Genomic DNA, 242,809 nt, shown 5'->3' on the forward strand with positions numbered 1-242,809 from the left:
CCAAATCAGCCACAGTCCCACTACCAAAAGACAGCCACTGTCAACATTTTGATATATTTCCTTTTATCCCCTTTCAAATGCATTTATAAAATACAGTTGCCATAAGGTTGTTTGTATTATATTCATTTCTGTATTCTGACATTAAAAGTAAACATGCTCATTTAAAACATTGGAACAATAGAAAAATAAAAGGGCGGGAGGGACTCATCTATAACTTTTGTCAATCAGAGGAGACATTAAGGCTTTGTGTCATTTATGCCATCCTTTGTATGCATTTTTGTAAGCTTGTTATGGATTATGTGCAATTTTGATTCTGCTTTTTTCAGTTAACCTTATATCATACCTGTTTCCCCAAGGTCATTAAAAACACTATCCCTACCCTCAAAGATGCTTCCAGTCCTACCAGGAAAATTGATGTGGACCCAAGGGCATCATAAGCAGAGTAACCAGCGGCAGAGCAGATTAGATACAATTTTGGGATAAACATAAAATGGCTCTACCTGCAATTAGCCCGGTTGCTACTGATCATATATAATCGAACATTTTACTATTTTTAAAGATTTAAAAGTCTTTAAAAATGCATTATTATTAACAAATTTTTATAACTGTAAGAACAATAGGTGAACACAGTAAAATATTAAAACTGTATCAAAGGGTATTTAAAAGGCATTTAACTGTTTCCCATCCTAGAAGCCCTGCTCACAAATTTCTGCTGTCTTATCCTAGAAACACATACTATACTTTTTTTTTAAACACAAAAGAGAACATATTTAACAAAGTGTTCTCTACATTGTTTTTCTTCTTAACTTAGAACATCTTGGTTTCATTCCATATCAGCAAACATAGATCTACCTTATACTTTTTAACAGATGCCTATTTGTCCATTGAATGAATGTACTATAATTTATTTATCTAATGACCAGTTGATAGACAGCTAGTTGTTTCCAATTATTTTTGTCATTGTGCAAAAGATTTTATTAAATCTTTTGTGACAAGCTTTTCTTTCCATAGTGTTATGGGCTGAATTGTGTTCCTCCCAAATTCATATGTTGAAGCTCTAATCCTCAGTATGTCAGAACGTGACTGTATTTGGAGATAGGGCCTTTAAAGATGTGATTAAGTTAAAATGAAGTGGTTAGGGTGGACCCTAATGCAATCTTCCTGGTGTCCTTATTTGAGAAGGAGATTAGGACATAGACACCAGACATACACAAGCACAGAGCAAAGGCCATGTGAGGACACTGTGAGAAGGTGGCCATTTGCAAGCCAAGGAGAGAGGACTTGGAAGAAATCAAACCTGCTAACACCCCAGTGTTGGGCTTCCAGAACTGCAAGAAGAGAAATTTCTGTTGTTTAAGTCTGTGGTATTTTGTTATGACAGCCCCAGCAAACAAATACACACAGGCACTCATCTGTATGTAGTGAAAACCAATGGGGAAATAGCATTCACTATTTAAGTTTAAATAAAGAAAGTAGAAGTTTGGGGCAAAATGCAGGCTTATGTATATTTCATTTTTTGAGGTCCATGTGCATATAAAGTATCTGAAAGGAAAATGAAAAACAAAAAACTCCAAAAACCAAAACAAACCGTAGCATCTGGCCTCACATTCCAACTCAGTGGCTATATTTTCTTTTAATAATGCCATCATCCCTGCTAAGAGCTTTACTCCTAAATCAACCTAGCGCTTTTTTTTTTTTTTTTTTTTTTGCGGTACGCGGGCCTCTCACTGCTGTGGCCTCTCCCGTTGTGGAGCACAGGCTCTGGATGCGCAGGCTCAGCGGCCATGGCTCACGGGCCCAGCCGCTCCGCGGCATGTGGATCCTCCCAGACTGGAGCACGAACCCGCGTCCCCTGCATCGGCAGGCGGACTCTCAACCACTGCGCCACCAGGGAAGCCCTGATTGGCTATTTTGACTGACAGTAAGCATCAACTCTGGTACTGAGTTAGGACTGGGATTCCAGCTGTTGGGGATAGCAACAGCTTTTCAGTGCTTGCTTTCACAAATAACCCGCTGCAGGGTAAAGTGCTGTGTCACACACTCAGCTAAATGGAGTTAAATATAAATGCCTTAGAACTGACTTTCCCTGACCAGTAACCCTCTCCAGGGCCCTAAAAACCAGGGTTGGAAAATACCAGTGAAGAGACCTCATGTCATCATACATTTAGGTCACCAGGGAATGATTTGGCATTTTCTTCCCCTGTAGCATAATGTTTTCAGAGAGAATGAGAGAAGGAAAGAACGAATTACCAATCCACCAGGCACTATACACTTTGGATTTTCACTGCTCTGTTCATATGCCTTATCTAGTCTCCTTGTTACCCACAGCTAGATGGTCTATTAGAATTCCTTCGCTTTCATTTACCAGAAGAAATCATAAAGGCATGATTAAACCGACAACCTTAGCCTTAATAACAGTTCCTGATCTGATGTAGGAACCTATAAAAACGATACTGCACTGATCAATGTCTTCTTTTTGGGGCTAAAGTTTAACGTAAATCAATCATTTATTCTGGATATATCAGGTGATTAATTATTATCTTACTCAGCATATGGATCAAATGTTAATAACTCCTTCTGAAGGGAAGAATGAATCACAGGACTTATTTTTTTATATTACTTTATTTCTTTCATTTTTGTCATCTTAAATTCCCTGAAATGACCAGTCCAACGTGGCTGTAGTTTAGCTAACTACACAGCTTCAAATTCTAGGTTACAGTGAAACTGTGGGTGGATGGACTTTTTTGTTGTTAAACACATATTTAATGTGCCTGGTTCTAGGGGTACACTGGTGAACAACAGACACAAACAGGTATTGGGAAATAAAACATGGTGTATTAAAAGCTAGTTAAAATGAGGAAATTATAGAATGCCATGAACTTCCCTCATTCCTTCTTTCTTTATTCAACAACTATTGAGTACTAAGTGTATGTAAGATACGCATTGTTCTAAGTGCTAAAGATAAAACTATGTGCATATTCTCGTGGAGCTCATTGCTCTATATAACTAGTTGACCTGAGGTCTGGGTCTACATTCCAAGATAGCTAGAGTGACAGATCAGAATGAAGTAAAGAAATAGATGGAAAATAAGAAAATGTCTTCTGGGGGGTATTAAAAAATATAGTGGCAAAGCCATAGTGAAAGAGTAGAGTTTTAAAAGAAAGGAGAAGGGGAGAGGATGGGAGAAAATGAGAGAGATATCAAGGACCTTATCTATATTCTATTACTTAGGTGTTATTCCTGTTTCTAGGACAGACTCTGTATAAACCGTCATCTCTGTATCCCACACAACTAACAGGGTGCCTGGGACGGTGTTATTGGACCTAGATTTATATGTCCAGATTACTTGCTAATTTGTGGGATGCTAGGTAATTACCAGAATGCCTTCAATACTTAGTTTCCTACAGTACTACCTCACAGATTTGTTTTATTTAATAATGATAGCTTACAGACAGTACTATGTGCTAGGTACTATTATAAACAATTCAAATGTATGAACTCTCTTAATTCTCATAACAATCCTATGAGGTAGGTATTTGTCTTAGCTCAGACTGTTATAAAAAATACCATAGATTGGGTGGCTTATAAACAGCTGAAATTTGCTTGTCCTGGTCCTAGAGGTTGGAAGTCCAAGATCAGGGTGTCAGCATGGTGAGGGCCAGACTGCTGATTTCTCCCTGTGTTCTCACATGGGGAAGAGCAGAGAAGGGAAGCAAGCTCTCTAGGGGACTCATTGTTAGGGTTTTACCTTCATGACGTCATCTAATCCTATTATCTCCCAAAGGCCCACCTCCTAATAACACCACATGAGGGGTAGGGTTTCAACATTTGAATTTGAGTTAGGCACAAGCACTGAGTTCATGGCTGTATTAACCCCATTTTATATACGAGGAAACTGAGGCACAGAGAAGTCACGGTAGCTTGCTCAAGGTCATACATGTAGTATATGGCAAACGAGGAATCCAACTTCATCTCCAATCTGTGCTTTTAAACACGGCTCATATTGCCTCTCAATAAATGTCACATAGTAAGATTAGAGATAAACAAATGAATTCTTCTGCAAAGTTCTTTCTTACAACCTTCTACTCCATCATTTATTGAATACTTATCAAGTCCTTATATTGTCATGGAACTGTGATAGATAATACAGCTATAAGGGGTGAACAGAACATCCGGTTCTTGCTCTCCTGGAGTTTATTGTCATTAAGCAAATAACATAACCCTTCCCAGGTTCTTAGCCTTCCCTGTTTTCTCCCATTTCTCTGTGTCTGTTAATCCTCCAGCCAGCTAGTCCAGGGTTGATCTGGATGAGCAAAGCCCGTAATAGGGTCTTCCTAGGTCTCCTGGAGGGCTGGGGCCGGGATGAGGTGACCTGTCGGGAAGAGCCAGACTGACCTTTTTCTTGGTAGTGACCTGGTTTGTCTCCTTCTTTCTCTCTGAGCCTCGGGTTAAAATGGAGGGATGTGTCTCGAACTTCTTTTCCGCACTAACTTTCTCTGATTATTTACCCTCCTCCTCAGCACCCAAGGCCTTTCTGACATCCCTGACCCGGCGTCCCTGTGCTTGAGGTACATTCCTACCTCCTTGATCCCCAGGAGACATTTTCCCTCCTTGGACTCTCCAGAATTCCACGCGGCCCTTCCCTTTCGCCCGCCCCGGAGGAGATGCGTGGTCCCCGCCCAGCCTCCAGACCCAGGTTCCGAGCCCGCCCCGAGCCCACGGGCCGCCATTGTCCGGTCCTGTCCCACGTCCCCGTTTTCCTCATGGGGCGCAAGTTTTGGGAGCCCCCAGTCCTGGTTCCCCCAACTGCTGGGGCCTCTGACCAGCGGGCAGGGAGGTCGGCGCTCGGGCCGGCATCGTCATGGGCAGGGAGACGAAGGGCGGCTCAGGAAGGCCGGGGCGCGCACAGCGCAGTCGCCCAGGCGGACCGGGCGGTCGGGCCGACCGCGGCCATTGTACTCGGTTGCCTCGGCCTCAAGACCTGGTGGGCATAGCGGCAAAAGGCGCTGACAGCACCCTAAAACGACACCCCCTCCTCTCAGATCATGTGTTTTCTGTTGCGAAACATAACAGACAAACAGGGAAACGACTTGGTTTCTTTTTCTGGCGCAGAAGGAGGACGAGGAACGAGAGTTGAGCGGGGAGGTAAAAGCGCGAGCCTCCGCCGCGCGCCCGGTCACGTGGTGCCGCAGGGACCGCATGGCGCCGACCCGCGCGCCCCCGCGTCCCGGCTGGCCCGGCAGCCCGGGCGCGCGCTCCGACGGGGCGGGCGCATGCGCAGGGGGGGGCGCCGCCTCTGCCCCGCGGCGAGGGTGTCTATGGAGAGGCGGCGGCCGCGCCTGCTGAGGCGGAGGCTGAGGCGGTGGCGATGGCGCCCTTCCCCGAAGAAGTGGACGTCTTCACCGCCCCACACTGGCGGATGAAGCAGCTGGTGGGGCTCTACTGCGACAAGGTAACGGTGTGCGGGGCCTCTGGCTCTGGGCGGCGCGGGCGGAGGGGAGGAGCGGGCCGGGTCCCTGGGCGGCCGGGCCTGCGCGGCGCCCTCAGCCCCCGGGGGCCGCACCGGGCGAATTGCAGCCTGCGCAGCTGTCAGCGCCGTGCCCGCTGACCCGTACCTTCCGCGGGGAGCCCACGCCCCGCCCGGCTGGCGGCCTCGGACGTGCCCTCGGAGCTCGCTGTGCGGCCCCTTCCCGGCCGAGGGCCTGGCCGCCCGCCGCCCTCGGGGCGGGCTCCCCGCGGCCGCGCCGGGCCTCCCGCCCCTGCCCCCAGCTCCCTGAGGGAGAGGGGCCCCTGCGCCCCTACCGACCTCTTGGGACCCCGGGCCGGCCACCTGCGGTGGCTTCCTCTCCCCCTGGCGCAGGCTGTTTCTGCAGTTGTCCGCCACCTCCCCCATCAATACTGCCCCCCGCCCTACCCCCGGCCTGTGTTGGGCCTCCCCGATTCTCCTTACGAACACCCATCCATTCTTCATCTGAACCTCTGGCCCGCTTTCTGGCTCAACGAGCACCTTCTCCCAACCCCTCCCTGCTCATTTTACGCCCTAGCTTTTCTCTGGTTTGATTTGGGAGAAAACTCAGGTTTCGTGGCTTACGAACCAGAGAACCTTCACTCTTCTTTTGTGGTCATCTTTTTCCTTGCAACTTTTATTGTCCGGAGCATTTACTAGATGACGATTTTGTTATAAGACAGCTATTCTCTGTTGGAATTCTTTACGTGGGCTCGAATAAAAGGGCCTCTGAACAAGTTGATTTAACTGCGAGAACCTTTTTGCACTCTTAATTGGTGCAGCATAAGCTGAAAAAGCACTTTTGTGAATATAGTTCAGGGCTTTTTGCTAATGCTTTTTTGAGTCCACATTTTTGTCAAAAATTTATGTTGGGGAGAGTCCACATACGGATATTCCGAGAACTTGAGGCAATCCTGCTTCGTGTAGAAATGAACCAAACAAAAAGCGTTTAAAGACCTATTGCTTAAGCATGGAAATCCAACTTTGATGAACTTTAAGAAATTACACAGCACAAAGCAGAACCACTATTACGAGTAAAGACGTGTTCTTGTAGCCCATGAGGTGGTTGGAGGATGCCCCGTGTTCAGTGCCAGGCCACACTTGAAAAGCACCTACAACCATCTTTTCCCTCCCTCCATTTTGAAAATTAAAAATACCCGATTCAAATACAGGTTTAAATACTACGGTAGTCTAGGCCAGTGGTTCTCAACCTTGTTTGCTCAGTAGAATTACCCTAAAGCTGTTAAAAATGCTGATGCTCAAGTCACTAAAGTCAGCATCTGTGAGGCTGGGACCCAGGCATCAAGTATAATTTAAAGCTCTCCAGGTGAGTCCAGTGTGCAGCCAGGGGTGAGAACACTTATCCAGGAGAAACATAATGAATGGGCAAGCCGTTAGTTAAGCTGTGTAACTCTGGAATTTAAAAAAAAAATTGTTTAATTTATTTAGTTTTGGCTGCATTGGGTCTTTTTGCTACTCTCGGGCTTTCTCTGGTTGCTGCAAGCGGGGGCTACTCTTTGTTGCGGCGGCTGGGCTTCTCATTGTGATGGCTTCTCTTGTCGCGGAGCGTGGTCTCTAGGCACGCGGGCTTCAGTAGTTGTAGCACGCGGGCTCAGTAGTTGTGGCGCATGGACCCAGCTGCTCTGCGACATGTGGGATCCTCCCTGACCAGGGCTCGAACCTGTGTACCCCGCATTGGCGGGCAGATTCCTAACCACTGTGCCACCTGGGAAGCCCTAGATTTTTGAGTTAGCTTACTGTAGCGTTTTTACCTGCTCTGGCTTTTGAACTTAGTTATTTTGACAGTATCCTTTAATTGCAGGAAGGAAAAAATGGGGAGTTTTTTTACTCTCTCAAAACCAAAAAGGGAAAGTTAATGAGAAGTAATAGAATTTGAGGTCTTCTCTCTAGACTGGGGAGAGGTAGTCCAGGACCACCTGAAATTGTTATGGAAATTTTGGTGCATGTGTACATTTTTCTAGGAGGTTTGTGGCTTTCAGGTTTCCAAATAATTGTGACCCTCCAAAAAAGGTTAAGAATCACAACTTTATCTAGCTACGTGTTAGACTAACCAGCGTATTTAAAAAATTGAAGAAGTCAGTCACTAATGTTGTGTGTCATTACCTGGTGATTGAGAACGTTAGAACAAATTTTGAAAATACAGTGCCCTTTTTAAAAACAATATTTGAGTCAAATAAGATTCTTTTTGGTAGTTAAATGTCCCCTTTTGAAATAACTAGGAAAGCATTTTCAACTTGACATAGCAGAAGTTAAACTTATCACTAATTTTGAGTTAATTAGATGTAGTTAATGAGATTGTTGTATACATTCATCAGGAAGATTAAAAATTCCAATTTTCTGAACTGTGGATCAGAGACCAAGGTGATTTAGGGGAACGAAAAACTGCCTAGGAATTATACATCCGGATTTCTTCTTGATACTGATAGTTAATTGCTCTCCTAGGATGTCCTTTGGGAACTAAAGGGGAAAAAAGTATTTTATAATGGCTAAATTGTCTTAAAGGAGTATATGTTTTTATTCATTTGGTATCAACTATTTTTAAAAAATTATTTTATTTAATTTAGTTTTGGCAGCGTAGGGTCTTCATTGCTGCACGCGGGCTTTCTCTAGTTGCCTCGAGCAGGGGCTACTCTTCGTTGTGGTGCACGGGCTTCTCATTGCAGTGGCTTCTCTCGTTGTGGAGCACGGGCTCTAGGCATGTGGGCTTCTGTAGTTGTGGCACACGGGCTCAGTAGTTGTGGCTCGCGGGCTCTAGAGCGCAGGCTCAGTAGTTGTGGTGCACGGGCTTTGTTGCTCCACGGTATGTGGGATCTTCCTGGACCGGGGCTCGAACCCTTGTCCCCTGCATTGGCAGACAGATTCTTAACCACTGTGCCACCAGGGAAGCCCTCAACTTTTGCCTTTACCATGTTTTGCCCGTACAGACCAAGGGTATCCAGCCCAAACAGCATATAGTAAAACTTTACAAAATGAGAAGTAGTTTTTGTACTTAAACAAAAAAGGTACAAAATATGTTATTTCATCCTATTCTATATGTTGGCTCTGAATGCCCAGTAATTATAAAGAAGTCAGTTTTATTTTGAATATTGACTTTTGAAGTACAATATATTTTAGAAGCATCCATTTATTTATTAGCAACAACAATTATTTATGTGCTTAGACTAGTTTATTTAGAATAATTTATTCTGAAGTTGTGGGCCATTTTAAATATTGCTGTATTATATCTAATTTAATACTTTGCTCATGGGTTTCCTTTTACATTTATAAAAGGTTTTATGGAAAGATTTTTCACTGTTGTTATCCAGACAGCAGTCCTTTTAGGTACGTAAAGGCAGAGATATTTCTGTTTTATAGCTGGGGATTTGTAGGCCTAGATTAGTTAGACCGAGTTTTACATAAGCAGTTAGTGATAGATCCAGATGGAAACCCAAGTCAGGATCATGATTCCTAGTTTAATTTTCTTCGTATAAAACCAGAGTAGTGTCTGAAAAAATTTTCTGGTGACAGTCTATTATGAAATGTTTCTGCTAATTCACTGACCTTCCAAATTAGGATGATTTTAGGCAATATTTACATTGGATCACATCCTTTTTTCCAGTTTATTCCAATTCCTCAGTTTTTCCTCTAATCCTTAAAACTTGACAACATTAATTCTGCCAGTGAGCGTGGAGTTTCTGCTGTCACTTGGCCCTGTAGTAGCTTGTATTGGCCACGCGAAATGTAGTTCCTATTCTTTAGGAGATTACAGTCTAACATTTGTGCTAGGATGGAAATCCAAATACATGCCCAATGGTGGGAGCAAAGGGAGGTATTTGGTCAGCTCTACATTAAAGTGTCAGGAGTGGGCTTATAGTCTCTTTGAACTGATTTCTGAGAACAAGGTAGGTGATGATTGTAAAGATGTGCATAGTACAGAGCTTTCCAGACTTTACAATAAGCCAGCTATAAAAAATTCAAGTGGTGGAGGCTTTATGGAGTGCCCAAGTTTTTCAGGTAATGATATTACCTGAAGTGCCATATACTTTATCATTTTATAAAGATAGGACATTTAATGAGCAAAGCCATAGGGAGAAAATAAGCTCAGAATAATTAAAATAGATTATTTTTTTAAAAATTGAATGAGTATAGCTTTATGAAGAATTCATTTAGTTTTCCTTGATTTTCTGTATCTGCATACCTGTAAAAACTGTTATTGACTGGCATTGGGAAGATTGATTTATTGGAGAGAATATGTTTTGAATTGAGAGCTAAGGAGAGGAAGGAAAAGGGAATTTAATGAGTTCTTACTACATGTTTGCTTACTTTTAATCCTCGCAAGAGCCCCAGGGCTTCCCTGGTGGCGCAGTGGTTGAGAGTCCGCCTGCCGATACAGGGGATACGGGTTCGTGCCCCGGCTGGGCCCGTGAGCCATGGCCGCTGAGCCTGCGCGTCCGGAGCCTGTGCTCCGCAACGGGACAGGCCACAGCAGTGAGAGGCCCGCGTACCACAAAAAAAAAAAAAAAAAAAAAAAAGCCCTGTGAGACAAGTATTATCCCTTATTTAAAGAAGAGGAAACAGAGTTAGTGGTTAAGTAACTTACCTAACTTACTCAACTCGTAATTAGGGGAGCCCGAATTTTTAACGTTTAGAATTTGTTTCTTTTCTGAAGCACATGTTTTTTGCATTACCTTACTGGTTCTGCTATTTACTACTAGCTATATGATTTTACGCAGAACATTTCGCCTGTGGATCATAGGTTTTTCTATCTGTAAGTTAGTTTGAGCAGATAGTTATTAAGGTTTCTTCACTGAGTGTAAATCTCCCTCGATTAAATGAAAGCATTGTCTGGCCGAGGAGAGAAAAAGTAAAAACTTATTTGGGGTAATAGTATTTGAGTTTTTGTTATGCTGTTTTTCATATCTGTTTCTGAACTTAATATCTAGTCTTTAATTGACACACAACTTCAAATCAGTTTGAAGCCAGGCTGTAAGTTGTAGAATGTCTGAGACAGAAAATCAGTTTTTTAAAAATTGTTTACATGATACTCCTTTTTTTATAAATTTATTTATTTAGTTTTGGCTGCATTGGGTCTTCATTGCTGTGCACGGGCTTTCTCTAGTTGTGGTGAGTGGTGGCTTCTCTTGTTGCGGAGCAAGGGCTCTAGAGCACAGGCTCAGTAGTTGTGGCACACAGGCTCAGTTGCTCCACCGCATGTGGGATCTCCCCAGGCCAGAGCTTGAACCCGTGTCCCCTGCATTGGCAGGTGGATTCCTAAGCACCGTGCCACCAGGGAAGTCCCAGAAAGTCAGTTATAAATTCTTTTAAAATATGGGAGATACCATGTTACTGATTGTTACTATTTATTGATTATGTGTTTCCTGTTCTATGTAGGTTCCTTGTTGAATCTGCTAGGCATCAGAGGATACATGCTTATAGCTCACTTAGGAACTTTTATAATCCTACTGTAGAACAGTGTTTTTCAAAGTGTGTTCTGTGACCCATTAGTGGGTCATGGAATCGATTTTGTGGGTCAGAGATAGCATTTAAAAAATGAGGGGCTTCCCTGGTCGTCCATTGGTTAAGACATGGGCTTTCACTGCCGTGGACCTGGGCTCGATCCCTGGTCAGGGAATTGAGATCCCACAAGCCGTGTGGTGCAGCAAAAAAAAAAGTGGAAAAGTAAATGATAGAGTATATCACAGATTAAGGAGGGAAATACTGTTTCCTGAAATTTGTTTGAAGTGTTTGTGATGTATGTGTCTGGATCGTGTTGTATTTCATACTAAAGGTCATGGTTAAACATGTTTGAAAAAACAATTCTTCGGCAGCATTTCTCAACTGCAGCACTGTTGACATTTTGGGCCAGACGGTTCTTTGTTGTAGGGGCTGCTGTCCCGGGTGTTGTAGAATGTTTAGTCCGTCCCTGCCATTTACCTGCTAAGATGGCAGTAGTTCTTCTGCAGTCTCTAAACCTTGTCCGTTAGTTCCTGGGGGGCAAAATCGAACCCCTGGAGAGAACTAATACTTTAGAGCAAACATTCTTTCTGACAATTTACTCTGTTGGATCTGAAGAGATAGCTTTATGATTAGGACTAACATTGCATCTTGTGGAATAGCTTTATGATTAGGACTAACATTGCATCTTGTGGAAGGTAAGTAGGTTTTATAGTCATAGAGACTTGACTTCTGTTTTGTTGTCTACCAGTTGTATGGTTTTGGGTAAGTTATTTCTCTGAGGTTCAGGGTTTTCACCTATAAAATGGGAATTATAACATCTACTTCCTAGGATTGTTGTTAAGAATTAAATAATATCTAAAAATATTTAGTGTAGTACCTAGCATGGTGTAGGCCTCAGTATGTCCCATATATTATTAGGGTCTAGGTTTATTTTTTTTTCACAATCAAGTCTATGATTGAATAACTTTCTAGAGGTAAACAATTTAAAAAAATGATTCATATACACAGATTTTTTATTTTTTTAAAGAAGGTGTTGGGGGTAGGAGTTTATTAATTAATTAATTTATTTTTGCTGTGTTGGGTCTTTGTTTCTGTGTGAGGGCTTTCTCTAGTTGTGGCAAGCAGGGGCCACTCTTCATCGTGGTGCGTGGGCCTCTCACTATCGCAGCCTTCCTTGTTGCAGAGCACAGGCTCCAGACGCGCAGGCTCAGTAGTTGTGGTTCACGGGCCTAGTTGCTCCGTGGCATGTGGGATCTTCCCAGACCAGGGCTCGAACCCGTGTCCCCTGCATTAGCAGGCAGATTCTCAACTATTGCGCCACCAGGGAAGCCCCACAAATTTTTTAAAAGTTAAACTGTATATGCTCAGGTTATTCTTTTCACTGCTAAATTTACTGACTTTAGGTACCAGGTTAAAAACAGTTGCTCCTTTCAAGTGGAGAAAAACTGACTTGGGTAGGATAAGGACTTCTAATGATAATTTTGTTTGGGTTAAATATAGGAATAACAGAAAAACCTAAGTAGGCTTATATATGTTATATTCTGTGTTCTTTAAATATATTAACTTATTAAATCATGATAAGAACCCTATTAGGTAGTTAATATTATTAGCCTTATTTTACAGATGAAGAAATTGAGTGAGGTACGTAGCAATTTAGTGACTTGATGGCAGAGATGGATTCACACCTAAGCAGTCTGGCTCCAGAGTCAGCGCTTTTAACCACTCTGCGGGATTAACTCTATGCATAATGGAGAGTCCCTTTGTCTAATTTGGTTCTCAGTCTGTAGCATAAAACTGGTCTTTACCTTAGCTTGTTATTAAATCCGAAGGATTTTCTAATAGTCCAGTGAGACTGTATGCAAAACTTCCTGGATGTCTTTTACGATGTCATTTTCCACATCTCACGTGAGGACATTATTTAGTTTTTTGCCATCCTTTTTGTTTTTAAAAAATTTTATAGCCATTATTGATGCTTTCATTTGATTTACCTCTTATTTCTACTTACTTATTTTTAATTTTTTTAAAAAAATACAATGGCACATGATAGTATTTGCTGAGATTAGCCACTAGTGAATTTTGTTGTGATTTTGTGTAGCATTTCTAAGGATAAAACCTACAACCTTGGTTTAACCAAATCCGTCCTGTCTGTTAATTTTGTATGGCTCAGGAACTAAGAATGGTTTTCACATATTTACATAGTTGGAAAAAGTAAAAAGAATAATATTTTATGACATGTGGAAGTTACATAAAATTTAAATTTTAGTGTCTGTAAATAAAATTTATTGGACTATGGCCACAGTCATTCATAATGACTACTTTCGTGCTATAACAACTGAATTAAATAGTTGCTGCAGACAGTGTACCTCACAAAACTTAATATATCTGACCCTTACAGGAAAAGGTTGCTAACCCCTGTTGTATTGGGTTGGCCAAAAAATTTGTTTGGGTTTTTCCATAACATCTTACGGAAAAACCAGAACAAACTTTTTGGCCAACCTATAGATAATTTATTTATTGTGGTTACTGTTGGTTGTCTTATTTTACTAGATTGTAAACTCTGTAAAGGCAGAGATGTCTGTTTTGTTCACTGAGGTATCCCAAGTACCAGAAACAGTGCCTGGCTTATAATAACTGCTCATTAAATATTTGAATAGTGTAAAAAAAACCCATGAATTTATAAAAATGAATGATTAATTTTCAAAGTAATGCTAGCTAATATTTATTAAGCACCAGTTCATTTAAATCTCACAGCAACCATGTGAAGTACAGGTGGTTTTATTATTCCCATTTAACACCAAGAAGAAACTAAGACATAGAAGGACAAAAGTAGCTTACCCAGGGTTACACAGCTAAATAAATGGTAGGACTGGAGCGTAATCCTAGAGAATCTGGCTCTAGGTCTGGTTTTCTGTAAATGACTCTTATAGCCAATCCATCTGCCTTTTACAGTAGATCATTGGTTAAATTATATAGTGAAATAGTCTTGCTTTAGGAGTTTGTCGTCTTTTCTAATGCTTTGTCATGAGCTGACTGTTCCTGCCCAGAACAGGCAATTAAGACACCTTAGACTCTTCTCCATTTTAGGAGTACTAGATCAGACTTTACAGAATAAGTCTAGGAAGTATGGTGTTTGTAGCTTCTTTTTCTCCATTTACTGTCTGTTGTTTTTAACCTAATCAGATTTTCTCTCTTAAAATGAATTTTGAAACTGGAATTGACATAATAGAAGATAGATTTAATATGACAGTGGAGGTAATAGAAGGTTTGAATATTACTTTGAACTTCATCTTGAATCGAGTTTCCCGATAATATATATGCTTTGAACATGAGAATTTAACTTGACATTAAATGTAAAAAAATAAAATTATATCAGAATAGTCATTTTCTCTTGTTGAATAGTAGAATCAAAGAAAATGACAGTGTATATATTTCCTTATATTTTTATTGATTTTTATCTTTCCTTCAAGTGCATTTACTTTTTCATGCCCCAATGTACAAGTTTTTCACATTGTACTATTGCAGTGCTTCCACTCTAGGAAGTACATGATCCTTGTATAAACTGCTAAGTGTTCCCCCCCCCCAAAAAAAAAATAAATAAATAAAAATTAGTTATTCTAAAATTATCTAATAATGTTCTAATAGCTCAGTAAATGTTTTCTGAACAGGTCAGACTCATCTTGATATTAAAGTTTAAACAAATTATAATAGAAAATTTTTGAATTTTTTACATTGTAAAAGTAGTATAATAGTATAAAGAACACGTGAACAAAGAAAAAAGTGCATCACATTATCCTAACACAGCTCTTTTAATGTTTATATGTAACTTTATGGAGTATCTGTATTTATTATGTGCACAGAGTAATGGAATTTTAGGTTTCGAGGGAGTCTGGTTTAATCTCTTTTATTTAAAGAAACTGTGTTTTGTTGGTGCGTACATCCTTTCCTTCAGAATTCAAACCAACATCTTCCTGGCCTGGGGCACTTTTTATTATACCATTATAACTTGTTTTTTATGAATTTCCTTTCCTACGTTAACAAAGTATAAGGGAGGTATTTTGATATGTACAAAACTAAGTAGGAATGCATTTGAGTATTTCCTATTGGTGCATATTTGCATGTATTTATTATGCCTTTCTTTTTAAATTTTTATTCAGCTTTCTAAAACCAACTTTTCCAACAACAATGATTTCCGTGCTCTTCTGCAGTCTCTGTATGCTACTTTTAAGGAGTTCAAAATGCATGAGCAGATTGAAAACGAATACATTATTGGTTTGCTTCAACAACGCAGCCAGACCATTTATAATGTGCATTCTGACAATAAACTCTCTGAGATGCTTAGCCTCTTTGAAAAGGGTCTGAAGAATGTTAAGGTGAGTTGCAAAAATGGATATTTATCACAGCTTATGCCATCTGATATGTCATTGGCAAAACTTGTTAGCATTTTATAGTAAATGATGTTACTATAGTATAGTAAATGTATGTTAAAGAAAAAAAATTACTCTGACACTTGTTAAAGATGGTAAGGAAGACTATATTCAAGGGATTACTGCAATGGGGTTTTGCGGTAGGGGAGAGAGATTGGGTTGAATTCTTATAGCCAGGGAGCAGGGGTGAGGGTCAGGAAAATTACTAAGAGGAAACATCAAGGCTGGGAGATTCTTGCTAGACTGATTCTTGCTTCCTTTTGCTGAAGGCAGACCAAGGTGACAAGATATTAAGGGTGGATAGATATTGAGGGTTATCAAATGCCAAGGGTGGTAGTAGTGGGGTTGATAGACTGATTCAGGATGATTTTGGTAAAACTGGACTAAGTGGGCCAAGGACAGAGCTCAAGGTCAGGGCCTGGCTGAGAAGACTCAGTGGATCCTGACTCAGGTTTGATGAGAATCTTTATCAGTTACCTGTTTGTTACTATATGTAAAATTCTTTCATGAATGCTGCTCTCCAAATCTTAAAGGTGTTTTTGTAAATTGATATTTCAATTACTGTAAAAATTTTACTTTCTGATAACATTTGCTGAACTCTTAAAAGAAATCTGTAGTAAATGCAGTTATTGGTGACTAAAGGTAGAATTGTTACTTAGAACGAATAGGGCCATAGGGGTGGTTACAAAGAATAATTTTTAATTGTATGACATAAAATTAAAGATATTTTTGGGTGTAGTTTAGGATAATGGTGTAGAGAAGTTTCCCTATTAATTATATTTACTTATTATAGGAAATCTGATCTTCACTTGTTCCCTTTTTGGCTTGATGAAACATTGACTTAAGTTGTAACTGTTAAACCACCATGCACCTTTCATTGATAGATTTGTGTTCTAGAAAGACTGTTCTTAAGCAGGGAAGAGGATGGATTGAAGGGAAAAAAAGACTCAAGCAGGAAGATTGTTATAAAAAATTATTGTAATAGTCTCTAGAAGAATACACAGTAGCTATTTGGTGGGGAGGTAGGAGATTGGGTAGGGCTAGGATACTGGGAGGGAAGATGGTATAGGAAGATTTATTTTTTATTGAATACTCCTTTGTACTGTTTGAATTTTATATCATGTTCATGTATTACCTATTCAATAAAATGATTAAGATCAGAACTGAAGTAATGACTAGTGGAGACAGAAGGGAAGGGACAGACTTGAGAGTAATGTAGGACATAAAAGTGATAGAAGGTAGTGTTGGATATACAGGAAGGAGGAAAGGAGAAAGAGAAAGGAAATAAGAGTGAGAATTGAGCTTGACTTTCTAGGGAATATAGCAGAGGCTAAAAAGATCCATTATGGGCAGGTTGGGTTTGAACTGCTTGTGCAGTCCAGGTGGGCATTTATAAGTAGGAGGCGGCATTAGTTGGGCTTCAAGGTTGGAAGGGTAATTTGGTTTGGAAAAGCAGATTTGATAATTATCAGCATGTAAGTAGAAATGGAAGCCACTTGGGCATGCTTAAGGAAACTATGTAAAATCCTAAGAGAATAAGGCATTGGATAGACTATTGGGAAGCAGTTTAATAAATTAGTTCAAAAAGGAGGAGACTAGAGAGGACTCAGCAGGGTTAAGATATTCCCACATTTTAAAAGTTTCATTATTTTGTAAATTTTCCATATGTACTAAGTTGAGAGGGCTGATACAGAAGTGATGAATAAGTTACAGGGAGATGTGACCATAGTTCATATAGGGAAGAACTTTTTAGCTGTTGTGCAGAGTTAGAATGATTTACCTCCAGGTACAGTGAGCTCCTTGCCTTTAGAAGTGTATATGGTCTTCTTCAGGATAATGTAACAGGTATTCTGAATTGTTTATTAGAGGATACACTACATGACCTTAAAGGGATTCTGTAATGATATAGTCCAATAGGGTCTTATGAACTGCTCAGAGGTATATTATTAGGAAAACAGACACATTGAAATTGTATAAATATATGCATTAGAAATCAGTAGAAGTTTTGAGCAAATACTTGCTATTTTTAGACTTTTTATGACATTTTAAAAAAGAAGTATGAGATCACATTACTAAAGGAATTCAAGGTTCTTTTTTTTTTTTTTTTGCGGTACGCGGGCCTCTCACTGTTGTGGCCTCTCCCATTGCGGAGCACAGGCTCCGGACACGCAGGCTCAGCGGCCATGGCTCACGGGCTCAGCTGCTCCGCAGCATCTGGGATCTTCCCGGACCGGGGCACAAACCCGCGTCCCCTGCATCGGCAGGCAGACTCTCAACCACTGCATCACCAGGGAAGCCTTCAAGATTCTTTTAGGAGGTGTTTTGAGGCCATCTTTTATACTTAGAAAAGTACAGAGACCATTTTGCTATTTGTTAGTCTAATTTTTATGTTTCGAGTTACATTTCATACCGACTTTCTAGGATCAGATACAGTATAAATTATGAAGTGAAATTTTTATAGAATACAGTTTTTTTGTTTGTTTCTAGAATGAATATGAGCAGTTAAATTATGCAAAACAGCTGAAAGAGAGACTGGAGGCTTTTACAAGAGATTTTCTTCCTCACATGAAAGAGGAAGAGGAGGTAAGCATAATTTTTCCTGTTTGTGATTTTGCTTTATAAAATTGGAGAAATGTTATTTTTCCTTTGAGTCTTCAAAATAATACATAGGAAGATGAACCTCTAGATCATTTTAGAAAATGAAGAAAAACCCAAGGAAAAAAAGCATTAATTTTGTTTCCTTAGAGAGTTTGTTGCTTTTCATTGACTGATTGATTTAATTCATTTACTCAAAAAATATTTATTTTCTTATTATGTGGATGGCACTGTATTCAATGTTAACTTTTTATGCTATCCTAATGTCTTTTCTGAACCTTTAGAAGATTCTTTAAACTTTTTAATGTTTTCTGTATTTCCATTCTAAGTTTAAAGAATTTTTAGTGTTCTTTTTTTAGTAGTGGATTTTAGTAATTAAATGGTGGTGTTAAACTTATCAGTCTTATACCTAGTGCACATGTATTAGGATATCCCTGAATGGATGAGCAAAACATTTTCTCATTCTCTTCTTTCTCTAAAGTGGGATGAGTATCAGGGTAAGGAATAGAGAAAATATTTTATGAGGAACTGGATTCTTGTTCAGCTGTAAATCAGTTATTATAGTGATTCTCACTATAAAAAGGCTTCACCTTATAAGCAGATGGCCATTAAAAAAAAATCTACTTTTAAGCCCTTTCCAGACCAATTAAATCAGGTGGGAGATAGATATTGACATGGATATATTTTAAAGGTTCCCCAAGTCATTGTAATATGGAAATATGCAATCAGCATTGAAACCACTGAGTTACTAGAGCAGTGTTTCTTAACCTGTGATGTACATCAAAATTATCTATGGAACAAAGGAAAAAAAAAAAAGCCCTTGGCTCCACCTCTAAAGATTCTAATTCTGTCAGTTGGAGGTTGGGACTAAGCATCTGTTTCAAAGAAGAAATCTCCTAGATAATATTGAATAGTTTTGAAGGTATCAGTAGAGCTCTGACTTTTATGGTTGGCAGTACACTGGGTACGGTTCTCATATCATTTAGAGGCCCTGTTTGGGTAGAGGTCAGTTGTAGTAGCAGAAAGCAGTTACCTGACCTAAATAAATGTCTCACCATAGGAGGTGATTTAGAGTGTATGATAAGCTCTGTACAGGAGGACCTTCTGGTTTGGATGCTTTTAAATTGTTTTGAGATTGAGTGGAGAAGCTATAGAAAGAAGGATCTTGGTGGTGGTATTCTTTGCAATTTTTGGGTAAACTAACTTGGTGGTAACAACTAAATTTTTATGTTTTCCAAATATGTGGTCATAATACTACACTTGAGCCATTAATACTTTAAAAGATGTAGAGTAAAACAAAACTAATTAAGCATATTTCCTTATGAGTATTTTGTTTAATTTAGGTTTTTCAGCCCATGTTAATGGAATATTTTACCTATGAAGAGCTTAAGGATATTAAAAAGAAAGTGATTGCACAACACTGCTCTCAGAAGGATACTGCAGAACTCCTTAGAGGTCTTAGCCTATGGAATCAAGCTGAGGAGCGACAGAAGTTTTTTAAATATTCTGTGGATGAAAAGTCAGATAAAGGTGAGAGTCATATGTTTAGATAGTTAGCGATTTATTCGTTCCAAGGCCATTTACTTCTTGTTGATAAGACCTTTATATTTTGTTTGAAGAATAATTTAGGCCATTTGTTTTCAAGTATAGTAAATTTAATTGAGGACAGTAGTTTCTATCTTAGAATTTAGTATTGTCTATGATAATTTAACAGCTCATATACTTGGGCAATGTGCAGTATAGTGTTTCTTGAAGGAGTTTATATAGATATGATAATTTTGATTAGTGGCGAATAACTATCAATATTATTTATATATAAATATATAATGATAATTTAATAATATTTTATTATTATTAATAATTATTATTTTGGCCAATCAAAATTATTGAAAACTACCATATACAGAGCACTTTTGCAGTGTCATCCAATTTTCTGAGCTCCACTGACCATAGTGGCTGTGTTTATCCTTCCTTGTTTTTTCTTTTTTTTAAAAAATCAGTTTTCAAAATCATTTAATGCTTATAGTTTTATCTCTACCCTTTCTCATTCTCTTAGCTTATATCCAGGAATACACAGGGGAGTGAGTATGAGAGGCATAGTTTTTCTATGTGTAGTCACTTTGAGAAAACAAATGACAAATGTAAATAAAATCTCTGCTTTTTTTATTGATAGACTACTTTCTCATTTTTATTCTTTTGTTTGATGGCTTTGCCTTTTAAAACATCATTATATAAAATTATTGGCATCCTGAGGCTAGTAAAAATTCCTTTGCTTTTGCTAGATGAGAAATAGCAATCACATTCCGGTTAAAATTGCTTGAAAGTGTTTGAAATTGGTCCTTTTTTCTTATTTTTATTTAATAAAGTAGGTGAGATGCATGTTGGAACAAAATTGTTTTTATAGGTTAAGCTATAATTAAACCCATAAAGATTGTGTGCTTCACTCTGAAATGCAGCTTGTGCTTTAGACATCAAGTCAGGACCTGTTGTATCTGGTTTAATTTTAATTATAACATGGGACTTAAAAGCGTCACACTTACTATATTGAATTTTCCCACTCCTTCAAAGTAAATTATAGCTGTATTATGTTTAAAATATTTGCCATTTGTAAATGGTTAGGTTAAAGTAATTGGATCGTAGCATTTCTATATTTAAGTTGCTTTGTGAAGACAAATCAAATATATAAGGTACTCAGATTCTTTTTAGTACATTAATGATGAAACTTTTATATTTTATATTCTTTATTGTACACCTCATTTGCAGTTTTCCTTTGGAAAGTTGCTACTGAAATAACCATTATAGGAAACTGGATATCCAATGACTGTTTTCTATAATAGCTGCTGACAAAAGATTCCTGATAAATGTGTACCAACATTAGAAATATTTACATTATATTGTCTCAGCTGGCTCATAAATAGGATAAGGTTGAGGCACCTAAACGTTATAGAGGTCAGATTTCAGAGTTCTTACATGAAACGTGAAAATCAAAGAGGGAACACAAGGAAGATGCTGACAAGAGTTGTAATGCATGAATGGAAAGCGTTGTGAGATTTGTGTGCATCATTAAAAATGCCCTGGATTTCTCATTATCTGACCTACGACTCTACACTTGCTGACTTAAAGCTGTATAACCTGTTGGGTTCCTTTTTCAAATGATGCTTCTTATGCTACAAAGTGAGTATTGTTTTTTCTGCGACGCTTTTGTAAGAGGAAGTAAATCCTGTGTTCATTATTGTAACTCCCACTGATGAAGTATGATTTGGACCACGATAGTTTAACCCTACAGGTTCTTAACAAGTTTAACATCTCCATGTTACCTCTAATCCGTGTTATTTCCTTTTCACATCTTGCAAACAGGAAGGAGTGGACTTTAGGCACTGGATTTTATTTATAGAAATGTGATTGTTATTTCTTACTGCATTTGCTCTTAGAGCCTTTAATGTTAAAGGTTTTCTTTTTTATTTCAGAAGCGGAAGTGTCAGAACAATCCACAGGTATAACTCATCTTCCTCCTGAGGTAATGCTCTCAATTTTCAGTTATCTTAATCCTCAAGAATTATGTCGATGCAGTCAAGTAAGCACTAAATGGTCTCAGCTGGCAAAAACTGGATCACTTTGGAAACATCTTTACCCTGTTCATTGGGCCAGAGGTAGGTAAATGGGATGCTTAGTTTGTTTTAAAAATATTTCAATCTATTTTTTTTTTTAGGTATATACTCATAGATATTAATAAGCAAGGCCAGGGAGGGAAACTCTGAAAGGTTGACTAAAAATAGGTTTTATAGTTCGATTATATGTCTTTGTGTACATTTTTAAAAAGCTAACAATTCTGAAGTATTCATGAGTGAATTACGTGATGTGTGGAATTTCCTTTCAAATAATTAGGAAAAATAGTTGGGGATGGAATGAAAAATAATTGGCAAAATGTTGATAATTGTTTTTTTTAAATAAATTTATTTTATTTGTTTTTGGCTGCGTTGGGTCTTTGTTGCTGCTTGCGGGCTTTCTCTAGTGTGGCAAACAGGGGCTGCTCTTCATTGTGGTGCATGGGCTTCTCATTGCAGTGGCTTCTGTTGTTGTGGAGCACAGGCTCTAGGCGCACGGGCTTCGGTAGTTGTGGCTTGCGGGCTCTAGAGCGCAGGCTCTGTAGTTGTGGCGCACGGGCTTAGTTGCTCCGTGGCATGTGGGATCTTCCCGAACCAGAGTTCGAACCCGTGTCCCCTGCATTGGCAGGCAGATTCTTAACCACTGTGCCACCATGGAAGCCCCAATAATTGTGAAGATAGGTGATGAGTACATAGGTGTTCATTTTGCTACTTGTTTAATGCTGCTTATTCCTACTTTTTACTATATTTGTAATTTTCCATAACAAAACATTAAAAATAAAATTAATAGGTTGTCAGAACAGCTTTAAATAATTAGATGAGTATTTAAAAAATACAAAATAAATTAATTCTATAAAATTTAAAGATGAGGCACTGTTACGTTTCCCTTTTGATAGCAGCTCAAGATAACTAAATGTGTTTTTGTCTTTAGCATATTTTTTTGTGATTAGTAATGCCTCATTCTATAAATTACAATTTCATATTAGTTAATTTCATTGTAAGTTAGTTTTACATGTGAACAATTAAAGAAAATTTTGCTTTCATGAGCATATAATGCAGTCATGGGATAAATACAACTAATATGGTATATATTCTTCTGTCACTGAATCAAAAGTTTTTCTAGGTGAGTACCTCAAATTTCACATTATTTTTTTTTAGTTTTTTATAATTTGTCACTTTGACATGGAAATATATATTTTTTACATAATTAAAGTGTGAGTCTGATTTAAAAAGTTTTATTTTTTATATCAATATGTAGCACTTTTAAATAAGCTTTTTTGTTAGATATATAATATTTTTAGCATGAAGCTATTTGGAGTATTGGGTAGACTTATATAATCCAAATGATTAGAATTATTATTTTTATGTGGAATAATTTTTCTTATTGTAGGATAATATATTAAGTGAAAAGTCAGATAAGGCAAGTATGGATATATCACATACTTTTTTTTTAGCTGTATTTTTGATTATGAAGAATTCCTTATTAGGTAGTAATACATAATTAGGTACTGTTTGATATAAGATCAAATATGATAATGCTGTGTTAGATTTCTGTGACGTTAACCAGATATTAAATATGCTGCTTTTCTTTTCTGTTTTTAATATGCTTAAACAAAAAGTTCCAATAAAATGGTTTTAATTTAATTTATTTATGGTATTTGTTTCCTGTGATTCTTGATCACAATTGATTTGACCCCCTGCAGGGGATGTTTTGAAATGCCTGTGGAGGCATTTTTGTCCTATCTTGGAGTATTACACTGGCATCCAGGGGGCAGAGGCCAAGGTACTGTTAAATACCCTGCAATGCACAGGGAAGCACTCTACAACAAAGAATTACCCAGCCCAGAATATCAATGGTGTTAAGGTTGAGGAGCCCTTACTTAGTTAGATTCAGTGTTAGGAATTCAATAAATTAATTCTGCATTGTCTTGCACTTCACAATCACATAATTTATCGCAGCGTATTCTCCAGGATCTTTAAATTTATGATTTAGCTTTACCTTAATCTTTCCCTTTTTCTGTTCCCACCTAGTTCTGAATTGCTAATTCACTACTGAACAGAAAGTCTTACTTCCTTTTGTTTATTAGCAGTTGTCTTAATGGGGGTATTGCTGGAGCCAGTGTGAAGCCACAGTAGGGAAAAAGGTTAGGTTGTTTTCAGTGATTTCTGAAATTTCATGTTAAGACTGTTGATAATTATTTTTCATAGTTTTTTGGTATGTCTGAAATTGAATTCTGTGCTTATTTAAATGTAATTTTTTAAACCACAATTGTTTCTAACAATAGATGGCTCATTGTGCGTGGCTCACATATTTTTTGTGTGCAGACATTTTTGTTATAAATAGGTTATTTTTTTGTAATGGTAGCTGATCAAATCTTATTTTGTTTCTTTTGTTTATTTGTTGAATAGGTGACTGGTATAGTGGTCCTGCAACTGAACTTGATACTGAACCTGATGAGGAATGGGTGAAAAATAGAAAAGATGAAAGTCGTGCTTTTCAGGAGTGGGATGAAGATGCCGATATAGATGAATCTGGTATGCTATGTCTGGAATTAAAATTGTTACATGGTGCTTTAATAATTACTGTTACATTTAACATTAGGTGCTAGGATTTATGTATTTTGTGTTTTCTAAAAAAACTGATGTTTTTAAGCCTACTGTTTTTAAACTTTCACAGAATAGTAAGTGTATTTAAAATTCTGTTTAAAGTAATTTTTAAATGTGTATAGGCTTGTTTCGCATTTTTTTGTGCGTGTGTGTGTGTGGTTTCAAGGGGATTTTTAAAAAATAATTAATTAATTTATTTATTTTTGGCTATGTTGCGTCTTCGTTTCTGTGCGAGGGCTTTCTCTAGTTGCGGCGAGCGGGGGCCGCTCTTCATCGCGGTGCACGGGCCTCTCACTGTCGCGGCCTCTATTGTTGCGGAGCACAAGCTCCAGACGCGCAGGCTCAGTAGTTGTGGCTCACGGGCCTAGTTGCTCCTAGTTGGCATGTGGGATACTCCCAGACCGGGAGATTAGCAGGAGATTAGCAGGCAGATTCTCAACCACTGCACCACCAGGGAAGCCCTCCCATATGTTTTTATATTTATTTAAATGCTTTAAAAAAATCAGAAAATTATGGCTGTTTTCCGTATTGAAATAATACACATTCATTATAGTGCTATGCAGTTTACAGTGTGTTTTTAGGGCCACTTCATTTGATCAGCTCAGTAGTATATATTGAGTCGTCTGTGGCCCAGAGGAAGGAGCATAAAGCTGTTGAACCTGTTTATTAATTTGTACAGTGATGCCACTTGCCTCACATGGTGGTTATAGAATTAAGAAGTAATATAGGGCTTCCCTGGTGGCGCAGTGGTTGAGAGTCTGCCTGCCGATGCAGGGAACACGGGTTCATGCCCCGGTCCGGGAAGATCCCACGTGCCGCGGAGCTGCTGGGCCCGTGAGCCATGGCCGCTGAGCCTGTGCGTCCGGAGCCTGCGCTCCGCAATGGGAGAGGCCACAACAGTGAGAGGCCTGCGTACCACACACACACAAAAAAAGAAGTAATATATATGAAAATTCTTTGTAAATGGTAAGGGATTATATAAACTAAGCACCATGGGAGAATTCAAGGGTGATGAAGACTTTATCCCTACCCTCAAAGAACTCACAAACGGGAGAATTTCGAATACATGATTCTTAATCAAGGTATGTATTGGAAAATGCTGTAATAGAGGTGCAGAAAGTTGCTCTTTGGGAATATGGAGGAGAAAGACACAAATTCTATCTTAGATGTTACTTTAGATAATATTAAAAGATGATGAAAATAGTAAAAAAAAATTAATAAGATATTCTTCTACTTTGTAAAACTGAACCTGTAGGAATTTTTTATTTATAAGTTGCCCACTTATAGTAAGCTGGTCTGGCAAAAGAACTAAACTTGTGGAAAGTAAGGAATATAAATACAAAGATTATTGTTTTAGCAGCAAGTTTATTTTTATGAAATGAAGGTGCAAAACACCTTGGTATAGTTTTAAATGTTTGGAAGGTGTCATATAAGGAAGAGGTCTATTCCAGTTAGATTTGGTGATTTGCTTATCCTGTGGCAGGCACTTTCTGGGCATGAGGTTAATAGTGAACAAAATGGAAAAAAACAATCCTTGGCTTTGTTTAGCGTAAAATTTGGAGGGGGAGGCAGACAGTAAACACAGGCAAAATATATACTGTATTAGATAGTGTTAAGTGCTGTGGAGAAAAATAAAGGAAAAGCGTGCCAGGAAGAGGAAAGAAGTTACCATTTTCAATAGATTGAGTAGTTAAGGTCCCTTGAGAAATTTGAGCAAAGACCTCAAGGAGTTAAGGTGTTTACTCAGATGTCACCTTAGGGAAGACCTGATTTATCCATTCTAAAAAATCAATTCATAATACCTGTGTTGAGTTTTAAAGGCTTTATCAAACTTAATGTGTTTATCTCAGCACTTAAAGATAGACAAAGAGACGGCTGTTGTTTTCTGTCATATTGAGAGGGAAAGGTTAATGTTATAATGATGGATCCTTTCTAAGGTAATATATCTGTTTAGATGTTTAGTGTATCTAAGAGTAAACTTTGGATCTGTCATCTATGTTAGTGCTTTTTCAGCTTAGCTGTCTTTACTAGTCTTGTAGAGAAGTAACTTTGGATCTGTCATCTATGTTAGTGCTTTTTCAGCTTAGCTGTCTTTACTAGTCTTGTAGAGAAGTAACTTTGGATCTGTCATCTATGTTAGTGCTTTTTCAGCTTAGCTGTCTTTACTAGTCTTGTAGAGAAGTTATTTTTCTTCATAGGATGTTTAGTTTTCTTTTTCTTAGGATTTCACAGTAAACAGTACACATTTAGATAGAGCCACAGAAACAAAAGAATCATTTGGAAATAAAATTGTAGTAGATTAAATAGTGTTCACTAAAAGTCACTTTTATCCCTGTATTTCACATATATGTCTAACTAAAGGAGGAATTTAGCATAATATCTGTAAACATGGAAGCAGTCAGAAATTCAGAATTATTGTTTCTATTTATAGTCCTTCTGTCAGCTACACTCAGTTTTGTTTTAAATGAGACTTCCTCAGCTTATCCTGTTAAACTGTTTTATGTTTGGAGACATTTGAGTTAGGTCTTCAGGTAAGCAAAAAAGCAATAGGATCCTGAGAAAGGTGATAAAATTATTAGTTCATTCTTTTTGGTGTAGTGTGTTTTTTTCCTTATATCAAACTGGAGTTTGTAGGGTTTTTTTCTTTTCTTTTTTTTTACCTGTTACAGTAGTGCATCCTGTTGTACACATCTAAACTCTGCAGAAGTTATTGATCAGAAAACAAAAGCCATGCTCATTTTTAATTTCTCAAAAATTCTAAGGTACTTTGCTTGATTCATTATGACCAGCCTAACTTAATTGTTTCAAATCTCTTCTAGCTCTGTGCCCCTTTTATTGATATTTATGTAAAATAATGACACTTTTAATTATTTTTATTATGGTTCATTTTCCTCTTGATATCCTATATTCTCTTGAAGAACTTATACTATTCTTCAAGTAGTCAAAGTTTTTTCCAAAATTTTTTCAGTGCCTGAAACTGGAGTTATTTTTATCTTCCCTCTGATAATTAGCTTGAGAAGAAAATTACCTTCAACCTTGAAGCATGATAAAAAATTCTTTCATTCCCATTTAAACCTTTTTTTCTTTTTCTTTTGTCTCTTTTTAGTTGATGTCAGACCTGTTAAATATTAAGTCCTGGCGAATGAGAACTTGTCCATTTAATTTGCTTTGCATATATAGGGGAATTTAAAAGGAGAGCAAAAAGTATTTCATATTTAATGATTTGGTGATCCCTTGAGTAGCCTAATCATAATTAGTGTATCAAGTTCTTAGACTCTTGAATTCATTTTACAGAAGAGTCTGCAGAGGAATCGATTGCCATCAGCAATGCACAAATGGAAAAACGTTTACTCCATGGCTTAATTCATAATGTTCTACCGTATGTTGGTACTTCTGTAAAAACTTTAGTATTAGCGTACAGCTGTGCAGTTTCCAGCAAAATGGTATGTATAAATTAGCACTAGTTTGGGTATTGAGAAAAAGTAGCAATGATCTACATTTTGTTTGCTTATTCCTGAGTTTAATTAAAAAAAAATAACAGTTTACCCATGAGTGTACCTTCCCTTGGGTAGGCATACAGTGCTAATTTTCATCTTTTTTCATTTCAGTTCTCATAGTAAACTTTGTACATAGATACCATTTTCTTCACATTATAGAAAAGGAAACATAGACTGAGAGGTTAAACAGTTTATTTAGTTTCACAGATGTTAAGTGATCAAGCCCAGTTTTATATGATTCTTTATGATGTGTAAGGCATGGTAAGATGGGCAGGTGAAATTAAATCACGGTTTTATAAAAGACTATCTTGTGATATCCTACATTAGAATCTCGGGTATTCCTTAAGAATGTAAATTTCCTGGGTCTAATCTTAGAATTACTAAAACAGATTTTCTGGGATTTCATCACAATATATATTTGTAAGGCAGAATTGAAGTGATTTTTACATGCAGAAAAGTGTGAGAACCACTGGATATATTACTTACTAAAAGTTATGTCTCTAACCGAACTAAATTCTGCAGATCTTCACAGTGAGTGACTTTTTTTCCCCTCTTAGGTTAGGCAGATTTTAGAGCTTTGTCCTAACTTGGAGCATTTGGATCTTACCCAGACTGACATTTCAGATTCTGCATTTGACAGGTTAGTTATTTTTGAATATATAAATTTAATGATTTCTTAACTATGAATCAGTAGAATTGTTCTGTAGTTTTTCATTTACATAAGTGCAGTTTAATCATACTATTACTTTCTACTATCAGATTTTGGTCATGTTATGGTAATAGCACCCTCCAATTCTTTGCTCTTGTCCTTAGGTCCCAGCTGATTTAAAACTTATATATGTATCATCCTGTCATCTTTATAATCTTGTACTGTGTCTAGGCTTTTGAGCCTTGCTGTGTAACCATGTAGCTTGGTACTGTGTTTTAAAGAAGTTTTCATTTTCAGTTGGGCTCCCAGTACCATTTGGCAAAGCTCCCTCTTCATAGTTATTCTAAAATTCTAACACTTTCTTCAAGCAACCCTCAGATTTTATTTCTTTGGATGCTGCTACTTTCCTTCTTATTCTACCTTGCCCTGCTGTTTCCCACCCTAGCATTTATATCAGCACCTCTTTTCCAATTTCAGAGGGAGAAATGTATTCTTCTCTGGCTAAGGCTAATTCTCTACCAATTCCTAGAGCTTGTTCTTCTGGATCTTTCTCCTCTAATTATTATTTTCTTTCTTTCATGTGTGTACAGCCTTTTCTCTATTGGTTATTTTTCAGTATGAAAAACAGTCTCCCTTCCATACCCTTCTCCTTTCCTACTCCTCTTTTGGGTTAGCAATACTCTTAGTTTCTAATTAGCCTTATTGTCTTTTCATATTCCTAGCATTTAAAGTAGTGCCTAACAACAGATATTCAGTAAATGATTGATTATATTAGATTTAAAATCTTTCTTGTAGTTTCCATTTACTTATATATAATCAAATGCTTTTGAAGAATTTAACAATATCCACTAATAGTCTTATTACCTCTTAATTATAGTTGGTCTTGGCTTGGTTGCTGCCAGAGTCTTCGGCATCTTGATCTATCTGGATGTGAAAAAATTACAGATGTGGCTCTAGAGAAGATTTCTAGAGCTCTTGGAATTTTGATGTCTCATCAGAGTGGCCTTTTGAAAACTTCAGCAAGCAAAATTACTTCGACTACCTGGAAAAATAAAGACATTACCATGCAGTCCACCAAGCAGTATGCTTGTTTGCACGATATAACTAACAAGGGCATCGGAGAAGAAATAGATAATGAACACCTCTGGACTAAACCTATTTCTTCTGAAAATTTCACTTCTCCTTATGTGTGGATGTTAGATGCTGAAGATTTGGCTGATATTGAAGATGCTGTAGAATGGAGACATAGAAATGTTGAAAGTCTTTGTGTAATGGAAACAGCATCCAACTTTAGTTGTTCCTCGTCCGGTTGTTACAGTAAGGATATTGTTGGACTAAGGACTAGTGTCTGTTGGCAGCAGCATTGTGCTTCTCCAGCCTTTGCGTATTGTGGTCATTCATTTTGTTGTACAGGAACAGCTTTAAGAACTATGTCAGCACTCCCAGAGTCTTCTGCATTGTGTAGAAAAGCATCAAGGACTAGATTGCTTAGGGGAACAGACTTAATTTACTCTGGGAGTGAAAAAACTGATCAAGAGACTGGGCGTGTACTTCTGTTTCTCAGTCTGTCTGGATGTTATCAGATCACAGACCATGGTCTCAGGTAAGTAATCTGTTGCAGAGTATTAGGAAATGGACATGTTCTCATTCTCAAATGGAGTGGAAAATTTTGAATCTAAGTCATTCCTTTCAGCTGATCTATTTAACCGAAAGAGTTAACCGCTTCAAAGAGTTGTCCTACTTCAGAATTTTGGAACGATACAACTTCAGCATGAAGTTTCAGTCATTTCAATTCCTTTGTAATGTGGAAGAACATAAATTTGAAAGTTTAATAAATACTTACAACACAATAAATACATATAACACATTTTCTAAGGTGCTTTAGTGGATGTAAAGATGAATAAGATACAGTTTTTACCCTTTAGGACTTGTAACAGAGAAGAAAATATGTATACTATATTCTGTGTATTATTTGTGTACATCCTTTAAGGGATGTTGAATTAAAGATTCTGTGGGGATCAAAGGAGAGAGAGGGAGACTTCTTATCCAATTGCAGCAAATGATCAGAAAATGTTATGAAGAGGGGCTTCCCTGGCGGTCCATTGGTTAAGACTTAGCCTTCTGATGCAGGGAGTGTGGGTTCAATGATCTCTGGTCGGGGAGCTAAGATCCCACATGCCTTGTGGCCAAAAAACCTAAACGTAAAACAGAAGCAATACTGTAACAAATTCAATAAAGACTTTAAAAATGGTCCACATCAAAAAATTTGTTTTTAATCTTTAAAAAAAAAAAAAGATAAAATGTAATGAAGAGGTGGCCCTTAATTGAACCTTGAAGATAGACGAAGGATTTTGATAGGTGGCAGAGGGAGAAGAGACCATTCCAAGCAGTAGGGATCATTTGCGCCCACAGTAAAGTACTGTTTAACTGTTGTTAGGGTATTTTGTTGTTATGGTTCTTCTTAACGTTAATAATTGTTTGATTATCTGTGACATGAGCCTTCAGAAATTGATTTTATGTTTTCTCTTTTACCCTGTAATAGACTTGAATTTTACTAGGGCTCCTTAATAATGGGGTGTCAGGCATGTTAAACAATGAAAATTCATCCAGCATAAAGCCTATTACCCCCTCTTTTAAGTATAATCTTTAGCAGATTAAATAGAACTCAGTGGGGGATGTTCAGAGGAGTATTCCCGTTTGGTTGTAGAGAAGGATGTGTATTGGGGAATAGTGGGGAATAAGGCTATGACAGAGTTTGAATTCAGGGAAGAATTCATTTGGGGAATGGGGAACACAGGAACTATCTTACTTGATATTTGGAATGGTAGCTTATCAAAACTGCATTCTGAGTGCAGCTCAGATTTTAAAAAGTGCAACTCCTTTAAATCAGATTATCTTGAAGGAGTCTTCCTTAATTATTTAAATATTTATTGAGCATCTGTTGTGTGACTTGCCCTCTTCTAACTGCTAGGGATCCAGAATAAATGACTCAAATTTCCTGCTTTCATAGAGTATAATCTAATGGTAGAAATAGGCAACAAAAATGTAATATCAGACTGAATGTTCTGAAGAAAAGTGAAATATGTTTATGGGATAGAGAATACAGAGAATGCTCCTTCACATTTGATGGACAGGAAAGGCCTTGAAAAGAAGCATTTTTTTGAGTAGAGAGTGGGATGAAGTTAGTGAATTTTGTGTGCATTTCCTGGGAGAGAAGCTAAGGAAATCGAAACTACAAATTTAATTTTTAGAAACAGCTTTCTTCTTGCATTTATTCTCTTGGTTTAAAAAGTATTTCAGTTAACTTAATAAGTTCAGCTGTTCAGGTTTGAGAACAAATACAACTTGTGCAAGCATTCACCTCAACTTGGGGGAACAGAGTTGCTAGTTGGGAGTATTCTGTGTATCCTTCTGTAATAGTCATTATGTTTTATTCAGGGATGGGTAGAATGAATTTTGGCAAGTTGGTTATGGGGCTTGTTAAAAGAGCATTCACTGTAAAAATGTAGGTTGAAAATCAAAGTTTTAAAACTAGATTGAAGCTGTAGGGAACATATAGTGTAGTGTGTAGTCTTCATGCAGCATTATCTGGTTTTTGTAGGAATGAAATAAAATAAATTTTGGCTGTCATTGAGTAGAAGTAGCCTGTTTAAATTTTCAGCCTTCTTTGGCCCCCTCACATTGTCATTATTGTTTCGGTACAAACTATTCCTTTTCTCCTTGAATCCAAGGCAACTGCTCTTGAATCTTTTGCAGATAGCATGTATTAGTTGGGTCTTACAGTCAAACATTCTGTCATTTAATCTTTTGGTTTCACAATATGCATTTAATGTAATTACTGATATGGTTAAATTTATGCCTACCATCTTACTGTTTGTTTTCCCTGTTTCTCTTTTCTTTATTCTTGTTTTGTCTTTTTCTGACTTGTTTTGGATTTATTAAGTATGGGTTGGCCAAAAATTTCCTTTGGTTTTTAAGTAAAAATAAAAGACATTTTTCATTTTCACCAAGAACGTTGTGGAACAACATATTCACTGTTTTGTTCCACTACCTTCTGCCATTTTTGAGGCAACTTCATAATTCCATCTTCCCAAAACTTTTTATCTTTTTGAGCAAAGAACTGTTCCCGGTGCCTTTTACAGTCTTCCAGGGAATTGATATTTTTTCATTGAGAGAATTTTGTAAAGACTGAACAAAGTAAATGGAAATCCGAAGGTGCAATGTCTGGTGAATACAGCAGATGAATCAGAACTTCCCCGCCAAGCTGTAACAGTTTTTGCTTGGTCATTAAAGAAACATGTGGTCTTGCGTTACCCTGATGGAAGATTATGCGTTTTCTGTTGACTAATTCTGGACGCTTATCATCGAGTGCTGCTTTCAGTTGGTCTAATTGGGAGCAGTACTTGTTAGAATTAATCTTTTGGTTTCTGAAGGAGCTCATAGTAGAGGACTATGTTCCATTCCCACCATATACACAACATCACCTCCTTTGGGTGAAGACCGGCCTTTGTTGTGGTAGGTGGCAGTTCATTTTGCTTGCCCCACGATCTCTTCCGTTCCACATTATTGTACAGTATCCATGTTCCATCACCTGTTACAATTTGTTTCAAAAATAGAACATTTTTGTTACGTTTCAGTAGAAAATTGCATGCGGAAATACAGTCGAGAAGGTTTTTTTCACTTAACTTATGTGGAACCCAAACATCAAAGCAATTAACATAACCAAGCTGGTGCAAATGAATTTCAGTGCTTGATTTGGATATTTTGAGTATGTCGGCTATCTCCTGCATGGTGTGACGTTGATTGTTCTCAGTGAATGTCTTCATTTGGTAGCTGTCAACCTCAACTGGTCTATCTGACTGTGGAGCATCATCCAGCAAGAAATTCCAGCACGAAACTTCACAAACCACTTATACTTTCGTTCAGTCACAGCACCATCCCATACACTGCACAAATATTTTTTTCTTGTTTCAGTTGCATTTTCACCTTTCTTGAAATAAGAAACCATAATATGTCGAAAATGTTGCTTTTTCTTCCATCTTCAATTTTAAAGTGGCTACACAAAAATTCACTAGTTTTGATTTTTTTTTAAATGCACGCTGATATGACAGCTGTCACAAGACAATCTAACAAAATTGTTTCAAATGAACAAATACAACTAAGCCCTACTATAGCTATCTTATGGGAAAAACGAACGAACTTTTTGGCCAACCCAGTACTTTTTAGTATTTGTTTTATCTCTATTTTTGGTTAGTATATCATTTATTTAGTGTTGGCTTTAGGGTTTGTATGTACCTTGTAAATAAAATTGTGGTAAAATATACAAACCATAAAGGTTACCATATTAACGATTTTTGCTTCAGCTTTATTTTTCTAAACAGCAGGTTCTTACTAGTTATCCATTTTATACATATTAGTGTATATGTGTCAATCCCAATCTCCCAGTTCATCCCACCCGCCAACCCCCCTCCACTTTCCCTCCTTGGTATGCATGTTTGTTATCTACACGTGTGTGTATTTATGCCCTGCAAACTGGTTGATCTGTACCATTTTTCTAGGTTCCACATATATGCGTTAATGTATGATATTTGTTTTTCTCTTTCTGACTTACTTCACTCTGTATGACAGTCTCTAGATCCATCCACATCTCTACAAATGACTCAATTTCGTTCCTTTTTATGGCTGAGTAATATTCCATTCTATATATATAACACATCTTCTTTATCCATTCATCTGTCGATGGGCATTTAGGTTGCTTCCATGTCCTGGCTATTGTAAATAGTGCTGCAGTGAACATTGTGGTACATGACTCTTTCTGAATTATGGTTTTCTCTTGGGTATATGCCCAGTACTGGGATTGCTGGGTCGTATGGTAATTCTATTTTGAGTTCTTTAAGGAACCTCCATACTGTTTTCCATAGTGGATGTATCAATTTACATTCCCACCAACAGTGCAAGAGGGTTCCCTTTTCTCCACACCCTCTCCAGCATTTGTTGTTTGTAGATTTTCTGATGATGCCCATTCTAACTGGTGTGAGGTGATACCGCATTGTAGTTTTGATGTGCATTTCTCTAATGATTAGAGAAATGAGCACTCTTTCATGTCTTTGTCGGCAATCTGTATACCTTCTCTGTAGAAATGTCTGTTTAGGTCTTCTGCCCATTTTTGGATTGGGTTGTTTTTTTAATATTGAGCTGCATGATCTGTTTATATATTTTGGAGATTAATCCTTTGTCTGTTGATTCTTTTGCCAATATTTTCTCCCATTCTGAGGGTTGCCTTTTCATCTTGTTTGTAGTTTCCTTTGCTTTGCAAAAGCATTTAAGTTTCATTAGATCCCATTTGTTTATTTTTATTTTTACTTCCATTACTCTAGGAGGTGGATCAAAAAAAGATCTTGCTGTGATTTATGTCGGAGTGTGTTCTTCCTGTGTTTTCCTCTTAAGAGTTTTATAGTGTCTGGTCTTATATTTTGGTCTCTAATCCGTCTTGAGTTTATTTTTGTGTATGGTGTTAGGGAGTGTTCTAATTTTATTCTTTTACATATAGCAGTCCAGTTTTCCCAGCACCACTAATTGAAGAGACTGTCTTTTCTCCATTGTATATCCTTGCCTCCTTTGTCATAGATTAGTTGACCAAAGGTGCGTGGGTTTATCTCTGGGCTTTCTATCTTGTTCCATTGATCTATATCTCTGTTTTTGTGCTAGTACCATATTGTCTTGATTACTGTAGCTTTGTAGTATAGTTCGAAGTCAGGGAGTCTGATTCCTCTAGCTGTTTTTTCCCCTCAGGACTGCTTTGGCTACTCAGGGTCTTTTGTGTCTCTATACAAATTTAAAATTTTTTTGTTCTAGTTCCATAAAAAACGCCATTGGTAATTTGATAGGGATTGCATTGAATCTGTAGATTGCTTTGGGTAGTATAGTCATTTTCACAATATTGATTCTTCCAATCCAAGAACATGGTATATCTCTCCATTTGTTGGTATGATCTTTAATTTCTTTCATCGATGTCTTACAGTTTTCTGCATACAGGTCTTTTGTCTCCCTAGGTAGGTTTATTCCTAGGTATTTTATTCTTTTTGTTGCAGTGGTAAATGGGAGTGTTTCCTTAATTTCTCTTTCAGATCTTTCCTCATTAGTGTATAGGAATGCAAGAGATTTCTGTGCATTAACTTTGTATCCTGCAACTTTACCAGATTCATTGATTAGCTCTAGTAGTTTTCTGGTGGCATCTTTTAGGATTCTCTCTATATAGTATCATGTCATCTGCAAACAGTGACAGTTTTACTTCTTCTTTTCCAATTTGTATTCCTTTTATTTCTTTTTCTTCTCTGGTTGCCCTGGCTAGGACTTCCAAAGCTATGTTGAATAATACTTGTGAGAGTGGACATCCTTGTCTTTTTCCTGATCTTAGAGGAAGTGCTTTCAGTTTTTCACCTTTGAGAACAATGTTTGCTATGGGTTTGTCGTATATGGCCTTTATTATGTTGCGGTAAGTTCCCTCTATGCCCACTTTCTGGAGAGTTTTTATCATAAATGGGTGTTGAATTTTGTCAAAAGCTTTTTCTGCATCTATTGAGATGATCATATGGTTTTTTTTCTTCAATTTGTTAATATGGTGTATCACATGGATTGACTTGCGTATATTGAAGAATCCTTGCATCCCTGGGATAAATTCCACTTGATCATGGTGTATAGTCCTTTTAATGTGTTGTTGGATTCTGTTTGCTAGTATTTTGTTGAGGATTTTTGCATCTATTTTCATCACTGATATATTTCTGTAATTTTCTTTCTTTGTCATATCTTTGTCTGGTTTTGATATCAGGGTGATGGTGGCCTCGTAGAATGAGTTTGGGAGTGTTCCTTCCTCTGCAATTTTTTGGAAGAGTTTGAGAAGAATGGGTGTTAGCTCTTCTCTAAATGTTTGTAGAACTCACCTGTGAAGCCATCTGGTCCTGGACTTTTGTTTGTTGGAAGATTTTTAATCACAGTTTCAACTTCATTACTTGTGATTGGTCTCTTCATATTTTCTATTTCTTCCTGGTTCAGTCTTGGAAGGTTATACCTTCCTAAGAATTTGTCCAATTGTTCCAGGTTGTCCATTTTATTGGCATCAATTTGCTTGTAGTAGTCTCTGAGGATGCTTTGTATTTCTGCAGTGTCTGTTGTAACTTTTCCTTTTTCATTTCTAATTTTATTGATTTGAGTCCTCTCCCTCTTTTTCTTGATGAGTCTGGCTAATGGTTTATCAATTTTGTTTATTTTCTGAAAGAACCAGCTATTAGTTTTATTGATCTTTGCTGTTGTTTTCTTTTCATTAATTTCTATTTGTTTCTATTTCATTTATTTCTGCTCTTTTCTCTATGATTTCTTTCCTTCAATTAACTTTGGGTTTTGTTTGTTCTTCTTTCTTGAACCTAGTTCCTTTAGGTGTAAGCTTAGATTGTTTATTTGAGATTTTTCTTATTTCTTGAGGTAGGATTGTATTGCTATAAACTTCCTTCTTAGAACTGCTTTTGCTGCATCCCATAGGTTTTGGATCATCATGTTTTCATTGTCATTTGTCTCTAGGCATTTTTTGATTTCCTCTTTGATTTCTTCAGTGACCTTTTGGTTATTTAAATAATGTATTGTTTAGCCTCCATGTGTTTGTGCTTTTTACGTTTTTTTTTACCTGTAATGATTTCTAATCTCATAGTGTTGTGGTCAGAATAGATGCTTGATTTGATTTCAGTTTTCTTAACTTTACTGAGACTTGATTTGTGACCCATGATGTGATCTATCCTGGAGAATGTTCCATGTGCACTTGAGAAGAAAGTGTAATCTGCTGTTTTTGGATGGAATGTCCTATAAATATCAATTAAATCTGTCTGGCCTATTGTGTCATTTAAAGTTTGTGTTTCCTTATTAATTTTCTGTCTGGATGATCTGTCCATTGGTGTAAGTGAGGTGTTAAAGTCCCTCGCTATTATTGTGTTACTGTTGATTTCCTCTTTTATAGCTGTTAGCATTTGCCTTATGTATTGAGGTGCTCCTATGTTGGGGGCATATATATTTATAATTGTTATATCTTCTTCTTGGATTGATCCCTTGATCATTGTGTAGTGTCCTTCCTTGTCTCTTGTAACATTTTTTATTTTAAAATCTATTTTATCTGATATGAGTATTACTACTCCAGCTTTCTTTTGATTTCCATTTTCATGGAATATCTTTTTCCATCCCCTCACTTTCAGTCTGTATGTGTCCCTAGGTCTGCAGTGGGTCTCTTGTAGACAGCATATATATGGGTCTTGTTTTGGTATCCATTCAGCAAGCCTGTGACTTTTGGTTGCAGCATTTAATCCATTCACGTTTAAGGTAATATTCAATATGTATGTTCCTACTACCATTTTCTTGTTTTGGGTTTGTTTTCATAGGTTCTTTTCTTCTCCTGTGTTTCCCACTTAGAGAAGTTCTTTAGCATTTGTTGTAGAGCTGGTTTGGTGGTGCTGAATTCTTTCAGCTTTTGCTTTTCTGTGAAGGTTCTGATTTCTCCATTGAATCTGAATGAGATCCTTGCCCAGTAGAGTAATCTTGGTTGTAGGTTCTTCTCTTTCATCACTTAAAATATGTCATGCCACTCCCTTCTGGCTTGTGGAGTTTCTGCTGAGAAATCAGCTGTTAACCATAAGGGAGTTCCCTTGTATGTTATTTGTAGTTTTTCCCTTGCTGCTTTCAGTAATTTTTGTTTGTCTTTAATTTTTTCCAATTTGTTTACTATGTGTCTCATCATGTTTCTCCTTGGGTTTATCCTGCCTGGGAGTCTCTGTGCTTCCTGGACTTGGGTGGCTAGTTCCTTTCCCATGTTAGGTAAGTTTTCAATTATAATCTCTTCAAATATTTTCTCGGGTGCTTTCTCTCTCTCTCCTCCTTCAGGACCCCTATAATGTGAATGTTGTTGCATTTATTAATGTTGTCCCAGTGGTCTCTTAGGCTCTCTTCATTTCTTTTCATTCTTATTTCTTTCTTCTGGTCCGTGGCAGTGAATTCCACCATTCTGTCTTCCAGGCCACTATCTGTTCTCTGCCTCAGTTATTCTGGTATTGGTTCTTTCTAGTTTATTTTTCATTTTAGTTGCTGTATTGTTCATACCTCTTTGTTCTTTAATTCTTCTAGGTCTTTGTTAAACATTTCTTGCATCCTCTCGATCTTTGCCTCCATTCTTTTTCCAAGGTCCTGGATCATCTTCACTATCATTATCTGAATTCTTTTCAGTAAGGTTACCTATCTACACTTCATTTAGTTGTTTTTCTGGAGTTTTATCTTGTTCCTTCATCTGGTACATAGCCCTCTGCCTTTTGATCTTGTCTTTCTTTCTGTGAATGTGGTTTTTGTTCTACAGGCTTCAGCATTGTAGTTCTTCTTGCTTCTGCTGTCTGCCCTCTGGTGGATGAGGCTATCTAAGAGGGTTTTGCAAGTTTCCTGATGGGAGGGACTGGTGGTGGGTAGAGCTGGCTGTTGCTGTTGTGGGCAGAGCTCAATAAAACTTTAATCCAGTTGTCTGCTGATGGGTGGGGCTGGGTTCCCTCCCTGTTGCTTGTTTGGCCTGAGGTGACCCAGCACTGGACCCTACCCGGGCTCTTCAGTGGGTCCAAAGCTGGACTCTGGGAGGGTTCATGCCAAGGAATAAGTACTTCCCAAAACTTCTGCTGCCAGTGTCCTTGTCCTCACGGTGAGACACAGCCACCCCCCGCCTCTGCAGGAGACCCTCCTACACAGCAGGTATGTCTAGTTCAGTCTCCTATGTGGTAACTACTCCTTCCCTTGGGTCCCGATATGCACACTATTTTGTGTGTGGCCTCCAAGAGTGGGGTCTCTTTCCCCCGGTGCTGTTGAAGTCCTGCAGTCAAATCCCTCTAGCCTTCAAAGTCTGGTTCTCTGGGAATTCCTCCTCCTGTTGTTGGACCCTGAGGCTGGGAAACTTGACGTGGGGCTCAGAACCTTTACTCTAGTGGGTGGACTTCTGCTGTGGTATAAGTGTTCTCCAGTTTGTGAGTCACCCACCCTGCAGTTATGGGATTTGATTTTATGTTGATTGCACCCCTCCTACCATCTCATTGTGGCTTCTCCGTTGTCTTTGGATGTGGGGGATCTTTTTTGGTGAGTTCCAGTGTCTTCCTGTCAGTGATTTTCAGCAGTTAGTTGTGATTCCGGTGCTCTCGCAAGGGGGAGTGAGAGCTCGTCCTTCTACTCTGCCATCTTGAACCAGTCCTCCCATTTTAATGATTTTTAAGTGTACAACTCAATGGCAGTCTGAGTTCACAATGTTGTATAACATTCAAACATTTCCAAAAGTTTTTCAGCACTCACAACAGAAAGTGTAACTATCAAGCAATAACTCCTCACTCTTCCAACCCTCCCAGGCTCCCTGCTGTTTTACTTTCTGTCTCTATGTGTTTGCATCATTTATACAACATAGATACATCATGTAAGTGGAAACATACAATACTTGTCCTCTGTGTCTGGTTTATTTCACTTAGCATAATGTATTCAAGGTTCATTCATGTTGTAGAATGTATCAGAACTTCATTCCTTATTATAGCTGAATAAAATTCTGTATTTATACACCACATTTTGTTTATCCGTTTGTCATTGATGTCATCATCGATGGGCACTTGGATTGTTCTCCCTTTTAGCTGTTGTGAATAATGCTGCTGTGAATATTGGCATACAAGTATTTGAGTCCTTGTCATTTTTTCTTTAATTTCTTTAGCAGTGTTTTGCAGTTTTCAGTGTACAAGTCTTTTGCCTTAGTTAATTCTTAAGTATTTTAATTTTTTTGATCCTATTTTAAATGGAATTTTCTTAATTTCTTTTTCAGATTGTTCATTGCTAGTGTATAGAAATACAACTGATTTTTTAAAAATTAATTTATGTATTTTTGATTGTGTTGGGTCTTTGTTGCTGCACGTGGGCTTTGTCTAGTTGTGGAGAGCAGAGGCTACTCTTCGTTGCATCACGCAGGCTTGTCACTGTAGTGGCATTTCTTGTTGCGGAGCACGGGCTTCAGTAGTTGCCGCGCAGAGGCTTAGTTGCTCTGCAGCATGTGGGATCTTCCCAGTCTAGGGCTTGAACCCTTGTCCCCTGCATTGGCAGGCAGATTCTTAATCACTGTGCCACCAGGGAAGTCCCCTAATGTTCCTTTCTTACATTGGTAATTTGAGTCCTCTTTTTTTTCTTAGTTATACTAGCTAAATGTCAATTTTTGATGATCTTTTCAAAGAAACAAAGTTATACTTTCTATGAGTTCAACCTTTTAAAATTTATTAAGCCTTTTTTTTGTGGCCAAACGTCGTCTGAGTATTCCATGTGCACTTGAGAAGAATGTGTATTCTGTTTTCAACCGGAATGTTCTCTATATGTTTGGTAGGACTAATCTCTTAATAGTGTAGTTCAAGTTCTCTATTTCCATCTTGATCTTCTGTCTAGTTCTATCCATTATTGAAATTGGGATATTGTATTTCTGACTATTTTTGTAGGACTTTTCATATTTCCCTTTAGTTCTATCAATTTTGTATCATATATTTTGGGGCTCTGTTGTTAAGTGTGCATATGTTCTCAGTTTGTTTTAATCTTGGTGGAGTGCACCTTTTACCAATATATAATATCCTAGTACTCTTTGCCTTTTGTAAACTTTAAAAAATTTTAAGTCTTTTTTGTTTCGCATTATAGCCACTCTCACTCTTTTTTTTTTTTTTTCCCTCTGTTTTTGTTACCTTGTTTTTTTTGGCCTCACTATGTGGCATGCAGAATCTTGGTTCCCCGACCAGGGATCGAACCCTCACCCCCTGCATTAGAAGGTGAAGTCTTAACCACTGGACTACCAGGGAAGTCCCAAACAATTGTCTTTTAGAGAAAATTAACAAAGAAGTCTTATTTTACCTTTTTTGGCATTCTTCATTCTTTTGTACAGTTTCATGTTTCCATTTGGTATTGTTTTTCTTTTGCCTGCAGAGTTCTCTATAGTTTTTTGTACTGTTAAGTCTTTTGTCAGTAAACTCTCAGCTCTTGTCTGAAAAACTCTTTATTTCACCTTCATTTTAGAAAGATTTTCACTGTGTATAGAATTCTAAGTTGGTAGTTTTGTTTTAGCACTTTTAAGATGTTACATTGTCTTTCATCTTACATCATTTATGAGAATTGTATTAAATTTTTATCTTTGTTCTTCCATATATTATGTGTGTTTTTTCTTTAGCTGCTTTAAAATTTTATTTCTGCTTTTAATGCAGTTTGCATATGGTATGCCTTGGTGAGGTTATCTTCATTGTTATCTTGCTTGGGGTTTATTGAGATTCTTGGATATGTTATTCCTAGCTTTCATAAAATTGGAAAACAAAATTCAGCCATTATTTCCTCAAGTACTTTTTCTCTCCACTCTATTCTCTTACTCCTGCTTCTTGCTGGGACTAACATGTATGTCAGACTTCTTGATACTGTACTATAGGTCACTTTAATGTAATAGTTCCCTGGACTGTCATGACAAAGTACCACAAGCTAGGTGGTTAGAATGTTAGAAATTTATTCTCTTAGAGTTCTGGGGATTAGAGTTCTATAATCAAGGTGTTGGCCAAACCATGTTCCCTCTGAAACATTTAAGGGAGTGTCCTTTCTTAACTCTTAAAACCTCTCATAGACCCAGGTGTTGCTTGGCTTGTGGCACTATAACCCCAATCTCTGCCTCAGTCTTCACATGGCCATCTCCTTTTTGTGTCTGTATATCTGTGTCTTCACATGGCATTATCCGTGTGTGTATGTGTGTGTGTGTGTCTGTGTCTGTGTCTAAATATCCCTCTTCTTAATGAGGACATCAGTCATACTGGATTAAGGCCCACCCTAATGACCTAATCTTAACTTAATTAAATCTGCAAAGACCGTATTTCCAACTAAAGTCACATTTATGATACTGAAGGTTAAGACTTCAACGTATCTTTTTTTGATGGGGGAGGGAGGGGACATAATTCAACCTATAACACCAGGGCTTTTTTTTCCTTACTGTTTTTGTTCTTTTTTCTCTTGGTGCTTCATTTTGGTTAATCTGGGTGTTCTTCAAGTCCACTACTTTTTGCAATGTCTAATCACTGCTAATCTCATTCAGTGTATTTTTTATTTCAGATACTGTATTTTTCATCTCTGATATTGTATTTTTCATCTCTAGAAGTTTCATTTGGTACACTCGTGATCCTCCCCAATATATGCATATACACACACATATAAGTACATCAATTATGTATGTAAATGTATTAAAACATACAAAAATATTTATATAGACATGTTTTTTGTTTCATTATGTTCATATTTTCTTTTAAATCCTTGAGTGTATTTAAAATATGAAATCTGTTTTAAAGTCATTATCTACTAATTTCATCATCTTTATCATTTATTGGTCTGTTTCTATTGATTTTTTTTTCTGATTCTTTGAGTGGTTAGTAGTTTTTGATTTGGCTACCAGATAATGTGAATTATACATTGTTGAATTCTGGATTTTGTTCTAGTGTTTTAAAGATTACTACTTTGAATCACTCTGTGGTCTGTATTATTTCTGTAACTTGTATATATTTCTACAACTTTTTTTCTTATTGCATGCATTATTAATACTTTAAATGTTTCTTTCTTTGTTTGAGGACAGAGAAATTTTGCATTTTACTGTGTAGGCCTGTGCCTGACATACTTGGGTATTGGTGATAAAAAGTAGACTAGAGTGATCTTTCTAGTATGCATTTCTTATTACTTGTTATTACTCCTTTAAGCATTTCAGTGAGTCCTATTGCCCTTTGGTTAAAGTTCAGATTCTTGGCCCTTGCTTGCCTCTGTAGTTTATATCTTATTACCTTCTTTAAATCTCTTCCTTTTACTTCCTCACATCTTCATCTCTGCCAAAAAAGACAGCAAGTAGGTAAACATAAACATAACACACAAACACACAAAACCATCCTTTCTTTAACCATACTCAGCTATTTTCGTTTCCTCCAACATACAGGCATACCGTGTTTCATTGTACTTTGCTTTATTGTGCTTTGCAGATAATTGCGTTTTATACAAATTGAAGGTTTGTGGCAACCTTGTATTGAGCAGGGTCTGTCAGTGCCATTTTTCTAACGGTATTTGCTTGCTTCACATCTTTGTGTTGCACTTTAATTCTTCAGTATTTCAAACTTCCATTATTATTATATTTGTTATGGTGATCTGTGATCAGTGATCTCTGATGATACTACTGTAATTGTTTTGGAGTGCCACAAACCATGTAAGATGACAAACTTAATCGATAAATACTGTGTGTGTTCTGACTGCTTCAACTGGCTATTTCCCCATCTCTCTCCATCTTCTCCAGCCACCCTATTTCCTTAGACACAACAGTATTGAAATTAGGCCAATTAATAACCCTACAGTGGCCTCTAAGTATTCAAGTAAAATGAGTCACACATCTCTCACTTTGAATCAAAATCTAGAAATGATTAAGCTTGGTGAGGAAGGCACGTCAAAAGCCAAGCAAGATAGGCTGAAAGCTAGGTATTTTGCACCAAACAGTTAGCCAAGTTGTAAAAGCAAAGGAGAAGCTCTTGAAGGAAATTAAAAGTGATACTCCATTAAACACATGAATGATAAGAAAGCAAAACAGCCTTTTTGCTGGTAAGGAGAAAGTTTCAGTGGTCTGGATAGAAGATCAAACTAGCCACGGTATTCTTTTAAGCCAAAGCCTAATTCACAGCAAGAACCTAACTCTCTTCAGTTCTGTGAAGGCTGAGGTGAGGAAGCTGCAGAAGAAAAGTTGGAAGCGAACAGAGGTTGGTTCGTGAGAGTTAAGGAAAGAAGCCATAACATAAAAGTGCAAGGTGAGTACAGAGGAAAAGTCAGTGCCTGGCTTCAAAGGACAGGCTGACTCTTTTGTTAGGGGTTGATGCAGCTGGTGACTTTGTTGAAGCCAGTGCTTATTTAGTTTACCATTCTGAAAATCCTAGGGCCCTTAAGAATGATGCTAAATCTACTCTGCTTGTGCTCCGTAAATGAAACCACAAAGCCTGGATGACAGCACATCTGTTTACAACATGATTTACTGAATTTTTAAGCCCACTGTTGAGACCTACTGCTTAGGGAAAAAAAGGTTCCTTTCAAAATACTGCTCAGAGATAATGTACCTGGTCACCCAAGAGCTCTGATGGAGATGTACCACGAGATTAATGTTTTTTGCTGTTGTTTGTTTTATAAATTTATTTCTTTCTTTATTTTTTGCTGTGTTGGGTCTTCGTTGCCATGCATGGGCTTTCTGTAGTTGTGGCGAGCGGGGGCTACTCTTTGTTGCAGTGTGCGGGCTTTTCATTTCAGTGGCTTCTCTTGTCACAGAGCACAGGCTGTAGGCGTGCGGGCTTCTGTAGTTGGGGCACATGGGCTCAGTAGTTGTGGCTCATGGGCTCTAGAGCGCAGGCTCAGTAGTTGTGGTGCACGGGCTTACTTGCTCCATGACACGTGGGATCTTCCCAGACCAGGGATCGAACCTGTGTCCCCTGCATTGGCAGGCGATTCTTAACCACTGCGCCACCAGGGAAGTCCCTGAGATTAATGTTGTTTTCATGCCTGCTAACACAACATGCATTCTGCAGGCCATTGATCCAGGAGGCATTTCAACTTTCAAGGCTTACTATTTAAGAAAAACATTTTGTAAGGCTATGTAGCTGCCTTAGGTAGTGATTCCTCTGAGGCAGCTGGGCAGAGTAAATTGAAAACCTTCTTGAAAGGATTCACCATTCTAGATACGATGAAGAACATTTGTGATTCTTGGGAACATATCAAAATATCAACATTAACAGGATTTTAGAAGAAATTGATTACAGCCCTCATGAATAGTTGACTTTGAGGGGTTCAAGACTTCACTGGAGGAAGTAACTACAGGTTAGAAATAGCAAGAGAACTAGAATTAAAAGTAGAGTTATGAAAATGTGGCTGAATTATATCTGTGATAAAACTTTAATGGATAAGGAGTTGTTTCTTATGGATGAACAAAGAAAGTGGTTTCTTCCGATGGAATCTACTCCTGGTGAAAATGCTGTGAAGACTGTTGAAGTGGCAACAAAAGAATTAGAATATTACATAAACTTAATTGTTAAAGCAGTGGCAGGGTTTGAAAGTAATTGACTCCAATTTTGAAAGAAATAGGGTAAAATGCTACAGAGAAATTATTCGTGGAAGGAAGAGTCAGTCAATGCAGCAGAAGAAACTTCATTGTCTTATTTTAACAAACTGCCACGGCCACCCCAGCCTTCAGCCACCACCTCGATCATTCAGCAGCCGTCAGCATGGAGGCAAGACCCTCCACCAGCAAAAAGATTATAACTTGCTGCTGAAGGCTCAGATGATACAATAAGTATTTTTAGCAATTAGCAATAAAATAAAGTATTTTTAATTAAGGTATGCATATAGTTTTTTAGACATACTGCTATTGCATACTTAATAAACTACAGTATAATGTAAACATAACTTTTTAATATGCACCAGAAAACCAAAAAATTTGTGTGGCTTGCTTTATTGTGATATTCACTTTATTGCGGTGGTCTGGAACTCAACCTGCAATATCTCTGAGGTATGCCTGTACTGTATTTTTCTGTCTTCATACATTTGCATTTGCTCTCTAACAAACGTTTATTGGCTGACTTCTGTTCGTTTCTACCTCCATTCCAGTTTCAATGTCACTTTTTAAGGGAAATCTTTTGTGACCCCCGTTCCCCTCCCTCCACCAAGGCCCTTAAATACGTTCCCAGGAGAGCATTCATCATATGATATTTTAACTCCTTGTTTACTTTTGTCTTGTTTGACATCCCACTAGACTCAGGCCAGTGAATGCGTATACAGTTTACTCAAGTGTATTTGTGATATGAAGTTTTATATTCCATGCAGTCTGTCCTCAGTGTACTGAAAATTTTTAAGTTTTAGAACATGAAGCAGTTTCTGCTTCGAGATACCTTCTGAGATCTTTTAGACCACTTTTTAGAAGCTGTTTTATTTTTTATTCTGAGCTATTCAACTTTATAGGAAAAAAAGAATCAATAAACTTTAAACAATAGTCTTCCTCTAAAGATGTCTATCTGTAATTACTGTGGCCCAGTCAAGCCACTGAAGTTCTGAACTGCCACTGTTATTAATTTAAACTGTAGGAATGGATCAGGGATTCTATGATTTAAGAAAAAGTCCGTCTTTTTCAGTCAAAATATAAGGAGAAGTATGCATTTAAATCTCTCACGTGTATTGGGGTCTTGATAAGCTCTTTTTGATAGACCAGGTTTTTCTTTTAAACATGCAATGACAGAACATTAAAATGTATGTACTGATCTTTGTCTATCAGTGCCTCTCACTGAATATATAAATATTTCTATAGGTTATTCTAATTTCAGTAGTTTACATACTTTTACTTACCTTTACTTCCTAATTTCCATGTATCTGCATAATCATGCTATTTGTTTTTTTACTAAATTTATTATTAGTTTTTGGATAGTGCTGTCAAGATAGACTGTCCCTAGTTTTCCCAGTTTTTGCTGTTCTGTATGGAAAATTGATGTTCTCAGTTTTGCTCTTGATATTTTTCAGCTCTGCCATTGTCATTTCAGTCAGTTTCTCATTTTATCCTTTTTATATAAATTGTTTTTAAAAATTCTTCTAGGGTATGCCATGGAAAGCAATGTTTTCATTTTTACTGAAATGAAATTCACATTAAATTCATTCTTTTAAAGGGTACAAATCAGTGGTTTTAGTATACTTACAAGGTTGTCAACCATTACCACTATCAAATTAGAAACATTTTCATTAAATCAAAAAAAATATACTCATTAGCAGTCATTCTTCATTCCTCTTTACCCCCAGCCCCTGGTAGCCACTAATTTACTTTGTCTGTCTGTCTATTCTGCTTATTTTGGACATTTCATATAAGTGGAATTACATAGTATGTGGTCTTTTGTGTATGATTTTTTTCACTTAGCACGGTGTTTTCAAGGTTCATGCATGCTGTAGCATGTATCAGTACTTTATGGCTACATGATATTTATACTAAATTTTGTTTATCCACTCATTGATTAGTGGACATTTGGATTGTTTCCACTTTTTGGATATTATGAATAGTGCTGCTGTGAACATTTGTTTGCAAGTTTTTCTGTGAACATATGTTTTCACTTCTCTTGGGTATATGCTGATTCTGTAACTCTTTGAGGAACTGCCAAACTGTTTAGTAATTTTCTTGATAATTTTTACTTAGACAGTTTAGTAGGAGAGTGAAGATTACAATTCCAGGATTCATTACTTCCTTACTGTAAGAATTGAGTTACTGTAATGTTCTTATAAAGAACATTTCATAGACTTGTTTATTGAATGTCTTCAGAAATGTCTCTGTTAAATGTATCCTGCCTAAGGATGAAGTTAGTTGTCATGTTTTATAGAGATACTTTAATTTTTCATTACCAGATTGAAAGGTCTGTTAATAGTCCATTGGGCCATAGGAATACATAAGTTTTCATAGATTTTACAATACATTTTAATTGTTAATATATTCTAATTGTTGAATTGCTTCTCTTACAGGGTTTTGACTCTGGGAGGAGGGCTACCTTATTTGGAGCACCTTAATCTCTCTGGTTGTCTTACTGTAACTGGTGCAGGCCTGCAGGATTTGGTTTCAGCATGTCCTTCTCTAAATGATGAATACTTTTACTACTGTGACAACATTAACGGTAATGCCTTTTAACAATGGGATAATTTTGGAGGAGTTGATTTAAAAATTTTTAACAGTTCTGAAAATTCTTAGGGTTTCTATTTTGTGTTCTAGATTTCTAATTACCAAACATTTTTATTTTCAGGTTTAGTCTGAAAGATAAGTTTTCTTATCTTTCTAAAGATAAGTTTTCTTTTGGAGAGATATCTCAACTATCCATTCTGCCAGATTTTAGAAATATGTAATAGTTTAATCAATCCAAAGTGATAAGTTTTTATAGAATTACTAAAATTCTTATAAAATTTTGGGAAATTCCTCTAGAGTGAAAGAGCACTCATTAACAATACAGAGTATTGCTGTTCTAGATACACCTAATTCTTAGGGATGATAGAGTCAGTTTTCTTGTAGGACAAGAAAAGTTCATAATGTAGTAGAAAAAGGAGGACTTTGGTAATGTGAACTCCTCAGGGACCCTGAATCTGGTTCCAAATAAATTTCTTAGAAGATTGAGGAGGATGGTGAGTGTGGTATTGGGAGGAGGCTGAAGTGCTTTAAATGTGATTAAAATTCCTATAGTATTATGGAGATTGATCCCTGAACCTACTTTTAACAACCATCAGGTAAACATTTGTTGATTTTTTTGTTTTGTTTTATTTTTTAAGCCTATTCCTGCCCTGAAATGGGACTGTTTAATGTGCTTTTTCAAAGTACGTTCAGTGCCCTGTTGGGCATTTGATAATCACTGGTAGAGACTGAAGTCCTGAAGCATAAAAAGCTTCTCCTCAATTATTAGTAAGCAAGTCAACCTCCTGTATTTATAATTGGAAAAAATTTACATAGTTCAGATTCTACTGTGTCTTTTTACATCATGTATTGTTATTTTTGAGAGTCCAGTTCATCTTAAGATCATGGGAAGATAAACGGAGTCTCTCAGGCAGAAAAAGTGACTGATGCCAGCAAGACTAGAGGCATAGTATCTTCTTTAACGACATAGCAGTAGGCAGAGAAGTTAGCAAATCTGCTGTTTTCTCAGAGATTAGATTTTTCTTAAAATGTATATGAAGAGACAGGAGATAGCAGCTCTTTTGTTTCTTGAATCACATTGGTGATGCAGGAGATGACCTCCCATGTTCTTGAAATAGCAACACTAACTTCGAGCATTTTTTTGCTCTCTGTTGCCTTTAGTGTATAAGAAGGAATGGGGAAAATTAACTAAAATGTTGCAACCTGCTAAGTGTAGAAAAGAAAGTGTGAGTGCTACGGTGCAGCACTTGCTTCTTTTGGGGATGCAATGAAGATATATATATTTTAATACATGGTTATGTCATTGTAGATTCACTGTTGTACTTACTAAGGCTTATAGGATATATTATGAAAAGTAATCAGTAAGCAATTATTTTTTGTAAGAAGAACACCTTATTGGTAGGTTTCATTTGAATTGTCTGCACTGATTTCAGCATAGGTTATGCTGGTGGGAATAAATCTCAGAACCTAATTTGTTATACTTATTTTGGGGTATATAGATGTTATTGGATTGGTGGGGGGATTGGGTTTCACTTCATTTTTATGATCTGCCTACTACTTTTGTGTGTGTGTGTGGTTTTTTAAAAAAACTTCTTGAAATAATTTAGGTGTTGAGATAAAGTTAAATACTTAAAAACTTTTGCACTTTGTTAGTATGTTAGAATTTGTTTCATCTTGGCTGGTTTTGAATATATAAATATTAAAGTGTTCCAAAGGAGCTGCTACATTCTTTTTGTTGAATGTTAAGATTTTAATGAGTGGTAATTTTCAATAAATGAATTTTAATGAACATATCTGACTTTAAAATGTTTGGAAGGAAATTGACCGTGCTTGTATAATCCAATACCAAGTCTCATTTACAGCTTCTTAAAGCATGATTTGGGGGAAATGGAAATCCTTTAAAGTTTCCAGGGTGAATTGTCATGTGAATTTACGTTCCAGAGTTCCAGCCAGTTGCTCTTTAAAGCAATGCCCTGATACAATCTTTTCCTTAAAAGGCCATTTGGACACTAGAAAGTGGTAGAATAAAGTTGCATTGTATCCAGTTTTGCAAGATGACACGGGATTCATCCAGTATCTTTCATTACAATTCAACTTGTACAATAAATACTTAGTGACTGTGAATATTTAGCTCCCTTTTTAATTATTATTTTTTTATTATTTCTGAAAGTAGTCAATATTTTTATACACGTTCTTAAACTAATAGGGAGCATATTTAGGTGACACATTATATTTTAATATTTGAGAGTAACACTTAACTAAAAATACTTTTGTCAAAAGAGAGTTTACATAGTTAACTACCAGGTTACTAACTAAAAGAAGTAAATGCTGATAAATAATATTCATTAACTAAAAAGTGATAAGTAAAACAAAATTTTCTGTTTCCTAAGCATTAGCAGAGATTTTGGAGAAGATAAATTAGTAATCAGATATTCAAACAGTGTCTGCTGTGAGCAAGACACTGTACTAAGCATTAACATAAAATGCCTTTTTTATTCTTCTTAATGATTCTTCATGACATTTAAATTTGTTATTTGATTGATAAAAAAGTTAAGCTTTAAGTATAAAAAAAAGGCTTCTTAGCCCTAACATTAAAAAAATTCCTTGTCATTTAAGAAGTGTTAGATGGAATTGCCTAGTTTTAGAGCTCTGAAGAACATTTGAACAATGACAGCAAATAAACTTGTACTGATTTGCATTTCAATGTATGTTTAATTTATGAATTAAGATAGATTAGATCATAGTAGGTGACACAGTTTCAGATGATTTGCTCTCTTATGTTTCTAATTTAAGTTAAAGAGGAATTAAAGGTAAGTGAAGGTAAGTGCAGATATACAGCATAAGTAATATGCTTAAAATCTAGGAAAAACAAACAACTCAGTAATAAAAATTTGGGAAAATAACAATAGCTACCATTATAGCTCTTCTTAACTAATATTTTAAAAAATGCTTTCTTACAAAATTTATTTTTACCATGCATTGAAAGATTTTATTTAATGATTATGCAAATGTTATTTTTCTGTTTTCTTTATTATCCTTTACCGTAATTTAGCCCTCGTCTATTATAACCATTGGGTTTATTATCTCATATCAAGATCGACATTTACTGGTGATAAGTCAAATGTTTACCTTTGAAATTCCGTGTCTGTGGAAGCACAGCTGTCTACTTGAGATATTTGGCAACCCCAACATATCTTAGTCATGTTTCTTTCCAATTCTACCTTACTTTTTCTGTCGTTTATTTATTCTGTTGTCCATTTATTCCCTTTTTAAAATAGTCCTGTGATGCTTAAGGGTCTTAACTGTTAACATTGCTTATGATTTCCATGCTTTGGAAATTGCTTTTTCCCTTGTTTTCTACAGTATGAAACTAACTTACAAACAGCGGTTGTCTTCACTTTTGCTTTGTCCTAGGCCTTCAACAAAATAAAACCCATTCATGGATGATATCACTTTTATGGATTTTTAGGATCAGTCACCTGGAATGTCATTCACCTTATGATGGGATTGTAGTTTTGAGGTAGTTAGTATTACAGTTGTTGGTTAAGTATAATTTATGCCCTTAGATTTCCATTGAAACTAAGATATTCTGGTGTGTATCTGAGAAAGGGAGAACATTTTATAGCAATATGAGTGTGAACTTTGTTTTGTGATGAATAAGGAGATGCTGACAGATACCAGGATAGGGTTACTTTCTACCTAATATAGGACACATATTTTTATTCCTACATTTTTCTTCCCATATTATCCCTACTTCCATCCCTTAGACTTTGCGAGCAAAAAGTGACTCAGGTCACCAGAGTGGAGACTGAGGATCCTGGGCCTCTGTTTTTTGGGGAGGTTGGTGAAAAACTGTGTGGTACAGGCATACCTCAGAGATATTGTGAGTTTGGTTCCATAATAAAGTGAATATTGCAATAAAGTGAGCCACGTGAATATTTTGGTTTCCCAGTGTATATAAAAGTTATGTTTGCACTGTACTGTAGTCTGTTAGGTGCAAAAGCATTGTCTAAAAAAAGCAATGTACATACTTTAATTTAAAAATACTTTTTTGCTAAAAAATTTTAACCATCATCTGAGCCTTCAGTGAGTCATAGTGGTAACATCAAAGATCACTGATCACAGATGACCATAACAAATATAATAATAATGAAAAAGCTTGAAATATTGTGAGAATTACCAAAATGTGCCAGAGAGACAAGAAGTGAGCAAATGCTGTTGGAAAAATGGTGCCGATAGACTTGCTCAGTGCAAGGTTGCCACACACTGTTAGTTTGTAAAAAATGCAGTATCTGTAAAGTGCAGTACAGTGAAGCACAATTAAATGAAGTATGCCTGTGTTTGGAAAAATATGAATCTTTTGATTAGATTCCTTGATCCAGTTGGCTCCTTTTTAATGGGAGCCATTAATTAAATGGCTCCCATTTAATTTTCGCTCTTGAAACCCAGTAGCATACTTTACTTTGATTGCTTTCAGCCATCGCTTATGATTTTTCCCTAGGCCACTGATTTCAGTATAAAATTTCTTCCTTACCTTTCTGTCCTTTTAAAAATAAGAGTATAGACATTTTGATTTAGCGAGTTTCAGTTTGGAATATTGTACCAAAGTCTCCATGTCTCTTTCCTCATATTTCTCCCTTCCAAAAAAGTTAGAATAGCATTATATACTGAGAAAATGATAGGTATGTTTTTGCAAAAGCCACCAGTTTAAGCATTTCATCACAGGGACTGTGTCAGGGCAGGGCAATGATAGTGAGGTAGGAGATTGGCTCTTGGAGAAAGGCTCTACTAGGTGATTGGCAGGCAAAGCAGTAACCAGTGCAAGGGATGAGGAAAGGCAAACTAAAAGGGGAAGGTGGGGAATATCAGTTAAAGCTGAAAATGTATTCAAAGGGAGAACCTGGTCAAAGGTTGTCAGTGCGAGAAGATTTTCAAACCACTAGAGCATTTCTAATAAATATATGATAATATGTACTAAGAAATTTCATTTTGACTCTTTAAGATGACTAGCATTGTGTCTTAAGAGAAAATAGTCTTAACAAAAATGCTACTTTATGAATTTTAAGTATTTGACACATTTAATTTTTCATTTTCAAAATAGAATAGATTTTAATTTCGATTATATAAAAAATAAGCTTATGGTAGTTCAATTTTATATTTGAAATGACTTTAAACTTTTATTATCGAACATTTAAAATATACAAATATAATAATATAAAGAAGCTTTATGGATCATTGGCTTCAGCAGTTATAAACCTGTGGCCAGTCTTTTTTCATATACCATTGCCCATTCCCATACCTGCTCCCTGTATCCCAGGCATTATATTACTTTAAAAGTTAAGCATAAGTATTTGAAAATAAATGAAATCATAAGCTATTGCAGTTCCACTATGCTTGTAAAGTTCATTAGTTTCTTTTCTTACTTAAAGATACGTTATTATTTCCATCAGTGAAATATATGGATGCTATATACTTCATTGATTGTATATCCTAAGAAATTAGTACTTTGTATTTTGTATATTGCCATTTCAGGAATATAAAAAAAAGTTAAATTCTGGTAAATAAGTGTGTTCTATGTGTTTATTTGCAAGTAGTTATTTTCTTATGTTGGTATTAGCATAATTGCCTTCTTTTGCAATGGATTGCTACTTCAAAAAAAACAAAGCTAATTTAACATATTTTTCTAAGTTAGTCTTGATATCATTCCAGGGTACTGTGATGTTTCAATTATAATCCATTTGATAAAATAAATATTATTTTCTATAATAAAATTATATTTCATGTACTTTTATGGTCCTTACGTATCAAAAATGCAAGTATTTTGGTTCTAATTGATGAAAGAACTAATAATTAACTTTGTTCATGGTGCAGACATACCGAAAAGCTTCAGTATAGTTAAAATGTCTTTTTCCACATTTGCTTGCCTTTATGAAAACTGTGATTCATTCAGAGTACTTGACATTTGAATATGCGCCATGATATCTCTTTGATACTTTCTAATTCTCAACTATGTTCTCTAATGAATCTTTTAATCTAGTGTCTGGGTAGCATAATGTGATTGGAATAAAATGTCAGTTATTCTACAAATGTATTATTACTTTTCTTTGTAATTGAATCATAATTTTTATTATGTCTTAGATATGTTTTTAATTATTCATTCTTTACATATTTAATTCTGGAAGATAATTTCATCTAGCCCTATCACATGATTTATTTTGGGTACAGATGTTAAATAACAATATGGCAAATATGTTAAGGCTATATCTACGTAGTTTATTTTTAACAAAAATTTTGAATATAATATTTATTATAATTGCTCAATACTGGATTCTTTAGCTTTTCTATTACAGATAAGGTTGTTTTTGTCTTAATTATATTTCTAGGAAAGATGTTCATGATACAAGAAATCCATTGTGAAGTTATCGTGGCAGTCTTGCTTCTGTGGGTTATCACTTTTCTTCTTGGATTTTTTATTTTGTAAGATTGTTGCCAAAAAATTACTTCTTTTCATTCTTCTTTTTCATTTACCTATATTAATTAAAGTCAAAGGGCTGTTGGTGATTTTTGTGCTGAATAATTTTTTATACACTCATTGTGGTATTTTACTTCTATGTTACAAATGTATTACTAGTTAAAAAAAATAAGTGTTTTACTTCTTTCATTAGCAAGATTATTTTTGTGTGATAAGAAATTCCTCCTTTCACACTTTTCTGTTTTCATACAGGTCCTCATGCTGACACCGCCAGTGGATGCCAGAATTTGCAGTGTGGTTTTCGAGCCTGCTGCCGCTCTGGCGAATGACCCTTGACTTCTGACCTTTGTCTACTTCATTTAGCTGAGCAGGCTTCCTTTCATGCACTTTACTTATAGCACATTTCTTGTGTTAATCATCCCTTTTTGAGTGTGACTTGTTTTGGCCCCATTTCTTACAGCCTCGGAAATCTTAATTTACCAGTGAATTGTACAGTGTTGTTTCTCTTGCAAATCATATTTTTGTTTTAGAAAGGGATTAGGTCTTTTCATAGGGTGAGAACAATTTTATCAGATTTCTTTTAAGCTAAATATTTTTTAAAAAATGTCACTAATGCCATGCCATTTAAAGTATTTTTTAGATTATTTTGAGTTTTGAAGTCAATGGGTTATTGGTTCTCTTCATAGATAAACACTGTACCAAGTCTTGCAGATCTTTTCAGACATACAGATTTGAAGTTTTATTTTCAGAGACTGCACATTTTGGAAACCAGTCTCTTTTCCATAATGTTTCCTTTATTTGAACAATTCTCAGAGGGCCAATTCAAACATATCCACATATAAGATTCTTTAAGATTATAAAATAAATTGGCTTCTTGGTGTTAGCTCAGGGAGCTGGCACAGCACCAGTGTCTTTGTATTTGCTTTCTTCAAAGACCCCTGGTTCCCACCACTGTCCGTAAATTGTCACATTTGGGGGAGGGGTTTTTAAAAGTTCCACAGTCATTTGAAGAAATGTATAAATAAAATCTACTTTGAGGACTTTACCAAGTAATTTCTTTTGTGTTTTGATTTTGTTGTATATCTCAATCCAGGGTTACTTTACTGTGAAATAGGACTAAATAAGTCTTTTGAACGCCCATGAAATCATGACCCTGACAAATGAATACTTTTAGACAGATACCTGATTTTATTGAGCTGGATTGTCTTTTTGAAATTTATTGTGCAGTAGTCAGAATTTGAATTTGTAAGCTTATCTTCATTGCTGTTTGAAATAATAATTGGAATGGAGACCTGTTATTCAGAAAGGCACATATTGACTCAATTTTATGTCATGCTATGTATAATTTACGTCACAGAGAAGAGAATAGTCAGCAGCATGCCATCTATTTTTATAAATATCTGTAAGGCTGTGGAAGAGGAGTTAATCTTGCAGTTATGTTCTTTGTGGTCCCAGGTATTTTTTGTTTGTTTTATTGAGGAAGAGGAAGAGTAGGAAAGATATAAACTATAGATAGACAGATTTCATTTCAGGCTAAGGGAAAACTATTTTACACAGAGTTGTCTAAAGATGAAGGAAGAAACATTTGATGAGAAAATAAATGAGAAGTCACTCTGCTTTTAAATTTAACTAACGTTTGAACTAAATACCGTGAGGGAAGATCACCTCTAAGGAAGGACATCTAATGACTCTGAAATTTCACTTTTCTCTAAGAGTTCTCTCATTTTGATTCCATTGCTGTTAACATTTGTGAAATATAAGATGGAACCCCTCAGGTTTCTTGTATGGAGGATAGGGCAGCTGTAGAAGCAGACCATCTTAACCTTTAAGTTTGTGTCTCAACTTAAGTCCTCATGCCTCTTGTGGCACTACTGCGCCTAGCCGCCTCCTTTAAAAGTCTGGCCTAAGCACAAAGGAAAAAACGTTCTGGATTCCCTTAGAGAACTTGAGAGGAAATCTGAGTTTAGTGAACTAACAGTTACAGGGTCACAAGTTTTATTTTGTAGGTTGACTGTTTTGTTGTGACTGTACTTTTATTTCCTTAAGTGTTTAATAAAGTTTATTTGAAAAGTTGACATCAGGGACTATTTCAAGAAAACAAACTAAAATAAGTCTTTTGGAGTGACTCCCATCCAACTGCATCGTAAAATTAGTCATCTATAACCAGGTCCCAAGTCATCAAGGGAGTACTCAAGTTGATACCCATGTAATCAGAAAACAGTGTAATATTTGGGGAGTAAAGTTTTTGATAATACTTAATGGAAAAAATCATGATTAAATGATATTTTGGGACTTGGCTTAAATGTTATTCTTCATAAATTAATTAATTTGAGCAGCTGATTTCCCAGGGGTTCCAGGTAATTGAGGTGCCCCCCTTTTGCCTTGTCCTGTGCTACTTGATGTTAGAAAACCATTAAATAGGACTTGGCAGTCTTGAACCAAACTGACTTCAACATGTGAGCACATTGCATGTGGAAACTCACTGTTTTTCTACCACCCCCACTACACCCACCCATTTCATGGGGAGATGGCATAATCTGCATTTAACTTTTAAATATTACTGCTGTCTCCATTATTAAGGATAGTTAATGCTTTAAAATTTCTTCTAAATTTATTTTTCATTGAAATATAGTTGATGTACAATATTATGTTAGTTTCAAGTGTACTGCGTAATGACCTGACACTTGCATACATTATGAAATGATCACTGTGGTAAGTCTGGTAACCATCTCTACTTATATAAAGTTATTACTGTATTATTGACCATACTCCTTATACTATATATTACATCCCCATGACTTATATAACAGGGTTTGTACCTCTTAATCTCCTTCCCCTATTTCCCCTACCCTCCTCCCTTCTTGCAACCACTGGTTTGTTTTCTGTATCTATGAGACTGTTTTTGTTTTGTTTTTAGGTTCGACATATAAGTAAAATCATGTCATATTTGTCTTTCTCTGTCTGACTTATTTCACTTAGTATCCTCTAGATCCATCCATGTTGTCTCAAGTGGCAAGATTCTTTTTTAATGGCTGAGTAATACTATATATATATATATATATATGTATGTATGTATGTTTATCCATTTATCTTTCCATGGACTCTCAGGTTACTTCCATCTTGTGGCTATTATAAATAATGCAAAAAATTTATATTATTTGTAACTTACATTATTAAATTATATATAATTATATTATATAATTAATATAACAATTATGTAACAATTATAAATGTTAATTTTATAATATAATTAAATATAAAATAGTAATTATATTTATATTATTTATAATAATATAAATAATGCAGCAGTGAACATTGGAGTGCATATAACTTTTTGAATGTGTTTTTGTTTTCTTTGGATAAATACTCAGAAGTGAAATTACTGACAGTTCTATTTTAAATTTTTTGAGGATTCTCCATACTGTTTTCCATAGGGGCTACACCAATTTGCAATCCCACCAGTAGTGCATGAGGGTTCACTTTTCTCCACATCTTTACCAACACTTGTTATTTGTTGTCTTTTTGTTGGCAGCCATTCTGACAGGTGTGAGATGGTATCTCATTGTGGTTTTGATTTGCATTTCCCTGGTAATTAATGATGAACATATTTTTATGTGTCTGTTGGCCATTGGTATGTCTTATTTGGAAAAATGTCTATTCAGGTCTGCTGCCCATTTTTTAATCTGTTTTTTTTTTTTTTTTGATGTCAAGTTGTATGAGTTCTTTGTATATTTTGGATATTAACCCTTTGTCAAATATATCATTTGCAAATATCTTCTCCCATTAAGTAGGCTGCCTTTTTGTTTTGTTGAGAGTTCTTTTTGGTTTTTTGCATGCAAAAGCTCTTTAGTTTGATGTAGCCTCATTTGCTTATTTTTGCTTTTATTGCCCTTTCCTGAGGAGACATATCCAAGCTATTGGTAAGACCAGTGTCAAAGAGCATACTGCTGAGTTTTCTTCTGGGAACTTTATGGTTTCGGGTCCTTACATTTAAGTCTTTAATCCATTTTGAGTTTTTTTTTTGTATTTGTTGTGAGAAAGTCCAGTTTGATTCTTTTTTAATGTAGCTCTCCAGTTTTCCCAATACTGTTTATTGAAGAGGACGTCTTTTTCCCATTTATATTCTTGCCTCCTTTGTCATAGATTAATTGATCATATAAGTGTGAATTTACTTCTGGATTCTATTCTGTTCCATTGATCTGTGTGTCTGTTTTTTATGCCAGCACCATACTGTTTTGATTACTGTAGCTTTGTAGTATGGTTTGAAGTCAGGAAGCCTGATACCTCCAGCTTTGTTCTTCTTTCTCATGATTGTTTTGGCTGTTCAAGGTCTTTTGTGTTTCCATTTAATTTTAGGATTATTTGTTTAGTTTTGTGACAAATGCTATTGGTATTTTGGCAGAGAGAGATAGCATTGAATGTAGTAGGGTCATTTTAACAATATTAATTCCTCCAATTCATGAGTATGGTATATCTTTCTACTTGTGTTTTTTTCAATTTCTTTCATCAGTGTCTTATAGTTTTCCAAGCTATACCCACCTTAAATGGATGTTGAATTTTGTCAGAAACTTTTTCTGCATCTCTTGAAGTGATTATATGATTTTTATTATTCAGTTTCTTAAGGCTATCACATTCATTGATTTGCAGATATTGAATCATCCTTGCATCCCTGGGATAAATTCCGCTTGATCATGGTTTTCGATTATTTTAACATATTGTTGAATTTGGTTTGCTAATACTTTCTTGAGGATTTTTGCATCTATGTTCATCAGTGACATTGGCCTGTCATTTTCTTTTGCATGTGTTGTCTTTGGTTTTGGTATCAGGGTGATGCTGTCCTTGTAGAATGAGTTTGGAAGCATTTTTCTCCTCTGAAGTTTTTTGGAATAGTTGAGAGGGATGGATGTTAACTCCTCTTTAAATTTTTGGTGGAACTCACCAGTGAAGCCATCTGGTCCTGGACTTCTGTTTCTGGGAGTTTTTTTGGTTACTGATTCAGTTTCATTACTGGTAATTGGTCTGTTCATATTTTCTGTTTCTTCCTAATTTAGTCATGGGATATTGTACATTTCTAGGAATTCCATTTCTTCTAGGTTGTCTATTTTATTGACATATAATTGTTCTCAATATAATCTCTTACGATGCTTTGTGTTCCTGTGGTGTTAGCTATAACTTCTCTTCTTTCATTTTTTATTTTATTTGTACTCTCTTTTTATGTTGATGAGTCTGGATAAAGTTTTATCAATTTTGTTTATCTTTCAAAGAACCAACTCTTAGTTTCATTGATGTTTTCTATTGTTTTTTAGTCTCTATCTCATTTATTTTCCTCTGATCTTTATTATTTCTTCCTTTCAGCTAACTTTGGGTTTTGTTTGTTCTTCTTTTTCTAGTTCCTTTGGATATAAGCTTAAATTTTTATTTGAGATTTTTCTTGTTTCCTGAGGTGGGCTTGTATCGCTATAAACTTGCCTCTTAGAACTGTTTTTGCTGAGTACCATAGACACTGGATCATTGTGTTTCCATTTTCATTTGTCTCCAGGTATTTTTTAAATTTCTTTTTTGATTTCTTCAGTGATCCATTGGATGTTTAGTAGCATATTGTTTAGCCTCCATGTGCTTGTGTGTGGGTTGTTTTGGTTTATTTTTAGTTTAGTTTAGTTTAGTTTAGTTTAGTTGATTTTTAGTCTTACAGCATTGTAGTTGGAAAAGATGCTTGATATGATTTCAGTCTTCTTAAATTTACTGAAACTTGTTTTTGGCCTAGCACGTGATCTCTCCTGGAGAATGTTCCATGTGCACTTGAAAAGAATGTGTGTCGTGCTGCATTTGGATAGTATGTTCTCTATATATTTAAAATCCATCTAGTGTAATGTATCATTTAAGGCCAGTGTTTCCTTATTGCTTTTTTGTCTGGATGATCTGTTCATTGATGTGAGTGGGGTTTTAAAGGTTCCTTCTATTACTGTGTTACTGTCAGTTTCTCCCTTTATGTTTGTTAATATTTGCTTCACATTGTTAGGTGCTCCTTTGTTGGGTGCATATATATTTATATATATATATGTATATAAGGATATGTAATATCCTTCTTTGTTTCTTGTTATAGTCTTTGTTTTAAAGTCTATTTTGTCTGATATAAGTGTTGCTACTCTGTCTTTCTTTTCATTTCCAGTCACATAGAATACCTTTTTATGTCCAGTCACTTTCAGTCTGGGTGTGTATTTAGATCTGAAATAAGTCTCTTACAGGCAGCATATATATGGTTACTTTTTTGTTTATTTAAAAAAATCTATTCAGCCACTCTAAGTCTTTTGACTGGAGTATTTGGTCCATTTACATTTAAAGTAATTGTTGATAGGTAATATACTTTTTGCCATTTTGTTCTTTGTTTTCTGGTTGCTTTGGTAGTTTGTTTTGTTCATTTTTTTCTTTTGTCTTCTTCCCTTGTGACTTATGACTATCTTTAGTGTTATGTTTGGATTCCTTTCTCTTATTGTGTGTGTTGATTATAGGTTTTTGGTTTTAGGTTACCATGAGGTAGGTAGGAAGATACATAGATAGGTATATGTGATTATTTAATGTTGATCTATTTTAGTTTGAATGCATTCTAACAACCCTGCATTTTTACCTCCCTCTCTACATTTAATGTTTTGACATCATATTTTACATCTTTTTGTTCTGTGTATTTTTTGACTACTTATTGTGGATATAGATAATTTTACTACTTTTGTTTTTTAATTTTATTACTAGCTTTATAAGTGGTTGATATACTACCTTATGGTATGTTTGCTTTTATTGATGAGACTTTTACTTTTGTAATTTTTGTATTTCTAGTTGTGGCCTTTTTTTTTTTTCCACTTAGGGAAGTCCTTTTAACATTTCTTGTAAAGCTGTTTTAGTGGTACTGAAGTCTTCTAGTTTTTGCTTATCTGTAAAGCTCTTTATCTCTCCTTCAAATCTGAATGATAGTCTAGCCAGATAGAATATTCTTGGTTTAAAGGTTTTTTTTTCTCATCAGTTCTGTCCCTTCTGACCTACAGGGTTTCTGCTGAAAAGTCAGCTCATAGTCTTATGGGAGGTCCCTTGTATTTATCTAGTTGTTTTTCTCTTGCTGCTTTTAATATTCTATCTTTAATTTTTTGCTGTTTTAATTATAATATGTCTTGGTGTGGACCTCTTTGAGTTCATATTCTTTGAGACTCTCTGTTTTCTGGAACTGAATGTCTGTTTCTTCTCCCAGGTTAGGGAAGCTTTCAGCTATTATTTCTTCAAATAAGTTCTCTGCCCCTTTCTCTCCTCCTTCTGGAACCCCTATAATGTGAATGTTAGTGCACTTGACGTTGTCTCAGAGGTTCTTAAACTTTCTCATTTTTTAAAATTCTTTTTTTTTTTCAGCTTTCAGTAGCGGTATTTCCACTACTCTGTCTTCCAGTTTGCTGACTGTTCCTCTGTATTTAATCTACTGATGATTCCTTCTAGTGTATTTTTTATTTTTATTGTATTCTTCACCTCTGTTTATTTTTTATCTATATTTTCTAACTCTGTTAAACTTCTCACTGTGTTCATCTATTCTCCTGAGTTCGTCGAGCATCTTATGATCATTATCTTGAATTCTTTATGGGTTAGATTGCTTATTTCCACTTTGGTTTGTTCTTCTTCTGGGGTTTTGTCTTTTTTCTTCATTTGGAACATATTCCTCTGTCTCTTCATTTTACCTAATTCTCTGTTTATTTCTATGTAACTAGTAGGTCACTTAGCTTTTATGATCTTGGAGAAGTGGCATGCTGTCGGAGACATTTAATGGGGCCCAGCAGCACACTTCCCTATGCTCACTAGTGCTATATGTTCTAGGGGGTGTCCTCTTTGTGGGCTGTGTGGGCCCTTCTGTTGTGGTGAGGCTGACTACTTTGGGTGTGTGGTAGGTGGGGCTGGCCCCTGGCCCAGTTGGCTGCTGGGCCTTGCCTTGTGCAGTGGCTGTTGCTCACTGGTTGTTGCAGCTGAGTCTACAATGGCAAGCTGCATGTCCCAGGGGGTCCTGGGGCTGGTGTTGGCTGCAGGGGCTGGGGGTACCTGGTGTTGGTGGTGGTCCAATACCAGGTGTGCTGTTAAGCCCCCTGCACTAATAGACTAGAGAGAGTACTCCAGAATGGTGCTTACCAGCACCAGTGTCCTAATGGTAAAATGAGCTCCCCAAAATGGTGCCCCCAGTGTTTATGTCTGTGTGGGGAGTCCCAGTTCCCTCCTTCCTCTCAGGGAGTCTCTCCAGGATCAGCAAGTTTGTCTCACCGAGTTATCTTTCAAATTACTACTTCTTCATTGGGACTTGGAGTGATTGAGATTTTGTGTGTACCCTTTAAGAGTGGAGCCCACTTGTCTCTCACATAGCAAGCCCCACTGGCCTTCAAACCCAGACATTCTAGGGGTTCATCTTCCAGGTGCAGGACCCCTGGGCTGAGGAGCCCAATGTGGGGCTTGGACCCCTTGCTCCTTGGGGAGAACCTCTGTAATTGAGATTATCTTTCCATTTGTGGGTCATCTACCCAGGGGTGTGGATCTTGACCCTACTGTGTCTCCGACCCCCCTTAGCCATCTCATTGTGGTTCTTTGTTATATCTTTAGTTGTGGAAAATCTTTCTGCCAGTTGTTCTCATAGATGGTTGCTCTGTAAATAGTTGTAATTTTCCTGAGCCTGTGACAGGAGGTGAGCTCAGTGTCTTCCTATTCCACCATCTTGGCCACACCTCTGTGAATAGTTAATGGTTAATGAAACAATATATACACTTGGCTTAAATTTATATTGAGTTTTATGATAGATTTTATGAAATATTGAAACTGTTTTTAGAATAAGAGGCAACAGTTAAGTAAAATGCCTTGTGTTACCTGACATACATCAAGTGCCATGTACTGGGTAGTGTTTTAAGAACTTTAAATATACTGACTTTTAAAATCAGTACAACAATGTGATGAAGTTGGTAATGTGATCATCCCAATCTTATATATGGGGAAAGCTAAGTAACAGAGAGGTTAAGTAACTTGCCCATGGATTACCCAGCTAGTAAGTGGCAGAACTAGTATTTCTCCAAAGCTCATGCTCTTAACCACTCAACTATCCTGTCTGTATATTGCTATATTGGTAATGACTATTATGGGTCAGACCTTGAATTCTCATTTGAAGGGTTCATAGTATAAATATCAGAGGCATGTAAACACAATCATAATTTGATAGGGAAAGGCATAAGGGAATAAAGGTAAAAAAAGCCCTTAACTTGGTTCTTCTGTCTTTATATTTTTTGTTTTGTTTTGCTTTTAAGTGAGACTGTATTCCAGCTACATCAGTGGTTCTCAGCTGGAGGCAGTTTATCCCATAGAAGACATTTGGCAATGGCTGGAAACATTCTTCATTGTCACAACTTGGCAGAGGGGAAGAATGCAACTGGCAGCTAGTGGGTAGGTGCCAAGGATGCTGTTAAACATCCTACAAAGCCCTTCACAAGAAATAATTACTTGGCCCAGAATGTCAATAGTGCCGCTACTGAGAAATCCTGTTTTACATATTCCTATTTTGTGTACATCTTTCCATGTCAGTACATACCTTTAATTCCTTTTAGTATTATCTGACTTTGGCTTCATCAGTTTGGGCTGTTGTAACAGAGTACCATAAGCTGGATGGCTTAAACAACAAAAATTTATTTCTCACAGTTCTAGCGGCTGGTAAGTCCAGAGTCAGGGTTTTGGCAGATCCACTGTCTAATGAAGACTGTTTCTGGCTTGTAGACAGCCATCTTCTCATTGTATCCATGCATGGCATAGAGGGGAAGTAAGCTCTCTCCTGTCTTTTCTTAAAGGGCACTGAATCCCATCTTGAGGGCTGTATCCTTATGATCTAATTAACTCCCTAATTACCTATCTCTCTCTCTTTTTAAAAAATTTTATTTTTGGTTGTGCCAGGTCTTAGTTGCTACAGGCAGACTCCCTAGTTGTGGCTCACCAGCTCCTTTAGTTGCAGCACGTGTGCTCCTTGGTTGCAGCCAGTGGGCTCCTTAGTTGCAGCCAGTGGGATCCTTAGTTGCAGCTCGTGGGCTCCTTAGTTGTGGCATGCACACTCTTAGTAGCAGCATGCACACTCTAAGTAGCGGCATGCACATGGGATCTAGTTCCCTGACCAGGGATCAAACCCTGCGTCCCCTGCATTAGAAGGCATATTCTTAACCACTGCGCCACCAGAGAAGTCCCTCTCTCTTTTTTAAATTGAAATATAGTTGATTTACAATATTACATTAGTTTCAGCTACATTACAATACAGTACGTTTTAGGTTATTATAAGATACTGAATATAGTTCCTTGTGCTATATAGTAGGTCTTTGTTCTTCATCAGTTTTATATATAGTAGTGTATATCTGTTAATCCCATACTCCTAATTTATCCCTCCCCCACCTTCCCCTTTGGTAACCATAAGTTTGGTTTTTGTGTCTGTGAGCCTGTTTCTGTTTTTTTTTAAAACATCTTTATTTGAGTATAACTGTTTTACAATAGTGTGTTAGTTTCTCCTTTACAACAAAGTGAATCAGTTATACATATACATATATTTCCACTATCTCTTCCCTTTTGCGTCACCCTCCCTCCCACCCTCCCTATCCCACCCCTCTAGGTGGTCACAAAGCACAGAGGTGATCTCCCTGTGCTATGCGGCAGCTTCCCACTAGCTATCTAATTTACATTTGGTAGTGTATATATGTCCCTGCCACTCTCTCACTTCGTCACAGCCCACCCTTCCCCCTCCCCATATCCTTAAGTCCATGCTCTAGTAGGTCTGTGTTTTATGCCCGTCCTACCACTAATCTCTTCATGACATTTTTTTTTTCTTAGATTTCATATATATGTGTAAGCATATGGTCTTTGTTTTTATCCTTCTGACTTACTTCACTCTGTATGACAGACTCCAGGTCTATCCACCTCATTACAAATAACTCAGTTTTATTTCTTTTTATGGCTGAGTAATATTCCATTGTATATATGTGCCACATCTTCTTTATTCATTCATCTGTCGATGGACACTTAGGTTGCTTCCATGTCCTGGCTATCGTAAATAGAGCTGCAATGAACATTTTGGTACATGACTCTTTTTGAATTATGGTTTTCTCAGGGTATATGCCCAGTAGTGGGATTGCTGGGTCGTATGGTAGTTCTATTTGTAGTTTTTTAAGGAATCTCCATACTGTTCTCCATAGTAGCTGTATCAATTTACATTCCCACCAGCAGTGCAAGAGTGTTCCCTTTTCTCCACACCCTTTCCAGCATTTATTCTAAAGTTTTTGATGATGGCCAATCTGACCGGTGTGAGATGATATCTCATTGTAGTTTTGATTTGCATTTCTCTAATGATTAATGATGTTGAGCATTCTTTCATGTGTTTGTTTCCAATCTGTGTATCTTCTTTGGAGAAACATCTGTTTAGTTCTTCTGCCCATTTTTGGATTGGGTTGTTTGTTTTTTTGTTATTGAGCTGCATGAGTTGCTTATAAATTTTGGATATTAATCCTTTGTCAGTTGCTTCATTCGCAAATATTTTCTCCCATTCTGAGGGTTGTCTTTTGGTCTTGTTTATGGTAGCCTCTGCTGTGCAAAAGCTTTTAAGTTTCATTAGATCCCATTTGTTTATTTTTGTTTTTATTTCCATTTCTCTAGGAGATGGGTCACAAAGGATCTTGCTGTGATTGATGTCATAGAGTGTTCTGCCTATGTTTTCCTCTAAGAGTTTGATAGTGTCTGGCCTTACATTTAGGTCTTTAACCCATTTTGAGTTTATTTTTGTGTGTGGTGTTAGGGAGTGTTCTAATTTCATACTTTTACATGTACTTGTCCAGTTTTCCCAGCACCACTTATTGAAGAGGCTGTCTTTTCTCCACTGTATATCCTTCCCTCCTTTATCAAAGATAAGGTGACCATATGTGTGGGTTTATCTCTGGGCTTTCTATCCTGTTCCATTGATCTATATTTCTGTTTTTGTGCCAGTACCATACTGTCTTGATTACTGTGGCCTTGTAGTATAGTCTGAAGTCAGGGAGCCTGATTCCTCCAGCTCCATTTTTCATTCTCAAGATTGCTTTGGCTATTCGGGGTCTTTTGTGTTTCCATACAAATTGTGAAATTTTTTGTTCTAGTTCTGTAAAAAATGCCATTGGTAATTTGATAGGGATTGCATTGAATCTGTAGATTGCTTTGGGTGGTAGAGTCATTTTCATAATGTTGATTCTTCCAATCCAGGAACATGGTATATCTCTCCACCTATTTGTGTCATCTTTAATTTCTTTCATCAGTGTCTTATAGTTTTCTGCATACAAGTTTTTTGTCTCCTTAGGTAAGTTTATTCCTAGATATTTTATTCTTTTGTTGCAGTGGTAAATGGGAGTGTTTTCTTAATTTCACTCTCAGATTTTTCATCATTAGTGTATAAGAATGCCAGAGATTTCTGTGCATTACTTTTGTATCCTGCTACTTTACCAAATTCATTGATCAGCTCTAGTAGTTTTCTGGTAGCATCCTTAGTATTCTCTATGTATAGTATCATGTCATCTGCAAACAGTGACAGCTTTACTTCTTCTTTTCCGATTTGGATTCCTTTTATTTCTTTTTTTTTCTCTGATTGCTGTGGCTAGAACTTCCAAAACTAGGTTGAATAATAGTGGTGAGAGTGAGCAACCTTGTCTTGTTCCTGATCTTAGTGGAAATGGTTTCAGTTTTTCACCATTGAGAACAATGCTGGCTGTGGGTTTGTCATATATGGCCTTTATTATGTTGAGGAAAGTTCCCTCTATGCCTACTTTCTGCAGGGTTTTTATCATAAATGGTTGTTGAATTTTGTCAAAAGCTTTCTCTGCATCTTATTGAGATGATCATATGGTTTTTCTCCTTCAGTTTGTTGATATGGTGTATCACGTTGATTGATTTGCGTATATTGAAGAATCCTTGCATTCCTGGTATAAACCCCACTTGATCATTGTGTATGATCCTTTTAATGTGCTGTTGGATTCTGTTTGCTAGTATTTTGTTGAGGATTTTTGCATCTATGTTCATCAGTGATGTTGGCCTGTAGTTTTCTTTCCTTGTGACGTCTTTGTCTGGTTTTGGTATCAGGGTGATGGTGGCCTCATAGAATGAGTTTGGGAGTGTTCCTCCCTCTGCTATCTTTTGGAAGAGTTTGAGAAGGATAGGTGTTAGCTCTTCTCTAAATGTTTGATAGAATTCGCCTGTGAAGCCATCTGGTCCTTGGCTTTTATTTGTTGGAAGATTTTTAATCAGTTTCAATTTCAGTGCTTGTGATTGGTCTGTTCATATTTTCTATTTCTTCCTGGTTCAGTCTCAGCAGCTTGTGCATTTCTAAGAATTTGTCCATTTCTTCCAGGTTGTCCATTTTATTGGCATAGAGTTGCTTGTAGTAATCTCTAATAATCTTTTGTATTTCTGCAGTGTCAGTTGTTACATCTCCTTTTTCATTTCTAATTCTATTAATTTGAGTCTTCTCCCTTTTTTTCTTGATGAGTCTGGTTAATGGTTTATCAATTTTATTTATCTTCTCAAAGAACCAGCTTTTACTTTTATTGATCTTTGCTATTGTTTCCATCATTTCTTTTTCATTTATTTCTGATCTGATCTTTATGATTTATTTCCTTCTGCTAAATTTGGGTTTTTTTTGTTCTTCCTTCACTAATTGCTTTAGGCGCGAAGTTAGGTTATTTATTCGAGGTGTTTCCTGTTTCTTACGGTATGATTGTATTGCTATAAACTTCCCTCTTAGAACTGCTTTTGCTGTATCCCGTAGGTTTTGGGTCGTCGTGTCTCCATTGTCATTTGTTTCTAAGTACTTTTTGATTTCCTCTTTGATTTCTTCAGTGATCACTTCGTTATTAAGTAGTGTATTGTTTAGCCTCCATGTGTTTGTATTTTTTACAGATCTTTCCCGTAATTGATATCTAGTCTCATAGCATTGTGGTCGGAAAAGATATTTGATACGATTTCAATTTTCTTAAATTTGCCAAGGCTAGATTTGTGACCCAGTATATGATCTATCCTGGAGAATGTTCCATGAGCACTTGAGAAAAATGTGTATTCTGTTGTTTTTGGATGGAGTGTCCTATAAATATCAATTAAGTCCATCTTGTGTAATGTATCATTTAAAGCTTGTGTTTCCTTATTTATTTTCATTTTGGATGATCTTTCCATTGGTGAAAGTGGGGTGTTAAAGTCCCCTACTATGATTGTGTTACTGTCGATTTCCCCTTTTATGGCTGTTAGTATTTGCCTTATATATTGAGGTGCTCCTATGTTGGGTGCATAAATATTTAAAATTGTTATACCTTCTTCTTGGATTGATCCCTTGATCATTATATAGTGTCCTTCTTTGTCTCTTGTTATTGTCTTTATTTTAAAGTCTATTTTGTATGATATGAGAATTGCGACTCCAGCTTTCTTCTGATTTCCATTTGCATGGAATATCTTTTTCCATCCCCTCACTTTCAGTCTGTATGTGTCTCTAGGTCTGAAGTGGGTCTCTTGTAGACAGCATATATACGGGTCTTGTTTTTGTATCCATTCAGCCAGTCTGTGTCTTTTGGTGGGAGCATTTAATCCACTTACATTTAAGGTAGTTATCAAAATGTACGTTCCTGTTCCCATTTTCTTAATTGTTTTTGTTTCGTTATTGTAGGTCTTTTCCTTCTCTTGTGTTTCTTGCCTAGAGAAGTTCCTTTAGCATTTGTTGTAAAGCTGGTTTGGTGGTGCTGAACTCTCTCAGCTTTTGCTTGTCTGTAAAGGTTTTAATTTCTCCATCAAATCTGAATGAGATCCTTGCTGGGTAGAGTAATCTTGGTTGTAGGTTTTTTTCCTTCATCACTTTAAATATGTCCTGCCACTCCCTTCTGGCTTGTAGAGTTTCTGCTGAAAGATCAGATGTTAACCTTATGGGGATTCCCTTGTGTGTTATTTGTTGTTTTTCCCTTGCTGCTTTTAATATGTTTTCTTTGTATTTAATGTTTGACAGTTTGATTATTATGTGTCTTGGCGTGTTTATCCTTGGGTTTATCCTGTATGGGACTCTCTGTGCTTCCTGGACTTGATTGACTATTTCCTTTCCTATATTAGGGAAGTTTTCAACTATAATCTCTTCAAATATTTTCTCAGTCCCTTTCTTTTTCTCGTCTTCTTCTGGGGCCCCTATAATTCGAATGTTGGTGTGTTTAATGTTGTCCCAGAGGTCTCTGTGAGTGTCCTCAGTTCTTTTCATTCTTTTTTCTTTCTTCTGCTCTGCAGTAGTTATTTCCACTATTTTATCTTCCAGGTCACTTATCCGTCCTTCTGCCTCAGTTGTTCTGCTATTGATCCCATCTAGAGTATTTTTCATTTCATTTATTGTGTTGCTCATCGTTGCTTGCTTCCTCTTTATTTTTTCTAGGTTCTTGTTAACAGTTTCTTGCAATTTGTCTATTCTATTTCCAAGATTTTGAATCATCTTTACTATCATTATTCTGAATTCTTTTTCGGGTAGACTGCCTATTACCCCTTCATTTGCTAGGTCTGGTGTGTTTTTATCTTGCTCCTTCATCTGCTGTGTGTTTTTCTGTCTTCTCATTTTGCTTATCTTACTGTGTTTGGGGTCTCCTTTTTGCAGGCTGCAGGTTCGTTGTTCCCACTGTTTTTGGTGGCTGTCCCTAGTGGCTGAGGTTGGTTCAGTGGGTTGAGTAGGTTTCCTGGTTGGGGGGACTAGTGCCTCTGTTTTGGTGGATGAGGCTGGATCTTGTCTTTCTGGTGGGCAGGTCCACGTCTGGTGGTGTGTTTGGGGATGTTGGTAGCCTTATTATGATTTTAGGCAGCCTCTCTGCTAATGGATGGGGCTGTAGACCTGTCCTGCTCTTTGTTGGGCATAGGGTGTCCAGCACTGTTCGTTGCTGGTCCTTGAGTGAAGCTAGGTCTTGGTGTTGAGATGGAGATCTCTGGGAGATTTTCGCCGTTTGATATTGCGTGTAGCTGGGAGGTCTCTTGTGGACCAGTGTCCTGAGGTTGGTTCTCCCACCTCAGAGACACAGCCTTGCACCTGGCTGGAGTGCCAAGAGCCTTTAATCCACACGGCTCAAGATAAAAGAAAAATAGAAAGGAAAGAAATGACGGAAGGAGGGAGGGAGGGAAGGAAGAAAGGAAGGAAGAAAGGAAGGAAGGAGGAGAGGGAGGAAGGGAGGAAAGAAGGGAGGAAGGAGGGGAGGAAGGAAGGAAGGAGGGAAGAAAGGAAGAAAGAAAGGGAGAAGACAAAATAAAGTAGGATAAAATATAGTTATAAAAATAAAAAATAATTATTATGAAGAAAAATTTCTATTAAAAAAAAAAAAAAAAAAAAAAACCCGGATCGGTCTAACCCTAGGACAAATGGTGAAAACAAAGCTATACAGACAAAATCTCACACAGCAGCACACACATACACACAAAAAGAAAAAAGGGGAAAATAATAGTATATCTTGCTCCCAAAGTCCACCTCCTCAACTTGGGATATTTTGCTGTCTATTCAGGTTTTCCACAGATGCAGGGCACTTCAAGTTGATTGTGGAGCTTTAATCCGCTGCTTTTGCGGCTGCTGGGAGAGACCTCCCCCTCTCCTCTTTGTTCGCACAGCTCCTGGGTTTCAGCTTTGGACTTGGCCCCGCCTCTGCGTGTAGGTCATCGGAGGACGTCTGCCCTTCACTCAGACAGGACGGGGTTAAAGGAGCAGCTGATTCGGGCGCTCTGGCACAGGCGGGGGGAGGGAGGGGCACAGATGTGGGGCGAGACTGCGACGGCAGAGGCCGGCGTGATGCTGCACTGGCCCGAGGCGCACAGCGCGTTTTCCCGGGGAAGCTGTCCCTGGATCCCGGGACCCTGGCGGTGGCGGGCTGCACGGGCTCCCGGGAGGGGCGGTGTGGAGAGTGACCTGTGTTTGCACACAGGCCTCTTGGTGGCGTCTGCAGCAACCCTAGCGTCCCACACCCGTCTCTACTGTCTGTGCTGACAGCCACGCCTCGCGCCCGTTTCTGGAGCTCCTTTACGCGGTGCCCTTAATCCCCTCTCCTCTCGCCCCAGGAAGCAAAGAGGCAAGAAAAAGTCTCTTGTCTCTTCGGCAGCTCCATGCCCGTTTCTGGAGCTCCTTTAAGCGGCGCGCTTAAACCCCTTTTCCTTGCGCACCAGGAAGCAAAGAGGGAAGAAAAGGTCTCTTGCCTCTTTGGCAGCTCCAGACTTCTCCTGGACTCCCTCCCGGCTAGCCGTGACGCACTAACCCCTTCAGGCTGTTTTCACTCTGCCAACTCCAGACCTTTCCCTGGGATCTGACTGAAGCCCGAGGCTCACCTCCTAGCCCCGCCCGCCCCGGCGGGTGAGCAGAGAAGCCTCTTGGGCTGGTGAGTGCTGGTTGGCACCAATCCTCTGTGGAATCTCTCCGCTTTGCCCTCCGCACCCTGTTGCTGCACTCTCCTCCGCGGCTCCAAAGCTTCCCCTCTCCACCACCCGCAGTCTCCGCCCGTGAAGGGGCTTCTAGTGTGTGGAGACCTTTCCTCCTTCACAGCTCCCTCCCACTGGTGCAGGTCTTGTCCCTATTCTTTGTCTCTGTTTATTCTTTTTTCTTTTGCCCTACCCAGGTACGTGGGGAGTTTCTTGCCTTTGGGGAGGTCTGAGGTCTTCTGCCAGCGTTCAGTGGGTGTTCTACAGGAGCAGTTCCATGTGTAGATGTATTTCTGATGTATCTGTGAGGAGGAAGGTGGTCCCCGTGTCTTACTTTTCCTCCATCTTCTCGCCCCCTGTCCTGTTTCTGTTTTGTAAATAAATTCATTTGTATTAATTTTAAGATTCCACATATAGGTGATATATAATATTTGTCTTTGACTTAGTATGATAATCTCTAGGTCAATGTATGTTGCTGCAAATGGCAATATTTCATTCTCCTTTATGGCTGAGTAATCATTTCATTGTATATGTATATACACCACATCTTCTTTATCCATTCCTCTGTTGGTGGACACTTAGGTTGCTTCCATGTCTTGGCTATTGTAAATAGTGCTGCTGTGAACATTGGTGTGCATGTATCTTTTCGAATTAAGAGTTTTCATCTCTTCTGGGTATATGCCCAGGGGATTGACTGGGATTGCTGGATCATATTGTAACTCTACTTTTAGTTTTTTAAGGAACCTCCCGACTGTTTTCCATAGGGGCTGCACCAATTTACAGTCCCACCAACAGTGTAGGAGGGTTCCATTTTCTCCACACCCTCTCCAGCATTTATTGGTAGACTTTTTGATGATGGCCGTTCTGACCAGTGCGAGGTGATATCTCATTGTAGTTTCAATTTGCATTTCTCTAATAATTAGTGATATTGAGCATCTCATGTGCCTTTTGACCATCTGCATGTCTTCTTTGGAGAAATGTCTATTTAGGTCTTATGTGCATTTTTTGATTGTGTTGTTTCTTTGATATTGAGTTGTATGAGCTGTTTGTATATTTTGGAAATTAAGCCCTTGTTGGTTGTGCCATTTGCAGATGTTTTCTTGCAGTCCATAGGTAGTCTTTTTGTTTTGTTTATGGTTTCCTTTGCTGTGCAGAATCTTATAAGTTTGATTAGGCCCCATTTGTTTGTTTTATTTCTTTTGCCTTGGGCGACTGATCTAAGAAAAAATTGCTGCGATTTATATCAGAGAATGTTTTGCCTGTGTTCTCTTCCAGGAGTTTGTGGTATCACAAGTTACATTTAAGTCTTTAAGCCATTTTGAGTTTATTTTTGTGTATGGTGTGAGGGAGGGTTCTAACTTCGTTGATTTACATGTGGTTGTCCAGCTTTCCCAGCATCCACTTTCTGAAGACACTGTCTTTTCTCCATTGTATATTTTTGTCTCCTTTGTCAAAGATTAATTGACCATACGTGTATGGGTTTATTTCTGGTCTCTCTGTTCTATCTGTGTCTTGTTTTCGTGCCAGTATCATGCTGTCTTGATTACTGTAGCTTTGTAGTATTTTCTGAAGTCTGGTAGGATTACATCTCCTGCTTTGTTCAGTTTCCTCAGGATTGTTTTGGCAATTCTGGATCTTTTGTGGTTCCATATAAATTTTAGGATTATTTGTTCTAGTTCTATGAAAAATGTCATGGGTAATTGATAGGGATCACATTAAATCCGTAGATTGCTTTGGGTAGTATGGCCATTTTAACAATATTCTTCCAGTCTAAGAGCATGGGATGTCTTACTGGCAAAGAAGAGCATTCTAAATAGGAGGTGAGCAGGTACAAAAACATAGAGGAATAAAGCTCATAGGGTAAGCGGGAACTCTTGAGTTGTCACAGTTGAATTTAGGGTCAAAGTGGCACAGACAAGGCAGACTACTAAATAAAAACACTTATTTTGCATATTTTGAAAATAATGATAATTTTATTTCATTATTTGTAAGTATTTTCTTCCCTTTGATCAAGAGCGCTTAAAAAATATTCTCATATCTTAATTATCATTTTTACATGATATAAAACATACAATGAAAAAATTATCTGTTGCGTATAAGGGAGGCAACATAGATCCAAACAGACAAAACATTTTTGGGATATGGGTGGATATATACAGCTAAAGCAAATTCAACATTAGGCACATCAATATTATGTACTCCAGTGCTGTACACAGCTTCAATTAAAGGCTTCACTTCAGAGTATGGCATGTGAAGGGGAAATCCAGAGAACTGAAGGAAAGCAAAACAAAATTTTTAGTCATTAGTGAACGTGAAGTTTTCACTATATTTTTTCTCTAAGTATGTGCAGTTCTTAATATTCTTAATAGGAAGTCTTCCTTTTAGATCTTAAAGTCATTTATTTAGTTTTGTTTTTCTGTCCAGCTATATATTAGCAATACAGAAAATGGAGAGAGGCTAAATGTCTTTTTTTGTTTTAGTTGCTAACATACTGACTTGGTGTTTAAGACATCTGTTAGTCACCCAGCCACCACTCTCCACTGTTTGCTTCTTTCTTCCTGATAGCCCCAAGTTTGCATAGAAACCCATGCAATTCCAGGGACCTAGGTTAAGTTAATACCTTCTATCCCCTTGGCCTCAGTGTTGATCTACAGGAAAGAATGTATAATCTAGGAAACTTGAAAGGGATAGTGGCACGCAGATGTTCTCTCCTGTTCACAGCAATATGTGTGCAGATGTGAGTCCTGCCGGGAACTATTCCAGCCATTTGCTACCACAAGAAAAACCATCCTGTGGGTGATGCCATCACATGGAGGAGGACAGAGGGGGAAGACTTGCAGACATGTGGTATAGTCCTGATAGCTACTCACGCCTAACTTTTACCTAAATAAGCCCATAAGTTGTTAATGTTCAAGCTTGTTTGAAGTAAGTTTTCTGTTACTTGAATTGAAAACATCCCAGCTGAAAAATGAGCCTTATAAGGTAAAGGTAATTTTTAGTCAGTGAGTAGAATTAAATGTACAACTTGAGTTCATACTGTTCAGCCAGTGAGGCTTACTGTTTTAGTTTGAGACTACTTTCTAGGTTTTAGGATCCAGATAAAGGATGTGAACACACAGCACTACTGACAGGCAGTAGAGAAAGCCTATTAATGAGAACTTTTCTTAGCAATGAAAAGCAATTAGTATAAAGTATCCTTTAAAAAAAATCTGACCAAGAATGGTTGGTTTCATCTTTATGCTCAGTTGAGTCTAACATGATTTAGCCAGATATTTTCATTTTATTTATTACTCTTGCAATTTTATAAAAGATTATTTTTCATAGGACCCTCCAACAAAAAAGGTGGTGTTTTGGTTTTATAGAGGCATTTTGCTCTTTAATGGTAGGTTCATTCTTGAGATTTGAACTTCTAATCACATTTTTTAGTGTGTGCTGCTTCATCTGTGTACTTTGGGGAGTAATTTAGGCATTTTGATTCCAAAAACCCATAGTACTGAGCAATTTCCAATTTGAAATGAACTACTTACCCTGTAGTCTCCTAGCTGTTTCAGCAGTTCTGCTCTGTGGTCGTCTTCCACATCTTCTCCATGATTTCTTTCTAATAGAGGCAAGAAGTGACGCAGAGTAGAGGTACAGTATCTATTCCACCGAGTCAGATGTCGAGGCCTCCAGTCCATGATTTTTTCTTTTAGTATTTTTTCAATCCTGTTTATAAAAAATAAGCTCCATTTTTTGGTGACTTGACTTTTCCCTTGTAAACAAAAATAAAAAATAGTATTCTGAAACTATTAGAAGAAACAAGATTTTTGTTGGGAATTTGTTGTTCTTAGGATCCCAAATAAGGCTGTATTTGAAATTTGCAGTTGAGAGTAAATTGGTATTTTTTAGTAATAATACCTTAAAAAGGGTCACATTTAATCTTGTACAGTTTGACATGCTGCTCTTCACACAGCTTGAGACAGTAGAAAGGGCGCACAGGCTTTGAAACTAGAAAGGTCTGGCTGGGCTCAGAAGTCCCCTTTTAACACTTGACAAGTATGTAGACCTCTCTGAGCCTCAGTTTCCACATGTGTGAAACTGGGGAAATAAGTTCTATTTTACAGCATTATAAGGATTATTGGGGCTCAAATAGGCCCTTACTAGCTTTCTACATGTGTTAGGTTTTTAAAATAGCTGAAGTTCACTTAAGCACTAATTGGATAAAATAGGCATATTTAAGCTGAGGGTTATATTGTCTGAACAAGACCCCCATACATAACATGATGTTGAACTCCAATCTGAGGTAAAGTTTTTGGAAAACTACCTATCATTGCTGGATTTCACTGCTGTATGTCTCACACCATGCTGATGCTAAAGCCTTCTTTTGAGCCTTGGGATTTAGAGATCACATTTGTACTTTGCATCTATAAACATGAATTAAAGTTTAATTGCCCAAGTTATTTCACATTGATCCAGGCTGAGAATTGTTTAGTTGGATATTAACACTCCTAGTGACAGACTGCATATGCATTTATGGATATCAAGTGACCTGTCTTGTAGTTCAGCTGCAGCCATTTTGTCAGTGCGCTGGTAAATTAGCTCTTCTGGCTATAAAAGAAAAAATAGTTCAGGAATTTTAGAAATCAGTTACACTTAATTTCAATAGCTATACATCCTTTTCTAATTTTTTTTAAAAAATTATGAACTCTCAGACATGCAGTTAGACATCGAGGATAATGTAACAGATGCAAATATACCCAAGACCTACTTTAAGTAAAGCATCACAAATTATAATGCTTTGTGGTTCTTTCTCAATTTTATCACCCTTTTCTGTCACAGAAGTAACCATGATCTGAATTTGTATTTTAGCACTCTTTCATTCAACATATACTGAATACCTACTGTGTGCCAGGCACTTATACAAGTGAAGGGGATAGAGCTGTGAATAAAATCACTGCTCTCATGGTGTTTACATTATAGTCAGTGGAGATAGGCAAATTAGTGAAATGTGTTTATGGTTCAACTCCAGATGTATGTATCCCTAAACAATATATTGTACTGCATGTTTTCTGAGCTTTACGTAATAATTTTATACTGTAAACATACAATTTTTTCTCAACATTATATTTAGAATAGCAGATACATATTTTCATAAGATTTTCATAAGATTAATGAATATTAATTCATTTGTGTAACTACTATAAAATATTCTACTATATACCATAATTTATCTCTTCTGTTGTTCCAATTTTAGGCTTTTGCAAACAGTGCTCCTATGAAAATTATGTTACCTTGTATACATGGGAGAATTTCTCTAGGGTGATTTTTCTTAAAACTTCCTTTGGAAAGGTTTGATCCACAGTAAAAAATATATTTTATATTACACACACAGTATCTATCTATATATCTATAGCTATCACATTTAAAGTTTTAATAAACAATTCTCATGCTTACTATTTTTTTTTTTTTTTTTTTTTTTTTTTTTTATGGTACGCGGGCCTCTCACTGTTGTGGCCTGTCCCATTGCAGAGCACAGGCTCCGGACGCGCAGGCTCAGCAGCCATGGCTCACGGGCCCAACCGCTCTGCGGCATGTGGGATCTTCCCGGACCGGGGCACGAACCTGTGTCCGCTGCATCGGCAGGCGGACTCTCAACCACTGTGCCACCAGGGAAGCCTCATGCTTACTATTTATAATCTATTACTGTCCAGGACCCTCTAAATTAATGTTATGAGCCCCTCCTGGATCATGCCCTGCAGTTTGATTTCACGTTTCAATAGCAGTGATGAAATTAATTTAGTGAATTGAGACCAGCATTGAAAAAATTAAATGGAATATATTTTGTGGTATTCTTTTGGGTCATGGGGCTCTGTATCAAAGCTTACTCTTTCAAAACTTACTCTTTCACATATTTGTGTACTGGTTCATGATATGATGGTCTTTCTTATTGTGCTTAACTAACTTTGAAAATGAAATATTATTCTAGACTAGATATCTAGGAGTGGAATTAAGGGTCAGAATATATCTGGCTACCCAATATAACGATATCACATTCCTCACTTTCTATATCTACATTTAATTGTTAATAAAAAAATTATACCTGAACACTGGAAAGGCCAGGATATGGAAGGCTTCTTGAAAAGAAAGATTTCCATAGCTTGGGCTTGGTGACATCAAAATTCATCCTTAATGGGGAATCATATTGTTGAATATTAAACCAAATCTAAAAAAGACAAGACTACATTAGCATATATGGTAGCAGATGTATGTGTATACGTGTGTGTATGTATGTTATATAAAGAGAGACAGCAGAGAGAGACAGAAAGGGAACAGGTAGCTTGCACATTTTTTGTCATTTTGATTTTTAAAACTGATAAGCACTTTATGATCAGTGGCATCATATAGTTGTCACTGGCCAATTTTTTTTTTTAACATTTTTTATACCTGCAGTTGAGGTGCACCTTACTATTAATTGTAGGTTGATGAAATAAGATAGTTCCTGGTGATAAAACACTTAGAATCTTTTGGAAGAAGACAGACAAGGCTACTCCCTTCTCGGGCTAGCCTTTCCTAACCTTGCTCTTCCCAGCCTCCTAATTGTGGTAGGTGTCCATCTCTTTGCTTCCACAGCACTCTGTAACCTCTGAGATAGCACCTGTCTTGTTGAGGCACTGTAGCATATTAATTCTGGAACCAGACCACTTGCATTTGAATTCCGGCTCCAACATTTACTAACTGTGTGACTTTGGACAGTTTATTTAATTACTGTATGCCTCAGTTTCCTCCTCTATAAAAGTGGGATGATAGTACTTAACCTCATAAGGATGCTGATAACATTAAATGAGTTGATCCATTTATACTTCTTAGAGCAATGCCTGGTACATAGTAAGTACTCAATAATTGTTAGCTATTGTATTACTATTGTTAGTATTTATCATTATTTATAATTGTTTATCTCACCTAGACTATTAGATGTTGCCTTGAGGACATTTGCCATGTGCTTTATTCACCATTGTATCATTAGCATCCAGCACAGCTCCTGGTTGGCATATGGTAGGCATATTGAGTAACTGTGTGCATGAGTGGTGAATTTGTCCATTCAACATAATCAAGTACCTTATATTTAGTCTCAGTTCTAATCACTGTGGATAAAGTTGTGAATGAAACTTAGTTTTCTACCAGCATGCAGTAGCTAATGAGAAGACAGTGCAAACAAACAAATACATGGGATATCAGATGATACAAGATGTGGTAGATTGCATCACTGGCCCCAGTTCTTCACCCCTTCCTATACCCACAGCCTTTGCCCTGTTACTTGGCAGTTACTCCCACTAAAAGGGAAGAAATGTATTTCCTTGCCTCTTGACTTTTGGTCAGTAGAATGGGATAGCAGTGTCATCGTGTGACTTCTGTGTCCAAGCTTAAGCAGCTCTGTGTGTTCCTGCTTGCCCTCTTGTGCCTCTGCCAATTGTCATTGCCCTGAGTCCCAGAATAAAAATGCATGAAGCAGGGCTCTCCCAGCCTAGGTCAGCAGAACCATCCCAGCTGACTCAGATCCATGAGAATAATTGTCTGAAGCCATTTCTTTTGGGGATAGGTTTTTGGTATTTTGTTGTGGCAAAAGCTAACCTTACAAGGCCTATGGAGAAAACTATGTAGGAAGAGGTGAAATTTTAGGGTAGGCAGAGACGTTTTCACTGGAAAGAGCATGAAGGAGTGAGGGAGAAATTAATGACTATATCTGGTCAGGGGAAGGGTCATCTATGCAGAGGAAAAAGCAAATGCAAAGTGTGTTTGATGTGTCTGAGGGACAGCAAAGAAGACAAAGTGACTTCAGAGGAGTGAGCAAATTAGAGCAAGAAAGATCAGCAGAGGATGATGGGGGCAGGGCAGCTGTCAGATCATAGAAGGCCTTGTGGGCCATTTTAAAGATTGAGGCTTTGACTCTTGAGTGAGCCAAGAAGCCACTGGAGTATTTTATGCAGATGAATGATATAATTTCCTTCTATTTTAACAGGAATATTCCTTGCTCTTTTGAGATTAGACAGAAGGGGGTAGGGGCAAGTAGTTTAAAGAAGTCAAGGTCTTTAAGAACTACAGTTTGGCTGTAGGGTAGGGAATGTGCAGAAAGTAGTGGGAAATAGCACTGGAAAAAAAGCAGGTTCAGAGCAGCTGCCGTGTGGAATAGCCGGCATCATATGAGCCACTGCTTCCTGTCTTGTTAGAAGAGGAGGAAAGGGGGTCCTTCTTCCTTACAAAACTTGGACTTCATGTGAATTAGTCAACCATACAGTCATTGTTTTGAGAACTAATAATGTTGACAAAGAATGGAGTTCTTTGTAGGCTTTTTCAATGCCTGTTGACGCTGCCTGATTACTAATATAACCTTAAGATGGTTCTCTACATGTATTAATAGATGGAGCTTAGCAAACCATTTATGATTATGATAATGCTTTTAATTAAAAATAATAACATGCAAGTTGTACACCACACTGCTCTTTTCACGCTTGTAATTAATAATAGTTACCATTTGCTGAATACCTATGAAAGACAGGTGCTTTGCTGGGTGCTTGGCATAAGTTATTTCTAATTATAGTAGTAACCTGTAGACCAGTGGTCTTCAAGGTAGGGTGCACATCACAGACATAATAGAAGAAATATTAGATCTTCTAGTTATTTTTATTTTAAGAGTTTCTTCTGTGTGTAATATAAATATATTGATATATAAGTAAATACATATATAATTTATAAATAAAAAATATATATTGGGGATATATGCTCAAATGATTTTTCTGACAAATAAAGTTCATAGAACACTCAGGTAGATAATGGTTATAAAAACAGTCACAGTAGCCAACACAGGGTTGCTACTGTATGTTAGCTGCTTTGCATTGATGATCTCATTTACTTCTCACAACTACTCTGTAAAGTAATTACTAGCAAATACCTTCATTTTACCAATGAAGAAACTGATGCTGTATAAGATTAAGAAACTTTCCTAAGCTTACATAACTACTAAATGATGATGTTGGAATTTAAACTCAGGCAGTGTGATCCCTAACTCAAGTTTTTAACCATTGCCTTATATAGTACCCTTTATAGTTAAATGGCCCCCCAAACTGGGTGCAAGCAGAATCACCTGATGGTACCTGGGAATCTCTTAGAAAAAGAAAAGGAAGAAAAGAAAGACAATCTTTTCAGGTGATAAATTTGGCTCATTTAGTTCTCAAAACACTGTGAGTTCGGCATTGTAAACTCTTACTTTGGAAGGGAAAACAGGACAAGCCAGGATACAAACTCAGATCGTCTGAATCTAAATCCTAAATTCTTTCTTTAACCTCATTCTGCTTCTCGAAGGTCAGGTGACTAATTCAATCAAAAGTTTTTGTTTAGAACAGTTCTGCCACTGTGCTTGACACTGCATTTCTTTAATTGGTATTATATATGTTTATGTAAATTTTTTGACACAAAATATTATTAAAATCAGTAGATCAAGTTAAAAAAAGCAATAGTCAACCACATTTAAGAGGAAATGGTAATACTTACATTATCGGGACCTATTAAACAGCCCACACTTTTTAAGGGGCAGAATGTATCAAATTGTCCATAAAAACGTCCACTGCAGGGATTCCATATTAAATAGTGACTTTGCTCCCGCGTTAGCACATAGGCAGTTGGACCCTGAAGGAAAATAGCCATTAAACCAGTTTCTGATTAATTATGCTATTAGGGTCAAGAGTAGTTTGTATAGACAGTTCATTATTTTAGTTGGACCCCCAATTTCTAAACTCCATGGCTAATGGTGAAAATTATTTTGTAGTTCTAGATTATGCTGAATTAATAAAATCAAAAGTTTATTTTTGCAAAATTCTTGCATCTGCAACTATAGTGACCAAATAGGAATAGTGGTCATGTTACTCAACCAACATATCTTTTTTTTTGTTTTAAGTTAAATGGGGTATGTTGTGGGGTTTTTTTTTTCAGTTTTACTGAAATATAATTGATGTACAACACTGTATAAGTTTAAGGTGTACAACATAATGATTTGACTTCCATACATCATGAAATGATGACCACAGTAGGTTTAGTGAACACCCATCATCTCATACAGATACATTAAAAGAAATAGGAAAAAAATTTTTTTTCTTGTGATGAGAATTCTTAGGATTACTCTCTTAACGACTTTCATTTATAACATACAGCAGTGTTAATTATCTTTATTATGTTGTATATTGCATCCCTATAACTTATATATCTTATAACTGGAGGTTTGTACCTTTTGACTACCCTATCTAATTCCCCCTCCCTCTATCCCCTGCCTCTGATAGCCACAAATCTGATCTCTTGTATGAATTTGTTTTTGAAGTATAATTGACCTACAACACTATGTTAGTTTCTGGTACACAACATAGTTATTTGATAATGTATATACATTTCAAAATGATCATCATGAAAAGTCTAGTTATCTGTCACCATACAAGGATATTACATAATTACTGACTATAGTCCCCACACTGTAATTTCATACCTGTAACATTTATTTTGTAACTAAAAGTTTGTACTTAATCTTCCTCACCTATTTCTCTCCTCCCACCCATTCTCCCCCTCCCCTCCCATTCCCCCCTCCCCCCCCCATTCCCTCCTTCCTCCCCTCTGGCAACCACCTGTGTTTTTTGCTGTATCTATGACTGTTTCTATTTTTTTTCTTTTTTTAAAAAATTAATTTATTTTTGGCTGCATTGGGTCTTCATTGCTGTGCACACGTTTTCTCTAGTTGCAGCGAGCGGAGACCACTCACTGCAGTGGCTTCTCTTGCTGTGGAGAATCGGCTGTAGGCACGCGGGCTTCAGTAGTTGTGGGTCGCAGGCTTTAGAGCACAGGCTCAGTAGTTGTGGCACACGGGCTTAGTTGCTCCGTGGCTTGTGGGATCTTCCCGGACCAGGGCTTGAACCTGTGTCCCCTGCATTGGCAGGTGGATTCTTAACCACTGCGCCACTAGGGAAGCCCTCTATGACTGTTTCTGTTTCATTATGTTTGTTCATTTGTTTTGTTTTTTAGATTCCACATACAGTATTTGCCTTTCTCTGACTTACTTCACTTAGCATAATACCCTCTAGGTCTATCCGTGTTATTGCAAATGGCAAGATATCTTATGATTGGCTGAAGAATGATTATTGATGGAAATAAGCAGTCACTGCATTTTCTTTTTAGAGTCAGTTAAGATTGCCTTTTAAGTATTTAGAAGGCTGATTATATCTGAATACTATTTCTATTTCTAATACAGTAATATTTGATATACATTTATAATTATGTAAATGAATAGAAGATAATTTGAGAGGATACTTTCTAAACTCTTGACAGTGAGTACACCCAAGGAGGGGGTGGGATTGGGAGTTAGAGCCTGAAGAGGGACTTTAACTTTTAATTCAGAATACTTATGTATTATTAGATTCTCTTTTTACAATGAACATGTATTCATTCATTTATTTCTTATGTATGATTTCATTTGATGCTCACTATAGGCTTCTGGGGAAGGCAGGGCAAAACTTACTCTCCCACTTTCATTATAAGGCTCAGAGTTGCGAAGTGACTTGCTTAAAGTCACACAGCTCATGAGGAGTGGGCATAGCCTTGAACCCAGGTAGGCCTTGTGACTTCCTAGCCCATTATTCTGTTCCTTGTACCAGGCTATCTGGAAGATAATGATGGAGCATGAATTAGGATTCAGATATGATACTGCCTGTTTAGTAGGAACCTGTGCTGTCTAATTCCTAAGGATTCCTAGAGCTCCTTTTTTTTTTTTTTTGCGGTACGCGGGCCTCTCACTGTTGTGGCCTCTCCCGTTGTGGAGCGCAGGCTCTGAACGCGCAGGCTCAGCGGCCATGGCTCACGGGCCTAGCTGCTCCGCGGCATGTGGGATCTTACCAGACCGGGGTATGAACCTGTGTCCCCTGCATCGGCAGGCGGAATCTCAACCACTGTGCCACCAGGGAAGCCCGAGCCCCTCTTTTTGAAACACTCTTTGGATAAGCTGCTTCAATCCATATGACTTTTCTAAGTTTGTACCCAAAATTACCCCCAAAACGTGCCCCAAATTTACGGATATTTTCAGTGGGCTGGGGAAACAAATTTTAGTAGTTGCTCTCTCCAGTCTAATAAAAATAACAATGGTGATACCAAAATATAACTGTGGACATTCTTTTCTTTGTTCCTATGGTTATCTGCCTTGTTGCCCTTTGCCTGCCAGGTTAATAGCAGATGCCTGCAGATGAAGCAGGTGTGAAAGACTCTGTCCTTAACGCACTTCTTCAGATCCCCTTCTATCCTTGGCATGAATAACACTAGATCACTAAGGGAATCAGAATTCTTTGTAGTGTGGGTGGGAGGGGGCTCTTGCTAAAAGGACAGAGCTAGGTGGGGGCTGTGGGTGGTAAAGGGCTCCAATTTGCCAAAAACACCCTGAAGCATTGTGCAAGGCCCGAGTACCCTGAAAGCCACTTCACGTTTTATCACTGGTTCTCTCTTCCTGTTGTGGAATCTCTGGGCTACTTTCCTTGCAATTCAAAGAATTGTTACGAAAATAAGACCTGTCCATGATTTGGAACATAACACAGCCATCCATGTTAGCCAAGGACACTTTGTTAGGGCCAACCTACATGGTCTTACCTCAGGAATAGCATTGCCCATCACCAGCCAGGCCTTCTTACCCAGGGAGAGGAAGTAATTACACAGTAATACTGCATGCTCTTCTTCGTCTCCTGCCAGGAGATCAAGAAATTGCTGACCAAAATTAAAAACAAAAAATTATGTTGCATTGACTGACCGCTTCATTCTAGATTGGCTGTATAGGATTTTAAAAAGTCATTGTTAAAATTAGTACCTTCAAGGATGAGATCTATTTAAAAAAGATTTTTCCAAATGTTGGTACTGTGTTGTTAATTCATTAAAATAAAAAAACCCACAACACTTTTAGTCGGACATGGTATTTTCTCTGACATCGATGACATGATTTCTAGAATCAATTATGAGGTGAGGTGGGGGAGACAAATTTCAAAGTTCCACGTTTTATTTTGAACTTACATATGGTAGCTCCCTGTGTACGAAACACTTTTTTTCTTTGTGAAGACGTTATTTTCTAGAGCAGTTTTAGGTTAACAGCAAAGCTGGCAGGAAGGCACAGAGATTCCCCGCATTTTCTTGCCCCCCCACAGGTACAGGCTCCTCCACCATCAACATCCCCCGCCAGGCGGCACGTGGGTTACAACTGATAAGCCTACCCTGATGCACCATGATCACCCAAAGTCCATAGTTTATACATAGGGTTCACTCCTGGTGTTGTACGTTCTGTGGGTTTTGACAAGTCTGTCATTACATTACCATGCAATGTGTTTTCACTGCCCTAGAAGTCCTCTGTGCTCTGCCTGTTCACATCCTGTCCTCCCACCGTGGCCACCACACTGTTTTAAGCGCATTGCATGCATCAATTCATTTGATCCTGGAACAAACCTTTGAGGGCGATACTCTCATCTTCCCATTTTACAGATGAGGAAAGTGGAGGCACAGAGAGATGAGGCAATACCTAGGAAGTGGAAAAGCCATTCTGGCTCTGGAGCACATGAACTATATTCTATTCTTCGTATATCTTCTTATAGATATCTTGAGGTTGTGGAAATTTTATCTCTAAAATTGTCAACATTATGTTGCCAAAATATATTGGGGAGCAAGAAATTTAAAGTGTACTTCAGCTTCTTCCTTTTAGAGCTATCCTTCAAAGGGAGTTGTATATCACAGTTCAGTTTTATGCAAACACAGTACAACATGAGATCCAGAAGCAGAATGAACACCAGTGATAATACATGTTTGTTTCATACTACTGAAGACTCATTTGGAAGTTTATGTAGCATACGTTGATTGTAAGTTCCATGAGGTCAGAGGCCATTTTATTTTGCTCATAGCCAGAACTATGTACAGTACAGTGTCTAACATGTGATAGGTGACCAAGAAATACATACTGAATAATGACATGCCTTTAGAAGCCCATAAATTAAGGAATATGCAGTTTCCAAAGCCCACACATTAAGGAATATGCAATTTCCAAATGTAATAGAGAATGTGATTTTGATTATTTTATGAATAAAATTGGGATGTTGTTAAGGTAACATTGGGAGGATAAATTAGCATTAAGACATCTGAAGTGGTTTTGTGTGTGTGGGTGCCGAATGTGTGTGTGTGTGTGTAAATAATTTTTTTGTTTAGTTTCTGAATTTGGGGCAAACTGAACCAGGAAGAAAAAAGTACCTCAGAATTTAGCTCATCCTGCTAAACAGGTTGCCGTGTAGATTTTTATAATGACTAATGAATGTTGGCAATTTAAAATTATGAAAGCCATTTACTAATGTTCTGTGAAATCAGCTCAAACTAGTAGGTCTGTGAGGGAGAACTACTTACATCAGATGTGCTCCACAGGTCACAGATGCCAGCAAATGAAACAGTGTCAGGCAAGAAAGGAATCAAAGACACATATCGAGCCACCAGTTCCTGTTTAAACAAAATTAGCTGTAATCATTTTTCTAATAAAATAGAAAGCTGTATCATCTATCCCATTTCCTGGAAGAAAGTTTCATATATCACAAACATTTATGTGAACAAAATGAAATGAATGCTCACAAGTGCTTACTAAGTGTTCTGTTAATATTATCTCATTTAATCCTCTCCAAACATCCTGAGGAAGATTATTGTTACTATCCATCTTTTACAGATGAAGAAAATGGCTCTTGGGTCTCTTTGAAATGTTCTCATCTTCTTCCCGCCCCCACCCCCACCCCGACCTTACTTTCTGGTATAACAAGACTCTCCAAGATCATCTTGTGTTTTCCTTAGCCCAGTCCTGAAAGCAGCCATTTCTCTAAGAAGTCCTGGTTCCTTTTAGAGGGCAGTAGTATGACCAAGATGGGTGCATCACTGTGGTTGTAACTCATTATTTCTGTAATTGCTCAGGAGGTTGAACATCTTTTTATATGCTTATTGGCCTTTCATGTTTCCACTTCTGTGAACTTGTATTCAAGTATTTTGTACATTTTAAAATTGATATGTAGTTTAATTTTTTTTTTTTTTTTTGGTGGTACGCGGGCCTCTCACTGCTGTGGCTTCTCCCATTGCGGAGCACAGGCTCTGGACGCACAGGCTCAGTGGCCGTGGCTCACGGGCCCAGCTGCTCCGCGGCACGTGGGATCCTCCCAGACCGGGGCACAAACCCGTGTCCCCTGCGTCGGCAGGCGGACTCTCAACCACTGCGCCACCAGGGAAGCCCTGATATGTAGTTTAAAAAAATATATTCTAGTTACTATTCCTTTGTCTATTACATATGTTGTAAATATACTTTCCTGATTGTGGCTTGTCTTTTCCTTTGTGCTGTTTTTTGTTAACTCAAGTTCTCAGTTTTAATATGGTCAAATTTATTCTTTCTTATTATAGTTACAGTAAGTCCCCTACATATGACCGAGTTCCATTCCGAGAGTGAGTTCGTAAGTCCAATTTCTTCGTAAGTCCAACAAAGTTAGCCTAGGTACCCAACTAACACAATTGGCTGTATAGTACTGTACTGTAATAGGTTTATAATACATTTCACACAAATAATACATAAAAACAAACACACAAAATAAAGAAAACGTTTTTAATCTTATAGTTTGGTACCTTGAAAAGTACAGTAGTACAGCACAACAGCTGGCATACAGGGCTGGCATCGAGTGAACAGGCAAGAAGAGTTACTGACTGGAGGAGGGAGAGGAGGTGGGGGATGGTAGAGCTGAAGGATCGTCAGCCATAGGAGACGGAGGGCAAGCTGCAATTTCACTCACGCCTGACGCTGATGACACAGATTCTGGTTCCTTGCTGGAACCAGATGCACGTTCACACCTTTGAAAGTTTGCAACTCAAAGGTTCGTATGTAGCGGACTTACTGTAGTGCTTTTTTTCTGGCTTGTTTAAGGAACTTCCTACCTCAGGTCATAAAGATAAAAATGCCTCTCATATTTAAGTACTCAATCTATCTGTTGAATGGTGTGAAGCAGGAATCTATTTTTTTTCCATATGTAAAATCAATGATCCCAATACAATTTATGGAATAGTCAATTTCTACTAATTTCCAATGCCAGCTTTATCATATATCAGGTTTGAGTGGGTTAATATTTGAGTAGACCTATTCTGGATTTTTAAATTCTCTTCCATTTTTCTCTTTGTTATTTCTGTTCAATACCATTTTACCTTAATTACTACAGTCTCATAAGTATCTGGATATGACGTGGCAGATCTTCCCACTGAGTTCTTCTTTCTTTTCAGGATCGTCTTTGCTATTTTTTTTGCCCTTTGCACTGCTGCATAAATATTAGAATCAGCTTGCCAAGTTCCACTACAAACTTTAAAAAATCTAGTTTTAGGGCTTCCCTGGTGGCGCAGTGGTTGGGAGTCCGCCTGCCGGTGCGGGGGACGCGGGTTCGTGCCCCGGTCCGGGGGGATCCCACATGCCGCGGAGCGGCTGGGCCCGTGGGCCGTGGCCGCTGGGCCTGCGCGTCCGGAGCCTGTGCTCCGCAACGGGAGAGGCCGCGACGGTGAGAGGCCCGCGTACCACACACACACACAAAAATCTAGTTTTACAGTCTTTGTCTTTTAACTGGAAAGTTCAATCCCTTCACTTTGTGATTATTGGTAAATATTTAGACTATCTCTACTACCTTATTCTGTGCTTTTTATTTTTCGACAGTTTTTTCTGTGTTTTTTCCCCTCCCCACTCTCTTTACCCCATTTTGTTATTTTATCTTCTGCTGGTTTTGAAGTTATACTCACTTTTAAAGATTCTTTTAAGTTGTTAATCTAGAAGTTTCAATATGAATATTTAACTTAAAATTCTAAAGTTAATAAATATCTTTGCCCTCATCTTGGAATATACAAGGGCATTAAAATACTCTCTTAGATCCTGTCCTGACATGTATACATTTTTTTTCAGGATTTTTGTTTTATCTTGATTTTTCAACCACATTGCTTTTATTATTACTGTGAAGACAATGCTTGTTGATTTATTCACTTATTTTCCATTTTCTTTACCTGTCATTATGTGTTGCATCTAGGATTTTCTGAGAACCTTCCTTCTCTTTATATTTTTTAGAAATTCCTTAAGTGAGAATCTTTTGGTTGTAAATTCTCCCAATGTTTGCGTGAAAGATAGTTTCACTGGATATAAATTACTAGTTTGATGACTATTTTCTTTTAGCCTTTTGAAGATGTCATTCCATTTCTGGCTTTCATTTATGCAGTAAAAAACCTGTTAGTTTAATTACTGTTCCTTTTTAGATAATCTGCACTTTCTCTCTAGCTGCTTTAAAGATCATCTTTGTTTTTTTTGTTCCCTATTGTACACCTGGATTTTAATTTCATTTTATTTATCTTGTGTGGGATTCATTGGGCTTCCTGAATCATTGTTGTCTTTCATCAAATCTTGAAAATTCTCAGCTCTATCTCTTTGAATATTGCTTTTCTCCTTTTAAACACAATTTGGTCCTCCTCCCTCTATCCTCCATGTCTCTTAACCGTTCCTTTATGTCTTCCATTTTTTTCTGTTTCTGTGCTATACTCCAAGTAATTTCTTTGCCTGTATATTCATGAATTATCTCTGCATTTAACTGTATTTCATTTAACTCTGTATTCAACTATATTTGATGTTAGGTTTAAACTGTTTGTTCAGTTTCTAATTTTAACTATTCTTTATTTCTACAAGTTCCATGTAGTACTTTAAACACACTGTGTGTCAGTTCTAATAGTCTATTGTCCTTTTGTTATATTTTCAATTCCCTAGATTTCTTAAACTTATTAAACATACCTATTTTATATTCTGAATCTGGTAATTTGCGTCCTGATTCTGCAGAATGTTGTTTCTGCTAACTCTTCCCTTCTTCATAGTGACTTATTTCTTCATTGATGATCTTTTATATGTTCATGTTGCTTGGAACTTTTTCTGTGGAATTTTTTTGAGGCTGCATTTAGAGGATGTTCTCCTAGAAGAATTTGGGTTTGCTCTGACAGGGACTTAGGGGCATTACCGACAGGGAATTCTTGAAATTAAATTTTGATTGAAGTTTTTTGGGGTCCTACAGGTAGTGTAAATTTCAGTCCCAAGTGTGAATAAGTACAGCTTAGTGATTAGGAATTCTTAGGAGAGACTTTTTTTTTTCTCTTCCATCCAGAGTCAAGGCTGAGACAGGCAGGTTTTCTTCTGCAGGGCAGGGTATTTCCTAGTTTACCTACCAGTGAGTTTACACTTCAAGGGTCCCAGGTCCGTGGCTGAGTCTCTAACCCAATGCTCCTGCACCATGCATTACCTCCCATCTCCAGCAACCTTGAGGCCCATTGAAACCCAGCTCTTGGCATTAGGAATTATGGGTGACCCCAGAGCAAACACTATTTCAAGCCCTCACCCTTGTGGAGTCTTGCTTTCCTGTTGTTTCCTGTCTCTGGGTTTTCCTCCTCATCTTATTTCCATTTTAGTCATGATTTAAAACATGTTTTAGATATTTTATTCATCACTCTTAAGTGTTCTCTACTGGGAGAAGTTTTCTGCATATCTACTCTGCTAGAGAGAATAGAAGTCCCTGTTAAGGTTTTTAATAAAAATTGATTAATAAAAAGGTAAATGAAATGTAGAACACAATGTTTAGTTGTTTTTTTATATATATCTGTATCTGCAAATAGGCACATCATTACCCTGTTCCTAAATTACTAAATTAATGACTTATTAGCAGCAATTACTCTCTATACTATCCACTCGCCAAAGACAGTTATGGGTTACCGTGTCCACTGAAGAATAGCCTATTCAGCATACAGTTCTGTTCGTGTGAGACTGCGACAGGTATGGTGCTTTGCAGGCAGAGAATGATGCATGAGTATTTAATGGCCTGGTATGGATGTGCTTTACGGGGATGGCCTACATGCTGTGCATACTTAAAGCTTGGAAATAATTTTTGCTTAATTTGAATTTAATGATGCTTACAGCATTAAATATAATACTGAGTAGTTATCTTGGTATTATAGAACATGCACGAGTTCTAAGTCAGAGGCCTAGGTTCAAATTCTAGCAGAGTTATAGAGAATACATAATGAAAACATGTTTGTATAAGACATTGTGAAAGTGTAGAGCATCTTCCAAATTTTAGTTTTCCAGCACCCAATGTAATGTCAGGGACACAGTAAGCACTCAATAATTAATTGTTCCCTGAAAGAATGGACTAAGGATTATTATCCTCACTGGTACCTTCAGACTTTTCTAAAGAAAGTAAGCCTCATGGTACTAAAGGAGTTTTAATCATTACTTTAATCATTAATGATCTTGATCTAGTTACTATCCTAGGTACTATGAAATATGGTAATTAAGAGGGCAGTATACTGAAACTTTAAAACCTTTTTAGCGCCAACACCGATTGGCTGTGAAATACTTACTGCTGTTGCCTGGGGATTGTTGGGGTGAGTGTTAAGGAGCTCCTGAGGAGGATTTAAAGGCTTGATATAACGAGTAATGAAGACGGTTTTCCCACTAATGTCAACCACTCTTGTAAGGCACTGACGATTTGGAAACTTTAAGGCACATTCAGCTTGAAACTTCTCAGTTGCTTGAAGCAATTTCTCATCTTCCTGAGAATCAAACTTCAAAAATAAAGACTCCATGGAGTTTGTATATCATTACAGGAGATACAGTAGAACCTGTTCAGATCCCACAGTCAACATGAACTCAATGTGTGCTTCAGGAAGTATGATTTAGTGACCCCCTTACAAAATTGTCAGGCCCCAGTGTTCCTGAAGCTTTATTTAATTATATTTATAATTTAAAAATTAGATGGATTCATTAAACACTTAAAATATATTTACCAGCATTGAAAGAAAGTAGTCAACAGGCAAGCAGCCATATGGAAATTATTGGATTAATAAAGCAACATATAAAAATTAAACTATGATGTACTACTTCTGATTGATGAGACCAAGCAATAGCTTTTTGTGTATTTTGATGTTGGTTTTAGAGGGGAGAGGGCTCAGAAATCAAACATGTCAAATGCAAAGGTAAAGCAACTCATGTTAAAAGGACAACAAATTTACAAGTATATATGGATGTGTTAAAAAGTTTTAAATCTATAGCCACCATACTATATAATAGTAATGGGTCTCAAGGTAAAAGGAAGCAGAACTTGAAACGTCAAATGTATAGTAGTTATTTTAAGTGGTTCTCTGATCCGATTCCCAGACTTTTTTTTTTTTTAACATCTTTATTGGAGTATAATTGCTTTACAATGGTGTGTTAGTTTCTGCTTTATAACAAAGTAAATCAGTTATACATATACACATGTTCCCATATCTCCTCCCTCTTTCGTCTCCCTCCCTCCCACCCCTCTAGGTGGTCACAAAGCACCGAGCTGATCTCCCTGTGCTACGCGGCTGCTTCCCACTAGCTATCTATTTTATGTTTGGTAGTGTATATATGTCCAACTCAAAGCAGCTGAAACGGAACAGATTTCAATAGTCTCTGGAAAGAGGGTGTCATTTTTCCTTCAAGCCATTGCTGAAATGTAGCATGGAAAAAAGCAGATATTTAAATGTTTTTACAAGATTTTTGTTGTTTAGTATAAAAATTTATGTATGGTTGCTTACATTTCAAAGGATTTTAAGACAAACTCAAAATTTTATTAGAAAATCAATTTTTAGGTAAGATTTACATTCTAGGCAGTGCTTGAAAGTTGTGTTTGTTTGTTTTCTAGGAGGGAAATACATCTAGATATCCCCTTCATACTCTGCTTTACTTATTTTAGCATTTAAAACTGCTGATATATTTGTTTACTCTGTCTCCCTCATAGAGTAAAATTCTTGAAGTCAGGGATTTTGTTTTGATCTAGTTTTTTACTTTCAGTATCGAGGATACTACACACATAGTACATAGTACATAGTAGGCACATGGTAAGTGTTTAACAAATGTTGTTGAATGAATGAATGAGAGCACAGAGAACATCCCATTACTTTTTTATGACTTTTAATAGGATCTAGAATACTGAATTGTTCTCGGCTTCTCTTATATTGGAGCTGGACTGTGGCTCCTGTGTCTAATTTGATTGCTGTATCTTAAGATACATGCTGTATATTCTTCATGGGATGTGCCCTGACATCTGAATCCTAACATTATCATCATTGCCGTCATTATAACCACCTACTCAGCACAGTGCCAAGACATGGTAACTACCGAATAGGTGTTATGATGAAGACATAAATGAATGAAAAAGGTGAGCTTACAAGACTTTGGTATGGATGTATACAGACTCTAGGGTATAAGTAATTGTAACATTAGAAAGACTGAGAATTATGAAATGAGGGTGGTGTGAAGAACAGCATTCTTTTGAATTCATCCCTGTTTCCTTTAAACTCATTAATTTACATATGCATCCAATTATTTGAAAAACGTTTGCTGAAAGTCTAAAGAGTTCTAAGCAGTCTGGATAAATGTATATGAAACAGACCCCTCAAGAAACTTCTAGTCTGGAGGAGGACATTAATAACAATCAGGTGCTTGAAACACTTGACCAGAGATCCTATAGGGATAGACACCGTATGCTATGGAAGCATTAAAGAGAGGCAGCTATAGGCAGTGTCCAGAAAGAACAGTAAAAATCTTGAATCAGTACTGACTACTTCCAAATTGAAAAAAGTATGTATAAAACTTTTTCTACCACTTGGACCTGGATGTTCTGCTGTGTATTTGAGACCAAGCAATAGCTTTTTGTGTATTTTGATGTTGGTTTTAGAGGGGAGAGGGCTCAGAAATCAAACATCTCAAATGCAAAGGTAAAGCAACTCATGTTAAAAGGACAACAAATTTACAAGTATATATGGATGTGTTAAAAAGTTTTAAATCTATAGCCACCATACTATATAATAGTAATGGGTCTCAAGGTAAAAGGAAGCAGAACTCGAAACGTCAAATGTATAGTAGTTATTTTAAGTGGTTCTCTGATCCAATTCCCAGACTTTTTTTTTTTTTAACATCTTTATTGGAGTATAATTGCTTTACAATGGTGTGTTAGTTTCTGCTTTATAACAAAGTAAATCAGTTATACATATACACATGTTCCCATATCTCCTCCCTCTTTCGTCTCCCTCCCTCCCACCCCTCTAGGTGGTCACAAAGCACCGAGCTGATCTCCCTGTGCTACGCGGCTGCTTCCCACTAGCTATTTTATGTTTGGTAGTGTATATATGTCCAACTCAAAGCAGCTGAAACAGAACAGAGTGCTTCTTGGGAGCAGGGCCCATGTTTCAATCATTTTGTGTTCTTCTCTGCACTGAGCATGCATAATGTAAGCATTTAATAGGTATCTATTAATGGTCATTGATACTTGTTTAGACCACAAGGATGCCATTTAATGGATTGAAACAGTAATTTAAGGGTAGTATGCCATGTTGGTAATCTAAGAAGTGCCAAGCAAAAGCTAAATACTAAAAGGATTTGGGTCATTTATTATGAAACAAATAAAGGTGGAACTGACAAATTCACAATTTGATTCAACATGAAATTTGGAAGATTCTTAACTGGCTCAATTCTTTAACTTCTAGGTTAATGTGACTGTTTACAGAAAACTGAATGGGTTTATTTTCCCTTTGAATACCTACACTGTGGCAGCTCCACTGACCAGAAATAATTGTCCCAGCTACACTGTTTCTGTAAGAAGCAACTCATGGATTTTACAGACGTGGAAACAGTGGAGGTAGCTCCCAGTATGCAGGGGACATTCAGACATGTGACTTCCTGACTCAGAGCTAAATAAGAAACTTTCTGACAAAATGAAATGGGCCAAAAGACAAAGGTAGTTATTCTTCATGAACTGCAGACAACTGTAGTTCATTGCCAAGGGATCACACATACACATTAGGACCCAGCAGCTTCCATAAGGTGGCAGAGGACAGAAGCAGGTAATTAAAGCGTGATAACTACTGGCTGATGAATAGGAAAACAAAACGCTTGGTACCTTTTTAAGCATGTCACTCATCTATGAGAAGCAAGAAAGAAAAAAGAGAAGGAATAAGAGGAAGACTTCATTAACAGACATAATCTATTTTAAAAAACTTCTGTTTTTATCGAGACAGAGTAAAGTAGGGGATGTTAAGAGTTTCAGGAGTTGCTACTGATTTTTTAGACAGTTCCATGAGTAAATATCTTTTAAAAATCATATGGCATGGTTCAGCATGGGATGATGTGGAGGGAAGACTCTAATGGGTTAATCCTGGCAGTTGCTGTTAAGTGGAAAAACAATTCCAGGTTGTGGTCCCTACTATTTAGAGCAAGAGCTTCTCTCTCCTTTCTGCCACTGTGTGTTTAGGATGCCAGGATCCTGTCAGTGCACAAGTCTTCCTTATCAAGGAGCAGCAGTCTGCCTTCCAGAGGGGTTTTCTTACGCCCTCATTTGGGAGGTCTGAGAGAAATGCCACATACAGCCACAGCGGGGCAGTGAAAAGCCGCCAAAGGCAGCAGCTGACAGCCTAGATATCTCATTTTAAGGAAGGAAGGCGTAGGACCCTTAAAGCTCCTGCAGTAGAAGGTCAGTGCCTGGGAAGAAGGCCAAGTGCAAAGGCACCTCTGGTTTTCAGCTTTTCAGCTTTTCAGCCCGTCACAGACTGCTCTCCCGTGGTTTGGAAGCTCACCTCCAGGTGGAGGACTAACTGACCGCTTTTGCTTCTGTTAAGAATGCATAGAACTAGCAAAATCCTCTTTTCTCTGGGAGCATTTTTCTGTGTAAACATGCTTTTTGACTTTCTCTTGAATTAGTACATGACAAAAAGCATTCCGAACATGTTTCCCTTCCTAGAAATATTTTGAAATGTATATATTCTAACATGTTTTTTGGAGAACATATTTGTCACAGCTTTAGTGACAAAGGCTAGCATATAAGGTTAATTTGAATTTCATAGATTTGTTTTTCCAACAATCCTTCATGTTTTCCTGCAAATGCCTTGCAAATAGGAAAGAGTGATAGTATTTTTCTCTGTGACCCAAACTGTAATAGTGAAAAATAAACAGAAGAATGTGCTCATTTTTTTTTCTTCTCTGTCTGAGTCTTAATTACAGTGGATAAAGAGTCAGCATAATAATTTGGGCAGTATAGCTTAGTAGTTAACAATTTGGAATTTTTATTTGCTTTTTTAGGCAGCTATATTCCCCGTGCCTAAAAAATGCCTGTCACACAGAAGATGCTCAGTAAATATTTGTTGAATATGTATGATTTAAAGTCAGACAGATGTTTAATTGTTAGTGCTGCCATTTACTTCTCCGGAGTGAACTTGGACAGTTCAGCCCCATTTTCCTCATCTCCTAGTTGAAGACCCACCATACAAGACAACTGTGAGTATTCAGAGAGGGGACACATGTCAATGTTTGACAGAGTGCTCAGGACAGAGTGACAGCTCAGCACATGTTGTTGGTGGTGGTGGTTGCCATTACTGTATTAGTTTATAATAATAAGAGGTCATGATCAATCTTTCTCCCAAGAAAGATTGCAAGTCTGCAAGATATGCAAGTCTGATAAGGGCAGTATGCATCAATGCTGCACAAGTATGTTACATTAAGAAAGTATCTCCCAATTCTGAAGGTTGGGAGACAGTTGCTCACAAATAGAAGTTCTAGAAATTCTTTTTCTCTAGGGCTGTGCAAAATTAGAGTACTTGTGCATATACTTACTTGTTTCTGTCCGAAGGCACTGAAATAAACTGTGGTGACCCTTGAAGGTCACCTGGTTTTATGATCCTATGAATTGATTCAATATACAACATGGCCAGGGACTTGAGGTCAGATTTAGAAATTCATTTCAGCACGTTTGCCAGTAAGTGTCAAGATAATAAAGCAATCTGCTTTTCTACTTTCATATTTCATTTTCTACCCAATGAGAAAATTCTTCTAAAAGTAGAGCCTGTTTATATTTGTTTTGCTTTGCTAAAAGTTTAAATTGCTGATTGACCTAATTATTGACTCAATGAAGTACAAACCCACACAGCTGTTCTCTAACCTTCGTTCTGTCCAAACCGAAAGAGTGATAAATGGATACTGAAGTAAGGAAACCTCTGCTTGTGCCATTCAGTACAATTTTATAAAAGCATGGCCTAGCAAGCATTTCTCAGGTTCCGTCCGCGTCAGACATGCGATTCCAGAGAGTACGCAGTTACCTTTTCTCGAACTGACTCCCCAGGAACCAGCTGAGGCTCCAAGGTAATGAACAGCGTGATGTAGGAGCCTTCACTCGGGCTTCGGACAGCGTCAAAACCCCGCTCAATAATCACACTTCGCTCCTTACTGTAGCCCAGAAGAACTGGGGGGATATTGATTTTAAATGTCCCATCAATCTGTGAAGAAAATACAGTTCTGTAAACATCCTGGTGATTTTCCAACAGAAGTTCAAAGGTTAAGTGTCAACTCCTCACCATCTGATGAATTCAGTAAAAACTGCTCAGACTGTATTCAGGGCCCACCCTGTCTCTCCAGGCTTGTCTCCTTAAGCTGTCACAGCAAGGGCTCTCTCTTTCCCTGCCTTCTTTGCTTGGTTCAGTGGAACATGTGCTAGTTATGCAAGTTGATTCCAAACCTAGGTTGCCTGTGTTCAAATCCTGGATTAAATTCGAAGTGACTCAGCTTGTGCATTTGTAAAAAGGAGATAATAATAGTATCTACTTTGTAGAGTAATTATGTATGCTGAATGGATTAATAGATGTAAAACACTAAGAAAAATGCCTGTCCTGTGATAAGTGCTCAATAAGTGTTAGCTGGCAGCCAGTCCCCTTTTCTGGGATGCCTCAGCTTCCCATCTCCACCTTTTAGAATTTTAATCATTTTTCAAGGCTCAGGTCAGATGTTATCTCCTTCATGATTTATTTTATCTCCACCAGCCTTACATACAACTTGCTTCTTTCATTTATTGCATTGACACATTCTGCCAGACTTTACTGTTTTATGCAAATTTATCATGTTCTTTTAGATAATTGTTCTTTGAAAATAGAATCTGTATTGTGCTCTTTTTTGTATCACCCATCTCCAATATATCACAGTGTTTTATATACACAGGAGGTGCTCAATAAATGTAGGCTGAACGAATTACAAGCCTCTTACATAAAATGACCTAAATTATGTAGAGGTTCAAGAAGGCAGAAGTTTTTACTCCTTTGTAGTCAAAGCAACAGTAAGTTTATGGAAGACTGTCTAGTACTACAAAACTACTCAGGGCTAGACTTTGAAATTCATAGATTTTCAAACAATCCAATTTTTATTTCAGTGACTATGCCCTCTAGAGAGGAATGAAGGAAGCTCTTATTTATTTTCCTCTTTACATTGGTGGAGTTCCCACAAAGCCTGTACCCAGGCAGATGAGAGGGTACAAGGAGAAGAAGAGTATAAATACAGCGCCGTATAAAGTACAGCTGAAATAACTGGGCACATCTGGTCTGTAGAATAGATAGATGAGCCAGGAGGGAATGGACACTGTCTCCAAATAGTTGAAGTGTAAGAATTTAAGACAGAGTCTCTCACCCTGGGCACTCTTGATGTTTGGGGCCGGAGAACTCTTTGTTATGGAGGGCTGTCCTGTGCATTTTAGGGTGTTTGCAGCATTCCTGCCTCAATACACTAGATACCAGTTGCACCCCTACTAGTTGCAACCACCAAAAAATGTCTCCAGATATTGTCAAATGGCCCCAGTTGGTTCATTGAAGAGCATGAGCTTTGGAATCAGACAAAACTTTTAAAATGACAAATGTGATAAAATCATTCTCGAAAGCAATATTGAGATGTATAAACTCAGAAGTTGAATAGCTCTCTCTACTTTTACCAATCTACTTCTTCAAGGATAAGCCAACGTAAAATGTTGGAAGTTGGTAAAATTTGAATCCCAGATCTGCTGTAAACTTTGGGATTTGAGTAGTTACTTCAACTTTCTAGGCTTCCGTTTTTTCATCTATAAAATGGGGATAATAATGTCTATTGAGCTGTTGTGAGGTTTAATTAAGGTGACATATAAACTAGCTAGAAATGGTATATATCAATAATATGCACCTGATAAATATAGTTATTCCTATTATTAGTACCAAATTAGGAGTCTCCTTGTTTTGTGTAGCTCCAAACCAGGACCTATGAATGGGGGTCCCAGGGAGGAATTTAGCTTATGGCACCGTTTAAAGAAGAAATTTATGACAGAGCTATTGGAAAGAGAGCAAGCTACCTTATGAGGTAGTAAGGTCCCTACTTCTAGAGAGTATGGGCATTATTACTAGGATATAGTAAAGGAGATTCATTTATCAAGAAGGAGTTTGGGTGGGCTTCCCTGGTGGCGCGGTGGTTGGGAGTCCGCCTGCCGATGCGGGGGGCGCGGGTTGGTGCCCCGGTCCGGGAGGATCCCGCGTGCCGCGGAGCGGCTGGGCCCGTGGGCCGTGGCCGCTGGGCCTGCGCGTCCGGAGCCTGCGTTACGCAGCGGGGGAGGCCGCAACAGTGAGGGGCCCGTTTACCGCAAAAAAAAAAAAAAAAAAAAAAAAAAAAAAAAAAAAGAAGGAGTTTGGGGTAATTAGTTCCGAGTACCCTTCCAAATGTGATGTCAAATAACATGGGCAGTTTGATTTGCAAAATTATGTGCTCTTTAAAACTGTTTTCACTTCAAATCTATTTGAAGAGAGAAATGTAAAATTTTTGGCACGCATATAGCTGCAGCATCACCTGTAGACAGTCCCTCTGGTCTAGGGAGGATTGCAATTCCAAATGATTCTTGAAATTCCAACCAATCCAAGCCTCCCACACTTGAGTTTTGTTCTTGGCCTTGCTTGAGACTGTAACCCAGGCAGCATTTGCTCTATGTGGTCATCACATGTGGACTTAAACTGTTTCCTCTGTAGCTGTGTGAGATTAACACAGTCTTTGGCTCAAAGCCTCCTGTTGCTATGGATTTAATACTGGGATATTAAAGCCATTTCAGAATCTTTAACTGTCTCAGATTAGAGCTACTATGCCATTCAAGAATTGTTAACCTAATGGATCGCCTTAAACAAAATTGTCAAACTCCGAAGAATGGTATTTTAGTTGAGCAAGTCGCTACCAACCATTTTTCATGTTTGAAATAGTAAGGACTCTGGAAACATTAAAGCACTTGATTAAAATGGGCCATCAACTGGCCTGGTTGTTTTCTTCAAGTTATTTTCAGGCATCTATCCACTCCACTTTTGTCATTTTTGACAAGTTTCTACTTTGTCCTACCTTCTTCACTTTCATTTAAAAGTTAAAAAATTCTCAGATTGGCAAAGTTGTACATTAACTACTAACTGTAAGGAAGATAGATGTTTTAATAAGTCATGCAAATATGACAGAAGATCAATGGCTTTATATAGTGATTTTTATCTTTCCAATAGTGGCCTTGCACATAGGTTCTCTCAGTGTTAAGGGTATACTTCCACAAAAAAACCTTTAACAGGAAAAATGGATAGAGCAATTCCCTATTCCTGTGAAATTCTTACTTTTGATTCTTACCCTTGCCTGGAGATATATCGTGCTAAATGGAATTTTCACACATCCCAACCAGTGTCTCTCAATACGGGTGTGGATTCCACTTCCTCTTTCACGGTCATCCTAAAGGAGGGGTGGGAAGTAATAATTGTTTAACAACTTCGGATAGGAAGTAGGAAAGCAGCAGGATTTTAGCTGAAAGCGCGGTAGGTTTAGGTTAAACAGATCTAAGTCACATTCTGGTTAAGACACTTAATAGTTCTGTGACCCTAGGAAAGTCATTTAACTTCTCTGAACCTCAGTTTCCTCATCAATAAATTGGAGATTTAACAATCTACTTTGTAGGGGTATTTTAAAATTAAGACAATGTATAAAAGCTCCTAGTACAATTCCTGGATCATAGCAGACAGTCAAGTTGAAAATAAAAAAACTGGTTCTCTTCCTCCCTTCTTTCTTTCCCCATTTATACATGTCAGGTTTCAAACATTTCAAATTTGGGGGTTGATGGGGCTCAGGGCAGGCTGCCCCCAAATATGCCAGAGTGGCATATGGATTACTTTGAATTCAAGTTACTTGAAAAGCAGCTGGTGCAAGAACACTCTGACCCTCCTTTGTCTGCAGAAAGCAGGAAATAAATCTCCTGTGTGAAAGGTGCCCTCCCTGCACCTGGGGGTAGAGAGAGAGACATCCTTATCACCAGAGACAGGGAATCCAGGGTTGAGGAGGCTGTACAAACAAATCTTGTTATTTCTTTACGAATTTACCCAAAATCAAACATCTTTGTCTTGTCAATTCTTCACAAATTTATTGTTTCTTTGTCTAAAAGGTATAAAAGCTGTCTTTTTGGGTCACTTCCTAGATTGTATATCTATGAGACCTTTGTACATACAAAATTAAAAGTTGTTTATTTTTCCCCTGTTAATCTGTCTTGTGTCAAATTAATTATTAGAGCAGCCAAAAGAACACACAAGCGTAAGGGGAAATTTTCTCCTCCCTGACGGGACTTACACAATGGGTAGAGGATAGGAAAATGAATACAGACATCTTTCTCAAAAACATGAACTTACCTCTAAGACATCATATAGAACTTCATCAAAAATGTTGATGAACACGTCATCTTTCACTGACTGCAAACTGGTGGTGCTGTAATCCCCGTTGGGGGCCCTGCAAATGGGCACCCATGATCAGGGAGCATGAAAAGAGCAAAAGAGAAATAATGAGTACTCAAATGTCCAAACTGGAAAAATACCTGAATATGAGCATAGATAGGAGGATGGCAGTTGTCTCATTTAAAGGATTTCTCTAGCACAGAGACCCTATAACGTAGTACCTATACTCAAATGGCAAGGCAGTATAGACTGCAGGCTCCGTGCAGAGAGACAAACCCTTTTGCTGGCTTGTCCTGGTGAGTCTCACATCATCTCCCAACCATGGTGAGCTTTGCAAGGAGCCAGCTGGCTACATACAAGGTCTCCAGCTGATATTGGTGCTGGTATGTGGACTTCCTAAGCAACTGGGCTCTGGAAGGTGCTTCTCTGGCAGACCATTCCCTGGTCATAAACCTCCTATTGTTATGTGGCTAGTTGGATGGTCCCTGCTTCCCATTCACTTTCCCCACAGATAAGTAAAGCAAGGTAGGGGTGAGGTTCATCTCCTATAACATCACCTGCTCTGAGTCCAGCCAGGCCTGTCCCAAGCAGGCCTCTCCATGGCATGGCTCAAGACCAGGCTACTGCATCTATTTTGCTGAGCATTTGCCTTTAACTTTTCTCACTCTTTTTGCTTGTACTATGTATAAGAGTGGTATCTGTTTCTCCCTTCTGACTTAACTAGTTCCAACCCTTGCTCAGTCTCGAATTCACTATTTGGCATTAAGCAAGTACCTTTTATCTTTAGGTTTTAGTTTATTTTCTACAAAAGTAGAGCACTAGACTAGATAATTTCTGGGTTGCTTCAAGATCTGAAATAGTGAGTCTTTTAAATATGTAAAATCATTTAATCAAAAATTTTAAATGCCTGTGTATTTCTGACGAGGGAGAAAGCTTAATTTATTGGAACTAGGGAGCTTCAAAATTACTTAAAGCTTCCAGAGTTGGGGAGATGGGGAAGAAAGGAAAAGCAGTGTAGGGGCTGTGGGATTGAGGGACTGGGAAGCTTGGGCTGTAAGAAGCCAGAGCTGGAGAGGAGTGGGGTGTTCCAACAATGAACCCAAGTTTTGGAAGTTGGATATTTTCCCATTTTATTCTTGACTGGAGTCCCTTGTAGAATGAGGAAAATATGCTTACCTAAATGGAAGTTCAAGTTCTTCATTCCAGCTGGGGTTTGGACCTTCAGCTGTAGTTGTATGGCAAATTGTTCGCTGAAATGAAACTTCTACAAAAGGACGTACTAAAACCTTAAAATCAAGAGCAAAGAGTCTGTAACAGTTAGTAGAATTATTTTGATCCTAACAGAGGTAAAATATATTTCTAAATGGTGCGTTTCCAAAGAAAACAAGGCAGAAAACAGACTTTGAACTTTCTAGGAAATTCTTAAAAATAGAAGGGACAAGATTCTAAGTGGCGATCCAGCACTGGGGTAATTTCACCTGGCCGAGGGGGTAGTCAGCACTGTGGGTTGGGCTTTGTGTGTTTGGGGAAGCAGCATGCTTTTCGCTGAAAGTCCTTGAAGATCTTGATGGCTGCTGGAATTTGCTAGGAGAGAAAATGTATGAAAGAAATAAATGACATGGAAAGTCTAATCATATACTTTGTATACGGTTTCTCCAAAGATGTATGTTGTTGGTGTCTATGGTGACAGACATACTCTCTAAGCTTGTTGATGCTTCAGAAGTCTTTTTGCATGCTCTGGTCCTCCTCAGTCACTTAGTGATTACGAGAGCCTTCCCAACTTTCATCCATAGGCCTGTATATCTGGCTGGAATAGAGGAAAGGGACCTCTTCTCTCTGCTCTCTCATGGGTGCCTTTTCCCCCGTAATTGAGAATCTCAATCCCTCTTAGGTAGCAGAATCCTGAGCTTCCTAACCAGCTTGCCCTGCCTCCATCCAATTCTGGCCCTTTCCCACTGTATTTTCTTTGAACATGCACTCTCCAGTAAACATGAGCTATGTATCCCAGGTAAGACATCTCTCTCTGGGCCTGCCAAGCATCAATGGGAAAGGTGGTCAGGGATTCCTAGCTTGAGTTAGGATCTATGAGTCTTGCCCTCTTTCCCTTTTGAGCTGCCATTCTTAAAGGGAGAAATGAAGGTCATGTCCAGAGATCTTCTCCCAGATACCTTCCCCCTCATCCCAACAACCCACCTGCATATTTGTTTTTTTTAAATAAATTTATTTATTTTATTTATTTATTTTTGGCTGCATTGGGTCTTTGTTGCTGAGTGTGGGCTTTCTCTAGTTGCGGGGCACAGGGGCTACTCTTTGTTGAGGTGCACGGGCTTCTCATTGCAGTGGCTTCTCTTGTTGCAGAGCACAGGCTCTGGACGTGCGGGCTTCAGTAGTTGTGGTTCGTGGGCTCTAGAGCGCAGACTCAGTAGTTGTGGTGCACGGGTTTAGTTGCTCTGCGGCATGTGGAATCTTCTGGGACCAGGGCTCGAACCCGTGTCTCCTGCACTGGCAGGCAGATTCTTAACCACTGTGCCACCAGGGAAGCCCCTGCCTATTTGTTTTGAATTTTATGGTCTGCCAAGTATTTCACATTCATTTGCTTAGCAAAGTACAAATTGTCTTTTTCCACCAGACTGTTTTACCTTTTTACAGAAGGGGTTTCAGACAAACTATAAGGCAATGAAAGTAGAACATTTAACACAACAGCTGCCAGAGAAAACCTTTTCCTGTTTGGAACACTGTCAGTTACATTATTACACAAACACTTGTTAAGTACCTACTATACTTTAGGCCCTGTGTTAGACACTGGGGCTGCAAAGGCAAATAAGATAAACTTCGGCTCAAACTAGATAAACAAATAATCACAATATAGTGGGATATATGTTAGACTAGAGGGGTGGGCATGGGCCATAAGAGTGCAGAGAAGGAGTTGAAAAATCCTATTTAGTTTAGTTGCAAGGGTAGAAGGTTAAGATTTGCGTGGGTTTAGTGCAAGAGTTGATATTTGAACTGACTTGATGAGTTTACACTGAAATGTATAACATATAGGATCAACTATGCTTCCCTGTAATTATTTGAATGAAATGGTTTAACTCTTTAAAAACTTCATGGGAACCAAAAATAAGAGAAACACCTACATATCTTTTTTAAAAAAACAGCACCCCAGTTAAGCTTTAATGCAATCAAGATGAATGCTGGGCTGTGTGGCTTAAGGAAGCAATGCTATGGCACAGATTCAAGAGCTTAAATGGACATTTACATATAACAAAACACTGAGGATAGCTGGTGATCAGATGTTCTGTATTGGGTGGAAGAGTTAGTCAGCAGAAAAATAAAGTAGGGCAAAATAACAGGGCGTGGATAGTTTAAAGGGAAGACCGTAGGGACAAAAGATGCCAGAGGCTAGCAGGGTGTGCTTCTGTGACCAGAGAGCTGGATGACCTGGGGCAAGCCACTTACACTCCCTTCATTTCCATTTTCCCTTTTGTAAAATGGAGACAGTAATAGTAGCGAGGAGTAAGTGAAATAATATAAATGAAAGTGCCTAGCATAGTGCCTAGAACACAGTGAATGTACACTAAATTATAGTTTCCCTCATTACATTGACAAGGGCACCAGCAAAGAGAAGTAATTCTTGGTCCTTCCATCTCTGTTCTCTAAGGGGATAAGAAACTTCCTCTTAGCTTACCTATGGTGAGGGGTTCCCCATTGCCCCGATGTAATGAAATACAGTAGACAAAATTCACTTCCCTGAGCAGATACAAGAGAAGTCACAGTTTTGTGCTCAAACACAAGTTTCAGAATCTAGAATATACACCTTTTGGGTATCTGCCCAGCTCTCACCCTCTTCTCTGAGAACTGTCCCCCATCTTCAGGACAGGTCCTTGTGACCTGCCTCTCTGACTGTAGGTGACTAGACATGGATCAACACGTGACCCAAGTTAGGACCTTCAGATTCACTCCTGGGAAGCTGACACCTGGTGGGTGGTACCCTGACAGGATGGACCACTTCCATCACACGGAGAAGAATGAAGCAAACCCACAGAGGGAAACAAGCAAGAGAGACAATGGGGCCTCTGAAGAAGCCATTTTAATCTTTACTGTCTACCATGTAGTTTGGCTGTACCTCTTGTTCTTGAGTTCTATGAGATATTCCCAATAAATCCCCTCTTTACCCTAAACTGACTTATTTGGTTCTGTTACTTGCAACCAATAGGGCCCTTACTTCATAAGAACCCTCTTCCTCCCCCCGGCCCCTGCCCTCGGCCCCCACAGAGTAATAAGTATGTTAAAAACGAGAGTGAACATGCTCTAAAGAGGTTGGATCCTGCACATTCCATCCCAGGGCTGTTCGGAGGGCTCTCACCTTGTTGTTGGCTTCCTCACTGGAATGTCGTAAGCCCGGATAATGTTCACCAGCAGCTTTATGTCTCCATCGGACAGGTTTTGGGCTGTCACCTTCTTCCGACCTTTTCTCCTTGGCCTCAGTGGTCGTTTTTGTTCTGCCAGCTTGAAAAGGCTCAGGCCCAAAATGCTAATGATTACAGAACAAGATTAGGATGCTAGGGAAAAGAAAGATCTGGAAAGTCTTGACACAACTTCCCAAACACTGCCCCAAGGTCCCTCACAAGCCCCTGAAAACTCCTTCTCTTTTTAAGGAGGGTGGAAATTATCAAGTAGTTCTCCCAAGATGGGGGAGAGCCCACTCTGTAGATTATTAGCATTCATTTTAACTGCTACCAATCAGAGGATGAAGCTCATGTTCTGGTCCCTCCCTGCACTTCCGGCTTGCTCTCTGCCTCGCTTATCCACCAGCCCCTCAAACGTGGCCTGTGCTCTCCTACTGTCTGCCTTCGCTCCTGCCAATCCTGCACGCTGAATGCCTCCTTCCACCTTCCTCCTCATCCACCCAGTCGGTTGCAGTTTTACCACTCTTCAGGGCCAGTATTTCCCCCTCGCCAGAGGCCCAGCCGCATCAGCCCGAAGGGGGGCTCCCTCTCCTGGGCCCCCGGAGCACGCATTAGCCTGCTGCATTCACATGGCAGCGATGTTTACAGCCTTCTCAGGCCCTTCCAGGGATAACCTCACTCTCTGGAGTTAGGCAAAACTAGGTGTGAATCCTGCTCACCTTGGGCAAATTATTTCACCTCTTGAAGTCTCTGTTTCATCATCTGTAAAATGGAAATACCTACCTCTTGGGGTTGTTGAGAGGATTTTGTGAGGAGATGTATACAGAGCACCCTGGCACTGGTCTAGCATTAGATGCCCTAACACAGTGACTGTTGGGACAATGACAATGATTATGATGCCAGTGATTATGTTGGAGAAAGGAGGGGATGGAGACAGGAGGAAGGGAGGGGGAGGCGGAGCAGGGGCATCCTTCTCTCACATCCCTCTACCTCTCACTGAGGTGACCTCCATTAACACTCCCTGGAAGATGAAAGCAATGCAGTGAGTCACGGGGGAGAAAGGGCCATGGAGAAAATAACTTAATTCTGCCCTAGAGACTGAACAGAAACACAACTGTGACTGTGTATCAGGAAGCTGACGCTAATGACTATGCCCAAGAGCCACAGAACAAAGCCAGCGGTGCAGAGCTGGCCTCGGGCTGGCAACGCTCACGCTGCTCTGCTTCCCTGTGAGTACCAGAGCTGGCCAGGCGGCCTGCTGGACTGGAGCCCTCTTTCCAAGAGACACATGCCAGCCAGGGAGATGATGGCTCCAAGGGGCTTCCGGGGGCTGTTGTTCCCAGTTGCTTCCCAAGGTCTTCCGTCCCACAGAGCGCAGAGGAGCCACCATTTACCAGCACTTCTCTGGTTCAAGCAGAGTGCTAGGTGCCTTACGTATAATGTTTCTAATCCTTACAAGTATATTTATCCCATCTTTCATATGAAGAAACTGGAGGCTCCAAGAGGTGATAGAATTTGCTAAATAGGAGGAGAGGGAGCTGGGGTTCAAAATCAGATCACCCTGACTACACAGCCCAGCTTCTTCTCCTTTTAATATTTATATATATTTATTCATTAACTCATTTAAGACAAGAATAAGCCCATTACATGTTAACATGATATCAAATCATGAAAAATAACTATCCTTTCCAAAACAAAGGGTGCGAGGAGAGTGACATTTTTTTTACATTTTTGCAAATCTCTTTTTTTTGATTTATTGTACATTTTATTTTTTATTTTAATTGAGACATATTTGACATGTAACGCTGTATACGTTTAACATGTACAATGTGTTGATTTGATACATTTGTATATGGCAATATGTTACCACTGTAGCATTAACCAACACCTCTATCACTTCACATAATTATTATTTCTTTTTTTGTGGTGAGAACTATTAATATCTAGTCTCTTAGTAACTGTGAAGTGTATAATCAGTATTGCTGACTATAGTCACTTGCTCACCTATAATCACTATGCTGTGCATTAGATCTCCAGGACTGATTTATCTACTGGTGACAGGTTTGTACCCTTAAACATCTCCCCAGTTTCCCCCGCCCCCGACCCCTACTGACCAACATTCTAGTCTAGGTTTTTATTAGTTTGGCTTTTTTAGATTCCACATATAAGTGAGAATCATATAGTATTTGTCCTCCTCTGTCTGACTCATCTCATTTAACATAATGCCCTCAAGGTCCATCCATGTTGTTACAAATTACAGCCTATCTTCTTAATCCCTCTTCCTGGGCAGCTACCTAACCCAAGCTCCGGGAACTCAGAGAGAAACCTTTGCCGGGGGTCGTGACATGGCACCTCCCTTCTTTTCTCAATACTTTCTCCCTCTCAGAGAGGTGCCTCCTATCATGAGACTTCGCTGCCTCCCTAACAGTCAGCTTGAGAGCATCTTGGTGGCTGGGACCATTATATACAGAAACATTTTAATTTAAAGCCAAGAACAAACCAGAATTAAAAGAAGGAAGAACATACCCTGAGCCTTCAGAACTTAATGCAGAAAGTAAAGCAGAAAAAAGAAAAAGAAAGAAAAGAAATGGAAAAACAGCATGAAAAATCATCATCTATTCTAAAGTGTAATTTTCATGACTGAAAAAAAAAAAAAAACATTCAATGACTGGACTCTGGGCCTGTAATAAAGAGAAAGGGTTTGCATGAATTTGTGTGGGCACAGCCTCCCTTCTGTACGAGGATGGAGGCAGAGCCAGAAAAAGGGGCTGCCATGTATTGCACAGTTTTTTGTCTCCTTGCCAACTTGATGGTGGAGAGGGAGTATATGCATAGGAAATGACCTTTTCAGGAGACCAAGAGATTTAATCACAGGGAGGGTCATGAAGTTAATAGACTGTGCAAGCCCACCAGTATAGAAAGTTCTCTTTCATCTTTCATGCATCCACCTTGAGTTGAGACCATTTGAGGATTATTCTAAATGATAGGGAGACAATCAAGCAAATAAACACAGTCAATTCCCAACTTCTATGTAAATATCCATTTTTCCCTGCTGCCCTTGCCCCTCACCAAACACACGGCAGCTCTGTGTCTCCCAGCTGTGGTGCTGGAACCAGACCTCTCCATGCCACCCAGAATCTCAGTGGGCAAGTTCTCAGCCACCCCCACTGCCCTGTGATGGGAGAATAAAGGAGACCCCGGCATGGGGAGGTGAGGAAAGCAGGAGGATGATGTGCTGGAGGGGATGCTGTCAAAACTTCATGTGACTGGAATGAGAAGATAGCCAAGGCTGGTGAAGTTCACTTGGAGGTGGTGGGAGGTGAGATGGGGTCCACTGGATGTGATGGAGAGGATCTTGTCTGACTTGTTCTAACAGAAACGCCCCAACTAGTGTAACATTAGGCATTAATCAGGCTTTACCAGTTTCCAGTATTATTAGGGGCCCAAATGCACACCATACACTGATAAAAATCTTATATTTACAGGAAATTTTTAATATAATACAATACAAATAATTTTAAAAGAAATAACAAAAAGGTCTCTCTCTCTCTCTCTTTTTTTTTTACCTGATATTGGGAACTTCTTCTTCTACTACCAAATCCGAAAGAAGAAAGTGGTGTTTTGCAATTAGAAAACGATTTATCACTGATTCTCTAACCTGAGGAAAGAAATATGTTTTATTTAAAATGTTCTTGTTCTATGAACGCACACTTCACTGCTCTAATGTCACCTCAGTGCAGCTTTCCAGACCACCTTTACTTTTCTCCGCAGCTCTGACCTCTTCCTATTGTGAATCATCCAGCTTTCCTCACTAGCATAAGCTCCCTAAGGCAAAGGGATTCTATTTTGTTCTCTGCTATATTCTCTGCTATATTCCTGGGAAAATTCCTGGCAGATAAGATCGTAAAATTTAGCTGAATGAATGAATGAACAACTACAAAAAGCAGGACCCGTCTCGAAGCACACACACTTCAGAACTGATTCTGAAGTTCTTCCCCTATTCAAACTGACTTGCTACCTAATTATTCTTTAAATAGAGGACCTCTTAAATGTCATAAATATTCTTTTTATTTTTTCATACATGAGCTACAGGGTAGATCAACCGGATGAGAAAAATGTACTCTAGCCACTAGAGGGCGTTTCTTATAAGTTAAATTAAAGGAAGGAAGGACAAAAGGATATTTTGACTTTCTAGTGCAGAAGGGCAGTTAGTATGTCGTTTATAAAACTTTTTTTTAATCACAAAGGTAATAAGATGCAAACATTCAAATATTTAAAAAAAAATCATGACTTAGAAAGTTAAGTCCCTTGTAATCATACCCCCTCTTAAGATAACCACTGATAATAAACTGAGACACATCCTAGTGTTTTCAGCGTTTCCTCATTGAATACACTCCCCTTGGTTCCTGAGCTAGTTCAAATTGGGTTTTTATCACTTATAATCATGAGTCCAAACTAATACAAAGGAGAACCAAATAACCGTGTTCCAAAGTTGAAGATGGCCATTAATCAATTTTAATCTGTAATTATGAGAAAATAAGCCTACAGGGGTTAAGAATAGAGACCTCCCTCCTCCAACCTTAGGATGTTGGCTATTTTTCCCCTATGAGGACTGTTTAAAATGGTTTTCCTTACCTGCTGGAGGTAGTTGGCTACTATGGCCCTGTGGGTATCTATGTGGTCCTTCGTTTCAATTACATTTCTGTCTCGTAACCGTTTCTCATAGTCCTAAAATTAAAAGGAAGTCATGCTTTTATGATTTTAAAATACTGGTACTCTCTCATGCCCTTTTTGAGATTAGAGAATTATTTATCACATGTGGTTTAAGTCACAGATTATGGTTCTAAATGTGCCTTCTGCTTCCTTCTGAACTTTTGGTTCAGAATTGACCCTTGATGCAGTATCCAGGATTTGGAGTTAGTTGATTGAACTGCCTTATAAGTAGAAGAGAAATCTGTAATTACAAGTTACAATGTTCATGCAGAAAGGAACAGAGATAGTAGAGTCGCTGTAGTTCAAGATGCTAAGCTCACCCAAACAAGATGCTAAGCTCACCCAAACAATTAAGCAGGGCCAAGGCCCCTGCTTAACTTTTGCCTTTTATATTTCAAGTAAAGCAATTACAGAAATAGTAAATAGCGTCTGGCTGCAGCTGACTTGGGTCACCTACTTGAAGGAGAGGAATGGCTGCCTCTGGCTTTGTCTTCTTAGGCCACTGCACTTTTCTCTTTTTTCTATCAATAAAATTCCATGGGGTCCCCAGGGAGCTGCCATGTTCCCCTTCACTCCTTCCCTGGTCACAGCTGAATGCCCAGGGTGGCCCCTAACCCAGGCTGAGTGGCTCAAAAGTTGTCCCCAAGATTTTAAAACTCGGGACAAGAGGACACACCTCTCCCTCCTGGCTGAGGCTACTAGATGTGAACTTGGATGATACTGGTGACGAAGTGATCAAATAGAGAAATCTGTCTACAATGGGGGAAAATGAAGTCACCATACCAAGGAAAGCCCAGACAGGATGGCGAAGGGGCCTGGCAATAGTTGGGTGTCTTTGAGACACAGATGAACTCCTGTCATTCACATGTTTTAGATGTTTAACTCTATTTTGTGATTTCGTTATCTAATGAACTCCCCTTCATTCGTAAGCTAGTTCAAATTGGGTTTTTATCACTTATAATCACAAGTCCAAACTAATATAAAGAACCAAATAACCAAAAATATTCTCCCAGAATAATTTCTGCATGAAAAATCATACAGTCCTGGTATTAACTTCTAATGGTTCTCCCTTTACCTCATCAAACACAGACTTGTCTGGCTTTCACTGGCTTGCCCCATATACACAGCCTATTACCTGTAACTCCTCAAAGGCTCCCTGCTCCCCCACCTGCCATAACTTTGTGCGTCCTGCTGCCTGTCTAGGGTGCCCAGAACTGTTCCCCACTTCCTTCCTGGCCCCCCGCCCCAAGGCTGCTCAAATCCTACCCACCTATTTTCCCTGCAGTGCTTGCCACCATGCTTTGTGCTTAGTAAATACTTACTGGATTAAAATGGCATTGAATTCCTGACTAAGGCACAACTTTGCCACATTAACACTTAAGAGACTCTTCAACCCTACAACTTTAGTTTTTCCTAGTTTAAATGTCATTATACTGAGACAAAGATATTATTTAAACATTGGATTCAAGGAGAATAAGGGGAAGGTTATGTAAAGTACTACAAAAGAGGAACCAATATTGCTACTGAGAACATAGCAACAACAACAAAATATATACATAATAGTATAATGGCAGAGCAGATATCTTATTATTTTATTAGTAATAAAATAAGGCAATTTCTCACCTGGAATACCTTTTCCATAATTTCTCGGTCATACATTGGAATTTGTTTATAATTTCGGAATTCTGGCACCTCTTGGCTTCTAAGACCAAGAAGCCTGAATCGTTTGGATCTGTTTAATTCCTCATCTGAAACAAAGTTAAATTCCTGTTGTAGCTGTTCCAGTCGAAAGAAATCAGGGATGTAGGATTCGCCACTGGTAGCAACCTATAAAAACCAAGAAATACAAAACTCTGGATAACAGGCAGATTTCACCCAAAGAAACTTGGCACTGAGCTTTTGGGAATGATGTTTTAACAGTTTTAGACAGAGAGACTTGAAACATCCATCATTTCATTTAAAGAGAAAATACACTAAAATATAATGGTAACGAGGCAGATGCTACTCTGCCTTTTATAGCTACTAATATTCATTTAGTAGCTATAAAAAGTATAATGGGGGCTTCCCTGGTGGCGCAGTGGTTGAGTCCGCCTGCCGATGCAGGGGACACGGGTTCATGCCCCAGTCCGGGAAGATCCCACATGCCGCGGAGCGGCTGGGCCCGTGAGCCATGGCCGCTGAGCCTGCGCGTCCGGAGCCTGTGCTCTGCAACGGGAGAGGCCACAACAGTGAGAGGCCCGCGTACCGCAAAAAAAAAAAAAAAAAAAAAAAAAAAAAAAAAAAAAAAAAAAAAAAAAGTATAATGAATCATTTTTCCAGAGAAATAGAAGTTAAAACGTTCATTTTTGTTACGTATGCTCGTCTAACAGTTGTCATGAAAATATACAGACTGAAAAATATGAGATTTATATCAGTGTATTAACAAGTGCCTACTACAAATAAGATTATTCATATACATAGTGTATATAAAGTGTATGTATTTTAAATGTATTTTTAAAAATATTTTTACACTTTAACATTTTAAAATATAACTTTTGGACTTTATTTATGCACAAATGTAGATAAAGGCCCTACAGTGGACTGATCAGCTTCGCTTGGCTCCACAGCCATGCTCTCCTGTCCCTGCACAGCACCTCATGGCCTTGGTCACTGAGAAAAGTGAACCAGAGATGGACCAAAGCACCAGCCTCCGATGCCCCTGTACCCTGGTATAGAAAGTGCGGCTTTAGCACCACTGAGAGACTAGCAGGTGTGGGCTGCAATCTGCCCTGGTATCTGCTTGCTCCTCTGCTGGGTGCTTTGCCAGCTGCAACCTCCTCCTGGGCAGATCTCTGCTTATCCTCAGGGAGCAGAGATCTGATGGAGCTGATGGGAAAGGTGATACTGCTGTGAAAATCCTGGTTCATATAAAAGAGGCCAGTCAGGAAGGCAAACTCTGTGTTTTGTCCTTCTATGGGAAGCAAATAGTTAAAAAGAAAAAAAAAAAAATGAAGGGGACATAGGCACTATATTATTGTCAGTTTAAAGCTAGTCATTGAAACATATCAATAATTTGAAAGCTTTATATGGAATAGGCTACACTTCAGGTAGTATGGCCTATTCTTTCTTTTTTTTTTAAGGTGGATATTTTCATTTTAATTAATAAAACAAAAATGAAACAATGAAGACAAATATTGGGACTTCACTCATTCACCAATTATGCAAGAAATGTTTTGGTTAAATAAGATAATTTATTCTTTCTAATAGTTCTCTAAGTATCAACATGCACTAAGTATCATGTTGGAAGGAGATTTTATGAAGATAAAAGTCAGAATAAACCGAAGCTTGCTTTGGGACTTATCTTAGAATCACTAGGGGAGAAATGAAAGTTTTCATCCTGGTTATAGTTACCCTACTGATGAACTCGAACTAAGAAACGTGATCACGGAATGTGTTGCTATGGCCACTTTCTGGATCATCTACTTGTTTATGAGGTTTCTGTGGGAATTATGAACTTGGGAGTAAAAGCAATTGTACTTGTTACCAAGAGAAATCATTTACTGATGACTAATGTTCCATTTTATTTACAAATTCACTGAAGAAAGAATTTTATTTTATTTTATTTTATTTTATTTTATTTTATTTTATTTTATTTTATTTTTTTTGCGGTATGCGGGCCTCTCACTGTTGTGGCCTCTCCCATTGCGGAGCACAGGCTCCGGACGCACAGGCTCAGCAGCCATGGCTCACGGGCTTAGTTGCTCCGCGGCATGTGGGATCTTCCCGGACCAGGGCACGAACCCGTGTCTCCTGCATCGGCAGGCGGATTCTCAACCACTGCGCCACCAGGGAAGCCCAAGAATTTTAAATGTTATGATAGATACAAGCAATTTATACCCAAAACACTTCAATGAAACCTAAAAGGTAATCTAATTAATCATCCAACAAGAAAACAAACAAAACCACCATTTCTGAAAATGCCCCATCAGCCCTTCAAGGTATGATGGAAAGAGCACAGGGCCTGAAATCACATCAACTTGGAGCCGTGTCCTTACCATCTGTGGGATGTGGACCAAGGAACCCCAAGTGTCTGGGTTCAGTGTCTCTCCACAGAAGGGGCAAATTGAAACCTTTCTTTAGGGGTTTTACAGAGGTTAGAGGTAAGAGTAACAGCAACAGCAGCAGCTGATGTTGACTGCACGCTGACCGTGTGGCCAGCTAGATGTTGATCCGCAGCAGACTGTGAGGACATCACAGGGCTTAGGGGCATGAGTGCTTGCCTTCATCACACAGCTAGTATGTACAGAGCTAAAATTTAAACCTGTCATTCAACCCAGGCTTCATGCTCTTAGACACTATTGCGCAGGAGAACATATGGGAAAGAAAATGTGTGTCAAGGCCCAGCCATTTCTGTTATTATCACACCAAGTGGAGAAGTGGTGTGTGTCCAGATCTCCTGCCACATTACCGAGATGAGCTGCATCAAAGGGGCATTGCTGGGGTCATTGGGGTCAAGCTTGGACTCGGCTGCCCACTTGGCCAATTTTTTCATGTCTGTCAGTCCTGATGTGCCAATAGATGAGATGGCATCTGCTCTCTTCAAAGCGCTGAAAATGAAAGTTGATTCCATGAGACCGACTTTATCACAGAGCAGTTTGCATTAAGACCACAAAATACCAGGGACAGCACTGCTTGAGGAGGCTATTCCCTATGAGAGAAAATCTGATCATAAGGAAGGACTTTTGACATTTTTCTTTACTTGATGGTTACTATTAAATATGTTATAAGCACAATAAAGAAGTCTGAATGGTGGGAGAAAGTATTTTCAAAGCACACATCTAATAAGGGGTTAATATCCAAAAAATATAAGGAACTCATACAACTCAGTAACAAGAAAACAAATAATCTAATTAAAATGGGCAAAGGATCTGAACTGACATTTTTCCAAAGAAGACGTACAAGTGGCCAACAGACACATGAAAAGATGCTCAACATTGCTAATCATCAGGGAAATGCAAATCAAAACTATAATGAAATATCACCTCACACCTGTCAGAATGGCTATAATCAAAAAGACAAGTGAAAACAAGTGTTTTCAAGGATATGAAAAAAAAGGTAGCCCCTTGTGCACTATTGGTGGGAATGGAAATTGGTGCAGCCACTATGAAAAACAGTATGGAGGCTCCTAAAGAAATGAAAAGTAGAACAACCATATAATCCAGCAATCCCACATCTGGGGATATATCCAAAGTAAACAAAATCAGTATTCTGAAGAGATATCTGCACTCCCATGTTTATTGCAGCATTATTTACAATAACTAAGACATGGAAACAACTTAAGTGTCCATCAATGGATGAATGGGTAAATAAAATATGATATATATGTATTATATATATATATATCATATATAGAATATTATTCAGCCGTAAAAGAAGGAAATCCTGTCATTTGAAACAACTGGATGGACCTTGAGGGCATTATACTAAGTGAGATGATCTCACTTCTATGTGGAATCTAAACAACACAAACTCATACAGACAGAGAATATATTGGTGGAGCCAGAGGTGATGGGGACAGAGAAATGGATGAAGCGACTCCAGAGTACAAACTTCCAGTTATACGATGAATAAGTTCTGGAAATCTAATGTACAGCATGGTGACTATAGTTAATAATACTCTATTGTATACTTGGAAATTGCTAAGATAGTAGATCTTAAAATTTCTCATCACAAGGAAAAAATTATAACTATGTGTGGTGATGGATGTGTTACCGAAACTTGTGATAATCATTTTGCAGTATGTACAAATACCGAATCATTATGTTGTACATCTTAAACTTATACAGTGCTATATGTCAGTTATATCTCAGTAAAACTGGGAGAGAAAAGAAGTATAAATAGAAGGAATGTAAATGTGACCCTGCATTCCTACAACTCTGCGCAGTACGTTAAAGTGTCCTGAGTCCCTGGATCTAGACTAGTGACAGGTGCTTCTGCATCTGGTGCAGGATGCCCAGAAGGCCTCATCTCCCAGATAACTAGGGACCACTTGTAGCTAAAATAAAAGAGAAAAAATAAACACTTATGCAACCAACTTAAGCACCAACTTTGGACATGACTGAGTTCCAAGGGGGCCAGTGTGGTCACCTTGGTTGAGTTGGGGCTTTAATTTATTTTATTTTTTTTGAATTTAATTTAATTTATTTTTTTATATAGCAGGTCCTTATTAGTCATCGATTTTATACACATCAGTGTAAGCATGTCAATCCCAATATACCAATTCATCACACCACCATCTCCACCCCCTGCCGCTTTTCCCCCCAGACAAACAAACGTATGTTTTTTCTCTACATCTGTGTCTCTATTTCTGCCCTTCCCGGTCATCTGTACCATTTTTCTAGGTTCCACATATATGCAATAATGTACAATATTTGTTTTTCTCTTTCTGACTTCCTTCACTCTGTATGACGGTCTCTAGATCCATCCACGTCTCTACAAATGATCCAATTTCATTCCTTTTTATGGCTGAGTAATAGTCCATTGTATCTATGTACCACATATTCTTTATCCATTCATCTGTCAATGGGCATTTAGGTTGCTTCCATGTCCTGGCTATTGTAAATAGTGCTGCAATGAACATTGAGGTGCATGTGTCTTTTTGAATTATGGTTTCCCTGGGTATATGCCCAGTAGTGGGATTGTTGGGTCATATGGTAGTTCTAGTTTTAGTTTTTTAAGGAACCTCCACACTGTTCTCCATAGAGGCTGTATCAATTTACATTCCCACCAACAGTGCAAGAGGGTTCCCTTTCTTCCACACCCTCTCCAGCATTGTTGCTTGTAGATTTTCCAGTGACGCCCATTCTAACTGGTGTGAGGTGATACCTCATGGTAGTTTTGACTTGCATTTCTCTAATAATTAGTGATGTTGAGCAGCTTTTCATGTGCTTCTTGGCCATCTGTATGTCTTCTTTGGAGAAATGTCTCTTTGGGTCTTCTGCCCATTTTTGGATTGGGTTGTTCATTTCTTTACTATTGAGCTGCATGAGCTGTTTATCTATTTTGGAGATTAATCCTGTCTGTTGATTTGTTTGCAAATATTTTCTCCCATTTTGAGGGTTGTCTTTTCGTCTTGTTTATGGTTTCCTTTGCTGTGCAAAAGCTTTTAAGTTTCATTCGGTCCCATTTGTTTATTTTTATTTCCATTACTCTAGGAGGTGGATCAAAAAAGATCTTGCTGTGATTTATGTCAAAGAGTGTTCTTCCTATGTTTTCCTGTAAGCGTTTTATAGGGTCCGGTCTTACATTTAGGTCTCTAATCCATTTTGAGTTTATTTTTGTGTATGGTGTTAGGGAGTGTTCTAATTTCATTCTTTTACATGTAGCTGTCCAGTTTTCCCAGCACCACTTATTGAAGAGACTGTCTTTTCTCCATTGTATATCCTTGCCTCCTTTGTCATAGATTAGTTGACCATAGGTGCGTGGGTTTATCTCTGGGCTTTCTATCCTGTTCCATTGATCTGTATTTCTGTTTTTGTGCCAGTATCATATTGTCTTGATTACTGTAGCTTTGAAGTATAGTCTGAAGTCAGGGAGTCTGATTCCTCTAGCTCCGTTTTTTTCCCTCAAGACTGCTTTGGCTATTCAGGGTCTTTTTGTCTCCATATAAATTTAAAAATTTTTTGTTCTAGTTCCATAAACAACACCATTGGTAATTTGATAAGGATTGCATTGAATCTGTAGATTGCTTTGGGTAGTATAGTCATTTTCACAATATTGATTCTTCCAATCCAAGAACATGGTATATCTCTCCATCTGTTGGTATGATCTTTAATTTCTTTCATCAATGTCTTATAGTTTTCTGCATACAGGTCTTTTGTCTCCTTAGGTAGGTTTATTCCTAGGTATTTTATTCTTTTTGTTGCAGTGGTAAATGGGAGTGTTTCCTTAATTTCTCTTTCAGATCTTTCATCATTAGTGTATAGGAATGCAAGAGATTTCTGTGCATTAACTTTGTCTCCTGCAACTTTACCAGATTCATTGATTAGCTCTAGTAGTTTTCTGGTGGCATCTTTTAGGATTCTCTATGTATAGTATCATGTCATCTGCAAACAGTGACAGTTTTACTTCTTCTTTTCCAATTTGTATTCCTTTTATTTTTTTTTCTTCTCTGATTGCCATGGCTAGGACTTCCAAAACTATGTTGAATAATAGTGGTGAGAGTGGACATCCGTGTCTTGTTCCTGATCTTAGAGGAAATGCTTTCAGTTTTTCACCGTTAAGAATGATGTTTGCTGTGGGTTTGTCGTATATGGCCTTTATTATGTTGACGTAGGTTCCCTCTATGAGTTGGGGCTTTATTAACAGGGCTGCATCTCTCATCACTCACACTGTTTTACCTCCTCTCCTGAGGAGCTGGAGCTTTCATCCCCAGGAAATTTCTACAGCATAAAACTCAATGAGACAAATGCAAAAGGCTTATATTCAAAGGCATAAACGAGCCTCCACTGGAAATGCTGCCAGCGTCCTGGCTGAGAAAGGCCTTGTTGTTTTTATCGCATGGATACAAGCATTTGCACTGGATGGAGAGGGTGTAAAGGGAACAAAACCAGCCCCATTCTGTTTTTCCACACGTTGAAAATGACAGTCTTTGACATGGGAAGTGTCTTCTTGGTGATCAAGATAAGTCCTTTTATTTTATGGAGGCAATTGAGACAACAGTGGTAAGATGATCCACTCAAGACACATCTATTAGGGAAGGACAGAAGCAAGACACAGTCCAGGCTGCCTGGACAGGCATCAACCACAATGAGAGAGGGCCCGTCCATCTGGAGTGAACTAGTGAGGCCCAGAGTCCCTTTCTGCTGTTCTGAGTATAAACCTAGGGCTAGCAATCAAGGAAGGGGACTGAGAATAGGGACTTTCATATAATCAGAAGGTTCTACACCAATCATCATTCACAATGAACCTTTACTGAGGGCCAAATATTGACATATACAGCTATGTGCTATGCATTTTCCCCTTTTGTGAAACTGGGAAAAGAATACTTCACAGTTAATTGGTGAAGATTAAATAAGGTAAAGTGCTTTACTGATAAAAAAAAAAAAAACCTGAAAATACTGGCACATAACAATAAAAGGAAAGAATGTGATATTGCAAGCTTTTTTCCCACTGGATATTGTTCAATGCCAATGCTGACACTGCTCATCAGCTTATTCTAGCCATACGTTACCTTCTAAATCCAATATTCTGCTGTGACAATGGAGGAATTAAAGGAATCCCATTTTCTCCAATGGCCCATGCCACACTGTTGGACACTTTCCCTGAGGTCATTAGAATCAGTTGATTGCTACCATCAGCTTCAAATGAGAAGGGTACTCCTGGGGAAACGGCAGATTAAATAGGATGTTGTTTAGAAAGAGGGAGTGAGCCCAGTACTAGTAAGAAAGCAGAAAGTAGACAAATGCAACTGAGTGGGTGGGAGTGGTGGAGATGGAACACATAATTCAAATCAACATCACTGAACTTCTTCAGGGAATGACGCTCACCATTGGCCACCTGGCTCTATCTCTTGACAGCAGAGTGTAGGCATTATAATAAATGATGCACTTTGGAGTGGGGCCAATTGCACGTATATTCTGGTTCTGCCACTTAACAGCTGTGTGGACAAATTACTTAACTTCTCTGAGCCTTGGTTTCATTGTGTATAAAATAGGGAACATAATAGTACCCCCTTTTATGGATTACTGCAAAGACATTCATTTATTCATTCATTCAGTAGATACTTCTTTGAGCTCCTACTTCATGCTGGCACTATTCTGGTCACAAAGATAGCAGTAAAGAAACAAAGCTGATAGGAATCTCTGTTCTCATGGAGTTTACGTTCAAGTAGGAGACACAGGTTATAAGCAAGATAGGTAAGAGACATGGGCAGTATGTTAGAGAGTGATAAATGCAAAAGAGAAACAAATTAGGGAAGGTGTATAGAAAATGTGTGTTTGGAGGAGGCAGGGGTTGAACTTTCAGACAGGGTGGCCGGGGAGGGCCCATGAGAAGTCACTTTTGAATAAAGCCCTGAAAAAAACTCAAGTGAGGCATGTAGGTATCTTGCGGAAGAGCGTTCTTGGCAGAAGGAACAAAGGCAAAGGCCCTAAGGTCAGAGCGCGCCTGGAATGAGGAGCAGCATGTTAAGTGAGGTAAAACTTGGAAAGACTCAGACACGCCCAGCAAACGCTGGCCACTCCACAGATGCTATTGCTCAGCTATTGTAGTGACCGTCAAGCCTCACCGATTTGGCCCTCACTGATTGGACATCAGTGATAAAAAATGTCTCAGTGCAGGGCATTTAATCAAGATGGTGAACACTCCATCTTGATCTTCAAAATAACCCTATGTGACATTAAGGGTGTTATTATTAGATCCATTTTATGAATGAGGAAGATGATATTCAAAGAGGTTACTTGATTACTAGGATCACATACCTTGTCAGTAGCAGAGCTGGAACTAAAAGCTTAAGCCTCCAGACTTTTAGACTGGTGATCAGTTTAGAGACTTAGAGAATTCTTGAAGATAAATTTCCAGATATGCTCTCATAATAAAAAATCACCAGGCACGTGAGGAAACAGAATCAGAATCAGACCAATAAGCAGATAGGTGTTGGAATGATCAGATACAGAATATTGAAAAACATTTTTATGTGTTTTAAAGAACAGATGAATGAGTGAATGAATAAAAGAAATGATTGAGAGTGTCTGAAAAGGATAAAACGTTGTCAGAACTGATTGTAAAAAACTAAATAGAATTTCTAGAGGTGAAGAACATAATCATTGAAACAAGAAACGCAGTGATGAGTTTCAATGACTGGCCACAGCCAAAAACTGAATTCATGATTTGGAAGACTGACTTAAAGAAATTGCACAGAATATAAAAGTGAAAAAAAGAGATGTCAAGTATATTAAAGAGAGGTTAAAAAACATGGTGGACAGAGTGAGACGGTCCATCATATATTTAATCAGAATTGTAGAAGGACATAAGAGAGAATATTATTAATAATCTCCCTATTATTTATTTCAAACTTTTCAACCTTACAAATAACACTGTGAGGTACATTTTTTTATGCACAAAGTTTTGTCTTCATTTCAAATTGTTTGCTTAGGAAAGATTCCTAGAAGTTGAATTAAGGTGTCAAAGGCAATCTAAAGGCCCTTAATTCACATGGTAAAACTACTTTACACTTGCATAGTTATATGAATTTTCTGGCCACCCATAGTATATAAAAATGACCTTGCCAAAAATTGTATATGATTATTGCTCTAATTTTTCTGATAACAATTTTATAATTGTCTGCTTATCTGATAAGTGAAAAAAAAGATATGTTCAAATTTGACCATGAATCCGTTAGCCATTGAGGCTTTCCATACCACTGCCGACTCCCTCGTGGTCCAGTGTCACATGCTGGTTACTGCTAAACTCCACTTCTTCAGTGGGAGCTCTTCCAGTGACAACAGTAGTTTCAGGAATAGGCAGAAACACTTCTGCTAGCAAGGTGGTACCACTGTGTCCAACTGTTTCATATACCTGAAATTGAGGAAGGGAAACAGCCAAATAAAAACAGCAATAAAGGGTGCTCACTCCCAGATAATGAGTACATTTTTCTGTGCTGGTCACTGTTCTAGTCAAGAGCACCCATCTCAGAGTGGAAAGTTGAGTTGTGTTGCTATGGTCTCCATGGAGACCAGGTTATACCCTATTTATGGTCACGTTGTTGGCACCCTGTCCTCTTGCCTGGCCTAATCTCCTGGGGTAGAGAGGTTAATCAAATTATCAGGTGACTGCAATTGTTTCTATGTCAAACTAATACACTGTAGTTTGGAGAATGGGCTTCCTCTTTCTCCTGGTTCAGATTATTTCAGAGAGAAACGCCATCAGGTTGAAAGGTGGGACAATATGGACATGCTACTAGATGGTTTATTATCTGCACCAACCTCAAAGTCAATAGGAAATGCACCATACCTAGAAGTACTCTAGGGTATCAGGTTCAAATCTGTTATTTGGTAAATCTCTCAAAGTTCTTTACTTCAAGACCTCATTTTATTTGTTAGTTGCTGAAATCCTATCCACCTTCTTCTCAGGCCTTCTCCCAAAATGGAGCTAACTTGACCACCTGTAGCTCTGATACTAATTACTGTGGTATGTCTTACTGTAATGCCATCACCATGAGATGAAGGACCCATTGCCAGGGCAACCACAGTTTATGAATATACAATACAGTCTCAGGAGGACCCTCTGCTTCCCTGTATTCTTGGTTCATTTCTTTTGTATTCTTCCCCTGTATTCTTGGGTCATTACTTTTGTGGTAAAAGATAAAATATTCCACCGCTCTGCTGGCTTCCTTTCTATGTTTTATTCTTTCTTCCCATGAGGCCTCTCTGGCTGGTACACATTTCTCTAAAATGCAGATTTTACTCTTTTATTTCTACAAATTAAGTACTCCTGTTTTTCTTCTTATGCAATAGAGTTCCCTCTGATTAATACTTTCCATTTACCACCTGCATGCACAAAAATGACACTACGGAGCCTCTCTGCCTACCCTCCCCGTATCACGGCATGTGATATGAATTCGTTTCCAAGGATAAGGATGAGGATGGATTTGTACTGGGCTGCTATCCTGGCTTCATCTCCCTGGTATCTACCAGCTCACATTTGCAAGATGGCTGATTGAGCTTTGAGGGGCTACTGGGGCAAAGACAAAGCAGAGACTGCATAGGAACTGAACTCAAAACCCCAGACTCAGTACCACTGTGAGGTATTCTAACAGGCTGGATGCACCAAGAAACACAATTTTCACAATGGTGAAACCATTGTGATTGTTCAGGGCTTACCTCTGCCTAATTCAGGGGCTCAGCAGAAAGCCCATGATTGGCACATTTAAGCCACGCTCTCCAAATTCATCTCTATCAGTAGATAGGTGATATTTTTTTTCCTTATTAAAAAGGTCTTTTAGGGAAAATTTCAAATATATGTAATCTTAGAAGAATAATATACCATGAACCCATCACCTACCTAGCTTCAATTACCATTAACTTATGGCCAATCTGGTTTTATCTACACTCTCAACCATTTGACTCTCCACCAGTATTTTGAACTCAGACATCATTTTACTGTAAATGTTTCAATATGTATCTCTAAAAGAGAAGGATATAAAAAGGCATAATTACAATACTATTATCACAGCAATTCCTTAATAATGTCAAATATCAGTAAGTTTCAAATGCTCTTTAGAGTCTCAAAAAATTACTTTGAATTAACATCACAATTTATTCTATACGTTACAATTGATTGGTATGTCCCTCAAGGCTCTATTAATTTATAGGTGATCCCCCTCTCTTTTTACATTTTTTAACACTTTTTCTCTATATTTTTATTGGCTCAGAACTCTAATGGAGAAAGGAGGGCCATTTTTTTTGCTTACCGCAACCTCTCATAAGAGCCTGCTGTTTTATAATATCACAAACCTTAAAGAACATGTAGCAGGTTGTTGTTTATTGCACAGGAGACCTTGGTTTGACCTGTTCACCGGCATCAAGTTTCAGTCTGAGAAAATGGTGGGTTTTTCTTTAAAATTTTTTGTACTTCCCCCCAAATTTTAATTCACTGAGACATTCCTTTGTATGAAGCTTTCTGTTATCTCGTTTAATCTTAACCACAATCCTATGAAGGGCGGTTTGTCGTTTGTTGTAAAGATTAAGCGAGATAACAGACCCACCAATTCTAGATTATGGATGTGTGTGGCTCGACAAAGGGGAGAAACTTTCCCTAGTCCTTCATCTCTTTTTTTTTTTTTTTTTTGTGGTATGCGGGCCTCACTGTTGTGGCCTCTCCCGTTGCGGAGCACAGGCTCCGGACGCGCAGGCTCAGCGGCCATGGCTCACGGGCCCAGCCGCTCCGCGGCATGTGGGATCTTCCCAGATCGGGGCACGAACCCATGTCCCTTACATCGGCAGGCGGATTCTCAACCACTGCGCCACCAGGGAAGCCCGTCCCTCATCTCTTAAGTCACAAAGCTGCAATTTGAATCTACAACTGTTTCCACTTTTTCTTACATCTTCCTCCTTGGTCAAGGAAAATCAGAAAGGTGATTAAACAATTAAGAAACCTTTTAAAGCTATAACCATGATCCATAAAGTATAATTACTTTAGATAGATTGGTGAGAAATAATGACTGAAAGATAATTTAAAATCTGAATGAAAGAACCACAAAACATGGAAGTGCTATGAAAACAATGGGTACAATCAAAGGTTAAAGGATCACCTTAGCGTGGGCCATCGTGATCAAAAGACCACCGAACTCTTCCTGTCTCTGACTTCCTCTCAGAATCTCAAGGGGCTTGGTCTCTCAGCAAGGCGAGGGTGCACTGCCCACTTCATGCAGGGGCTTTACCTCCCTGGAAGGTGCCCCTGCTGTACTGGACACTGAGTGAGACCTGCCACATGCCCACCCATACTTACTTAGGTGCCACCACCTTTCCCTGTGATTTCCCTGTGGGAATGCTTATCCCCTCTATTGAAATTCGTTCTTTATGCATCATTTGTCTTACTGGATGGTGAGATTCCTGAGAGTAGGGATCTTATTTGATTTCCCTTTGACTACTCAGTACCTACCATCTGTGAATTAATATATTTAGACGGGAGCAGGTTAACTGTTTGGTTTTTTTTTTTTCTGATTTTGTGGACAAAATTTATTTATTTATTTATTTTTACAGAACAGACTATTTAGAATGAGAACGAATCACAACACAGTATAAATTTTAAAAAGCTGACAAATGCTATAAACTCACAAAATCCAGAAAAATGACACTACAATCAACTTCAGAACATTTCATCACCCTGAAAAAACTCTCATACCTGCTAGCAATTATTTCCCTTTTCACCTCCCCTTCTGGACAGCCCTAGGCAACCACAAATATACTCTGTCTCTATAGATCTGCCTATTCTGGACATTTTAAGTAAATGGACTCATACACCTTGTGATTCTTTGTAAATGACTTCTTTCACTTAGCTTTCATCCTTAATGCTTTAAAGAATCAGCCATGTTGTACCATGTATCAGTACTTTGTTCTTTTTTTATTGCCAAATAATATTCCACTGTATGGCTATGTCACATTTTACTTGATGGGTATTTGGGTTGTTTCCAGGTTTTGACTATTATGAATAATGCTTGTATGAACGATCAACATCATTATCTGTCAAGGAAATGCAAAGCAAAACTACACTGAGATACTATTTCACACCTACAAGGAGGTCTGCAATCCAAAAGGCAAATGATAACAAGTGTTGGCAAGGATGTGGAGAAAAGGGAAACTCACACATTGCTGGTGGGAATGTAAAATAATGCAGCCACTTTGGAAAGCAATCTGCCAGTTCCTCAAAAGGTTAAACATAGAACTCTTAATAGAAGTAAGTTGTTAGATGATAAATCCGTGGAATGGAATTGTTTTCTTCTCTGAACAGCTGGTGACTTGGGTGTAGTATGGCTCTCAGATTTTTTTTTTACCTGACTTGTTTTACTCCCCACATGACTGTCAGCTCCTCCCACAGCCTGCGGAGGGCAGTGTGGTGGACAGGACAGGGCAGCCTTGTGGTTCAACTGGTCTGGGACTGAATCCTGACACTGCAACTTACTAGCTGTGCTGTGTGACCTTGGGCATGACAGTCCCCTCACTTTTGCTCTCACTGTAAAATGAGGATGTTACCCAAAGCTCAGCAGGAAGACACCGGTGCAGTTTAGCTGAGATGGATGCAAAGCCTCTTTCCCTCTGTATAAGCTCAATAAATGTTTTTTCCTTCTTTGTTTGGGCATACAATTGACAGCAAGCATGTGCTTTTTTTTTTTTTTTTTTTTTGCGGTACACGGGCCTGTCACTGTTGTGGCCTCTCCTGTTGCGGAGCACAGGTTCCGGATGCGCAGGCTCAGCAGCCATGGCTCACAGGCCCAGCCGCTCTGCGGCATGTGGGATCCTCCAGGACCGGGGCATGAACCCGTATCCCCTGCATCGGCAGGTGGACTCTCAACCACTGCACCACCAGGGAAGCCCTTCATGTGCATTTTTATAACACTTTGAAGTTTACAAAGGTCTTTCATAAACATGATTACATTTCCCAAATATCTCATTAAATCTTGTTGGCCAATTGATTTTATTAAGCTTTATGACAAAAGAATTTCTTTTATTTAACTTAAATTTTAACTTGTAAGAATGTCTTTTCTTTTTTAAAAAATTTTAAAATTTTTTTAAATTTTATTTTTATTTTTATTTTTATTTTTTAGAATGTCTTTTCAAGACACACTATTTTTTTTCAAGGAAGACATTAAGTTTCTGAGGCCTTATAGGAATTTTATGGCATATTCCATATTTATAATTAAATCATCTATATTTCTGGGAACCCAAAGGCAAGGAGGTGAATAACAAACTACATTAAGCCTTAAATGCTTTAAAAAAATAAGGAGCTAATAAAACCCTTCAAGTTAAGGCAATAGAAACCATACCAACAGTCAGAAAATACCATCTATGCTGTAAAATGCTTCACAAGATGACATAAATGCAGTATTTTGTATTTAGTTAAATCTTGCCTGACTTTGTGTCTCTCTTAACCACTCCTATGACTAATGAATTCCCAAACAGCCCAACACCCAGGACAACTAAATCAGGGTGTGAAACACATCTAAAAATAAAAACAAATCAAATATTTTTCAGAGTCCTTATATCCCCTTCCATAATAGAATTCAGTGTTTGTTTACTCAGCTGCACAGGACAAAGTTTCTATATTATCTGACTCCAGTGGCTTTGCAAAACATCCCTGCTAGACTTTAATAGTTTATCAAGTATTTTATTGTGGAAGAACCTTAAGAGATGCCTCTGAGCTTCTGTTTTGATTTTTAATTCCTTGTGGAAGTGCCTGTGTTGGTCACCACAGTTAATGATGGCCAATAAAACATGCAGTTATTACATAAAGGGCATTTCTGGTAGATGTCAATGGAAGGGTCTGTTTCCCGGTCTCCACAAAAACATTCCTGTCTAGTGTCTGAGAGGAAATGAATTGGAGAGTCTTGGTGCCCTGAGTCTGTAGGACAGAGGCAACTACAAACTCTGGGAGAATGGAGGGTTTGCTGATTGGGACTACTGTCTCAGAAGGTAATTATCAACTTTTTTTTTAAATAAGGAAAAATGGATACCATCCCACAAAGCCAAAAAAAAAAAAAAAAAATCCAAAAATTTCCTAAACTTTTTACTCTACTTTTTTAAGGTAGCCAGTTGATGTTAGTAAGCTTTGTAAAATAAGAATTTCTTTTATTTAAATTAAACTTTAACATGTAAGATCTGTCTTTTCAAGATACCCTAATTTTTAAAATAGCAGTTCTATTTAATGCTAGGATGAAATGCTATTTTTTAAAATCAGAAAATGGGCACTTTGGGCTTTATAGGTATTTCCAAATCACTTTTTGTATAATTAAGTTTAATTTTCATTTTCTTTCTAAGTCAGGGGTTCTCAACCTCAGCACTGTTGACATTTGGGGCTGAACAATTCTTTGTTGCAGTATACTGTCCTGTACATTGTAAGATGTTTAGCAGCATCCCTGGCCTCCACTTATTAGAGGTGCCAGTAGTTCCTCACCACTTGTGATCATTAAAATGTCTCCAGACATTGCCAAAAGGCCTCCCCGCCCCGGGGCGGGCAACATAATCTCCATTGAGAAGCACTGCTCTAAGCAAAATGAGTGTTTGTGTGTGTGTGTTTGAAGGTGGAACGTTAATGAAGAAACAAGACAGGAAATATAATTTATGTTCAACTGTTCAAAAATTCCTGTTGTATAAAGCAAGGCAGCATTGAATTCAGAATAGCAATTAGATCAACTGCTACCAAATTGGAACTATTTATGTGATTCTTATTAACTTCTCCTGCATTTGGAATGGTGTTTGCTTTAACTCAACACTCTGGTGCAAATTTACCTGCTAACAGTATTTAGAACTGTATAGATAAGACAAACCTTAGAAATGTAGGGGCATTAAGTTTAGATAAAAAAGAATCCATCGTGAGGTAGTTTATACCGCATGGTCTTAAATCATGTTTCTCTTATTTTAAAACCTAAACAAAACACAGCAAAACAAAACACAGCAGTTTCATATTTTGCACATGGTAGTGTTGGATTTGGTATAAGTGGCTTGCCCTGTAATCCCAGCCACCGGTGATGTTATCGTCCAGTCTGTTAATTGTCTCTTGGTTGATGTCCCCATTTCCCTTCAATGTTGGATCAAACCTTCCTTACTCTTGTGCCCACAGACTCTCTTCCTTCACTGAAAAGGCTGTGGGCATTGGAGGTAAACCCCTTTACGGCCAGCCCTCCACCCCCTCCCTTGTGTCATCACTCTTGACTCAAAGGACCATGCTATTCTGTCTTGATCCCACCCCTCCCAGTATCCTGTGGCATTCCTTCCCTCAACACTCCCACCCTCTTTCCTTCCTTTCTCCCACCCACTCCCCCTACAACTTTCCTTTTTATTTTCCAAGTCATCAATCTTTTCTGGACTGGCTGCTTTTCCCACAGCAGACAAATGTGCTCCAGTCAACTACACCCTGAAGTAAACCATGGTCCCCTTTCAGACCCCTGATCCATTTCCCTCCTTCCTTTCCCTGCCAAGCTTCTGGGAGGGAGTCTCCTTTTGGTATCTTTATTTTCTCTCCCCCTGTCCAGTGAGCTACAGGAGGGTTATCAAGGACACTTCTCCAAATAGGATTGGTTTTCCCACTTGGAGAGTACAATTCTGCAGAAGAGCCAGAGAAATCAGGAGAGGCTCTGGGAAGGGAAACTCGAGTTATTGCCAACTTGTTTAAAAGGAAAAGTTCCCTATCTCAATCTGCATGCCAGGAATATGAAAGCTCAACAGGATTGCTTCATAAGGAAAAAATAATAATGCTAAGATATTTCAAAGCCACCCAGCAGTATTACACAACAGCTGTTAGTTTTGGGGAGTCAAGAAGATGAATATGGGGTGATATTATAGATGTGAATGATAAGGAAGTGAAGATCATTATCACAAAGCTTTTTTATTTCTAAATCAAACTTCATTTTTGTGAAACACCACCAAGCATTTATTTTGGAATGACCTCAGAAGCCAGACCTTTTCAAGACCTTTCTGGAAGGGTTCTGGTCCCATTCCAGCTCCCATCCTGTGAAGTCCCATCTCACCCTTCCCTTGGGGCCAACTTTGATTCCTTTTTTTTTTTTACTCCCTCTAGTCAAACCATCATCAAGTCCTGTCAATCCTTCTTTCAAGGCTGCAGTGTTGCTCTAATTAATTCCTTCCTTCCATTTCCGCTGTGAGGCCCAACCCCATCCCCTCCCTCTGGCTTTCTGGGCCAGCCTGTGGACTTATCTTCTGCTTTGTAGGGCTGCCCTGGCATTCCTATCTCAAGCCTGGCTGGGAAACACTGAGCCTTGTGGTTCAAAACATGCAAGAAGTCAGACATCACAATCAACACTGTTCCCTTCAACAGTCCTGTGTATCGTACTGCGCTGAGCGTCGCTTCTTTGTAGTTGTCTCTCTCGCATCTCCTAGCTGGATTTAAAGCTCCCTGAGACAGGGCCGTGTATACCTCCCTTTATACATGGCTTCCAATGCTCCACTACACTCCTGGCTCAGCATCAGACCCTCAGCTGGCTTCAACAATTAAGCAACATTCAGGGCTTGGTTGTTGAGTCATCAACTGATGCATTATAGTTCTGACAATCTTGGAACATTTTCTGAAACACATTACCCTCTAAAGAAATCTGATAGCACTGGCATAAACAGATGCATTTAAGGTGATTTTTCTTATCCTCCTGAAGTTGCCAGTAATCCTTGAACCTTCCCTAATTCAAAACTTGCAGTTATATGGAAAATTTCCAAATGGCACAGTACTATTCCTAGACAGTCAAAATACAATATCCTCTAAATTAATTCCATCTATAACCACTACTCAATTATAAAAAATTAGGCCATTGAGCCATTATGATATGTAATTTGATCAGTTATCAAATCTTTATGGATAGTTTAAGAACTTACCCAAGACTCCTTTAATTTGTAATTTTTTAAAGAAGACATGATTCAGCTCTTAGGGCCAAGATAATAGCTTACAAGTATATTCTTAATATTGTAGGATAAAGATTGGTATTTTTATTTAAAAATTCATTTCATAATATTTTAGAGAATACCCTTTTCACATTACTTTAAAAAATTGTTTTGATTGTAACATCCATAGCAAGTTAATATTCAAGAGAGTCAATGGGAGATAGTATAGGAGGCTTCCTTTATGTTTTAGAATATATGTGAAATAAAGTCTTGGTACATTAGTAGAAGGTGGAGGATGTCTTTCCTACATGGTAATTCAGAACATTTAGAATGGCCCAGAGTGGGGGAGGGTTTCACAGACCGGCCAGGTGGTCTGAGCTCTCACCAACCAACAGGGACGCAGGCCGGACACGCGGATGCCAGGGCCTTCTCTCCTGTCCTTCGCACTAGCTTCAGTGTGGCAGGGTCTCTTTCCGAGGCCCCCAGTCCTTCCTACCTGCCATGTTCTGTCTGCTGCTCTCCCCGGCCTCCCTCTAGCTCTCTATCTGATCTTCTCACGTGAATCTCGGTCTTCCTCATCATCAGTATTTCCTCTGCAGGGGAGGAAGGGGAGGAGTCGTCAAGGGTGAATCTCAAACAAGGGGCAAACTCTGCGTGGCTGGAAATCTTTGCTCTTCTGTGGATGTGGAACAGGTAAGACTCTTACGGGCCCCCAGCAACCTCTCATGGTGAAGGGCAGGTGACAGCAAAGCATCGAGCTGGCTTTTGGAGTTTGTGTTTGTTTACTTTCTCCATCAAGTTTTATTCTTCACTTAGGCAGTTTTCCCTGTGCAGTTAAGTCTTGCTTTAAACTGTAGCTTAAGCACACGCAGGTGTGCAGGCCCACGGCAGGAGGGTTCATGTGGGAAGCAGTAAAGGTGTGGGGCTTCAGAAGCAGCAGGGTGTGACCCTCCGCCCAAAGGCATTTGGATTTTAAATGTTCCAAAGCCCTTCGCCATGCAAACAGAAAGACACTGCCTTCAGGCTCTGCACTGCAGAGAATCTTTGGCTACGAAAGGCCTCTCTGGGGCTTCCCTGGTGGCGCAGTGGTTGAGAGGCCGCCTGCCGATGCAGGGGACATGGGTTCATGCCCCGGTCCGGGAAGATCCCACATACCGCGGAGCGGCTGGGCCCGTGAGCCATGGCCGCTGAGCCTGCGCGTCCGGAGCCTGTGCTCCGCAACGGGAGAGGCCACAACAGTGAGAGGCCCGCGTACCGAAAAAAAAAAAAACAAAACAAAACTTTGCTAAGAGGACGGAGGAAGAGGAGCCCTCCACGTAGGCAGTCAGGCTCAGCAGGGGCTCCAGAGGAGAGGGGATAGACAGTCGGCGTGGACCTGGCACCATGGGCAGGGCTGTTAGTACCAGGCAAACCCACCAGCCATCCACCTGGAGGTGCCCTCGGCTTCCCTTCCCAGTGCAGAGCTGGGTGACTCTCTGCTCTCACCTTCAGGCACTATCACCCCATCATGCAGAAATGTAGAGATTATTTTCCCAAGGATATTCATAGGGAATTTTCAGGCTTAAGAAAAACTCACATTTTCACCAAACCTACGCATTCAATCCCCTTTCTCATATCATTCTTTACTTTAACAAAATCTCCTTACTTTCTCCCCTCACCCATATTAAGTTGAGCAGCAAAGTAAGTTCGTTCTGTTTTTCTTAAGTTCCCAAATACATAGACATTTTCTTAAAAATCAGATGGGTTTTTGCAGAATTATATGAGTGACTGGACTAAACCTAGCACTAAACTTTCCAGAAAAATTTTTCAATTTTGTAGCTATCAATGCTGTTATGAGCACAGCAAAGCAATTTGGCCTGAGTCATGATGCTAGGTGCTTTGTACATGAGGATCACCCTCAGCCCTCACCACCCCCAGATCAGGGATGAAGGGAGAAGGACAAAATTGCTACAGTCTCTGGAAAGCCCCAAACCCAGGTGGTTGACCTTGGGCGCCCAGTGCTGACCCGTTCAGGGTCACTGTCTCATTTCCTGGCATCCCTACTTCATTCTGAGCATTTCTACTGTGCTTCCTTCCCACTGTCAAAATAACCCCCTATCTTAGCTGTTTGAAACTTCCTCTACCAGGTTTAGAAGGTTTTCAACTACCTGAGTCTAGACAGGGGTTGATATTCAAAACGTTGAACAGTACTCACAGCCAGGTAGGTGCTAACCAATCGCAAGAGCTGTTACCGTACAAGGGAACAGGGTCCTGGAGGCATTAACCTTGTTCTGACATATCCTTTAACTGGTCCCTTGTAAGAAGGTCCAGAGGGTCTTGGAAGTGGGGTCTATGTGGCCAGGGTGGTATTTTGGGGGTCCAGGATGGAAACACTTTGCTATTCAGTAGAGAAGTATTTAAATATTTTAATAATTACGTAGCTGTAATTGTATCTGCAGACTTAATGTCAGTTACAATCAGTAGGTAGTGGCAGCCTGGAGTACAGTGTTGAGAAGGATTCTGAAGTTATATCCAGGCTCAGTGGGGGAAAATAGGCATGATCAATTGTCATTTCTGGCAAGGGTGGTGGATAAGAATGAGAAATTTCTGCACAAGTGGTGGATGAGGATTAGTGATTTCTGCGTGGGTGGTAGATGGCAAACAAAGGCACCTGTGCCACATATTTGCAAGCCTAAGTAACATGCCTATTAGTATCATAAAAGAGAATCTGTCAGCATCATAAGAGAGGTTTCGCCATAGGAACAGCAAGCCTAAGACACTGTAGTAGATTGAATAGTGTCCTCTAAAAATTCATGTCCACCAGGAACCAGAGAATGTGACCTTATTTGGAAATAGGGTGTTTCCAGGTGTAATTAGTTAAAGATCCAGATGAGCGTATACTGGATTAGGGTGGGTCCTAAGTCCAACGAGAGAGTCCTTGTAAGAGACCAAAAAGGACTCACAGACATGAGAAGGCCATGTGTAGATGGAAGCAGAGATGGGAGTGATGCTACCACAAGCCAAGGAACACCTGGAGTTACCAGGAACTGAAGAGGAAGGGAAGGGTTCTTCTCTAGAGCTTTTGGAGGGAGCACAGCCCCACTGACACCTTGATTTCAGACTTCAGAGCCTCCAGAACGGTGAGAGAATAAACGGCTGTTGTCTTAAGTCACCAAGTTTGTGGTGCTTCATTATGGCAGCCTTAGGAAACTAAAACAGACACAAATAAATATATTGCTAATGGTGGCATTTAGGCTAGTGGGGAGCTTTATTTATTTGGGGGGATCCTAGCACCTATACCCCAACCCCCCATTATAACCACCTGTGATTATAGAAGTTGATTCTCTGGTATATTATGCTAGGATCTTGGTACAGCATGACGTTGAAGTTCTCCGATGAATGAGCCAGAGACCTCTCTACTGTCCCCCATCCTCCCTCATCCTCCCACCTCGTCTAGAGACACACACATGAGCACTGTGGACAGGTACTCTGCCAGCATTTCTAGGAGCCAAGTGGGGTACCAGATCTTTTCTGCCAAGACCTTAAGACGTACCCAGGAAGAGCTGACCTTCTGTTCCCCTTGAGAATCTATCAGGACACCAGCATAGCCAATGGATGATTTAAAACCATCTTGCACCTGTGATGACCAAAAATTCTTGGGACAGTGAGTATAATTAAAATATGTACCTGCAGTGTTAAACTCTCCGGCCAGTTGAATATTTGCAAGTTGAAAATCTGTCCAAAGTGAACACGGAAGTCAGCCCCAAGTGGCCGACTGTCGGTCCTGGACACTTCCTTGTTGTTGAAGGTCACCTTTAAATACAGCGAGCGCCTCTTGACATCCTCCCTTCGCAAGACCTCCACCCTGCAGAGTGAGACCGTTCACTGGTGGGTGAGTATTCATTTACTAAGTATAACTGGAGTGTTTGACAAATGGGCACTGACCAGAATAAGATACACTGGAGCTGGAGCTTCAGTCACTTTAGCCTTCATTGAACGAAGGCAGCCATAGGTCTTGCAGAGCTTAATATAATAGTATGTGTGATATGAAATAAGAGGCCCTGAAAAGGCCACAGGGGATTTAGAACTGTGCTAAAGCATCACTGTGCTACGGTCTCCTTAATTATTTCAAACAACCCTTACATTTGTATCCCAAAGTTTAAAGTAAACAGAATTATATTATTTGTTAAATGGAGTGAGTTCAGACCATAAAGGCTACTAGTGATTTATGTTTGGGTAGGATGTTTTAACCTAAAAATATAATAGCATATTGTAGCAGTTGGGTCAACTCTGCTTTTCCAAGATCCAAGCTTTTTCTTAACATTTTCTGATGGTGATTCACTGCTCACTGGCTGTAGGGGATTAAGAAATGTTCCTTATTTTTAAAGGTCATTTGAATCACAATAGAAGATAGGAGGTATCCTGGCAAGCATATCATTCTTTTTTTTTTAAAGGTCTATATTGGAGTATAATTGCTTTACAATGGTGTGTTAGTTTCTGCTTTATAACAAAGTGAATCAGCTATACATATACATATATCTCCATATCTCCTCCCTCTTGTGTCTCAGAGCTGATATCCCTGTGCTTTGTGGCTGCTTCCCACTAGCTACCTATTTTACATTTGGTAGTGTATATAAGTCCATGCCACTCTCTCACTTCATCCCAGCTTACCCTTCCCCCTCCCCGTGTCCTCAAGTCCATTCTCTACGTCTGTGTCTTTATTCCTGTCCTGCCCCTAGGTATTTCAGAACTATTTTTAAATTTTGATTCCATATATGTGTTAGCATTGGTATTTGTTTTTCTCTTTCTGACTTACTTCACTCTGTATGACAGACTCTAGGCCCATCTACCTCAATAACTCAATTTCATTTCCTTTTATGGCTGAGTAATATTCCATTGAATATATGTGCCACAACTTCTTTATCCATTCATCTGTCAATGGACACTTAGGTTGCTTCCATGTCCTGGCGATTGTAAATATTGCTGCAATGAACATTGCAGCATGTCTCTTTTTGAATTATGGCTTTCTCAGGGAATATGCCCAGTAGTGGGATTGCTAGGTGATGTGGTAGTTCTATTTTTAGGTTTTTAAGGAACTGCCTTAACTGCCTTAACTGCCTACTGTTCTCCATAGTGGCTTTATCAATTTACATTCCCACCAACAGTGTAAGAAGGTTCCCTTTTCTCCACAATCTCTCCAGCATTTGTTTGTAGATTTTTTGATGATGGCCATTCTGACTGGTGTGAAGTCATACCTCATTGTAGTTTTGATTTGCATTTCTCCAGTGATTAGTGATGTTGAGCATTCTTTCATGTGTTTGTTGGCAATCTATATATCTTCTTTGGAGAAATATCTATCTAGATCTTCTGCCCATTTTTGGATTGGGTTGTTTGTTTTTTTGGTATTGAGCTGTATGAGCTTCTTGTAAATTTTGGAGATTACTCCTTTGTCAGATTCTTCATTTGCAAATATTTTCTCCCATTCTGAGGGTTGTCTTTTCATTTTGCTTATGGTTTCCTTTGCTGTGCAAAAATTTCAAGTTTCATTAGGTCCCATTTGTTTATTTTTGTTTTTATTTCCATTTCCCTAGGAGGTGGGTCAAAAAGGATCTTGCTGTGATTTATGTCCTAGAGTGTTCTGCCGATGTTTTCCTCTAAGAGTTTTATAGTGTCTGGCCTTACATTTAGGTCTTTAATCCATTTTGAGTTTATTTTTGTGTATGGTGTTAGGGAGTGTTCTAATTTCATTCTTTTACATGTACTTGTCCAATTTTCCCAGCACTTATTGAAGAGGCTGTCTTTTCTCCATTGTACATTCTTGTCTCCTTTATCAAAAATAAGGTGACCATATGTGCATGGGTTTATCTCTGGGCTTTCTATCTTGTTCCATTGATCTATATTTCTGTTTTTGTGCCAGTACCATATTGTCTTGATTAATGTAATTTTGTAGCATAGTCTGAAGTCCAGGAGCCTGATTCCTGCAGCTCCATTTTTCTTTCTCAAGATTGCTTTGGCTGTTCGGGGTCTTTTGCATTTCCATACAAATTGTGAAATTTTTTGTTCTAGTTCTGTGAAAAATGCCATTGGTAGTTTCATAGGGATTGCATTGAATCTGTAGACTGCTTTGGGTGTATAGTCATTTTCACAATGTTGATTCTTCCAATCCAAGAAAGAGCGTGGTGTATCTCTCCATCTGTTTGTATCATCTTTAATTTCTTTCATCAGTGTCTTACAGTTTTCTGCATGCAGGTCTTTTGTCTCCTTAGGTAGGTTTATTCCTGGGTAGTTTATTCTTTTTGTTGCAGTGGTAAATGGGAGTGTTTCCTTAATTTCTCTTTCAGATTTTTCATCATTAGTGTATAGGAATGCAAGAGATTTCTGTGCATTAATTTTGTATCCTGCAACTTTACCAGATTCATTGATTAGCTCTAGTAGTTTTCTGGTAGCCTCTTTAGTATTCTCTATGTATGGTATCATGCCATCTTCTGCAAACAGTGACAGCTTTATTTCTTCTTTTCTGATTTGTATTCCTTTTATTTCTTTTTCTTCTCTGATTGCCATGGCTAGGACTTCCAAAACTATGTTGAATAATAGTGGTGAGAGTGGACATCCTTGTCTTGTTCCTGATCTTAGTGGAAATGGTTTCAGTTTGTCACCATTGAGAACGATGTTGCCTGTGGTTTGTCATATATGGCCTTTATTATGTTGAGGTAAGTTCCCTCTATGCCTACTTTCTGGAGAGTTTTTTATCATAAATGGGTGTTGAATTTTGTCAAAAGCTTTTTCTACATCTGTTGAGGTGATCATATGGTTTTGCTCCTTCAATTTGTTAATATGGTTTATCACATTGATTGATACGTGTATATTGAAGAATCCTTGCATCCCTGGGATAAACCCCACTTGATCATGGTGTATGATCCTTTTAATGTGCTGTTGGATTTTGTTTGCTAGTATTTTGTTGAGGATTTTTGCATCTATGTTTATCAGTGATAATGGCATGTAGTTTTTTTTCTTTGTGACATCTTTGTCTGGTTTTGGTATCAGGGTGATGGTGGCCTCGTAGAATGAGTTTGGGAGTGTTCCTCCCTCTGCTATATTTTGGAAGAGTTTGAGAAGGATAGGTGTTTGCTCTTCTCTAAATGTTTGATAAAATTCACCTGTGAAGCCATCTGGTCCTGGGCTTTTGTTTGTTGGAAGATTTTTTTTTTTTTTTTTTTTTTTTTTTTTTGCGGTATGCGGGCCTCTCACCGTTGTGGCCTCTCCTGCTGCAGAGCACAGGCTCCGGACGTGCAGGCTCAGCAGCCATGGCTCACGGGCCCAGCTGCTCTGCGGCCCGTGGGATCTTCCCGGACTGGGGCATGAACCCATATCCCCTGCATCGGCAGGCGGACTCTCAACCACTGTGCCACCAGGGAAGCCCTGTTGGAAGATTTTTAATCACAGTCTCAATTCCATTGCTTGCGATTGGTCTGTTTATATTTTCTGTTTCTTCCTGGTTCAGTCTCAGAAAGTTGTGCTTTTCTAAGAATGTGTCCATTTCTTCCAGGTTGTCCATTTTATTGGCATATAGTTGCTTGTAGTAATCTCTCATGATCCTCTGTATTTCTGCAGTGTCAGTTGTCACTTCTCCTTTTTCAATTCTAATTCTATTGATTTGAGTCTTCTCCCTTTTTTTCTTGATGAGTCTGGCTAATGGTTTATCAATTTTTTTAATCTTCTCAAAGAACAAGCTTTTAGATTTATTGATCTTTACTATTGTTTCCTTCATTTCTTTTTCATTTATTTCTGATCTGATCTTTATTATTTCTTTTCTTCTGCTAACTTTGGGGTTTTTAAAAAATTATTCTTTCTCTAATTGCTTTAGGTGTAAGGTTAGGTTGTTTATTTGAGATTTTTCTTGTTTCCTGAGGTAGGATTATATTGCTATAAACTTCCCTCCTAGAACTGCTTTTGCCGCATCCCATAGGTTTTGGGTCGTCGTGTTTTCATTGTCATTGTTTCTAAGTATTTTTTGATTTCCTCTTTGATTTCTTCAGTGATATCTTGGTTATTTAGTAGTGTATTGTTTAGCCTCCATATGTTTGTATTTTTTACAGTATTTTTCCTGTAATTGATATCTAGTCTCATAGCATTATGGTCAGAAAATATACTTGATATGATTTCAATTTTCTTAAATTTACCAAGGCTTGATTTGTGACCCAAGATATGATCTATCCTGGAGAATGTTCCATGAGCACTTGAGAAGAAAGTGTATTCTGTTGTTTTCGGATGGAATGTCCTAAAAATATCAATTAAGTCCATTTTGTTTAATGTATCATTTAAAGCTTGTGTTTCCTTATTTATTTTCATTTTGGATGATCTGTCTATTGGTGAAAGTGGGGTTTTAAAGTCCCCTACGATGAATGTGTTACTGTTGATTTCTCTTCTTATGGCTGTTAGCATTAGCCTTATATATTGAGGTGCTCCTATGTTGGGTGTATAAATATTTAAAATTGTTATACCTTCTTCTTGGATTGATCCCTTGATCATTATACAGTGTCCTTCTTTGTCTCTTGTTATTGTCTTTATTTTAAAGTCTATTTTGTATGATATGAGAATTGCTACTCCAGCTTTCTTCTGATTTCCATTTGCATGGAATATCTTTTTCCATCCCCTCACTTTCAGTCTGTATGTGTCTCTAGGTCTGAAGTGGGTCTCTTGTAGACAGCATATATATGGGTCTTGTTTTTGTATCCATTCAGCCAGTCTATGTCTTTTGGTGGGAGCATTTAATCCACTTACATTTAAGGTAGTTATCAAATGTACATTCCTGTTCCCATTTTCTTAATTGTTTTTGTTTCGTTATTGTAGGTCTTTTCCTTTTCTTGTGTTTTCTGCCTAGAGAAGTTCCTTTAGCATTTGTTGTAAAGCTGGTTTGGTGGTGCTGAATTCTCTTAGTTTTTGCTTGTCTGTAAAGGTTTTAGTTTGTCTGTCGAATCTGAATGAGACAGAGTAGAATGATCTTGGTTGTAGGTTTTTCCCTTTCATCACTTTAAATATGTCCTGCCACTCCCTTCTGGCTTGCAGAGTTTCTGCTGAAAGATCAGGTGTTATCTTCATGGGGATTCCCTTGTATGTTGTTTGTTGTTTTTCCCTTGCTGCTTTTAATATTTTTTCTTTGTATTTAACTTTTGATAGTTTCATTAATATGTGTCTTGGTGTGTTTCTCCTTGGATTTTTCCTGTATGGGACTCTCTGTGCTTCCTGGACTTGATTAACTATTTCCTTTCCCATATAAGGGAAGTTTTCAACTATAATCTCTTCAAATATTTTCTCAGTCCCTTTCTTTTTCTCTTCCTCTTCTGGGACCCCTATAATTCGAATGTTGGTGTGTTTAATGTTGTCCCAGAGGTCTCTGAGATTGTCCTGAATTCTTTTCATTCCTTTTTCTTTATTCTGCTGTGCAGTAGTTATTTCCACTATTTTATCTTCCAGGTCACTTATCCATTCCTCTTTCTCAGTTATTCTTCTATTGATTCCTTCTAGAGAATTTTAAATTTCATTTATTGCATTGTTCACCATTGTCTCCTTTGCTCTTTAGTTCTTTTAGGTCCCTGTTACATGTTTCTTATATTTTCTCCATTCTATTTCCAAGATTTTGGCTCATCTTTACTATCATTACCCTGAATTCTTTTTCAGGTAGACTCTATTTCCTCTTCATTTTTCTGGTCTGGTGGGCTTTTACCTTGCTTCTTCCTCTGCTGTGTGTTTCTCTGTCTTCTCATTTTGCTTAACTTACTCTGTTTGGGGTCTCCTTTTCGCAGGCTGCATGTTTGTAGTTCCCATTGTTTTTGGTGTCTGCCCCCAGTGGTAAGGTTGGTTCAGTGGTTTGTGTAGGCTTCCTTGTGGAGGGGACTGGTGCTTGTGTTCTGGTGGATGAGGCTGGATCTTGTCTTTCTGGTGGACAGGACTGCGTCCGGTTGTGTGTTTTGGGGTGTCTGTGACCTTATTATGCTTTTAGGCAACCTCTCTGCTAATGGGGGGGTTGTGTTCCTGTCTTGCTAGTTGTCTGGCATAAGGTGTCAAGCACTGTAGCTTGCTGGTCATTGAGTAGAGCTGGGTTTTAGCGTTGAGATGGAGATCTCTCGGAGAGCTTTTGCCGTTTGATATTATGTGCAGCCAGGAGGTCTCTGGTGGACCAATGTCCTGAACTCGGCTCTCCCAACTCAGAGGCACAGGCCTGACACCCGCCCGGAGCACCAAGACCCTGTCAGCCACATGGCTTAGAGGTAAATGGAAACAAAGAAGAAACAAGGAATGAAAGAAAGAAAGAATATAAAATAAAATAAAAAGTTATTAAAGTAAAAAATAAAAAGAATTATTAAAAAGTAATTAAAAAAAGAAAATGAAAGAAAGAAAAAACAGAGGAACCAAACCAAAAAACAAATCCACTAATGATAACAAGTGCTAAAAACTATACTAAAAAAATAAAAAATAAAAAAGGACAGACAGAACCCTAGGACAAATGGTAGAAACAAACCTATACAGACAATATCACAGAAAGAAGCATACACATTCACAGTCACAAAAAGAGAAAAAGGAAAAAATATATATATTAAACAAAAAGGAAGGGAGCAACCAAATCAATAAACAAATCTACCAGTGATAATAAGCTCTAAATACAAAACTAAAATAAACATAAAACCAGAAACAAATTAGATGCAGAACGCAAACCCCAAGTCTACAGCTGCTCCCAAAGTCCACCGCCTCAATTTTGCAATGATTCATTATCTATTCAGGTATTCCAGAGATGCAGGGTACATTAGATTGACTGGAGATTTAATCTGCTGCTTCTGAGGCTGTTGGGAGAAATTTCCCTTCCTCTTCTTTGTTCACACAGCTCCTGGGGTTCAGCTTTGCATTTAGCCCCGAATTTAAATTTTGGCCTCTGTGTGTAGGTTGCCTGAGAGCATCTGTTCCCTGCCCAGACAGGAGGGGGTTAAAGGAGTGGCTGATTAGGGGGCTATGGTTCACTCAGGCCAGAGGGGAGGGAGGGGTATGGATCCGGGGCCAACGTGCGGCGGCAGAGGCCGGTGTGATGTTGCAGCAGCCTGAGGCGTGCCGTGCATTCTCCCAGGGAAGTTGTCCCTGGATCACGGGACCCTGGCAGTGGCAGGCTGCAGAGGCTCCCGGGAGGGGAGGTGTGGATAGTGACCTGTGCTGCACACAGGATTCTTGGTGGCTGCAGCAGCAGCCTTAGCATCTCATGCCCGTCTCTGGGGTCCGTGCTGATAGCCACGGCTTGCGCCCATGTCTGGAGCTTGTTTAGGTAGTGCTCTGAATCCCCTCTCCTCGCGCACCCCGAAACAATGGTCTCTTGCCTCTTAGGCAGGTCCAGACTTTTTCCCAGACTCTCTCCCGGCTAGATGTGGCACACTAGCCCCCTTCAGGCTGTGTTCAGGCAGCCAAGCCCAGTCCTGTCCCTGGGATCTGACCTCCGAAGCTGGAACCTCAGCTCCCAGCCCCCACCTGCCCTGGCGGGTGAGCAAGCCTCTCGGGCTGGTGAGTGCTGGTTGGTGCCAATCCTCTGTGCGGGAATCTCTCCACTTTGCCCTCTGCACCCCTGTTGCTGTGCTCTCCTCCATGGCTCCGAAGCTTCACCCCCGTCGTCGCCCCATCTCTACCAGTGAAGCGGCTTCGTAGTGTGTGGAAACTTTTCCTCCTTTTCCTCCTTTTCCTCCTTCTGCACCTCCCAGAGGTGCAGGTCTCATCCCTGTTCTTTTGTCTGTGTTTTTTCTTTTTTCTTTTGCCCTACTCAGGTACGTGTGGAGTTTCTTGCCTTTTGGGAGGTCTGAGGTCTTCTGCCAGCTTTCTGTAGGAGTTCTGTAGGAGTTGTTCCACATGTAGATGTATTTCTGATGTATTTGTGGGGAGAAAGGTGATCTCCACGTTTTACTCCTCCACCATCTTGAAGGTCTGTCTAAGCATGTCATTCTTATAGCCAGGAAGTTCAAAAAAATCAAAACCTTCAAGAGAGGTCTTCAATTTTATGTATTTGCAGAGATGCCCACTACAAATTCCAGTTATTGGTTAAGCCAATAGCAACTCAAGTTTGTTAAGGAAATTAAAAGGTTAGAACATAAAAATCTAAAACAAACTCAGGGTTTTTTGGTTGGTATTTTTTTTAAATATTATGATGTATAGACACAACATAACACTTATCCTTATAACTATTTTTAAGTGTACCATTCAGTGGCATTAAGTACATTATTCACAATGTTGTGCAACCAACACCACTGTCCTTCTGTAGAATGTTTTCATCATCCCAAATAGAAATTCTGTACTCATTAAATTGAGTGGGTAGTTTTAACTTTTTACCTCTCCATAATTTAGGCCCATCCCAGGCATGAAATTGCTCAGTTGACTTGATTTTTTTTTTTCTATAGAAGACATTTAACAACAAATCTTGAGAAATATCCAAGACCCCCAAATACTTCACTCAGGGTTTTTTAGAGGCTTATTCCCAATACTGCAACCTCATGCCACCAACAGACCTAAAACACCTCCATCTTCAGCATGGCCCCCTTTGACCTGATGGCCTGATGAAGAGGGTGGCTTATATTCACTGGCTTGGGGCAATCTGGTTTATAGTCTCCAAGCCTAGTGAAAACTCAGAAACTTCAGACTGAGGTATACATTCTTGGTCAAAATGGGACTCACCATAAAGGATTATAAAATCAAGCCTAAATTTTCCCTTTAAAAAACATGCTCAAAATCACATATTTTGAATGTTCATAACAAAGTTATATGGTATAGTAGTTGTCGCCTGAAAGTAGCTAATTTAGTGCTGGGGTAATTTAGTTTACTTATGTATAGCATCTGAATTCTATGAAGTAGAGAGAATACATGAACATGCACAGGAAGCTACAATGTAAAAGTAAGTTATTAGCATATTAATAGAAGAATAGAATAGAATAGAAGAAGAGAATCTGAAACTAAGCAGATTGTGGGGTCTTATAAAGACATCCTGCTTAACCCCTGCATCCTAATATCTCCGATGCTGACTTCTCACTTTCTATGGTGGAGTACTGAAGATTCAAGTCTGAGATATACCCTGTGTTCATGATAGGTCTTCTGGGTACTGGAGTATTAGGCCTGGGATCTGGTGGTAATAATTATTTCAATATATTTCCTTTAATAGATAACAGTATGCTTTAACCTGCATCAGAATCACCTGGAAACCTTGTGAAAACACAGTTTTCTGGGTCCTAACCCAGAATTTCTGATTCAGCAGGTCTCAGTAGAACCTGAGAATTTCTAACAAGTTCTCCAGGGATTCTGATGGTGCTGGTCCTGGGGTTACACTTTGAGACCCATCTCTGTAAAGTATAGGAAAGAAATAAATAGCAAACTTAAAATATTTTTATTAAATTATAAATTTCTAAACAAAGGATGAACATATATATGTGTGTTTGAGAACTTATTATATGTATAGATTTATAAACGTTATATAACTTTTAGGGATCACATACGAATGACTAGAGATATAATTCTACCAGATCTGGAGGGTGTGCCTCAGGTGGCCTTGACTTTATCTCAAACTATAGGGAATATCCACAGTTCCTTTGGGAGGCTCTGTGAGGCCTTCAAAGAGAGCAGCTGGCCTAGGAGCAGCTGAAATCAAGGGCCAAGGAGAGATCTGGGTGTCTGTGCCAGCAGTGGACAAAAAAGACACACTGAGGTTACAGATAGAGGCTCCAAACCAGAAGCCATGCAGGCAGGCACTGTGCAGAGTGTCCCCTACAGGCAGCTTCCGGTAATGAGCTCCTGAGGGGCCAATGGTAATGTGTTGGGCAGGTGATCCATATGAAATCACCAAAATCTGGACAAATACCTGCAATTTCATATCGTCCAACCTAATAAATATCTACAGAGACTTCATGATTCTCCTGATCATTCCATGTCAGTCAGGAGATGTACACTCCAAATGGTGCAGTGTGTGTGTCACATGTCAACCTCATTCATGTTTGGAGCATCTGCTCACCTGGGACACTGGTCGTTGGGTGTCACGTTCCCTGCAAGGCTCAACTCTGGGACCAGCGTGGGCTCCCCTGGCCTCCTCCGGCTCTGGGCTGCTCTCTCCCTCACCTGTTGCTCTATCACAGCCCAATCTGTGGGCTCTGGAGGGACAGGTTTCACAGGCTCCTCCCCGGGATCTGGCTCCTTCATCTCATCAGGATGTTCTTCGACTGCTTGTTTCTTTTTCTTCTTTTTGGCCCTCTGTTGGGTAAGAGGCAATCTTTTGTCAAACAGGAAGTTTGGAATTTCTTTGAAAAGCACAGTCTTCAGAATCAGATAGACCTGGATGCAAACCCAGCTCCACCTCAACCAGCTGTGTGCACTCAGGCATTTCACTAATCCATATGACCTCTCCATGCCTCAGTTTTCTCATCTACAAAGTGGGAATAATTGTAGGAAACATTTTCCAGGTCTCTTGAAATGAGGTAATGTCTGGAAAGAACTTATCACAGTGCCTGGTCCCTAGAGAGAGCTTAAAAAAGTTAACTATTCATCTGCTCATTAGTATTGGTTCTAAAGACCAAGGATACATCTTTTTTTGGCTGCACATGCAGCATGTGGCAGTTCCCCAACCAGGAATTGAACCTGTGCCCCCTACAGTGGAAGCGTGGAGTCTTAACCATTGGACCACCAGGGAAGTCCCAAGGATACATCTTGAAATTAAAGTAAGGCTTGTGAATACAACTGACACTGCAGGTCACCCTGATCTATTACTTATTGTCCCTGGATTACTTATTACTTATTGTCCCAGTTTTGCAAGGTCATATGTGTAAAGTTATATAATTTTCTGGGGGAAGCCCAGAAGCACCAATACCCTACATTAGATAGGGTAAGCCATGTAAAATAGTAAAATACGTATCACAGAGCTTGACAGGCACATGAGCGATTACCAGGTTATTGCTGGTTCACTCAAACAGCCACAGGATGATACAGAGAACTGTTTCTGGAAAAAACTTTCTCTGGTATCAGCAGGCTGGGTGGCTTTTTCAACAAGTGCATTAATCAGTTCATTCTCTCATCCTTTTTGTCCCCTAGCGAGGGGGCTGGGAGGGAGACAGAGCACAGCAGGCAGGGGACCCCAGTCTGCCTGCCCAGTTTCCCTCCTCCTGTCTCAAGGTGCCTCTACCCAGACCCTTCCTGTGCCCCAGGTCAGCTCTGTTCAAGGCTGTTTACAGACCTGGGCTTTCTTCCAGGCTTTCCACTGCTGCTGTGCACTTCTGTATTCCTCCATCTTCTGTTCGTACTCTTCCATGTGCTCTTCCAACAATTCACTTATCTCGGCCTGAATTTCTGCTTCATATGCTTCTTCATCAGCTTTCTGGTCAACCTTTTCCCTTTAAAATAATTTATAGCACCTTAGTTATTTCTTGAAATTAAGTGATAGAGTAATAATAGCAGCAAATACCTGTATTGGGCTTGCTCTGTGGCAGCTTCTCTCCTAAAAGCTTTGCACAGGTGAGCTCACAACCGTGTGAGGCAGATACTGTTACCTTCAGCATTTTATACACGAGGAGACTGCAGCACAGAGAGGTTAAGTAACTTTCCCAAGAACACACAGCTGGTGAATGGAAGAGCTGGAATATGAGCCCAATCTATTTACACTAAGCAACAAAGCCACGCTGAGTTAGATGATCCAGATGACACCCTGACCCGGTGCCTGCAAATTCTCAGCTGACAGAGGCAGCAGTTTCATCGTAGTTATTTTGTTAATTCGTCAAGTCTCTTGAGGAACCACTTCGTTACGCTGCTACCAAATCCCTGAAGCTCCTTTTTTGACTTTGGATTGACAGTTTGAATTTTTCTTTGATGATTCTGCTGACAGTGCATTAATGTTCAGCCTGACCCAGAGCAGTGCTTCCCACAGTGTGTTCTGTAGAGTGCTGGTTCTATGAGGTGCCCTACAAAAAAAGAGGTGCTGTGGCCAAATCAACACGAGATTGAACAAATGTGAAATTTCCATGTTGCTTTGTAAAGGGCTTTGCAGAGCCCTTTACATGTGGATAGGCAGTGTGACTCCCCAGGAGGGTGGGGGAGGGCAAGCACGGTATCCAGCACATCCCACCCAGCACTTCAGAGTTGTTTCAACACATCCCCTGTGCTTATCTCCTAATGCGATCAGTATGGTCTGGCCTGCAGGTTCTACTGTCCTAAAGTTCTGGCTCCTTTTTAGAGAAACTTAGTCAAGCGCCTAGAGCCGACCAATGTTTGCGTAAGTACACGTGTGGCCTGGTGGGTTAGCAGTTAACAGGCCCCCAAGGCACAGACTCCTACAAAGCTACTACTGAAGAAATCACTTGGGAAACACCTGAAATTTACAAACATCAGAGAAATTTGGCCCCCAGGTTATGTTCCATCTCTGATATATATTCATTCGCTTTTCTCCTTGTAATCAGAGGCATGAATAAACTAGTTGAAATTTAAATATTTTTGCAGGAAGAAATAATGCGGTATCATAAGGTAGCTAGATGAATCAAGAATGTGAAGAAAGGGCACTCCAAAAGAATTTAGGACACAGCTACTTACGGGTGGAAGGGATGTGAAGTATCACAAAAATGAAGTTTGTAACCTAGAGGTGACCATAACGGTAAATTTCCTATAAATTTTTGTTTATCCTAAACTTAAGGAAGGAAGGAGAAAACAATCTAGTAACTATTTATGTTCTGCTTCTGGATGGAAGGGATGGCCTGGAAGATGGAGTATGGAAGCCAAAACACTGGGGTTTCTGGAAGACATCCACGATTTCTGTGGGACAGACTATTTGAATTTGTTTTTATATTATATTAAATATTTTATATTAATTGAGCAGATACTACGTGGCAGGTGTGCTGTCTGGGACCAGATATCCAGTGGTGACAAGATCCCTGCCCTTATAAAGCACAGTCTTGTGTTTGTCCTGGAAACTGCAGAATGTTTTCTCAGTTTTATGATAATTACAACCCCCCAGCATCACAATTTGCAGCTATCTTTGGCTGAAAACTGACTGTTTTCAAAGCACAGTGTCAGATAATTGCCCTCATGTGTCACTTTTCATGTAGATTTATGGGCACGTCACTTATGCAGATGAAACAAACAGGAAGGGACCAAAACCAGCAGCAGAGATGCTCTTGAATTAATATGCAGAACATGGTTTCGTTGTGATAACTGTACTCTTAATTATGTAGCAAAGTCTAGTCAGTTCAGCTGCATAAATATTATCAAAGCATACTTTCTCCACACCACACATAAAGATCAATTCCAAATAGATTAAAGGTGAATGTGAAAGACTAAACTATGAAGATTACAGGAGACAATATAGTAGTATATCTACTTGATTCAGGGGAAGGATTTCTTCAAACAAAAAGCATTGATCAGAAAAAAAAAAAAGACTAATATATTCTATCTCTTTAAAATTAAGAATTACTGTTCTTCAAAAAGCAGCAAACTACTAAAAAGACAACTACAGAAGGTTTCTGCAACACACATCGACAAAGGTCTCATGATCAGGATATATACCAAACTTCTACAAATTATGGAAAAGATAAAAGAACAAACAATCCAGTTCAAAAATCGGCAAAAGTCTTGAAGAGACACTTTGAAAAAGAGGAATTCAAAATGGCTAATTCATGGATAGAAATATAAATTAAAACACACCATCAGATTGGCAAAATGTTAATGTTTGACAGCATCAGGTGATATGGCTGATATGGGTGACATGGACCCGTGGGAACACTGGTCAAACTGAAAGTCAGAACACACACTCTGGAAGTGTCTGCAACCAGCATATAAGTATTTGGAGAAGCACATCCCCTAAGATTCGACATTTCCACTTCCAGGTATATTTCTGGAAAACTTAGGTGCATGTACCCTAAAAAGACACGTACAAAAACGTCTATAGAAGTGCTGTCTGATTTTATTGTCTGTGTCCCCTTCACTCCCAAACTGGGAGCTCTGGGAGGAAAGAGATGATGTTTATCTCCTTCATCAGTGTAGCCCAAGAGTCTAGCACAATGCATGACAGAGTGGGCACTTAAGAAATGATGAATTGTACTTGAAAACTGAGTAACATTTTTATAACAATATTGAGAAATAAAATTCATTCTTTTAAAATGTAAAAAAAAAGTGTTGTCTATAACAGCTGAAAAATGGAATCAACTCAAATGTCCATCAACAGTAAAATAGACAAATTTTGTTATATTCATATAATGAAGTGTTGTAAAGCAAAGAGAATTAACTACAACTGTGTGCAGAAAAGGAGAAGAATCTCCAGTGGTATTGAAGAAAAGAAACAGGTGTGTGTTCACTAAAGCATACACACAATATACTTTCACTTATGGAAAAGTCAGATACAGGCAGTATTAGACTAAGTGTTAGAGATTACACATAGATGGCAAAGCTATTAACTAAAAGCAAGGAAACACTGATCATAAAATCCAGAAAATGGTTACTTCTGGGACGGAGGAGATGTAATTGGGGTTAGGAGCATGGGGGATGCTCAGATACTAGTAATGTTCTAGTTCGTAACTTGGAGAGTTGCACATGGTTATTCATTTGTAATTATTATTTTTAAAATTATGTAAAAAATTGTATCTATGTTTAATACATTTTCCCCTATGCATGATATAACCCAATAAAACAATTTTTGAAAAAAGCCTACTTTCTCAAAACAAGTTTCAAGGGTGTATTTGTAAACCTCTGGAACTCTCGAAGGGATTTCATCTCTTTCCAGACTTTTATGATGGTCTTAAGCAATGTTCGATCTTTTTCTTGTTCAGCATCACGCAGTTTTCTTGTTTGCCTACAAGATATAATACATGGATATATATTTAAAAGTTATTTAGGTGTGTTTGCAAATTAGGAAAAGAAACTAATAATGCTATAGTGATTGTATAGTTAATTTCACAGCTACGATATTTCTTAAGTACTAGAAAACCAAAAATATAAATGCAAATTTGAAGTCAATAGGATGCGGGTCTCTTTTTATAGGTTATTTGATTTTGTTATCTTTAGTAGAATCTGACTTCAATTAAACTAAATTACCATTTAAAATTCTCATTAATACTGTGTAATCTTAAACAGCCACTTTTGAAGTTATGAAAATAAGGGGCCCAGTAAACGTAGTTCTCATGGACTAAACTATGGTAAACAGGAAAGTATGTTGCTGTCCCAGTTAACAAGTATATTAAAGTCTGCCTGTGTTAACACTAATCACCAGTCCTACATTTAGGAGATGAAGTAATTCTACTACATCCCTTGGTGAGTTTTCAGTGCTGACTAGATTAGCGATATTTTTGGCTTGCTTTGAAGAGGCTTCATTTGAAAATGCTTTCATTGTGATTGATATTATTTAAAGTGTTTGGGAATTATTTAATGCCTTACTTTAAGCCCCCTCTACAAATAATAGCCAAGTCCAGAACCCAAATGTACTCTATTATGCCATTAGTTAGTTAATTAATTAGATTTTTTTTTCCTTGGGCAAGTATAAGGTGTCATTCCAGGGGATTCAGAAGTGGTTCCTAGGAGATAGTAGGTGTCTCTGTTCTCAGGGAGTTTATAGCTTAGCTCAGGAGACAGACACATAGATAAATGACTGACAGAGTGCCCTAGGAAACCATAGCCACAGTGTTTCATGAATCATCACTTCCTGAACTCCAGAAGGAAGGCCTGTGTCTGGAAGTTGGTTGTACTTGTGATGACTTAGTCTGGAGATGGTGCAGAGAAACACAGAGGTCTAGGTTTCTGATCATTCATTTGGTGTCATGGAAAAGGAAGCTGGTAGAAGCTGATGGCCAGTTAGTTGTTGGGTAGCCAAGATTTGGAAGTCTCGGAAGACCTTAGAAAAGCTAGGAGGCAATGAACTAGAAAAAGAAACACTTTTCTTGAGGAGCAGTAAAGCATTCTGCTTAAGGGCACAGATGTGGGAACCAAGATACCAAGATTTAAATCCTGGTTCTAGCCTGCCTTGGGCAAACTATTTTACTTCTCCATGGCTTATCTGTAAAGCAGAGATGATAACAGAATTTATTTCACAGGGTTGTTGGAAGGAGTAAATGAGTTAATTAATACTAGAACCATGTCTGACATCTGGTAAGTGGTCCACAAATATTATCTGTCATTACCTAGTGGTATGTTTTTCTCTTATGCCTTTAGCAGCTGTCTCTCCTGCCTCCTTTTAAAAAAACTGCAATATAAAATTATTTTACTGAGTTATATGACACCTTAAGCCTTTCTGATGTATTTTTTACTTCTTTTTCTAGTCCCTGATAAGATAGTTTCTCAGAAATGCTAAAAAGAACACTTAGCAAGTAAAATTTGACCTATGAGCTAGAGAAGCAAAGAATCACGAAAGAATATTTAATTACAGATCGTTGCCAGACTATGGAGGAAGAGGAAAAGGCAACTGTGATAAGGGAGCCAGGTAACACTTTTCTGAAGCCTGATGTAGATGGGGTCTGGAGTGTGGAAAGGAGTCCAGCCCAGAGGTGAAACTTTGGGAGCCACCCTGGCATCTAGATGATATTTAAAACCACAGGACTGGATTCATCTCGGGAGAAAGTGCAGATTAACAAAAGATTAAAAAGAAAAAAATCCTGGGAGGAACTCTGAACATTTAGAAGCTGGGCAAAGAAGGAAGATTAGGCAAAGGATAGTGGGAAGGACAGGTGGCCGAAGAGGGGTGAGGGCATCTGAGAGAGGGTGGTGTGTGGACGTAAAGGGAAGAGAATGTCTCAGCAGGCACCCTGTGGGGACACTGTCCAATGCCAAGTACCAGGGGGGCTGAGAGGTCCGCTTTCGCTTAGCAACAAGGAGGTTCCCCAGGACTGTGGCAAGATCAGCCTCAGGGCAAAGGTGGGCGCAGGAAAGAGGCTAGACTGGACAGTGAAGGGGAGGGGAGGGAGTAGAGACAGCAGTACTTACCAAATTTACATTTAAAATACTTATTAGTAAATACTTGCCAGAAGTTTGGCTGTGAAGGGAAATACAGGGATAAAGTGGTAGCTGGATGGGGATCTGAGATCCTAGACTTTTTATTTGTTCAAGATTGAGCATATGTGAGGGTGAAGATCCAGGAGAGGGTTAAATAAAGTGTTCCCCTGTATTGCACGGACACCCATGTTTCCTTGCTTAATACAGCCTGGTTCCAGTGCAGAGGATGAGCAATGTGGTCATGATGCCACTTATGGAAAATAAGATGGAAAATGCGTCACTGGCTGAGGTTAGCTGCCCCGACCTGGGGCCTATCAGATACCCAAGGGTGGGCTCCAAGGCGGCTGGCTCATCAGCAGCTCCCGGGGGGCTTCAGGGAAGAGTCCGCTTGATGAGATATATAGGAACAGACCATCTGCTTAGAATTTGCTTTACCACCACGTGAAAAGTCAGTAAAGGAGTAAAATCCACTCTTTCACTGCCTCAGAAATGCTGAATCTCAGTGGTTTCCATCTCCAGGGGTGGCAGGATGTCTGCAATAGGTCTGCGATCCATGGGTCCACCTGGCATGGTCTGTAGGACTCACACACAATTCTGCTACCATTTCTCAAATACTGATTAATAAATGCAAGTCCATATCAAACCTTCATTGTATCCAGAGTAGCTTTTTGTCACTTTTTCTTAGTCAGTGTATATTAAAACAAAAAGTACTTTCACAAGGAGGAGGCAATGTACTTTTCTTTTAACATAAATAAGAATTTTCATTTTTAAACATACTCTTCATACTTTTACAACTATAGTATACAAACATCACTAATTTTCACTTTGGTAGGAGAATTTCCAACTCAAGGGTAGATTGTAAAGAGAAAAGTATACATTTAAATTCCTTGAATAGATAACTAATAAGGACCTACTGGATAGCACAGGGAACTCTACTCAATACTCTGTAATGACCTATATGGGAAAACAATCTGAAAAAGAGTAGAGATATATATATGTGTAACTGATTCACTTTGCTGTACAGCAGAAAATAACATGACATTGTAAATCAACTATACTCCAATAATAATTAAAAAAGATAAACCCCTTGATTTATTAATTCCTGTTCTAAGAATTTATTCTGTGAAAATACTTATACAGGTACACAAATATATACATATAGGAGTGTTAGAGTACAATTTAAAATAATAAAAAATAGGAATAATACAAACACCTATTAATGGGGAATGAAAAATCTATATAATGTCAGCTCTTAAACAATGATATAGACCTAGATGTACTATGATAGGAAAAGGTCTCAGATGCATTTTACATAAAAAAGCAAGTTTCAAGGTGGTAAATGCAATGTGACTCTTTAAAAAAGTAAAATATAAACACATCTGTGTATATATATATGTATACACACATGTATATAAACGTGGAAGAACTAGCAAAAAACTGTTAACCATGATTTTCCCTGAGAAATAGGAGTCTAGAATAAATGTTCACATTCTACATTGTATGATTCCTTATTGTTTGGCAATGATCAGGGTTTTAATTTTTGAATTTTAATTATGAAAATTTTCAAGATATAGAAGAGCACATATAATAAATAATATGACACTTACTAACATTTTTTCACATTTACTCAGAATTTTTGTTTGTTTGTTTGTTTTGCAATGTTAGAGTTCCATTTGAAGACCTCTCCATTCCATCCCCTTCTCTCCCTCCCTGGAGGAAGAAACTGGCATGTGTCTTTTCCGTCTGTATGTAACACACATGTGTGTACCTGGAACACATAAGTATCATTTCACGTGCTCTTTAGGGCTTGTGACCTGTATCACACAGCGAGTCTCCTCTTACAAACTGGATTTTTTCATTCAACACTATTTTATCCATGATATACGCAGATCTAATTCGGTCCTTCTAACTGTGGGAGGGACGTTCATTATAAGATTGAAGCAGATGGGTTCATTCTGGTGTGGGGTTATCTCTAGCTTCTTACTCTTGTAAGTGATGCTGTAGAATGCTTGCATACATGTCCGGTGCACATGCGCACACAGCTCCTTGGAGTACATGTGTCTGAAGCGGAATTGCTGGGTCCTAGTCTGCTGGCATTTTCAACTCCTTGCTCATCTCTGGACAGGCTGCTCTCTGAAGTGGTGGCTGTAGCAATATCTGTTTACACTAGCAGAGTGTGCAAGTTACTCTCTTCCCCCTGTGCCCCCTCCCATCTTCATTCATTTTTTGGACTTCAAATATGGTGTTAATATGATCGACATATCTCATTATTTCATTTGGCTTAATGTATACAGTGCATTCAGAAAAACTCTGAAAAAAATAAACTCTCAATAAGTACAGGGAAAAAAAAGCAGTAGTTATAATGATAGATTTTACTCACCGAATTTCAGATTTATACTCATTGATGGTTTTGGGGGTTGTTTCAAGAGGTTTAGGAGTTTTTGCTGGATTAAGGCCCATCTGAACAGCATTTCTTAGAGCTTGGAGCTAGAAAAGATATGAATACAAGATCTGAGTAGAAGCTGTACTCCTTACTACTAGTGATGTGTTTGGACCCACCCACTTCTCCAGGGCAAAATGTCAGCAACCTGTGAAGGGATGTGCAAGCATCCAGCCATCTCCGTGCTTTCACCGAAGTGAATTTTGACAGAGAGCTATTGCTTCCATTAAAAAGAAAAAAAAAAAAAAAAGGAATAATAAAGAACTGTGTGTGTCCATCCTTGTTCTGTAGCCCAGATCCAGCTGCTTATGACAGATGCTACTTTTACTTTACTGTCTCAGAAACAAGTTTTCTTTCAAGGTGTGGGGGGGTGTCTCTCTGGGCCCTGGACATACAATGACATTCTTGTGATATAAAGAGAGCATAAAATTATAGACTTATAGGAGGAGATATTGTGGCGATATCTCTTATTTGGGCAGTAAGGTTTTAAAGTCAGGGCAAAAATTGTCTATAGTCAAAACTACCCATGGAAATTCCATGGGACAGTGTCACATTAGAAGTAAATCCAAAATGGATAGACATTTCCTTATGCAGCAGTTGAAACAACTGACTTTTGTTTAGGTACCATGTTAGGGTAAATTACATATAAAAATGAGAATGTTTCTAAGGACACAGAAATTCTCAGGCCATGAATGGTCTCATCATATGAGATCATGTAAGCAAGACACAGCTAACCACTGCCAGTGGGTGAGATCCCTTGCTTTGTTTTCAGGAATCATTCTTTCAACCAAGTGTGTGCCACTGAATTTGCACACATTAAATGTACATAGTCGTATCCTTTTTTTTGCCTCTAGGTAGGTCAACACATCACATCCTAGACAGGGAACATGAAGGAAGCACACGAGCATTTGCTGCTAGAAGCTATTTTTGTTGTTTGGGCTCCTCAGGAGAACCAACCCCCTCAACAATTGGCATGGAAGAGATCACGGGTACCTTGTCGGTAAGAAATTGTGCCTTGTGTCTCTGGCGTCTTGCAAGGTACTGGTCATATAACTGGGCCAGTTTGGCTGCCAAAACATGCTCTCGGCTAAAACAGGGATGATGTGTGAAGATTAACCCCGAAATATCAATGTCCAGTTGGAAATTTCCAGGAGGGTCTCCAGATCCAATCAAATGCTGACTTCTGTGGATGTATTTTACTGCCTGCCAAAGAGAGCAGAGTGTAGGGGGAACACGGTTAAAGCACCTCCTAGATACTGGTCTGATGTGCAATGGGAAAAGTCAGATGCAAAATATTTCCTACCCTAATCAAGCCAGGAGAACCTTGCTCCATTCCCTGCTCCCTGGGGTTTTAGGGGCCTGCCCTTTTCTGAAACTTGAAAAGTAAAATGAAGGACAAGGAGTGAGAAAAGAAATAATTTCAATCTTGCTTTCCTAGGTCTTTTAGGGTTTATCACTACTGAGTCATAGCCCTAATCTTTGTCATGCGACTATCCCATTTCCTGGAAATCTTGGGTTTTGCAGCTGGTGACCTTGAAATTCTTTTAATGAGAGAAGTGTAGATTCTAATCCAAACTGATCATTGTTTGGATCATAGATATACTCTCCACGTGGAGGAGTTTTTAGTTTGTAGACAACAGCCAGAGACTAACATACTGAACCGAGCCTCAGGCTGGCACCTAGTTTTCCTGGGAAGAAGAAAGTCAGTCTGCAAAATAATAGAGGAATAGATAGTTGGGGCAGCTGAGTGTGTAGAAAACAGGAGTGGAAATTTCCACTGGGACTTTCCTGGATCACTTGGTGTACAGTGTGTCAGATAAATCTCTGTTTTTCTTCCTTAAACTCATCAAGATATTCTGTGTTGATCACTGCTGCTCGTAGGTGAATCTAGTTTTGGAGGTTGCAGAGCTCCAAGGTGGGGAGGACACCTTTTTGATTTTGTCTTCATGTTCTCTCCTTGTCACTGACATTGACTACAGTCAGGCTGTGGGATTTGACACACTTCACTCGATCCTCCCCTTTGCAGAGAGGAGCTTTGGGAAGCTATTTGTGTTATCTAGAAAAGATTATGTGGCCCAAATGTATTATTTATAAGTTATGAGGTAAATTGGAAGCTGCAAATATTCTAGTCAGAAGTGAAGCATCTATCCGATGTTAATTGCAGGTAACGTGTTCAGGAATCTCTTCATTTAATTCATCTTCATGGTATTATGTAAAGATGCTGAACTGGGGCCAGAAGCCTTGGATTCTAGCTGGGGCTCCACCTCTAACTTGCTCTGGAACCTTGGGCAAGTCACTACACATCTCCGTGCCTCTATCTCTTTATCGTACAAATGGGAGGCTGAGGAAAAAGATCCAGCTGGCATTTTGTAGGTCACTAGGCATCATATAAAGCACTTCACACATATCACCTGGTTCATTCTGTTAGGGAACTGTTGGCCATTAGACAAGAGCCCATGCTTGGGCCCTGGAAGGGGTCCCCCTTCCTGCAACAATTCCATAGAGATTTTTGGTTGCCTACAATGTAGTGAGGCCTGTCTGCGAGCAGCAATAGATTGAAAAGGGGAAAATGGGGTGTGATCTTTATAACTTGGGGCAGGAAGGGTGAAGTGTGAGATGTGCAGAGGGAGGGATGGAAACTGGAAGAGGGGGCTCCAGAGTTAGAATCCTAGATCACAAGATCCTAACATTCTCCCCATCAGACTAAGTACGGAAAACAGAGGTCGCACTGTGTATGTACATGTATACATGTCCAAAAATGTATTCACATTTGTTATATAGTGTGATCTGCTTTTCAGTTACTATTAGTCATTGAAATAGTACCAATGTTTGCACTTACAGTAAAGCATATACACATGAGTCTTCATTTACCAGTAAATTTGTTGTTGGGTTGTCTTGTTGCCTGCTTTGTACCAGTATTCACGAGTAAAGATATATGAGTATATTTCCTTTTAGCCATTCAATTTCATACTTACTTTCCCCCAAATTAGTAGACAATTAATGTTTATTTAGAACTTATGATTTCCTACAGGACGCCTGTACAGTGTACCCTATGTTTTCATAAAAGAACACGTTTTTTCTATAAAATAACATTAAGTCTGTCTTTTATGAGAAGACCTATAGATTTTTTATTTTTTAAAAATGTTCTTATAAAACTGGGATGTGTTTACAAATGTGTTATGCTTGAATAAGAATGCATTGACTGTACCTCAGTACCTTCCAAAATATGCTGAATTGAACTTCCATTTGGATTTACAGGGAGGAAAGCCCATCCCTACAGGGGTCATATTCCAATATTTTGTACCTTATGAAAGTCCTAATTTTGACATTAATATCCTTACACTTCACACCGCAACAATGGAGGCCCATCTCTTTTCTTTCATTCAAGCAAAAGTATCCAGTTATAGCCTGCATTCGTGTTAGAGGCTTTTAATCTGCATGTGGTGACTCTGTGTCTTACTGTCGCACTGGCCACCTGGATGGATTAAAAAATTCCCACCTCACAAAGACATGTGCCACTACACATCAATCCACAGACTTAATGGAAAATTCCTCTCTAATTGTTTGGCTCCCGCTGGTCCTTGCTTTGCTGTTCCTCTTACCATGCGTTGCAGAGTTCTGAAGTCGCTCAGGGTGTGGCCCTCAGGTTCCATCTTGTACTCTTAGTATGAGTAAGTAATGTCGGTAGTATGGTCCTAATGTTACTTAGGTCAGCTATACTTTGTGTCTCCTCCCCCAGATCTTCATTAGCCCATGTTTAAATGTTTGCTGCTGGTCTCGGCCTTCAGCTCGGCTCAACCAAGCGAAAAAGCTTCCAGGACTCCTAGTAGGCATTGGGTGAGACTGCTCAAAAGACCCCCAACTCTCTTCCTATTAGGGAGAAAGACCCCTAGTTCCTTGTCTTTCTTTCTGTTGTATCTGTTTTCTTTTCTGAAGACTATCATGAAAACAGTACAAAAAAATTTCTCCTAAAAATAGATAATATTTATAGGGTATATTATTTTAATTTTGAAATTGATTTGATTCTTCAGTCTTCAGTGGAAAACTGAAAACTCAGACTGTCAGAGGTGATGCACATGGATTATCTGCTGATGTTCTCAGTGTGTTCAGAGTTGCTTGCCGACGGCGACAAAATGTTTAAGGTTGGACAGAGAAAGAACAATCATTGGTGGAATTAAAATAAAAGTTTCTATATTTGTCCTGAGAAAATAATAGCAACAGAACCTGAATCCAGCCCAGAGACTGCAGTAGATTCTATAGCTGTTCTGGTCTTCTCTGGGAAGCTTTCTCATTCTCCATCTTCTGGGTGTATCTCTAGGACATGAGGTTGGTGAGGGGGCATATGTCCCGCTTAAAACTGACTAGTTTGTCCTTGGTGTTGATAATGTGAACCTTGGGGAAAGATATGATCCCTTTCCTCTGGAGTTTCTAAGCTTAGGTTATCAAGGGTCCTAACACATGGAGAATTCTGGCCTGCCTACAACAGGAGAGAATGAGACCAGTCAACATTCAAGGAGAACCAGAAGAAAGAGAGGCAGAGAGAGAGACCTGCTGGCACCGAGTCCCCGGTCCCAGAGTCCTAGTTCCTAAAGCCCCTCCTTCATTTTGTGATTTATCTCCAGATCCTTCCCAGTTTTGTAAGCCGCCAAGTTCTCTCTTTGCTTAAGCTAGTTTGCAGTGGGTTTCTGTCACTTGCAACCCAAAGAGTGCTGACTACTGCTTCTGTGAAAAATGGCTGAGAATAGTTGAAGGGGAAAGTGAGAGTTTTATCAAGTCGTGATTAACAAGGAGGTTGGAATTATGCTAAATTCCTCAGATTAGTGTGCAGTTTTGAAAAAAGAGGAGGCAGCTACACATATGTCCCTGGAAATGCCATGTTGACTTCTAATCACTGTGCCTTTAACACTTGATGACATTTCAGTCTCCCCCCATTAGGCACAAAGTCTCTCTAAGGCCAAGTTTGAACGTTGCTACCTCTGAGTTTCCAGTTTAGCACAACTAAGAATATAGTAGACTCAGTTGAGGATGGAAAGAATTAAAAAGAAAAGAAGAAAGGCAGGAGGAAAGGTAGGATGGAAGGCAGGAGGAAGGAAGGAAGGAAGGAAGGAAGGAAGGAGGAAGGAAGGAAGGAAAGAAGGCTGGATGCTGTTAGAACTGCTTTCAGCAACCCTACTTTGCTGTTATGTTTAGGCAAACTGCATAATATTGTTTATATTTTACCTGCAATGTCTCAATTGGAATTTTTATTTTTTAGTTTTGGGTTAGTTACTTCTTATGAGGTATTAAATTGCAATCTTTCTCATTTGAGGTTTAACTTTGTTCTTTGCACAATATCTAATCTCTTTTTGCATTTCTCTGTCTTTAATGGTCTCTAAAAAATAATCTCAATTTAGGAGCAGCAGAATATTTCGCTTTTCAAAACTACTTCTTTTCCCTCTGTAATTAAGGAAAATGTTCAAAGAAGGAGGGCTGAATACCAACTCCCTTCTAAATAAACCTAATTTATCTAATGGGAGGACATACACGCCCTCATTTGAATTGTCAGCCTAATCAAAGAACAGCCAGGCTTGACTCCCATCCGGGATGGGTTTGGTCAATCCTGCTGGGTTAGCATCAGACCTGAGAGCTCTGAAGTGTAAATTCATCAAGCTCCATAAATGGCTCAAGGAATTACCAATTCCTGATCTAGCACACTAACTTGGTTTTCCATCATTTGGTTGCCAGGATGAAGCCAGGTGCTAAGAGGGCTACTGTTTTATAGGAGAGACAGCTGAGTTAAGGAGAGGAGTAGAAAATAAGGAATTTCTTCTCATCCCTCTCTGATTCCTGTGCATTTCCCAATTAGCTCAGAACTTCTAAAGGAGACAGATAAGATTAATCTTAATTGGCTCCCTCAAGATCTTACTCTCCATAGCAATTACTCTTCTATTTTCTAATTTTAACCCATAATTTTTTGCTTCATTATATCAGTGTTTCTTGCTGAAATGCTTGGATGGATGAAGAGATAAGGTGATGGATTATTACGCATGCATAAGATGATATTGTCTGGATCACTAATTATATCATGTGTCTTTGTCATATAAGCAAATAGATGATAAACCCCTCATGGACTAGGACTTTGGTTTATGCTTGTTTTGTAAAGTTACTCCCAGGGTCACATTTCTACACAAAATAGTCACTCATTACTATTTGTCTGTAATAGCAATATTTTATAGAAATTCATTTTAAAAAAGTGCAAATAGATACATCACCTCAATACTCACAAAAATTGTATGAGGTAGAGATAATGACGATTTTTCAATTAAGGAAACAGCTCCAGAGAGGTCAAAGGAGCTTCCCGAAGCACAACCCAGTAGGACACCTGACTGCTCAGATTCTCTGACTTGGGCCTGTGTCTTCCCTGTTCAACACGCCTCTCTATAGCTGTATAGAATGATCTTATATCCCCTTATTCTCTTTCACACTAGCAGTGTTGAAATAATTACATGAGTTTCTGAAGGAGGTGATCCTTGCTGGACATTTCAGGAAAGCAAGAGTAACATAATTAAATTTGAAAGCAGGCAACTGTCTATTCAACACCAGCCAGCCCTCACTGAGCTCTGTGTGAAGCACTTTTATGTATTATCTTAACCATCTGCACAACAATCCTGGGAGGCAGATGCTATTATTACTCCCATTTTATAGATGGAGAAATCGCAGCACAGAGAGAGGGAGAGCCAAGTTCGTCCAGTGAGTGACACGGCCAGGACTCAAATCAGGCAGTGTGGTACCAGAGCTGAGAAACATACCATAAAAAGGATTTGCGAGGCTAGAAAATCTCGTTATATAATAAAGAGAAAATGAGGGGGAAATAATCCTGCAGTGAGATGTGAGATGACAGAGAGAAAAGAAAAAAAATCAGCAGGAGCAGCTGACCTGGATATGTGAATAAAGACGCTGACCTAGCCATTCCTACCTGGGAAACTCGTTCCTTGTTTAAGAAGGGATTCGGTGAGGGCAGGAGACTCACTCTTATATAATATGCCTGCTGTTTGCTTTGCATGTGTTAGATAGTGAATTATTAAAAAGAAGTCAAAATAGAATGTTGCAAATTCATCATTCCAAGCTATTCAAAAAGCAAAGCACTTTCAAGCAAATTCATGTATTAAAAATGGGGAGGGAGGTTTACCTTTTTATACAGTGTTTTGAGTTCTGCCTTAATGTCTTGCTCCTGTGTCAGCATGGGTGGTCTTGAAGGAAATGGCTTGATGGGGTTTGGCAGCGCTAGGATTCTTCCATCATCTCCGAACCATCTCCTCCCCTGGGGATCAAGCAGAGGGACAGAAAATGGTTTACAAAATAAACAGCGTTTGCAGGGAAGTTCTCTGTCAACATATGTATTTCATGCACCTTCCCCCTGCCCCGTAAATATTTTAAAGTCTCTGTTTCCATTAGAAATTGAGTTTTCACTAATGCCCCCAGAATTAATTTAAGATATAGTTTTCAACCCCCTCTCCTCAAAAAAAGTTTAAGAAAAAAATTAAAGGATTGCTTAAGAAAAATGTATTTTCTATTCGTCAAAAATTTAAGAAAGGCAACCAAGGAGAAAAACAATTGAGAACATTCTATTTTTGGACAATTAAAAATTTCTGTGAATTGGGAAAAGGTTGCCAATATCGGATTTAGCAGGAGGAGCCTCACTCCAGCTTGCAGAAGACGGGATTTGAGCAGAGGAGAGGGTGTGATGTTTGAGGGCCACTAAACATATTGAGGACAAATTTAAAAAAAAAAAAAAAAAAAGGAACCATTCTGCAGACGCTCTCAGGAGGAAATGAGTACCACGCTGCAGTGATGGCCCATAGGATAAAGAGCATCCATGAATCCCTCCTGGGCTACAATGAGGCAGCAGGGCTGAGAGCTTACGGGCTCCTGCATCAGCAACCTGTTCTCCATGATGTTCTGGTTGGTTCTCGGCACCTCCAGCCTTGCACCGATGTAAAGACCTTCGTCTTCCGGGTACCTGGGCTGCACATTCTCAGGAAGCTTTTTATACGTAGGCACTAGACAGTTCATAAATAAATGCGAGCCTCATTAGTGCCAACCTAAACGTTTCAAACCGCAATTTGGTGAATGAAAACCACCACCGGAGATTTTACTTATGTTCTTGGAAACTGCAAATGCTCCAAACTGATTTCTAGAAGCAGGACCAAGGGGAAGATGAATGTGTTTACCCGCAGTATCATGTTGGAGAATCACGAAATCATTCTACACCTAAGTCGCCCGCGTGGCCTCACACACTGCGAGGAGTGTGGTACCCAAATCAGAGGAGCTGCTCCTGGGCTCATCAGTGGAGTGAATTTGGACCAGATGCTTCTTTGAACTCTTTCCTTCCATACAAAAGAGATGATAATATCTATTTCTTTGGGGTCTTGGGAGAATTAAATGAAATGAAGTATGAGGAAGTGCTTTGTAAATTAAAAAGTTCACTTGAGTCAACGTGACTTCATTTACTCCCTCACTCTTTGATCTGTTCATAGATCAGATCTTTGCTGACAGCTTCCCTGTGCCTGGTGCGCAGAAGGCTCTGTGGGGTCATTTGGAGCAACAGGCAGCAACAGCCAACAAAGGATGGAACAAGATTATTTCAGAGAATGGTAAGCACAGTGAAGAAAAGAACACCTGTGATAATAATGCAGGGCGGGAAGGGGATAGACTGAGATGGAGTGGTGAAAAAAGGCTTTTTCCATGTGCACTGACTCCTGAAGATTGAGAAGGAAAGAGCTGGTGATGGGACAAGGCAAGCGTGTCTGCCCAAGGGAACAGCCTGTGCTGAGTGGGAAACAGAAACACCCAGAATGCAGCGGTGCCGAGGGCAGGGGCAGTGCCTGGAGATAATGTCAGTTAAGGGCAGGAGGGAGAGCCGGGAGAGTGCTGCAGGTCTCAGAGGAGCTTGGGTTCTGGTCAAGGGGGTGGGATCACTGAAGACCTTGTGCCAGGGAGTGACTGAGCAGATCTACAATTCCAAAAAGACATCTGCGCCTGCTTTTTCAGCAAAGTGGGCTAGTGGAGAAGCTGGCAGATGCTGACAGGAAGGTCAGGATGTAATTTGGCAATGAACAATGAAAGATGGAGACTTGTTTTTGTTTTATAATTATCTCACTCTAAAACACCCCAAATCCCTGAATCTGCTAACTTTCCAGCGTGTGGCCATTTGGACACTCTGTATCCCAAACCCATCCACAAAAAACAACTAATACCAGTATTCCTAGGAAAACCTATCTCTGGGTCCTTAGAAAATGTGGAGCAAACTATTGTTTTACCTTTTTTTCTGTCCCCTACCTCATCTATCCACAAGTCTAAACATCAGTCCACCACTAGTCCAATGGTCTTCAAAACTTTTCATCGAAACATTTTTGGGCACTTGCTCGTTATATGTATGTTTATTATGTATGCAGTATGGCACAAACAAAATTAAATTAGGAAAGGATGAGATTAAAAATAAATGTAAGTAGAAGTCTTGATGTTTTCTTCCTATACCCCTGGGATGAACTCACTCTGCTTTGGAGAGCATTCTCCAAACAGTAACAAGAAAACAGCAACAGTAATAGAAGTTCTTATTTTTGATCCCCTGCTAAGTGCTAGTCACAACATAGGCGCTTCACTCATATTATTTCCTCAATGCTCAAAATAAAAATAAATGCCCAGAGTCACCTTGCAGGATAGTTTCATTGTCTCCTGTCTTCAGGTGAGGTACCTGAGAATAGAGGTACATGCTCAAGGTCATACCTCAGGAAGGAAGAGCTGGGTCTGTGTGCTTGGTCGTGGGGTCACCTCCACGGAATGGAGACCCTGATTCCCTGCTCAGAGCAAGCGCAGTGAAGCCAAGACTCCCTAAGCCTCTTCCACTGCCTCTACCGACTCCCAGTTTCTGGCCTGGTCTGAGGCAGCCCCTGGGGTCTAACCTCCATCCCCAACTCAGGTGGCCTAACAGTGAGTCCTCTGAGCAAAAACCCAAGTGACAAAGTTCCTCCTTGGCTGAGGCTGCTGCAGGGCCCTCTCTCCCCAAAGAAGCATCAGGATGCATGTGCACGTGGGTGGCCTCTGCAGCAGGTCACCTAGATCGCAAACCTGCATTGCTTTACTAGCTTCAGGTCTTGGGCCAGATCCCTAACTCCTCTGAGCTTCTACTTCTTCATCTGTAAAATGGGCATGACAAAAAGTCACTTTTCCAGCCCTGGTGGGTGGGTGAGGCACGTTCGTTGGTACACATCAAGCATTTGGAAAAGTACCAGGTGGAATCAACGCACAGAATGCATTCACTATTATTATTACTATTATTATTATTGCAAAGTTAAAATCCTTGGGTACTTTTGCCAGCTACCTACTTGAAAAAGAAACTTGGGATGTCCAACAAATTATGATACTTTGAACATAGTTGATTCAAAATGACCTCTCAAAAAGAAACAATAATTTGCTTTTGGCTCAGCATTTAATTGGAACTTAAATACAACAGGACAAATGGAAAGAAATCCAACTTCCAAGTAAGATAAGCTCAGGCCTCGTTCCCAGCTTGAGGGGTGCACTCCTGCAGGACTCACTGGAACTCTCAGGAGGAAAGGAAATTCCAGGGGGAAAATAAGAGCAAAGGGAGACCCAGGAAAGAGAAGAAGAAAGGAGATGTACCTGGGAATAAGTCAGACGGTCCCGGCTTCAGTAGCCTGGCCATTTCCCCATAGAGAAGGAAGCTTGGCCAGCCGGCTTCCTGGCACACAGCTCTTCAAACCCCTGGAATCTCTGGAGTAGTAATTGTCTCCTGTATGCTAATGAGATGACAGGTGGCTGGGGCTCCTGTCAGGATGGGTGCTGGTGGCCAGGGAAACCAAGCATGTGAGTAGAGGGCTGGGGCTTTCAGCATCTGCCTCCATCTATCCCTACCTCTGGGACAGGAGAGGGTCTAGAGAGAGAATCCATCACCAGTGGCCATGATGTAATCAATCATGCCTACATAATTGAAGCCTCCGTAACAATCCTCACCGAAGGGGTTTAGAGAGCTTCCTGGTTGGTGAACACATGGAGGTGCTGGGAGGTTGTGTGCCTGGAGAGGGCATGGAAGCTTTCCCTCATACCTCGCCCTATGCATCTCTTCATCTGCATCCTCTATCATTTTCTTTAGTGTATAATAGACCAGTCAATATAAGTAAGTGTTTCCTTGAGTTCTACATGCTGTTGTAGCAAATTATTCAACCTCAAGATGGTGTCATGGAACCCTCTCATTGTAGTAGAGTCAAATAGAGCTGTGGGTAACCTGGTGACCCGATACCTAGGGTTGGCATGGGAGGTAGGGGGAAGTCTTGTGGGACTGAGCCCTAAATCTGTGGGTTCTGCACTAACCCCAGGTAGACGCTGTCAGAATTCAATTGTAGGACACCTAGCTGGTGTTGGAGAATTGGTTGCTGTGGGAAGAAACCCACACATCTGGTCACAGAAGTGTTCTAGAAGCGTTGAGTGTAAGTAGAGGATGAAACTGAGTTTTTCCTTTTCACAGCCTGAATCTCAGAGTCTCACACATTCTCAGCCCCAGAACTGGTCATGAATTTAGTGGAGGGGTTCCCATAGCATCTGGTATTTCTTCTGCTAGTCTATCGATAAGTGTTGTTGAATGGATATTTTCCCATATTCTGTATTTTTTTGTCCGAACATATTTCTTGATTATGAAATCAGATTAGAAATTGGGATCAGTTGTGGAAATCAGGCATCCTTATACACCAGCCACATTTCATTTGAAGGAAAACGAAGATGCTTAAGTTGAGCAGGATGATAAAGAGAGCAAGTACCTGGCAACCTGCTGGGTATGAACAGGAGTTCTTTTTCCATCTGCAGACGAATGTGGACACTTTCATAATCCGCAGGTCTGACTGCCACAAAATCTTCAGCTGTGTGATCTAAGCCCAATAGGAGATCCTCAGCATCCCTGCCATTGAGCAGCTCTTCCTCATCCTGCATTTCATTAAAAAACAGCAGGAAAGAATCAGGCAAAAATAATTAATTTACTTGCAAAAATAATCAGTGATATTAAATGCACCAAACAACTTATCCTACAATAAAGTTACCTTTTCTTTTTATCTTTTTCTAAACGAAAGCATAAAACTATATGGCCTTTCCTAGTTAATAAGCTTTGTTCTTTTCACTATTCCACATACTTGGAAAAATCAGAATGCACTGAGGTCGGAAGAGATGTGCAAAGCAAAGCAAGTGAAATTTCAATGACTGTGGCCTCCTTTGAGGGTGCCTGTTCTTCCACAGTTACTCAAAGAACTTGGGTGCATGAGTTATGCAGCTTTTTAACCTTCCATCTAGCACTGACCCCAGGGCAAATGCACCAAGCATGGGGTCCACACACTCTGCTTAGACTGCCTGGGCTTGAATCCCAGCTTCACCCCATGCTGCCTGGGTGACTGTGGGGAACTTACCTACCCTTCTGACCCTCAGTGTTCTCAGTTGTAAGACTGGGGTATTAATAGATTTTACCTCTTAGGGTTTTGTGAGAATAAAATTAAATAAAGCATGTAAAAATTCTAAGCACAGGACCTGTAATTACAAATTGTCAGCTGAAGCATCTTAATTTAGTTTGAATATTTTCCAAACATTTTTTCCTTTTCTTTTTCCTCCTCCTCCTCCTCCTTCTCCTTTTCCCTCTTTTTCCCCCTCCTTCTTTTCTTTTTTCTTCTTGTTCTTCTTTTCAAAGTTTAAACCTGACATCCATTTATGAGGAACACCTTTTAAAATCCTGTGGAGAGGGAATTCCCTGGCGGTCCAACGGTTAGGACTCTGTGCTTCCGCGGCAGGCGGCATGGGTTTGATTCGATCCCTGGTCAGGGAAGTGAATCCGCAAAAAAATCCTGTGGGGGCTGCCAAGTAGCTGAAGACAATGGCAGTAGCCTAGCTTCCTGCCTCCTAGTATTTCCTCCATAGATGTGCAAAATGATAATAAGGGTAAACTAAATGTACATGGTAACCAAGCTCTCAGCATAAATTGAAGACAGAGAATGCCAAAAACTTCAAAAAAGTGAAAAGAGAAATATCTGGTAATAATAGTATGTGGTGTTTCTTGCTCGTGCCCCATCTCTGCTTTGGGCAAATACAGGTTGAGAAAACTGCAGAGAAGACAGAAGAGGGAAGCAAGTGATGGGGCCTTCAGATGGTCCAAAACCTCCACCAGAAAGACTAAACCCACTCTGAGTATGAAAATACTAAAAAAGTGTCTGGACAGACCAGAGCCTGGATTACAGGCTACAAGGGAGGAGCTTCAAAGTATGCATGATTCAAAAGGGCAGTTTTAGAAACAGAAATTCCATGGAGAAAAAAATGCAAAAGGAGGAGAAGTGGCTTTTGGAGAGAGGTGTCCTGATTTAAGAAGCCCACAGATTTGTTCACAGTCCTGCCTTCCAAAAGTGGAGTCTAATACTCCTCCCTTTCCATGTGGGCCGTACTTAGGCTTTTATGAGTAGAATATGAGTTCAGTTATGTAGAGTCTGATACTAGGTCATAAAAGGCATCCTGGCTTCTCCTTTCTTCCTCTCAGATCACTTGCTTTGGGGAAACCAGCTGTCATGTCACGAGGACACTCAGGCAACTTTACAGGAAGGTCTGAACTGAGGCCTCCCGCCAACAACCAGCACTTGCTGGGCAGATGGGTGAGCCACCTTGGAAGCAAACCCTCCCAACTCAGTCAAGCCTTCAGATGAATGCAGCCTTGGCCACCTTGTCTGCAACCTCATGAGAGATCCTGAGCCAGAACTAGCTGAATATAGATTTGTAAAACAATTACTATAGAGCACGCTGAAGTATTCCCAAGTTTTCATAGACCTAGGTAAGAAATTCCATTTCTGGGAGTCATTTTTCAAGGGAGGTGACTAAAAGTTAAGCACAGAAATAGGCCAACTGTGCAAATTCTGAAACATTCTGGTGTGTTTTCCTTTTTGTTTTTTAATGTGGTAAAATATAAGTAACATAAAATTTATCATATTAACCACATTTAAATGTACAGTTCTGTGGAATTAAGTATATTTACATTGTCGTACAACCAACGTCACCATCCATCTCCAGAACTTTTTTATCTTCCCCAACTGAAACTCTGTCCCCATTAAACAATATCTCCCCGTTTCCCCCTCCTCCAGTCCCTGGCAACCACCATTGTACTGTCTTTCTCCATGAACTTGACAACTATAGGTACCTCACGAAAGTGGGATCACACAATATTTGTCCTTTTGTAACCGGCTTATTTCACTTAGCATAATGTCTTCAAGGTTCATCCATGTTTAGCATATGTCAGAATTTCCTTCCTTTCTGGCTATTGTAAATAATGCTTCTGTCAACACGGGTGTACAAATATCTGTTTGAGTGTTCGTTTTCAGTTCTTTTGGGTATTGCTGGATTGTATGGTAGTTAGTTCTATGCTTCAATTTCTGAGGAACCTCAGAAATAGACTCTTTCCACAGCAGCTGTACCACTATGCATCACCATCAACAATGCACAAGTTTCTCCACATACTTGCCAGCACTTTTCCTTCCTTCCTGCCTCCCTCCTTCCCTCCCTTCCTTCCTTTATCTATCTATCTATCTATCTATCTATCTATCTATCTATCTATCTATCTTATAATAGTCATTCTAATCTGTGTAAAGTGGTATCTTACTGTGCTTTCGATTTGCGTTTCCTTAATGACTAGTGCTGTTAAGCATCTTTTCATGTACTTATTGGCCCTCTGTATATCTTCCTTGGAGACATGGTTATTCAAGTCCTCTGCCCATTTTTAATAGCATGTTTTCTTTGATTTCACACATCCCACCAACAATTACAGAATCTGAGTTGTAGCTTGGGTGTGGTATGGGGCACAAAAACCTGCTCACCTGGAAGGATGTGGGGAGAGAGATAGGTTTCATTTGCCTTGGAGAGGTAAACATTTTGTATATGAAATGAATACTAATCCTTGTATGGAGTCTAGCAAGAAAAATCTGTAAGCCATGTTGCTACGCTTGTTTTTTCCCACAAGAGAAAGATGGACAGATTTAATTAAAGTCCTTAGTCCCCAAATTATGGGGTAAAATCAAGGGCTAAGAAAGTAATGTGAATCTGGTATTCTTATTGCTTTCAGATAGGACATGGATGAGCTGTTTTGTGTGGTGGTGGTGAGTTTGTTCTCAGCCACTTTCTTCCTGGTTACAATATCATCACAATCATTGTCACCATCATCGTCACCATCACCATCATCCCCAATACCATCATCACCATCATCACCACCATCACCATCATCATCGTCATCATCATCCCTCTCCTCATTACCATCCTAATACTAAATACCGTTTTGTTTACTCCTTCTTGCACAGGTGGCTCTTCTTCCTCTCCTTCCTTCTCCTCTTGGTTAGTTCCATCTCTACTTTTTGCTTTTGGTTTTTCCTCTGATTCCTCTGGTTCGGGATCAAAGTTGAAAGTAAAGAAGTTATAAGCTTCCTCAGCAGAAGGGAAGCCAGGTGGAACCTACAGAGAGGCAGCAAGCAATAGGATTTGGGATTATCTAAACTGAAATAAGCTCTGCACAGTTCACTGCCAGCTGGCTGGATACTAAGAGCATCAGGCACATTCTAGGCCTCCTAAGCATATTACCTTTGTTGAAGGTGGTGAACTTTAACAGATGCAACAGGCCTCCTTAGTTAAGTAACTTTAATGAGTTACTTTTTTTATAAATCAGCAATTATTTACCTTCCTACAAGCACATAAATACATTATTTGTATCAGTAAATGCTTTAGAAAAGATGATTAAAATGCAAAAAAATGGATTCAATGTTTTATAGGCCAATGTTGAGATACTTTTAATTTTGATCAGTACAGCGTTTGTTAAACTTTTTTATAAAAAAAGATCATTTTGGGGAGTTTGTTTTAATTCTTCTTGACTTAGTATCCCCTTTTTTCCCCATAGTGAAAGCTGGTGCAACTTCATGGCTGAACAAGTAGTCTTATCATAAACATTTACTGCCCTTCCATGCATTTCCCTTCCCCAAAGTAGGCAGTATTCTAATCTCTCCACATGGTTTTAGGATTTCAAAAGTAGGAATCATTTCTCATACTTTTTCTTGCATACTCCATGCAATAGGAGTCAGCTTGTGTGCATAGTCATTTCTCATTGAATATTTTTGAAAAACAAACAAATCAACAAAATACATGATTTAAAACAAACATGATTTAAAAAGATAAGATTTCTCACCGGGGGTTTCGACTTGATTTTTCGCACAGAATCATGGAATTTTACTCTTGAAAAACCTTGGGAGTCATCTTCTTGTTGAGTCCTTTGTACCTCTCTACCTGGCTATACGAGTAGAAAAAAATGATAGAGACACCATTTAAATCAAGAAACTAAGGATGTTCTAAAACAAGCATTAACCTTTCTGACCATTGAGGCATCTCACCATTTCTGAGGAATGAAATGTTTACAAATTTCAAATATATTTGAATGTTAATGTGGCTGAATATTTTCTTACTCAGCTCTGTCTCTCTCAAGACTAAACAAATATAAAATTTTATAGTCAATAAACCTGAAAATGAAAAGTGTTATTTCATCCTATAGATCAATAGATTATCCAGCTCACAGAGCATCATTTCCAAACAGTCTATGATGAAAAGTATCAATGATGTTTGATTATAAATAAGTCCAAGTGGGCAAGGGCTGCCCCAGGCCCTGGCCTTTCAGTTTTGTGTAAATCTCAGAGTGGCTGACTGAATCTCCTCAGACATTTTTCCAAAGACACCTCTGTGATGAAAGCTAGAAATACTTGGAACAGCTAAGATAAGGTGCTATAAAATTTCACCTAAATGCAGCTAGATGTCCAGCAATGGCCAGAATAAAAATGAGGACATCAGTTGGGCATAATCTATCATACTAGCAAAAGAATACATACACTTCCAATTTATGTAAAATTCTACGCTTTTCCTCCATTTTCTCATTTTGCAGTATAAGGTTAAGTAGTTATGTACTAGTACTCAGTTATATAGAAGTTGAAGGCGTGCTAATCAATAAATTTCACAGTGCAATGCAAAGAGTTATTATTTGTCTTGGTAAATTCCAGAATTTTAAATGGTGTTTTTGAAGATGAGGAAAGAAGCAGATGGGTATTACTTAGTGTAAGGAGAAACAACTGAAAAAATTAGCATAGACTAAAGATCAGGTTCCAGTGCTGGATCAGGAACATTTTCTAAGGATCTTCCAAGTTTAGTCTTCTCATAAAACAGGGCTAAAGCTTGTTCACTGCTGAGGATCTATTCTGCTCCTGCCTGCCTCAGAATCCCCCACCTCCGATAGCCCATGAGGGAGACTGATATGTTTGACAGCATGAAAACAAGCCAAGGGGTCAACCAATAAGAAGAGAAACTTGACTCTGTGTGTGGGCAAGCCTTGGGTTTTAGAGAACTGTAAAGATGATGATACTAAAACACAAGACCAGGCAGAAACACTAGCCCTTTAGAAAATAAAATAAGTAGGTTAAATTCCATGTGGCAAATATGTGTATGTGGAGATTAGTATTTTATTCTTTTTGTTTCTTCCCATCCCCTTCTATACTTGCTTGGCATAGAGGCTATTAAGTTCCGAAAATATAATTTCATTGGTGTCTTTTATTGTAATAATGACAGTTTTATTAAGATATTTATGGACTTGATCAAAAAGCTTGTAATTTAATTTTTATTAAAATCTAAAAATATTTAAAAGTAAATTATACTAGCATATTAAAAGCTATTAAATATATTTAAAAGGATTGAGTGTGCAGAATTAAATTTTAAAGAACTATTATCTATAATATCTTTATATGAGCTTAAAGTAATAATGACATTTAATTTCAACTTGAATGCCTATCATGATATGTGCATGTGTCCAGCCAGGAATTCTTTCTCACCCTTGAATTTGTTGTATCATCCAAGAAGGCTCTATGGCCCTCTTCTAGCTTCAACTAGGCGATATCAAGTCTCATTACTTTTACCGTACCATAATTACAAAATATACTAGTTCTAGCCCTGATCTCTCTTCTAAACTGCTAATCAATGTTTTTAGTTCCTTAAAAGACATCCTAATCTGGATTGTCTTGCAGATACCTCAGATTTTTATACATTCTTGATATCAGTCATGATATTAATCAAGATATATGATTTCCAAATAATTTCTCCCATTCTGTGTGTTGTCTTTTTACTTTCTTGATGGTTTCTTTGAAGCTCAGAAATGCTTAATTTTGATGAAGTCCAGTGTATCGATTTATTCTTTTGCCACTTGTGTTTCAGAGTCAGAGATAAGAAACCATTGCCTAAGCCAAGACTCCTCAAATTTTACCTAACCTGACTCCAAGGCTGGAACCAAGTGCCCTTTCTATGAGTACCTAATAGCACCCACCACAGATATTAATCATCCTGTACTTCCATTGTCTGATAACCTGCCTGTCATCCCTACTGGGATCCTTGAGAGTAGGCTGTGACTGACATCCCTGTGTATTCAGAGCCCAGTGGGCACCTGGCAGGAAGGAGTCTCCTGTAGATGCTGGCTGGGCAACAGGTAGAGTGTGTCAAGGGATCAGAACTTGGGTCACCTGGGACAGAGAACCAGGCCCAGAAAATACAGACATTATGGTCGTGTCTAGTGGAGACCAAGTAGTCAAAAGTTCTGTGTTATTTCCACTTTGATGTTGACATGTTCTTGGAGATTTGTGTTTGTTCTCTTATCTCAAGTCTGCTGAGTATAAAGTAAATAGAAATGCAAACAAGAGTTAAGCACAGGTTTGTGTTGATAATTTGGATTCTCCACCATATTCCCAACTGGTTTCTCCTTTTCACTCTGACCCTACAGCCTCTAACACTAGCTAACACTTACAGAGAGAGGGCTTACCATGTGCCAGGTGCTGTCTGAAACACTGTAGCGTGTATGAGATCATTTAATCCTCAAAACAATACCAAGAATTGGGTTCTAGTAGTATCCCTATTTTATAGAGGTGGAAAGTGGGGTCCAGAGAGTAGATGAGTTACATGTCCAAGGTCACACAACTAGTGTGTGAGATTGCCAGCACTGAATGCTGGGCAGCTGAGGTCCAGCATCTGGGTTCTTCGTGTGCTTTGCTCTTTGCTCAATAGGATATAAATGGACCACTTTTTAGATATTCCTTCTGGGTTGAGGTGTATACATGAAGAAATGTGCTTGTGAATGGTATGTTCCATCAGCAACCTGAGAACAGGTCTAAGGGCGAGGCAGTTGATGTTTGCCTCAAATCCACAGAATGGCTCTTAGGGGAGATAGACTATGACAGACATACAGGTCAAGGTCCTGCTCACAAGGAGAAAGAAATACCCTATGGGCCAAGGGAGTACATTTTTACTTCTAAAACTTCCAACTTGATTTGGATATCATATTCATGGCCCATGGACAAGTGAGAACTACATGACTGTGTGAAATGATTATCCATCAGAAGGTACAGACAAGGCCGGATATAGGAGACCAGACCCCCCTATCACTTAGCCCACTTGACCAGAAGCCAAGACTCACACACCTGCTGAAAATCAAAGTGTTTGTGTCATCATGATGGGATTTCAGGGACTTTTTCTTTATTTTCCACAAATATAGTAGAATTATGGCTCTTACGGAAGAAGATAAATTGGAATTAAAGAACAAGAAATGTGTCCTTGGGCTTCCCTGGTGGTGCAGTGGTTGAGAGTCCACCTGCCGATTCAGAGGACACGGGTTCGTGCCCTGGTCTGGGAAGATCCCACATGCTGTGGAGCAGCTGGGGCCATGTGCCATGGCCGCTGAGCCTGTGCCCCACAACAGGAGAGGCCACAACAGTGAGAGGCCCGTGTACCACAAAAAAAAAAGAAATGTGTCCTCAGTAGAATGGAATAGCAAATTGTCATAAAGCCTTTTTAGGGGACTGACTGAGTGTTCCAACAACCTATGAGGACAGCTGCAACTTTCCTTGTAATCATGCAATCTCTGGCTTGTTTGGGATGAATATAGGTAAAAATTTGTAGCATCTCATCATAGAAAAAGAAAAGGCATCATCTAAGAAATCAGTGGTTGTGTTTCAGAAATATCCCTAAAGCATAGACTTTGAAAACAACCAAAACCATCATCATCAACAACAAACCATTGGATTAGACTTGCAAACACTTCATTGAGCCATTTGCTCTGTTCTTTCTTTTGCCCTCTTACATGCTTGTCCTTCAGCAACATCTCTTCTAGGTCTTTCTATCTTTTACTGGCTTCCACTCTGCTTCATGGGCTTTTACTGTCAGTTTTTCCCCAAGTGTAAGACTGTCTTCATTCAGTCTTCTTTCCCTCAGGCAGCAAAAGCACTCTCAAAACTTCAAAACTGACCACAGTAGAAATGCTTCCAAAATCTGTTTCTCCAGGCCGAGGTCCCTTCCTCTATGTGCATCTCCAGAGGAACACATGCTGTGATGCCTCACCAGCATCTCAGATTCAAACAAAAATCAACCCAGTGCATTCAAACTACCTCCTGCTCCTATTGTCAATTGCTTTCCACTGCTTATGAAAAACCATCAGTGCTCCTTAGTGTAACACTCAAGGCCCCCACGATCAGATTCTATTCTCATCTCTTTCTCTGTTTCCCAGCAAGATCCATGGACCCAGCAACACTGACCCTTGAAACAGACTGGGAATGAGATAGAGCTGGGGTCAAATCCTGACTCCTCCACGTACATGCTCTGTGACCTGGGGATAGCTTTGCAGCCCCTCTGAACCTCATATATCAAATGTGAATGGAAAAAATAGGACCCACCTCATAGGTTTGTTGGGATAAGGGCATGTGATAACATGGGGCAGACTTGGCAAAATGCCTGGCACCGAGTAGCACTCTATAAATAATAGCTATTATTATTAATAATAAGCATTTAACACCTCCTCTGTGCATAGCTCTGTTCTAGTACTTTTGCTGGAAAATTTATATTCTGCTTCACTGTCCTTGGTCACAAAGTAGGGATGGCCCATTTCTCACCTCTGTGCCAAATTCAGTCTCCAGTTCTTTCTCACTGGGACGTCGTAAGCGCCTGGGCCGAGGTGTGGGAATTTCCTGCAGCAACGCACTTTCTGCCTTGGACTAAAAAGTCGAACAGAAAATTATTGCTACATCATGTCAGTGATGCTATGAAAATCTTGGTCACCATCTTAGGAGAAAATAAATCAGTAAAAAATACACGTTATACTTCTTTAAGAGATAAGAACAATGATTTAGAAAAAGGATGTTAAATTCTTCTTAAGTATAATTTTCATCTGTGCCAATATTAAATACTGCATTAACATTTAGAACATGAAAAACGGAACATGAAATTTAACGGTATTCAAATCCATGCAGTTTTGAGCAAACAAAGCAAGCTAGACAAGACCAGAAGCATTGCAATCAGCACCAAACAAAATATTCCTGTGGTTTCTCTCACCCTTGCAGCTTGTAATTTCTCCCTCATGCGTTCTCTCATGGAAAATTCTGCAAAGCCTGTTCTGGAAGCTGAAGGAATTGGAGGTAAGCCTAAAACAATACAAGAAAATTACTTTAAAACATTTTTTTTTTTTTCCAAAGGGAAGATTAGATTGAAAAATAGCAAGAGAATGTAATTTTATTTTGCAAATTTAGAACTTCACGTAAGCAATCATGAGATAATGCTGATAACCGTCCATTTGATGTAATAAGGACATGTCTTGGCTTCTTTAAGACGGACAGTGAAAACCTCGGTCCTATCAAGGCTGTTACATCGACTTAACTAAGAATAAAACAAATGACATTTGACTATTCAAGGCACAGACACACTTACCAATTCAATTACCATTGGGAAGAGGTTCTCGAATTTGTTGATTTGAGAAACAGGCTTGTCGGATGAATGGATGGCTATTGATTTCGGAGTTCAACTTTCAGCAGCACTGATAACTTCAGTCAGAAACCTTTTCTATGAGAGGTTCTATAGCCCCCGGCTATCTCATACAGACAACACATATTTTGTACATATTATTAAACCTATATATAAATATCATGAAATGTTGTTCAGCTATTTTGTGTCGGGCTCCGTGATAATGTGTTGAATGCATCTTCCCGTCAATCTTATGCCATCCCTGCTAGGAGGGATCACCTGGCACCTTGAAGATGAAGACTCTGAGGCCCTCTGTGATAACTGACTGGCATGACGATTGCACACCTAGGAAGTGGAATGGGATTTGGTCCCAGATGCTCTACACCATTATGAAAGAGGTGGAAATAGAACAAAGCATTTGGGGGAACAGAATGTTATGCTTGGAGCAGAGAGGCTCTGCTGGGATGAAGTAGAAGATAAGATTGCAGAAGGAGTTTGGGGTCAAGTCGTGGGGAGCCTCTGATGTCACATGAAGGGGTCCGGAATATATTCTCCATGCGGTGGGGATGTCTTGAAGGATGTGGAGAGAGGGAGGAAGTGATGTAGCATTTTCTGAAGCTGCTCCTGGGTCTGCAGGTACAGCATGGTTGGGGTGGAGGCACCAGGGACCCCAGCTGGGATACCCTGGTGAGATAATAAAGAGGGAGTCTGTGGGAATAATTGCAAAGACGCCACAAGAAAAATGATAGAGTTGTCCCTAGTGACGATGGCGAGGTAGGGCACTAGTTCTCCGAGCAGTAGCAGCATTTTCTGGGCACTTGGTGGACAGTCAGACCCTCAGGCGAGGCCCCATACTGACTCAGTGAAGCAGAACCTGGAGGTGGTGCCACCATCTGGGTGATTTAAAGACACACTCAAGTTGGAGGACCCCCAGTTTAGAGCAAGAAAGAGGAGGTGAAGGTGTCTGAGGTTTTGACTGAGGTGAGTAGGGGTTTGGGGTTCCTGAGAAAGAGAAAAGAGGAGGGAAGCCAGTCTGGGAGATACTGAAGGGGATCACTTTGCAGCTGGAATGAGTCTGAGGTGCTGGCAGGATATGGAAATGTGTGCTTGTCCTGCACCTGAATTCTGGGAAGGGGTCCAGGCCCCAAGATGAAGACTTAGGAAGCGTTTCTACCGTGGTGATGTTAACGTTTTGAGAAAACCTTTCCCGAGGGAGAGAGTGCAGAGAGAGGAGGCTTCTGACCCTGTAGCCATTGGCACTGTTAAGGGACGAAGGCTAACAAATGAAAGAAAAAGAGAAGGCAAGATGATTTATTAGCCGGTGGAAGGAATCGTGGCAGAGAGAGGAAGCGATGACAGGCAGAGGCCGCTGTGCTGGCCCTTCGGCCTCCGCTTACGCAGAAAAGCGATCCTGGGCTTCGGAGCTATTTCTGCAACTTGGCCACTCAGTGCTGAGGCTGGGCTTCCTTCCTTTTGTGTGACAGAGAGATGCAAAATCCTACTTTATCAGGCACCAATCATGCCATTTCCTCAGTGCCTGTAGGAAAGCATAAAATAATTGTAGTGAAGATCACAGTCTTGCATGCGTGGACTGAGGTTCAAGTTCTTTAGAAGAATCTCCATTAGCTCGATAAAAAGGCCTTTGGCATTGTTTTTCAGCTCACGTAAAAAATGAAGTCATTATTTCCTATTTTAAAGATCATCTACCCATGGTAGACCCTATCCCCATGTCAAAGTCCCAAGACGTTTCCTGTATCGCGTTTTGTCACATTTTGAATTTATATATTTGTGTGGTTATTTGATTAGTACCTCCTTCCTCTCCCAGGTTCTATGGTTTTCAGCCACAAAGGGTGGGCACAGGTAAGTGTCACTAAGTGTGTGTGGACCACCTAGGCCGATAAAGAAGGGCTTCTAGACTGGACCCCCTGGGGCTTTCCCATCCTGTTCTCTGGCTGATCACTCTCTTTGCTTCTGCCCCCCACCCAACCCGGAGAGCTGCCCTTTCTTAGTTAACGAGGCATGCCTTTGAACGTGAAAAAAAATCTTGTTTATTTACTCCCCTTCCCCCCACCCCCCCGCTTTTTAAAAAAGAAATCTAGTTTTTCAAATTGACTTAAAATAGCTATTGCGTACATGGAGCTCATCAGAATAATTTTTTTTTTTTTTTTTTTTTTGTGTGTGTGTGTGTGATACGCGGGCCTCTCACTGTTGTGGCCTCTCCCATTGCGGAGCACAGGCTCCGGACGCGCAGGCTCAGCGGCCATGGCTCACGGGCCCAGCCGCTCCGCGGCATGTGGGATCCTCCCAGACCGGGGCACGAACCCGCGTCCCCTGCATCGGCAGGCGGACTCTCAACCACTGCGCCACCAGGGAAGCCCATCATCAGAATAATTTTATGAATTATTCTTTAAAAGAGAGACAAGATATTTTATTTAAACACTATCTCTTCTGACTAAAGAAACCAAAGGGGCTTCTTTAGTACGTATTAGTTTTAAAAAACTCGAAAATTTCTGAAGTGGTAAAAAGTAGTTCTTGCCTGATTTTTTCAAAACTCTGTGTTAGTGAAAGACATTTGGAGGGCATAAAGATTTCCAACTCTGATCAGTACAACTAGGTGGTGAGATGTTGTTTTCCCAGCTAGAATGTGACCTGCTTGAGGGCAAGGACCATGTTGGTGACTTTTGTACCTGGCACCTTGTAGCCCTATATCAATGAAGGAAAACACATGAAGGAACCATGAGGGTGTGAGAGATATTATACTTAAAGAGGGATTTCAAACAAAATAAATGTAATCCTCATTTGGCTGAAATCAGATGATGACAACTTTTTTTCTATTTAAGGTGATATTACTACCATGATAGCCATGGAAACCAAGTGTACTAATTCACTCCCTTTGACATAATAACTACTAGGGCTCAGGGACTTTCATTTTTATGTTGGTAGTCTATGGCAAACAGAGTGTCTTTAAACAGCTAGAAACAAGAAGACAATCCTCATAAGACATTTTTCCCCCTTATTGTCAGCTACTCCACTACATGACTAATCAGCTATGTGGTCCCAAACTGACTCTATTTGTCCTGCCCTGGGGCTAAGAAGTGATTTGCCAAACTTGAAAAAGGGTGTGATTTCACATTTACTAAAGAGGCTCTGTGACACAGCTAAGAAAACCTGGCATGGATAAAGTTTCCACAGTATCCAAGAGTGCAATGAAAATAATTTTTTTAATTATTAAAGATTTGAGTTGAGGACATGCAAGAACTTATGGGTAATGAGAGAATTTCAAGAAATTCCATTAAAAATATATACATAATGTCCATTAGTATGAAATATGGATTTCCTTGGCCATGTGATGTTTTTCATCAGAGGCAGCTGGGATTACAAATGCAGCAGCACTGCAGTGGCTGCTCAGCAAACCTGTGAATCCCACAGCTTCATGAGCCTCGTGTTGCTTCCAGATCTTCTCCGTGCTGTCAACTTTTCCTGTCACCCATACTCACTGCACCCTATTTCTCTCTCCTTATGGACTTCATCACAAGATGGACATGTTCCATTTTTCTTTAAACCACTTCCATTATACGTGACCCCTCAGAAAACAAAGTCTTCACTCCACCATCTGGAAGTGCTCCCCTCTTTCCCTTGCTTTTGAAGACATTCCCACACGTCTTAATAGACCATTTGTTCTGTGAATCACATTGCCCAGACCAGAGCTCTCTGTATACATTGGGGTGTACAAGGGCTTTCCAAGGACTTGACATAAAATTTGAAATGCAGTTCAGCCAGCCCTCTGTGTCCATGGGTTCTGCATCTGCTGATTCAACTAGGCATGGATAGAAAATATTTGGAAAGAATTCCAGAAAGTTCCAAAAAGCAAGACTTGAATTTGCTGCAGACCAGCAACTATTTACATAGCATTGACATTGTATTAGGTATTATAAATAGTCAAAACATCATTTAAAATATACAGGACGATGTATGTAGGTTATATGCAAATTCTATGCCATTTTACATAAGGGACCTGAGCATTGATGGATTTTGATATCCACAGGGTGGCGTGGGGTGGGGAGTGGTCCTGGAACCAATGCCTGTGGATACTGAGGAATGACTGAGTTGGTTGGATTTGAGTTGGTACTATCTGAAATTACAGATTGTCGAATAGGTGAGTGTGCCTATGATTCTTGGTTAATTACCTCACTCTTCTACCTTTCTATTCTAGTTAAAGAATATGCTTCTAAAAGCTTTTATTTATTTTACTTCTTATGATTAATACATATTGAAGAAATTTTACAGTACCTTTATGTCTTCATCAGTTGTGTATTATTGATATTGATAATAAATAACTCAATCAAAAATTCAATTTGTTAAGATGGTGAGCAATGAAAACTTTTTTTAAAAGCTATTTTTTATTAGTTATATATTTTATACATATTTGTACATATACGTCAATCCCAATCTCCCAATTCATCTCACCACCACCACTTTCCCCCTTTGGTGTCCATACGTTTGTTCTCTACATCTGTGTCTCATTTCTGCCTTGTAAACCAGTTCATCTGTACCATTTTTCTAGATTCCATGTATATGCGTTTAACATACAATATTTGTTTTTCTCTTTCTGACTTACTTCACTCTGTGTGACAGTCTCCAGGTCCATCCACATCTCTACAAATGACCCAATTACGTTCTTTTTTATGGCTGAGGAATATTCCATTGCATATATGTACCACATCTTCTTTTTCCATTCGTCTGTCAATGCGCAGACGAATTTATGCTGCTTCCATGACCTGGCTATTATAAATACTTCTTCAATGAACACCAGGATGCATGTGTCTTTTTGAATTATGTTTTTTTCTGGGGGTATATGCCCAGTAGTGGGATTGCTGGGTCATATGGTAATTCTATTTTTAGTCTTTTAAGGAACCTCCATAATGTTCTCCATAGTGGCTATATCAATTTACATTCCCACCAACAGTGCAAGAGGGTTCCCTTATCTCCACACCCTCTCCAGCATTTGTTGTTTGTAGATTTTCTGATGATTCCCATTCTAATCGGTGTGAGGTGGTACCTCATTGTAGTTTTGATTTGCATTTCTCTACTAATTAGTGATGTTGAGCAGCTTTTAATGTGCCTCATGACCATCTGCATGTCTTCTTTGGAGAAATGTCTATTTAAGTCTTCTGCCCATTTTTTGATTGGGTTGTTTGTTTTTTTAATATTGAGCTGCATGAGCTGTCTATATATTTTGGAGGTTAATCCTTTGTCCATTGATTCGTTGGCAAATATTTTCTCCCATTCTGAGGGTTGTCTTTTTGTCTTGTTTATAGTTTCCTTTGCTGTGCAAAAGCTTTTAAGTTTCATTTGGTCCCATTTGTTTATTTATGTTTTTATTTCCATTACTCTAGGAGGTGGGTCAAAAAAGATCTTGCTGTGATTTATGTCATAGAATGTTCTGCCTATGTTTTCCTCTAATAGTTTTATAGGGTCCAGTCTTATATTTCGGTCATTAATCCATTTTGAGTTTATTTTTGTGTATGGTGTTAGGGAGTGTTCTAATTTCATTCTTTTACATGTAGCTGTCCAGTTTTTCCAGCACAACTTATTGAAGAGACTGTCTTTTCTCCATTGTATATCCTTGCCACCTTTGTCGTAGTGTGTGGGTTTATCTGTGGGTTCCATCCTGTTCCATTGATCTATATTTCTTTTTTTGTGCCAGTACCATACTGTCTTGATTACCATAGCTTTATAGTATAGTCTGAAGTCAGGGAGTTTGATTCCTCCGGCTCTGTTTTTTTCCCTCAAGATTGCTTTGGCTATTCGAGGTATTTTGTGTCTCCATACAAATTTTAAGATTTTTTTGTTCTAGTTCTGTAAAAAATGCCATTGGTAATTTGATAGGGATTGCATTGAATCTGTAGATTACTTTGGGTAATATAGTCATTTTCACAATATTTATTCTTCCAATCCAAGAACATGGTATATCTCTCCATCTGATTGTGTCGTCTTTGATTTCTTTCATCAGTGTCTTACAGTTTTCTGAGTACAGGTCTTTTACCTCCTTAAGTAGGTTTATTCCAAGATATTTTATTCCTTTTGTTGCAGTGGTGAATGGACTGTTTCCCTGATTTCTCTTTCTGATATTTCGTTGTTAGTGTATATGAATGCAAGAGATTTCTGTGCATTAACTTTGTATCCTGCAACTTTATAAAATTCATTGATTAGCTCTAGTAGTTTTCTGGTGGCATCTTTAGGATTCTCTGTGTATAGTATCATGTCATCTGCAAACAGTAACAGTTTTACTTCTTTTCCAATTTGTATTCCTTTTATTTCCTTCTCTTCTCTGATTGCTATGGCTAGGACTTCCAGAACTATTTTGAATAATAGTGGCAAGAGTGGACATCTTTGTCTTGTTCCAGATCTTAGAGAAAGTGCTTTCAGTTTTTCACCATTGAGAATGATGTTTTGCTGTGGGTTTGTCATATATGGCCTTTACTATGTTGAAGTAGGTTCCCTCTATGCGCACTTTCTGGAGAGTTTTTATCATAAATGGGTGTTGAATTTTGTCAAAAGCTTTTTCTGCATCTATTGAGATGATCATATGGTTTTTATTCTTCAGTTTGTTAATATGGTGTATCACATTGATTGATTTGTGTATATTGAAGAAGCCTGGCAACTCTGGGACAAATCCTACATAATCATGGTGTATGATCCTTTTTATGTGTGTTGGATTCTGTTTGCTAGTATTTTGTTGAGGAGTTTTGCATCTATGTTCATCAGTGATACTGGTCTGTAATATTCGTTTTTGTAGTATCTCTGTCTGGTTTTGGTATGAGCGTGATGGTGGCCTCATAGAATGAGTTTGGGATTGTTCCTTCCTCTGAAATTTTTTGGAAGAGTTTGAGAAGGATGGGTGTTAACTCTTATGTAAATGTTTGATAGAATTCACCTCTGAAGCCATGTGGTCCTGGACTTTTGTTTATTGGAAGATTTTAAATCACAGTTTCAATTTAATTACTTGTGATTGGTCTGTTCATATTTTCTATTTCTTCCTGGTTCAGTCTTGGAAGGTTATGTGTTTCTAAGAATTTGTCCATTTCTTCCAGGTTGTCCATTTTATTGGCAAAGAGTTGCTTGTAGTAGTCTCTTAGGATGCTTTGTATTTCTGCGGTGTCCGTTGTAACTTCTTTTTCTTTTCTAATTTTATTGATTTGAGTCCTCTCCCTCTTTTTCTTGGTGAGTTTGGCTAAAGGTTTATCAATTTTGTTTATTTTCTCAAAGAACCAGCTTTTAGTTTTATTGATCTTTGCTATTGTTTTCCTTGTTTCTATTTCATTTATTTCTACTCTGATCTTTATGATTTCTTTCCTTCTACTAACTTTGGGTTTTGTTTGTTCTTCTTTCTCTACTTCTTTCAGGTGTAAGGTTAGATTGTTTATTTGAGATTTTTCTTGTTCCTTGAGGTAGGATTATATTACTATAAACTTCCATCTTAGAACTGCTTTTGCTGTGTCCCATAGGTTTTGGATTTTCGTGTTTTCATTATCATTTTGTCTCTAGGTATTTTTTGAGTTCTTCTTTGAGTTCTTCAGTGATCTCTTGCTTATTTAGTAACGTATTGTTTAGCCTCCATGTGTTTGTGCTTTTTACGTTTTTTTTCCCTGTAATGATTTCTAATCTCATAGTGTTGTGGTCGGAATAGATGCTTGATTTGATTTCAATTTCCTTAACTTTACTGAGGCTTGATTTGTGACCCGTGATGTGATCTATCCTGGAGAATGTTCCATGTGCACTTGAGAAGAAAGTGTAATCTCCTGTTTTTGGATGGAATGTCCTATAAATATCAATTAAATCTGTCTGGTCTATTGTGTCATTTAAAGTTTGTGTTTCCTTATTAATTTTCTGTCTGGATGATCTGTCCATTGGTGTAAGTGAGGTGTTAAAGTCCCTCGCTATTATTGTGTTACTGTTGATTTCCTCTTTTATAGCTGTTAGCATTTGCCTTATGTGTTGAGGTGCTCCTATGTTGGGGGCATATATATTTATAATTGTTATATCTTCTTCTTGGATTGATCCCTTGATCATTATGTCATGTCCTTTCTTCTCTCTTATAACATTCTTTATTTTAAAGTCTATTTTATCTGACATGAGTATTGCTACTCCAGCTTTCTTTTGATTTCCATTTCATGGCGTATCTTTTTCCATCCCCTCACTTTCAGTCTGTATATGTTTCTAGGCCTGAAGTGGGTCTCTTGCAGACAGCATATATATGGGTCTTGTTTTTGTATCCCTTCAGCAAGCCTGTGTCTTCTGGTTGGAGCATTTAATCCATTCACGTTCAAGGTAGTTATAGATATGTATGTTCCTATTTCCATTTTATTAATTGTTTTGGGTTTGTTTTTGTAGGTCTTTTTCTTTTCTTGTGTTTCCCAGGTAGAGAAGTTCCTTTAGCATTTGTTGTAGAGCTGGTTTGGTGGTGCTGAATTCTCTTAGCTTTTGCTTATCTGTAAAGCTTTTGATTTCTCCATCAAATCTGAATGAGATCCTTGCTGGGTAGAGTAATCTGGGTTGTAGTTTCCTCCCTTTCATCACTTTAAATATATTGTGCCACTCCCTTCTGGCTTGTAAAGTTTCCACTGAAAAATCAGCTGTTAACCATAAGGGAGTTCCCTTGTATGTTATTTGTTGTTTTTCCCTTGTTGCTTTTAATAATTTTTTTTGTCTTAATTTTTGTCAATTTGATAACTATGTGTCTCGGCATGTTTCTCCTGCCTGGGACTCTCTGTGCTTCTTGGACTTGGGTGGCTATTTCCTTTCCCATGTTAGGGAGTTTTTGACTTTAATCTCTTCAAATACTTTCTTGGGTACTTTCTCTCTCTCTTCTCCTTCTGGGACCCCTATAATGTGAATGTTGGTGCATTTAATGTTGTCCCAGATGTCTCTTAAGCTGTCTTCATTTCTTTTCATTCTTTTTTCTTTATTCTCTTCTGCAGCAATGTATTCCACCATTCTTTCTTCTAGGGCAATTATCCATTCTTCTGCCTCAGTTATTCTGCTATTGATTCCTTCTAGTGTATTTTTCATTTCAGTTATTGTATTGTTCATCTCTGTTTGTTTGTTCTTTAATTCTTCTAGGTGTTTGTTCTTTAATTCTTCTAGGTCTGTGTTAAACATTTCTTGCATCCTCTCGATCTTTGCCTCCATTCTTTTTCTGAGGTCTTGGATCATCTTTACTATGATTATTCTGAATTCTTTTTCTGGAAGGTTGCCTATCTCTACTTCATTTAGTTGTTTTTCTGGGGTTTTATCTTGTTCCTTTATCTGGTACAAAGTCCTCTGCCTTTTCATTTTGTCTATCTTTCTGTGAAAGTGGTTTTCATTCAACAGGCTGCAGGATTGTAGTTTTTCCTGCTTCTGCTGTGTGCCCTCTGGTGGATGAGGCTATCTAAGAGGCTTGTGTGAACTTCCTGATGGGAGGGACTGGTGGTGGGTAGAGCTGGGTGTTGCTCTGGTGGGCAGAACTCAGTAAAACTTTAATCTGCTTGTCTGCTGATGGGTGGGGCTGGGTTCCCTCCCTGTTGGTTGTTTGGCCTGAAGCAACCCAGCACTGGACCCTACCCAGGCTCTTTGGTGGGGTTAATGGTGGACTCTGGGAGGGCTCACACCAAGGAGTACTTCCCAGAACTTCTTCTGCCAGTGTCCTTGTCCTCACGGTGAGCCACAGCCACCCTCCACCTCTGCAGGAGACCCTCCAACACTAGCAGATAGGTCTGGTTCAGTCTCCTATGGGGTCACTGCTCCTTCCCCTGGGTCCCAATGTGCACAGTACTTTATGTGTGCCCTCCAAGAGTGGAGTCTCTGTTTCTCCCAGTGCTGTTGAAGTCCTGCAGTCAAATCCCACTAGCCTTCAAAGTATGATTCTCTGGAATTCCTGCTCCTGTTGCTGGACCCCGAGATTGGGAAGCCTAATGTGGGGCTCAGAACCTTCACTCCAGTGGGTGGTCTTCTGTGGTATAATTGTGCTCCACTTTGTGAGTCACCCACCCAGTGGTTATGGGATATGATTTTATTGTGATTGCGCCCCTCCTTCCATCTCATTGCAGCTTCTCCTTTGTCTTTGGATGTGGGGTATATTTTTTGGTAAGTTCTAGTGTCTTCTTGTTGATGACTGTTCAGCAGTTAGTTGTGATTCCAGCACTCTCACAAGAGGGAGTGAGTGCACGTCCTTCTACTCCACCATCTTGAACCAATCTCAATAAAAGATTTTTTAACATAGTAATATGTTATTTAAAATTCTGTGGGGGAAATGGAATGAAGGAGTTGGAGAAGAAAAGGGAATGATGTGAAATTCTAACTGTTCAGGGAGATTTTGTTTATTATTTTGAAACAGATGATGGTGGTTCTCAAATCACTATGCCATTTATATTCCTTTGGATGCTTTAAAAGTGACATAAGAGTTTTATTTTAAAACATTAATATTAACAATATGACATCAATAAAATCTTTTGTAAATGTTTAAAAGCATAATAAAGACTCTTGATGGCAAGTTACATATAAGCATCATTCTTATAGTGATCATGGACAAAAGGGCTGGGATTACACTGGCCTGAACTGGCTTTTCACTCTTGCCTCTCTCCTCCCATGATAAATAATTTCCCACTGTTGTAAAATTCCAGGGATAGAATGTAAATATGGAGTTGAGGGGTAAGGAGAGCATAGGATGGAAGCCAGCTTGACTTCAGTAGGAAAACTTGGAGAGGAGCAGAGGTAATAATCTTAAAGGCTTGAGAGGAAAAACGTAATGAGTGAGACAATCAGTTGGACTGTCCCCAACTTCTAACCTACTTCACTTGGATGTAAGAGCTTGGGATACCCTTTCAGCCTTAGCAAACCTCTATCAACACATGACTTCTTCAGCAGTCAGGCAGGAAAAACTCAGCATTTGAAAATGGCCTGAGGTTACTGCTGGCTGTCCCTAGGGCATAAGAATGTGAGTGATTACTTTCTTCTATTTCCTTCTCCAGATTTTCTAATTTCATTAAATGGATGAGTATCATTTGTGGAAATTTTACTACACAAAATGGAGGTCAAAACAGGCTGAGAACTGCAGGCTCTGCCCTGGGTTCCAGCCCTAGTGCTGCTGAGAGCTCATCTGTGCTGAGGGTCTGCAGCGATTTCTTTGGTCAATTTCTTCTTTTCTGGTTCTTTCTTTCATAGTCCCATTAACATTTTTATTTTATATTAACTGAAAACTCAGGGTCTTATTCTGGCATATAAGTCTCCTTCTCACTCAGGGGGGCTTGGACCTCAGGATTTTGGCTCTGCCTGCTGCCCTTTCCTGCTTCTTTGTGCTTCAGCCCACCTCCCAGGCTTGAAGATTATTATGGTCTGAATGTTTTCATCCTCCACAACTTCTCATGTTGAAGCCCTAACCCCCAGTGTGATGGTATTTGGAGGTGGGACCTTTGGGAGGTAAATAGGTTTAGATGAGGTCACTGAGAGTGGGGTCCCCATGATGTGATTAGTGTCCCTATAAGAAGAGGAAGAGAGACCAGAGCTCGCTCTTGCTCTCTCTCTCTCGCTCTCTCTCTCTCTCTCTCTCTCGCTCTCTCTCTCTCTCTCTCGCTCTCTCTCTCTCTCTCTCGCTCTCTCTCTCTCTCTCTCTCGCTCTCTCTCTCTCTCTCTCTCTCTCCGTCACATGAGGACACAGTGAGAAGGGCCATCGGCCATCCAGGAAAAGTCTCTCACTAGGAATTGAATCATCCTGCACCTTGATTTGGACTCCCAGCCTCTAGAACCATGAGAACTCAATGTCTGCTGTTCAAGCCATCAGTCTACAGTATTTCGTTATAGCAGCTGGAGCCACCTGAGACAGGGACCATCAGTCTGGGCAAGACTGGGCATGGCCAGCCCAGCCATTTGTCCCTGTGCTCCGGCATCATCATGGTGATGGCATGGGGCAAGGGGGCTTCCAACAGAACTGAGACAATGAACAGTGGTAAAGAACATTGTAGATACACTTTGACATGACAATTTTGCCTCAGGTTGAGCCTTCCACATTGCCTTGGGCAGAGTGGAAAAAACATCAACAGCATTCAGGAGGGCCAGGTACTGCCTGGGAGATGCCAGGGTAACTGTGTGTGGTCTCAGAACAAGCTTTTCAAACTTTTAAGAGAGGAAATAATAGGTAAAGCTTCTGAGCTTGGAATATTTTTGCGGGAGTTAATCTCTAACAGGATACTGGTACATGTTCTACCCAACCCACTCTTGGAAGTGCTAGGTTAGAGAATCTAGTTCAAGCATTCCACTAAGAAATCTTTACTGAGCACCTATTATGTGTACAAGGCAGTAGGGATATAAGAGTGAACAAAACAAATATCCCCACCTTCCTGGAGTGAAGTAGTATGTGGAGTATGTCAGATGGTGGTAGGTATATGGAGAGAAACAAAGCTGGCTTGGGGATAAGGAGGGCCAGGAGGAAGGGGTGTATTGTAGTTTGGAGTGGCCAAGCAAGACCTTCAAGATGACATTGGATCAGGGGAAGGAAATGAGGGGTCAAGCCAGGTGGGTAGCTGGGGGGATGAGCATTTTAGCTGTAAGTCATATCTGGTGCAAAGACTCTGCGACATGGCCATCCTAATGCAAGACCAGAGCGGTAAGGGGAAACATGAGGGGTAGGAGATGGAATATAGGATAGCAGGTCATAGAGATAAGGAGGAGACAAACTGTGCAGGTCATTCTGCAGAATTTGACTTTAACTCTGAGTCAATTGAGAACCATTGGAGGATTTGAACAGCAGAGTAACGTGACCTTACTTTTATAAGGCCACTCTGGCTGCTGGGGTGAGAATGGGGGGTGAGAATAGGAGAAGGGACATCAGTTAGGAGGCTATGGCAACACTTTTTAAAATAATTGCAACACTTTAGATAAGAGTTGAAGGCAGCCTGGATCAGGATGGTAGTAGGGGAGGAAGTGAGAAATGGTCATACTTTCGATCTATTCTGACGTAGAGCAAACAGGACTTATTGATAGACTGGATGTGGGTAGACAGAAAGAAAGGAGTTAAGGATGACCATAAGTTTCTGACCCAAGCAACAGAAAAAATGAAATATCTATTCAGTAAAATGGGGATGACAAGGATTTCCCCACCCTCATGACATCCTTTAACAAGCTCTGCAAACTTCCAAGAAGAGTAATGGTATGTAAAGTTTCTGAAATTGGAAGATTTTTGTAGGAGAAACAGGTTAGGGCTGGAAGAAGGAGATCAGAAGCCTAGTTTCAGTTGAGTAAAATTTGGGTTGTCTCAAAATAGATCATGGACCTAGCTAAATGTAAGAGTTAGAAAACTTCCAGAAGAAAAATATAGGAGAAAATGTTCATGACCTTGGGTTGGGCAAAGAATTTTTAGATACAATCCATAATAGAAGAAAAGTGATAAATTTGACTCCACCAAGATTAAAAACTTTTGTACTTCAAAAGACATCATTAAGAAAATAAAAAGATTAGACATTTACTTGGAAAAAATATTTGCAAATTATATACCTGTTAAAGTACTTGTATCCAGAATATATAAAGAACTCTTACAATTCCACAGTAAGACAAAAAATCCAATTAATAATGTATAAAAATTTAAACAAGACATTTTACTAAGATGATATACAAAAGGCTAATAAGCATATGAAAAAATACTCCTTATCATTAATCACTAGGGAAATACAAGTTAAAAGCACAACAAAATACCACTGTATACACATTAGAAAGGCTAAAATTGAAGACAGATAATATCATTTGTTGGCAAGGAAGTGAGAAACTGGAACTCTCACAAACTGTTGGTGGGAAAGTAAAATGATACAGCCAGTTTGTAAACAGATCACTTTCTTATAAAGTTAAATATACATTTATCATATGGCCCAGTTCATAGAAGCATTATTTATAATATCCCCAAACTGGAAATAATCCAAATATTCATCAACAGGTGAATGAATAAATAAAATGTAGTATACCCATATGATGGAATATAATTCAGCAGTAAAAAGGAAGAAAATGTGGATATATGCTACAATGCTTATAAATCTCAAAAACATGCTAAGTGAAAGAAGTCAGACACAAAACCCTGCATATTATATGGTTCTATTCACATGAAATGTCTAGAAAAGGCCTATTTATAGGAATATAAAACAAATCAGTGTTTGTCTAGGGCTGGGGGTGGGAGTGGCTGCAAACAGGCAAAAAGGAACTTTTTGGGGTGATGAAAATGTTCGAAAACTGGATGGTGGTGATGGTTGCACAGGTCTACAAATTTACTAAAAATCATTGAATCATATACTTACAATGAGTGAATTTTATGATATGCAAATTATACTTCAATAAATCTATTAAAAATGCGAGCTGTCTTATGTGATATGCAAAAGTGGGTGTTAAGTTGGTAGTTGCACATTTAGTCTGAAAGAAGCCCAGACTGGAGATAAAAGTTGGAGACTGCTCAGTTCTACATACGATAGCTATATGATAGAATTTAAAGTCTTGAGATGACTGAGAGAATGAGTGTTGGCAAAGAAAAGGGGGCTGAGCACTGAGCTTGGGGGCTCCAAGATTTAGAGGCTGGGGTGTAAGAACTAGCAAGGAGATGGAGAGGTCCAGCCAGCGAGGGAGAAGGAAAACCAGGAGAGTGGTGTCTGGGGAGCCATGCACAGAAGAGGAGGCAGCGTGAGCTGCAGGGAACGCGACTGAAAGTCAAGGACGGTAAAGATGAAGGACTGAGTATAGAATTTAGCAAATGTGCGGTTCATGGGGACCTCAACAAGGAGAATTTTGACAGGGAGGGGGATGTGAATTAGAGGAGTAGGTTCAAGATTGGAGCCAGGGGCTTCCCTGGTGGAGCAGTGGTTGAGAGTCTGCCTGCCGATGCAGGGGACACGGGTTCGTGCCCCAGTCCGGGAAGATCCCACATGCCGCGGAGTGGCTTGGGCCCGTGAGCCATGGCCGCTGAGCCTGCGCGTCCGCAACGGGAGAGGCCTCGAAAGTGAGAGGCCCGTGTACCGCAAATTAAAAAATTAAAAAAAAAAGATTGGAGCCAGGATGGGAACAGACGACTCCGGAGGAATTTTGCTATAAAGGGGTTTTTGGGAAAATATCTTTCCTTATAACTAATAATAATGATGGGTCTGTTTTATATTCTTTGTATTCTTTTATGAGATGGTCAGTTGGGTGGGGCCGCAAGAGGAGACAGAGGAGAGGCTCAGGGAACAAAGTTGATTATAAACTCTCAGGTTCTGGAGCCAGGGGGCAGGACATGCCACGCAGGGCACCTGGAAAGACACCAAGGTGGTCAGGAGCAGACGACAGGAGGGGCTGAGAGCTCAGGTCACGGCCTTTCTTGGGATTTCTGAGGGAAAGACAAGGCAGGGCAGGGTAAGCAGTTTAGGGTTGGCGGGTTCGAGTGGTTCTGGGGGGCTCTAAGCTATAGGGGTGGTCCCTAGTTGCCTGGTACCTGGCCCTGGGATGATCCAGGAAGAGGAATCTTGCTTCCTGGGGTTGTATTGACGCCGAAAGCTCAGGTTCTCTGCACTGGTGCCAGAACGAATCTGAGAGACAGAGTTCTGGGTGAAGTAGAAGAAGATAGCTTTATTGCTTTGCCAGGCAAAGGGGGCCACAGCAGGCTCCTGCCTCAAAAAACTATGTGTCCCAACCCTGGAGGATTTGATGAGAAGTTTTACAGCAATAGCTCAGGGGGGAGGTTGCTGACAAGATGAGGATGTGTGAAGGGCTTGCACTCCCTTAATCTCATCTCAGGTGTTCAGTCTCCTAATCTTGAGCTTTTTTGGTCCCTTTAATCTTGCCTCAGGTGGTTTCTTGGCTGCTTTTCCCTTGATTAGAAACAGTTCGAATCCACTCTTTGGAACTCAGGGAAGGTCTTGGAGGCTGGAGTCTTGCCTACAAGAAATGGGGGACAAAAAAGGCCTCCATGCCTGGGTGTCCCACAGAGCCTCCTCTCAGTTTCAGTACTGGCCAGACAGAGGAGGTAGGGCTCTGGATTGGTTATTTTGCATTAAAGTCATGCTCCAGTCCTGTCTCTAACAATTGCTACTCTTTGCTGTCTCTGACAATTGGCTACTGTCTCCCCAACCAGGAAGGTTTTTTTGTTTTTGTTTTGTTTGTTTGGGTGCTTTTTTTAAAGATGTCAAAAATCATAATATCCAGAAAAAAGCTGTATTGAATACAGCATACAATTTATTTTTACTGAGATAAATATTTTACTTAGTACTGTAATTTAGTCCTCCCAGTACCGCGTGAGGTAGTAAACTCCAGTGTTGGTGAACTTTTGATATTTCCTACATTCCCCACTGTGTACCCTCTGACTAGAATGTTCTTCACTGCCGGGCTCCAGGGTAACTCCCAAGACCAGCTCCTATGGGCCATTCTCCTCTTGTCTTATACTGAACTTTATAACATTTGTTTCCTGGGTCAGTCTCTCCAGGTCTTGGTGACTTTTAAAAAGTATGCCTAAAATAAGTGATCTATTTCCTTTCATTTGCATCAAATTTCACTGGATTCTGAACTTTATTTTCAACCAATACTGAGAAATTGGCTCTGAAATGATGCTTTAATCAGAGAAACTAACAGGAATGAATGGAAAACAGATGTCAGTAATGAAGAAACTTAATGTTCATAAGAAACTGCTTAACATTCAATAGTTCCTCCCTTAAGAGACGGTACAAGTTGGAATCGTGGGGGAAATGTGTGTACTTTTTTCCTAGATGTTTATTTGATTCGGAGCTTTCTGTATTTGGAAAGTCATGACTATGTATATGCTTGAATAGCAGATTAGAAGCCAAAGCTTTCAGTGCATGTATTTACACTGCTGTTCATCAGGGAGGTGGCCTGTCTGGGCGTGTGCCTGGTGCAGTGCAGGAGGCCATGTCTTCAAGGGTGCTGGTATCTAAGCATCTGACTACAATCTGGGCTTGACAACACTTGGAGCCCCTCAGGAATGCTATAGGATAGAGAGGGTCATGGGTTCAAGGGCAGAGGCTGGGGTGGTAGCACTGAGCAACAAGCCAAACCCATGAGAGGTTTGGGGAATGAACCATCAAGAGGGAGTCAAAGATTTGGATCCAGGTGAGCAGACTTGGTTGGAAGGATGTAGTGGGTATGGTCTGGGCGTAGTAAGTGAGCATACAGAAACCAGAGCATGGCCGTGAGTAAAATACAGAGAGCACTGTACCTTCCCTGGGCAACTGTAAACCATTCTCTCTTTTTTTTTTTTTTTTTCCCCCCCCCGGTATGCGGGCCTCTCACTGCCGTGGCCTCTCCTGCCGCAGAGCACAGGCTCTGGACGCACAGGCCCTGGACGCACAGGCCCAGCGGCCATGGCCCAGCCGCTCCGAATCGGCAGGTGGACTCTCAACCACTGCGCCACCAGGGAAGCCCAACCATTCTCTTTAAAGACCAATCAGAGTTAAGATTTGCTGGTATAGAATGATGCTGTAGTGCAGCAATTAAGAACACAGGTTCACTTCGTATGATAATCTGAGAGAACTATATTCAATATCCTGGTTTATCAAACCGTAGTGGAAAAGAATATGAAAAAGAAAAAATATATATATATATGACAAACCCTTTGCTGTATAGCAAAGAAATTAACACAACATTGCAAATCAACTGTACTTCAATGAAATAAATTAAAAAAAAAAAAAAATAAGAACACAGGTTCCTGAGGTCTGAAGACTGGAGTTTGAGTTCTGGCTCCACCACCTCTAGCTGTTGGTTCTCTCTGAACCTTAGTTTCCTAAATTATAAAACAATGCCTGATGACAGGATTGTTCTGAGTAATGTAATGCATGTAATGACCTCAGCATGGTGCCAGCCATATCATAACGCTCAAAAGAGGTAATTATTTTTGTTAGTTATTTAGCATCAAGCTCTTCTTCCAGCTGGAGAAGGCGACTAGGTATGTGCCAGACCCTATGTGTGGTGCTTTCTGTGTATCATCAGTTTTCACTGTCATAGTAGCTGCACGAAGCCAAGGCTTTTATGATCCTCGTTTTTATCAACATAAACGAGGCTCCTGTGGCTGGGGGAGACTGGGCTGCTGCTCAAGGTCCCATGACTGAAAGTAGTAACAAGTTCTAGTGAGTCTGATTTCAGTTTCTATGGGTTTCAAGGAATGTTTGCTGACTTGAAATGTTTATTTCTCTTAATCTTGGGCAATATACGGGGATATGAGTAAGAAAGAGAATGAGGAATCTTTCTGGAAATCTTATCAGAAAGCTTGCTGTGTGCCTCAGAACATGGTATTAAGATCTCAGGGTTCAAGGCTGTCAGATTTATCATCCGGTTTTCTCCCTTCCTTCCTCCCTCCCTCCCTCCCCCCTCCTTCTCTCTCTCTTACTTTCTCCCTCCCTCCCTTTCTTCCTTCCTTTTCTCTCTCTCTCTCTCTCTCTCTCTCTCTCTCTCTCTCTCGCTCTCGCTCTCGCTCTCGCTCTCTCTCTCTCTCTCTCTCTCTTTCTCTTTCTGAGGGAGAGAAGGATGCCTCAGGTAAACCAATAAGTGCTTAGAGAAGAAAAATACAATGAAATCTTATGAGCTTAAAAAGTTCCACAGCTTTCTTAGCATAAACTTTCTTGCTAGGGTTAGGGAAACCACCAAATCTGAGGTTTTGCCTAGAAAAATGTAGGTAAGTAGCGTTTATAAAATGGTCATGAGAGACAGCCTCTTGAACCATTTAGTAGTCTTAGCCCAAGTTTGGGGCATGGCAGGTGTCAGGATGGTTCCACATATGAAAATCAATCAGTGTAATACACCTCATTACTAGAACAAAGGACAAAAACACATGATCATCTCAATTGATACAGAAAAAGCATTTGACAAAATTCAACATTCTTTTATGATAAAAAACATTCGACAAACTAGGAATAGAAGGAAATTACTTCAACATGGTAAAGGCCATATATGAAAAGCCCACAACTTACATTATACTCAGTGGTGAAAAACTGAAAGCATCTGCTCTAAGATCAGGAACAAGGCAGGGATGCCCCCCCCCCCCAACTTTACTTCTAGTCAACATAGTACTCGAAATCCAAGCCAGAGCAATTAAGCAAGAGCTATAGACAGAATGTTTGTGTCCTCTCCAAATTCATATGTTGAAGTTTATGCCCCAGTGTGATGCTATTTGGAGATGGGGCCTTTGGAAGGTGATTAGGTCATAAGGGTGGAACTTTCATGAATGGGACTAGTTCCCTTATGAAAAAGACCCCAGAGAGCTTCTACTCTGCCCCTTCTACCATGTGAGAACACAGCAAGAAGACAGCCACTTATGAACCAAAAAGCAGGCCCTCCTTATCAGACATCAGATCTGCTGTTGCCTTTATCTTCAACTTTTCAGGCTCCAGAACTATGAGAAACAAAATTTCTGCTGCTTATAAGCCACCCAGTCTATAGTGTTTTATATTAACAGAGCAAACAGACTAAGACAGTAAGAAACAGTTACAAAAGGCATCCAGATTGGGAAGGAAGAAGTAAAATTATCTCTGTTTGCAGAAGACGTTGTCTTATATAGAGAAAACCTTAGAGTCCCCTCCCACACACAAAAAATGTTGAAACTAATAAGCAAATTCAGCAAAGTCGAAGCACAGAAAATCAATGTGGAAAATCAGTTGTGTTTCTATACACTAACAGTGAAACATCTAAAAAGGAAGCTAAGAAAACAATTCCATTTACAATAGCATGAAAAGAGCAAAACACTTAAGAATTAACTTAACCAAAGAGGCAAAAGACTTATATGCTGTAAACTATAAAAAAAACTGTTGAAAGAATTTAAAGAAGACACAAACAAATGGAAAGTCACCCCATGTTCATTGATTGGAAAACTTAATATTGTTAAAATGTCAATACTACCCAAGGCAATCAACAGATTTAATGCAATCCCTATCACAATCTCAATGGCATTTTTCTTAAGAAAAGTTCATCCTAAAACTCACATCGAATATTAAGGTTCCCTGAAACAGCCAAACCAGTTTTGAAAAACAATAAAATTGGAGGCTCAGGCATCCTGATTTCAAAACATATTATAAAGTTACATCTATTAAAAGAGTGTGGTACCGGCATAAAGACAGACATATAGAACAATGGGATAGAATAGAGAACCAGAAGTAAAACCATGTGTATGTGGTCAAATAATCTTCAACAAGGATGCCAAGACCACTCAATGGGGAAAATACAGTATCTTCAACAAACGGTGTTGAGAAACTGGCTATCCACGTGCAAAAGAATGAAGTTGACCCTTACCTTACACAATAAACTCAGAAAGGATTAAAGACCTAAATGTGAGACCTAAGGTTATAAAACTCCTAGAAGAAAACAGAGGAAATCTTCATGACATTGAGTTTGTTAATGACTTCTTGGATGTGACACCAAAAGCACAGGCAACAAAGGCAAATACAGACAAATGGGACCACCTCAAACTTAAAAACTTCTTCGCACCAAAGGACACAATCAATAGAATACAAAGACCAACTGTGGAATGGGAGAAGATATTTGCAGTTCCCTTCGGATCTAATTTCGTTCTTCTTCCTCTTGCTCGCTGTCTGTCAACCACTCTGGCATCCTTGTTGTTCCTTAAACACACCAAGAAGACTCTTGCTTTAAGCCCACTTTCCTCAGGGGTCTCACATTTCCTTCAGGACTCTGCACAAACATCTCACTGGAGAGGGCTTCCCCTGATGACCTTTCATACAACAACAACACTTCCTCTCACCTCCACTGTAGTCCCGTCCAGCCAATTCTTTATGTTTCTCTGTAGCACTTCTCACCACTGGCCATACTGTATATTTATCTTTTTTTAAATTTGCTTTCTCTTTTTCTCTCTAACCCTCCAGCTGGAATATAAACTCTGTGGGGGTATTAAGGCCTTTTATTCTTGTCCCTACTTTGCAGATAAAGAAACTGAAGTTTAAGGAGGTGGGGAAACTTGCCCAAGCAAGTAAGAAAGTAACAGGTATAGACTGGTACACACACTTGTCTGACACCAAAGACCGAGGCCTTAATGGATACAACTGTATTGCTTTTCTGTCACAAGCTTAATAAAGAGATGGGTGGAGAGCTTTCTGAGTGGGAACCAAAGCCTGGGAATGCCCAGGTGGCCACAAGGCATTCAGAGCCCAGTAACAGTCAACCAGGGTGGAGTCATATTGGAGAAGAGTGGGAGTAAAATTGGAAAGGGCCAGATCACATAGGCTCTCAGAACTCAGAACAAAGAAGAGTGTGGATTTTATGTGATGTTCATTACAGATTTCTGAGTATAGATTTAAAGAAAGTTGAATGTGGTGGTTTAAATATATGCCCATAAATTTCTTTGACACACCTCTCTTTAAAGGTGGAGCCAAATTTCCCTCCCCCTGAAGATGGGCTGGACTTAGTTTCCTGCTTAGTGGGTGGGTGATTTCCCAGGTGAGGTCCTATAAGACGCAACTGCTCCTGGACGCACTATATTCTGCACACATCGGGTGTTTTAGAGCCCTCTGGAGTCCTCTCCCGCCAACACTCTACCAGGGAGACACCTGCATATCCTCTATTGCTTCTGCTCTGCACCTTGCCCTTCCTGTCTCAGGTCCAGACTCCTCATGTTGCTTTCCTTGCATTCTCGCTCTAATGTGTGTTGACATGCTGAATGAGACCTATTCTGCTCTCTTGACCACATGGCTGACTTTCTGCTGGTCTTGACCTCTCATTTCTAACTGATGCCTGTCTACCCAGGCTTCTAATCCATCAGGTGCCCCCATCTCACTCCCAGGGATTTTCTCTACATCTTGGCCCACCAGTGCTGCCAAATCAGCAACAGCCTCCAGCTCTGCCCTGAGCTGCCCAGAGACTGGCTGGTCATGACCTTGCTCAGGCAGGCACATCTTAGCCTTGTACTGTTCTTTCCTTCTTCAAATCATAAATTGTGTGTGTTTTTTTTTAATAAATTGTGTTTTAAAATTTTTTCCTTTTGGACTAATGCATAGATTGTCTATTATCTAATTCTATCACACCTTAGTTACTGTTTATCTATTTTAAATACTAGTGTGTACTATTTAAATATTTAAAACTGTGCACACTATTTAAAATATTTCCACATCCTTTTCTTGATTTGATCCTTACAATCATCCCAATGGTGACAGTGAAGAGTATTTCCCCCATTTTAGGAAGAAGGAAATAATTCACTTTTCATTATGCTACAGAGCCTTTATTACTGGCCATGCTCTCTGACATTTTTTCTCTTGATTTTAAAACAACTACTTAAATATTCAATAGTTGTGCTATGGACAGAATTGTGGCCCCACAAATTCATACGTTGAAGCCCTAACCCTCAATGTGACTATATTTGGAGACAGGGCCTCTAAGGAGGTAATGAAGGTTAAACGAGGTTATATGGTGGGGCCCTAATATAATAGGATTAGCATCCTTATAGGAAGAGACACCAAAGTGAGCACACAGGGAGATGCCAGCTGCCTACAAGCCAGGAAGAGAGGATTCACTGGAAAGTGACCACACGGGCACCCTGATCTTAGACTTCCAGCCTCCAGAATTGTGAGAAAATAAATGTCTGTTGTTGGAGCTACTCAGTCTATGGTATATTTTGTTATGGCAGCCTGAGCACACTAAGACAAACTGTAATCTTCAATAATGAATAATTTTACCCATTTAGAAAATGAAGCAGCCATATGGGATAAAGTTATATGTGGGATAAAGTTTGGTTCTACTTTACTAACTGGTAACAGTTCTACTATGTAATTGTTCTTGGATGGGAACCACATTTTTCTTAGGGTTGGACTTCAGATGATCTTGCTTCCAAAGCCCTCTAATTTCCAATAGTTACTTTATTCCCCAGCTCAGCTGCAGAAAAATAGAGTAATAATTATGTAACAGTTGAAAAGTGTAACACGCCTTCTTCTCTGGTCTAATCCACTGTTCAAGAAAAGCGACAAGTGAGGGGTAATAATTTTCCCTACAATGAGCAGAGAATGAATGATGGTCACTGTGATGGGGAAAAGTAATGCTGTAAAATACAAGCCACAGTTCCTGGAGGGGGAAGGGAGTGTGTGTGTGTGTGTGTGTGTGTGTGTGTGTGTGTGTGTGTGTGTGTGTGTGTGTTGGGGGGTGGGGTGAGGGATGGATAAGAGAAAGGGTCCTCGAGGGGCAGGATCTCCGAGAGCCTCAGAAATATCCTCAGGTTTTCCAACATCTGATTCTAGTACTATTTCATTGACAAATATGCCTTCCTATTTCACCCACCCTTGAATGTCTACCTATTTGATTATTTGCACCATTTCTATTTCAATGAATGCTTCAAAATTATGTGGTTATGTAAATATGTCCTGGGGCTGTGTCCTGTCTCCCAGACAGAGGTGAACTTAGAAATTGCCTAGAATTGGGGTAAAACGCTGTGGAGGGCGGTGGACACGTACAAAAAATAATACCCATGGAAAATCCCCACGATGCTCTGTGCTGACCCCAGGAGGCAATTAATACTGGTTGACAGAACTTACTCCGTGGGCCTCGTCGGCTCGTCATGCCCAGGAGGCGAGTGTCAGAACCTTCCTGCACGGGCTCCTGCTGGTCATCTGGATGGGATTTTTCAGACACCATTTCCTTGGGGCCAGCAGCCGACAGCTGTGGGCAGATGGTCAGAGGTTGTGAATCTCAGGGCTTCGGTTGACTCAGATGCTATCTCAGGATGAGGTGGGCCGCTTAGTAAGGGGACAGGCCTTAATCCTCTTCAGATCTAGATAACTGTGGTCTGTGTCACCTGAGTCACTGTGGTCATGATCACCTATCCCCACAGGAAGCAGTGCTGATCCTGATTTTCTCCAAGAGGTTTCTTGGGGAGATGACCCAGGTGGCACAGTGACTTCCCTGGTGGCTCAGTGGTTAGGAGTCCGCCTGCCAATGCAGGGGACGCACGTTTGTGCCCTGGTCTGGGAAGATCCCACATGCCACGGAGCAACTAAGCCCTTGCGCCACAACTACTGAGCCCTAGAACCCGTGCTCCACAACGAGAGGCCACTGCAGTGAGAAGCCCGCGCACTGCAATGAGTGACCCCCGCTCGCCGCAACTAGAGAAAGCCCATGCGCAGCAACAAAGACCCAACGCAACAAAAAAATAAAATGAAGAAATGAATTTAAAAAGAAAATTTAAAAAATGAATATTTTCACTTTTTCTAGGTTTAATGTGTAGAGGTCTGCAGAAATTTGGAGGGAAAGGGAAACAGAAAAATCACAACCAAACTATTTGATCCCAGCTCCAACTCATTTGGAAACAGCTTTCAAAGTGTCCCTGGTTAATCCAGGGCAAAGAACAGCCTCTGGTTCCTTCCCCAAACTCTCAGAAGAGGGCAGACTGGTGAGCAAAAGTGGCAGTGCAGGCCCCAGGTGAGTGATGGCCTTTGGGCCAGACAAAGGCTTGCCTCCAAACTCAGATTTACTGTGGGACTCCAGCGAGTTATCGGACTTCCTAACTTCATTCCTCATCCATAAAAGAAGGGAAATAAAAATAGCCCATTCACTGAGATGCTGCTATGTATAGGCACTTTGTAAAGCACAGACATTCTGACTTAAATAAATGGCCTGCAGTGGACCTGAGGCATTTGACTTACAAAAAAAAAAAAAAAATCCCCAAGTGATTCTGAAGTGCCGCTGGGGTTAAGAAACACTATCCAGATTTCTCACAAAGCTCCAAAGACTGCACGTTCATTGTCTGATCAGGGGTCTTTGTGCAGTTCAAGGAATAAGATGATGTCTCAGGAAAGTGCCACACCTAGGACACAGAAAGTGTCTTCTTTCCATCCCTGCTCCTTTCCCGCCGGTTCAGTCCAAGCTCCAGGTCCCTAGCCCTGGTCACCATTGCTTACTGTGCCCGTGGCCTTGGAGCTAAGGACTTGAGCGCTTTCCATTTGTACTGGCTCATCTGACGCCTCGTTGGGCCCCATGGCCCAGGCTGCAGAGGCCCCGGCTGACCCTGCAGGAAGGGGTTAAAGTCCCTGAGTGGCCAGAGGGCCCAGCCACAAGGCCAGGTAGCACCTCCAGCCGCCCTGGGCCCTCCTCTGGGCCACTCCATCCCAGCTACAGAGAAGGAGTTTCCTTGGCCCAGCTTGTTCCAACGGGATTGTGCTGGGCGAGGGGAGAGCTGAAAAGGGGTTTCTCCCCTGACTTCGGCTCTCCTGGTGCTCTCCCTGCCGCCCCGGCCCCCCCCTCTCCAGGCGGCCCCATCACGTGGCTGCCGGCTCAAAATGGCGCTCCTTCCCCCTCCCTCCCTCCCCTGCTGGCATCTGGATTATTCCAAACCAATCGCCCCTCCGCAAAATCTTCCCGACCTCCTTTCCAAGGGCGTCTATTTACCTGGAGAAGGTGGACCTTGTATAGGGATGTTCACGGCCAAGGAGGGCAACTTCTGTCGAGGGCAGAGCCAGGGGAGGGACCTCCAGCAGGCCTGGGAGATGGGGGTTGTCTTCGGTTTAGACTGAGGCAGAATTTGGGCTTGGAGCTGGGAAAGTGGAAGTTCCCTGAGATTTGTAATCCTGCACTGCCATCTACCGCTGGTCTTAGTTTATGGCCTTTGAGGACAGCACTAAAGGGGCTTATTTCAGCATTTCTAAACTTCTCTCTCAGGGGATGGGAAAAACCTTGGAGGAAACATGCTCCAAATACTGCCCATGGCTTCATGGTGAGAGTCATCCATGAGGCCCCACATAGGGTCCTTCACCTGCACCATCCACTGGCATCCCTGCCTCTCCCAGAGAAGGCCAAGTGCTTGTACCCACAGGAGGCTGTATGGCCTCTCGGGGTGCAATGAGCTGTTAACTGACAGCCCAGTAGACAGACAAGTGCTTCTGTCATTCCCTACCTGCTTCTTTCCTTTTTGTCTTGGAACCTTCGTGGTCCTCTTCTGTCTTCGCTCATCTGCATCCTCACTGTCTTCAATGAACTCCTTTGTTAAGATGCAAATGGAAGAGTTATCTCTTAGTGTGTGTGTGTAAATTGGGAAAAAATGATAAGTGAGGAAGAGGGGTGAGATTTTTAGGTGTTAAAATGACTGTCTTGTCCTGGGGCCTCCACCCACTAAAGTTGAGTGTGAACGAAGGGACAGTGGACAGACATCATCATCTACTCTTCTCAAAAGTTGTATCCAAATGGAAAGATGGTCAATGATATGGTGTTGGAGCTTCCATCGACCCAGGTGCTTATTCATGCCCAGGGCATTTATTGACTGCTTTACTGTGTTCCAGGCCTTGGGCGCACAGAGGTACAGGAGGTGACTTCCCTCAAAAGTCATAATCTAATGAAGGCCACGAACAAGTGAATCTGCCAGGACTGATGTACTGACCCGGATGGAGGCCTCTGGCCCAGGATGATATCAGAATCACACTAGGGGTTTGCAGGGTTGGGCTTCTCTGCTCCCCAGCCTTACTATCAGGTAGAGAATAATGAGGATACGTTTTAAATCACGGTGGAAGTTTGTATTTAACGCAAATTTTTTCAGGTCTTTTTGAAAAGGGAGAAATCCTTTTTGTGTTTTGTTTTGTTTTAAATTTTTCTTGGAGTATAGTTGATTTACAATGTTTTGTTAGTTTCAGGTGTACAGAAAGTGAATCAGTTATACATATATCTACTCTTTTTAAAGATTCTTTTCCCATATGGGTCATTACAGAGTATTGAGTAGAACTCCCTGTGCTGTACAGTAAGTTCTTATTAGTTACCTATTTTATATATAGTAGCGTGTGTATGTCTATCCCCATCTCCCAATCTATTGCTCTCCCCCTCCCTTATCCCCGGGTAACCATAAGTTTGTTTTCTATATCTGTAACTCTACTTCTGTTTTGTAAATAAGTTTATTTGTATCCTTTTTTTAGATTCTACATATAAGCAGTATCATATGATTTGTCTTTCTGTACCTGACTTACTTCACTCAGTATGACTATCTTTAGGTCCATCCATGTTGCTGCAAATGGCATTATTTTGTTCTTTTTTATGGCTGAGTAATATTCCATTGTATATATGTACCACATCTTCTTTATTCATTCCTCTGTTGATGGACATTTAGTTTGCTTCCATGTCCTGGCTATTGTAAATAGTACTGCAATGAACATTGGGGCACATGTATCTTTTCAAATTAAGATTTTTTCTGCGTATTTGCCTAGGAGTGGGATTGCTGGGTCATATGGTATTACTATTTTTAGTTTTTTAAGGAACCTCCATACTGTTTTCCATAGTGGCTGTACCAATTTACATTCCCACCAACAGTGTGGGAGTGCTGAAAAGGGAGAAATCCTTTAACAGTGTCAACTTCATTTCTTTTTCCATATTATGCTTTCTAAAGTTTTAGTCATAAAATGTTAGAGCTGAAGCCTCTTAAGTTTGAAGTTTTAAAGTTTTCTAGTTTGAGTTTTATAAACCAGGGCACAAGTACATTGGGGTATAAAAGAAGTTGCAAGATAAACCCAGAACCTCTTCTGGTGTTCTGGATTTATTAGACATTTTTTTTTCTAAAATTGGGAAATTTTTGTTTTTATACTGAAACAAATTTGGAACACAAAGCATGGGTTTTAATCATATAAGATTTCAAAGAAATGGCATGCAGGTTGCTGGGCTAGGCTTCAACCATTCATCAGTGCCTTGGCCATCTGTTTAGAGAAGACCTGAGCTTCAGATGCAGAGGAGGGAACTGAGGTCCCAACCAGGGAGTGGGCGTGGCTTGGGCTTTTTCTTTGTCTAAGGGACCTGATTGCTCTGACTCATCCTCTGGGTGCAAGCCCCACCCGCACTCAGGCCTCCTTCTTCAGAGCCTATCAGGATTTAGATAAGATGATAATATTGAGGTGTGCAACTGTGGCTCTTAATTCAAGTCTAAATTCTTATTGGTTTAGAATGGACTTGGGAGAAATATACATCAAGCTTTTTTTTTTTTTTTTTTTTTTTTGGCTTTCCAATAATGTTTTGATCCTCTGTCAATGGAAAACTCTCCCGTAGGACCTCAAATTAGACTGAATGTGAACTCCAGGAGAGCTCAGGGTTTTCTTCACTGCTTTATCTCCAGGGACCAGAGGCACAATGAATATGTGTTGTGTGAATGAATGAGCACATGTAGATGTAGGTAAGTTGTCAGTACTTGATATCTTGCTTAAAGTTAATCTGTGTGGTTTCATCTGGGTTCCTTCAGGCTTTTTGAAGTTCCTATTGGAAATAGCATATTGTCCCCATTTCTGCCTCTACTGAGCCCTAGAGCCAAGAGAGAAGCGAGGATTGAGAGGAATACTTTCTCTTCTGTTCTCAGGTCTCTGGTCTCCAAACTGGAGAAGGCTTCGCTCCTCTGGTCCAGGCAGTGTTTAATGATGTTTTGCACAAAATGAGTTAGAAATTGCAGGACTCCGTGAGGATTTTATAAGTGGTTATAATCAACAGTTGTTATCCTCATTTTGAATTTCTTTAGAAATCAATGTGCTTTACTGAAAAAGAATGAATCTACGTATATGTATAAGTGAATCACTTTGCTGTGTACCTGAAACTAACACAACATTGTAAATCAACTATAATCAAAAAAAAAAAAAAAGACATCAATGTGATTCAGCAGAACTGGACCCTTTAGGTGGTAACTCAGAACTGCTGTCTGTTGGAATTCACGAAATGGTGACAAAGCAGCTTCAGAGCCCTCAATCCTGGAGCACCTGCAGGGCTGCATGCACCCCTCTTCTCCTCCGTGTGCCCAAGGTAGCACCTTCTGCATGCAGTAGGTGTGCAATAAATGCTCGTTGCTGGCCTAACTTCCTCACTCACCAACACGTGTGACACGAGCATGCACACACAAAGACACATCCCTTGGAGACATCTAAGCCATCACTCACCTCTGTAATGATTTTCACTTTTTCTTCCTTGGGCTTCATTTTAGCTGTGATGGCTCCTTCCTGACAGGCAAAGACCAAAGAAGAAGTCAGCCCCTTTGAACTCAGTGAAACATCTTTCTTCTTACTACTGATAACGCTGAAGCTGACCTTGATGGTTAGTGAAGTGTTTGAACTGAGTAGACGTTGCATCCACAAGGAATGCATTCTTACTTCCCAGGATTGGTGGACATGAGCCCCAGAGGAGAAGGAAGGAGGCTGGACCCTCTGTCCCCACGAGCCTATCAAAGAGCTTGGCTCTCCTGTGTAGGAGGTGGAAGCCAGGAGAAGTTTCTGCCCTTCCTGTCAGATGACCTTGGTAGGAATCCAACTCCTGAAGGACTATTTCACAGCCTCTCCTCTCCACTCAAACCTTCACCTTCCCATCCCCCTTCACTCTCTACCCTTGGCCTTTGTTCTCCTTTCAAGAGCAAAGAGATAAAGCCAGAGATGGACCCTCCCCCATCCCCATCCCCCTGTCTCACCCCACTGAGTCATGTCCTCCCCTCTGCTTCCACTTGCTCCTGTGGTCTCTCCCTGCTTCCATCTGGGCCAGGGTTTCTGCCTGGGCACCGCTCCCGCCCCCTCCAGGGCCTTGATCTGGACAGTTTCCCCTTTCACCTGCATAGTCATTTCTTCCTGCTCTTTTGGTTCATTCCTATCCATGTACAAAGGCCCCTTCCTTAAAAAGCTCTCTCTGGGCTTCACATCTCTTTCTAGCTGTTACTCAGTTGTTCAACCCTCTAAAAGAAAAATCCTCAAACCCTGTCTTTCCAAATCAGTTTTCTGAGCGTAGCGCTCCCTGGAACTGCTCTTGCCAGCATCTCCAAGGACCCCCGCATCACCACATCTTATGATCAATCCTCAGCCCTCACCTTAGTTGCCCTGTCAGAGGCATTTAGTAACGAAAGTGACCAGTTGCTTCCTTTTTCTTGCAATATCTCCTTCACTTGGCTTCTCAGACATGCTCTCTCCAGGTTCTCCCCCTACCCACTGCTTCTCCTGTTCAGATTCCTCGGCTGGTTTCTTCTCATCTTCCAAGCACCACGTGTGACAGTGCCTGGGGCTCAGCCTTGCCTCATTCCCTTGGTGAGATGGTCCTGTCTCTTGGCTTTAAATACCGTCAATCTACTGATGCTCCCCGAATTTACACCCAGGGCCCAAACGTCTCCCCAGAACTCCAGAATCAAATATCCAAGCTCTTGATGGACACCTTCCCTTGGCTTAACATGCCCCAAACGGAGCTCCTTGTCATCACCCCTGAATCTGCTTGTCCTGCAACCTTCCTTGTTGCTATACACAGAATCCTATGTTTCTCCCAGGCCAGAAACCTGGGAGTCATTCTTGAATCCTCTCTGGCTCTCACATGACACACCACATCCAATCCATCAGAAACCCTGCCGTCTTCGCCTTCACATTACATTGACAATCCCACCACCTTTAAGCAGTTCACTGTTACCACCCTGGTCCAGTACCGTTGTCTCTCAGGGTTTTTTGTAAGAGTCTCCTGACATCTTTGCTTCCCACCACACTTACCTACAATCCATTCTCTGTATTGAAGCCAGAGTGAATTGTTTAACATATAAGTGAGATCATGTCCTTCCTCTGCTCAAAATTCTTCAGTGACTTCCTTCTCTTAACAGAGTTAAATCCAAAATCCTTCAATGGCCTACAAGCCCCTCCATGATCTGCCCTTGAATCTTCTTGCCTCAGGGCCTTTGCACTTGCTCTGCCTAGAACTCTCTTTCCCAAGACGTCTACTCTGTTCTCTCTCTTTTCATTTCCTTCAGGACTGCTCAGATTTCATTTTATCAGAGAGATCTTCCCTGAACACTCACAGTACAATGATAATCTCCCAGGGCTTCCCTGGTGGCGCAGTGGTTGAGAATCCGCCTGCCGATGCAGGGGACACGGGTTCGTGTCCCAGTCCGGGAAGATCCCACATGCCGCGGAGCGGCTGGGCCCGTGAGCCGTGGCCGCTGACCCTGCGCGTCCAGAGCCTGTGCTCCGCAACGGGAGAGGCCACAACAGTGAGAGGCCTGCGTACCACAAAAAACAAACAAACAAAAAACAAACAATGATAATCTCCCACCCTCACCCTCCTGGAGCTCCCTAACCACCTTACAGCGATTTCTTTTTTCGTAGTACTTATCACCAGTTGACATACATATTTATTTGTTATTGTCTGCCCATTCTCATTAAAAGATAAGCTACAAGAGGGCAGGATCATTTGCTCATTGTTTAGCCCCAGAGCCTAGGACTATGGCTCTCAATAGACACAGTAAATTTTGTTGAATGAATGACTAAATTACTCTTTATTGGCTGTGTCTTCCTTGGCCACATTCTGAAGGCCTTCAAAGCTTCCTTGTCCTCCTTGGGCTGCTGTGAAGATTAAATGAGAGAACATGGGGAGAAACAGCAAGGCTGACAAATCATAAGCCCTTCTAATAGCTATGGAATCTGAATCTTAACTGGGACTTGGTCATGTAAGCAGCTCATCTGAAGCCTTCAAGGTTTCATTTACCCTAACGGAGAATTAGCACCTTAAAGGGAAACAAAGCATCTGAAATTCTATTGTCTCCAGTCCAGCACTCCTCCCAGGCTGTAAAATATGGAGGAAAGGAAATGGTGAAAGCAACTAAGATATTAAAAGAGTGAGGAGGAAATCTAGAGAGAATCGGGGGCAGATAATAAAAATAAAATTCTACAGGGTAAGGGAGCTCCCTGAAACAGTGGTAATTATGAAGTGGAAAAAAAAAAAAAGAACTGTGAAATATTTTAGTAACTAAGAAAAAAAAAGATTCTCAACAAGTTAAAAAATGTTACATGGAAAGAAACAGAAAATGAAAAATATAATGGCGTTGATTTTTTTCTCCTCATTTTTCCTGATCATTACCTTTGAATGAGTTTCTAAGGAAATCAAATGACATCAAAATTTATGTTTTTATGAGAACTGTTGCTAAGAAAACAATTCAATACTCTGCAACTTTAATATGCAGCTTGTCATCATCATGTACGTTGAGTGTTTGTTAATATATTCCTATTGGCAACATCAAAATAAGAGCCGTGATTTACTGCAGACTTATTTTGTTCTCTCTCTAGATATACATTATCACTCGGGCTCACAAAAACACTTCCAGCTTAGTAGCATATGCCTCAATTTGCGCATGTGGAAATGGAGGTTTCCTCTGAGGTTAGCCTCTGACAGGTTGCATGCTTTGCCATTATGGTTATTAAATGTCACAATCAGAACTTGGCCCCGAGAATCTGTGATTCCAGAGTCCTCCTCCATGTCCCCCTACCTCTCTGTCTCAACGTTTATTCTGGTTTTGCAATATCAGTAACTCTTCTATGTTAGTCCACTATTCTCGAAATATTTACAATTGAAAAGCACAGAGAATTGCCCCTGTGGGAAAGGGCTTTGGCTACTTTAGGTCAACGATGTATTTAGTTTAACTCAATGCAGAAAACCAAAGATATTTTTCAAGGAAAGTACTGACGCCTTCATCCAAACAAATGGACTATCTCTGAGGGTCATCAGAGGATCAGAGTCCTGTCCAGAGGGTCTTGTGGTAAATTCTAAAGAAGCAGAGAAAAAGGAATGAATGTATATGAAAAGGGCGGCATTGTATGCAATGCTTTTCAACCTTGGCTGTTTAGAAGATAATACAGTATATGCGTCCTTCTCCAGAACAGTGAAGACATGGGTTTATAGAAAGAGTGAGACCTTTGTAAAAAATTATGCGAACCTGGATTCAAATTCCAGCTCTGTTTATCAGCTGTGTGATCTCGGAGCAATGCCTTCATCCCTCTGAGATACACTTCTGTACCTGTAAACTTGTGATCATAATTCCTACCTCAATGAGTGATTATTTTATCAGGGTTAAATGATAGAATATGTGTAGTAAAATGCGTAGCATGGCCAGGCTCTCAATACTGGGAAGTAAGTGTTATTATTAAGAAAAGGTGACGGACGTGGTAGAGGTGCAATGTAGAAGAAAAGAATGAGGAGGGCAAAAGCAGTTAGGGGACAGGAATGAGGGTAGTAGGAAAGACCTTAGGTGACGTCAAATTCCCCATTACCGTCTTTGGTTCTCAACTTTGAATTTGTGGCACCAATAACCAATATGCCCTCTCTCCCATGCTGCAGCTGCACCCAGGGCAGTATTTTTTCTGTTTCCTTTTATAGTGTTTCTGAAACCATCCCCTGTCCTCACACCTATGAGCATTTTCTCCCTGTGCACAGCATTTAGCCTTTTCTGTCTGATCCTGTTAGATCCTGGAACACTGGGCAGGTGCCATGCACACCCTGTTTGATTTCATTTCCTAATTCTCCAAGTTATTCCAGCCACAGCTTCCTGTAGTAAAAGGTGAGTGACAAATAGCTTTATAGAATCATTTCATCAGCTCCATATAATGTATATTGTCTTCAAAGAGCATAGATACTGCATTTGAGCTGTGTGATGTGACATATACCCAGTGCATTTATCTGATGAACTGTGTGCTCCCAGATCCTCCCTGGGAGTCATCCTGCTGTGCTTTAAGCACCAAACCCTTTCATAAATCTCTTATGGCGCTTAGCTCATTGTACTGTTATTATCTGTTTATAGGTCTGTCTTCCCAGTAAACTCTGAGCTTCTGACCTGCTCTAGTTCATTTTTGCACACTCGAAACTTCAGCACCTTACTGCAGCCTGGTGCATTGTTGATGATCAATACATTTTTGAATGAATGACTCCCTAAAAGAGCTCTAGGAGATCCATTTGAAAGAGATTTCGTTCGGGTTCTGAATTTACTTGCAGGAAAGTTTATATGAAAATCCAATAACATACATGTATTTCCCATTCGACTTTATCAGCCTTTCAGAGCCCCTCTTTGCAACAAAGGGAAACAATCCGTTTAAACACAGCCGGTAGATTTCCTTGTGGTCTTTTGGAGAGAGCAGCCAGCCTTTGTCTATAACGGATCTTCCTCTGTCTAATGCCAAGGAAAGTGAAGCTTGCAATAACTAGTATTTCGTCCCTCGAACCAATTTGAACTAAAAGGCCCAGAAATGCAACCAGCAGCCAGTGTTTCCGGGAGACCAGAATGCACCAGCATGGCGTGGACGTCCTAGGAAGGAAGCAGAGACAGCTTTGGAAGAAATTCCTCCCAGGGGCTGTTATGAGCCGGACTTAATTTCCTGCAAACCAGACACCAGGCAGTGGCTCAAATCAAAGCAGCCCAAGTCATACTGTACATTTCCATTCCAGAAAGTAAAATGTAAATAATAATGATGAGGACCCCTACATTTACAATTCATTAGGCTCAGGGTGTCCAAGGGAGAGGCTGAACTCCAAGCCTGGTAGCTGAAAGCAGGATTGCACTGCTGCAGCCCAGCTCCCGCGAAAAAGTGATTTACCTTAAGGAACTTTAAAAGGCACTTTGCAGATTCTCCTTCCTGGGATGAAGGGAAAGTGGAATGTGTCTCACTGTTGAATCTTCTAGAAAATCCAGAGGGAAAGGCTGAACGTTGGGGCGGCCCCTGGGCTGCTCCATGGGAAGCTGCAGCCACGTCTCAGCAAAAACACCCGCTTAGCAACCCGTTCCTAAGGAAGGTCACTAGGTGGCTTTTTTTTTCTTTTAAAGTGACAGGTTACTCTAGCAGAGGAACACACATGCACAGGGTGAGCAGAGGTGCACAGCGTACAGGAGAAGCACAAAGGGAATCAGCATGGGGGAGCTGGGCAGAAATGAGGTCAAGCTTTCGGAGCTGTCCCTTCCCTTACAGCATCTGGTTGCTGGGCATTTCTGGTCAACGACAGGCAATGCTCAGAGGTGGGTGGCTTAGAGTCAGTGAAGGTCGTCATTACAGGGCAAGGATGTCTAACTTATCTGCTGCACAGGCTCCCTGGAGGTTGCTCTGGAGCGTGTTTGGTTAAACGTGGAAAATTGAATGTACAAGAGGAATCTCTGCTTATTCTCTGAATCCCACTGAACTTACTGAACGAGGATATCACTGTTAGGGCCCCAAAAGCAAAGGAAATGGGCAAAGAGGCAAAGAAGATGGCAGAGTAATGGAATGAACAGACCAAAAAAGCCACCCTCCAAGTATACTAGCATGTGTGCGTGTGTGTGTGTGTATATCTGTGTGGACCTGTGTGTGCCTGTGTGTGTGTTTGTGTCTATGTGTGTATCTGTATATCTGTTTGTATGTCTGTGTGTGGGTATGTGTCTCGTGTGTCTGTGTCTGTGAATCTGTGTCTGTATCTAAGTTGGAGTGTGTATGTGTGTATGTATCTGTGTGTGTGTCTGCATTTCTGTCTGTATGTATATGTTGTGCGTGTCTGTGTCTTTGCATTTCTGTCTGTATGTGTGTCTGTGCCTGTGTGTGTGTCTTTACATTTCTGTCTGTGTGTGTGTCTTTGCATTTCTGTCTGTATGTGTACGTGTGTGGGTCTGTGTGTGTGTCCTTGCATTTCTGTCTGTATGTCTTTGCATTTCTGTCTGTATGTGTACGTGTGTGTGTCTGTGTGTGTGTCTTTGCATTTCTGTCTGTGTGTGTACGTGTGTGTGTGCCTCTGTGTGTACCTGTGTGTGTCTGGGGTGGGGTGGGGTGGTCAGGTAGGCATGGAAATGAGGAAATGAGCTGATCTGCCTGCAGAACTTCAGAGAGGGCTCCAGATTTGGCTCCGCAGTGTGATGGGCTGAGTTGTGTCTCCCAGAAAGATATGTTCAAGTCCTAACCCCTAGTACTTCAGAATGTGACCTTATTTGGAGATAAGGTCTTTAAAGAGGTAGTCAATTTAAGATGAGGTCATTAGGGTGGGCCCTGATCCAATAGGACCGTGTCCTTTTAAAAAGGGGGGATTTGGGCACAGGCAGCCATGCACAGAGGAAAGACCTGTGAAGGCACAGGGAGAACATCGTCTATCAGCCGAGGAATGTGAGGCCACCAGGAGCTGGGAGTGAGGCCTGGAACTGATTCTCCCTCACAGCCCTCAGAGGAAACCAACCCTCCAAAACCTTGATTTCTTATCCTAGTCTCCTCAATGGCAAGACAATAAAGTTCGGTTGTTTTGAGCCACCCAGCCTGTGGTACTTTGTATGACAGCCCCAGGAAATGAATACAGTCAGGTACCAAGGAAAGTGGGGAGGCTCTGGGGCTGAGAATGCAAGAAAATGTGAAAATCTATGTATAGTGGGGCTAGGTCCTCAGGACCCTCCCTGACCCCTGGAAGCCTGAGGAATAATACCCTTCTTTCCCAGCCCCCTCTTCTTCTGCCACCTTGAGGAAACTGGGGGTTTCTTCTCCAGGGAAGCTGTGTCAGAGCCACTGGTCTCAAGTTCAGGTACAGCAGAAGGTGTGTGTGTCTCAGGGCTCAAAACTGGGTCTGAAATGGAGAGGTGGGCAGGACGCACCTTTCTCAGAGATGAGACACCCACACATATACCTGGATCCTCTGTCCCACCTTCACTGGAACCAAATTGGAAAACATGGAATATTGTTTTCTGGAAAAACTGAGTGGTCACAAAGAACAGGTCCCAGATATGGGTATTTCTGGCTCTTCCAATGAAAGAAGTAGCATATCGCTTTTACAGAAAGACAATACAGAGAAAATGAGAGGATCACAGAAATTCAACACTTGTAGTTATATAGAAAGAGAGAATCAAGAAAATGAAAAGGTAGAATTTATCAAAGAAGTAATACAAAGAAGACTTTCAGAATTGAAAGAAGTCTTTTGATTGAAAGGGGCTATTACCTAGTGCTGCTGCAGGGAGACCATGAGAAAACTTGTCTGTCTCTGTTTACCAACTCTGCATGTGGCAGGAAGAATATCTCCTGAGAATTCATAACCATTGGCTTGCACCATGCTGCTGAATTCCCTTATTCATGCTACCTACATCATTTAGGAACTCCCTAAGTGACACATTTTAACTAGTGGTCTCAGGCTACTGTATCCGTGTGGGGTGCTGGGCAAGAGCACATACAAAACTTTCCCGGAGGGACACACCTTCAAGTAGTCCATTCAGAATTGCTACAGATGAATGTTGCTGAAGATGAATTCACAATACAAAATTAGACACACAGGAGGAAATGAGTCTGCAACTAGAGGGTGTAGTTAGATACCCAAGAACTTCTGATAATGCAGTGATCATGTGGAGAATCAGAAAAAAACAACGACTGTAAAAGAACTTAAAAAGAGGCTTTGAAAATATGGAAGAAGAGTGAGATACTGTCAAAAAGGTCAGGCAAACGTTAAAAAGAATCAGCTAGAGCTTTTAGAAATGAATAATAAAGTCATGAATTCTTAAAAAGTTTTTATTGGAATATAGTTGATTTACAGTGTTGTGTTTCAGGTGTACAGCAAAGTGAATCAGATATATGTGTGTGTGTGTGTGTGTGTGTGTATATATATATATATATATATATATAAATTTTTTTATTTTAAAGCAAAGGATGGATGAGAGAGCTGGAAAGAGAATGAGTGATGTAAAAGATAGATTTAAAAAATTCAAATGTGTCACAGAGAGATTGAAAATAGGAAAGTGTGGATGAAAGACATGGAGGAGAAATTGACAAGGTCCACCATGTCTGCCATGTCCAATGGAGTCCAGAAGCAGGAGAGAAACATTGGACGCTAGATCTTAGGGTTGAGGGATCTTAGTCAACTTCCTTAACTTCTCAAGGTTTCAGTGTCCTCATTTGTAAAATGAGTTCATAATAGTACTTACTCCAAAGGGTCATGACTAGGCTTATTAATATTTGTCAAGTCCTGGCACTCAGTAAATGCTGTAAAGTTTAATGGAAAAAAAATGTGGATATTGTCTTAGCTCTGGCTGCTTTAAGAAAATACCATAGACTGGGTGACTTAAACCATAGAGATTTATTTTCTCACAGGTCTGGAGAATGGAAGTCCAAGATCAAGTTGCCAGTTGATTCAGTTTTTGGTGAGGGATCTTTTCCTGGCTTGTAGATGGCTGCCTTCTTGCTGTGTCTTCACATGGCCTTTCCTTGGTGTCTGCGGATTAGAGAGAGAGAACTCCCTCTTCTTTTTCATATAAAGCCACCAATCCTATCAAATTAGGGCCCCACCCTTAAGACCTCATTTAGCCTTAATTACCTCCTAAAATCCCTATCTCCAAACACAATCACATTGAGAGTTAGCTGTCAACATATGAGTTTTGGGGGAACGTAGTAGATGTTTATAGTGAGAGATCATCTACTTCAAGTGGTCACCTCTTATAAGAGGTAGGATTTGTTCACTATGCTTGTGCTAACCTTCTGATTATGACCTCCCTTATCTTTTTTTTTTTTTTTTTTTGAGGGCACTTGTTAAATTCTTTTATTAAGTAGACCCAAATGTGACTAAACAAAATAGTTAGGATCAGAGTTGGGGTGAAGTTAAATGGATTCTGTGACAATATTCTCCCCTGTCTTGAGATTTCTTTTTTTTAATTTAATTTTTTAATTTTTATTTTTAACACATTTATAGGACTATAATTGCTTTACAATGGTGTGTTAGTTTCTGCTGTATAACAAAGTGAATCAGCTATACATATACATATATCCCCATATCTCCTCCCTCTTTCTTCTCCCTCCCACCCTCCCTTTCCCACCCATCTAGATGGACACAAAGCACTGAGCTAATCTCCCTGTGCTAAGCAGCTGCTTCCCACTAGCTATCTATTTTACATTTGGTAGTGTATATATGTCCATGCCACTCTCTCACTTCATCCCAGCTTACACTTCCCCTTCGCAGTGTCCTCAAGTCCATTCTCTATGTCTGCGTTTTTATTCCTGTTCTGCACGTAGGTTCTTCAGAATCATTTTTTTCCCCTTACATTCCATATATATGTGTTAGCATATGGTATTCATTTTTCTCTTTCTGATTTACTTCACTCTGTATGACAGTCTCTAGATCCATCCACCTCATTACAAATAACTAAATTTCATTTCTTTGATTAAGGAATGAATGAATTGATAAATGAAAGAAAGTCATTATTTTTTTATGTGGGACTCCAAGGCACATAATTTTTACAATGTATACCTAAAAAAATAGACAAATGCATTCAATGACTTCAAGGGTAATGTCACTAAAACATGATGCATTTGCAGCCTCTTTGGGAGGTTAGAACACTAGAATAAACATGGAAAAATTAAAGCACCTGAGATGAAAGTATTATGCTGTATAGGAAAGCACATAGAGAAAAGCTGCAATGGTGCTCTATTTATTTATTTATTTATTTATTTATTTATTTATTTATTTATGGCTGCTTTGGGTCTTTGTTGCTGTATGTGGGCTCTCTCCAGCTGCGGTGAGCAGGGGCCACTCTTCGCTGTGGTGTGCGGGCTTCTCACCACAGTGGCCTCTCCTGTTGCAGAGTACAGGCTCCAGGCATGTGGGCTTCAGCAGTTGCAGCACGTGGGCTCAGTAGTTGTGGCTCACAGGCTCTAGAGTGCAGGCTCAGTAGTTGTGACACATGGGCCTAGTTGCTCCGTGACATGTGGGATCCTCCCAGACCAGGGCTTGAACCCGTGTCCTCTGCATTGGCAGGTGGACTCTCAATCACTGTACCACCAGGGAAGCCCTGATGCATTATTAAATCAATAAATGGCTAAAATATGCTTTTTACACCTGGACATGTGGAACACAATTTCAACTTTAGATGAATGTGTCATTCTTACTCGGCTCTTGGAATTTTACAACATTTTTGATTGGAGCTGATTTATTCTCCATGAAAGAAAAATGTTTCACAAGGGAAAACGCATCACTAAAATAAGGCTCAACTTGGAAGCTGAAGAATCACCTTTGAATCATGAATTTTATAAAACCGTGTTCTTCAACATTTGATTTATATTTTCCAATTTATTGAATTATATACATCTCCTGAAATAAAACTTGACCTCCAGTAAATTTGAACCTCCTGTTCCTATAGTAAATGGAGAGAAACACTTATTGACTCAGATGTATTGGTTGTGTAGCCTATTTTTATTTTATAGATATTAAAGCATTTAATTTTCTTCCTTCAGGGCTATGATTTTCAACCTGTTTTGAATTGCAACACTTTCTTCTCGTTTGCTTCAGTTCACACCATTTTCACCTCCTAAGATTGCTGTATGAGCTACTGAGAATAAAATGATGTAGGATTCATTTTATTTAGAGACTCATATCATAATTTGAAATGACTGGAGAAGAGTTTACATAGAGAAAACTGCTGCTCTAGTATGAGTAGTGAATTCTCATATTTTTCTCATTGAAAAGTTACTAGAATTTTTACATTCTATTCTCTCTAGCTACTTCCCTTAAGTGCATCTCACTGGTATGACTTGTGTCATCAGCTTAGGGTAACAGTTATCTTCATGACACTCTCATTTTCTAATTAGTTGCTTGAAAATGCCTGCTTTTAGTAACAGGACATCCTTGAAGCCCCATTTTCACTTGGAGTTGTTCATAAATCTTGAGGGGCTTACTCAATTCAAACGGTAGTCCTATGTCCAGATGCCAGAGGAGGGAGAACAGAGGCATCTAGCTAGCTGGTTACTGTGGGAAATGGCTCCCAGGAAGTCTGAGCATTTTTTTCCTCGGCTGCATCGATGCGTCTGATGGTCCAAACACCCTACCCAGATTCCTCACATTTGATTTTTCAAGGTTACCTTCTTCTGTTCATAACAGTGCTTCTCAATCAGTGTTGACTTTGCCATCCCAGGGGACATTTGGCAAAGTTTGGGGGTATTTTTGGTTGTCACAACTTGGGGGAAGATGTTACTGGCATCTAGTGGGTAGAGGCCAGGGATGGCTGCACAGGACAGCCCTCTCCCCCACTTCCCCAGTGGAAAAATGATCTGGCACAAAATCTTAATAGTACTAAGGCTGAGGAACACTGGTTTCCCCAATAGGTTTACACCAATATTATCCAGCCTCTGGAGAGGTTTTAACCCTCAATCACAGCTATGTCTAAATCAGCAAACACCCCTTCCTCGTCCTTCCCCCTTCGCTCCCACCACTCCTGGCCTTCTGAGTTCTGATTGGAACCCCCATCACCAATCCAGTCAACACCCCCCTCTACTCCTGTTGCATTCCACCCCATGGTGCTAAGTATCCCTTCAGGCTAATCAACTCAATTAGGACCATCAAGTTGATCAGAGAGGTTTTAATGCTATCGAAATTCAGCAGGAAAGAGGTATCTAAATCTCTTTTGTCTTTTCTCCACACCCTCTCCAGCATTTATTGTTTGTAGATTTTTTGATGATGGCCATTCTGACTGGTGTGAGGTGATACCTCATTGTAGTTTTGATTTGCTTTTCTCCAGTGATTAGTGATGTTGAGTATCCTTTCATGTATTTGTTGGCAATCTGTAGATCTTCTTTGGAGAAATATCTATTTAGGTACAATGGAATATTATTCAGCCATAATAAGAAACAAAATTGAGTTATTTGTAGTGAAGTGGATGGACCTAGAGACTGTCATACAGAGTGAAGGTATATGGAATCTAAAAAAAAAAACAATGTTTCTGAAGAACCTCGGGGCAGGACAGGAATAAAGATGCAGATGTAGAGAATGGACTTGAGGACATGGGGTGGGGGAAGGGTAAGATGGGATGAAGTGAGAGAGTGGCATGGACTTATATATACTAACAAATGTAAAATAGATAGCTAGTGAGAAGCATCCGCATAGCACTGGGAGATCAGCTCGGTGCTCTGTGACCACCTAGCGGGGTGGGATAGGGACGGTAGGAGGGAGACACAAGAAGGAGGAGATATGGGGATATATGTATATGTAGAGCTGATTCACTTTGTTATAAAGTAGAAACTAACACACCATTGTAAAGCAATTATACTCCAATAAAGATGTTAAAAAAATAAAATAAAAAATAAATCTCTTTTGTCCCCAGGACATTTTGTAGATTTATTTGCTGATGTCAAGCACTGCAAGGGGCACTTGGAAAGGGCAGCATCTGTCATGTCACAGAAAATCCTGTGATATCTCCCTTTCCCAGGGCAGTGGGTGTCCCCTTGTCTTACGTTTTCATAATCAAGAAGAGGTGGTCAAGTGACACTTCACTGAAACAAGACCTTATCCAAGGAGATTTGCTGGGCTCACTAGATAGAGGAGCAACTGACAATATCTCTTGATAAAACAATATTATATTTGGCTTTACTCTGCACTGATCCATCCATCTGTTATTTTCTCATGTCCTGTGATGCCACAGATTGTACTGCATTTCCTTCATATGCGCCAAATGCTAAAGATGCTTGGGAAACAGGCAGTTTGCTAGACTCAATTTAGGAATGATCTCTCTACTGATTCCAGGTCACAAATATCTTGTCTCTGTAGCTACAGGTCCCTATAGAGGCAATTATGCTTTGTCTCGTGATGCAGAATTGCTGGAAATCTGGTAGGGGATTTGGGTCCTTATATTGGTCAGATGGTATTTGGGTATAGAGAGTGCCTAGGAGCATCTATACTCGCTTCCTGATTTCTGCCATTTGGGAAACTGTATTTCTTACATCCTTCGATGGACCAGGGTATACATAGAACTTTCTGGGACTTGCCTCTGTTTTAAATCACTGTTGATATTTTGGAAATGCATGGGAGTTTCCAAAACACTGTCTAGCAAATAGATTTCTGGAGTAAAAGCCATCTGTAAATTGGTAGCTGCCTGTGTTTTTACAATGTGAGGGATGGAATTTGGAGCAGAGGGAAAAGGGACCCTTGTCATCATGCAGCTTTCTGCTCTCTTGGGCTTGGACTCTGAGGGGCTTTGACACACTTGAGGAGTTCCTGGGGTAGTAGGGAAATTTGGACACTGCCATATGCTGTCTATCCAGAGCTAGACAGGGAAGCAATCCTATAGGAATCTGGCCAACCTCATGAGGGTGGCCTGTTGGTCTTAAGTGTCATCATGTCTAGTTGCTATCTTTTAATAACTTATAATTCCTCCCCCTTTTCTCTGAGACTTCAGTAAAATCTGGTAATTGTTCCAACATGGTCTCATCTGTGCTGAGGGGAATTACAGAAAGGGCTTATATCCATGCTTGGGATGGAAGGGTAAGGAGAAGAAGAATAATTTCTGGAGCCAGTATGATGGTATCAGTAGAGGTGCTAAATCCTCAAAAAGCCAAGTGAATTCTGGGAATAATAGTTGGGGGAAAGGAGACATGAGTTTTGCCCCTTACTATATGAAGGTTCTCTCCCTTCACCACCAAACTGGGTTACTTTACCAAGGGATGCTGAGGTTTACTCATAAACTCTTCAAGATTTTGATCTATGCTCCAAACCTTCAGGGCTATGTCCTAATTCACATCTCTATTAACACTGGGGAAGGATCTATCACCAATATCAAGACTTCCTTCTTTCTTTATCTTCCCAGTACTTATCACTAGCATAGTGGTTGGGACATCATTTTGTCTTTCTCACTGGGTTCTCATTACTAAGGGAAATTCGTGGCACATTGTAAACACTCAATAAATATGTGTTGAATGATTGAAGAAACAAATCAACACATGAAGGAAAGTATTTATTGGGTCATTATTTGAGGGCAAAAACTTTTGCCTGAGCATCTGAAAAAAAAAGTCTCCTCTTGAATCAGTTGTGCTAATTCAGAGAGTCAGAAAGGCTGCTTCTGTGAAATTTAGAATGGCCACCCTCAGTAGGAGGGGTCCCTAGGGCAGGTGGTTGGGATGGTAGCTTTTAGTGTAAGGCTGAACTGCTGCTCTCAAATCTTAGGTCTGCCATTTGCTAATTGGAAAATGAAGCAAGAGGCTTTTGGTTTTAGTTGATGGCTAATTTCAAGTTCAAATTTATCTGTGCAACTATCTACCCATCCATTTGACATTTATTAAATATGTGCCATGTGGCAAGTATGGTGAAAAGTACTAGAGAGTCAAAGATAATTAAGAAAAAATTCTTACCTTTTAACTGTTTACCATCTAGTGGGAGGTTGAAATCTCTTTCTACACTTACCCACTCAGGTTTGTGGCAAGTCACAGAAGAGTTGTCTGAAATTGGAATTTGTCATTGTTATTCTATTTGTTTATTTTATTTATTTTTTATTGAAGTATAGTTGATTTACAATGTTTCAGGTGTACAGCAAAGTGATTTAGTTATATATATGTGTATATATATATATATATATATATTCTTTTTCAGATTACTTTCCATTACAGGTTATTACAAGATGTTGAATGTAGTTCCCTGTGCTATCCAATAGGTCCTTGTTGTTAATCTATTTTATATATAGTAGTGTGTATCTTTTTTTTTTTTTTTTTTTTTTTTATGGTACGCGGGACTCTCACTGTTGTGGCCTCTCCCGTTGCGGAGCACAGGCTGCGGACACGCAGGCTCAGCGGCCATGGCTCACGGGCCCAGCCGCTCCACGGCATGTGGGATCCTCCTGGACCAGGGCACAAACCTGTGTCCCCTGCATGGGCAGGTGGGCTCTCAACCACTGTGCCACCAGGGAAGCCCCAGTAGTGTGTATCTTTTAATCCCAAATTCCAATTTATCTCTCCCCCACCCTTTCCCTTTGGTAACCATAAGTTTGTTTTCTATGTTGGTGAGTCTATTCCTGTTTTGTAAATAAGTTCATTTGTATCATGTTTTTAGATTCCACATATAAGAGATATCATAAGGTATTTGTCTTTCTCTGTCTAACTTACTTCACTTAGTATGATAATCTCTAAGTCCATCCATGTTGCTGCAAATGGCATTAATTCTTTTTTAATGGCTGAGTAATAGTCTAATATATATATATATATATATATATATTTATATACAACATTTTCTTTATCATTAATCTGTTGATGGACACTTAGGTTGCTTCCATGTCTTGGCTATTGTGAATAATGCTGCTATAAACATTTGAGTGCATGTATCTTTTTGAACTAGAGTTTTCATCTTTTCTGGATATATGCCCAGGAGTGGGATTTCTGGATCATGTGGTAACTCTATTTTTAGGTTTTTAGGCACTCTGCTTATTAATTGTAGTATATATGAAGGGTAGCTTTTAAATATGTGCTGGGTAATGGGAGGAGATGAACCGAATGAAAGACAGAAGATCTTGGCTCCAGTCCTGTCTTAGCGACCACTGACAAGTTCCTCATCTTTTATGGATCTCTGTTTCCTCTTCTGTATCATGAAGTGGGCAGAGAAAGATGAACTCTAAAGCCTCTCCAAGCTCACTCTTGGATTTTCTCAGAAAATCTGTTCTCTAGCAGAGGAATTACCATTGCTGGCCACTGGAGGTCAGTCCCTTAAAAGTCAGCTGGCTACATTCCATTCTCCTGCCATCAAAGTCAGCCTTGAATCAAAAGCAAAATTAGTTTTTTTTCCCCCCCCTTGTTTTGGGAAGGAAGAAACATTCCCAAAGAAACAGTTTTACTTTTGACATATTAGAGCCTCGGTCTTGACATCCTTAAACTCCTGTGCTAAACACTGACTGCAGAGTTTACTAACAATCCTAGTGTTAGAGATGGAATGAACAAAAGATACAGCCCTACTTATTGAAGCATTTATGATTTCTGTACAGACCTAAATGCAGTGATGTGTAACAGGATGAAAGAGAAATGGAAAATGACTCTTTTGTAGAGCAATTCCCTCTGCATATCCACTGGTGGCCTTGCTCTTATCCATTCACTGAGAATTAAAGGGGAAATAGGTTTTCAGATCAGCTCTTCTGATAGGAAATAGGTTTTCAGCTCATAGAAGCATGGGGAAGGCATCATTTTTCTCCCTCTCCCTGAGTTCCTGCCACCTTGAAAAAATAGGAACTTTGAGTCTCTTACTGGCTTGAAATTGCCAATCTCTATCTTTCAATGACCTTTTCCAATGGTGGGAGGGAGAAGGAGTAATTTCTCTGTCTGGTGAGATGGCAAGAGTCTAGAAACCACTGGTCATTATGTCACTCTTGGGAGTGGGCTGTGTGTAAAGGGCCACTTGCAGGTCTGGCCAATCTGGGGTTCTATGAAGTTGACTTAGGGTGAGAGAGACCTTGGTCCTTTCTGAGAACCAGAGAAGTTTCTGATCTGCATGGCAAACGCTCCCCAAGGTCTGGACCTAGAGACAACCATTGGGAAGTTTTTTTCAGCCTCATATCCAAGTTGCATTCTCTGATTTTGTGCTACAGGTAGGAAAGCCAGTGTTTGGTTCCATTTTTGACTTATGAGTATATTTCTCAATTGGCTTAGGGCTGTCTGAGGAGGGAAGCTGGATAACATGGAAGCATCTCTCAAATCCTATCAATGGAGGCGGGTTCATATTGTCCCCTCACGCTTATTACTGCAATCTTGTTTGTGACCTGATTAGGGTGGGGTTTAAGCAAGAGTAGGGCTCAGGGTTGTCTTTGGGGACACAGGACTGGGGAAAGAAGACAAATATGGCCCTCCTCCACTGATCATCACTGTATACAGCTGAAATCAAACTGAAATGAATATAAAGGACAAATTGTAGAAAAGAAGTTATTAAAACACAACTTGAAGAGTATGTAGGAGGAAGATATTTCTTAGGCTTCGTCCAAGTCATGGTAGTGGTGCAAAGAGTTGGTATTAAAAGCCAGGCCTTGGGCTTCCCTGGTGGCGCAGTGGTTAAGAATCCACCTGCCAATGCAGGGGACACAGGTTCGAGCTCTGGTTCGGGAAGATACCACATGCTGCAGAGCAACTAAGTCCGTGCGCTACAACTACTGAGCCTGTGCTCTAGAGTCCATGAGCCACAACTACTGAAGCCCACATGCCTAGAGTCCGTGCTCTCATTCCACTGCAATGAGAAGCCTGTGCACCAAAACGAAGAGTAGCCCCCACTCGCCACAACTAGAGAAAAGTCCACGTGCAGCAGCGAAGACCCAATACAGCCAAAAAAAAAAAAAAAAGCCAGGCCTTGTCTGGTACCAGCTGGTGGTGGTGCTTTGTCCTGTTTAACACTCTGTTTTACCCTTCTCCAATCATATTAACTCTTTCATTGGCATAAGGAGGCAAACAAATAAGGATCCACAACAATGGCCCCAATAATAAACATTACATTCATATATAGAGAACTTTCTATAATCCATTCATTCGCTCATTTATCCGTTAAATATGTCTTGAGCATCTACTATGTGCCAGGCACTGTTTCCCCTCCCTCATAAAGCTGACATTGATTTGAGAGTTGACAGAGTGCTACAGTAGGTGATGTCAGTGCCTCTCCTCTACTTCTTAGACATTAACCAGTTCAGGGTGCACTGGAAGATATCCTTCTGTCTTATCTTCCTCTCTGTGCCTGAGGCCTTTTTCCAGAACCTTGGAAAGCCACTGTTCTGGAACACCAGTGTATGCCCAAAGTGCTGGGAAAATAACATCCCCAGGAGTAGTCCTCCACCAAGGACTATTGAGAGTTGGTCTTTAAATAGTTCCGCTTCCACACTTTTGGGGTGAGCTCATTCTGTGGGGTGTGTTTTCTCCCATTTCCCTTAACTTCCCTCTGGGATAGGCTTCAGTCAGCTACTGTGGTAGTTGCTTAGTAACAGATGCTTATGAGTTGTATTCCTTTCCTTCGATTGCTTCCTCACTACTTTTTTGGTGTTTCCAGCACCTCCCAAATAAACTACGTACACTCAGGTCCCAGCCTCAGGGTCTGCTTATGGAAGAAACCAGCTAAAACGTCACTTTTGACATACATGGTCACCTTTGGTCCTTGAAAAGACCCTATGAAGTTATGAACATCATGGTGCCTGCCCTTCAGACCCTTTTGAAAAGAAAGAGAGAAAACAAACAAGCAAACAAAACAACAACCCTCTAACTTCTTCTGCTGATGGGCTTTGCCCAGGCAACCATGTTTTATACAGGTACTTAGAATCCTAGCTGATTGGACCAATGGAGGGCTCTGACTCAGCATGCAGCCAGTCTCCAAACTGGCCCCTTGGCAAACAGGGGCCAGCTAAGATGTGAGACCCTCCCTCTGGGGCATCTGAACTGGGAAATGGGAAGAGAATCAGGCAGAGATTGGGCAAATGGAGCTGAAGCAAAAAAGATTTCATGACCTTGCGCTGGACCATGAGAGGCTAGGAGAGGTGGAAATGATGAGAAAGCAGAATCCAGGAAGTAGAAAAGATACACAGAGGTGAGAAAACCAGGGGATAGTATGAGAAGCCCATGGGTGCAGAAGGAAACAGACATGGAGAGGAGTGGAATCAAGGTCAACGTTGAGGGCAGGAATCAGGACCTGCCTCGTCCTCCACTGCGGTCCTTGAGGACAGTTCCTACAGGGTCTGGTCAAAGCAGGACTCCATGACCATTTCTTCTGCTCTGAATTTAAAAAAAAATCTACTTCAGAAGGCAGTCATGTTCTGCTTTTAACTGAGGTGTGAAACTAGGTATGATCTTGCCTTTTAGGGTTGAATTTGGAACACAAAGTATTCCAAACTTTCATTGGAGCTGGCTCATTTAATTCAAGGTAGATAAGTAGATTTCTTCTCAAGGGTGTAGTCTTGTCACTGGATGGTGGCCTGCTGGAGACTTTGCTGAGAAGAATTCTGAGGCCGCACCTGGGCACATTGGGGAGGAATGCTGTGATTGATTGGCAATGTCTGCTGTGAATTCAGAGAAAGGAAGGCAACTGCTTATTTTCCATTACAGATGTAATATGGAAACAGAATTACAGGTTTTAGGTGACTTTTCCAAAAGTCATGCAAAGCTAGTTACTGGAATTTCCAGGACTAGATCTTCTGTCTTCTGACTTTCCATCCAGCTTTTCTTATGTCTTTCTGATTTCTCAATTTTTAAAATTTAATTTAATTTTTTATACAGCAGGTTCTTATTAATTATCTATTTTATACATATTAGTGTATATATGTAAATCCCAATCTCCCAATTTATTCCTCCACCCTCCTGCCCCAGCTTTCCCCCGTTGGTATCCATATGTTGGTTCTCTACATCTGTGTCTCTATTTCTGCCTTGCAAACTCGTTGATCTGTACCATTTTTATAGATTCTACATATATGCATTAATATACAATATTTGTTTTTCTCTTTCTGACTTATTTCACTCTGTATGACAGTCTCTAGGTCCATCCACATCTCTACAAATGACCCAATTATGATCCTTTTTATGGCTGAGGAATATTCCATTGTATATATGTATGAATGGGATTGTTTCCTTAATTTCTCTTTCTGATTTTTCATTGTTAGTGAATAGGAATGCAAGAGATTTCTGTGCATTAATTTTGTATGCTACAACTTTACCAAATTCATTGATTAGCTCTAGTAGTTTTCTGGTGACATCTTTAGGATTCTCTATGTAGAGTATCATGTCATCTGCAAACAGTGACAGCTTTACTGCTTCTTTTTCAATTTGTATTCCTTTTATTTCTTTTTCTTCTCTGATTGCTGTGTCTAAGATTTCCAAAACTAAGTTGAATAATATTGGTTAGAGTGGACATCCTTGTCTTGTTCCTGATCTTAGTGGAAATGTTTTCAGTTTTTCATGATTGCAAATGATGTTTGCCATGGGTTTGTCATATACGGCCATTATTATGTTAAGGTAGTTTCCCTCTATGCCTACCTTCTGGAGAGTTTTTATCATAAATGGGTGTGAATTTTGTCAAAAGCTTTTTCTGCATTTATTGAGAGGATCATATGGTTTTTATTCTTCAGTTTCTTAATATGGTGTATCACATTGATTTGTATATATTGAAGAATCCTTGCATCCCTGGGATAAACCCCACTTGATCATGGTGTATGATCCTTTTCATGTGTTTTTGGATTCTGTTTGCTAGTATTTTGTTGAGGATTTTTGCATGTATGTTCATCAGTGATATTGGCCTGTAGTTTTCTTATTCTGTGGCATCATTGTCTGGTTTTGGTATCAGGGTGATGGTGGCCTCATAGAATGAGTTTGGGAGCGTTCCTTCCTCTGCAATTTTTTGGAAGAGTTTGAGAAGAATCAGCGTTAGCTCTTCTTTAAATGTTTGATAGAATTCACCTGTGAAGCCATCTGGTCCTGGACTTTTGTTTGTTGGAAGATTTTGAATCACAGTTTCAATTTCATTACTTGTGATTGGTCTGTTCATATTTTCTATTTCCTCCTGGTTCAGTCTTGGAAGGTTATACCTTTCTAAGAATTTTTCCATTTCTTCCAGGTTGTCCATTTTATTAGCATAGAGTTGCTTATAGTAGTCTCTTAGGATGTTTTTTATTTCTGCAGTTTCTGTTGTAACTTCTCCTTTTTCATTTCTAATTTTATTAATTTGAGTCCTCTCCCTCTTTTTCTTGATGAGTCTGGCTAAAGGTTTATCAATTTTTTGTATCTTCTCAAAGAACCAGTTTTTAGTTTTATTGATCTTTGCTATTGTTTTGTTTCTATTTCATTTATTTCTGCTCTGATCTTTATGACTTATTTCCTTCTGCTAACTTTGGGTTTTGTTTGTTCTTCTTTCTCTAGTTCTTTTAGGTGTAAGGTTAGATTGTTTACTTGAGATTTTTCTTGTTTCTTGAGGTAGCATTGTATTACTGTACACTTCCCTCTTAGAACTGCTTTTGCTGCATACCATAGGTTTTGCATTGTTGTGTTTTCATTGTCATTTGTCTCTAGGTATTCTTTGATTTCCTCTTTGAGATCTTCAGTGAACTCTTGGTTATTTAGTAATGTATTGTTTAGCCTCCATGTGTTTGTGTTTTTTAATGTTTTTTCCCTGTAATTTATTTCTAATCTCATAACATTGTGGTCAGAAAGGTTCTTGATATGATTTCAATTTTCTTAAATTTACTGAGGCTTGATTGTGATCCAAGATGTGCTCTATCCTGGAGAATGTTCCATGTGGACTTGAGAAGAAAGTGTAATCTGCTGTTTTTGGATGGAATGTCCTATAAATATTAGTTAAATCTATCTGGTCTATTGTGTCATTTAAAGCTTGTGTTTCCTTGAAAGATTGGGATTGACATATATACACTAATATGTATAAAATAGGTAACTAATAAGAACCTGCTGTATAAAAAATAAATTAAATTTTTAAAAAAGTTTGTGTTTCCTTATTAATTTTCTGCCTGGATGATCTGTCTATTGGTGCAAGTGAGGTGTTAAACTCCCCCACTATTATTGTGTTGCTGTCGATTTCCTCCTTTAAATGTTAGCATTTGCCTTATGTATTGAGGTGCTCCTATGTTGGGTGCATATATAATTAGAATTGTTATATATTCTTTTTGGATTGATCCCTTGATCATTATGTAGTATCCTTCCTTCTCCCTTGTAACATTCCTTATTTTAAAGTCTATTTTATCTGACATGAGTATTGCTACTCCAGCTTTCTTTTGATTTCCATTTGCATGGAATATCTTTTTCCATCCCCACACTTTCAGTCTGTATGTGTCCCTAGGTCTGAAATGGGTCTCTTGTAGACAGCATGTATATGGGTCTTGTCTTTGTATCCATTCAGCAAGCCTGTGTCTTTTGGTTGGAGCATTTAATCCATTCACATTTAAGGTAATTATTGATATGTACGTTCCTATTACCATTTTCTTAATTGTTTTGGGTTTGTTTTTGAAGGTCCTTTCCTTCTCTTGTGTTTCCTCCCTAGAGAACTTCCTTTAACATTTGTTGTAGAGCTGGTTTGGCTGTGCTGAATTCTCTTATCTTTTGCTTGTCTGTAAAGCTTTTGATTTTTCTGTCGAATCTGAGTGAGATCCTTGTCAGGTAGAGTAATCTTGGTTATAGGTTCCTCACTTTCATCACTTTAAATATGTCATGCCACTCCCTTCTGGTTTGTAGAGTTTCTGCTGAGAAATCAGTTGTTAACCTTATGGGAGTTCCCTTGTATGTTATTTGTCATTTTTCCCTTGTAACTTTTAATAATTTTTCTCTGTATTTAATTTTAATTTTTGTCAGTTTGATTACTATGTGTCTCGGTGTTTTTCTCCTTGGGTTTATCCTGCATTGGACTCTCTGCACTTCCTGGATTTGGGTGGCTATTTCCTTTCCCACGTCAGGGAAATTTTTGACTATAATCTCTTCAAATATTTTCTCAGGTCCTTTCTCTCTCTCTTCCTTCTGAGACTCCTATAATGTGAATGTTGGTGCATTTAATGTTGTCCCAGAGAGGTCTTTTAGTCTGTCTTCATTTCTTTTCATTCTTTTTCTTTATTCTGTTCCATGGCAGTGAATTCCACCCTTCTGTCTTCCAGGTCATTTCTCCGTTCTTCTGCCTCAGATATTCTGCTATTGATTCCTTCTTGTGTATTTTTCATTTCAGTTATTGTATTGTTCATCTCTATTTTTCGTTCTTTAATTATTCTTGGTGATTTTTCTTTAATTCTTCTCAGTCTTTATTAAACATTTCTTGCATCTCCTCGATCTTTGCCTCCATTCTTTTTCTGAGGTCCTGGATCATCTTCATTATCATTATTCTGAATTCTTTTTCTGGAATGTTGCCTATCTCCACTTCATTTAGTTGTTGTTCTGAGGTTTTATCTTGTTCTTTCATCTGGTACAAAGTCCTCTGCCTTTTCATTTTGTCTATCTTTTTGTGAATTTTGTTTTCGTTCCACAGGCTGCAGGATTGTAGTTGTTATTGCTTCTGCTGTGTGCCCTCTGGTGGATGAAGCTATCTAAGAGGTTTGTGCAAGTTTCCTGATGGGAGGGACTGGTGGTGGGTAGAGCTTGGTGTTGCTCTGGTGGGCAGAACTCAGTAAAACCTTAATCTGCTTGTCTGCTGATGAGTGGGGCTGGGTTCCCTGCCTGTTGGTTTGGTGGCCTGAGGCGACTCGGCACTGGAGCCTTCCCGACTCTTTGGTGGGGCTGATGGTGGACTCTGGGAGGGCTCACGCCAAGAAGTACTTCCCAGAACATCTGCTAACAGTGTCTTTATCCCTGTGGTGAGCCACAGCCACCCTCCACCTCTGCAGGAGACTCTCCAACACTAGCAGGTAGGTCTGGTTCAGTCTCCTATGGGGTCACTGCTCCTTCCGCCTGGGTCCTGATGTGCACACTACTTTGTGTGTGCCTTCCAAGAGTAGAGTCTCTGTTTCCCCCAGTCCTGTTGAAGTCCTGCAATCAAATCCTGCTAGTCTTCAAAGTCTGATTCTCTGGGAATTCCTCCTCCTCTTGCTGGACTGCCAGGTTGGGAAGCCTGAGGTGGGGCTCAGAACCTTCACTCCAGTGGGTGCACTTCTGTAGTATAATTGTGCTCCACTTTGTGAGTCACCCACCCAGCAGTTATTGGGTTTGTTTTTATTGTGATTTTGCCCCTCCTATCTTCTTGTGGCTTCTCCTTTGTCTTTGGATGTGGGGAATTGTTTTGGTGAGTTCCAGTGTCTTCCTGTCGATGATTGTTCAGCAATTAGTTGTGATTTCAGTGGTCTCATAAGAGGGAGTGAGCACACATCCTTCTAGTATGCCATCTTGAACCAATCCTCTCTTTCTGATTTCTGATTCAGTTAAATTTGGCTCTTTGACACTGTTTTGGGAAGCTAAGGATCCCTTCTCATAAGAAAAGCTGCTTCTTATAGGAGAAATTAATGCATAGGTCTTCTGAAGGTCACATGGAATCATATCATGCCTTTGCAGGAGAATTCTAGGGGGGGTAGAGTTACCAGATTTAACACTTAAAAATACAAGGCACCTGGTTAAATGTTTGGGACATCCTTATACTAAATAACTATTTGTTGTGCTATGTGAAATTCAGTTTGATTTGACATCTGGAATTTAATCTGAATTTTGTGCCTAGGAGGAGTCATGTGGATAAGAACTTCTTGTGTGTGTGCCTATCTTTATATATCGATGTATATCTATCCTGGGTTCTGATGATCTCGCCTGCCAACCATCTGATTATTTTTTTGCCAATGATCTGACCACTGAAACACTTCAGGCAGCTGTACTTTAATTTTAGTTCTGAATACAGTTGGTTCTCAGTATCCATATGGGGTTGTTTCCAGGTCCCCCGCGGATACCCAAATCCCTGGATGCTCCAGTCCCTTCCAGTCAGCTTGCGATATCCTCAGAAGCAGAATGGGTATACCTAGGGATGACTGCATAGTAAGACCTGGGTGTTTTCTGTAGAAAATCCCTGCAACTCCCTGTCATTGTTTCAGAGTAATTTCAATAATAACAGGGACACACTGCAGTGCAGAGAATGTTATCTGAAGTTGTGGTAGGGAGAGATTATAGCGACAGCTTTTTCCTATTATTTCAGCCAAGGCAGCATCTCACAAGCAATCTTGTAAAAGATAGCAATATAATTTAAGAGCATCTCTGTAACCTCTTAGAATTTATGATTTTTCTACTTTCAGTGTTTTCAGATCATTTTTTGGAATTCTGACCAGGTTGAGCAAGGTTTTGCTTCAATAAATCCTGCCACCTCCGTGATGGCACTGGAGCAAAGCCACGATTCAGTCTTCTTCATATGGCTGCTCATAAACGTCTTTGCTATCCAAGAAATGCATCGGTTCTAAATGACTTCATACTGTGGTTAACCCATTGAGTTTATGGTTCCTGACTCAATAAAAACTCAATAAAATGATGTCAATTCAAGTCTCATTTCCTTCCCTGTTCATGTTAGGGTGGGATAACTTAAAATATATATAAACTAGGGTTATTTTGTTTTATTCTTGCTTTGAAGAATCCTCTGGAATATGCTTGCAAATGTGACACCAGAAAACTTCAAGAATGATGTTGGTGCATACTTCAACCTACAGTGTTGAGATTGTTTTCTTCTCTTAGACTTTTTTTTTTTTTTTCTGTAATCCTTTGGGAGTGTAATAATGTACAACTACACTGAATATCCAAAAGCTTATATTTAAAAGTTTTATGTAAAATATGTTTATTATAAAAATTGAAATTCAAGATGTAGAAATTTAAAAGCCTCTATCAATAACTAATTTTTATCCAGACTTTTTCTATACACACATGCAAAGATATTTTTAAAATGAGATAATCACTGAGAATGTTTTTTGTAATCTACTTTGTTTTGTTAATATTTCATAAACATCTTATTGTGCCAATGCATTTCCATCCTCATCACTTTTAATGACACTGTATATATTCTATTGGATGAATGTATCACAGCTCATTTAAACATTATTCTCTTAACAGACACTTAGGCTATTTCCCAGTTTTCTATATTATGAACTTTGCTGCAAAAATTTTCTTGTAATTAAATCTTTGCACACATTATTATTTTTTTGTAATACATTCTTAGAAGTTGGAGACTTTGTGATTTTTGTATCCTAGACAAAACAACAAATAAATATGTTGGCTATAGTGAGAGGGATTTGGGTGAGGGTAGAGTTTCTGACTGCTTCTCGTGTGCTTTCAAAGGACAGTGTACAGTTCAACTAGGGCTTCTCAGAAGGGAGCAAATATCTTACCTGAAATGGTGAACAGCCATGTGGTTATGTCTGTTAAAAAAAAAAAAAAAGAGGTCATTTGGAAAATGGTTGTTGGCAAACAGGTAGATTGTGGGGACTGAGTAGAGTCTGCCACCATGAACATGTTGAACAGAAGTTCTCAGCTGGGGACAGTTTTGACCCCAGGGGACATTTGGCAATGTCTGGAGATATTGTTGACTGTCACCACTGGAGGGGGTTGCTCCTGGCACCTCCAGCGCAGAGGCCAGGGATGCTGCTACACATCCTAGAATGCTCAGGACAGACCCACAGAACAAAGAATTATCGTCCCCAAGTGTCAATATGGCTGAGGTTGGGAAACGCTGATGTAGAGCAGAAAGAAAAGGCGTGTCAATGTCACTGTGTCTCTTGGAAACCATGACACAGCATTTAAATAATCCTCATGGCAAATTTTATGTTTTTTTTTTTTTTTTTTAAATTGTCTTCTCCAAAGGACTCTTCAGTTGCCTAGTGTATTTGGCATATCTTAAACTTGATCTACAACCACACTGAGGGACACATGAGGCCTGTGAAAAGGGTTGTCCTGCTTGCTCCTGGCTTCTGTTTGGATTAATCTTGACAAGAACGTGTGTGTGTGTGTGTGTGTGTGTGTGTTTGTGTGTGTATGTTTGTATGTATGTGTGAATGTGTTTATAGAGACTGTCTTGCAAAGAAAACGGAGGCATTCAGGCTGCCTGATTTTTCTAAGCATGTGATATAATGATGGTGCTAAAAGATTGCCTGGGTTCTCCTTGGCAGAACTAAACCAGACCCAAGGACTCAGAATCAATCTCTTAGGGCCAGTCTTTGTCCCTTTTGCAGAGCAAGGGAAGTTGGTGCAGTTTTGGCTTCTTAAAATTTGCCTGGTCTAGCCACACTGAATATCTTGGTCGTGCTTGAGCATGTCCTGATAGTGACGAGCTTAGTTCTCAGCTGAAGTAGGAGGGAAAGAATATTTACCAGCATCAAAGGAAGAGGATTGAGGAAAGAAGCTTTTCCCTCATAGTGCAATGATCTATCTATGAAACAGTGTCTCAATGAAGTGGTGTTGAGAGGTGGGGAGTGAGGTGTGTGTGCTAATGACAGAGCATGGGGGTTGGAGGTGAGTAGGCAAGACTTTGAACCCCATGTGTATTAAGGCTTGACTCTGGTCTCCTTGCTCAATGGCTCTGAGCCTTGCTTTTCTCATCTCTAATGGAGTAGGGGAAGCAGTTAACTCATGATGAGCTGGAAAGCTATTTGGTAGAATCTTGAACCCTTGAATGCACAACCAGCTGCCTGTGGCCTTTGCCAGTTTAGGAGAGGGATTTACGGAGGGGACACTTCATCAACATCTCTTCAGCACTACCAGGTCTTGGCCCCAAACTCCAGTGTAATTTTCTTATAAGTCGAGCTGGACCACTCTGAGACTGGAGGGCTCCTTGTGCATGAACTAACAGCAGCCCTAAGCAGCACTAGAAGGTTTCCCTTCTGCCCTTAACAAGATGGGGTACCAGTTCTATTGCACCCCATCTATGGAGTTTTGGAGAGAATCTAGAGAGGGAAGGGATTACAAAAACTTTTTTTTAATTGGAGTATAGTTGATTTACAATGTGTTAGTTTCAGATGTACAGCAAAGTGAATCAGTTATACATATACGTATATACACTCTTTTTAAATTTATTTTTTATTATTTTATTTATTTATTTATTTATTTTATTAGACATCTTTATTTGAGTATAACTGTTTTACAATAATGTGTTAGTTTATCCTTTACAACAAAGTGAATCAGTTATACTTATACATATGTTCCCATATCTCTTCCCTCTTGCGTCACCCTCCCTCCCATCCTCGCTATCCCACCCCTCTAGGTGGTCACAAAGCACAGAGGTGAACTCCCTGTGCTATGAGGCAGCTTCCCACTAGCTATCTAATTTACTTTTGGTAGTGTGTATATATCCCTGCCACTCTCTCACATCGTCACAGCTTACCCTTCCCCCTCCCCATATCCTCAAGTCCATGGTCTAGTAGGTCTGTGTTTTATTCCAGTCCTACCACTAATCTCTTCATGACATTTTTTTTTCTTAGATTCCATATATATGTGTTAGCATACGGTATTTGTTTTTTTCCTTCTGACTTACTTCACTCTGTATGACAGACTCCAGGTCTATCCACCTCATTACAAATAACTCAGTTTCATTTCTTTTTATGGCTGAGTAGTATTCATTGTATATATGTGCCACATCTTCTTTATCCATTCATCTGTTGATGGGCACTTAGGTTGCTTCCATGTCCTGGCTATCATAAATAGAGCTGCAATAAACATTTTGGTACATGACTCTTTTTTTATTTTTTTTATTTTATTTTATTTTATTTTTTTTAATTTATTTATTTATTTATTTATTTTTTAACATCTTTATTGGAGTATAATTGTTTTACAATAGTGTGTTAGTTTTCCCTTTACAACAAACTAAATCAGTTATACATACACACATGCTCCCACATCTCCTCCCTCTTGCATCACCCTCTCTCCCACCCTCCCTATCCCACCCCCCCAGGCGGTCACAAAGCACAGAGGTGATCTCCCTGTGCTATGCAGCAGCTTCCCACCAGCTATCTAATTTACATTTGATAGTGTATATATGTCCCTGCCACTCCCCCACTTCGTCACAGCCCACCCCTCCCCCTCCCCATATCCTCAAGTCCATGCTCGAGTAAGTCTGTGTTTTATTCCCGTCCTACCACTAACCTCTTCATGACATTTTTTTCCCTTAGAGTCCATATATATGTGTTAGCATACGGTATTTGTTTTTCTCCTTCTGACTTACTTCACTCTGTATGACAGACTCCAGGTCCATCCACCTCATTATAAATAACTCAGTTTCATTTCTTTTTATGGCTGAGTAATATTCCATTGTATATATGTGCCACATCTTCTTTATCCATTCATCTGTTGATGGACACTTAGGTTGCTTCCATGTCCTGGCTATTGTAAATAGAGCTGCAATGAACATTTTGGTACATGAGTCTTTCTGAATTATGGTTTTCTCAGGGTATATTCCCAGTAGTGGGATTGCTGGGTCGTATGGTAGTTCTATTTGTAGTTTTTTAAGGAACCTCCATACTGTTCTCCATAGCGGCTGTATCAATTTACATTCCCACCAGCAGTGCAAGAGGGTTCCCTTTTCTCCACACCCTCTCCAGCATTTATTGTTTCTAGAGTTTTTGATGATGGCCAATCTGACCGGTGTGAGGTGATATCTCATTGTAGTTTTGATTTGCATTTCTCTAATGATTAATGATGTTGAGCATTCTTTCATGTGTTTGTTGGCAATCTGTATATCTTCTTTGGAGAAATGTCTATTTAGTTCTTCTGCCCATACACTCTTTTTTAGATTCTTTTCCCATATAGGCTATTACAGAGTATTGAGTAGAGCTCCTTGTGCTATACAGCAGGTTATTATTAGTTATCTATTTTATATATAGTAATGTGTATATGTCAATTCCAGTCTCCCAATTTATCCCTCCCCACCCTTACCCCCTGGTAACCATGTTTGTTTTCTACATCTATAACTCTATTTCTGTTTTGTAGATAAGTTCATTTGTACTGCTTTTTTACATTCCACATATAAGCTATATCATATGATATTTGTCTTTGTCTGACTTACTTCACTCAGTATGACAGTCTCCAGTTCCATCCGTGTTGCTGCAAATGGCATTATTTTGTTTTTTTTTAATGGCTGAGTAATATTCTATTGTATACATTCACCATTTCTTCTTTACCCATCCTTCTGTTGATGGACACTTTGGTTGTTTCCATGTCCTGGTTATTGTAAACAGTGCTGCAGTGAACATTGGGGTGTATGTATCTTTTTGAATTATGGTTTTCTCTGGATATATGCCCAGGAGTGGGATTGCTGGATCACCTGGTAACTCTATGTTTAGTTTTTTAAGGAACCTCCGTACTGTTCTCCATAGTGGTTGTACCAATTTCCATTCCCACCAGCAGTGAGGAGGGTTCCCTTTTCTCCACACCTTAGAGAGGGAAGGTATTAAAGAGAGGATCCCTGTGCTGTTTAATTTCCATTTGCTCCCACCCTAATTCTTGACTCCCCATCAATTTTCTATCCTTCCTTGTACTGCTCTTTATGTGAGAATCCCCTTTCTGTGCACGGCATCACCCAGTTTCTCTTGCTTCCCAGAGCTGTTGGGTTTGGCCGGGGGAAGACAGATAGGAAACTGGAGGGTGGAGGAGAGCATGGTCAGAGATCTACTGCCTTGGCTTCTTCTCCACTTCTGCCTGGTTCTAGCAGTGGCCAGGCTCTTCTCCAGGTGTGCTTCCTGGAGGAGGGTCTTCTTCTGAGTCTTCTGCTCTCTGCTGCACTCAGCAATGAGTCTTGCCTCCTCTGCCCTTCAGACCTCGGGGTCGTGATGGTTCTTGCCGTTCCTAGTGCTTGGATACCTCAACACCTCTACTTGGTTCTTTTAACCTTGCCTGCATTTCTGAATCCAGTTATTCCACTGAACTCTCCATAGGGAAATCCTTCTGAGTGTGTCCTGCTGCTCAGGTCCAAGAAGGACCCTGAGTGACATGTTCCCAGGAGAGAAGAACCCATAGAGACTGTGGTATGTGGCCTCAACTTTGACCTCATCCCTTGTCATTCTTAAACAACATCCCAGGATTGGGGATCCTGACATGTTCACACTATGCTCCTCCTTCTAGGGGGAGAGAGAGGTAGGAGAGGCACTGTTTCTCCTGATAATGAAATAAGGTACAAAGCTAAAAGGACCCAGCATGGTACTGGTTACTAAGAAGACACAGAGTAAATGACAGCTGCTGGTATCATTAGGCATCGATTGATGATCTTTCAAGAAAAAAGAAGGAAAACATGAGGACAGCGATACAGTCAGTTGATAAGCTAAGATAGCATTTCAATCCCCCATTTCAGTGCTGTTATTTTGTTGACCAAGAAATGAATTGGATTTACTGGCCATTGTTTAATTCTACAAAGAGACTAATCTCCAAGGATTCTTTCTCCCCTCTTTTTATAGTTATCAAAGATAACTGCATAGGTTATTGTACATCTTAGGGTATTGGTGTCAAAAATCTGAAGGTTGGAGGGGGAGAAGAAGATTTCAATTGAGAATAATACATTCTTTCATTAAAAATGTTGACTGGGAGCTAGCATTAAGACAGCCTGTAGTAAGAGATCATCACACATGCCAGGTTCATAGAATGTACAATATTTAGTCAAGTCTGACAAAATATTATAACAAATTAGATTATCTCAGAGAAAAATCATTCTGACAACAGATTTATTTTGCATCATGCAGACAAAATAAATTTGGTTTTGATTTTATAGGAAATCAACCTACAGGGGTCACCTGTTACTTTTGACTGACCATCAACAATCTCTCTTTTTCTAGACCTGGCACCTTTATTTTCCATATGATTTAGGTGGGACTGATTCTGTTTTTAGCTCTGGGGATGGACATATGACATGGCCCGGCCAATGGGAACATCACATCCCCTTAGCTGACCATTGATTACGGGGCATACTCATGACTCAAGCAGGACCAAGCAGAACTAAAGGGCTGTCATCCCCAGGTCTTTTGCTAGGACTATTGTGAAAGAGAAGTATACATATTTTTCCTGCTGAGGCTGCAAAATGAAAACCTGGAGCTGTTGGTGGCTGTCTTTGCCACAATGGCAGGTGCCTACCTGAAAGTGAATTCTGTACTGGGGAGAGGTGATCTGTGAGATGGGGAGAGATGAAATCCTGGTGATAATGAATGAGAACCCAGATATGGCTCTAGAATTTTATGTGACTTCAGTGAATTCCCTCTTCTTGAGCCAGTTTGAGTTGGATTCTGTCAGTTGTAATCTCAAGAGTCTTGATTAATGTACAGGACGATCATAGGGCTTTTCTGTTGCAATCTCTTTCTCTCCACATGCAAAAATTGTATTTGAAAAGAACTTGTCACTGATTAATTCATCCCATTTTTTATTGAGCACATATTATGGCAGGCATTGTGTCCAGTCCTGGAAAGTAAAGATGATAGGACAAAACCTCCATCACACAGACAGATGTAGAAATAGACATCATATAGGACCAGCTATATGATGATGGCACTGATGTGAAATGAGTGTGAAATAGGACAAGGACCTAGCATGATGATTAAAAAAGTAGACTCTGGAGCCAGACTGCCTAGGCCTACTGTGCCACTTACTATTTCTTGTGCCACTTATACATTTCTTAACCTCTCTGTCTCTCTGTTTTCTCATCTGTAAAATGGGGAGAATAATTGTTGTGAAGACTGAGTGAGTTGATACATGTGAAACACTTGAAATAGTGCTCAGTAAGTGTTCACCATTGCTACTGTGACTATGCACTAGTTCCCAGATGGTGAGGAAGACACATGAGGTCACTTGTGATTCCCCTTGTGCACAAGGGAAGAGGAATAGGAAGATTAGAGAAAAGGAAGTAACTTTTGATCTGAGCTTTGAAAGGTGGCCTGGCCAGGCAGAGAAGGACAGCAATGACATTATGAGCTAATGAAACTGTGTGCAAAAGTCCTGAGACATGTAAGAGCAAGGCATCCTGGGACTGCATGTATCTGCATTTTCTTCAATTATAGGTTACATGTGGGTGACTTTTGGAAATGTGACTATAAAGGTCAGCAGAGGCTAGATCCCAAAGGGTCTAATGTGCCTAGCTAAAGGTTGCTTGCATTAATATTAGGTAGGATAACATCTTTTGCAAGTGACTGAATACCCACCTCAAAAGGGCTTAAGTGAAAATGGCATTTAATGGCAGCCATAACTGAAAAGTCCAAAGGAAGAGCTGGCTATTGTAGATATGTCTAGATCAGGATCCAAGCGATGACTCCGAGTGCTATTTTTCTCCCTTTATCTCTGTTTTTCGACTTCATCTGTGTGTGGTTCTATTCTCATATGGTATGCTTTGTTATCATGAGATGTGTTAGAGTTTTACAGGCTCAAGTCCACTGGGAAAGAATGAGATTCTCTTTTACAGACATACCAGCAAAGTCTCACGGTTCTGTTTGAGTCGCCTGAATGAATTATTTTGGTGAGCAGAATGCTATGTCTGATTGATCAGGCCTGAGATTTACAAACTGCAAGAGTCAATTCTACTTAGAAGCTTAAAGACTTAGCATGTAAAGGATGGTGGTACTTCAGGAGGAAATTGGGTATGAATACTAGAAAAAGGATATACATGTCAGGTAGCAAAACCCAAATAAGTTCAAGACACATTTTATATTGTAGAGATTGGAGGGACATTGCTGGCTTCTAAGCTGTGGAGTGACATGACCATATGTATAATTTAGAAGGATAGATCTAACCTAATGGGGAGAATGGATTGGAGGGTTGTGGCCATAGGAAAAAGCTCAATTAAAAAGTTTTTGCGGGCTTCCCTGGTGGCGCAGTGGTTGAGAATCCGCCTGCCGATGCAGGAGACACGGGTTCGTGCCCTGGTCCGGGAAGATCCCACATGCCGCGGAGCAACTAAGCCCGTGAGCCATGGCCGCTAGGCCTGCGCGTCCGGAGCCTGTGCTCCGCAACGGGAGAGGCCACAACAGTGAGAGGCCCGCGTACCACAAAAAAAATAAAAAATAAAAAAAAAAAAATAAAAAGTTTTTGCTAGTCGGGGGAAGAGATGATGAGTATATGAATGAAACTTTGGCATTGGGAATGGAAAGCTGCAATGACTCAGAAGTGTACACACAAGGGCTAGAACCATAAATATTACACTGAACAAAATTCACTGGGGAAGGGAAGGAAGACATATAGAATATCTCTTAGGTTTTGGCTTTGGTGACATGGTGAGTAGTGATGCCATTTACTGAAAGTGGAACTACAGAAGGAGAGAGAGAGGAAGGTATAACACAACAAATAGCTAATATGTAAAATGTATTTATGTCCATGATCTTTTTCATTGAGTGGCAGAGAAAAAGTATATTTAAAGTTTATGGAATCTTTTTCTTTTTTTCCACTACAAACATCATTCACAGTGATGAATGACCTGAGGATGCCCTTTTGCACACACAGATACAAGGAAGTACACAGGTTCTATAAATGTGTAACATAGGTACAAGCATGTTCACGAACACACAGTTTTGTATTAGCCTCACTTTGGTCAGTTTTGTCCTTTTCTTCTCAACTGCTTTTATTTTTTTAAAAAAATATTCTTTAACATCTTTATTGGAGTAAAATTGCTTTACAATGGTGGGTTAGTTTCTGCTTTATAACAAAGTGAATCAGCTATACATATACATATATCCCCATAGCTCCTCCCTCTTGCATCTCCCTCCCATCCTCACTATCCCACCCCTCTAGGTGGACAAAAAGCACGGAGCTGACCTCCCTGTGCTAAGCAGCTGCTTCCCACTAGCTATCTATTTTACATTTGGTAGTGTATATATGTCCATGCCACTCTCACTTCATTCCAGCTTACCCTTCGCCCTCCCTGTTTCCTCAAGTCCATTCTCTACGTCTGTGTCTCTATTCCTGCCCTGTCCCTAGGTTCTTCAGAACCATTTATTTAGTTTTTTTAGATTCCAAATATATGTGTTAGCATACAGTATTTGTTTTTCTCTTCCTGAATTACTTCACTCTGTATGACAGTCTCTAGGTTCATCCACCTCACTATAAATAACTCAGTTTCATTTCTTTTTATGGCTGAGTAACATTCCATCATATATATGTGCCACATCTTCTTTATCCATTCATCTGTTAATGGACACTTATGTTCCTACCATGTCCTGTCAATTGTAAATAGAGCTGCAATGAACATTGTGGTACATGTACCTTTTTGAATTATGGTTTTCTCGGGGTATATGCCCAGTAGTGCAATTGCTTGGTCATATGGTAGTTCTATTTTTAGTTTTTAAAGGAACAACCATATTTTTCTCCATAGTGGCTGTATCAACTTACATTCCTACCAACAGTGCAAGAGGGTTCCCTTTTCTCCACACCTTCTCCAGCATTTATTGTTTGTAGATTTTTTGATGATGGCCATTCTGACCAGTGTAAGGTGATACTTCATTGTACTTTTGATTTGCATTTCTCTAATGATTAGTGAAATTGAGCATCCTTTCATGTGTTTGTTGGCAATCTGTATATCTTCTTTGGAAAAATGTCTATTTAGGTCTTCTGCCCATTTTTTGATGGGGTTGTTTGTTTTTTTTTGATATTGAGCTACATGAGCTGCTTGTAAATTTTGGAGATTAACCTTTTGTCAGTTGCTTCATTTGCAAATATTTTTTCCCATTCTGAGTGTTGTCTTTTCATCTTGTTTATGGTTTCCTTTGCTGTGCAAAAGCTTTTAAGTTTCATTAGGTCCCATTTGTTTACTTTTGTTTTTTTTTCCATTTCTCTAGGAGGTGAGCCAAAAAGTATCTTGCTGTGATTTATGTCATGGAGTGTTCTGCCTATGTTTTCCTCTAAGAATTTTATAGGGTCTGGCCTTACATGCAGGTCTTTAATCCATTTTGAGTTTATTTTTGTGTATGGTGTTAGGGAGTGTTCTAATTTCATTCTTTTACATGTAGCTGTCCAGTTTTCCTAGTATCACTTATTGAAGAGGCTGTCTTTTTTCCATTGTATATTCTTGCCTCCTTTATCAAAGATAAGGTGACCATATGTGTGTGGGTTTATCTCTGGGCTTTCTTTCCTGTTCCACTGATCTATATTTCTGTTTTTGCACCAGTACCATACTGCCTTGATTACACTAGCTTTGTAGTATAGTCTGAAGTAAGGGAACCTGATTCCTCCAGCTCCATTTTTCTTTCTCAAGATTGCTTTGGCTATTCGGGGTCTTTTTTGTGTTTCCATAAAAGTTGTGAATTTTTTTGTTCTAATTCTGTGAAAAATGCCATTGGTAGCTTGAAAGGGATTGCATTGAATCTGTAGATTGCTTTGGGTAGTATAGTTATTTTCACAATGTTGATTCTTCCAATCCAAGAACATGGTATATCTCTCCATCTGTTTGTATCATCTATAATTTCTTTCATCAGTGTCTTATAGTTTTCTGCATACAGGTCTTTGGTCTCCTTAGGGAGGTTTATTCCTAGGTATTTTATTCTTTTTGTTGCAATAATAAATGGCAGTGTTTCCATAATTTCTCTTTCAGATTTTTCAAGATTAGTGTATAGGAATGCAAGAGATTTCTGTGCATTAATTTTGTATCCTGCTACTTTACCAGATTCATTGATTAGCTCTAGTGGTTTTCTGGTAGTGTCTTTAGGATTCTCTATTTATAGTATTATGTCATCTACAAACAGTGACGGCTTTACTTCTTCTTTTCCAATTTGGATTCCTTTTATTTCTTTTTCTTCTCTGATTGCTGTGGCTAAAATTTCCAAAACTATGTTGAATAATAGTGGTGAGAGTGGGCAAGCTTGTCTTGTTCCTTATCTTAGAGGAAATGGTTTCAGTATTTCACCATTGAGAAAGATGTTGGCTGTGGGTTTGTCGTATATGGTCTTTATTATGTTGAGGGAAGTTCCCTCTATGCCTACTTTCTGGAGAGTGTTTATCATAAACGGGTGTTGAATTTTGTCAGAAGCTTTTTGTGCATCTATTGAGATAATCATATGGTTTTTCCTCTTGAATTTGTTAATATGGTGTATTACATTGATTGATTTGCATATATTGAGGAATCCTTGCATTCCTGGAATAAACCCCACTTGATCATGGTGTATGATCCTTTTAATGTGCTCTTGGATTCTGTTTGCTAGTATTTTGTTGAGGATTTTTGCATGTATGTTCATCAGTGATATTGGCCTGTAGTTTTCTTTTTTTGTGGCATGTTTGTCTGGTTTTGGTATCAGGGTGATGGTGGCCTTGTAGAATGAGTTTGGAGTGTTCCTCCCTCTGCTATATTTTGGAAGAGTTTGAGAAAGACAGGTGTTAGCTCTACTCTAAATGTTTGATAGAGTTCGCCTATGAAGCCATCTCATCTTGGACTTCTGTTTGTTCGAAGATTTTTAATCACAGTTTCAATTTTAGTGCTTGTGATTGGTCTGTTTATATTTTCTTTTTTCTTTTTTTTTTTTTTTTTTTTTGCGGTACGCGGGCCTCTCACTGCTGTGGCCTCTCCTGCCGCGGAGCACAGGCTCCGGACACACAGGCTCAGCGGCCATGACTCACGGGCCCAGCCGCTCTGCGGCACGTGGGATCTTCCCGGACCGGGGCACGAACCCGCGTCCCTTGTATCAGCAGGCGGACTCTCAACCACTGCGCCACCAGGGAAGCCCTGTTTATATTTTCTATTTCTTCCTGGTTCAGTCTCAGAAGGTTGTGCTTTTTTAAGAATTTGTCCATTTCTTCCAGGTTGTCCATTTTATTGACATATAGTTGCTTGTAGTAATCTCTCATGATCCTTTGTATTTCTAAAGTTTCAGTTGTTATTTCTCCTTTTTCATTTCTAATTCTATCAATTTGAGTCTTCTCCCTTTTTTGCTTGATGAGTCTGGCTAATGGGTTATCAA

General features: G+C 39.5%; 2 protein-coding genes and 1 long non-coding RNA gene across 7 annotated transcripts; 2 read left to right on the top strand and 1 right to left on the bottom strand.

The window, feature by feature from the left end:
• Positions 1-5,229: 5,229 nt before the first annotated feature.
• On the top strand, positions 5,230-55,615 carry FBXL5 (F-box and leucine rich repeat protein 5). Of its 2 annotated transcripts, XM_059067241.2 has the most exons (12): positions 5,248-5,452; positions 15,118-15,333; positions 17,875-17,970; positions 19,326-19,512; positions 21,450-21,632; positions 23,997-24,122; positions 27,489-27,637; positions 28,249-28,331; positions 29,218-29,943; positions 47,937-48,085; positions 54,474-54,531; positions 54,815-55,615. In XM_059067241.2, the coding sequence occupies exons 1-12, from the start codon at positions 5,369-5,371 to the stop codon at positions 54,825-54,827; spliced, it is 2,070 nt and encodes a 689-aa protein (XP_058923224.1). In that variant the 5' UTR covers positions 5,248-5,368; the 3' UTR covers positions 54,828-55,615. The 2 variants fall into 2 exon arrangements, with proteins under 2 accessions (XP_058923226.1, XP_058923224.1); XM_059067243.2 differs by lacking the exon at positions 54,474-54,531 and having other exon boundaries at positions 5,230-5,452.
• Positions 55,616-73,966: 18,351 nt separating this feature from the next.
• CC2D2A (coiled-coil and C2 domain containing 2A) lies at positions 73,967-210,556 on the bottom strand. Of its 4 annotated transcripts, XM_067036369.1 has the most exons (38): positions 210,390-210,556; positions 204,954-205,013; positions 201,959-202,042; positions 199,605-199,728; positions 175,684-175,772; positions 175,245-175,346; positions 170,468-170,569; positions 169,567-169,743; positions 166,044-166,206; positions 162,133-162,269; positions 161,399-161,530; positions 155,224-155,433; positions 154,171-154,277; positions 149,521-149,661; positions 146,065-146,221; positions 144,853-145,088; positions 134,517-134,694; positions 122,166-122,322; positions 119,978-120,125; positions 115,214-115,352; positions 112,390-112,593; positions 110,689-110,781; positions 109,620-109,711; positions 106,011-106,178; positions 103,126-103,231; positions 102,824-102,933; positions 101,606-101,702; positions 100,563-100,661; positions 97,229-97,405; positions 95,041-95,061; positions 91,478-91,681; positions 86,441-86,530; positions 84,659-84,772; positions 81,539-81,673; positions 78,093-78,215; positions 76,542-76,600; positions 75,541-75,718; positions 73,967-74,284 (listed from the first exon to the last, which is right to left on the bottom strand). In XM_067036369.1, the coding sequence occupies exons 2-38, from the start codon at positions 204,990-204,992 to the stop codon at positions 74,096-74,098; spliced, it is 4,881 nt and encodes a 1,626-aa protein (XP_066892470.1). In that variant the 5' UTR covers positions 204,993-205,013; positions 210,390-210,556; the 3' UTR covers positions 73,967-74,095. The 4 variants fall into 4 exon arrangements, with proteins under 4 accessions (XP_066892470.1, XP_066892471.1, XP_066892472.1 ...); XM_067036370.1 differs by lacking the exon at positions 95,041-95,061; XM_067036371.1 differs by lacking the exons at positions 201,959-202,042; positions 204,954-205,013; positions 210,390-210,556 and adding an exon at positions 201,454-201,628.
• LOC136794392 (uncharacterized) lies at positions 95,634-141,128 on the top strand. The gene is made up of 3 exons (XR_010841115.1): positions 95,634-95,719; positions 131,450-131,543; positions 134,192-141,128. It is a non-coding gene; the product is annotated as an uncharacterized lncRNA (long non-coding RNA).
• Positions 210,557-242,809: the final 32,253 nt, after the last annotated feature.

This window comes from Kogia breviceps, chromosome 6 (genome assembly GCF_026419965.1).
Source record: "Kogia breviceps isolate mKogBre1 chromosome 6, mKogBre1 haplotype 1, whole genome shotgun sequence".
NCBI lineage: Eukaryota > Metazoa > Chordata > Mammalia > Artiodactyla > Physeteridae > Kogia > Kogia breviceps.

What these genes read in the sequence shown, in the direction of transcription:
- FBXL5 (XM_059067243.2), top strand. Translation starts at nt 5,369, where the DNA reads ATGGCGCCCTTCCCCGAAGAAGTGGACGTCTTCACCGCCCCACACTGG. An exon ending in GGATGAAAAGTCAGATAAAG is followed by an intron (nt 19,513 to 21,449) that starts GTGAGAGTCATA and finishes TTTTTATTTCAG; the next exon opens with AAGCGGAAGTGTCAGAACAA. An exon ending in ATCACAGACCATGGTCTCAG is followed by an intron (nt 29,944 to 47,936) that starts GTAAGTAATCTG and finishes CTTCTCTTACAG; the next exon opens with GGTTTTGACTCTGGGAGGAG.
- CC2D2A (XM_067036369.1), bottom strand. Translation starts at nt 204,992, where the DNA reads ATGAAGCCCAAGGAAGAAAAAGTGAAAATCATTACAGAG. An exon ending in ACAATCCCCAGGCAACAGCA is followed by an intron (nt 86,531 to 91,477) that starts GTAAGTATTTCA and finishes TTGTTTAAACAG; the next exon opens with GAACTGGTGGCTCGATATGT. An exon ending in ACCTGTGGAGCACATCTGAT is followed by an intron (nt 84,773 to 86,440) that starts GTAAGTAGTTCT and finishes AATTTTGGTCAG; the next exon opens with CAATTTCTTGATCTCCTGGC.